Consider the following 281,890-nt stretch of genomic DNA (forward strand, 5'->3'; position numbering starts at 1 on the left):
TGTGACACGGGAAGTAGCGTGAGCCTTCAGCTTTGTTTAGACAGTGGCCAGGCAAATGGGCTAACAGTCTGTGCTGGATAACCTAAATGAGCTGTGAAACCAAAGAGGAACACAAAAGGTGAAGCCTTTCTAGAACAGTAAGCTCTCAACTAATGGAGTTGGGAGAATTTTTCTGAATTTACAATCTGACACAAGAACTGCACTGCAAACTGTGCCAAAGGCGAAACAAACCCAAAGCAATCCGACCCCCTCAAATACGCAGAAGTTGTAGGCTGCAGATAAACACCATGCAAGAAAAAAAGAATTAAGAAAATATGTCACAAAACTGATCGTACCACAATTGATGTTTCCATGACAACAATAGAAAATGGTGGATTCAGGGGATTTGAGTCCAGATATAAATGAACTCTTATCATTTTTCAGGGGGTTATAATAAATATTTTGTCATGCGGCTGTAGTAAACTACACAGTATCTGTCATTAGAGAGAACATACAAATACACAGAAGTATTTCAAGTGTTTCTCAGAGGAATTTATTTGAATTGTGTGTGTGTGTGTGTGTGGATCAGAGACATGTCTCATGTTCAGTTATGGTAGTTTCATGGTCCAGCACAAGCTACAGAACTGATCCTAGATTAGTACATGGATCAACACCATGATTACAATCCCGATATCGCATCTGTACGTTTAAGTCGGCTTCGCATCAACACCCGTTGCGATACTCCTAATCTCATATTCCATCACTAGTTTAGCTGCAAGCGCTTGCCATGTTCTGACCGTGAAGGTCTCAAACTAATATGAACAATCTGACTTCTTCAACAACGATGAAGCAATGATTCGATTCAAAGTATTGATTCTACATTTAATCATGACAATCATCAATATGTTTTATTGAGAAACTATTTTTTATGGAGGTTTTTGTCTATAATGCCATAAACAATAAACAATGAGCAACAGGAAGCAAGGAAACCTGATTTCACCAAACTCCTATCAGTATTTGTGGAATATAGACGCAATCTCAATGTTGACAAAAGTTATTGTCTATTCCAATGTTGTCATAATCAAGCATCCCAGGCTTTAGACATTTAGGAGCAACTGCAACAGGAGAGAAGAGCTAAAGGTCAACAGAGCAAAAACTATGTGATCAATGGTTAACTAGACTTCATCTAACATCGCCCTGCAATTTACGGAGCACAGCTCGCAGCGAGGATGCTGCAATAGGAGGAAGATCATCTATCCAGGAAGCAGAGGACTTCCCCGACAAACACAACATTGTCTCTTCTTGTTTTGTTGTCTTCCCTTTGCTTTCCTGTCAAAATAATATCCAGGCGCTGGCATTGCATCATGTCCGAAGTTTCCTTCAAGTTTACCCTTTTACGTGAATCCAAGGAGCACAACCACCATCAAACTTCACATAACAAAATCAAGGGTGTCGAATGCAATGTCTTCCCTGTGTACAAGTACATAGGGAAGATTTTGGTCCAGCTCATATAACAGGCAGGGCGCTACAGAAAATTGGACAAACCTATATCTGGCTCCCACCAGCTCTAAATGACAGGCCCGGTCCTGTTGTAATCACTACTTCTGGAGAGGAAACATTAGTGGCTTCTTCTGACTGCGGAGGAAAGTACACACGAATGTTTCAGAGGATATCCCCCTTATCTCTTCCTTGCTCTAGATAACATTTAGCCAGAGAATATGAGCCCTTAATGTGAAAGTGAATTCATCCAAATATGGCAAAGACACTTGCACCCCAGCTGTGGCCGTCTTGAGGGCAGAGATGGGGTGGTTTCTTTGGCTAAGGCAGACCCAAACATCAATTATGCTCCAAATGGTTTCTCCCAAAACCAGGGATAAACTTCTTCAGTAGGGCTCAATTATAGGCTATTTCTAGCAAGACTCAGTTTTCATTGTGCTACACTATGCCAAGAATTTCAATGCAATCAAACCAAAAAAGCCTAACTCAGGAACTCAGTGTGCAATACACAATACACAGGGAGGAGGATGGATGGAGGTTAGCTAGCGGTGTGAAGGTCAGAAAGATGACGACAAACTGCTAATTTCCAAAACAATACACACCCATAACTTAATTGCCTATGAAGACACAGAAGCCTTTATGTAACATTTTTTCTTACAAGGCAGATTAAAGCAATGCTGTTCAAAGAGGTGTCGCGGTACAGGGATCGGATGATTCTGGGTGGAAGACATCAGGACGAAGACGGGTCCCGCGTATCATTAAATATTAGGCTACTTTTAACAGCAAGGTTCCAAGCAAATTTACATTCAACTCTACAAAACATTGTGTATTGTTGTAGTTTCTTCAGATGTTCAGTTGATAGTTTTGCAAGTGCAAACACCTAACTACACCAGGGGTCTTTGCCTGTATCACAAAAAGTAAACACAACACATCCAGGATATCTTTAAAGTCAGCCAGCTTCACAAAACCAACCGGCACTATTAAGGATAACAGCTGTGAGGGCGGTGGTTATCATCTCGGGATGTCAGTCCAGGTTTGGTGGTGAGCACGTACACATAGAGTGCTAGAGTTGGCCACTAATGACAAATGGCAAACAAGAGAGCTCCAATGCCACATACCTGACTTAAGAAGAACAAACGATGATCCATTATGAGGAAGATAAATACATGATAGAGGCTAAAAGCAATAACCAAAGCTAGGAAGGAGGGCCGGCTGCTGACTGTGTGAATACATATATTAATGTGTGAAATTAACAGATACGTTAATAGTTCTGAGTATAATCACTATTGTGTGTTGCAATAAATGAATGGGTTGCTTGGAATTAGATCATCATTCTTGTCACATCATCATCAATCTTTCAGATTTTCTTTCCTGCTCAATGGCCATGGAGAGAGCTCCCCGAGTGATATTTGTGTTTTGAACACAAGATCATATTTTGCTGGAAAAAAACAAAACAAAATCACCTCTCTGAACTTTAGGGCCAAGGGTGGACGCAGGGAAGTAAGACATGAACATAAAAATATCACTCACTTGAAAATGTTGAGTTCAGTCACTTGATCCGTCTCTGCATTTGGCTTAAAACTATCTCAGAGATAAGCCACTGATTTCCTCAGCAGAATAGCAACGTCTATCCAAGGGACGCTACGGTCCATACAGGTGAACCGGCACAGAGTCCCTCTTTCTTTTCTTTGTTTAACCTGTGCGCCTGATGTGGACGGGATCTTCCAAGAATAGGCTGTGTTTTCATGTGTTCTGGTCTCCTATCTTGAGATGAAGTTACCATGGCGATATAACCCCACAAAAAGTAAACTACCCCCATGATACTGAATCCAGCTTTGAACCTGAAGTTACCTCTAACCCACTAATCCTGCTTCGTGATACAGGCCCTGGATTCAAATGCTCAGTCAAGGTTTAGGCAAGAGGTCATTACTGTAATCTGGTATTACATGACATGGAAGAAGACATTACACTTTTGAGAAGGAACCATCTGGGTTTCCTCGTGGAGCTGGAAACAGACGAATGGAGGTTAAGAGACATAGAGCCAGGTGATAGAGGACCTTCACCTGCCCAAATATTTGCACAGTCACCACCGGTTCTGAGCCCCTGCAAACATGCTTTCGGTCATCAGATGACGACACGGCTGGCAGCTGAACTGAATCACAGGTTAGGCAGAGGAAAAGGTTCAAAGAGACACGATAACAGAAACACACCTTCGTGTCATTAAAAACTTCGGAGACACAAAAAAAAAACAGTAAGAGGCTGAAAAACAAAAGAAACAGGGGTTTATGTCATATTTGTGTAGTCAGCACTGAAATGCTGAGTTAACAGTTAATCCAAGCAGGGGGCAGCTTAGTGAGGGGCCACGGCGGGGGCAGTTCCAGAGCTTGCTTTTTCATCCCGATACTCTTCCCTGCCATTAATGTCTTACCAGATTAAACCTAACTCACTAATTCACTGGAATTATGCTCCAGATAATGCCAGAGATAGATGGCTATCTTCAATCCAGTGGGATTCGCTCAAGTGTGCGTGCGTACCAGAAAATACACATCTGTGCGGCCATCGGAGGCTTATCCTGGCAGGGGTGAGCTGACATCACCCTTTACCAAAGAATGACGCCGTCTAAGGCCCGGCTGACTACAGCATCACAAACTCTTGTCTACCTAACAGTGGCGTCAGATTACATTACTGCCGCAACCAAGCGACATTAGAGTGCATCAAAGGAAACCACAGGTGACTCTAAGGGTTGAGCAACACAAAAGGTACAGAAATATACCACAATTCTTTTCCACTCGACTCTGTCAATTTAATTTCACAGGATATGGAGGTATAATCAAGGCTAGTGGGGCTAACATTGACGTTATTTCTGTAAATTTTGACAGTACAATTTTTCACATTTACTGCAAATGAGTACTGTAATGAGTAATTATCAGCCTCCTTAACTTTTTAATAATTCCTATCAGCTCTGAAAAAACAATATTGGTTTATTCCTCATTGTGACCCATGGATGCTATGGCAGCTATTTTTCAGCAGATGGATGATGATAGAGTGGCTACACTTCAGATGAAGTTACAGTGACTATATTTCAGATCTTACAGCAGCAAGATGATGACGTTACAGCTGCTATATTTCAGATGATTTCACGGTTCAGTAAGTGACACAAGAACTTCCCTGCTCTTAAAATACGATGCTGCAGCGGCTACACTTAGTCCAGTAAGTGTGCAACTTTGCAAATATTGTTCTAATAAACTGGATTGCGATGGATTTTTATCAAAAAAGTTACAAATATGTTTATGAAATCACCCAGGAGGACTACAGTAATTGTGTTTTCAGCTCTATATTTAAAAATTTAAATAAGAATATTACAATATTTCTCATACCACCAATATATCATGATGAACTCATATCCTGAGCCATGTATCGTGATATGCATGAAGATCCTTGCATATTCCCAGCTCAAGAGGCAATAAATAAAGTTAGTGTAACCCTCATCAACCAGAGTGGCAACCAAATGAATATCTCTTGCAAATATGCAAAAATCCCAGTTGTCATCGCCGAAACTCCGCACTCGAGAGCACACAGGCAGACCTGCATCACTGGGCCTCTCTGAAATAGTTTGTCCATCTCCACCTCCAGACCGACCAGATTCCTTTTGGTCTAAACACCAGAGTCACTGGGTCTCTACAGTAAACGCACAACTGCTTCATTGTACGGCTGACACCCTCCAAGTACTGAGCATGGAGAGTCCTCCCTCTTATAAATGTTCCATCTAGGGCTGACAGTTCCTTCGTTTCTTACAGCTCAGTGGCCACAAACACCTCGTAACAGTGTGGCCTCTTGCAAACTAAACGGTTCTCTTGGAAATAACTTGAGCAGCAAATCATTACACTGCTCTCGTGTGTGTGTGTGTGTGTGTGTGTGTGTGTGTGTCTAATCTGACACTGCAGGTAAACATACCAAAAGATTGTAGTTAATCCCAATGTTGTCCAACGCAAGTAGGCTTACCGAAAATACAAAACTATCAACATCAAAAAAGAACGTTAGCCAGGTTGAGCACCACAAACATCAGAACTTGCGTACGTAAACGTTAAATGTAGCTTTTAGTGAACAATTAGCCTGGTGTTGACACTGTATTTAGCCTGCTGCTAATGTAGAGGGGGAGGCTAGCTAATAACTTGATTTAACTGAGCGGACAGTTGACAATTGGAAGTTAAAGCCCAACATGCAGAGATGAGGGCAATGCTAGCTGCCCAGCTAGCTAACCAGCGTTGCTGAAACTGATGCCGAACGGCATCTTAAGAGTGCTTTACTTGAGGGGGTAGCTAGGTGATTAAACTCACACTAGCAAAGAAGCCAAACACCCTCTTTAGCATGCTACGGCAGCCAATTTTGGTTCCACAGTTGAGAACCTAATATTCCTCGCACCGACAAAGTTCATCACGGAACTTAACATGAGCCAGCGGTAACAACACTCGGTTGTGACCACCTTCCCCTTAACAGCTACATTTTCGTTCAGACGACGGTACTTACAACTTTGGTGTCCTCTCCCTATACTTGAGCTAGGTAGCTAGCTTGCAGACGTTCTTTTCATTCGCCGAACAAGATTCAACGTCCTGGCCCTCCTCCATTGGAAGGATTTGCGTAGTGGTGAGATTTTTTTTTTTTCGGTGTCTGGAGCTCCTCTGTCAGAACACACTGTGGGCTGTTGGTTCCGCCTCCATCACCCGGATTGGCTGTAAGGGTGTACGCCCACACATTACTACTGCTTTCTATTTCACCACGTTCCTGTCAATCAAGTAAAAGCGACCCTGTGATTGGACAGCACCTTGTGGAGGGAGGTGACATCTGTCTCAATCGTACTGATTCACATGAGCTCTAGTTCACTTATTTAAGTACCGGTTTAAACCGAAACCTGCATGGGCTGACGGGCGGGTATCGGTTGTTCCCCTAGTAAAACTACTAACAGTGCAGTATCAGTATAGTATGTCGTCCTCAAGTCATTGTTGCGATATTGTTTACTCTTTTTTTCCTCATTCAACCAGTTCTAAGTCATCAGTCCTCAGAGTGGCCCCCAGTTTTAATCTGATAAATTCGACAGCTGTTAGGAAGACTTTAAATTACATTAAAATAAAATGTAAACTGCAAAATAAACATGGGAGATGTACACATTGCCTTACCTTACCTTAAAATACCCAGATAAAGTAGTACTCAGGTAAAAGTTTCCATCTAAAAAGGACTTAAATAAAAGTAGTAGAGGTACTTGAAAATGAGTTTACTGAAGCATCAAAACTGCAGTAGACCGTCTACAGGATGCGTGTGTATTCTAGTGACTGGATGTGTTCAGTCTTTGCAGCATTGACCTCTAAAGGTCATGTTGCTGTGGTTCAGTCGATTGTGTCCTCCTGACGCTGGCAGTCTTCACATTTTAATCATCTTCATCAGGGGTTGCCAAGTTTCCTTGGCGAAATATTTCTCTTCAAAATATCTGGGAACCGGCTTTGAAATGTTGCAGGGTAAAAGTTCCCCAAGTGCAAATACTCAAGTATATACAAATACTTCAGCACTGGAAGCACCTGAGTAAATAGACTTGGTTACTTTCCACCAGTGAGAAAATAACAGTTACTGGTCACTTGTCCATATTATACTGGACTGTCAGGTAATTTGGATCGGACCATCTGATACAGGCCTAAATTGGTTATATCCTCTTTGTTAAATATCCATCCATTCATTCATCCATCCATTCATCCATCCATCGTCATCTTCCGCTTATTCCTTACTAGTAAGGGTCGCGGGGGGGCTGGAGTCTATCCGGGGGGGGGGGGGGGGGGATTGGAGCCTATCCCAGCATCTACGGGCAAGAGGCGGGGTTCACCCTGGACAGGTCGCCAGTCCATCGCAGGACAAACACACAGAGACGAACAACCATTCACACTCACAGTCACACCTACAGTCAATTTAGAGTATCAATCAGCCTCGTCCCCTCTTGATGTCTTTGGACGGTGGGAGGAAGCTGGAGTACCAGAGAGAACCCACACAGGAACAGGGAGAACATGGAGACTCACACAGAAAGATCCCGCGCCCGAGCCGGGACCTCGAACCCAGAACCTTCTTGCTGTGAGGCCACAGTGCTGACCACTGCACCACCGTGCAGCCCCCCATCCATCCATCTGTTTTCTATCTCTTATCCTGTTCAGGGTGGTGGGGGTGGAGCCTATCCCAGCAGCCTTCCCCCTGGACAGGTCACCAGTCCATGGCAGGGCCAACACATAGAGACAGACAACCATTGGCTCTCCCAGCCACGCCTACAGTCAATTTAGAGTCTGGATTAACCTGGTCCCCTCTTGATGTCTTTGGACTGTGGAGGAAGCTGGAGTACCAGAGAGAACCCAGCAGGAACAGGGAGAACATGGAGACTCACCCAGAAAGACCCCGTGCTCCAGCCGGGGCTCCACCCACAACCTTCTTGCTGGGGGGCCACAGTGAAGACCACTGCTCCATCGGGCCACCCCTTTGTTAAATATTTGTAACAAAATGTGAGCAGTGACCAACAAAAAATGCAGAGTTTGCTGTTTGTCAGTGCTCTGATTTTCAATTCACACAAAGGAGAACAATAGAAGAAATCTTAAGGTTAACACACACACACACACACACACACACACACACACACACAGCTACACTTCCTTCAGAGGCAGTCCTTCCCACCAGTGTTGACAGATAGATTAAAAATACAATCGTGGTTCATAAAGGTCTCTTATGTCTGTGCTATGCAGTGTCTAACTGGTTTGCCTACTGTTCAGAAATTAGAAACACATACAGCAAGGCAACCTTGGCTCGGTACGAACCTCATAAGGCAGTTGGGGCTACGATTTATGGTGTATGTACTGTATGCTGCCTTCAGATGGAATGTGTGAGCTCATGTTTACGACACGGGAAGTTGTGGAGACAACTCGTCAGCTCAGTTTCAGTAAATTCCCACTTGCAAGGTTGTGAATACCACCAAAGCAGGGTGGAGGGGTCGTACGGACCAAAATACAGCGCATTCATATAATAAAGCAATTTATTTCTCTGCACTACAGCTGAACCAATAAGATTCACGATCGATGATACAGAGAATGGTTGAAACTGATAGTTACATGTCCATAACGGATGTCCTAAAAATGTAGTGACATGAAAACAACACGCAACAAATATACAGACTTTCACCAGAAGTGTCAACTGGACCACCAGCCAGCCAATGAGAAAGAAATCCCTGCATGCTGGGAGAACTGGGCTTCTTACAGCCTGCAGGAATTTCTGTGCACAACCTGAAGCTGAACAACAAACTGCAACCAGCCATTATGAGGAAGTTTACATGGACTGCAATAATGGGACTGATGACCTTCCTCTAAATGAGACAAAATATCAATTAAGGTGTTTCCAAGAGTTTTTCATTTCATGGAGTCTCTTCTCCACTCGCAGTCCAGCCCGTGACTGAGGACACGCGTCTGCGTCACATCCCTACATTCGGTGTTGAAGTTCTATTGCGGAATTTGGAAGCATTTTTTTCCCCATGTTGTGATTGAGGATCATTTACAGTGTTTCCTTTATAATGTAGAAAACTGTGATTTGAGCAGAGTTTGTTGCACTTGCTGGAAGCTGGAATCTGTGCCATGAAGTGGTTTGGCTGCTGTTCGGGTCACATAATGCTGCAAAAACCGCAGTCGGACTTTGTAGTGTGATTAAAGCGTATGTTGCTTGTGTAATGATGCAGCTATGATCCGAATACTCCTCATACCTTAATCTGATTGGTTACTCTATGGTCTCAGTGTTGTCCTGGGCCGGGTTACTCTCAGAATGCCAGCATCCATGTAAACAAAGCCAAAGAGGGTGCGAGGTGGCCTGGCTGTGGGGTGACGCTGCCGGAACTGACCGCTAAGGCGCCTCGTTGCTGAAAAGTGCAGTAGAGCTGCAGCACGTTGCCCCGTTGACCTGCCAGCTGTTGTCTGAAGCATTGTGAAGTGACACATGTGGAGGAATTGTGACCTTTTGACCCCATGATAAGATCCACCTATAAGGTGAGGATGGTTTTAAGGAGCATCTTTGCTGTCCTTTGCCTCAGCCAAAGCCTTGGAGTAGTGGATTCTACGAGCTTCCAGCCTCAGCGTTCACATCCCTGTCCCAACGATGACAAACACGTCATGGCGATAAGGCCTGAAATTCACCCATAGACGGTAGATGGTATACACTGCGGTGTATGTTTTTGTATGTAGAGTTAAATGTAACCGTTTCTGCATGAGGCACATAGAAAAGGCGTGCTAGCAGGAAGTTGTTTTCTAAACACAAAATAGTCAAGAATGTTACTTCCAGAAGATTTATTGTACAAAACTTAAATTACAGAAAAAATACAGAGAACTTTTCAAGTAACTTGATACTTGGCATGTAGAGTCAACCTTTTTCTTCTTCCCTCTTGTGCTGAAAGATTGACTTGGCGTTTGTGGAGTACGCGTCCTTTGGCCTTCCTCGTATTCAACAACGTGCTTTGTCTCGAGGCGGTAGAACGGACTGCTTCAGTCACCTCTCTGTGGCTGTCGCCCGGCATATTTTGCAGATGTTTTTCTGCTCAATAACCGACACTTTAAATCCAAACCGTGCCGACATTATTGAGGTTGCATCAGTCTTTTTAACAATCTCCTCCTCCTCTGAGCCATTTTACCGAACAAATGCGCAATTCAATGACGTCACAAACCTTCGCTGTAGGCCGGTACAATGGACATCTCTACCGTTGGCCAAATTTATATTGCATACTGCTTATACCGTTTATACCGCCCACCCCTACTCTAGATGTTGCCACTGTAAATATTCGTGCTCGCCCCACACCCCACCCTCGATTTAGTCCCATGAAAAGGGGCCTGATAAGTTTTGTATTATCCTAACGACAGGAGAAAAATATCTAGAGATGAAAAAAACATGAATGGCAGCAGGGATCAGAGAAAGAGCACGGACGCCCTCTAGGGGCCGATTGGTGCCTGTTCCCCTTGAAAAATTACATCACACAATACAGATCAAGGTATTTAACTTGAGATGCAAAATTTCTGAAAAGAAATCAAGGCTGCGGCGGTCGAGAGTCCCTCTGTGCTTCAGGGGAGGCTGCAAATGAAAGAAGGGACGAGCAGTTTGTCCAACTTACTTTAAACATGCAAGAAGGTGCGCGAAGCTCAGCTCTGGAACGATCCACTTACCTGCTTTAGCTGGTCACCTGGTCTGCCTGCGTAGCTCCACCTTTGTTTTCTCAGTCTTCAGACACATGGAGGTTAGAGCTTTTGGGATCACAATGACAAGCATGAGGAAAAACACCATCTAGCTTCACCCCTCAAATACTCTACCGCTCAGTTGAAGTACCCTCATCCAGTGAAGCACTGGCTAATGTATTATTTTGTAAGTGTTACACAGCAAATCTCACAGGGAATGTATGAGTGAATTTATACGTGTTAGCGGAGGGCGCTAGGCAAGGTGCAAACCTGCTAGCACTTTCACACACGTTCATCCACTGATGACCAAGGCCTCAGGAGCAGTTGAGGTTCAGGTCTTGCTCAAAAACACGGGACAGTTTAGACATGGCCCACTCTGCTTCCAGAGCCACAGCAAACCCTTTTAAACGCTGCCAGGCTCAATGGTTTTAATGGAGTAAAGAACAAATAAAAACAAATTCCCCATTAGTTTGTTCGCTACTCTTACTCAAAAGCTGTTGTCAACATGATGTCCCAGGTCTCATCCCTGTGACAGCATCACATTTATTTACTGAGCCTCTGTTTTGGGCAAACCTAGAACTTTCATGGTTTTCCCCACCTGTGTCCAGCCTCACGTCCAACCGCTTTTTCCAGGTCCTTGAATTTGTCATAACAAGTTCCAATATAGGACACTTTCCCCAAAATGTATCCCAAGATTCCAGCAGCTGGAGAGAGGAAAAAAGAAAGGCTTATTAGAAGTGCTGCTGCGTACATTGGAGGTGCTACGGAGCTTATAGAACCCACCTGCTACTTTTGGAAATGTACCATGCGGCTTTGTTGATTTCAAAAACCCTGCGTAGAAACAAACGTGACAGCTACAGCCTTCGTCATTTTACTGCCTCCTCATGGAGGAGCTGAGATTGCGTTTTACCATTCTTGATGAGAGCTGACGCGATCATCATGCTGCCAAAGGACAAGGGAAACGCTGCATGAGGACAAAAAAAGAGACACCAGTGAGCAGAGCCACCAAGTCTGACCATAAGGCCAGTTCTACGGACCACAATGAGAGGAACAGTTTTTGTTCAACCCAGGCGGGGCACTGAGAGTCCTCCAACCTGGGAAATACTCTATTGGTAGAAAAGAAACATTTTCTAAAGGTAACAGGTTCTTCCTTGGCCCGGTCTACACCCTCGGAGAACGCCAGCTGCATCGGTGGAGCCTGATACTGAATGTTTTGGTGGTGGTAAAAGGAATTGTGAGGACAGCAGAGACAAGTCTTCTGCTCCCTGGACGTTCCTGAGCTGTGCTGTGGAGGCCATCTGATGAGCCGGTTTTAACAAGGGAAGCAGATTCAACACCAGGCCACCGAGCCAACAGTGAAATTAGAGATTTTAGACAAAATCTTTTATTTCAGAAAAGCATTTACTTACTTTATTTGCTACATCTGAACACAAAAGCAAAGATTTTGCTTCATTAGGCAATTACCTTGATTTTAAAAATTAACGCTGGGATTTTGTGTAGAGGACAAAGAGTTTTGGGATCGTTTATTGGGTTGTTCCAAGTACTGGCCCTCCAGTAGAACATGAACAAGGTGGGTTTTCTCAACCCCTAAAATGGATGCATTTGCCTCCTGTCAAGGACTGACGGCGCCCGGTTTTAAGCCCTCTGGTTTGACCTCCTCCAGCCGGCAGCACTGGCGTAGTGTTTGCTGCAGATATTTCTTGTGTACATCAAAACCAAACAGGGGGGAGCAGAAGATGCAGCTGCACAGCAGTAACAGTCGACACCAGTGGCCTCCACCAGCCACCCTGGTCCCTGCTGTGTGTCCTGAGCGCCAGAACATGTCAGAGTGGTCAAAGCAGAGGAAGCGGAACTGACGTACAGGAAGGCCGAGCTGTTGAGTTGAGCGAGTTTGCCTCTGCTGCTTCAACAGCTGTGAGGGGCCAATGACACCGGCGGTCGCCATGTTGAAGTCCCTCGCGCGCGTGCCTCCAAGGGCAACGCGATGAATTCCACGAGGAGGAACGTAAACACGCGTGCCCGGTGCCTCCGCGACTCATCCCGAGGCAGACACCTCAGGCCGGGGAGCGCCCACCTGTGCCGCAGTTGCAGCGATCGTACCTCGGTACAAGGTGCTATCCTGGTGGCATTCAGTCCACAAGTCCGCCACTTGTTCTCTGTGGCGCCGCTCTTCGTCCACCGCACACTGAAAAAAGAACCACACGCCACAATTTAGCGGGCCGGTCCGGACTCCAACGCTCCCGTGATAACCGGAACCGTCCAGCTGGGTCGCTCACCTTCTCCTCCTCCGTCGCTGGAGCTGACCCGGGAGCAGCTGGCGGTTCTCCCAGCATCTCTAGAAACGATTCGGTACTCATGGCGCGGTGGGCCGCAGGAAGGTTTTCTGAATGCCGGTGTTCTTCTTCCTCCCTCAGCGCCTCGCGTCTTACTGGAGCAAATGGCTCCTCCCCCCTGGAGCACTAAGCCCCGCCCCTCTTTGAAATACACAACAAGTTTTAATCTACACAATTCTGAAGACGTGGAACCCTGCGAGAACCTAACACCCGATACTCGATCTATGCTTTAAAATAAGAGTAATAAAATAATAAAATAATAATAAATGATAAAATAAAATAATAATAATGAATAATAAATAATAAAATAATAATAAATAATAAAATAAATTAAGTAAATAAAAATTAAAATAAAATAAAGTAAATAATTAAAATAAAAACAAACCTCACATGCAGCCTCCTTCCTCCTGGGCCCCGTCCGTGTCTGACGACAAGCCTCGACCAGAATCAGCTGTGCTGGAGCAGGAAGAGACCCCGACTGGGAACCCCGGGTCTGGGTGGAACTCCCCTTTGTGTAAGTGTCTGCATTTCCAACTGAAACACACTTTGGCGTGAAGGTGTGAGGTGGTGTGAACATGTCACTCTTCCGTACTCCGCACCAGTAGAGGGCAGCATGCCATCGGAAGGTTGGGGCAAAGTTACCTGGCAACTGTTCCAACAAGCCTGGCGTGGCACACACACACACACACACACACACACACACAACTCTGGCACCCTCTACTGTCAGCCCCATCATTTACGAGAGTTACACGTGTTGTGTAGATGAGTGCTGTGACTCGCTCATCCTACGTTTACTCTTTAAATGCACTGAAGTGAGCACGACGGCTCAATACACTCCGACGTAGGAGAAACAAAAAAGGATGTAAGGAGATTTCCGGAATGGGTTGTGTGTTTGGAGTGTGTTTCTGTCCTGGTTTATGAGTTTCTAATGCATTTTTGTAACGTGTGTGAGAGTTTTTCGTGTTTTTCCTGCAATGTGTTGTGAGTTTGTAGTTTGTTACTGTAGCTTGTTGTTCGTTTGAAATGTGTTTGTGAATTTCCAGTGTTTCCTTCAACTCTGTTCACGTTGTCAAACTGATGGTGTTTTCTTCGTGTGTGTGTGTGTGTGTGTGTGTGTGTGTGTGTGTGTGTGTGTGTGTGTTGTCTTCGGCTGCAGGGAGACGGGCCCAGAATCTCTGGCTTCTACGGTCCGGGACAGCTTGGACCTGATTTAGTGTGTTGGTCTCCAACTCAATTTGTTTCCTCCTGATTTGTTTGTCTGTTAAAAGTCACACCGGAAATCTCTGACATGCCACTGTCTTGGTTTCTGTGACTCTTGCCTCACTTCCACAGCTGGTGCAACCCAATTAGAACAGAACCTTCAGTGGCCATCAGTGTGTAACGCCTGTGTTTGCATACACTTCCCTTGAAAATGGCTGCTGTCATAAAAAAGGCCCACAATAAAGCACCAGTTTTGATCAGTAAAGAAATATGTTGTGTTTAATGAGACGATCAAGCTTTCGCAGAGTAAAATCTGTATTGACAATATAACCAGATACATAGTACAATAAGAAACACTTGCATTTCCTCTGAATTGTAGTTGAGTCAAAGTACATGTTAGTATCACAAGGAAATACCAAAACTGTAGTGTGTACTTACACAACACCACACAAAATGCCTGTGGGTAGTAATGATACTGTAAAAGGATGCTCGTCTTCATCTTCAGGGCTGTTGTAACACACAGACATATATTTGTGTGTGGACCAGAAGGACCCAGATCCTAATGGGACGTACAAAGTGGTTGAGAATAACAGGGCTAAGGTGCTGTGGGACTGCAGCTTCCAGACTGACAGACAGGTACAGGTGAACCAACCGGACATAGAGGTGGACAGTGGTGACAGATGTGGTGACACCAGCTGACGCCAACATCAGGAGGAAGGAGCACGAGAAGGTTGAGAACAGATGTAGAAGGTCAAGGCTTACGTGGTTCCAAGGTGACCCATAAACTTGGAGAGTGGCTCCAGCAGGTTGCAGGACCAACACCTGAACCTCGGTGCTTGGAACAGCTAAGATACTGCATAGAACCCTTGAGCTCCCAGGCCTCTGGTAGAGGACCCGAGCTAGAAGAGGACACAGAACCACCATGGGGGGGGGGGGGTTATATCAATCTCATGGCTGCTGGTATCACAACAACAGCACTGAGTGCACGCAGCGCTACTTGCGGCTAAATTAGCACCATTTCCAACCGGATCCCGGCGGACATCTCGGGCTTCTGCCCAGTGGAACGAACCCGAACTCACACCGTGGCCCAGATGGGCCGTCTCCTACCTCCTCGACCCGATTTGACATTAAACGAACCCAAACAGCAGCTTCAGAGGGACGCGGCCCCGTGACCCAACCAGCCAATCAGATCCCATCGTGGGCGGGGTTTTTACCCTTGCACGAGGAAATTCCGGGGATTGGCGTTCACGTAAAAAAACACCTCTCCGCCAATGAATCACGGAGGTGGCGCAGCCTGTTTTGGCATCCCGGACCAATCGCGCCGGAGCATGTGAGAGTCCTACGGCTTTTCTTGACGTGACAGCTGGAGTAGCCAATCAGCAGGGGGCGGGGGCGGGAGCGGACCGGACTCGGGCCCAATCAGCGGCCGCGGGCGTGGCTTACGTGCCCAAGTTCCGCCTATTGGCCGGTCTGCGGACTTCCCACAGACAGTTGTGTGTTTCATAAAAATGCACTCTGATGCGGCAAGTAAGTAGTAGCGCTACACGGCTGCTCTTCCCTGGAGCGGGTCGCGCCTGTTAGCGGGCGATGCTGCGGGGGTCGCACCGCAGACGCGCGCGGTGGTGGTGTGCGTGCGTGCGTGCGTGCGTGTGTGTGGGGGGGGAATAGCACCGGCGGCGCTCGTGGGCTCGGTTCAGTTTGACGTGAACGCGTGAATTCCGTGCTAATTGTTGGTGTCTTTGTATCAGCCGGAGCTCCGTCTCTGGCGACAACAAAGGGAGGATAACGCGAGCGGCTGTAAATTCAGTTACACCGCACATGCAGGTGGTCACTCACCCCCCCCCCCCCACCCCCCCACGGTCGTATTCCTGAAGTTAATTTTTTTTGTGCGTTAGCGGGGCTGAGTTAGTGGGGGCGCTAAGGTTGTGCGTTCTAAGCTGACGGCGGTTTTAATGCTCCTCCTGGCAGAAGCGCAGACTCACGCCGTCAAACTTGTGACCGGCGCACCGCCCTCCGGTAATCGGTCAGTTTTCCTGGTCAACTGCGGAGTGCGAGAGAGAATGAAAATTGTGACGCAGTTGTGTAAAACATCTCTCGTTGCCTGGTGCAGCAGCAGCAGCGCCGTCGGGCTCTGCGGCATCTTCACCCGCCGCTGCTGAATGTCTGCGCAGTGCTCGTGTGCAAGCGGACGTGTGAGATTCGGGGTATTTTGTATTCTCATTATTTTTTAAAAAAATGCGTAAACTGCATTCAATCAGTCGAGGTGAATGTTGGGGGGAAGAAGGCTCTGAAAGAAATACTTGTTTTGCTAAGGCCTGGGAGTTGTAGTTCCTTATCCCAAACCGGAGCGGGCTTCTGTAAAGCTGGTTTGGAGGAAATGGACTACAACTCCCACACACCCAACTCTCTAGATACTTTGTAAACTCTGTGCAAGTTGCGCGTCTTCACTGCTATTTTAGGTATGCAGCTAGTGCTATCTGCTCGGCGGTGAGTTGCCTTGGCCTCTGGAATCAAACACGCACACACACGCGCGCGCACACACGCACGCACGACCACCGATGACAGCGTTCGGACGCGCAGATGACCCTTAGCGACGAGGTAGCGCGTACGATCGGGCGAGATTGTCGAGGAATGCCGAGAGAGAGAGTCACTCCCTCGCTGCTCTGATAGTTTCCAGTCCTTTTCAAAGCGCAGACGAAGCTAATCAAAGCGTTTGGGTTCGATTCCTGACGAAATGATGAGTTAGAGCTGAAATTACTGGTTCTGGTGGGCGATGGAATGTCACCTTCTTGTACCCTTGTGCTGATCCTGCTGGTGAGGCTGAGTTGCAGCAGAAGGAATCTGGACTGGATTGACACTTTAATGCTTTTTCTCCTTCTTCTTCTTCTTCTTCTTCTTCTCCTTCTAGATTTTCAGCTGAATTCCCACCTGACGACACTGGCCAGCATCCATAAGATCCACCACACCTTGCACAGGCTGGTAAATACTCGCCGACAGCTCCTGCGTTTGATGAGTGTGAAAGTATGTGCTCACGTATGTGCTGCTAACAGTGGTATTTGCTCTGGTAGAACCTAACAGAAGACGTTGGACAGGATAGCCACCCCTCAGGTAAAAACACCGCCGCTCCCCGAGTTTGTGGGTGATGATGTCAGTCTGTCACCGCTGTCGTAAATAGAGCGGCAGGGTGGGAGGAACTGGACGGACAGCATCCGTCTGTCTTCATCTGGTTGTCTGAATCTGGGTCGTGGAGGTAGTAGTTCTGACCCGCCAGGCCAGCATGGAGATGTAGTGCCTCCACCTGGCCCTCGGTCCGCCTCCTCCCAGCTGGAGCTCCTCCCTGGAGAGGCGCCCAGGTGGCATCCTGACTAGAAGCCTGAACCACCTCGACCAGCACCTTTCTGGGCTTTCTAAGCTGCTATGAGTCCCTCGCTGACAACTGTGCCCCTCCCCTTCCCTGAGGGCGACGCCAGCGTCCCTCCTCAGGAAACCCGGCTATTAACTACCTTGTTCTTCCGGTGTTCCGTGGTCATTGGTGGTAGGGCTCCTAAATGAACCGGAATGTGTCTTGCTGTACTTTTCTAATGGCCGGCTGGTGAAACGCGTGTTGAAGGCTGATCGTGTACCAAATGACATTTGGATTGTGGCGCTGCAGGGCCGTCCTGCCTGCATCCTGACTCTGATCCCCACAAAAATAAACAGCCTTGTCATTTAAATGGCTTTTTTAAAAGAAAATAAGAATAACAATGTAAAATTAGGATGACCTACATTTCAAATCATATTGCAAACGTAAGTAGATGCTTGTTCAGAAGTGTGCAGCTCTGGTAGGTGGTAACGGCACAGCTGGTGCAGCGAGACCTTTGACCTCTGGCTCTGATCTGTTTTTGTCCCAAGAGTGTGTGTGTGGTAGAGCCAGAACAGAACCACTTGGGCTGCTCTGGTTCTCTGGTCCATCTCTCTCTCCGTAGTCCCCTCACTAGAAAACGGGCCGGTGACAGAAACGGACTCTGACTCCTCACCTTTGCCTCTGCGTCCCCAGCTTGCTGCTCTAGAGCCATGCCTCCCAGGAAAAAGAGGAGACCCTCTGCTGGAGATGACATGTCAGCCAAGAAGAGTCGCCAGGACAGGTGTGCCTCCGTCCTCCTTTCCCATGAATGAGCCCAGCTGAGATTCTGTAACGTGGAGGATTGTTGAAAAAGAGAAAGCGTGAACGTGTGTTCCATGTAGCTCCCGATGTCTGCGGTGTGTTTGTAGTGTGTTTGCGGTGACGCCGCTGAGCCCGTGACCCAGCCTGTCCTTCTGTATGCAGTGTTTTCAGAAAACCTGACACCCCACAGATCCGTGAGGAGGAGACGTTCTCCAGCAAAAGGTGCCTGGAGTGGTTCTATGAATATGCAGGTGAGGTGCAACATTTTGGAGTGATACTTCATCCAAAAAACATGCATTTCCTTTCAAGTGCTCACTAATGGGTACACAAATCACAGCTGACCTCATTCGTGAAGTGTTCTTCATGATTATGACTTTTTAGCCCTCAGTGTTGTCTCGCAGACAGGAAACAGAGCCTGACGGCTTGAAAAGTCACAGGAGATACACGATAGATCTCAGGGGCAAGGAGTTAGATGTCGTTAGTGAGGCCTGGTGTCATGGATTCTAGCTCTGACCAGTCGCTGAGCGATCGGCCCTGCAGGATCAAAATCTGCCATAGACCTCACCCTTGTGTGTCTGAATCAGGCTGTGACGACGTGGTGGGTCCAGAGGGCATGGAGAAGTTCTGTGAGGACATTGGAGTGGAGCCGGAAAATGTAAGCATGTTCCTTCTTCCTCTTCTTCTTCCTCTGCGATTGTGATGTTGTAGCAACAACAGGCTGCAGTTGTACTCTCTTTGCTGGCTTGAGGCATCAGACCACATTTTTGGGCTGCTGGCCGGACTGTTATTATCAGACACCATTCTGGCTGTGGTAGCATGTGACTGCCATCCTTAGCAAATTTGATTTTCTCAAATGTGCCGTTGCAGTTGATTTGTAAGGCGCAGTGCTCGTCTGAATTAGACCGGCTCTCACTGAAGCCGATCTTCTGTTTCACTGTCTGTGTTTGACACCCCCCCCCCCCCCCCGTCTGTCTAAGGGGATCTGTAGCTCTAAAGATTGCTGCTTGTGCCCAGGTGGTGATGCTGGTGCTTGCTTGGAAGCTGGACGCCCAGAGTATGGGATATTTCACTCTCCAGGAGTGGCTGAGGGGCATGGGCTCCCTACAGTACGTCACTTTCATCTTGATCTGCACTCGTGGTTGTTCAAGCATGTCCATCAGGTGTAGCTCGTGTCTGAGTCGCTCTTCTGTCTGCTGTTGTCAGGTGTGACTCCACTGAGAGGCTGAGGAACTCGCTCGACTACCTGAGATCGGTCTTAAACGACAGCACCAGTTTTAAGCTCATCTATAGATATGCCTTTGATTTTGCTCGGGTGAGTCGAAGCATTAAAGATGCATTGTGAACAGAAATGAATCTCAAGTGTACTGAATGGTAAAACTCAGTTTTTTACCAGCTATGTCTGATTGAATCTGAAGGTCTTTTTCAAGCACTCAGTCGAACCTCCATACTAAAAAGAACCCAACAAGCAGACAGAAAACCTTCTCTCCTCACGCACCAGGGAGCTGAGAACTGCAGAGACTGCTAATTAGCTTAGCGCAATGAATGATAGTGGATGGGAAGTGTTTGCATTCCTCTGCCCCTCGATGCTCTGGTCACTGGCACGAGCGCCCGTGGGTTCGAGTGTCCTTGCCAGCGCGTTTGCCTGCCGTGAGTCAGGTGGCAGACGGTGCTCACACTGCACAGGCTCCTCCGGCGTCTGGGTATCAGTAAGCCAGTACCTGCAGTTAAGGAGGATTTTTTTCCCCCCTGTCTTATAGATATATATATTTACATATTTATAAATATGTGGATAATTTCTCTTTATCATTCAGTGACTGGTTGTTTGACGTCAGGTATATTGTTTTCGCTGCTAGCATGTAATTATGATGAATTGTAAAAGTAGATTTCCTTTCTACTAAGTCATGTAACTTCTGGAGCTCGTGGCCTTTGTTAATTGTTCAAGGCATGTGTCTACATTTGGTTGTGAGATTTTGTCGTTCTAGCAGCAGACATGTAGCTGGAACTACTTTTCTTAGTGGGTGCGGTGATTCGATGCAGCACCTCCTTAAGCCCTGTTGTTACGGTTAGATGAGCAACTCATCATGGCTGACTTTGTGAAGGAGGATGAGGACGAGTGGTGGAACTACAACCTGCTAACCAGCCCATTCACTACCATTCATTATGCTAAGCTAACTAGCTCTCAGTTGGTCTCTGGGGGTCTCAGCAGTCTAATGCAGCACAGAGGAGAGACAGGGATCCATCTTCTTCTGGTTCTGGACAAGATGGACAATAAGTGTATATCACAAACAGCTGCTGTGCTCCTGTATGTCAAGATCCAGAATGTCTCGGTGTATGAAAGCCTTGATCAAGTGTTCAGCGTATTTCCATCGTCCCACATTTCCCCCGAGTTGACATGGAACTAAAAAGACAGCAGATGCAGCTGAGATAAATCCAGAGTTCTGCGTGTTTTTGTTCATTAGGCGAATACTGCTATTGATCTTTTTATACTGCCTGCCTGCCTTTTTAAAAGTGTGGTCAGTATTTTGCATTGATTTCACAAAGTGGGGGATTTGATTGAACAGGAAAAGGATCAGAGAAGTTTGGACTTGAATACAGCCAAGTGCATGCTGGGACTTCTGTTGGGAAAGACGTGGCCTCTGTTCCCTGTGTTTAATCAGTTTCTAGAGGTAAGTGGACGTCTCGCACGGCGAAGACCTCCCATCTCGGTCACTCAAGGCTGTCTGAAGCGTGGCAGCGCAGCTGTATTAACGCTCTCGCGTATCCTTTCTCAGCAATCCAAGTACAAAGTCATCAACAAAGACCAATGGTGCAATGTTTTAGAGTTCAGCAGAACAATCAACCTGGACCTCAGTAACTATGATGAGGACGGTGCCTGTGAGTGACAACTTCTCTACACCTTCACGTGAGTGTCGCACTGATGGCCGCGTTCTAACCTGGTCCGATCTCTTTGACCCTTCTCACTAGGGCCAGTTTTGTTGGACGAGTTCGTGGAATGGTACAAGGAGAGACAGATGTCATAGCTGCGAGCGAAACGGGGGGGAAAAAAAAGAAAAACTACAACTGTGACAACAACTGCTACGAGAATCAACAACAATACAAAACAATATAAAAACGGTAAAGCAGTGATGGGGGTGTGCTTCCCGGTAAATGAGGGGTTGTGGGTGGGTAAGGGTGGGGCGCTGGGTTTGCACCCCTGGGTGCATGCTGCCCAGAGTGCGGAGACTGTGGGCTGTCATTGTGGAGTTGCATTCCCTGCCGAAGTTGCATAGTGGGCCAGCTTGCAGCAATCCCCAGTGGTATTGCTCTCTCTCACTGTGATGTGTCATATTGCTGTCTGTGTTAGGATATCATACATGGATACTGAGAGCAAAATAGTAGTGCGAGGGGAGGGGGGAGCTGCTCCTCACCCTTTGTCTTCAGCACAGAGTAACCAACGGAAACGACCATTCATGCATTGTGTCTGAGTCTTAAACAGGGTCATGTTGACCTGGGCACATTTAAATATTATATCTGTGCAATGAACTTGAACTTGAGCTTTTCTAGACGGATGGCACTAACTCTAGGTTGTCATATTTTGAGTTATAGAAGTTCTACAAGAAGCACACTGTGTCAAAAAGGTTGATGACAGGTTGACGGTGCCTGTGCCGTCTACTATTAATTTGTGCCAGTGATTCTTTTTCCCTCCACTTTGTGTTCCCTCCTGCTGTTTTGCTCCAGCTTGCTAAATCCCGGCAAAGGCTTTAGACCTCATAACACCAAACAAATCAGCGTTGCTGCTTCTTTCAGTACAGTGGTGAGCCACCAGTGCTCTGTTCAGCATTTATTGGTCCGACGGCCAATCGATGTATCTACATTGTGTAGGTAAGAGTATTACTGTGCCTCAAAACACGGAAGTCACTTTGTGTGTGCGCCACACACATACTAACAATCTCACATGCACATGCATGTGTGTTAACACAAAACACACACGGTCTGCACACACACTGAGTGGTCAGGGATTATTTCAGGATGAACTCAGACTGTTTGGGCTGTGTTATAAGATGACATAGAGCTAGTTGGTGTCCATTTTGTCTTGATATATGGCATCTGTTTTGTCTTCCTTAGTCCACTGATAGCTTCAGGTTTCCTCTTATTAGTAGCATCTCTCCCAACACGGACAGTGTTAATAGAAGTACAGTGAAAGACCAGTGGCCCTCTCAGGACAAGGTCCTCCAGGCTTCAGTAGAAGTGTAGGTTTGCTGAAAGTGTTGCTTTGAACCACCCATAGGATCTCTTCAAAACAATGGACACTGACAATTTGGAACTGTGTGATAATGCTATGCTGTTCTTTTCGCCTAGTATTATGTTCTTGTAACACATGTATACATTTTTGTCTTTGGCTGTGGTGTGATGCTGAATTGTTAAAAGATTTAATATTTGCATGCATGCTCCAACAGAGCCTTTTGTGAATGGATGAGATTTTTTGAAAACAAGATTTTTGTTTGTTTTGTACAGGAATTTGTGCAAGTGTTTTGTGCTTGATTTGATATTCACGATCATGTTCTCTTGATTCTGATGAAAGTCATGATTGTGTTTATTAAGACCTGGAACACACCTGTAACCTCACGGTGGAACGAGAGTTCCCTCCTGCATTTCTAGCCACTCGTGCACCACCTCCTCCTTCCTCCTCCTCCTCCTCACACATGCCGGAGAGCTCCAGGGAGCTGTAGCCAGTTTATAGGGTTTTATGTAATTTATTGGCAGTGCTCAATTTGTTTTGCATCTTTTGCACAATGTCACAGCGAGAATACGCATTTAAATCAGCTCTAGTTTTATTGAAATCCACTACAACTGGAACTAGTCTCACAATGCATCAACCATCATCAGCATAAAATACTAAAGTTGTTGTTTGCCTATCAAATGTGTATAGATCAGTGCTTTAGTATTATCCCATGACAATGCAGGAGGAGGAACAGCCTTGTTCCAAGTGTATATATGTATGTAAACTAAGTGTCTATATGTCTGTTTTCACTATAACCTATGTCTATATACTTAAATAAAAGGGTTTATTAACTTACATGCTTTGGTTTGGCCTGTTGACTTCATACAGTAGTTTTCCATCAAGTATCATCATTTAGATTTACTTGTACAAACACAACACTGTTGTTTAGAATATGATTTTTAATTATGCTCTTAATACATAGTAATGTTTGAAGATAAATGGATGCTTCGGATTCACAGAAATGAGGAACTCAAGACATCAACATGGTGCTCTCGATTTCTCTGTCAAATGATCAGTATTTACGTTTCATTTCATGCATCGTGTGCAAAAATAATAAGGGCAACATTTTTCAAAAAGGGCACATTTATAACCTGGATAATGTTCAGTTAACGGTTAACAGTCTTGTAATCACTTACTAAGGGTCATGTGACCACGGGCTGCAGCAGGTTTGAGTCCAGGTGAAGGTCAGGCTAAAATTTTATTAAAGGGCTTCATGTTCCCCCTTTGATCCTGAGGCAAGTCTTATTCAGCACTCACACAAAACCAAGCCTCCATCCATCGAGCACAGGGTCTTGGGTCATTGGTCGAGAGGTGAGGGGGGGGCCCCCCCAAAGTAGGTCCATCACAAGGCTGACACACAGTATAATTAATTAACCATCTTTAATGTACTCTAATGGTAAAGAGCTGGCTATACTTCATACTTTCACTATTCACAAGCCACTTTCTGATCAAACGTTGTCAATCATTTGCTTGCTGCGTTGTCAAACCTCACTAATATTTGAGGGATCAAAAGAGACGGTAAGGTTTGGCTGCATGAACGGGTGAGGGTCAGATTCCCTCGTGCTTCTCTTCTGCTGGAGACGGTAACTTGTACTGTCACGTGTTTGTTTGAAGCTGCTCTGCTGAGACCCCCATGTGGGATCTTGTAGATCCTCGTCTGGTGGTGGTGGTGCTGTGGGGACCGGAGGTGGAAGCCCCTGAGGTGGTTCAGTATCTTCAATCACGTGTCTCTCATAGGGGGGGATACGATGTCGAATATCTGGCACAGTTCTCTCATGCAATGAAGTTGAGGGAAGAAGGAATTCTGGCTTTGGCTGTTTGGCCAAGGGTTTGACATCAGCTTCAGACCTGGTATTCCGCCATGGACCCTTGTCATCAGTGGGGGCAGGTGTACCCATGACTAAATGTTCATCCTCCGTGTCCCATAATCGTCTCTCTGATGACATGGCTTTTAGAGCAGTGAGGCCTTTTCTGTCCCTCCTGTCCTCGGGTACAACCTTTGTGCTGCTGAGTGAGCTGTCAAACGTGTTGAGGGGTGATGAAAGAGAAACACTGCTGGGATTAAGAGATGAATATTGTTGCATTGGTTTCACATTTGCTTCCCCTCTGTCTTGTTTCATTTCATCTTCACTTTTTATACTGGAGGAGGATCCAGCTGGGAGGTGTCCTGGTTGTCCAGGTGGAGCCTGCAGAGGAGATAATGGCCTTTGACTCAGAGTTCTCCCTGGACTGTAGGGGATGGGTAGATCAGGCAGGTGCCGGCCTGCACCAGTCCACCGTATCTCAGGTGGCAGGCCCACATCTCTGGAGCCTCTGAGCAGCTTCAGCTTATTCTTTATGTCATCAAACCTCAAAACGGGGGTTGTCTTTGGAACACGAGAGGCCTTTCTATCTCCCACACTGGAGGATGAACCTTCTTGAGCAGTTTCCATTACAGTTGATTTGTGTTCTTGTTTGGTAGATTGATCAATTCCCCTGGAGGTAGAAAAATCACTTGGCAGAGATGAAGCTTTGATAATTGCACGTTTATAATGTATCAGTGAATCACTGTCTGTCACCCCTGACTGTTTCTCAGCTCTTACTACAACTTCATTTTCACCCTCACTGCAGGAAGACGGGGAGCTACTCGGCTGTGGGGATCTTGTCCTGATGTTCAGACGTCTCTTAACGCGAGGGACACCGAGACTCAGGTCTGGTACGAGGTGGTCCGTTGTGTCCCCCTCACCCTTGCTGCTGGGTTCCTTTTGTGATGGTGCTTCTGCATTCAAATGGGGGGCATTGGTGAAATTATATGTTTGGCTTTTGAGCTCTGCTGGGGATTTCCCCTGCATCTTAGTAGCTTGGGTTTGTGACTGGTCTGGTGTGAACCCAAACTCACTTTCACTGCTAGCAGAGGAGGGGGAGGCAGGTGGAGGTGATGTCGGAGGATTGGGAGTTACTTGCGTCTGTGACGTAATGTCAAGACGCTTTCTGAAGCGGGAGAAACCAAGATTCATCGTGGCCCACTTTGACTCAAGCTCTGGGTTCATCTCTGGTGTTGTCCTGTCGGTTTTATCCCCCACATCATTGGAAAAGAACCTGAAGTTTTCTAATTTGAGCCTGTGTTCTTTTTCTGCTCTTTGTGGAATATTTATCACTGGGGATTTAGGAGAGCCAATGAGCTCGTTTTCTGCATCTGATCGAGGTGGTGTTTTGATATCCAGATGTCTGTTGATGTGGCGAACACCCAAATTCGACTCATATTTCACGGTGGGGCTTGAAAGTTGGCGTTCATGGTCACTGTCAGAGGACTCTCCCGGCTGATATGGTGGCTGGATATTCAAAGACCTCTCCACGCCGAATTTTGTCCGTGGTTGATTAGTGATCCTTTGGCCTGTTGTTTCATCATCACTATCATCACAACTAGAGGGCGATGCAGATGCCGGCGATGGTGCTTCAATACCTAAATGATTCTTGACTTGTGTAGACTGCCCCAGACTAAGGGTTGTTCCTGAGTCCTGGTTCATTGCTGTTTCATATTCTCTCTCACTGCTAAAAGAGGAGCCAGAACCCAGTGTTGGTGCTTTGATATCTAGCCGTCTTTTAATGCGTGGAACATTCTCTAGATCAAGGATAGGCCACTGTGCATCTGGGTCATGACTTGCAGTCTGAGATACCTTGATTGGAATGCTTTCCCTATACATGTCCTCTTGCTCCTGTTTCTTTGTGTGGCTTGTTTCAGCCTCACCATCACTACTGGAGGAGGAATCTGAGGGTGGTGATGATGCTTTGATATCTAAACGTCTCTTAACGGGGGAAAGATGACCAAGATCAAGGAGAGGCCACTTTGCTTCTGGGTCAGGACTCACATTCTTTGGTACCTTGATTGGGGACCTTGCCTCTTGTTCCTGTTTCTCTGAGTGGCTTATTGTTTCATCCTCACTGACACGTTGAGAGAAGGAATCAGAGCGAGATGATGATGTTTTGATGTCCAACCGTCTCTTAAATGGGGTAACCTGAACAAGGTCAAGGTTTGGCCACTTTGTTTTTGAGTCCCGTCTTACCGCTGTTTCATATTCTCTGTCACTGCTAAAAGATGAAGCAGAGGGTGGAGGCACTATTTTGATATCTAGATGTCTTTTAATGCGTGGAACATTCTCTAGGTCAAGGATGGGCCACTGTGGGTCTGGATCAAGACTCACAGTTTGAGATACCTTGATTGGAATCCTTTCCCCAAAAATCTTCTCTTGCTCCTGTTTCTTTGTGTGGCTTGTTTCAGCCTCACCATCACTACTGGAGGAGGAATCTGAGGGTGGTGATGATGCTTTGATATCTAAACGCCTTTGAACAGGGGGAATATGACCAAGATCAAGGAGAGGCCACTTTGCTTCTGGGTCAGGACTCACATTCTTTGGTACCTTGATTGGGGACCTTGCCTCTTGTTCCTGTTTCTCTGAGTGGCTTATTGTTTCATCCTCACTGACACATTGAGAGAAGGAATCAGAGCGAGGTGATGATGTTTTGATGTCCAACCGTCTCTTAAATGGGGTAACCTGAACAAGGTCAAGGTTTGGCCACTTTGTTTTTGAGTCCTGATTAACTGCTATTTCATATTCTCTTTCAGCGCTAAAGGATGAACCAGAGGCTGGTGATGGTGCTTTGACATCTAGACGTGTTTTAATGCGTGGAACATTCTCTAGGTCAAGGATAGGCCACTGTGGGTCTGGGTTAGGTCTCACAGTTTGAGGTACTTTGATCGGAATCCTTTCCCCGCACATCTCCTCTTGCTCCTGTTTCTCTGTGATGCTTGTTTCAGCCTCACCATCACTACTGGAGGAGGAATCAGAAGGTGGTGATGATGCTTTAATATCTAGACGCCTCTTGATGTGTATATTACGATCCAGATCAATGGCTGGCCAATCTGTCTCTGGGTCTTGGTTTACTGTTGTTTCAGCTTTATTGTCACTGCCAGAAGATGAGTAAGAAGCAGGTGTTGGTGCTTTGACATCTAGCCGTCTTTTAATGCGTGGAACATTCTCTAAATCAAGGGTGGGCCACTGTGCATCTGGGTCATGACTCACTGTTTGAGAAACCTTGCCTGGAATCCTTTTCACAAACATCTCCTCTTGCTCCTGTTTCTCCATGTGGCTTGTTTCAGCCTCACTGTCACTACTAGAGGATGAATCAGAGGGTGGTGATGATGCTTTGATATCCAAACGCCTCTGAACAGGGGGAATATGACCAAGATCCAGGAGAGGAAACCTTTTTTCTAGATCATGACTTTGGTCCAGCTCAATGGCTGGCCAATCTGTTTCTGGGTCTTGGTTTACTCTTGTTTCATCTTTGCTGTCACTGCCAGTGGATGAGCCAGAAGTAGGTGATGGTCCTTTGATATCTAGATGTCTTTTATTGCGTGGAATATGCTCTAGATCAAGGATGGGCCACCTTGCATCCGGGTCATGGCTCACAGTTTGAGTTACCTTGACTGGAATCCTTTCCACAAACATCTCCTCTTGCTCCAAGTAGTCAGTGTGGTTCGTTGTTTCAACCTCACTTTCACTACTAGATGAATCCAAAGCAGATGATGGTGCTTTGATATCCAGACGCCTCTTGATTGATGTAGTAGCCTCAACATATGGCTGCTGACTTTCCACTTCAGATTCTTGAATTTGAAAGGTTGAAATGCTTTCCTCCCCAGGACCTTGTGCCTTTATCTGGGGCATATTTTCTTTTACTGTTACACTTTTAGAAGACAAATCAGGAAATGATTGCACTTTGACATCTAGCCGTCTTTTAATGTGTGGAACATTCTCTAGATCAAGGATAGGCCACTGTGCATCTGGGTCATGGCTCACGATTTGAGAAACTTTGACTGGAATCCTTTCCCCGAACACCTCCTCTTGCTCCTGTTTCTCTGTGTGGCTTGATTCAGCCTCACTCTCACTACTAGAGGATGAATCGGAGGGTGGTGATGATGCTTTGATATCCAAACGCCTCTGAACAGGGGGAATATGATCAAGATCAAGGAGAGGAAACCTTTTTTCTAGATCATGACTTTGATCCAGACCAACGGCAGGCCACTGTGTCCCTGAGTCCTGATTTACTGTCGCTTCATCTTTGCTGTCACTGGTAGTGGATGAGCCAGAAGCAGGTGATGGTCCTTTGATATCCAGATGTCTTTTATTGCGTGGAATATGCTCTAGATCAAGGATGGGCCACCTTGCGTCTGGGTCATGGCTCACGGTTTGAGATACCTTGATCGGAATCCTTTCCCCGAACATGTCCTCTTGCTCCTGTTTCTCTGTGTGGCTTGTTTCAGCCTCACCATCACTACTGGAGGAGGAATCAGAAGGTGGTGATGATGCTTTAATATCTAGACGCCTCTTGATGTGTATATTACGATCCAGATCAATGGCTGGCCAATCTGTCTCTGGGTCTTGGTTTACTCTTGTTTCATCCTCGCTATCACTGCTAGTGGATGAGCCAGAAGCAGGTGATGGTCCATTGATATCTAGATGTCTTTTAATGCGTGGAACATTCTCTAAATCAAGGATGGGCCACCTTGCATCCAGGTCATGACTCACAGTTTGAGTTACCTTGATTGGAATCCTTTCCCCGAACATCTCCTCCTGCTCCTGTTTCTCTGTGTGGCTTTTTTCATCCTCACTGTCACTACTAGAGGATGATTCACAGGGTGGGGGTGATACTTTGACATCCAAACGCCTCTTAACAGGGGGGATTTGACCAAGATGAAGGAAAGGGTATTGTGTTCCTGATTTCAGACTTGATTGTGGCTGCATTACATCATGGCCTACAGACTGATACTCTGAACACTCTTCTTGTTTTTGATCTTCTGTATGCTTTGTTGTTTCATCCTCACCGTCATCGCTAGAGGAAGAACCAGAAGCTAACTGGGTGTTAATATCCGGACTCCTCTTGAGGTGGGTATTTGTGTAATTCAGGTCGACTGACAGAGGTTCAGGCTCGCTGGATTCAGTCACTTTAAGCCTGTCTTTAAATTCCTCTTTGCAGTTTGTAAATTCTTCTTCACCCTCACTGCTGGAAGAAGATGAATAAACTGCAGATGCTGTTGATTCTGGATTTCTGCTGTGACTGGTCACTCCCAAGCTTGGCTCTACAGCATGGATTGTCTGCTCCAATCTAGGATTCTTAGTTAGGATAGTGTCATAGTCCTCTGGTTCAGTGGAGTTCCTTCCTGTAGCCTCCTCTTGGTTCATGGTGTATTGTGAGGGCTCACCCTCGCTCACATATGAGCCGAGGCTTGAAGAATCACTTCTATTTGATGTTGGTGCCACAGTTGGGTTTGAATGATTGAAAGAACCGAACAGGCTGCTGGATCTTCCTGATGTGCTCCGAACTGAATCGCTAAATTCAAATTGTTCTTCATTCTCCTGCCACTGCTCAGGGTCTGATAGGTTGTCGTTATCTCTGTGTGGTATCCAATCCACAAACGGCTCAGATGAAAATCCAGGAATTTCAGCTTTGCCCTCAAAGGAAACTTGTTTTGGTGTTGAGCAATCACCGCTCTGCTGAGCTCGGTCCTCTGCCAGCTGAGGAGATGTGGGTGCTGTGTGTTCTCCCTGGGTCCTTTGGTCCCTTTGTGAAACACTGTCACACCCTGAAGCACTTGAGTGTGAAGACAAGCTTCTTCTGTCCTCCAGCTCAGCAGCATCTGAGGTAAGTGTGCGGCCTGCGTCCGTGAGGTCTCGGCCATCTCTCTGGATATTGTCTGGAGTACTCTCCTGTAAACTGTGGTCACTTTCTGAGTCTCTAGATTTATGCTCATCCTTAACAACCTCAGCTTCTTCACATTCCAACACTACATGATTATTTGTGTCCTTCTTTCTGCTATTGATCACGGCATCATAATATTGTACATTGCTGTCTATTTTAAAGTCAACAGTGCTAAATGTGACTCTCCTTTCTCTGTGAGCCTCATTTAAGTCCTCGAAATTCGCATAGGCTTCATTGTCGTATTGTCTTTGCTCCACAGAAGAGACAGAGTGGGTTGCGGAGGAGCGTTTCTTGTTGGTTATCTTTCTCCAGAGAATGTCAATGAGAGGTCTAGCTAGGACTCCGAGGATAAAGGCAATCAGAAATGTGATAAAAACAGACAGACACACAGCCAAAGTCAAGTCTGCCTGTGAAGGTGTCTGATTCCTTTCCTGACCTGTCCTGCCTAGGGTGCCTTGTGGGACTATTTGTTGGCTGCTTCCAGATGCACTTCTGGTTTGTCTTCTTGTCCCTCCTATTTTACTAATCTGGGGGTTAAAAACCGACACAGCCTCCCGTTCATCAGACGCACACACGTATAGACCTGCGTCTCTCTCTTGGATATCTCTGATGAGAAGACCAAGCTGAGGTTGCTTCACAGGTTCACGACCATGTGGCATCCACCACAATGACTCTACAAAAGAAAGAGAATATTGACATGCAGTCGCACTGGCCTACTTTGTTTGGTGTGTTGTTATTTGACTGTGTGCAGGTTTCTTTGACCGAAAGTGGTTTAGCGTTGCTGTCTTTATTTACATTTACCTGTTGCGGAGCAGGACAACAGTATTCCAGAGCCGCTATGAACCGTCACGTGCTGGGGGAGCTGAGGCTTGTGTTCCACAGTAAAACAGTGAAGGTCATCCTCTTCTAACTGGAGCAGGTCGGTGCCTGAGAAGCTGGATGGGGAATCGCACACCACAGTCCAGGACTGCAGGCCTCTGCTGCTGTCATAGGTCATCCATCTTCTTAGAGAGCGCATGTTGCAGTCACAGTGCCACCTGTTCCCACCCAGGCTAACCTCCGCACCAATATTACGGAGGGAAAGGTACATCAAAGGATGGAGGCTGGTCATCATGTTAAAGCTCACGTCAAGGACCTTTGAGGGGGACATAACGAGAACAGGGAGTGGATGTTACACGGATACAGTAGATAGACATAGTATCATCAAATTTGTGCAAACATTTGTTTCCTTGACACTAAAATTAGGTCCTCTGTACACCAGTCACAGTCCATACCATCTCCAGGAGCTGAACACCTTCTAATCAAAATAGATGGCCTCAATAAATTTCTTAAAAACATGCTTCAATGTTTAGGAACCCATTGTATCAATTATAGGTTCACAGATCCAGAGTTTGATCAAGATGATTTCAGGAAGGCAAAATATTTCTCTCTCAACCATTTCACTTAGAGGTTTTGAATTTGATTGAAATAATATTGCTAATTGCTATATGCTGCCAGTGGCCTAGAAGAGTCTTCAGGACCCAGGCTCTGATATTGATTCATATATATAGACTATAATATTGATCGCCTCCAAATGTTAATCAGTTGTTCCTTGTTACTGAACCTATCTTTACACCAAATTTCATCAAAATCCACCAGCTAGTTTTTGAGATATCTTGCTAGCAAACGGACGTGTGCTAATGATCACATGACATCTTTGGTGGAAGTAATGAACCATTCAGCTACGTGATTTTTAGTTTGAGCATACTGACCTTCAGCCGTGCTAAATCCTGGAGCATCTGTGGATGGAGGCTGGTGATGAGGTTGTGCTGCAGGTGTAGCTCTCTTAGTTGGCGAAGGTTGGCCAGATCTTCTGGTCGGAGAGTCGAGATCCTGTTGAAGGACAGCTGCAGAACCTGTAAGGACTCACTACCATTCAGCCCTGGATGGCAGAGAGGAACACCTGGGGTTAGAACCCAGTGGGATGGCTTCTGGACGTGCTTTCAGTCACAATGGCAGTGGAAATATTGGCATGTCTGCCTCTTGTTACCTCAGTTTTGCACTTCTCCAGTGTGGTGGCAAGCTGAAGAAACTGTTTCTGTGCATTTGAAGGTATAAAGTCTGCAGTGCTGCTGTGTTGTAGCTGCTGAATTAAACACGCAGGCCTCTCCCTGTCTCTCTCTCGCTCGCTCTGCTTCTTCAGTGTAAATAGCGTATAATGTCTGAATCAGTCGCTGGAATATGAGTCCACACATTCCTGTATTTTATGACTAATTGGGGGACAAGAATTTTTCTGTGCTGCTCATTCTCCCCTGCTGTCTCCTCCTCCTGTCTTTTCACTAGCCTGAGACAGTCTCTCTCTCTGTGTGTTTGTGAAAGTGCTGTAAGGCTCGGTGGCTCTGTGCTTCATTAGAGAGGCACTGAGGCTGCTGTGAGCTGAATACCAAACAGCAAGTCTGACTGTCAGCACACCTCTCCCTAAGTAAATGGACTGTCCACACATGCCCTGAGAAGAATCCCAGAAAATGAGATCGTAATTGAGATCCTGTGTGTGTGTGTGTGTGTGTGTGTGTGTGTGTGTGTTTACACCTCCATTTGAGCCACGTGAAAAACTGCAACTGATTGACAGGTTGTACAGTGTTTTTATCTGACAGGGTTTAATCATTTCCCAGTGGAGCAAAGTACTAAAGATAAACCACCATTCAGAGTGTTTGTGTAAATATGAAAATCAAATAAAAGAACTGTAAGACTGGAACACATTCACTCAAAATCGATACATTAAAGGACCTCGTTGATCTTTTACAGCAAGATGTTGGTGGGCGTGTCCTCCTGCTCTGACTCAATAACTTCCTGCTCGAGCCTGACTGATACCAGTCCTATCGTGGATATGTCGATACCGGCGTGTATGTTGTGTATACGATCATAATTCAGAAAATGATGCTTGGGCTGATTTACAATTTTGAATTCACAGTAATTTTATTTCAGTGCACTGATGTTATTTCTGACAATTCAGTGTATTCTAAGCTGTAAAACATCCTGACTCCACCTTCAGAAAATCCAGTGCAGCTCAAGTTCTAGTGACCACATGTGAAGTGATGTTACCTTCAATCGCTTTGGATGATAAAGTTTAAACCTCTTTATCAAGTGTTTGATAAGTACATTATTAGAAAAAAAAATTAAAGCTGATTTCTGGATATTGGAATTTTCTTCCTCCCTAATGTCTGCGCTGGCTCAGCAAAGCTGGGTAGAACTCTACATTCCTCAGGGCAATTAAAAAGTGTCAATCATCTTGAGATTGTAAATTTGGATTATCAGACGTACGATCCTCACCCACACAGTGGAAAAGAAGAGTTTGAGAAACACTAAAATGGATGTTCAGATGTAATTTATCGATCAGACAATCCAGGCTGGTGACCTCTGTTTGGACTGTTTCCTCCGTCAAGGTCAGAGGTCACCTTGACTGTGATACTGTGTTGCCAGGGCCGCAGGTCATGCATCTGAACAGCCTCACAACATCAGGGTGTTGTCTATGAATCATTATGAGATAAGATGCCATGTTGTGCTATGATGAATCAGATAAGTTGGAGTTGTAAATAACTGCACTGGTGGGAAGCATCACTTCCCTCTGCTGCTGTTGACCAGCGTTGATGTGTCGGCGCCTAATGAGCAGCGGGGTTGGAACATGGAGATGACCTCCACTTGTCTGTCTGCCCGCACTCCCATATTAACATTTCATCTTATTTATTTTTAAAGGTGAGACTTTTGCTTCCAGCATCATTAAAGTTTGTTCCTGTGACTTTACTCCTGAGGGTCTATAGTTTTACAAACACCTTCTACGCTGCGCTCTCTGGAAGTGCCGGTTCTTGATAGGCTCTGCTGCGTGCAGGTGTAGGGCTGTGTGACTCTGACTCACCCTCGGGGAGTTGCTCGAGCTGATTCCTCTCAACAGACAGCAGCTGCAGGGTGGGGGCCCAAGACACACATCCACCTGGGAGTGGAAGTGGATTTGTACCTCTGACATTTTGGCTTGCTGGGTTTCTCTCTATGCAGAGAGACAAGTGTGTGACACTGTTGTTCCCCAGCCATACATTCCTGAGGTTCCGGTGTGGCTGCTGGAGTGTGACAGAGTCTAAAAGGTTATGAGACAAGTCCAGCTCAGTGACCGAGTCCTGGATGTGGTCTGGCATGAGGGAGAGACCAGAGGTGGAGCAGTTCATGAGGTGGGTTCTCTGGCAGGTGCAGGATTCTGGACAGGCAGGTCTGGGAGAGCGGCAATGGACCCCTGTGGAGACCAGGAGCAGCGCAGCAGCAGCAAAGAGAGACCCCGCTACCCTCGCCATCACAACCTCTCCTCAGACCACGACAGACGGCAAAGATCCAGTTCTCTGTGAGGATTCACGGAGCGACATGGAGACTGTGAACCAGAACCATTCTTCATCAGACGACAACAAACAACTTTAAATGAGAGTGTGAGGAACGACTGACCTGTGTATCAAGTCTTTGCTCAGAAGGAAAACAGGAAAACTTGCGACTGACTGTTTCTGTTCAAAGTCTGAAGTGGATTCTGCTGCGTCGATCTTAACCCTCACGCCTTCCTCCAGATGCCACTGTGATTTATTCAATCATTCACATGTCTAGTTAATGTCTTACTGTCATTGTTTTCCTCTTTATGCCTTATAGATAACGGTGAGCTGAGGAGAGCAGCCAAGCCCTGGCCGCACATTCTATTAGATTATAAAACCTTGATGGCTTGACATCACCACGTCAACACAGACAATAAGAGGTTCGGCATCGTAGCAGAGGTTCAGTGGGTTTCTTTATTGAAACAAACGTAGCAATTAAATGTTGGACATATTTTTCAAACAAAGCCATTCTCTGTTTTGTGGATCAAAAAAAAAAAAAACAACAAAAACCAAGAGTTTATCATCATCATGATCATGATGTCCGCAAAGAAAAACTACCTCATGACGTTTTCAGCATCAGAACTGTTAAAAAAAAGACAGACAAGACAATTCAAAACAAAAGTCCAATACTATATTGCACAAAGTTCAAACCACTCAAAAAAAGCTTTGTAGCTGCTGAGGTGATGTCACCTCTCCTGGCGTCCTCGAACATCAACAATGACAGATTAGCATGGATCTGTAGCTTGAACAAACACGCTAGCTCTGTTTATCCAACAATATTTGACTTTCTCACTGTAGAAAAGCATTTGCAACAAAATAAGAATATTTTGTATGTGTGTATATATATATATATGTATGTATGTATATGTATATATTATAAATTATCCCTTATAAATCCATTGGTACGTGCGTGACTGACAGTCCAAGAGAGAGACACAGTGGATGGCTTCAGAAAGTATCTTATACATTAGATTACATTTCCCCAGCAAGTATTACATAAATAATTATCATATCACTTCCATGCTGGCCAGTAAACAAAACCGAGAACATCTTGCACACAGCTGCCAGAAGAACAGCAGAGTCTACCAGGTGTGTATTTAGGTAATACTGGACGGTAAGGCAGAAAGCTTCCACACACCATCACGTGTGATCAGCTGTCATTGATCGGTCATTGTCAGTCTGATGGCCGACGCCTGCATCAGTTCAGCTGTGGTCCTCCTCACTCGCCATTAGTGATGAAGAAACAACAATAAATATATCATCTATGGGCTTTTCTGAATATTTGACAAATACTTCTCGTGTTTATTTATCGGTACATACAAAATAGGAATATCACGTGAATGTGTTTTATCCAGATAACATCGCTTGTAAAATATCAGCATATTGGCAAAAAGTCCAATATCATGCATCCCGACTGTTAATGACGCTAAGATGTTAATACAGGAGTGTTTAACGCTGCTTCAACTTTACATTAATTTGGCAAATTAATTAAAACACTTCAGCACTTGTTGGTTGTAAATATCTTTTTTCCAAATGGCAACGATCTGCAAAGTAAGTCCTGTTTAGAAAACACAAATGAGACCTTTACTGTCATGTATGAGCCATAAAAAACAGCCTATTTCATTTTTATTAGCATTATAAATATCATTATTATCACACACTATCAGACGCTCCTCTCAAAGTGCTGACTCACTTCAGCGGCTGGTGGATGGGGACACTCAGCAGACTGCAGTCCGGCCTCCTAGTGGACTTTTCTACAGGGGTTATCAGAGGTCTGGCAGCCCATGTTGGAATATTTCACCTGCACGCGGAACAGAGTCCCATCTTCACACATGCACAGCTTGTACCTCTCCTGGCCCTCGTCAAAATACACAACTCCTGCAGAGTTGGGGATGCGTGTGGCATTGAACATGACGGAGCCGTTGAGGACGATGCTGTTCTCCTGCGAAGAGAAACACCACCCGGAATCTGTCACTTCTCGTGTTTTCACTTTCTTCAGATCTTTTTTTCATGCTTATGAAAAAAAATGACAGGAAATTAAATTAAGGGATTTTTTTTAAAAAAGTTTTCGGGGAAATACGCTTGTCATCATCCTCCTCAGAGTCAGACGAGACACCAGACACCCCTCGCTCCTCCGTGCTGCAGCAGAGCTGAGACCTACAGAGACCAGCTGAGCGCTAGTTAGCTTAGCACAATTTAGGATAGCGTTAGCTCCATGAAGGTCATCAAATGCACTTTTCTCTAAAAGCTTTGCCTGCACAAGAAGAACTCTGGTTGGGCGTACTATTTGTTATGAAGCAGTAATTTCAGATTACAACACACTGTAATTTTAGGTACTACTACATAACTGGAACTATTTTCCTGACAAAGCTGCTGGTTGCAGTGTTTCATGCAGCGCCTCAAAAGTCTCATTGTAACTTTGGCAAACAAAACGTTTACTGATGACGAGATGAGTGACTGCTGCTACAGACATGGCCGACTTTGGAGGAGAGGGTGAGGAAGATTACAGCAGGAAAAACCGAGTCCCAGAACCTGATCCGGTTAATGACTGCTGACGGAGGTATGCTAACACTTCCAACCCACTACCATTCATTGTGCTAAGCTAGCTAGCGGTCAGCTGGTCTGTGTGGGTCTCGGCTCTCGACTGCAGGACAGAGCAGAGAGATGGGAGCTTGTGTAACTCGCCACTCATACTTACAGCCTTCAGCTCAATGCCGCCCCCCATTTTGAACTCCACAGTGCGGCCCATGATGTTGACCCCCTCGTTACCACGGATGATAGCCTTGCTGTCCCCTTTGATGTTCAGGTCCGATGAAGCACTGCTGGTGATCTACAAACAAACACATCAGACCGTTTCCTCTCAAGTCTTCACTCACTTTTAACCTCCTTGTGTTGCTGATGACACTCCTGTGATGCGGTTCAAGATTTCGTTCAGCTCTTATGTTTTGTGTTGAATATGATTGTGGTTTTTTTGTAACATTTTCTTTTGGCTTTATAGCACTGAAACTCTGTAATATCATGATGTCATACAGAAGCCAACCAAGACCCCAGAGGGTTAACATATGGCTTCACGTCTCTGCGCCGTCCGTCCAGCTGTCACATCTTGGTTAACGCCATATCTCTGGGACAACTTTGGAGAACTTCTTCAAATTTGACACCTACATCCACCGGGACTTGAGGATGTTCTGTGACGGCCAAAGGTCAAAGGTCACTGTGAAAGGCACACACCATAGAGGCATACAAATGTGGTATTTCTAGTTGGCATCACTTTACGATGACACAATATCTGGTCATCACCGAGTGACAGACTGTGCTTTCGCACCTTCATCAAACAGGTAAGAGGAGACCCCCACCACTCCCGGAGGTGGTATAAGCCCCCCCCCCCCCCCCCCCCCCCAGCAGCTCATTGCATGCTGGGTAACAGCACTTCTGTGTCCCCCAGAAATGCACAGACCAAGCTTGACACTGGACTGATGTGCACTTGCAGCGACGGAGCACCGACACACACACACACACACACACACACACACACACATGCAAGTTGCTCACATTATTGACACATTTGCAAAACCTTTCATGCGACCAGACTGACTTGTGCTGACGTTCCGAATGTGGTCTGAGGGTTCTCTGATGGAAGAATGTGCTACTTTGTGCGCTGGGAGATACGCACCCGTTCTGTGGAGGCCTTTTTAACGCTGAGGACTTTGACTCCTTTGGGCAGATGGAACTCGTGGTTTTCGTAGTCGGTGCTGAAGAATGTGGTCTGTGTGCGCGGGTCCGTGAAGGATATGCCAACATCGCTGACGACTGACGTCTTGTCCTTTTCTACACTTAGCTTGGTGTTGCCTTGCTGGAACACAACCTGGAGCAACACACACACACACACACATGAGAGAGAGAGAGAGAGAGAGAGAGAGAGAGAGAGAGAGAGGAGCAGAGCTGTCAGTTCTACAAACTGTTGTTATATTTTTGAAACGCTGAAGTGTGGGATGGAGGACATCGAGTTGACACCCGATTCTGTCCCCCACTCTGCTGATATTTACTGATGGCGACTGTTGAATGACTGGATTAGACTGAGAAACACACACATGAAGACCCTGAGTTCAAAAGTAACATGATTGTTTATTTCCAAAACATCTGTAAAATCTTATAAATCATACACTTGTTGTTGTTTCTTCATCACGGAGAGATGTGAGCAAACCTCTATGAACATCGGCCATTGGACAGACGCTGATAGATTAAAGAAAAAGATACCTGCTAGTGAGCCGTGACATCAGAAGGTGGTTAATATCGTATGTGTCTATTGTCTGACCATCCATGTTCATGATCAAAACCCACATTTTTTAGATTTAAACGTGGGATTTTGGTGTTTTTTTTGTTTGTTAAATCTTTAACTTAGGTAATGTGTCTGTTTGTACCTCGATAAAATCTATTTTCATTAAGATCATGTGATGTAAACAGATTGCATGCACATTTTAACATCGCGAATTTTTCATTTTTTGAGCCCCTAAATCGTCTCTGTATTGCGTCGTTTCCTCGCCGTAAACAAAGAACCATAACTGATGCAAACATCCGCCATCTGCCTCGTCTACTGATCTCGTGTGGATGCTCCTGTGGCCGTCTAATTAATTGTCAGCTGTGAGTGCTGGTCTCACCGGGTTGTTGTTGCCCACTAGGACCAGGTCCTGATCCTTGCGACCTCCCACTGTGCTCTTGTGCAGCGGGTGCACGACGCCCATGTCGGCCTTCTGCTTGAAGCGCAGCAAGCCGGACTCATGGAACTCCATGCTGTCGCAGCCGTTTGGACCGATCCGGATCACCGTCCATATTACCAGTGTGATCTGGGGGAGGGTATCGTCATTCTTTATCAACCGTCACTTTCGAGGGAGGCATCATTTGGGTGCACAGGTAGATTGAGAACTCACGATGAGGTTGATTAAAGCGAGGAGGAAGAGGAGGACGATGATGCAAATGGCCATGTTTCCCTTGCGTCCTCTCAGCCCTGTCTTATGGAGCCGCTCCTCTTCAATGGGAACATAGCCTGCTTTGAAGTTGCTGTTGTGCTCTTTGTTGATGTTGCGTCGTTCTATCGCCTTCTCTCGCATGGACTTCTTCACTGGCCCGTTGGAACTCTCCTGGAACGTAAAACAGTCTCTTTATGACAGCCAACCTGACCTGTTTTACTCACCACATTCCCTCACATAGCTACATGGGCTTTAGACATCCTTTACATATTGACCTTGATGATGTAAAATCAGATTGCAGCTCAGGGGAGCACCGTCACTGAGGTCTCACAGCCAATCTCGGGAGTCCAGGCTCCTCGCTGTGCGCTGGAATGCCTCACTTAAAAGCCCCGCGTCCGCCTGTCTCTGGTCAGAGCTAAAAATAAACTGCTACCATTTTAGCAGCAACACGGACCTCGGTTGCCGCATTGTCACACAGTGATATTTGCTCCATGTACTGGCAAATTTGCCTTATTGGAACCCCGGAGCTCCGCATTTTCATTTCCATGTAATATGGAAGCGGAGGTCAATATTTATAAGAGGGATACGTCCCTGTGGGTTCGACACCAGAGCCCCGCTGACTGATACAACGAGTTATATCAGGTCCCTCCCGTGTAAATCTACATCTGCCCCCTAACAGACACCGTAAGACGGACGGAAGACGGAGAAAAACACGGGAATAACAACAAATCTAAAAGATAACGGACCTGCTCAGACGCCATGATGACCCTCCCTCTCCCGCTGGCCGAGTGACAGGAACGTACCACTTTTCACAGCCGGAGGTGACCAACGCTCATGTTGGGACTTGTTAAAGCGACGATACTTGATGATGATCGGATGATCAAGTATCATTAAAATATATTATTATCGTGCTATTAATTTTTATCTTAAACTAAGGAAAACCGTATTTTTTCATTCAACCGGGAGATTTTTAATAAATGGTACATTCAAAGGCCAACCATCCAATTGTAGAAGGATCCCGAAATAGAAAAAAAAAAAATCCATTCATATTTTCCATAGGCTGTAACTGCAAGGCCAGAGAAAAGAGTTTTATGAAATAAACTTCAGTTTTCTCATGGCTTGTACAGACTTATGTCATTCAGCGGCTGCCTCATGAACAAGAATAAGTATAAGAATAAGAATATGAATAAGAATAAGAATAAAACGCTGGATACAAAAAATCAAAAATATTAACATCAATATCATATTAATTCTTCTTCTTCTATACTACTACTTCTATAGTTCTTTATTATTATTATTATTATTATTATTATTATTATTATTATTATTATTATTATTATTATTATTATTATTTTTGTTGTTGTTGTTGGTGGTGGTGGTGGTGGTGCTCCGAGGTGTTGTGTGTTTGTGTTTGTCCGTCAAGCCTCCCGGCGGAAGCGTCAGCCCGTTACCGACGGTTCCTGGTGTCGGTTGTCGGTGTGACGTCACAGTCGCATTTACTCCACGCAGAAGCGGGCAGCTCGTGACACCACTCGTTTTTTTTTCAGTTCATTCACTATTTTATTTTATCTACTTAATTTCATTTTTATTTTTATCTTGATTTTTTGGGCACACGGGATGTTGTGGTCGAGTCTTGGTTGCCACAACTGATGTGTTTTGTCTGGGGGAAGCAGGGTTTGTCACTACGCAGCGCTCCCCGGATCCAGCCCTCCTCGCCCGGGTGGTGCCCCCCTCCCCTCCCCTCCTTCGCGGGTCGGTGTGGACCGACATGGCCGTCTGGAGAGTGAACTCGGCCACTTTCCTCATCTTCCAGGACAAGCTGGATAGCTGGCGCAGGGACTACCATGTAAGTTCATGAATAATGAATCTCTGACCCAAATCTGACCAAACCACTCCGCCGATGGCCAACTGCTCAGCTAATCTATAAAATCCCATTTGGTACACTGGAGTTGTTATTTTTTCATAATGTTGCTACACTTTGGGGCTGTAAAGTGTGAAAGCAGTAAGTGCTGTTTATCCTGTTGTATTTTTGACTTATTTATTATCATTATTATTGTTGTTGTTATCACACGCTCTCACACGGAGAGTTTTAACATTTGTCCCTTTACTTTAGTCTGTTCATCTTCCAAATAATTTAATACACGTCAAAAATAAAACCTCAATTCAACAAATTACAACAAAGGAATGAGTTTATTTAGCCGCGACGATGATTTAATGGGAGTTAAAGTTTGGTTGCTATGGACGCCCGTCGCCATGGCTACGCTTCTCCAAAGCGCCTTTAATTGAGGATAGTTGACAGACTTCCTCTCCAGTCTTTCTGACCGGAAGTGGTCCGTTTAAAGCTACCAATATAATATTCTACAATTCTACAATTTCATTTAGCAGACGCTTTTGTCCAAAGCGACGTGCAACACAAGCAAGAATTTAGACCTAATTAAGGAGAAGTCCATAGGAAGCGCTAAAGTGCTTCAGTTGTGATTTGGTCACAGGTACTGCCATCTAGTGGCAGAAGAAGTGTCGCCCCCCCTTTTTTTTTTTTTTTTTTTTTACAAACATACAACATCACACAACACAGTTCGTGCTACATAGTCACTAAGTGCTGGGTCTTGGACCCTCTGACTGATTCTACCCCACCGGACAAAGAGGAGAAGAGTCAGGTTCAGTTATAATAGAAGGGAAACACACACACACACAAACAAGCTCTGTGTGTGTGTGTGTGTGTGTGTGTGTGTGTGTGTGTGTGTGTGTGTGTGTGTGTGTGTGTGTGTGTGTGGAGAATAGAAGGTAACAGCCGCTGGTATGGGGACATTCTGTGTGAATGTGTGAACTCCCAGTGGCCAAACACAGGAATTACAGGCATCTCAGTGTGATCAGGCAGAACACATCTTTGTCCTGTTACCTGCCAGGTGTTTTCCTGTGACCAGAACCTGAAGCGATGCTGTGAGCTGATAGAACTGAGTGCTGAGATCCAGGGGGAGCTGTTTGCCACTCTCAATGACACCGCTGCTCAAGGTAACCAGACGCCCCTTTCACACACGGCCGACAATCAGAACTTCTTCGTTCACACTCGCTGTCGCGGTGAATCAGGTGGACAGTACGCTGGTGTGGACGTTCTCAAAGCACGCCTGCTGCCATGGTTGGCCTCCTGCTTCTCAGTGGCGAGACCCTCGGCCCTCGATGGTGCCAGTTTTCATCTCATTCAGGTGACGCCATTTGTTTACAGCCATACAAACTAATTCAGTGTACACAGAAAACAACGTGTTCTTCATGGCCGTGTCCTCCCACGTAATGATCAGGATTCAGTGGAGAAGGACAGGAGGATGAGGGAGCTGTCGCACCTCCACAAGAGCGACATGCAGAAGATGGAGTCTCAGCTGTGCTCCACTCAGCTGCAGCTGGACTCCGTCAGAGCTGAGTGAGTCAGCACGTCTCCCCCCTGCAGCAGGACTCAATTTGTTGAATTAGAATGTCTAGAATTAAATGAACGACGACTGCAACCCACCAGAGTCTCAGAACTCAAGTTGCTTGGCCTCCTCCATATGAGGATGCAGGTATTTTTATACAGTTCATGATTAGAAGTCCGTAGAATCATGAGAATTGATCTCTGAACAGATTGGATGGAGCTCAGAAGGAAATGAATGAAACAAAGAGCAAATCTGCGACGACCCTGCTGGCCACCGAGGAGGAAATATTACAACTGAAAGCAGAGTGAGCGAAACGAACAGCAGTGTATTGATCTCTCAATCAAATATTTGCAGTTATTTGATGTGTATTTTGTATTTTTTTCCCCAGTTTGCGATCTGCGCACAGGCAGATCGAGATGTATGAGACCAGGCTGGAGGCTCTCCATGACTGCGAGCGCCAGATCCGCTTGCTGAGAGATGAGGTGTCATTCCTGACCAAAGAGAAGGCCATGCTGCAGGAGAGGTGGCACACACACACACACACACACACACACACACACACACACACACACACACACACACACACACACACACACACAGTTCTCAGGTTATCAATGTTTTATTTTTCTCTCTCAGGTTGGTGAGGAGCCGGTCTCTGAGCCCGTTACCCGGGCTCAGCCGCTCCCCCAGCCCCATCAGGAGCGAGTCGCCCACCAGAGCCCAGCTGACGAACTCGTCCCGCCACGCTCGCCTCGTGTCCCGCTTTAATGATCTGTGTGCTGTGGAGCGTGTGGAGGCCCAAACGCTGCTCCAGCGCTTCATCGCGGACTTGGAGATGGTCCAGAAGATTATCTTCATCGCTGTTGTGGTATGACTGCGGTATTTTAGCGCCGAGCAGAAGCGAATGCGGACACACGGCGATCCTTTTAATCTGTGTGTTCTTTTCATGTCATTTCAGGAATCCTTTAAGACAGCAAAACTAGCCTACCGTCACTTCAAGCTGCGCGTGAGACAGACGTTGTCCACATCCCACCTTGGTCCAGAAAGTCTCGAAGATTCAGTTGTGGACTATATAGTCAGAAACCTGAACCTCTACGATGTGCAGATGAGCCTGAATGTAGGAACAAACATTTATTCATTATATTTATGATTTATTTATCGCCACTTTCGTCATGATAGAATAATCACCGTTCCCTAACGAGCAGCGTGTCTGGCTGTATTTGATTTCCTCAGGATGTAGTTAACGCCATGAATGTGGACCCTCGGATCTCCTTCCCAGCGGAGGTGGATTTCAGCCTCATCAGTGCCCTCATTAGGGAGACGTGCAAGGTGGCCTTCGCCATGCAGACACTGGACCCCCCCCTTGACCTGGCCTTTGCCAGCGATGGAGAATTTTACAACACACACATGTAGGAGGTTAAAGACTAACATCGGGGCTACAAAGTTCTTTCTCATGAGGCTTCAGAGAGTAACTTTAACCATTTTGATCATAAAGAATTTGAATTAACTTATGTGACCTGCTCTTTGTTTCAATACTCCTTGTAACACAAGTGAACTGGACCTTGTTTGCTGTTTTCACCAGTAGATGTCGCTCTCAGCACACAGCTGTGCTCCCTCCCTGTGTCTTAGGTATCGTCGTAGCTATGACTCGGACTTCTCCGCTCCTCTGGTGATGTTCCACCTGTGGCCGGCCTTGATGGAGGGAAGCTCTGTGGTCGTGAAGGGCGAGGCTGTGACGCGGCGAGGCGCTATGGTACTGACTGCTTTGTACCTATAAGCTACCTGCTCTGGAGAAGGCTGGAAGACTGTGAAAGTAAGTGACGATGTGTCTGGCTTTGCAGTGGAGTAGAAGCCAAAGCAGGAGCAGGAGTGTCAGCCCGGTGCGCTCTCGCTCTCTCAGCCCCACTCACAGCCTGGTAAGTAGAACAAGTACCAAACGCTCCCACTCCCCAGACAACAGCCAAAAAAATGTGGGTTTAACATCGGTTTCATTGTCACTCTTTCCACTAATCAACATGCATGCTTGTACTCCAGGGTAGGTACTTCAGAGTCTCTCCTCTTTGTCCTTTGTTCTAGTTTTAATTGATGTGAAGGATGTAACCATCTTCATCTCACCACAGCCTCTTCTTTCTGATTGATGTTTTCAGGCATTTAAGAGCAAAAGAAGCCTGTCTCCTGAACGCCTCACAGCAAGCCACCTGTGAGCTCTGGTCTCAGTGTTCAGGCTCAGCAGGACACCAGTCTGCACCTGCTCTTCTTGTTAGTCAAACTAGTCCAGTGCAGGGCTGTGGGCGGGTTGAGTGATGTCACAAAACCTCTCTGACTTTGGCCTCAGAGTTCACTTTGATCTTGGTGCTCTGAATTTAATATCTGATTGTGAACTCAGGGGTCTGACTTTGATCTTGAGGTTCTTAATTTCATCTCTGCCTTTGATCTCAGACTTCTCACTTTGATCTGACGATAATTTGTGTGCTCTCTGACGTCTAGACGATGTCACAGCCAGAGCATCAAAGCTATTGGGGAGGAACCCCGTCTGTCATCTCGCAGTGACATCAGAGTTCCGCCTTTGTTCTCAGGTAGAAACCTGAACCGTCCCAGCAGCTCCAGCTTCTTCTGACGTGCACGTTTGGCACAGCCAGGGACACTGATCAGGAAAACGCTGTTGAGATAATCCAGAACATACGACCTTTTTATATTCTAATGAAGTCACCCTCAACCTTTTCTGTATCATACATGAATTTCTTTATTCACAAACCATGAATACTTGAGGAACCATGTCAGGGAACACCTGCGATACCTGGTCAGAGACTTTGAGTTCCAAGGTTTTGGTAGAAACTTTAAAATTCTTACACTAGTTTCAGTACAGCTGAGTACAGAAACCATGTTCAAAGTCTGGAGTCAGATTTACTTACATAGAAGTCAACAGACGTCAGTATCAGTACTAAGTTCAGGTACTACAGTACTCAAGCTACTGGTATTGGTTGCTGGGGATTTTTGCGTTGTTCCTGTATTTTTTACTTTCTTCGTTGTGGTTCTTTTTTGTTTTATATTTTGGAAATTGTAGCTCCTTAAGAATAAAAGCAGGGAATCGTCGTGTGTTTGACTTTGACTCAGTTATTTCATCAACTGTCGAGCCCAGACTTGGCGTCTGAGGATCTGTGACGACGGAGGCTTTGAGGCGACAGACGGGGTTCTGGATAGTTCTGATGTTGTCTGTGTGTATGTTAGCATCAAAGCAGTGAGAGCTCAAAGATGACAGACAGAATAACTGAGATCAAAGTCAAAGGTTGTCAGGAAGGTTCTGTGATGGCACAACCCATGACCTTTGACCTCGAACTGCTCTGGCAGAGATAGATTAAGACATAGTGACTAACTAACTAGTCTGAGTAGAATACAAGTAACTGCACATGCTTTCACCGGTTAAAGCAAATAAGCTTTTCTATCAGAATGTTCTCAGTCCTGGTGTAGCCGGCAGCTCGTTTAATTGATGGATTCAACAGAACATTGTATTTATTTGTTTTTTATCATGTATAACCGGTGGACTGTGCTGTACATTGAAGACTGTTTTTGAAGTTTTTCAGGATTTCTCCAAGTGCTTCTCTTTTCTGAGGAACAGAAACTTGAACAGGTGCTTATTTCACCCTGAATTTTTTTTTACCAACATATTTGCAGATTGACTAACGTGTCTGACCAAGACGTTACCTGTCATTGTGATGTACTTTGAAATTGTTTGTGTCAATTAAATCACTAAAAAAGAATATCTTTCAAACTTTACGTTGCATGTGTTGACCTCCTTCTGTACAGTTTAGGCTTTAATGTTTCACGCTGTAATGAAAACCTTTCAAACGAAAGCTGTCACACACTCCAGGCCTCAGCTCTCCTCTCTTAAATGAGTGTAGTTTCTTTTTTAAACAGGAGTGGGGAGCAAAAAGCCATTCAGGAGGTTAAATGAGAGCAGGGGGAGGTTAGTTGTCCTGGGATGGGGGAGGAGGAGGAGGAGGAGGAGGAGGAGGAGGAAACACCTGGTTGCCTCCTCGCTGGCACCTGAGAGATCTGAGGGAGCGAACGCAGCATCACCAGCCGAAGAGGTGCAGGAGTTGTGACTGGCTGCTGCGGTGTTCATCGCATCATGGCCTCCGAAAGACGAGCAGTGGCGTCAGTTCGATAAATACAGCAATTTGGAGGCACAACAAGACGATCTCTGACTTTATCACTTATTCTTCCTGCTCTGTTCTTTTCTGCCTCCTCAGCAATGTTTAGGGCAATAAATGACAATCAAACACTTCTGACCGAGGCAGCTTTGGTCACCAAGAAATGTGGCTATCATCGCATTTGAGGAAAGTATAAACCAGAATCGTGCTTGAATAGCATTCACATAATTTATTTAGATAAATCCCCATATTTACATTTGCAGCCCCACCAGTACCCTGTTTTAACAACAGATGGCGCTGCAGCTCCATCATTTATGTTGCTCCACAGAGGTGACAGCAAACACTTCTTCAGCTTCTTAAAGTCAGAACTGCCCGTTTTCGCTTGAGCGTAATTCTTCATTTGCAGGATTTCTTAAAAATAAAGAAGAGGGCAGAAATGCAAATAACAGCAAAGAAAGTGTGTTGATGAGCTTTTTTAGCCGAGCGCAGTGAACGCACACACAGACTGGAGCGGCTGGTGTCCAGGGAGCAGGTGGGGGTTCGGTGAACTTTGACGCTGAGGGAGGGGAAACCACAGCTCCTCTGCTGCTGGTCCAGGGGATTGAACTGGCAATCTTTTTGTACAAACCACGAGGCCCCGGCTGCACCATTCTTAGCACCTGTGTGAGCTCGTAATGGCGTGCTTGGATGCTTGAGTGTGGGAAAGTGTCCTTGCAGTCCTGAAGGGAGTCCCAGCAGCAACATCCCATTTTTGATGCGCTGTTGAATTGTTTGAGCGATCTCAGCTGTGGTGCGTCCTCGGCCGCAGGCATTGCCCAGGCCACAGCCGGCCGCTTCACCAGAACCCAGAGCCAACATCTAAAATCAGGCATTTGCTCTGTGGTGCAGAAACGGAGCAACAACAGGTCTCCATACACACCCGGCCTGAGGGATGACCGACCTGGGTCTTGAAGGGAGAGTTCACCCAAAAGTGAACATTCAGCCGTTGTCTGGTCGCCCTTGTGCTGATGGAAGGGTGGTTTTCACAGGTAAAGGTGTTGTTCCATACTGTAAAAGTGAATGGTGACCAACTTTTCAAACGCACAAAAATACATAACAAAACCATAAAATACCTCCATGCTGCTTGTGTGACGTAATCCAAGTGTCCTGAAGCCTCCGCATGACCGGAAATTCACTGACGCCATGTTGGTAGTGAGGCTAACAACATGGCGTCGGCGAGCACCAGGCTACAGCGAGCAGCGAGGCTGAAAACACAGATTTTCTGAAGTCATGCCCTGTTTTACCAACGTTGATGCTGATTGGTGGCATTCTGGCTCAGCACGACCAGGCAGGGGGGGGCAAAAATGAATTCTAGGTCAGTGGGGTCACAGGCCTGTGTGTGTGTGTGTGTGTGTGTGTGTGTGTGTGTGTGTGTGTGTGTGTGTGTGTGTGTGTGTGCGCGTGCACTCTGGATGAAATGTCAGTGAGTCAGCTTGTTGCGTGACCACGTTGGCCCAACTTTCTAGAACTATTACAAGGAACAGTCATGATACCAAGAAAGAACTCTCCCAAGCGTCATCGTCATCATCGGTAAGTAGCAAACAGGGCTCGACTTCGGGAAAAAAAACAAACTATCTCTTCAAGCATGAGTCTCAACCTCCGGTCAGAGTAAAGGCCACTTCAAATAACCACAGGTTTTTGAAAGAGACGGATTGATGAGCAGTAGAACCTGGAATAAGCACCAAAAGATGAAGCTGGCACCTCAAAGTTCCTCTTTCCACTGACTTGGTACAGAAATGACCTTCAATTAACATTCGTTTTTCTGTATTTTCTCTGTGTAAATGAATATTACCACTTCTTTGGTACTACTAACCACGATAATAATAATAACAGCTTTCCTGGTTTAAGGCTCATATGTGTCTGTACATCCAAAACACTTTTTCGTGTTTTGGCTTGCGATGTCGTTCCTCCAGTGGTGCTCAGTACTCGTCGGTACTGGCAGTGCTCGTTGCTGCAGCAGCTTCATCCTCCCAAATCAGACGTTGCTGTTTGCACTGTGATTTTGTGTCAATGCCAGAATCTCCTTAGTGCCAAAAAAGGTCTTGGGCCAAAAACACACAAAGAATAACAAAGCAGAAGCATGAGTCGGCATGTCACTGCCACTTCGGTGTCATGCAAATGAAAGCAGACATCCGCTTCCACTTCTAGCATGAAAATACAAAAAAAAAGCTTTTGTTAAAATTTGCAATTGTCAGTTTGGGAGAAAATGTTGGGAAAAATGTTGGAGAGCCATGCCATGGAAACGTCCTCATCACATTCCCACACAAAGAGTGTCTTATGTGATCCACAGAGATGTCCCAGCTCCTGGGACGCAGGCCAGGTCCTGCTGCCACAACACAGCAGAGACGGAGCATTTATTCCTCCAGCTCGCCTCCCCTGGACCAGGAGTGACAGGTCTCAAGAGTGGAATCTTAATCAACGGAGAGACAGTAGCAGTTGGCGGTCGCCCTAAACAGACTGGGAGCTGAGAATCCAGCTCAGGTTTCCAGTTTTCATCCCAGCGATGTGACTGGATGCTGCTGGAGCGTGTGATGTTTCCTCTGGCTGTTTTGAATGTGCTTCACACTGGCAGGAGTTGTGTTTGTGGAGCGTGATGAGAGCTCTCCCTGATCTCACAGCCAGACCAGAGGGGCATTATGAACGAGACGGCACATCACACCACATGATCACATGTGTTTGGCCCACCAGACCAACAGCCAGTGAATCAGACTGCAGGTTTACGGAATACCCCAATACCGATGGGGTAGTGTGTGACAAAAAAAGCTCATTTTGGCAAAAACCTTGAAATTTTCACAGCAACATCAGCAGGAGTTGTGGATCTGAGAGAGGCAACCCTCAGCAGAGGAGTCGGTGCCCCGCTGCAGGTCAACAAGGCCTGTGTCTCTGCTGTCTGAGGCCTGGAGAGGCTGTTAAACACATCTGGACCGGAGCAGGATGCAGGTCTGCACAGGACGACTTCACAATTTATGACAGGGGGGACAAACGCAGGCAGAGAGAGCGGCAGAGCAGCGGGACTGTAGCTGCGTACATCGGCGTGACGTTGAGGCTGAATAAATCCAACCCCACCCAACTTATTCCCATTTTCATGCTGGAACACCCAAGGGTGATTCCTTGGCACGAGTGAGGGTGTGAGGTCATAGTGAGGGCCGCCATCGGCTCAGTAGATGCTGAGGTCGTGACCGCTGATCCGTGTACTCACATGACCAAATATTCTGCCAGGGATACGACGGATAAAAGCTTCCTTCCTCTCTCTATGACGACCATCATATCAAATAAAGACAAACTTTAAATTTGGACTCTGGTTTTCCCAGAACAGACATTTGTCCAGACCGTTTCCTCTTCCTGCTCTGTCATCCGTTGCACATCTGGTCGATCACAAGCGATGGACGATTAAGAATATTAGGAATGATTTTGCATGCCGTTTTCAAAATATCCCCGCAAAGGTTGACGCCTGTGATTTTTTGGGGGGAAAGTAATTGATGACAATGCGGGAGATGGAATGTGTCACATTTCAGCTGAGGTGCAGAACACCCCGTCACATCTCCTGAGTGGAATCAGTGTAGGTGCGCCGCAGTGAGCTGCAGACCGGGCCTGGCCAGCATGTGCCCGACCTTTTATGATCTTAAAGGAGCAGCGACGTAAAAAATGTAGGGATTTGGTTTTCCACAGCAGTTTTAACACATCATTAAAGCCTCGGAGGCTGTACTGACCTTTTCTGTCTGAGGAGGACTGGGGAGAGCGACTGGATGTTGAGGTGCTCTGACCAGTTTGGTGACCTATTTACTTTCCAGCCCCTGAGTCGAGATGTCAACCTGCACATTGATGGCGTGGTTGACTCTGTCAAGATCTTAACCTGCTGCCGTAACGCTGGCTTGGCCTTCAGTAAGGGAGTGCTGCCTGGATACTGGAACGCCGCACATAAAAGCACATCTGGATGTTGTGATTAATGTGAATAACAGCCATCCATTTACGTTACAGAGCAGCACAGGCAGCAGGGGAAAGGCCGCTGATGCAGGTGTGAGTTTCAAAGGTTACTGCTCCAGCGGGACTTGTTACTGAGCCTAGATTTGATACTCTCACGGAAGCAGGCGAGCGAGCCTGGCATCAATCTCAGGCCTCCACCCTCGGCAGGGACGGAGAGCAGAGACAGACCGCATTATTAGAAGGAGGAAAGAATATAAAGAATAAATAACACACAGAGGTCAAAGGTTCTTGTGCATATTTGCAACTTCGCTTGTACTGACTGAAGATATTTCCGTGTCTGTGGCGTCACCTCCATCCATCAGTAGGGAAAAAACAACAGAGAAATCAAAGCAGAGAGTAACCAAAGGGGCTGATGACATGTGCAGGATGTATCACTAAAAAAGTACTTTTTGTATTTACTCACTGATTATCAAATATGAAAAGAGGGACGCTTTATTTGGTCTTTTCAACTTCAGGACAGGAAGAAATGACTAAATCTGACCAGCAGGTGGCAGCTCAACACTACGATGAGTGATCATTAAACAGTGAAGGAGACGTTGCAGTGAAGGAGTGCAGCACCTGATGAACGAGCATGCACTCTCAGTTTGAGTGAACCCTAATTATCCTTGTGAGGCAAACAGGTCCCAGCTGCTCTGGTGCGTGTGTGTATATACACGCCTGTCTGCCAACGGCCCCTGAATCAACGTGCAGCCTCTCAGCGCTCGTGTCCTACTTGATGCCCTACATTCAATCCCCAAAAGGGTCTGAAAGATAAATATTTGTCATGGAGAGGGAAGTGAAACGTAGAGGGAGTCTGGCTGACTGGAGGGCGCTCGCTGTGGGACGTGGTCATAGAGGTGATCACCAAGGAGAGCATCCACTCCTCTGGTGTCATGTACGCTACAAATGGTAAACTAGGAAAGTGCACACAGGCGAGCTAAGGTCCCAGGGTGGGGGGGACCCGCTCCCATAGCATCTCAGTCTGGGTACAGCACCCTCAAAGGAAGTGGTCTCCGTCAAGACTGGACCGAAGGAATCCAGTCGATCCTACTCAAGTGACATGAAAAGTGAAAAAGTTGGAAAGTTGACTCTGAATGTCGCAATCCCAACCATTAGAAACAGAACTGTGAGGTTCAAGGTGAGACATGTTTTGACCAAGCCTGCTAGCGTAGGCCGCACACCTACAGTGGAGCGAGCAAACACACCGGGGGGACTCAGCAAGGGGCTCTGACCCGACTCAGAGGCTTTATGAGGCTCCAGGTACGACACCTCCACCAGTCTGACAGTGTCACATCTGGTGCTGGTCACCGAACCCACAAAAAAGAAGGAGAAAAAGAAGTAGAAGAAGAAGGAAAAGAAGAAGTAGAAGAAGCAGCAGCCTTGTAACCATTTCAAAATTTCACTGTCAGGCAGATAATTTTTTCAAAGCAGTCGACGTCGAAGAATCAGCAACTAAAGTTAGAGCGTTGTGTCGAGTCTAAAGAGCCGAAGCTGATTTCACACATCAGCTGGGTCATGTGACTCCTTTCGGCGCACGTCCCTGACAGCAGAGAGCCGTAACACGTGTCCGCACAAGCGAGCACGAGGATGTAACAATAAACCAGAAGGACAATGACACTTCTCAGGTTGAACAGAATGGTTTTTAATGATGACCTGAGTGACATCTCTCACTTGCCATTCTAATTAAAAGTCTTTTCACTCAGGTTCTGCTGCTGAATTGTGCTGCTCTTTATATCCACTGCCTCGTTCTCTCAGAACGCCTGGAAGTTTTTAAACTTGGCAGCGTGCTGTAAATTCACCATGTTTCCTTTTGTTCCATTCCACCTAAGTGATGTGAGAAGTTGTCAGAACCTGCACACTTCAGGAGAGCCAAGGCCAGCCACAGTTATGATGCCAGTTTACAGTAAAGTTGACATTTAACAGTCAAAATAATGACCACATGACTGTAACATTTCATCAGTACATGAGAGAGCGGTTCTGGTCAGGTTCTACCTACAGCATGTGAACATTCTGCGTTTTTTTTTTCTCTCTCCAGCGTTTGGAGCTAAAAGCTAAGGGAGCAGGTGAAGAAGGCCCAGCAGAGACTCTTCTTTCTGCGAACCCTCAGGAAACCCGGCCTACCACAGAAACTCCTCACAAACCTCTACCAGTGCACCATAGGAGAGTCCTGAGCTACGGATGCACTGTGTGGTTCTCCAGCTGCACCACAGAGGAGAGGGAAGACCTGCAGCGGATCATCAAGACTGCCCAAAAAAATCATCGGCACCCCTCTCACACCCCTGGATCAGATCGACTCCGCAAGGTTGCAAAACAGAGCTGGAAAAATCAGGTCTGACTGGACACACCCAGGACAAGGTCTTTTTGACCCTCTTCCCTCTGGCAGGCTTGGGGTCACGAGGGCACGGACAGAAAGACTGAGAAACCGCTTCTTCCCCGGGGCTGTGGAAGCTCTGAGGACAGCCTGAACTGGACTGTTGCTGCTCCTTCAGTCCTGCACTTTACTTGTGACGGACGTTCAATTCCCAAGCCTGCATCACCACTGGACTCACTGCACTCTCCTTTATTCTTTTTCGATCCTGTTACTTATTTTCTGTTCTTATTTATCTATTCATGCTGCTGTGTGACGGACTGTCCAACTAAATTTCATTGTACAGAAATTTTCAACGACAATAAAGAAACCTTTAAAGGGAGGCTCAGTCGCAGGCCTTCGTCTCCAGAACCAGACAAGAAGACAGAACCTGTTGGTTCCGCTTGTTGCCAAACTAAGAGGGTTTTCTTTTTTTTGTTCTGGAAGCCTCTGAAGAACAAGCCTCAGTTGTGAATCACGGTGCACATCGAGCACTTTGCGTTTAAGCTAATCAAAGCTGTAGTTTGCGACTTTCCTCTCGACTTTCTGGATTTGTGAGGGATCAGAACAACATGGACTGAGTTACAGATCCACTGGTGAGAGCGTCAGGGTGAGTAAACCTGACTTTTTAGCTGGTACCAAGGTGCTGTCGGGGGTTCGTAACCTACTAACATGGCCACAGACACAAGAGTAAAGCAGACAGACAGTGACAAAGTGAAGAGCTTGGATGTAATGAACCATCACAAATCTGTTAGTCACACATTATAGTTCAAGTACCAAAAGCTATTCTATTCCCTCAAAACAGACGATGACTAAAATTCTCCCTGTTGCCACGGTGATGATCGATCGTGAGGAGGAAGAGAACTTTCATGAATAACCGATATTCATCCTTGACACTTTGTGTAACATCTTATCCAACTGTTGTCACACTCGCCAGCTGTGCTGACACACTCACACCAACACAAAGTCGGTGAGGCTGGAGAACAAGACCACCGGACCAGAGAGGCAAGTGCTGACGGTGTGTGACTGAGTCAGTGTGAGGGAGGCGGCCTCAGCCTTACGTAAGAGTCTCAGCTGAGGCCAGAAGATGCCACGATTGTTAGAGTCAAACAGATGCAGCATGCTGGAATTATGTGGTTAATGTAAGTAGAAACTGATGATCCTTGACCTCAGCATCCAACCGTGACGGCGTGAGGGTTTAATCATGTTTGAGCAGGCCGAGGTCTGTGGGCAGGGCCAGGTTCTACTGCGACCCTTGTTGATGTGACAGATCCAGATCCGTCCTCTCGACGGAAACTTTGCAGAGGAATTTACACTGAAGGTCTATTTTTAGAGCACTGAGACGGTAGTGAACAACACGCAGCAGGTCCCTCTATCCTTTTCTGGTGGGGCTGCCCCCAAAATAGCCATGACTAAAGTCTCAAGCTTTCATGTTAGAACAACACGGTCACAGAAATAGAGCCATTTCTGAGGAAGTGAGGCGTAAACACCAGCTGATACTTCATCATGGTTTTAGTTTGTCTCTTCTGTTTCAAAACAGAGAGAAGGACTCAGGATAGGACGAGTAAACCTGAAATATAAAGTTTAGCTCATAGAACCTGCTTGGACAGGGTCGGGGGGGGGGGGCTGTTTTCGCTCAGTTCAGTTATTTCATTGGATTGCTGATGTTTTCCAGGTATATAAGAACACCATCTGAGTACTTCCACCCCTGGAACTGTAGGTGGCAGTCAGACTTTTGTCTGGTTCTGCTGTGGTACCAGAACAGTGGACTTGTGAACAAACCAGAGACCACTGAGGGAAAATGTCATGAAACTCGGTGCCCCATGTAGACCAGAACCAGAGCCAGTAGCTGCTTCACCCAGGGGCCTCAGCCAGTGGCTCGGCCTGTCCTCAGGCCAGGAGGGAGAGATGCTGTCAGCTGCTGCACCACCTCAGACAGCCGCCTCTAGCTGCCCCCCCAAACTGTGGCCTCCTGACTTTCAGTCCAGGTCTGACCCAGCCTGCCCAAGTCGGAGCCTTTGTTCCTCCCTGGGTTGTGATTGGCAGACGGTCCAGGACTTGCTGGGTTACTTTGAACTGGTGCTTGTTATGCTGGAATGATGGTTTTTCCAGGAAGGATTTTGAACGTGTAAGGCGAGTGGTGATGTCATCCGTCGAGGAGCCGACAGTGCGTCCTGCTGGTGTGCTCGCGGTTCAGATGGTTTCTGACCAGTCCAGTGATTCCAGGTCCAGGAATGTAACATCAAGTTCCTTTCTTTCCTTTTCCTGCAGCCTGAATCTGATGCATCATCAGGGCTGGATGTCCTACGCAGCCTACGGAACCTGATACACCGCTCTCTGCTCCAGTGTGTCCATCAAGGTCTGTCAAGGGAGGTCTCCAACATTTTTTCTCTTAAACAAAATCCATTCATTGGGTATTCATTAATTCGTTGTTCCCCTGGGACGTCCTCGTGCTTCCATCACCTCCATTGACCTCCTCAGAAACCTCGGGACACTCGGGGCGTCACTGCTGTCGACTCCCTCACAGCTTCCTCATCTTCGGTCCTTTCAGGACACTGATGCCCTCCGATCAGGAGGTCTATTCCTCCGGTTGGGTCTCTGCTTGCTTGTGCAATTTTTTTATATAGATAATAACAGAGAATAGATGTGTGTTCGGTATTAGAGAAAAAGAGACCCTATTACTGTAACTTCATCTCTCCTCCTCAGCAGGAGCACAAGTCTGCCAAAAATAGAAGCAGAACTGTGTGTCATTATTGGTCCCATTTCTCGTCGTTCTCCTTCTGGGAAGAAGCTGAAAGTCCCTCCAGTTTTCTTTCCTCTCTACTAATTGTGTGCGTTTGGTTGTGAGTTTATCCTGCTGGTCCAAATGAGAGGCGAAGTGTTTCCCAGAACTGCTTGTGATCTCTCCATAGAAACAGAATGAGGTCAGTGTCATGTCAGCGCCCACCTGTGGTTTTCTCTCCGGCTTAATTTCGAAATGTAACAAGAAATTTCCATAGAAGACAAACAGCCTGGGTCAGCCCGGGCCGGGCGCCCCGCGGCGTGCGAAAGAACCCTGTTCTCGAAACACTCAGGGGAGTGGAACTACAACAGAGACGGGAGACGTGATGTGGACGTCAGCGATGAACCAGTCTGACCGCTGTGATTGACGGGTTGGGCTTCCTTGATTTCTGCTGATAATTCTGATTATGTATCGTTCATATTTTCTGATTCACAGGGGTCTCCAGGGAATCACTTCATAAAGCTGCCAACATCTGGTGGAGCAGACCGAGCGCTCCTATGAAGACACGTCAGCGCAGCATACTATAGATTTATCAAGTCACATCTCATGTATTCTTTCCACCGCGTTCATCAATACATTGAAGGAGTTCAGCACTGCAGTGCCATGTTTCTAGTATTTGAGTTTTGCTGTATTTTTTTGTATAATTACCTCATAGGAACAAATACAGCGATGAGAAGTGAGGCTCCTGGGAGCTGCTGAGCTGAACTGTTCCCAGGAACACAAAGATGATTGTTGTGATGAAGGACAAATTACGCAATACGATAAAGACAAAAAAAGATGATTGAGACAGGAGGGAACAGCAAAATGAAGCCAAAGGTTCTACGCTGATATTTTCAGTGTTCATAAATAATGTTGTTACCTCACTGCAGTGGCAGCGTCAACAGCCCGGCTCCCCCGACATAACCGCAAAGATGGGAGGTGAAGTGGAGGTTGGAGAAGCCCACCTTTAGCATTCTTACAACAACAAACCATGAAAAAAACCTGCTGGATATTTGATGTCGGAGCTCAGAGAAGTGTCAAACGGCCTCCTTGTTCAGAGAAACCAGACGAGCGGAAGCTGAGGCGCGTCTAGAGTTCAACTTGCTGTCAGACGGGCGTGTGATAGCGAGTGTGGCTGGTTGGCTCTCCTTCCATGTGACCTGCCAACGTCAGACAGCTGTCTGGCTCCAGAACGTGCGTGAGCTCCTATCAGCAAAATAGGTTCTTACCTTTTCTTCCTTCATATCAAATTTAAGTCTTCTGGATCATCAATCAGTTGTTAATTAGATTCTTCTCATCTAAACTCACAGGCCTCGATGAATTTCAGCAAATTAGGCTCCGATTTTCCAGAGACGTCCGTCAGTCTATCCTAAATTAATCTCCTGGATTACGAATCCAGACGAAGATCAAGTACGGTTTCCCTTTCCCTCATTTTTCTGACATGTCCAGACTCCTCAGTGCTGCCATCCATCTCACCCACAAAACCACCTTATTAATTTTGAATTATTCTTAAAATGTTATTATTGCTATTCAATATAATAAAAGACGTATTTTAGTATTCTTCAAATGCTAGTTTAAATTTGTATGACTGACCCTAAAGAACATTCATGACTCATAACACAGGGCGGTGCTGTGGAGCAGTGGTCCTCACCGTGGCCCCCAGCAAGAAGGTTGTGGGTGGAGCCCTGGCTGCAGCACGGGGTCTCTCTGGGTGAGTCGCCATGTTCTCCCTGTTCCTGCTGGGTTCTCTCTGGTACTCCAGCTTCCTCCACAGTCCAAAGACATCAAGAGGGACCAGGTTAATCCAGACTCTAAATTGACCGTAGGCGTGGCTGGGAGAGCCAATGGTTGTCTGTCTCTATGTGTTGGCCCTGCCATGGACTGGTGACCTGTCCAGGGGGAAGGCTGCTGGGATAGGCTCCACCCCCACCACCCTGAGAAGCGACACACAATAAGACACCATAACACGGCCTCTAGGAGAGAGCCAGGACACCACGACCAACACGTGTGTTCAAAACCCAACAGCAGGAAGGGTAGACAGAGGTCGGTGCTGGTCTGTTCAAGGGGTACACATAGTAGGAACCAATCCAAACAAAGAACCAGAACCGTGTTCAAATCGAAGATAAAAGATAAATATGAAGCGTCCTTATGAAAGGACCCCAGCAGCATCGACAGCTCATGATCCAGAACCGTCTCTATTAGCTGGGAGTTCTTTGGTTCTGTTCAGTGACCTGATGTCTTTTCTATCATGTTCTAGTTTCGTCTCCAAGCGCCTCCAGGTTCCTCGGCCAGCGTTCCACTGATCCGATGGAGGTTCTTGGTGTTTTGTCACCTGAACTCAACCGTCTGTATTCCAGATTTCTTCGAAATCCCTCCAGTCGTTTGTGAGACATTCCACTAACTATCACACAACCAAACATCAGTGATGTCATCACCTCGACGAGGGAAGCTGCAGGGGAATGAAGACTCGGCCGCGGATGATTGATCACCGTCAGTTTATTGAACAGAAGAATCGACTCAGAGTGAAAGTTCCACTGGTACTTCATGTTAAAGCACTGCAGCTCATCGCTAGTAAAGTGCACTTCCAGTTTAAAATGGAGGACCCCCCCATTCATCTCCCAGTAGCTCCATCAGACGCCACAAGGTGGAGCTCTCATTGCCACGATGCCGTCGCAGTCGGATGGCGTGTCTCCGTGACGATTAGTGCATAAACGTTAGTGGAAGATCGTGGTCTGAATGTCACATGACGGTGGGGACGGGGACTGATTATGAACCGCAGAGACGTAGGACAGCACAGCACCTCCTGCTAAGCTCAAATCCACCAGCAGCTCCGCTGTTTGGTTTTTTCTTTTTTACATTTTAAGATCTTTGCTTTTAAAAAAATAGCATTTCCAGAGGTGTTTTCTACATAATATACATGTACAGTTGGCTCTTTACAAAGAAAAGAATGTTCTGATGAAGACGTTTTGAAAGATCAGCGTCGACAGTAGCAGTTTGGCACATGACGTCATCCAGTTGATGGAAGGGGGAGGGGCCAGGATCATGAATATTCTCACTCCTAATGAGGTGAAACTGTCATTTCCTCTGATGCGCAGCAAACAGGAATGTAACTGACATGAAACATTGATGTTGCACAATAAAGGATAATGTGGGCGGGGCGGGGGGGGGGGCAGGGATTCCACATCGTACATCATGAAGTACAAAAATCATCAAGAAACCCAGCAGGTTGCGCTCACGAGACAGGAGCGAGCATGCGAGCACGCACGCATCACGAACATGTAAGTCTCACCGGGAAATGTCACATGACTTCACCTCTTATTGCACTGTTGTTTATGATAAAGGACTAGGCAGCGGGGGGGGGGGGTCTTACTTGCATCCACCATCCTGCAAATGTGTTGCAGCCCATCAGTGTATCACATCCACAGAGTCCTTCTAACTTGAAATGTACTAAGGCTCTCATAAGAGCCTTCACACACACACACACACACACACACACACACACACACACACACACACACACAAACACACACACACACACACACACACCCCTTCATTAACAAGCGGTCAGCATTACAAATTACAGTAATAAATATGTTAACTTCAATAAATAGGGGTTTAATGCTAAAACCACAGACGCGGCTGGTGTCACTGGGGGTCCGTATGAGTGCAGTGCCTCTGGGGTCGGATCAGCTGATTGGACCGCAGCTCACTGATTCTCTACTGGACACAGAGTTGGTCAGTGTAGGTAGTTTGCAGCTCATAAATGCTCAGGTATTGCTTCAAACACACTAAAGTCTATGTGTAGTTTACAGTGTTTGTCTCCAACGTCCTTCGTGCATCCAGACAAGACACCACGGACGCATCCCCGACCTGGACAGAGGTGGGGACAGAGCCCTGATGACAGGAATGATGGGGGGGGGGGGGGGGGGGGGGCGGCTTCCTTATATACATAGAGATGATGCAACGGTTTCTGGCACACGTTCCTAACCGGGGAGGCCCTCTTAGGGCTTCCTGCATGTGGATGTAAACTCCAGCTGTTTCTGCATGCTGTCAAGCATTTTTGCTTCTTTTAAAGTGCAGTCCAGATGCAGGTGACGAAAAAAGAAGTAAATGATAGATGAGGAAGAGGAAGAGGAGAACAGGCAGAGGGTGGGGGGGTTGGCACATATGTCGAGGGAGGGTCTGAGAACAGGATGGAGGGAGCTGAAGGTAAAAAAAAACAGTCTTCTCCTGTGTCACTCCCGGGACTGGTAGAAGAGGATGTACCCCGACTCAGAGTTCTTGGAGATGTCTGAGGTAAGTCCATAAAACTCCTCGATGGCGTGGGCGTCAATTTTCTGTGGGACAGAGAGAAGGGCGAGGTTTACTGACGTCACACACGACAGCACAGCCAGGTGAGTCAAGGAGTGGACGCTGGAGTGACGCACCTCCACGATGTCGTCGTCAAACAGTAGCCAGAAGCCATGACTCTTCACGATGGTAATGTAGTGACCTCTGTTTGGCCCGCTGCAGAAACACAGACAAACAACCAGCCCCCCCACTCGGCTTGAAACTGATCCTCTTAGTCACGACGCCAGGATTTCTCCATCACTGTTAGTTACAGCAGCTACTTCCTGTTTGTACCGACGCTGGTGGCTCCATTAACCAGGAGTGGCAGCATTTACGGCCTCAGGGCGTGAAAATAAGAGTTAATAAACCCAAAAGGGAATTTGAAATAAATCACATACAACATCGTGGTGATAAAGGAACCGAGCCTGATTTACTCGGCTGATAATCAATCGACTGTACCTTCCACAGTGAACCACCACGGCCACTAGATCATACATGCGATCTAGGTTGACGGCGTCTGCAGACGTGTTGAACAGACGCAGCTCAAGCGGGAAAACCACCCGATAGGACAGCTTGGTGTAGCGGTGCAGCTGCTCCATGTACTTGAACCTTTTCAGGTGTAGCGCCAGGATCATGGGGAGCTTCTTCACACGCATCCTGCAGAGACACCAAGAGAGGCGTCAGGAGTGAGGACGCGCCACAGCGGCGTTCCACCGGCTGCTTTACTCACCGTTTCTGGGCTTCCTGCTTGCTGCAACACGTCTCACAGTAGTATTTGTATTCACTGCACAGTGTCTCTGTGTTGCTGAAGTCCCTGGAGAGAAAAACATCCTGGTTATTCCTTCGTGCTCAGACCAAACACTGATTGGTCTACTTTCTAGGACTGAACACACAACAAAAAGAAGAAAAAAAAAATTCAAATAAATGTGGACTACCTGAGACAGTGTGTTATCGACGTGTTCTGCTCCACATCCACAGACAAATCCAGGAAATCCTCATCTTTGCTGCTCACCTGTCACAGACAGACACCAAGGTGAGTGAAGGGTCGAGTTCTTTGACTGAGTCAGAGAGGAGCGGCCAGACGCCCCCGCCGCTTTGAAATGCTGATGAAACTGAGCGGCCTTTGTCTCTGCACAGTACAGCATCCAGGGGTTGTTGAGGCAACCGGCCGCCCCCCTCCACCCACACCGTTCTGAGGACAAAGCCTTTGGAAGCCCTGACGTAAAGTGGGAGGCCAGAACCCACGGCGACTGCTCAATGCCAGGAGCTAATCCCCCTCTAAGACTCAATCAGGAGAGACCTCTTATTCAGGGGGACGTGAGGACTGGCAGAGTCGTTTACATGACAAGTGAGAAATGGCACAACTGGTAATTTGTTGAGCTGTGAGCAAATATTGAGCTCAACATCCTCCTCAACAAAGGAGGCAAATGAGGCCACAAACCGTTTCACAGTTGAGGCAGCGCGTCTCGTTGGTCAGTGTGCCTTGGAAGATGTCGTGAACCCACGTGGGCTCCGTCTTGTTCTCCAGCTCGGTCTCCGCGGTGACGGCGGTGCCGTTGTTCTTGAGGCGGCCGTTCTGCTTTTCCTGCTTCTTCTCCTCCTGCAGGATGTCAGCCACCGTGTTCAGCAGGTAGTTGAGGAATTCGTGAGCATCCTGTTGCATGTAGTTGTCAAACAGATCTGCGGAGAGAGGAGAAACGGGCCTCCAGTCATCGACAGATTACCCGACGCTACACGCACAAGAGTTTGATCTGAAACCTTATCAGAGTGGCTTTACAGCTTCCTCAGTCCAACCTGGCTGCACTCACACCTCTGCACACGTCAACTCTGGTTACATCTCTGTGGGCCAATAAAAGGTCACCTGGTAGGAGGGACTCCAAGAGCCCAACTATGGCGACGGAGCAAAAGATTAATCCAGGCGGTTTTTAATCTAAAATAAAAATGGCAGCGCTGGTCATGAGGCCGTACCTCCTGGTGTAAACATGACGAAGCGGGTCTACAAATACTTGGGAAAGTACTACCAGAGACTTATTTGCTGGGTGGAACCGTTTCTCAAAGTAACACAAATCTACAGATAAACATTCGGCTCTGATCAGCTGGTTAATATGCAACGATGCTGGTAACTCTTGTGGAGTCTCAAAAACACATTCAGTCCCAAATGGAGCGTTGTCATGTGACCTGGTGAAGATCCGTTCGTGACGGGTGAGCAAAGTCAAAATCAGCGTATTCGACCAAAGCTGAGAGTTATTCTTCACGTTTTAACTCCTGTTCTGGTCTGATTCGTTCCTACACTGTCCTGGTAGTTTTCTGACAAACTCTCTACTGTGAATATGCTGAACTATTGAGGGAAAGTATTGACCAAATCAACCCTGAAGACCAAGAGTCAGGAGAGGATCAAAATGTCAGTTTTAAGACACTTTTTGCTGCAGCCGGAGCTGATAAAGTTGACATTTGGATTCAGGGCTGAAAGATTAGCAAAACTATCAAATAATGATGGTTGTTTTTTTGTTTTTTTTAATGATTCACAATGCTATCAAATCCCCTTGTTTCATTGATTCACACTTTAATTGAAAACAACATTGACATGATGATGTGAGATCTTTAGTTTTTAATTTCGGGACACACAGAACGACTGCAGCACAGCTCGACTGACACTATGGCGGGTGTGAGGGTCCTCTAGAGGAGATCGGCCACGTTCATGGGCATCTCCTCGATGACGGTGTCGTAGTAGGTCTCGATGTCCTTCAGGGTTCGCCGGTCCTCTTTCCTCAGCAGAGTGATGGCGGTTCCCTTCCGTCCAAAACGACCACTTCGACCGATCCTATGCATATAGCTGTCCCGGCTGGACGGCAGGTCGAAGTTTATCACCAGCGACACCTGCTGGACGTCGATTCCTCTTGCCAGGATATCCGTGGCGATCAGCACTCTGCTGGAGCCCGAGCGGAACTCCCGCATGATCAAGTCCCGTTCTCTCTGCTCCAGTTCAGAGTGGAGGGCCGAGACGGTAAAACCTCTGGCCTGCATCTCTCTGGTCAGGTGTTCAACCTTCCTCCTGGTATTAACGAAGATGATGGCCTGTGAGATGGGCAGACAGGAGTAGATATCGCACAGCGCATCGATCTTCCAGTCCTCTCGCTCCACATCAACGTAGAACTGACGGATGCCCTCCAGGGTCAGTTCCTCCTTCTTCACCAAGATTCTGACAGGATCCCGCATGAACCTCTTGGTGACATCCAGCACCTCAGCCGGCATGGTAGCAGACAGCAGAATCACCTGAGCTCTGCCTGGAACCTCCTGGAAGATGTTGTAAATTTGTTCCTTGAAGCCTCTGCCCAGCATCTCGTCGGCCTCGTCCATCACAAACACCTGGATGTACCTAGAAGAGATGTGTCTGCGACCGAACAAGTCCAGGACTCGGCCTGGGGTTCCCACCACAACGTGAGGGGGTTCAGCCCTCAGCTTTTGGCCTTCTCTGTGGATGTCGGTCCCTCCAATACAGGCGTGGCACCTGACTCCCATGTAGTCACCCAGAGCCATCACCTCCCTCTTGATCTGCTGAGCCAGCTCCCTGGTGGGGGCCAGGACCAGAGCCTGAGTGGCCCTCTGTCTGACGTTGATCTGCTGAAGTATGGCAATTGCGAAGGTGGCGGTCTTCCCAGTGCCAGACTGGGACTGAGCGATCACATCATAGCCCTTGATGCACGGAATGATGGCCCTCCGCTGGATAGCGGTAGGCCTCTCCAGTCCAAAGGCATAAATCCCCCGCAGCAGATCCCTGCGCAGGTGCATCTTGTCGAAACTGTCCACACTCTGGTTCCAGTTGCTTTCGGTGAAGCTCTCTCGGCCATTGTTCCGCCTCTGATGCTTAGTGGCCATTATTCCAAACAAGTCTGAATGAGGGGAATGTCAGGTAGTCCCGCTTGATTGGCTGGATGAGATAAATGCTGTTGCTGTGATAAAGCACCAACACCAAGGTTGAGATGTCCTGCCTGATGAAGCTGAGTGTGCTCTTTTATTGTTTTTCTAACTTATGCTCCTTTGACGTGTCACTGTGGGTTCATACACGGAATTCTGAGGTTCAATGATGTCATCAACTTTGATCTCTGAGCTCTGATGTCAACCAGGGACTGTGATCTCTGAGCTCTGATTTTACTGCGATCTTTGATTTTGGTCCGACAGCTCTGACTTTGATCCGACTTTGATCTCTGGCACCCAGATGATGTCAGCGAGTAGCGATGTGTCAGCTGACCTCAATAATCCAGTGAGTGTGTGTTCATGGATGCAATCGGGTCTTCTAATTTAATACAATTTCTGGATTGGCCGAGGTTCTCCATCAGTGGACATTCAGAGGCTTCAAGGAAGAGTTACCTCAGTTTTGTGGGTTGGTTCTGAAAAGGTGCTGGTTGTTCTCACTGTTGTGTGTGTCTAATAACTTTTGTTACAATCATAAAATACTTGGGAAAGTACTACCAGAGACTTATTTGCTGGGCGGAACCGTTTCTCAAAGTAACACAAATCTACAGATAAACATTCGGCTCTGATCAGCTGGTTAATATGCAACGATGCTGGTAACTCTTGTGGAGTCTCAAAAACACATTCAGTCCCAAATGGAGCGTTGTCATGTGACCTGGTGAAGATCCGTTCGTGACGGGTGAGCAAAGTCAAAATCAGCGTATTCGACCAAAGCTGAGAGTTATTCTTCACGTTTTAACTCCTGTTCTGGTCTGATTCGTTCCTACACTGTCCTGGTAGTTTTCTGACAAACTCTCTACTGTGAATATGCTGAACTATTGAGGGAAAGTATTGACCAAATCAACCCTGAAGACCAAGAGTCAGGAGAGGATCAAAATGTCAGTTTTAAGACACTTTTTGCTGCAGCCGGAGCTGATAAAGTTGACATTTGGATTCAGGGCTGAAAGATTAGCAAAACTATCAAATAATGATGGTTGTTTTTTTGTTTTTTTTAATGATTCACAATGCTATCAAATCCCCTTGTTTCATTGATTCACACTTTAATTGAAAACAACATTGACATGATGATGTGAGATCTTTAGTTTTTAATTTCGGGACACACAGAACGACTGCAGCACAGCTCGACTGACACTATGGCGGGTGTGAGGGTCCTCTAGAGGAGATCGGCCACGTTCATGGGCATCTCCTCGATGACGGTGTCGTAGTAGGTCTCGATGTCCTTCAGGGTTCGCCGGTCCTCTTTCCTCAGCAGAGTGATGGCGGTTCCCTTCCGTCCAAAACGACCACTTCGACCGATCCTATGCATATAGCTGTCCCGGCTGGACGGCAGGTCGAAGTTTATCACCAGCGACACCTGCTGGACGTCGATTCCTCTTGCCAGGATATCCGTGGCGATCAGCACTCTGCTGGAGCCCGAGCGGAACTCCCGCATGATCAAGTCCCGTTCTCTCTGCTCCAGTTCAGAGTGGAGGGCCGAGACGGTAAAACCTCTGGCCTGCATCTCTCTGGTCAGGTGTTCAACCTTCCTCCTGGTATTAACGAAGATGATGGCCTGTGAGATGGGCAGACAGGAGTAGATATCGCACAGCGCATCGATCTTCCAGTCCTCTCGCTCCACATCAACGTAGAACTGACGGATGCCCTCCAGGGTCAGTTCCTCCTTCTTCACCAAGATTCTGACAGGATCCCGCATGAACCTCTTGGTGACATCCAGCACCTCAGCCGGCATGGTAGCAGACAGCAGAATCACCTGAGCTCTGCCTGGAACCTCCTGGAAGATGTTGTAAATTTGTTCCTTGAAGCCTCTGCCCAGCATCTCGTCGGCCTCGTCCATCACAAACACCTGGATGTACCTAGAAGAGATGTGTCTGCGACCGAACAAGTCCAGGACTCGGCCTGGGGTTCCCACCACAACGTGAGGGGGTTCAGCCCTCAGCTTTTGGCCTTCTCTGTGGATGTCGGTCCCTCCAATACAGGCGTGGCACCTGACTCCCATGTAGTCACCCAGAGCCATCACCTCCCTCTTGATCTGCTGAGCCAGCTCCCTGGTGGGGGCCAGGACCAGAGCCTGAGTGGCCCTCTGTCTGACGTTGATCTGCTGAAGTATGGCAATTGCGAAGGTGGCGGTCTTCCCAGTGCCAGACTGGGACTGAGCGATCACATCATAGCCCTTGATGCACGGAATGATGGCCCTCCGCTGGATAGCGGTAGGCCTCTCCAGTCCAAAGGCATAAATCCCCCGCAGCAGATCCCTGCGCAGGTGCATCTTGTCGAAACTGTCCACACTCTGGTTCCAGTTGCTTTCGGTGAAGCTCTCTCGGCCATTGTTCCGCCTCTGATGCTTAGTGGCCATTATTCCAAACAAGTCTGAATGAGGGGAATGTCAGGTAGTCCCGCTTGATTGGCTGGATGAGATAAATGCTGTTGCTGTGATAAAGCACCAACACCAAGGTTGAGATGTCCTGCCTGATGAAGCTGAGTGTGCTCTTTTATTGTTTTTCTAACTTATGCTCCTTTGACGTGTCACTGTGGGTTCATACACGGAATTCTGAGGTTCAATGATGTCATCAACTTTGATCTCTGAGCTCTGATGTCAACCAGGGACTGTGATCTCTGAGCTCTGATTTTACTGCGATCTTTGATTTTGGTCCGACAGCTCTGACTTTGATCCGACTTTGATCTCTGGCACCCAGATGATGTCAGCGAGTAGCGATGTGTCAGCTGACCTCAATAATCCACTGAGTGTGTGTTCATGGATGCAATCGGGTCTTCTAATTTAATACAATTTCTGGATTGGCCGAGGTTCTCCATCAGTGGACATTCAGAGGCTTCAAGGAAGAGTTACCTCAGTTTTGTGGGTTGGTTCTGAAAAGGTGCTGGTTGTTCTCACTGTTGTGTGTGTCTAATAACTTTTGTTACAATCATAAAATACTTGGGAAAGTACTACCAGAGACTTATTTGCTGGGCGGAACCGTTTCTCAAAGTAACACAAATCTACAGATAAACATTCGGCTCTGATCAGCTGGTTAATATGCAACGATGCTGGTAACTCTTGTGGAGTCTCAAAAACACATTCAGTCCCAAATGGAGCGTTGTCATGTGACCTGGTGAAGATCCGTTCGTGACGGGTGAGCAAAGTCAAAATCAGCGTATTCGACCAAAGCTGAGAGTTATTCTTCACGTTTTAACTCCTGTTCTGGTCTGATTCGTTCCTACACTGTCCTGGTAGTTTTCTGACAAACTCTCTACTGTGAATATGCTGAACTATTGAGGGAAAGTATTGACCAAATCAACCCTGAAGACCAAGAGTCAGGAGAGGATCAAAATGTCAGTTTTAAGACACTTTTTGCTGCAGCCGGAGCTGATAAAGTTGACATTTGGATTCAGGGCTGAAAGATTAGCAAAACTATCAAATAATGATGGTTGTTTTTTTGTTTTTTTTAATGATTCACAATGCTATCAAATCCCCTTGTTTCATTGATTCACACTTTAATTGAAAACAACATTGACATGATGATGTGAGATCTTTAGTTTTTAATTTCGGGACACACAGAACGACTGCAGCACAGCTCGACTGACACTATGGCGGGTGTGAGGGTCCTCTAGAGGAGATCGGCCACGTTCATGGGCATCTCCTCGATGACGGTGTCGTAGTAGGTCTCGATGTCCTTCAGGGTTCGCCGGTCCTCTTTCCTCAGCAGAGTGATGGCGGTTCCCTTCCGTCCAAAACGACCACTTCGACCGATCCTATGCATATAGCTGTCCCGGCTGGACGGCAGGTCGAAGTTTATCACCAGCGACACCTGCTGGACGTCGATTCCTCTTGCCAGGATATCCGTGGCGATCAGCACTCTGCTGGAGCCCGAGCGGAACTCCCGCATGATCAAGTCCCGTTCTCTCTGCTCCAGTTCAGAGTGGAGGGCCGAGACGGTAAAACCTCTGGCCTGCATCTCTCTGGTCAGGTGTTCAACCTTCCTCCTGGTATTAACGAAGATGATGGCCTGTGAGATGGGCAGACAGGAGTAGATATCGCACAGCGCATCGATCTTCCAGTCCTCTCGCTCCACATCAACGTAGAACTGACGGATGCCCTCCAGGGTCAGTTCCTCCTTCTTCACCAAGATTCTGACAGGATCCCGCATGAACCTCTTGGTGACATCCAGCACCTCAGCCGGCATGGTAGCAGACAGCAGAATCACCTGAGCTCTGCCTGGAACCTCCTGGAAGATGTTGTAAATTTGTTCCTTGAAGCCTCTGCCCAGCATCTCGTCGGCCTCGTCCATCACAAACACCTGGATGTACCTAGAAGAGATGTGTCTGCGACCGAACAAGTCCAGGACTCGGCCTGGGGTTCCCACCACAACGTGAGGGGGTTCAGCCCTCAGCTTTTGGCCTTCTCTGTGGATGTCGGTCCCTCCAATACAGGCGTGGCACCTGACTCCCATGTAGTCACCCAGAGCCATCACCTCCCTCTTGATCTGCTGAGCCAGCTCCCTGGTGGGGGCCAGGACCAGAGCCTGAGTGGCCCTCTGTCTGACGTTGATCTGCTGAAGTATGGCAATTGCGAAGGTGGCGGTCTTCCCAGTGCCAGACTGGGACTGAGCGATCACATCATAGCCCTTGATGCACGGAATGATGGCCCTCCGCTGGATAGCGGTAGGCCTCTCCAGTCCAAAGGCATAAATCCCCCGCAGCAGATCCCTGCGCAGGTGCATCTTGTCGAAACTGTCCACACTCTGGTTCCAGTTGCTTTCGGTGAAGCTCTCTCGGCCATTGTTCCGCCTCTGATGCTTAGTGGCCATTATTCCAAACAAGTCTGAATGAGGGGAATGTCAGGTAGTCCCGCTTGATTGGCTGGATGAGATAAATGCTGTTGCTGTGATAAAGCACCAACACCAAGGTTGAGATGTCCTGCCTGATGAAGCTGAGTGTGCTCTTTTATTGTTTTTCTAACTTATGCTCCTTTGACGTGTCACTGTGGGTTCATACACGGAATTCTGAGGTTCAATGATGTCATCAACTTTGATCTCTGAGCTCTGATGTCAACCAGGGACTGTGATCTCTGAGCTCTGATTTTACTGCGATCTTTGATTTTGGTCCGACAGCTCTGACTTTGATCCGACTTTGATCTCTGGCACCCAGATGATGTCAGCGAGTAGCGATGTGTCAGCTGACCTCAATAATCCACTGAGTGTGTGTTCATGGATGCAATCGGGTCTTCTAATTTAATACAATTTCTGGATTGGCCGAGGTTCTCCATCAGTGGACATTCAGAGGCTTCAAGGAAGAGTTACCTCAGTTTTGTGGGTTGGTTCTGAAAAGGTGCTGGTTGTTCTCACTGTTGTGTGTGTCTAATAACTTTTGTTACAATCATAAAATACTTGGGAAAGTACTACCAGAGACTTATTTGCTGGGCGGAACCGTTTCTCAAAGTAACACAAATCTACAGATAAACATTCGGCTCTGATCAGCTGGTTAATATGCAACGATGCTGGTAACTCTTGTGGAGTCTCAAAAACACATTCAGTCCCAAATGGAGCGTTGTCATGTGACCTGGTGAAGATCCGTTCGTGACGGGTGAGCAAAGTCAAAATCAGCGTATTCGACCAAAGCTGAGAGTTATTCTTCACGTTTTAACTCCTGTTCTGGTCTGATTCGTTCCTACACTGTCCTGGTAGTTTTCTGACAAACTCTCTACTGTGAATATGCTGAACTATTGAGGGAAAGTATTGACCAAATCAACCCTGAAGACCAAGAGTCAGGAGAGGATCAAAATGTCAGTTTTAAGACACTTTTTGCTGCAGCCGGAGCTGATAAAGTTGACATTTGGATTCAGGGCTGAAAGATTAGCAAAACTATCAAATAATGATGGTTGTTTTTTTGTTTTTTTTAATGATTCACAATGCTATCAAATCCCCTTGTTTCATTGATTCACACTTTAATTGAAAACAACATTGACATGATGATGTGAGATCTTTAGTTTTTAATTTCGGGACACACAGAACGACTGCAGCACAGCTCGACTGACACTATGGCGGGTGTGAGGGTCCTCTAGAGGAGATCGGCCACGTTCATGGGCATCTCCTCGATGACGGTGTCGTAGTAGGTCTCGATGTCCTTCAGGGTTCGCCGGTCCTCTTTCCTCAGCAGAGTGATGGCGGTTCCCTTCCGTCCAAAACGACCACTTCGACCGATCCTATGCATATAGCTGTCCCGGCTGGACGGCAGGTCGAAGTTTATCACCAGCGACACCTGCTGGACGTCGATTCCTCTTGCCAGGATATCCGTGGCGATCAGCACTCTGCTGGAGCCCGAGCGGAACTCCCGCATGATCAAGTCCCGTTCTCTCTGCTCCAGTTCAGAGTGGAGGGCCGAGACGGTAAAACCTCTGGCCTGCATCTCTCTGGTCAGGTGTTCAACCTTCCTCCTGGTATTAACGAAGATGATGGCCTGTGAGATGGGCAGACAGGAGTAGATATCGCACAGCGCATCGATCTTCCAGTCCTCTCGCTCCACATCAACGTAGAACTGACGGATGCCCTCCAGGGTCAGTTCCTCCTTCTTCACCAAGATTCTGACAGGATCCCGCATGAACCTCTTGGTGACATCCAGCACCTCAGCCGGCATGGTAGCAGACAGCAGAATCACCTGAGCTCTGCCTGGAACCTCCTGGAAGATGTTGTAAATTTGTTCCTTGAAGCCTCTGCCCAGCATCTCGTCGGCCTCGTCCATCACAAACACCTGGATGTACCTAGAAGAGATGTGTCTGCGACCGAACAAGTCCAGGACTCGGCCTGGGGTTCCCACCACAACGTGAGGGGGTTCAGCCCTCAGCTTTTGGCCTTCTCTGTGGATGTCGGTCCCTCCAATACAGGCGTGGCACCTGACTCCCATGTAGTCACCCAGAGCCATCACCTCCCTCTTGATCTGCTGAGCCAGCTCCCTGGTGGGGGCCAGGACCAGAGCCTGAGTGGCCCTCTGTCTGACGTTGATCTGCTGAAGTATGGCAATTGCGAAGGTGGCGGTCTTCCCAGTGCCAGACTGGGACTGAGCGATCACATCATAGCCCTTGATGCACGGAATGATGGCCCTCCGCTGGATAGCGGTAGGCCTCTCCAGTCCAAAGGCATAAATCCCCCGCAGCAGATCCCTGCGCAGGTGCATCTTGTCGAAACTGTCCACACTCTGGTTCCAGTTGCTTTCGGTGAAGCTCTCTCGGCCATTGTTCCGCCTCTGATGCTTAGTGGCCATTATTCCAAACAAGTCTGAAAGAGGGGAATGTCAGGTAGTCCCGCTTGATTGGCTGGATGAGATAAATGCTGTTGCTGTGATAAAGCACCAACACCAAGGTTGAGATGTCCTGCCTGATGAAGCTGAGTGTGCTCTTTTATTGTTTTTCTAACTTATGCTCCTTTGACGTGTCACTGTGGGTTCATACACGGAATTCTGAGGTTCAATGATGTCATCAACTTTGATCTCTGAGCTCTGATGTCAACCAGGGACTGTGATCTCTGAGCTCTGATTTTACTGCGATCTTTGATTTTGGTCCGACAGCTCTGACTTTGATCCGACTTTGATCTCTGGCACCCAGATGATGTCAGCGAGTAGCGATGTGTCAGCTGACCTCAATAATCCACTGAGTGTGTGTTCATGGATGCAATCGGGTCTTCTAATTTAATACAATTTCTGGATTGGCCGAGGTTCTCCATCAGTGGACATTCAGAGGCTTCAAGGAAGAGTTACCTCAGTTTTGTGGGTTGGTTCTGAAAAGGTGCTGGTTGTTCTCACTGTTGTGTGACTCTAGCTTAAATTTTTTGTTTTAATCGATTCACAAGGCTCAATCAGCTGATAGCAAAATAATAATAATAATAATAATAATATTAAAGGAACCAACCAGTGGAGGTTGAATAAAAGTGAACTGTTTACTTTGGTCATTGAGACAAAAGGCAGATGTCAGCAGCAGGACTGAAAAATTCATCAAATTTGAGCTGTTGTGATTTTTGGGTGCTGCAGTTCCATTTACATGACAAAGTGACACGAGTTAGAAGCAGGACTTCTGTGACCTCGCGCTGATTTCTTTGTGTACTTGACATCAGCTGAAACTGAGCAAAAAAAAAGCTTAAAAATTGTATTATTTGCTAAAGAATAAACACAGCACAGAACAGAGCTCGGAGAGGAAGAGACGGCGCGGAAATGCAGCGTAGGAAAGAGGTTCCAGGGAGACGCACGTCAGCCATTAATCTAGCACTGCCACATCCCAGCGCTAACATGCTAACTGCTAGCAGACTCTTCTGTGGTTTATGATTTAAGTCATTTAATGCACCGATGCTTAGACTGTGTGTGTGTGTGTGTGTGTGTGTGTGTGTGTGTGTGTGTGTGTGTGGAGGAGGCCCTGCTGCCTCCAGCCACACTCAGGTCTGATGGATGGAACGTTTGTGCATCTGCTGTCGTTAAAATGTGTGTCAGCTCTGGACGTCAACATGCTGCTTCGCTCTCCCTCGTCAATACTGCTTCAAATGTAGTTTTACTACAATCAATCATATTAATTCACATTCAAGATTAATCAAAAGTGTCCTGGTTATCATTTTAGCCATAAATGCCAAGCTACTGGGTTTTTCAGTCACAGGAAAAGTGTCTTATTTATTTCTGCCATACGAGCGCTGTTAATGAACACCGACTTAAGCAGGCGCCTCTTTCCGGCCGTGATTTATCGCGCGCGGTCGCTCACCGTTCTCCTTCCGCAGACGTGAGATGAACTTCTTGGGCGGGATGACGCCCACCTTCTTCTTCTGCGTGGCGATGGAGTGAAAGAGGTCAGCCAGGCATGTGAGCAGGTTCTCCTTCTTCTTCTGCTGAGCTTTGTAAGCCAGCACGTTCTCCCGGAAGGGCCGGCAGAAGTAGAGCGCCTGGAGCACCGAGTTACAGTAGCAGGTGTTTCCAAACTGACAGCCGGGAGAGAAACAGGAAGGCGATTCATATCACGGTAGGGAAAAGGCGCAACACCATATTTCACCATCTTCAATCTCCAGCATGTTCAGACCCCCCAGCACTTCTTTCTCCTGGCATTCAAAAATTCACACTGACTTGTTTTTACTGTGTTGGTAACTTTGTGTGCACAACATTAAATATGTGTAACGATTGTCAGCAGGCATCATTACAGGAACGGACAGGCAGACAACACAATCTGTCACAGTGTTTTTGATGCTCAGCATCAGGGGGTGGGGGGGGGGGTCCGTGTTTTTGAACACGACACCGTTGTTTTCAGGGCAATGACCTTTGTGAATGTATGAGAGGATTTAGTGTCGCTTACGTTGACCAATCCGAAGTAGTGCTCATTGATTGGGAACTGCTCCGGGCCGATGTCTTTCTCCAGAGCAGAGGCATTGGTGCCCTGAAAGGACCAGAGACAGGAAAACACATCATCACCATGGCGATGAATGCCTACAAACACTGCTCGCTTGTTTACCAGCTGGAGCTGTGACCAAAGGAGTGCGGAAGTAGGGAACCCTGCTCTTCATGTCACATCTTCAAAAAGCACAATACATCATTGCACTGCTACCCCGGCCACGCACAGAACGAACCCCCCCGCCGGCGCAGGCAGAGTCCCACCTATCACTCGTCCATCAGCTGCACTTGAAAGCTCAAAAAACTGCCATGTTGGGATAAACATGGCCGCCTCCGACTTTTCCACAAATGTTACTGCACAACCTCTCAGTCATGAGCCTGAGTCTGACACTCCACCAGACGCAGAATTTCTTTCAACTCATTCTATCCCCTTCAGAGGTTGATGTCCTGGTACTACCTGCTCTCATAACATCCAGAATACAACACTAGAACCCCCCCCCCCCCCAAAGATCTCCAGGTGGTCCAGAATGCAGCTGCCAGCCAGTTTCAAAGTTCTCCTCCACACCTGTGGGGCTCTACATGGACGCTGTCCTTCACCTGTACCCAGTCTCCCTGGCCCGCACAGACCATCCTGACTCTCACGCTCCCTGGATGAGAAACCTCGTTATCTATGGCACGCTGTTTTCATTCGTGAGGTGTTCATCAAGCCAAATGTTAGGAGAAGTCCAGTTACACAGACCAGTTCAACTTATTGTCCTGTTCTACAGTAAATATGGCCGCATGGCCATGGTAACAGTTTAATAAAAACTCAAGTCTTTACAGGAAGCGTACACAAGACCAAAGTAGAGATGGATCTGGATGACCCCCGAGGAGGAGAACATCAAAGTGTAAAATGACAACTTCCTGTTGCCATCAGGTGGCGCTGCGACTCATGAGCCTGATGGTTCTCCCTCGGCCTGTCCTACGCCCTCCGCCAAGACTGGGGAAAATTGCTTCATCGTTTTGTGTAACTCTGCTGAGCGACAACCAGATGACATGAGCCACGCGGTGGAGGCAGCACTGCATTCCTCTCAATGATCCAGCAACCCTCTCAGACACTGTGCCTCTTGATCCCAACGCCGCTTCCAGCCTCACTCACACTCTCCCTCCCTCCCTCTGTCCTCCTATCATGGAACAATCTGACCTACAGATAGAGCTGCTATAGAGCCGCTGCTCCTCCGTGTCGAGAGGAGTCAGTTGAGGTGGTGAGGGCATCTGGTGTGGACGCCTCCCTCTGAAGGTTTTCCAGGCATGTCCGACCAGGAGGAGGCCTCTGGACCGACCCAGGACACACTGGAGGGACATATTTCCCCCTTGGCCTGGGAATGCCTCAGGACTCCACTGGAAGAGCTGGTGGATGTGGCTGGGGAGCAGGCGGTCTGGACTTCCTTGCTGAGGCTGCTGCCCCCGTGACCCAGACCAACCAGATAAACGGAGGAGGACGATGAATCTGACGACGACGAATCTGACCTACATCCATTACCCTACTAAAGCTAAACCACAGTTGTGGGAAAGTACAGGAAAATTTGCGGCATTAGTCCACCTACAAGCTCATGAACATCTCCACCACATGTTGACGATGATGAACTGACATCGGATGCCATCTGTTAACAACTGAGCGCCTCCTTCTGAACGGCCGGCGCCAGCATCATTTATTCAAAATGGAAAATAGTTGATTGAAAGAATACGGGAACAAAACGAGCAGAGGGATCCGCTCACTTTGTGCTGCATCAGTACTGCTGTTGTCATCCCTGAATGCTGAGGGAAGAAGGTTTGTTTCCTGTTTCCTGCTAAGAGTTGAAGCGTCTGGCTGATAAAGAGGAATGCTTGCTGGTGCAACAGTTGGTCTGACTGTCAGTCAGCAGGTCAGTGGGAGGCTAACGGTCCCCAAACATGCTGGAGGTGTATGACGGAGCCAAAGAATCCCTTCCATTTTGGGGCTGAGCAGTTGCAGCACCATCTGGTGGCAAAAGGAAGTGACGTGTCTTTTCACATTTTGATGAGCTCCTCGAGGATGTGGTGAGTGTGTGGAAGTGATATTTGCAGCATCGGTCTGCTGCTCTAGTCTCGCGCTGTGGAGCAGCAACACTCCCGTGTGTCCGGGGGTGCGAGGGCCAGCTGGCAACTTTGATTAGGGCCCCAGCACAGAAGTTCCAGGGTCCAAACAGCCACACTGGCAGATCTGTCCCCACTGAGGGTTTTGTGTTATACACTTCAGTCAACTGAGGGGACGTGACTGTAAACTGGTCCAAACTCTGCTTTTACGTCTACAAGCTTTTGTGTTTAAACAACTTCACCGACTATGTAGAAAAACTGCTGAGCACACACTGTGGCGTGCGCCAGGGAGCAGCGGTCAGCACGAGGCCAATAAAATAAATTAGCAGTAAGTTTTATCTGCTGCAGTATCAATTTACTGTATTAAATTGGATTCCTTGTTCTCATCACACACACACACACACACACGATCTGTCAACATCATCCAGATTATCAGACCAATAACCAACCAGGAGCACAAATCAACTCACATCTTCACCTGTAACTCTCTCTATCTCTCTCTCTCTCTCCCTCTCTCTCTCTCTCACACACACACACACACAGAGCAACTTGTTCTACAAAGATTTCATATGAAAACTCAGTAAACACTACAGGCTCTCCTGATCTTACCCACTCTCTTGACGGGCCCTGAACACAACACAGATTAGTGCAGATCCCTGTTCCCTGCAAGCAGGTTGAAGCAGCACATTATGCAATCACTACAAGCTGTCACATCTGTCACACACACACACACACACACACACACACACACACACACAGAACTGGGGTGTACGTGTGTGAGCAGGGATGCAGACCAACAGACTCTGTCCACTGGCCTGCATCCCGCCCAGCACGTCGGGGTCCAGGGGGGAGGAGGGAGGAGGCCAGCCAGACCCCCCACCCCCTCCCCCCCGGCCTGAACATCATCACACATCAGGCTCCCCTCAGCGGCTGCAGGCGGATCAATAACAGAGGCAGCGGCGGTGTACTCACCATATTACAAATGGAGGCGATGTTTCTGACAGTCATTTAGTTCACAGTGTCCCCCCGGCCGCCATCTTTATGAAATAAACATGACTGGAGAGCGGAGCGACGCTGAGAGATGAAGTTGATTCGCAGCCGCGGCTGAAGGCCGGACTGCAGCCCCGAGCGTCACAGAGCGAGCGGGCGGACACACACGGGCCCCCGTGTGGCCAGCACGGAGCCGAGAGGCGGGCTGGAGGTCAGCGTCCACACGGCCTCATCCTCGGACACATCTCACACGCTTCACCGCTGGAACCCGCCGGAGCATCGGGAAGCTGCTGCTCGCTAGCAACAGCCGGGAAACAAACACAGAAGCGCCATAGCCCCACCCACCAGTCACGCTGCTCAAAGCTCATTGGTTCAGAACCAAGAGTTTGATTGACACAACGACGGAGCCAAACAGCGACCAGGAAGGTGAAGCTGAGTTGAGCTGCGGCCAATCACCGGCATCCAGGCGCGGCGACGCGTCCGGGAGTTGTCGTTTGGTTTACATATTTGGGGACAAGGAATTCAAGTTAAAGGGTCTGGAAGTTACTATGGTTACCAATCAATAATCAATGGCACAAGGTTTCGTATGATGAACATAATATAAAACCTTTAAAGGAAAATGTGTCATTTTTCTGGGTGTATAAATAAAAATCACTTGACTCCAGTTTATTTTAGAAAAAAAAAAAACCCTTTATGTTGACCTCCAAAATAGCCACAGGTCTTTCTGAATCCCAGCAGGTGTTGGAACCCTACTGGGGGGAAATTCCCCCCGGATGCTCCAAAGATGAATCGCTGAGGTGACACTGACCTTTGACCTTTGACCACCAAAATCTCTCTTCATTACGTAGCTATTTAAGCTTCAAACTACGGAACTACGGTTTCTATGGGGGAAAAAAATTCAGTTTTCTTAGAGATTTACACAACAGATTAATGAGAACAACTTACTCTTGATGGTCTCTTGAGGTCCTAGGGGTTCTAAGAGATGGCCTTAGAAGAACCTCTGAAAATCAATGATGGAAACTGGTGCAGCCTGACTCTTAGTCCCTGCAACTGGTTTGGCTCTGGATTTTACACTTTCTTCAATGCAAACCAGCATAATTTAAACCAGTTACATGGTCCCATGATGACATCATCAGGGGTTATTTTTCTATGCAAGTTCTTTCCAGACCCACAGGGGACTCGTTGTCCTCCCCACTTCAACATGCCATCATGTGTACTTGTCGTCATCGCCAGCATCTTGCACCCTAAATATCTAATTATTCATTTAAAGGAATTCCAATTAGCCGGCCACAAGGAAGAGTGAGGCTTTAATGGGTAAGTATTCCCTCTGTAGCGCCCCACAGGAGTCCCAGGCCCCCGGGCCACTCTTATTCACCACCAGCTTTGTTTGTTGCTTTCACAACAATCCCCCAGCAATTATCTCCTTAGCATTTGTATCTGAACAAAAAGAAAGGAAAACAACAAGTAATTATGATGAACACACTTCAAAAGGAACGGGAAAGGAGAGGAGAACAGAAGAATTCACGGAACAACACATCGAAGGGTGAGAAGGTTGGAGCAGTGGAGGAGGGGGACTCAGAAATATGCTGACTGGCATGTTCTTGTTGCTCCATCCATGATTATTTTGATTTGCTGGCTCTCATCCTCAGACGTAGGTTCTATTTCAGGAGCCCGGTGGAAGCAATTACTCCTCTCCACCCTCGTCCTGCTTTGAATGTCATTATTGATGCTCCTCTGATGCAGATCTGGATAATGTTCTCCCCGCTAACATTTGACTCGAACATTCAGCAGCATCCAGAAACCAAAATAGGCTTGGAGACCTCTGCTGTTGCGCGTATCTGAGGAGCCGCAGCAGCCTGGTTGATCAAACCTGTTTTAATTTTCCTTTTCAGGCTCTACAGGCCAGAGTGGAAGCTTCAGACGAGCCGGAGCGGTGATTCGTCTCTCTGTCAGCGTGGGGATGGAGCTGACCACGTGCTCATACACCACTTTAATTTTGCATGTTTTTATGAAATTAATGCATCATTTTAACTTTTTGCGGTTACTTTTGTTCATCACGTCTTGAAACCCATGGTTGCAGTTCTTTAAGCGCCAAATCATCCAGTGAGAGTGATGCTGTCTCAGCGGGTGGTCCAGCTGAAGCTGGCTATTGTCATTCGAGAACCTTTCAAAGGGATCCAAGTCATCACGTCCTCGAGAAAAAGGGTGCTGTTCTCTCAGGAGATGCCTTGTGTATCTCATGTGGAAATAACAGCACAACGTCTCAGGGGTGAATTACAGAACCAAGCACGTGGCCATGAACGCAGGTTTGTGGACTCCTCAAGGACGTCGGCACTTCCAGAGCTGAACTTCACTCCCACGGAGGCTGATCTTGATGCAGTTGGCCAGTCAAACATTTGACTGTGCTAACGGGCTAAAAGCTACGAGAGGAGCATTTCCTGTCTTCTCTGAGGAGAGAGGAAGAAGAGAACAGGGAAGAATGGAAGGGGGACTTTTATGAGCCTTGGCATGCTTATTGTATTTGGTACACACTGTTCCCCTCAGCTGGACTCTAGTTTAAATATACGGTGCCTGCTTCCATAAACAGAGCAGCAAGGCATGCTGGGAATTGGCACCAGCCCTCCACTGTGCTGACAGGCTGGCACGCTGCAGGTCTGTTTTTGTGTCATTAGCAGGTGAAGAGTAACACCTGGCGGACGTGCTTCTATTCATCTCATGTTCTACAATAAACAGACCCAGCAGGTCCCCTGCTAGAACGTCCTCTGAGAACGTCTGCGCTGGGTTAAGTGCGTTGCCTGGTAACGATCCTAGAATGTTCCTGGATGGTCCTGATGTGGAGCTCTTCAGAAGTTCATGGGATGTTTTTTTTTTTTTTTGACTTCCAGGAGGCTTAATATTGTGCAAAATGTTCTAAGCAGGTTTTGCAAAACAGAACATTTTTGGTTTTCCTGTAAGGGTTCCTAATGCCAGTATGGGCTCAGCAAAAGGTCCCAGAACATTCCTCAATGTTCCCTGAATATCTACCAAATAATGCCCCCCCCATCCTTTCAAGATCCCCACACCCACTCATTCCATCTTTCCACAACGCACCAAATGTTCCACTTAATCCAGCCAATTATAGCCCCCCCCCCCCCCCCACACACACACACACCCCCTGTAAGGAACTGCTGGGGGATGTTACAAGGCCTTTACACAAGCGGAGAAGTTCTCAGAACGCTGTGGGAACATGCAGTTTGTAGCTTAACTTTTTCTTCGAAGTACCAAAGGGGAACGTTCTCATCCGACCTGCAGAGAACCATATGTGAGTCATTTCTTTATGTCCCAAACAGAGAAATCGGCACATTTGTGAAACCTGCAGCACAAACTGCAACTAGAAACAAAACCTACCAGCTAAAATGGTAAAACCCTAAAAAACACATGACCTGAAACGTTGATTCAGGTGGAGAACCTGAGAACCGTCTCCTCTGAGATTTGCCTCAAATCACCTGAAAAACGCACCTGCTCAGCTCCAGTCAGCGAGGCACCGACAGCAGCACAATATCGGCATTGTTGTGGTGACTCAAAGGCAGGAGCTGAGGCGTTCTGGAAGCCCACTTGCCTTTATCTGCATGAAGGCGAATGATGGTGATGGGAGTGATTCATCAAGCAATAAAACTGATGCACAGCACTGAGATGGAAAAGCTCCCAAATGATGTTGGTGGAACATTTAAACATGGAGGGAGTTCCACTGGTCAGTGGGAGATCGAGCCAGCGGGCTGTCCAGAGTCGTGGCCTACTTATGGAGATGAGACGGATTAGCAGCACCGTCAGGTTTTATCTGACGTGAAAGAACAGGACCTGAAAATGAAACACGAGGGAACCATATCAGACTTTAGGGATGAAGTAATACTATCGCATCAGAAATCTGTATGTGCACATCACACACACACACACACACACACACACACACACACACACACACACACACATATGCACGCGCAGGCTCACACTAACATAAACCTCCAACTGGTGTCATGTCAGTTCCAGCTTCCTGTCCCCCCCCTCTGTCCTGCTCCCAGTGGGTAACAATGGAGTGTGTGTCTGCCTGGATGTCTCCAGTGAGCGGCGATGGCTGCAGAGAGCACCGGGGCTTGACCCACTTTTCAGTCCTGTGAACCCTGTTAATTCAATCTGCCAGGTGCTGAGGAGAGAGGAGGTCTGCTTCGTGAGCACGCCACAGCTCTCGTCTTCCGTTACGCAGCACATGATGGCTCCCGTGTGCTGCTCGGAACGTTCAGCAGCTTCACCATCAGAGGCGGGGGCACAACTTTGTTTTGGATCAGGATATTAGTTACTGTTTTTATTCCCAATCAAGATATCATGACTTCATTGTTTCATCGTGGTGTTTTTTTTTTTTTTAACAATCTTAACACTCAAATATTAGCATGATGATCTAAATATGTTTACTTTACGTGTGAAGGCATTGACAGAGGTGGATGTACACGTGTACGCGTGTATACTGCATGTATAGGTGCGTATGGGTGCTGTGTCATACTGACCTACTTTTCATTTACATGATGAGCATCACTATGAATATCATTAAAATCATCATCATCACTTTACCCTTTATTTTACAAATATGTAAATCTTGCAGGAGTGCAGTCCAGCGCGACGATCAGCTACAAGCTGCAGCTGCTGGGAAAAGCAAAGAGACTCACTTTTGTAGAATCAGACTGGAGGTATAGTGCTGCAGTTGTGACCTTGACCTCTGACCCTCAGATCTGTTCAGTTCAAACCCAGAAGATGATGGCAAATGTAAAGAAATCCACTCAAGATGTTGACGAGGTGTTGCGTTCAGGAGGACGGGACCACCCGATGATTAAATCACAGGTCTCTACCCCTGCTGTGCTAGAGTGTCAGTCATGGCCAGACCACACCCACAAGGTTATATAACCCCGCCCTCCACCAGCACTGTGATCGTCTTGAATCAGGAGACAAGTGTGTTGTCCAGCTCGGGTCATGAAAACTTCCTGATTTTATGCCTGAAATCCCCAAATTTCCTCCAGTCTGCTGTTTTTAAACTGGCCAGTCGGACCACAAACCAGGAAATTAGGGGATTTAGGGGAGTAATGATGAACACATGGGGAGCCAAACAGCAGCTGAATGGAGGTTGAAGGGTGAGTGGAAACAGTCACCTTGACTTTGCTGCATCAACCAGAGGAATAAATGCGGCTGATGAGGAGACGGTGCTGAAATTATTCCTGCGGTACCGGTCATGTGACGCCGTCATCACATCTACACGCCGTCATCACATCTACACGCCGTCATCACATCTACACGAGTCTTAAGCAACAGTAGAAAGTGTGTTTCAGTCAAAGCTGATGCTGATGACATGCTAGGATGGAAAGCTCTTCGTGTAGTGGTTTACAGAGGGGAGGTGTAGCACTTTGTCCTCCATGATGTCTGACGCACATCTTTTCTCTTTTTTCATCGTCCTCAGTGGCAATTCTCACGTCGAGTACAGTACGTACTCTTCAAGAACACCAACGCACATCCTTGAAATTGGCAGATTGGCGCTGTCTGTTTTCCTCCTCTGGCTCTGTGGCGTCTTAATGGCCCGGCTACACCACAACTCCTCCTCCAACTCCCTGCAGCGCGCTCCGTGTTTGTGAGAGTCAAGCTGGGGAACCAATGAGTGAGTCCAAGTACTGTCTGCGGAGGGCTGAAAGGGCATGAACCGTCGTACAGCTCAGCAAAGAGGAAATGGGATAATAGACTGAAACAAGCGCACGCACACACACACACACACACACACACACGCATTATTATTGATGCTCCAGCACGTGAAGGAACACGCCAACTTTTCAGGGAATACGTGTGTTCACCATCATGCACGCATGAAGGAGCCAAAGAGAACTGCTGACTGCTAGACAGCTTAGCACAATGAGTGGTAGCGGATGGGAAATGTTAGCAAACAAATCATCAGCGAGTTCAGGTCCAGGTTGTCCAGCAGTGCTCCTCCTCATCCTTAAAACGGCGGCCATGATTAGCAGCATTTGCTGGTTAGGCGTGTGATTCTAACATGAGAATGATTTCCTGGCAGATGTCTCTCACCACCCTGGTTGGTGCTGCAGGGGAAGAGTGGGTTGGGCGAAAGTATATTTGACAACATGTGACGGATGCTAGCTTGTTCATCCATCAGCATTCACGGTGCTAAGCTAACTAGCAGTCAGGTGGTGTCTGAGGGTCTCTCGTGGACACACAGAGGCCAGAGGGGTAAATTTCCTCTCTGGTTCCGGGCAGAAGGCAACTAAGGAATAGTACGAGTAGGAATTCCACTCAGGTCGATGCTTACAGACACCGTTGCATTTTCCTTCCTGCAAATTGTACTGTCACTAACGCACGGCGACTGTTGTCTCTCTTCCTGCTGAGGATCCGACCTTGAGAATCTGCCTCTGCATCAGGCAAATTCACTGGAACTGCAGCGTAATAACAGATCATACGCCAAAGCTTGGGCGTCTGCGTGGGCGTGTAGAAACGCCGTGCGCTTAATCACAAGTGTATGTTGTCATAATGAAGGTGTAGAGACGGAAGGGGTTTCTAGTGGTTTGAATGGGAGGGACGGAAGAACAGCTCACTGTGAACAAGCACCAAGTCCTGAGCAAACACGTCACACTCCAAAAGAAAGAAACGGCCACGTGGAGGTGCATCACAGGTCATCAGGGGACTCACGTGGCGGAGTAGCATCCGTGATTAACTGTCAATCTCAGGAGAAAGGTGAGGACGCCTGCTCTCATTAGTCAGGGCACTTGCATAATTATACATCAGCCACCTTCTCCAAAGAGAGAGCACTCAGCCCAGGAGAGCGGAGGTGATCCATCAGGGGATTAATGAACTCTGAGAGGAGACCAGCGCTTCAGGCTCCATCTGCCAGAAACACCGAAGGAAGTCTTAGGCATTCTTTTTTTTAAAACTTTTCTTGGTGTTTGAGCTCTAACATCAAATCACACATCGGCTTGCAAAGGAGGGCGTCAGATGCAAACGCCATCACGTCGTCCTAACCTTTCTGTGTGTGCATTTGTGCCATCATACTTGTGTTCACAGGTGTCTAATCCATGTGTGTTCCCGTCCACTGGTCCTGTGAGAGGTAGTGACAGGACTGAGCCTGTCTGTCAGCTTAAACACAAAACTTTATTCAGTCTTGAGGGTGCAGGCCTGACAGAAACGCTGCCGCAGGAATGACAAAAGACGACAGATTTGAGACACATGTCAAAATAAGCAGGTAATTAAACATTAGCACTGGAGAGGAGGTGGTTTTCTGTGTGGATGTAGTATTCCGTTCCTGTGTTTGTCTCACATATTCTCCTCCAGAATGGGGTCGCATGTGCTCAGTAGAACCCATTGTCCCGCCTCATTACTGGACTCTTGTTAGTCGCAGGCTGAATGGGTCACTGCGTCCTGCTAAGGATTGTGAGGAGGCCAGAGATGAGTTGCGATAAGAGTCAGAACTCACCATCACATCTAAATCACACATCACGGCTCCCTTGGTTGCACACGTAGGGTGAAAGTCCCTCCTGACGTGTTCTCACACAGAACTAAAAGTACTGTAAGGCGTAAACTGTGTCATACTGGGAATGTAATTGCCAGTATGTGCAGCAGAACCTGGCGCTGGCTTCACTGAGCGACCGCAGCGATGCTGTAAACCACTGAGCCCCGAGACTGAACCTCTCTCTGCTTCCAGCTCCACTCAGGCTGGGCAGCAGCACAAACCAGGCACACAGACAGGCCCCCGGGGGCGACGTCTGACCGGGCCGTAAATCTCAACTACTGGACCTCAAGTCCCAACATGATCTGTCCGGAGCCGACTGTCCACTTTATCTCCCTAGAAACAGACTCCCGGTGTTGCTCCCTCAGGTAGCAGCACATGTGAGCTGGATTTGGAACACTTGGCTCTGGAACTGCAAGTGTAGTTTGGGCGAGAGACGAAGACGGGAGTCAGCACCTTCATTCAAGGCCAAATGTGGGCCAAACATTCGTTGCTGCGTGTCTGTGTGTTGCCATGGACACCTGAGCAATAATGATTCATAGACATGAGACTGAAGCTGTGAATTGTTTGTCTCAAACGTGCTCTCAGAGATGAGTCACTCCACCTTTCTCTCTCAAACGTAGCAATCATGTCAACCGCTTGATATTCTCCAGCTCAATGTTGTGACCCCCCCCCCCCCTTAGTAGGGGTTCCATAGGTGGGCTGCCTGCCATGTTTACTGTACACATGAGGATGCAGAGAGGAAGCCCATCAACATGGATAAATGTTATTGCAAAGACAGCGGGGTGGTTAATGACGCCTGCCTCTCCTTGGGTTTGCCTCCACCACATGCAGTTCTGCAGAAATACATGAACCTTGAGATTACCACCATCTCCAAACGCACACTCGGGGCTTCAAAAGCCACAACCAGCACAGACTTAAGAATATTCTCTGCATCCTCCATCAGCAAACCTTTCTGCTTTTCCTCTCTCACAGGTTTTGCACGTGAGAAGTAAAAAATAACTTCCCAATGGTTGAAAACAGGATAATCCCTCAGTTTAACGTCTTACCTTAAACACACATAGTCACATGCAGAGCAGACGAAAACACCCTTCTGTTGTTACTGCAAGCGTTTTATCAGTCTCCTCCACACACACACACACACACACACACACACACACACACACACACACACACACACACACACACACACACACACAAAACAATACCTGTTGTTGGTTGTGACAGACACGTGCACATCAATCCTAAGAAATGAGAGTGGAAACCAATTATCCAATGCTACGCCAGAGATCAGCTGTGGAATGCAAACAGAGTGTGTGTGTGTGTGTGGGGGGGTGTGAGGGCATGAGTGAGACATGGAGAATCAATTTTCCATCATGTTTCCTCAGAATTCTGACTTACTGGCTCTCTTCATGGTGTATAAGCTAAAGGCATTCCTTATGAGGGAGGAGGAGCGGGGAGGGGGGTGCTATTATCATTCAGAACCAGCACCATAGTACCCCCCCCCCCCTTGCTAAACCCACCTCTGCCACCCCCTCTTCTGCTGACATTCAGAGGTATGCTAATGACTGGACATGTTGGCAGGTTTACATTTCAATAAGAAAAAACAACCTCTCTTCCTTTGTGTGCTGCTTGTGCCAACAGGCCAATACAATTTCCATCAGTCATTGCAAATGCAAATCAACTTGCAGATATACACAAATAATGAGAAGGTGTGTGTGTGTGTGTGTGTGTGTGTGTGTGTGTGTGTGTGTGTGTGTGTTGGGGGGAGGCCGCTTTGAAGTAGGAGATAAATCTAAGATACAAGCTGAGTGTAAAATAATTGGCTCCTAATAATCACCTCTGCAGACAAAGATTAAAGCCAATGAGGATGATAAGCATCTATCATGATGTTGACCGTGGCTCATAAGGTGCCCCCACCCCCCACCCCCACCCCCAAAACCCCTGCCCCTCTGATATCCCCTCGGTGGGGTCCGGCCCGGGGGCGAGCGCTGGCTGCGTGCCTCTCCTCAGCTCTGCTGTAAACAGCAAGGCCACCTCGGGAAATCAGTCCTCACTTCAGTGTCAACAAGGACATCCTTCTGTGACCCCCCCCCCCCCACACACACACATTTCACCTGCCCCTCATCCCCTCCTCTGCCAGCCCCCAATTAACTCCACATTCCTCTGTTTTCAGTGAATACCCAGAATTCTCCCTGACAATTGTCCACACCCCAGCTGAGGATGACCCCCGTTTCAGCCTCTCTATCTCTCCATTGTCGCCTGGGTGTGAGTGACACTCTTCTTCTCTTGTTGGGAGTGAGTTGTCAGAGGTGCTTCAATGCTCCTCCGGTCCTCCCTCGGGGAAAAGTGATGTGGCCCCAGGGCACGACAACACACTCCAGGGTTTAGTGACGTTGCTGCACCGCTGTGTTTCTGATACACAAAATAAAGATCTTTTTTGTTGTTGTTCTTCCCTGCCGCCGTCTGACTCTTGGCCTGAGAGTCGCTCCAAGCACGCCACGCTGCTGGGGAGGATGCAGCGGCACGGGGGCTGAGGCGACGACGACACACCCTCCGTTTAAAATATCGAAGGTCTGAGCCTCAGTGTTGAAGCTGAGAGGTGCAGGCTCACGAGAGAAAGTGTCATGAAAGACGAGCACGCAGTATTAAGTTGGAAAAAAGCAGCGTGCGGTGGGCGGAGCCGGCTGTGATGTGGTTAGACGGGCAGCTGCGCGCGAACACACCTAGCAACCACGTCTGGCCACTAATTTCATATTTCAGCGCAGCCGGCTGTCATCAGCGCTCTTATCAAAAATACATACCAGACCATAATCACAGAAGCACTGGATGCCAAAATACCTCAGAGTACATGAGCCTGAATGACAGACGCAGGGGGAGGCGCACGGGGGCCGCGGCACAGACGGCGACCAGAAAGTGGGACAAAGAAAAGATGAATCTGAGCAGCTGCTGAAGCGTTTCCTGTTCAGAACACCAGCGTGTTTCAGCTGCCGAAGGACAGCCCCTCCCTCGCTAGCAGGTGAAGCAGCACCGCAACGTCAGATGCAGGTCGATGAGTATTTGACCACATCAGAGCTGTGGCTGACCGAAAGAGGCCAGAAGTGGCCCACATCTGGGCCGGATGCGCCTCTGAAGCAGGAAACCTTGAATATTTGGTCCAAACACGTCCCACATCCGGGCCGCAACTGAGCCGCAAGTGGCCCTCACGACCTGCTTCAGAGGAATTTCTGCTACATGGATTTGTTTCATGAGTCGGATGAAGTCGCACCACACTTCAGATGCAGAGGCAGTGAATGTCAGAGTCTGAGTCTGAGTCTGAGTCCAGGAGCCCAGAGGTGGCCCACCCTGGGCCGTGGCTGAGTCTAGGAGCCCAGAGGTGGCCCACCCTGGGCCGTGGCTGAGTCTAGGAGCCCAGAGGTGGCCCACCTTGGGCCGTGGCTGAGTCCAGGAGCCCAGAGGTGGCCCACCCTGGGCCGTGGCTGAGTCTAGGAGCCCAGAGGTGGCCCACCCTGGGCCGTGGCTGAGTCTAGGAGTCCAGAGGTGGCCCACCCTGGGCCGTGGCTGAGTCCAGGAGCCCAGAGGTGGCCCACCCTGGGCCATGGCTGAGGTCCAACTGTTCCTGGGTCAGGATGGTGAGGATTGGCAGCCTTTACATCCCATGGCATGAATGCTTGAGAGGTATGTTTGTGTGTGTGTGTGCGTGTGTGTGTGGGGGTGTTAGCAGCCATTAGCACCCTGTGTGGAGGATTCAGCTCACTGACATGCCTCGACAGGTCCAGCCCGTCTCACCTGCTGAAGCTTTTCCCGCTGCCGTTTAGCTCGCGGATGCACGTGGAGGCGGGGGGAAGCACGGGGTACGGGATGGGAGGGGAAGGATCGGGTGGGAGGGGGGGCAGCGTCAGCCAATCAGACGCAAGCTTCGCTCCAGCTCTATAAAAGCCGCGAGCGCATCTCTCCCCGTAGCAGCAGCTACAGCAACGGTCGGCGCGCGAGACCCGGGCTCTTCCTCCTTGTCACTTGTTCCTGTCAGGCCGGAGGGAAGAGAACTAGAGTTCTTACTAAGCTTTTTCTTACTGTTTGTTTCGGGACCGGAACTGAGAAGAATGCGTCTGATCCAGAACATGACGACCATCGCAGAGTGCGCGGCGCCGGAGAGCCCGGTGCCGAACCGGGTCATCAAAATAGCGGTGATAGGAGGCAGCGGAGTCGGGAAAACCGGTAAGGACACGGACGAACGTCGGACCCGTGGGGGGGGGGGGGGGTGTTTTGTTCGGCGATATTCGAGTCTCACGACTGTGTTTGCTTCCCTCCAGCGCTCGTGGTGAGGTTCCTGACGCGGCGCTTCATCGGAGACTACGAGAGAAACGCCGGTGAGTGGCAGAGAAGCTTAGAAACGAGGGAAGAGGAGAGGGAACACCGCGTTTAAACCGTTAACCGTGCGCGTGTGTGTGTGTAGGTAACCTGTACTCCCGAGAGGTCCAGGTGGACGGAGAGCAAGTGACCATCCAGGTTCAGGACACCCCCGGTGCAGAGGTAAAAAAAAACCCAAAACCCACAAAAAACACGTGCATGCGCACACACACACACACACACACACACACACACACACGGCAGTTTAGTAACTAGAGTTGACAACAACATGGATTTGAGTAGAAAGATAATAACTGAAGCTCCTCTGGATCAGGCAGAAGTCCAACAACAAAGGTGTGTGTGTATGTGTGTACACATATTTTAGCCAAATCTGCGTAATGGGTGTAATGACACAGCCTCCCCCCCCCCCCCCCCCCCGTAACTCTATATCTCCATCAACATTCCAGTCACCAGATCTGCAGGATCGGCGAATGTTTAACCGAGTCGATGTGAGGTTTAATTTAATCAGGTTCCCTCTTTGTTCCCCAGATGACGGATAATGGCGTCATGCTAGCTGATCACGTGACCTGCTCCATCCAGTGGGCTGACGCGGTCGTGCTGGTGTACTCTGTGACCGACAGGCAGAGTTTCGACTTGATGGAGCAGCTCCATCAGCTGGTTGTGCGTACGGGCGGTGCCAGCATGCCCCCCGTCATCCTGCTGGCCAACAAGGCAGACCTGCTGCACCTGAGGCACGTGGACCCCCAGCAGGGGCCTCTGCTAGCCGGGACGCTGGGCTGCACCTTCTATGAGGTGTCCGCCAGCGAGGACTACAGCCAGGTGCACGGGGCTTTCTACAGGCTGTGCTGCCAGCTAGCGAAGCAGCCGCTCCCCGCCTCCAACCCGTCACACACCTCTGCTGGCGCCGCCACAGAGAAGAGGCGCTCGCCCCTCATCCCCAGGCCCAAGTCTCCCAACATGCAAGACCTGAAGAGGCGCTTCAAGCAGGCGCTGTCAGCCAAAGTCAGGACCGTCACCTCGGTGTGACAAGGCTGGGAGCTGAACGCGACCCGGGGCGGCCGCAGAAGGAAGAAAGCGTTGAGCAGAGAAGATGCTTCCCAGCTGAAGTCCTGAACGCTGCAGCGGGCAGGTGACTGGTGGCGGGTGTCTGTCCTGCCCGGGGCCGGGACGTTGTTCATGGGGAGGACAAAGGACGAGAGCAGCAGTCTGAAGCCGACTGAACTCTGCTTTTGAAAGTCAAACTCTACATCACGTTCTCCTGGCAACAGAGCCTCTGAGGGACTCTTATTTTTAGCTGTGGGCCGTTGTGGCGGCCCTTGTTCACACAGCCACTAAACGTGTGTATTAATATAGCAGCCACTTGAGCCGGGGCTCCAGGCCGCTCTGTGTGTGTGTGTGTGTGTGTGTGTGTGCGTGCGCACTCTATTGTATGTCAGTATCTGCATTGTATTTTTAACAGCACCCAGGAGCCTGATGGAGGGGTGAGGGTGGAGGTGTAGCGGCGCAGCAGTATGTAGCATGTGGCGTTTATGAACACTGATGCACTTTAAACGGGAAAAGTCCAAAGGGCCTGTTATTTATTTGTCAGTTCACAATAAAATGATGATGAATCGGACTTGGCTCTGTTTCTTAATCGCTGCTCCTCCACCAGATGGAGGAGCCCACAGACGAATGACGGACACTCAAATGAGTACGAAAGCAAGAGAAACAGCAAAAACACATTCGGCGTCCTGAGCTGCCCTCGTTTTACTGGAGGCTCTTCTGAGAACTGAGGCCTCCCAGAGGCCGAGCAGCTCTCCAATAAAGCCTGGCTGTGTTTGTTATTACAGGCCGGAGCCGTTTATTTATCATCCAGGAGTTATTAGACTTCTGATCGTCCCAAGCCCAAAACGCTGAGTCACTCCAGGGAGTTGCTCCCATCACTCCTGTGGCGGGCTGAGGTCAGGGTGGGGGCGGTCCTTCGCCAACAGGGTGAGATGAGGAGGTGAGTGTGTGTCCCCCCCCCCATGACACCGTCCTCCGTTCATACCTCACACACACATCCTGGTCGAAAACGCGAACAATCTGGGCTGTAGACACAAACAACACTTTCACACACGTGTGCTTGACGGGACCTTTTTAATGAGGTTTGACCCAGAAACACGTTAAGACGTCAGTTTGATGTCACGGTACAGTTCAGCATCGCCATTCACACCGGCGGGAATGTTTCAAAAACCGCACTGAGCAGACGCAGCTGGAGTTTTCCGTTTTCCGTACTGTTGTGGTTGGCCGGCACCTCTCCAGGTGTGTTTGACCCACTTCCATGCTCTGAACCACACAAATTCACAAGTTTCACATCTTGATGCCCATCTGAAGACATGTTGAGAAGTCAGCGGTGGCGGTGGCGGCGTGCGTGTCTCACACTCCGATATCAGGCACCAGTCTTTGGGAGGTGAAGAGCAGCTCGGGGACATCAGTGGGCCTCAGCAGCCGCGTGGAGAGAACCAGCACCTGGCAGCCAGCACAACACACGAGTTAAGGTTAAAACAGGTCACGGCGTGTTACCCACCATGGGCCAGTGAGGTGGCCGCCGACGTCGCAGTGATTATTCTTGACCGTAAAGGTGCACGAATCAGGTGCTCTGGCTTCTAAGCCGAGTTCTGTCTGGAAGGTCCCAGTTTGGGCTAGGATGAGTGTTTTTATGTTGAATGAACTTTGCTTTTATTGTGTTTTATGCGGCACCAGAAACAACAACAAACCCACGCGCCCAGACAGGAAGTGGTTCACACGTCGGATCTCATTCTAAAGCTGTAATATCTGGAGAATTGTTATTCATCCAGGAGGATTTTTTTTTTTAGGAGAAAAGTGACTTTTGGCAGAGGTATGCTAACGTGCCCATTGACCACCATTCATTGTGCTAAGCTTACTCGCAGTAAGAGGAGAAAAGGGACTCTTTCTTCCCGTCAGTCTAATGATTCCTCGAACGCTGGAGTGTTGCTTTAACTCAGGAGTGGTGAGAGCAGCTGCTTCTTCCTCCACCAGCGAGCCTCCGGCCTGGCTGGGGCTGCAGGAGGCTTGTTGTCATGGCAGTGATGGGGAAGTGACCCGGGAGCTTATTCAGACAGCAGACCTTCATGTGAAACCACGGCTGACATTTAATTAACGAGGTGCACGTCTGACAAATGTGTAACCACAGTGACACAGAGCGCAGACGACTCACAGCAAACGTCTCGCGTCTGAAATGGAGGTGCAGGAGTTTTTTTTGTTAAGTTTTCTCCTGTTTGACTTCATCCGAATCACAGTGACACAAATCTGGACCCTCCTGCAGTCGAGCTGAACCTGGCTGTGCCGGTGGAAGCTGTGTGTCTTGGCGGCAGCGCTGCTACAACATCAGGTCAGCACCTTAAATTGGCGGCGGGCTTATTTGTGGTGGCTCAGCCAGACCGTTTCAGAGGAATCATGTCCGCAAGGAACGCTAGAACGGTTTCAGGGTGACTGATGCCTCACATCGGCACACACCAACCTGCTGGTAAACCGTATGTTGGGCATGTATGTGCTCAGAAAGTGAGGTCAGTGTGTGTGTGTGTGTGTGTGTGTGGTCCAGGATATTATATAAGCTTTAGTCTGTCTCCCTGATTAGGGAAGGAGGGCCAGACCTCCGAGTGTCCCCGGCCTCAACGCCACGTTACACAGCACGGTCCCCCTCCTCGCCCTGCTCTCACCCAGAGGACACATTCATTCCCATGTTTTGCACGCCGGTGTGGACTGCATATGTAACCAGCACTTAAACACATGGGCTGACACACACACACACACACACACACACACACACACACACACACCCCATCTCATGTGTGTAATTAAAATCATTAACAGCTCAGATGAGCGTGGTACATCTCCAGCTGCTGCCTGTATGTAGGTCAGCCTGATGTCTGGCCGCTCTCACATCCAGGTATCAGCAGCTCAGTCACCATCCAGGCTTCTCCTATTATCTCCGGTGGTCTGATTGTGTGCAGCTGATGAGATGACGCACCTAAAGTAGCTTCAATGTTATAAATGAGAGTGTGTGTGTGTGTGTGTGTGTGTGTGTGTGTGAGTTCCATGTAACTCAATGAGCATCTTTCTACAGGCTGAACAGCCGATACAGTAATATAGGCCAGTGGAGTGTGTGGCTGATTCATCCGTGTCACCGTGTTCCTCAGCAGCTCACTAACAATATCTCTCATTTAGACGATTACTTAACATTGCAGTCGATCAATTATCCTGCAGTTGGAGGGACTGGAGTTCTTCTGTCAGCTGCACTCTTCCAGTGCGTGAATCCTGGGTCTCAGGTACCTGTGACCCAGTTCACCAGCTTCCTTGGACCACATTTGGTGAGTACTAACACTGTACGTCCTGCTCCGACCCGCTCATTGACTCATAAGAATCTGTTTCTCGGATCTTTGTGTTGGCCCATTTTCCTACAACATCAAGACCTGACAGTCGGCCGGCGCCACTCGTCTCCTTCTTTTTGACAGTGTGAGAATACTGTCTTGTTCTCCTCAGTCACCACTGGAGGCTCACCGGGACCTTGAGCCCAGGGTGCGGGGTGACATCAGACACAAGCATTCAATATTGGCATCATCATCATGAATACAAACCAGGGCAGAATCTCCCCGTGGAATCTGTTGTCCTCAACAATCGCACATAACACAGTAACTAAGTTACAGGGAATGAAATGGTCATCCATCATCCACCTCATGGGTTTACTGAAGGAACTTCTGGATTTTTATATTTAGAGTCTATTTCTTGTTCCGAGGTGGTCGTTGTTTTGTCCACCTACACGGGGACAGCAGCAGACGCTGCTTGCTAACTCTGGTGTCATTACCTTTAGCGTGAGCCGTCCCCGCAAACGTAAACGGTAAATGGACTCATTTTTATACAGCGCCTTTCTCCCTTAGCGGCACTCAAGGCGCTTTACAATGTCACCTCATTCAGCCGTTCACACACACACACACACACACACACACACACACACACACACTGATGGTGGAGAGGCTGGCATGCATGGCACCAACCTACTCATCAATTGGGGGTTCAGTATCTTGCTCAAGGATACTTCAACATGGTGAGGATCGAACCAGCAACCCTTCTGTCGCGAGACGGCCGCTCTACCTCTGAGCCACGCCGCCCATGCGGTGTAAATGCATTTAATGAAAGTGGACAAATCAGCAGGAAGCAGGAAACTATGGTTACGTCGTAAATGATTGACAGCTGTTGATCATTTGGTAGTTGGCCGATACTGTAATCTTTGGACTCACCTGAGCTCCTGGTTTAGTTGTTGTAACAACTTCCTTGATGAGACGAAGCTCTGAGGGTGTGACTCCGCCCACCAGGAAGAGGAGGAGCAGAGGGTTGTCGCTGGGATGTGGACGGCTCACCTGGGGAGGAGAGGAGACGTTGTCTTGAGTGTAATTTTAGGCTGCGTGGGCTGCCAATGCTGCCCGGCTCCCCCTGTGATAAACAAGTTCCCCCCCGTCTGGTTTCTGAGTCACAACTCAGCTGGCAACCTGAGCAGATCTCGACCAGGACAGGTCGCTGCATCGCCAAACAAAGCCCCGGCTTTACGCCACGGTGTTATGATAGCGGACACGTGGCTATGCCAACAGCTGTACACACACACACACACACGCACACACACACATGCTCACTGTCATATAACACATGCCACCTTCACCCCATCCCCTGCATGAGGAAGCCCTGGCAGACATTCGCTGACAAAGCAGAAAACAGGATATGATTGTTATGAATTGTCACTTTGTGGTGTGTTGGAGCAGCAGAGTGAGCGCTGGCGGGTCTGCTGCGTGTGATTGGCTCTTGGGGAAATAATGGCGGTGCGCTATTGGTCGGGGGAGCCACAGTTAAGCCACATCTGCTGCCTTTGACAAGTAACCACTCAATCAGAGCTGCAGGGGGCGGACCCGAGGCGAGAGTGGCTGTACACGTGAAGCACTGGCAGGCAGGCGTGTGAAGCGTGTCAGGCAGGATTCAACGTGTGTTTTTAGAAAAAAAAAGGTGTGAATCAGCGCGTTCCTGTGAATACGACTTCTTCTGCATGTATTCTGTATTCAGAGAGGTTTTCAGTGCCTCATACACACATCCTCCATGTGAGGAGGAGCAGCACCTGCACAAGGTTACACCATGTGGACTGCCATGGGACACCTGGGGCCGGGGGACGGGGGACGGGGGACATCCACTGAGTGTGTTCATACATTTTTAGGTTGTGTGGTGTAAAGTGTCCAGGTAATAAATACATTTACTCTGGTAATGTACTTGATACTTTATAGTTTTCTTCTACCATATTTCAGAAGGAAATACTGCGCTCCGTTAATCTGACTGATGATGTTACTGCTTACTTTTCAGAATAAAATGTTTACATTAGAAACGATCCATCTTCATAAACCACTCAGTTACAAAGTAAACAAATGGTTTTCTGGGTTTGTGTCTTGAGCTCTTGGGCAGCATCAGTGTGCTGTGCTGCTGGCACGTGTCAGTGAAGGAGACATTTCCCTCTTAACGTCTCACACGGTTCTCTTTTGATTTTTAAGTCTTTTGAAAGCTGTTGTTCGGAGAAAAGTCCACATAGTTGAGTGTTACACCTTCAGTTTTTCCAGTCGTAGGAGTTTTGCAGTGCCTCTGCGCTCGCCGGCAGCTGTAAACAGCCTCACGCAGGCGTTCTGATCGTGGTGTCTGCTGATGGGAGCAGTCCAACACCGGCTACTCTGGAACTTCAGCGCACTAATCAGTAAATCTAAATCCCTACCGGCTAAAAAAAAATGCTAAAATTGCCAACTGGCTTCCTGAACGGGTTTAATTTTACTCGCTTACTTGTGGTGACGTATTTCCGTTTATTACGGTATCGGTTTTGACATGGTTTCGGCACAACACTAACATATCGCGTACTATATGGATACGATATGTTGACGCCCAGCAACATCATTAACTGAAGCGAGCCCTCCAACCGAAATGACCCGTAGCCTCTTATACACGCTTCTTTGACTGGTGCTTCTACCGGTTTTCGTAAATGTCACAAATGAGAAACGCTTGGAACTGAAATGTTGTGTGTAGGAGGAGCCGTGCTCACCACTTCAGCAGGAGCGAGGTCACCTGTGAGATTTAGGCTTTGGGACCAAACACACTGATAATTGGTTGCAGACAGTTTAGCGTGGCAGTTAAAGCGAAGCTACACTCGGCTTTATTCCACGTGGGAATGAAACCAGCGGTACAGAGGAGGCTCTGTTGTTAAAAATAGATGTTTTACTGGTGTGTTTCATTACATCGAGGAGTGCAGTGCGCTGCTATAGATCTCTCCAAGTTCAGGTTTATGGCCCCTGTCTGTCTGAGTTGGTGGTTTGGGGGCCAAGTTTGTTAATTTGTGCAAAACCAGGCCACGGTTATGCAACCAGCCTAATTCCTCCTCCAGGGTAATCATCAGTTTAAGCAGGCCCAGATGTCGGATAAACAGTCTGCGGATAGTGATCTGCTCTGTGGTGGGTATACATTACCCACAAGCCCACAGCTACATGTCTGTTTCACAAAAAAAAAAAACAACACTTGGCTAGCATGACAACTTTTACATCTTAATCTGAGAGGGTGGTTTTGAAGCTTATTCAGGGGGCTTAAAAGCTCTCGGGTCACTCCGGGGTTGATGGTTCAATTCCCAGCTGCCATGATTTGTTTCTAGATGCACTACAGTGTGTGTGTGTGTGTGTGTGTGTGTGTGTGTGTGTGTGTTCACGCCCAGCATCCAGGATATAGTAAAGGTCACATAGTGGTGAAAAGCAGCAGATTAAATCCCTCTTCCTGTCTCAAGGTGAAGCTCTCCTGGTGTATCTGGAGGGTGAGTGGATGCACGTCCACTGCTGACACTGAGTGCTCAGGCTGTTTCATGAGGCCATCAACAGACACACCAGAAGCTGTTTCACTGTCACCAGCCAGGTGAAGACGCGACTCAGCTGACCGCGTTACATCTACAGGTATGGTGCCGTCTGACCTTCATGAACATACTGAAGCCAGTCTTCAGCAGGTCTGTGAGGCCGCCGGACATGTGCTCAATGTCTGGACATTCATGTCGGTCGGGGTGAAATATTTCCTCCAGGATCTGACGCAGGAACGGACGATAGGTGGCCTGGAACACAACAGATGACACACCAGAGTACGACAGTTAGCGAACACATTTTTTTGTAGAGAGTTCCGTTTAGCCGCGGGTGCAGGGTCAGGTGGTCACCTCAGTATTCCTGAACACATCCGTCCTTAAAAGGTACAAACAAAACATCCGAAACACATGTTATAATCATGACATCATATCACACAAAAATTGAAATCTTTGTTGTCCCTGTGGGCACGACTCCAGGGATGTTCCCCCAACATCTGGATTGTTATTGGTTTTTGTCATTTGTGCGGTCCAAAACAGCCTAAAAATGCATAAAAAAGTCACTTCCAGTGCATTGATTCTTCCTTCAAAATCAATCCACACTGCACTTATGAAGCCAAAGATGAGCCTCACGACAGCAACTGGCAAGGAGCTGATCATGTAGCAGAGCAGCAGAGTGCAGCATTGATGGTCTAACCAGTCCAACCACAGAGAGGCGTTCGGAGCAGGCTGCCATTCTCTGTTTAGATTGATAGGAAAACCTGTAGTCTGGGCAGTTTTCTTTGATTTCCTGTCAGTGTGAAGGTAAAAAGCAGGACTTTGGGAGAATGAGCATGGAGGAGATGAGGTGCAGAGGTGGAACAGCAACCTCACGAACACCTACGACTATTCTTTAAATGGAATCCATGAGACAAAACAAAAAAGGCTCTATAGCAGGAGGAGGGAGTGAGCTTTTTCTGTCCAGCCACCCAGCAAAGAATGTACCATTTATAGGCCTCGATGTTAACAGATGAGGAATCCAGGACAGGTTTTTTTCCCCCCCTCTGGTGGGAGTGAACTCTGCTGTCTGAGCGAGCAGCGAGGACCAAGATAAGACTTGAAAGAGCTTCATTCGAAAAACGGAGTGGCAGAGCTCTTAAAATAGTCAGGCTTAGGATCTCTCAGAGCTGGAAATACCTTGCACACAAACCCCAGAACACATCGTAGCCATGGGTGGGATCGAGTGATACACAGCTGAGGTGAATCTAACCTCCCTGCTCTCTCCAGGCCTGTAAGAGAACCTGTGGTGGCCTGCAGGATCACTCACGTACGATCCTTCATCTGGAGAACTTTAGGTTCTTAGATTCAGGATCAGCCTCATTGTCCAGTCTCACATGATTGACATCCTCACAGACCATAAAGCGATCGCCGGGATCAGGGTCTGGGGTCCGACAGGTTACCAAAAACAGCGTCCTCTTCCTGGTCTTATCTACGGGATCCAGCACCACAGCTACGCGCTCAAACGCTGGGCTGGAGAAATGTTCCTGTACTGCTCTGTGACCAGGGAGGAATCACCTGTTGATGGAAGCGCCGCCTCTTTCCCGCCGAGCGCCAGCGAGTAGGTTCAACTGAGTGCGCCAGCTTGGCTCTACCGTGAAAGAGCCCAGAACCAGAATGTTAATTGGTTTTTAGCTCAAATCAAAGTGGAATAAAGAGCATGACTGGATCAAGGCGGCGTGGATTATACCAGATGATGAGCTTGACAGCCTGTAAACAGACATTTATGGCCACTGAATATACGCGGCCGGCCTGTTTTGTATTCTGCAGTCATAAAGAAGCGATGAGGAGGTGAAAAATGTCTTTGCTAAGCCGTTCAAGTCTTTTGGATGACGTTAAATAAAATCCTGACAGTTTAAATGAAGACAGGGGACGTTGTGTCTGCGCTGGACGATGCTGGACGTCATGGCGATGAAGCGTTCTTTGTGTTTAGACTCTTCTTTTAGTACATTTAAAATGGAAGAGACGCATCAAAAATGTAGTTTGTGGGAGGAAAAAGATTCACTTCTGAGATGAACCACTGACAGCTGCTGTTTTATGACGCTCCACGCTCTTTATGGCTCATTCTTGGTCGTTTCCAGCGGAGCAGATTTGTGGGAATTTTTACTGGTTCTTAACCTGCGGGTCAGGACGCCACATGATGTTACGAGAATATTTCTGAGAGGGAGAAACAACTATATTTTTTTTTACATACACAACAGTTTTGTTTTTCTTGTTCATCTGATAAAAATAATTCACATTTAACCCCCTGAATGGTGAAAATCCTCCTTTTGGTTAAACTCTCCTCTTCAACACTGAGTGGGTGCTCATCTGCATTTTTTTTTTCCTGCCATGAAAAAGCGAATAAAGAACATTTGACTTTTTTTTCTTTTGAGTCATTCTGAGTGGAATTCTCACTGAGCAGTGAACGCGTCTTCTTCTGAGCACGTACCTTGATAGTGACCAGTGGGAGAGTTAAGAGTTGGATGTCTTACGTTGAATGGAAGTATTTTTGTAGAAGCACAGAAGCGAGCGGTACTGAATACACATTCGTGTAAGCCAGATTACTTTGAGTTGAAGTAGCCTGCGTGCTCCTCCAGCATGTTGGCTGATATCTTATTATTCTGTTTCTTCTGTAAAAATGTAACTACCGTTTCAACGATCCACGATTAACTAACAGCAAGTGATGGCGTGGAAGTTGTTGAGGAGGTACTTCATGGAAGGGGGCTGCACAAATGTATTCAGTGACACATTGATGGCGTTGTAGTGAAACACCTCTACAGATCTGCGTGTATTGGTTACGTGCTTATGTCTGCCTCTTGGCTACCTGATGACTTCATAAGTCTTGGTGGTGGGATGTTAGTCCTTGCGTTGCTCCCCCCTCTGATGTCACGTACCTGTTTTATTCAAGGTAGCCGTTGCGTGAGCAGGTGTCCGTCTCGTTAGCTTGTGATTCGCATGTATTAATATTCATCAGAAGACTGGAAGTGAAGTTGCTTTCACAGAAAGAGGCTCTGGGGCCCCCTCTTCAGAAGTGGCCTGGTGAGGCTCCATATTTCATATAAACGTATTCATTACTGTCCCGGTCCAGCCTTCATGCAGTTGTTTTCTCTCCCATGCATCATCTCCCCTAAATATGGCGTACCAGGAACCAGCCCACCCACCTCCCAGTCCCTGAGGAGCAGCCAGACCAGACCTGGGGAACCCTGCTGTCCATATTCCATAAACCACAAATTATAACAACTGCTTCATGGGTCGGCTTGAGCTACCTAACTCAGCTCGAAGTAAACACATTAATGCTTCCTGTTCGGGTCAACAACCTGCAGATTCACGACCGACAATCCCACCAGTCCGGCCCACACTCCCCCACAAACGCTCCATTTTCATCTGCACTCCAAAAAGCTAAAAGTGAAGCGATTAAATCACAGCCGCAAACACCCACACGGTCCAAAATTATTATCAGAATTAGTCATGATAACAGCACACACACACACACACACACACACACACACACACACACACACACACACACACACACACACACACACACACACACACACACAACGGTCCATGAATAAATGACTGTTCCAAAACAACACAGTGACAACATACAAGGCAGCAGAATGGAATGTCTTTGGCCAGAATGAAAGCAGGTCCCAGTTGTAGGACGCATCTCATTAGAAGCGCTTGGCACTGAGTCAACGCCGTTACCAAAGGTCATCACACCTGAAAGTCTCCTCCGTGCGTCCAGCCCCCACATGACAACCCACCCCGACAGAAACGACCTCAAGTGTGGCACTTGGGGATGAAAACAAAGACTGAGCAATGATTCACTTATCAAAGTGTTTGGCTCTTAACTCTCTTCCAACGATGGAACCTGTTGGTTGTGTTCTGGGGGGGTTCTCTCACTGAGAACAACCGATTCTCTTCATGAGGGTCCAGGAAGACAAAGGCCTGGACAAGGAGACATTGTTTACCTGACTCTTCAGACAGGATACAAGCAAATATGAGAACCCTTTTTTTTTTGTTTTGCGTGTCTGTTAACTGATGTATGTTGTAGGTGATGTATGAAACTACAGCGTGTTCTACTGTCGGGAGAGAAAAGTCATTAACACCATCCGTGAACACGACCATATATGGGCCTCCACTGTGGAGAGTGGAAGATGGTGTGTGTGTGTGTGTGTGTGTGTGTGTGTGTGTGTGTGTGTGTGTGTGTGTTAGGTGTGCTACCTGTGTGACACCCACAGAGTGTTATACCTCACAGTCAGACCTTGATGAATCACTTTCTCGTCTCACAGGCTTTTGGTTCGTTGTGTAACTTCCCTTGTCTCATTGTTTCTCCTCTCAATTCAGGAAATCTCATATAAAGTTGAGAACAATTGATGACCAAAAAGAAGAGCCGCCATCATTTTGTGTTTCTCAGACAAAAAAACAACCTAAAGCCCCTCCCCCTCTGCAGGGGTCAGTATATTGGATAAAGACTCCTGCTGTCACTGAGATTTCTTGATGTTTTTTTTCCGAGAAGTTCAGTTACTCACAGCTTGACGTGCTCAGGAGATGGGCAACTTCCATGCAACTCTGAGGCGAGGAAACATGTGACAGGAAGTGCTGCTGCTCTGGTCTGACCCAGTACATTTGGAGCCGGCAGAGAAACGAAGCTCAGACCCGCGCCGACACCTGCCCGAACGCTTCAGAGAGGGGACAACCTCTTGGCCCGTGGGTATCGCCTCCTTTAGTCTAGTGTAGTGTGCGTGTGTGAGTGTGTGTGTGTGTGTGAGAGAGTGTGTGTGTGTGTGTGTGTGTGTGTGCATGAGGGGGCCATACTGGGAAATGTTTTCTGATGTTTTTCGAGAACAAGCAGCAGCTGGCAGATATCACGCTGCTCTGTTTTTACACAGCAATCATTTTCATAATTCATCAGGAACATGCGAGGACAGTTCTGACTCAGCGCCGGCTCCTCACACGGCCGCACACAGACGGGCGATGACGATATTTACACTAAAGATGTACCGACTGCATTTTCCTGGTCGATTCTGACTTTATTGTTGGAGTGACTTACCGATACTTATTTCTGTCAATTACAATTTTATGTCTACGAACTATAGTTGGCAGTAGATAAAAACATCAAAATCGACTTTCTTCGATGGAAAGTTTTACTTCCAGCATTACATGAAACATCACTCTTACGGTTTCTCACAGTTGCACGTTACTGGATCGTTTCTTACTTCAACAACTTGAAAAATAAATAAATAGATGAATAAACAAATAAATTGCTCTCCAACTGGAAAGAGGAACAAATCAAATTCTTCTGAAAATGAGTTTTTGTTTATCAGCTGTGTCTGAATATCTTTTACTTATAAAACAAAAGCAGTTGAATGCAGCAGCCAATGAGGGACGGGAGAGGCTGCAGGCCGGGTCTGGGCTCCGCGCTCTGCCTCCTAGCATTAGCGCTTTCTCTTTGTTAGCTTCCTGAAACTGGGCCGATGGAGTTTGAAGTGTCTCATTAGGTTTGTTGTTCGTTTTTGGTCTTCCATGTTTTACAAACTGGGAGGTTTATATCTTCATTTCTCACAATGAAGACCTTTCACACCTGAACCTGAATATCTGACGGGCTCGGCTGAGCTGCGTTCTGGCTGCGACGCCGATCACGTCGCTCCACACGGCTGCGATCTCCTGCTGCCTGCCAGCTTTGTTAACTTCCTCAGATTCTACACATTTAGTCGTTTACCTCTTGATTAATGTGTTTCTATCACCTGCAATCACAGGTCGTGTTTATATTGAGCCGTTTTCAGGTCTGTTTTTGAGATTGCGAACCTGCACGTGGCAATTTACTTTGAAAATTTACCAGAAAAATAAACTCGCCGCTACTCCTGGCAAAGCAGTGTGCCTTCAGGTGAACAGTTAGGAATGGGAAAGACATGACACTGACCAGTCAGTCACCAGTTTGGGCCCGTCGGGCTGAAACTGGCCGATTCCGGTCCTTGGCCAGGCAATTGGCCAATCAGTGCGTCCTTAATTTGCCCATTTCTAACTTCAGGTGCAGCGTGACGAAAATGACACGATGCATGAGGAAGAAGCAGGAACTCTCAGGTTGTGTCTGGGCAGCAACTAAAATGCACTCAGACTGCATTAAAATTAGTCTGACGGTGAACTTTGCTTTAAACAATATTTTAGACGTGGATAAAATGCAGAAAACGCTAATGGATGATCAAAAAAAAAAGCTCCCACAGGAATTTATTGTTATACATTTTGAACATGTGGGAGCAAACACACAAAGCAGAGAAATGATGAAGAGAATCAACTCCTGTGGCTCTCAGAAACGCTACCCAATCAGAAGGACAGCAGCAGAGTCTGAAGAAAGAGGTGAGAGCCTCTCAAGGACGGAGCTTGCGGATGCGCTGAGGGGCCCCTCTGAGTTACATAATCTTAATACACATCGTTGAAGAAGCGGCTCTCACAATCAACTCCTCCTCGCTGCTGTTTGTGCTGGCGTGACGCAAACAGGAGGAGGACAAAAGCAACACAGGCCAAAGGTCTTCAGCTTCCTCTCTGCTGTTACTGCCACTCCAGGACAGAAATACGGCACAGGGACACTGTCCAGAGTCACCGGTGGAATGTTCTTACATGTGAGGAGGTAGACATATCATACGCTGGTGTCATCAATACCTGGACATTGTAAACAGACAACATGCGGTAAAAAAGTTGGAACAGCCAGAAGTGTGACGATATGCTCAGGTTACCATGGAAATGAGGTGTGGATCTTTGCCGCAGTGATTAAGCGAGCGTGTTTGGCCCCTCATGAGCCGCGGCACGCCTCGCCTCTACGGTTGAATGTTCTTTTTTGGTGTAGCAATCCGGGAGTGTGTATTGCACACCGGGGACCCCGGTTCAAGACCAGCATGGGGAGGCTTCTGCTCAGGGGATCCGTGCAGCATTATTGTTTGGAATATTCTGGTTTGGAATAATATGAACATTTCCTGCAGTTGGAGAATAGATGTGAGTCTGAACCGCCCACTCATGAGGAAACACACGTGACCACATTTCAACCCCAGCAGTAAATGCGCATCACCTGAGCGAACCTCCCAGCCAAATGTGTTTCAAGACCAGGACATGACCAGACACTGGTAGCGCTGCGTGCGCTGGCCGTGGGTGTGCAGTTTTCTTTTGTTGGAAGTGTGTGCCTCTCACCTGGTGCACTCCATCACTGGCGGTGTAGATGCTGTGCAGCTGCTTGAGGTGTTCTCTGGTCTGGCTCAGGCCACGGAGAGTCACGAACATCTCCTCCACCACAGAATGGACTCGCTCGGTGGTCAGCTCCTCTGACTTTGCACAACCTAGCAAAACACACACACGCACGCTCGCTAAATATATCAAAGCAATTCTTGGTGTAGAAATGTACTGCGGCAGCTTCTGTACACAAGAAAGTAAGCATAATTTTCTTTCTTTCCAACTGGCATAGAGAAGTACCACATGCAAGAAAATGTTTATATCAGCAAAACTGTCCAGTGAGATGTAACATGTTGTTTTTTACGGGTACATTTCTCAGCTGGGTGTGTACCGAAACCAATTACCAAGTTAAACGCATGGAAGCGAGAGGACAAGAGCTCCTTTATTCACAGAGCAAACTTTGCTGGCTAATCAAAAGCTAATGCTCCCTCCTTCTGAAAGAAGTGCACTGGGAAGCAAAGACTTGCTGTGAAATAAACTCAGAAAGACAGAGATTAAGATGAAGGGACAGAAGAGAGAGGGAGAGAGAGGGAGAGAGAGAGAGAGAGAGAGAGAGAGAGAGAGAGAGACCATAAGGAGGACAGACGATGGAAGTTTAAACTTCTGGCAGCAGAGTGAAGGTGTATTTGGCTCATGGCCACACGACCCTGACAACTCTCAAGAACACCAGAGGGGAAGGAGCCTTTTAAACATCCATGTTTATGAATGTTATTAAAGAATAATTCCATAAATTCTCACGATGACTCATGAGCCACTTCCTGTGTGTCGACCTGCTAGCTTTGTTAGCAATTTCATGAAATGACATGCGACGTCATCTTTAGCATATTAGCACGGGTGCACTCCTGTCTTCATTCCCGCCTCTGCACGTCACAAGTGATGATGGTCGTGTAGGCGCCGCAGCGAGGGCGCTGGCTGAGCTAGCTACTTCCGGTTAGCGCTCTGCTAAACTGAATGTGGATAAATAATTTCATGCTGACTTTCCAAATGACAGCAGACAGATTGAATTAATCTGATTAAATAACTCCATTTCACAGCTGGAACAGGAACGATGGAGCAAACCACAGCAGAGCCTTCGACTTTACTTCTGCACTGTTGCTTTCCTGAGAAGTTTCTAGAGTTTCCTTTCGTGCAGCCTGATATCAGCTGTCTGTCCTGTGGGAGAGCTCCGAGCCAAGGAATCGGTTCTGATTTAGATGAATTTTACAAGACCATCTAAAGGCACACGATCAATTATGAAAACCAAAACTGGAACATGGAAAAAGAGTGTTGTCCCATCAGGTTTGCCCAGCACTGGGCTCCAGACTACCCCACCCACTGGGAGCACTGGTGCTCCCAACTCACTCAGGTGGGCTCACCCTTTTTCCTGGTCATGGCAGCATGGTATTAATCACTGACCCCACATGCTAATTTTTTTGGTGCATCAATGAGCACAGAGCAGATCGGTGAGCAGACAGGAAGTCCCCCACACGAATGCCTTTTTAATCTGGTAAATTTTCAAAATAAAACACCACGCGCAAACTTCTGATCGCAGAGAGTCAGAAAAGGACACAATACAACCACAAACTCTACATGTGGGTGACAGAAATACGTAAAAAAACAGGCAACGAGCCAATCAGCAAATGAACGTTAACGGACGTGTCGAGTCACGCCGGACGGGAAGAGAAAGCCTGCTTCCATCTGACAGGTCTAACGCTCCAAATAGAGACCATCATGCACTGGCAGGAATGTGACAAGTAAAACTAACTCAATCGCTCCCAACAAAAGGTCATACACACCTGGAAGGTGCAATAAATTACCCGAACCACGAGGGCCTGGACTGTAAAGGGTTTAAGAAGTAGCTGAGGTTGGCTGAAATAATTGGAATATGAAACTAATGAAGATGTAAAGTTTGCTCCGTGGTATTTATGCGTTTAGAAAAGAGTCCTCACCAAAACATTAAATCAGGTTTACATTCTGACCTGAGTTCCTCCTCTTAGAAACATTAATATCTGCAGTTCATGGTTGTTAGTGGAGATATTTCAGTGTGGACCAAAGACGTGGATTAAAACTCTCATTTCTTCAGCCCAGTACATGAACCCGAGCACTCCTCGCTCAGCGAGACCCTGCTCTCGCTCCTCCAGCGATGAGGCTAATTAGAGGAGACTGAAGGGTTTAGCATGACTCCCGCCACCGTGGGGACACCGTCAAACCCCAGAAACTCAATTAAAGCTCCAACTTCAAGCTTATATAACACAACTTGAGCTCGCATGTCATACAATGCTGTTTAGCAATAAAAGCGAAAAAGAGACACATAAGTGAGAGTTGTGTGTGTGTGTGTGTGTGTGTGTGTAGGAGATAAGATCTAAGAGTGACATGCACACTGACACTCCACCGCAGCATATAAGGCAGCTATGTGTGTCACTCCTCCTCAGGGATAAAAAAGACAATATATGACTTTCATAAAGTGTGAAAACTGACCTGCATAAATACTTGCCTCATTTTATCTGGCACGCTATACATGCTGAGGAATACATCAGTGTCAGCCTAGTTAGATAAGGCACACTGAGCAGCTGGACTCTGTCAGGATTTAATCTCTGTTATTTGTTCTCTCCTGAGTTCCTTTTCCTTCCCTCATAGATGATATCAAAGTCAGTGTGGCGAGTCTTTGTTTTGAGTTGCTGTGAGGAGGAATGTAAAGAGTCTGGACCGGTGGTTTGCTGTCCTGCGTTGCCTGGCTAAGAGGTAAACTGTCAGGGACAACAGGGGAGCTGGGTGTGAGGACTCAGTGGGATGAGGATTTTATCTTTTCAGACTCACAAAGGAGGAGAAACGCCTCCTGTAAAACAAATTGTTGGGGGGGGGGGGTTATACAGTTAGCAGAAGTCAGTCTAAACTACAGGATGCAAACATGGAGCTGTTACATGCTCTGGCTGTGAGGATGTGTGCACGCTCCAGGGCTGGCAGCAGAGCAGTACATCCGCTCAAGCACTTGCGTGTCTGAGGTGCGAGTGCCGCTTGACTTGTAGCCAAAGCACACAGCGCAGGCCCGGGCCCCGCTCCAGACCCAGGCTCCAGGCCCAGGCCCCAGGCCCTGGACCCGGGCCCCAGCTCAGGGCTGGTTGTATTCAGGTCTCCAGAGGTGTTCGTATGGTAAATGTTATTCATGGCATCACAGATCCTGAACGGGACCAGGTGCTGAACTGGGAGCACCTATGAGGCTGAACACCTGGCAGTCGAGCCGTCACGCAATGCTGCCACGCCATCCACCATATCAGTATCGCACCAAACTTACACCAGCATACCCACCCCCTTTGTTCGTCACGCAAATCTGTCAGAGGAGATAATTACTACACCACATCCCTCTCGCTGTCTCCTCACATTAGCTCCAGTCTTCCTACACGTGATGGGAAACCATGAGTAACAACATGTCATCTGAACAGCTCTGCATATGTTTGACTGCAAATTAAAGTCTGCAGGCGCGCGCACACACACACACACACACACACGCGCACACACACACGCGCGCGCACACACACACACTTCCAGAGGTGACTCAGTTTAACTGCTGCCAACTAGTAACGAAGATGGCACAACATCTCAGGCTGAGTCACGCCTGAACTGCTGACAGAGACGTTAGCGAGGCAGAGACGATGCCGTTTGGTCCTGAGTCACTAAAATAAAGGCTGATTGAAAGTTGTCTTAATTAGACTGAACAGCAACGAGGGTGGGAGCGTCACCTGTGAGAAGCTATGAGAGGAATGTGCACAAGGATGCAGCTGGATAGTGATGAAAATATAACATACATATAAAATATATGTATATAAAGACAGATACTGTAGATAGTATCTAATCATTGTTTTTCCATGCTTTATTTTCTAATGCACTTAAATGACTTAAGTGAGTAGCAATGACTTAAAAAAAAGTTGATATGACAGGACAAACCTGAGTGTGACGCTCGACGGGAGGGAGGAGTGGTCGTGTTGGGAGTTTGTGTCTTGTGTGTATGTGTGTGTGTGTGTGTGTTTTACTGACACTTCACTATGCTACACATTAAATTTTCACGAACACACTGGAAGTTCTCTGGAACAACACAAAGTTTACCAGCGTACATATGACTGACATATTGATGCTACGTGGTCTGACATACAGACAAACAGGTATAAAGCTGATCAGTTGAAACCAAATAGACTCTCAGTTCATCTTACATGCCTCACATAGTGAATTAAGCTGTTTATGAAGTCAATATCAACGACTTTTCAAAAAATATGAAGGCAGCATTTGTAGGAATGTAAGTCAAGTCAGTTTTATTTGTCTCACGCCAAGTCCCAACCAAAGTTCTGTCCTGACTCTGTCCAAGTAGAGCAGGTCCAGCACCTCCCTCCTTCAATGAACCTCCACCCAACAATTCTCCATCAGCAAGAACATCCTGCAACAGCAGCCAGGAGAACCTTCCTTTACCAGCAGGAAGGTGGAGCAGATCCAGGATCAGTGGGGACGGAGAGAGAGCAGGAGAGCAGGACAGAGACAAAGACAGAGAATGGAGGAAGACAGAGAGACAGAAGGAAAGAGAGGGAAAGAGATAAAGAGAGAGAGAAAGGAGGAGAGACTGATGGACAGAGACAAAGACAGAGAATGGAGGAAGACAGAGAGACAGAAGGAAAGAGAGGGACAGAGAGAAAGAGAGAGAGAAAGGAGGAGAGACTGATGGACAGAGACAAAGACAGAGAATGGAGGAAGACAGAGAGACAGAAGGAAAGAGAGGGACAGAGAGAAAGAGAGAGAGAAAGGAGGAGAGACTGATGGACAGAGACAAAGACAGAGAATGGAGGAAGACAGAGAGACAGAAGGAAAGAGAGGGAAAGAGAGAAAGAGAGAGAGAAAGGAGGAGAGACTGATGGACAGAGACAAAGACAGAGAATGGAGGAAGACAGAGAGACAGAAGGAAAGAGAGGGACAGAGAGAAAGAGAGAGAGAAAGGAGGAGAGACTGATGGACAGACGGGGACGTGAGCAGGTGGAGCGACGGGTGGCAGCTGGAGCCTATGTAACAACTTATACAAAATAAACAAAGATTAGATGCATCACTGTGGATGTTAATTTATGTTTTGTGGGCTAGGATTATTCTTTAAATACGTACAATCCTCACTCATCAAGAACCAGGATTCCTAAAGAATCTGATCAGCCTGGAGTGTCGCTGACATTCGTGTACTGCGGGATGATGCTGGTGAAGATGGCGGCACGTTTGTCATATGAATGTTGATTTGATTTTTCATCGCAGGGAACGCTCCTTCGGCCTGATCCTTGAGCAGGAAACTGGTGAATTAACACTGACACACAAAAACACAATGACAAGATGACAAAGTCACAAAAGTACAACCCTAACAATGCCACGCGGCACCGCAGCAGCTCTAAAATGCCCCGACATGAACTCGACGTCCGTGACCAGACAGGAATGAAACGTTCACTCATTCATTCATGCAGTTCCACATGCAAGAAGTGTGTGTTTTGCTCCAGAACACAGGGACCATTGCATCAGAAAAGTGGTTTGTTTCCTCAACAACACTCAAAGCTGCTGCAAGTTTTTCCTTGACACCACAATCAAACAAATCACCCTGTACTTATCAGTGGAATGTAGACAACTTAAAAATATCTCGGCTTGTTTTGAAACTTGATCAAGAATTCTATTCTGGTCAAAGAGGAAAAATGAGGCTACGTGATTTTCAGCGGAGAGACGGCGGCCTGATCCAGAGTGCGGGTAAGCCGGGGAGGGAAGATCTCCCAGGGTGCGAGAACAGAGGCGGAGCTCGCGGTTGTCTCAGAGGTAGATGCTGACACGATGTTAGACGTAACCGTGTCAACCATGTGAGGTCAGTGGGAGGGGACTTCCATGTGGCGCCACCATGAGAGTGACATAAGAGAAGCGCAGATGGAGTAGAAGCAGCCAGGAGCCAGACGACAGCGCCAACATGAGACATGAGAGGCGAGGTTTAAATCAACACAAGACTTCTTAGTTTGTCCTCAGTCCTTCCTGAAATAACCAACAGTTTTAAAAAGGTTTCACAGCCTGCGTGTTGCTGTTCACCAGCTTGTGTGTGTGTGTGTGTGTGTGTGTGTGTGTGTGTGTGTGTGTGTGTGTGTGAGAAATGCCTTTCAGATCCGTTGCTGACAGTGAGGAGTGATTTCTCACGTGAACACAAAGAACTCCTCCTTCACGTCTGTAACACTGAATGTGTTCTGTTGTTCAGTTGAAGAAGTTCTACTCACAAATGGAAGAAGTCAAAAAAGTCTCATTTTCAAAATGTAAACAAACAAACATTTGCTTGCATATTTGCTCATGTTTTCATTCCTGCTCCTACACAACAAGCTAATGACAGTTAGCGTCAACGGCCCATGAATTCCAAATATATTCCTCTGAATTCACGTGGAAAGTTTCCAGTGTAAATTGTTTCCCCATCAAAGGTCATTAAGGAGACGCCAGCAGTCACGGCTGAGTGTCACAAACGGCCAGCTGACCTCCCACAAGTGCTGCAACCACACAACTGGTCGCCTTCAACCCCGCCACGTTTCTGCCGGATTATTAATCTGCTGCCTCTGGTTCAAATGACCTACAATTATGCAATGATAATGTGCAAACCACATCAGGGTGGAGCTCATCCGGAGATGTTCACCACCACCACCATCATCAGACAGCAACAGCCTGTCTGAGTGTCAGCTGAACACCAGAACCTCGGCTCCCAGTGGTCTGAATTCCACTGCTGAGGCTTAATCCTCGCCAGAGCAGCCCACTTGAGAGAAAACACAAGACTTGTTAATCTGGGCTGCTTACAGACTCTTAAGAGAGTGCACAACAATGCGCACACACACACACACACTCACTCTCACTCTCACACACACACTCACACATACACAGAGGGCTTGGCCTCAGCCTTTAGGTGAAACTCTCTTGTGGTTGGATCAAACCACAGCTGGCACAACTGCAAGGGGCCTTGGAGGCCGCTGTCTCTGGAGTGTCTTCATGGCGGCCGTGTGGTTGCCTCAGTAGACGAGGAGGTGACGGTGAGAGGATCAAACAGCAGGCATGTGGGACCCACCCAGTGAGGGAGAAACCACCACGAGCCCGCCTGCCTGTGTGTAGGGGCTTAATGAATGACTAGCAAGGATGTGGGGGATGTGTGTATCACTGAAAGTGGATCAATATGCTAGTGTGTGTGTGTGTGTGTGTAATAAAGATAGATGAAGGTTGGGACAGTGACACAAATCACAGGAGATTGTTCTGCTCAATTAGAGAGTGTCAGCAACTAATTCCCTCATTTCACTAAAGCCCTTCGAGGCAAATTAGGTGCCACACACACACACACACACACACACACACACACACACACACACACACACACACACACACACACACACACAAACACTATAATACACACTCTCATTTGCAATTGAAGCCAAACAGAACTAAATAAAAGTCTGTGGGAGAGCAGAATGAAGCTATGCATGGGTGTTTCTATGACAGCAATATCAAATTAGATTAATGATCAGCGTCATTAGCGTTTATGACCCATGAGTTGGTTTCAATATTTCTTTGACGTGCACCAACTGTAGGATGCGTGCACCACCAGCAACTTGCTGAGAAGGAAAGAGGATATGGGTGGAGCAGATTTACCGTCTAACGCATCCGCCGCTGAGCCAGGGCGGACGAATTGGGACCAATCGAGTGTCAGTGAGGAAAACCAGGGTCGATCAAGGTGATCCGGCTGTTTTATAGGAAGAACAAATACGTTGTCTCAGCCCACCAGGAAAGACACCCGTCTGCCAGGGGGCATCACAAATCGTTGGTGGCGCTCATCAACAGTCAGAATCGACTTGTTGTCTCTGTATGTTCATACAATCTGGGATAAACAATCAAGGCAACAACAAGCTTTTTGTTGTCTTCACCGCGCTGTGGGTTTCCTCAAAGCCTTGCTGTAAGGCCACACGCTCGTAGCGCTGCTGCTCCCTTATCCCACTAAACCTCTGCAGCCTGCATGTGAGAGAAACGCCAGTTACAACACTTCACACAACCGTGAAATGCGTCCATGAGACCCACGAGTCTGCACGTCCTTCTTCTCTGTTCAGAGCTGGGAAAAGTTTCTTTGTTGTGGAAGAGATTCGTCCCGCTTAAAATTTACCATTTCCTTTTACTTTAACGAAACTTTTTGCTGCTCACCAGACTCCATGAAACCAGCGTCTCCAAGTTTCTGAACTCAACAAACTACAGCCTGACTGAGCGCGCACGCCCTCACCTACAACATGTTTCCATGTGTGGGAACGTGTAGGCAACACAGGAAGTTCATGCGTGAGCCGCAGACCCCCAAAGCTCCGTGATGCTTCATACACTCTTACACACACCAGTCGATGAAGCGCTCCACTGAGCAGCCACAGGAGGGCCTCTTATACTCCTCCCTTTGTTACGTATAGTGCCTCTATACAGTACAGTTCAGTATACAGTACCAGGGCGCCTGGTGCTAACCCAGCGTTCAGCCAGCGTTCAGCCTTTGACGCCGCTCCTCAGGATTGGTGTTTCCTTGCTGTCGTCTGTTAGCCGGACTATCAGTTTCATTCTGACCCTCTGTAATTACGGCGCTGCCTGACTGCCGGTGTGGACGACTGTGGGTAAATGATGCTGCCAATCATAACAGCAATGGTTGCACTTTCTTTAAGCGCGGTTTCAAGGTGGATCAGGGAACTCTGGCATGATGTAGAGAACGGCACTGATCTAGACAAATTAATAATTACAAGAGCCCCCGTCCCCAGAGGGAGGGTGTGTGTGTGTGTGTGTGTGTGTGTGTGTGTGTTATACTAGGATGTTGAACAAAGCGCTTTACCACATCAGTTCTTCTATGGCTGACTGGATATACAGTGTTAGCCCTCCTGTCTCATATATATCTGAGCAGTTACATAACCAGGTCTCACTGGAACACACACACACACACACACACACACACACACACACGTTCTTTGGTGGATTGATACATAAACACCGGTAATGTTGACATGTGTTATGCAACCATACGTGTTCCTGCATATAAGGAAGGAGCCCAGCCTGAGCGCCGTTTCCCCTGAAGAGTGTTGGAGTGTCATGGTCATCAACCAACGCTTGAACCACGTCTGGTCACTGCTGCAGCAGTTTGACCACAGGAGGAAAAACGGAACCACAGATCATCCACATCTCTACCAGATGTCTGCTGCCTGCGGGGAGGATGCTAATGAGAGTAGGACAAAACAGCGCCTCCACTGTTAGCGTTGAACTATGAATGAATCCTGAAAAATACAGGAGGACACATGATTACCATACAGGTTGACCGTATTTGTCTCCTGGAGTGTCATCGGTCAGGTTCAGGGGTGGATCCTGGGTTCCTGCTTGTTTAGATCAGATTGACAGCCTGGCCTGCTGACAGACGCTAATGACGCTCTACTCACAATCCTCCCGCGGCAACAGAGGGCTGGTGGAGCCGCCATCCTGCTGAGCTACCAGCTGATACGACTGACGATGTGAGATCTTAGCATGTCTGATGGCGGGAGTTTCTAGGAGTGGGGTGTTACATAGCGATGTCATGATACTGACAAGAGCACGTACTGGAAGTCGGCCGACCCGTCAACACATCGCTGGTACACACCGGCCATCTAGAATCTGGAGTTTCTACGAGGTTTTGGTTTACATGACTGACAGGTCTGTTTGGCCTCAACTGGGTCACAAACCACACTTTATAGTTTTGCTTTATCAGAAAAAAAACATCTGGAATTAAAAGCAGGAAACTCAAATTGAATGCAAGACAAGATCTTTTGTTCCGACAACAGCTATCCTTGAGAAGTATCCCACCAAAGTTGTTTGTGTGTTGATTTGCAGTTACTGAAAAAGACGGCGAGTGACAGGATGGATCGGGATGTTTGCAAGTGTTCGCCGGTTCTACGATGCAGACGCAGAGATGCAGACAGAGGTCTCAGGGTTGAACTGGGCAGTCCTGCGTATCACGTACCACCGCCCTGCTGTCTCGCACCACCAGTGGTTTCCAGTCTATGAGATACTTGAAATTAACAAAAAATGGAGCTCGAACATAAACGGCCATTTAACTCTCACGTTCCTGTCTGCGTCGGCGTTTGCTGACCTGCCTTCAGCAGCCCTGCAGTGCAGCAACGACATGCAGTGGAGTTTTACAGTTTTAGTGCAGCATCTCGTTGTTTCTCTCATCCATAAGAAAACCTCGATCACTTTAAATGCGTCTAATTACCTGTTTGTTCTGTTACGGAATCGTGTACTTTTAAGTGTACATTTCCACGACGATGCTTAATTCTTTTATTCAGGCAAACGCCGATGCTGTTTCGTGTCATTTTTTGTGTGTGTCTTCATGTATTTAGTTTTTGGACCTCACAGCCCTCTATAATCTATTCACAATTCAAGTTTGAACACGTTTGATAAAACGTTTGTGCTCCTTCTGTGACAGTTGAGTGCAAACCTGCCGTTTTTAAGATCTAAAATCACAAAAATAGGAACATTTCAAGGATCTGCAACGTTTGTGTTGCCACCCAATAACGTACATTTTGTAAGACATTTTTTTAAACAAGAGATGAGAATGAGAAAGCAAGGGAGGGGCTGTTCAGGCAGAGTGTGTGTGTGTGTGTGTGTGTGTGTGTTTGGGGTGTGTGAGCTGGTTTAATGGCGTCTGCGTCGTTAATGCTCCAGCAGGTGAGAAGATAGTTGACATGGCAACCTGGTACCTTCATATGGGGAGAGAAGAAGCTCAGCGTAGCTCATGAAATCTTCTCTTTGTGTGTCCATGTGGGCTGGAGCGTGTGAGTGTGTACCTGTCTATGTGCACACATCAACACGCGTGTTTATATGCATCCGTCAGGTTTACATTAACGTCTTCATCTCCATCTAAATTTATTCAAGGAGCTGTGATTTCCTTTTAGGAGCCAGTGGTATTTTCTCATTAATTGGCAGGCTGTGAAAAAGTTACGTAACAAATAAAAAAAACCTTTATACAGCAACTCTTACGTAACGATGAAAGAATCAAGTGGTGCGGCGCAGGGACCTCAACTGCAAAAGCTGGTTAAGAGAAAGTTCCGCCTCGGAGAATCCTGGCAGGAATTACAGACATGCTAATATCCTGACAACCCAATCAGAGCTCAGCGTTCATTTTCATTCATCCTCTGTTGTTAACATAACTTCTCTTTTTGATGACCAGGAAGGAAAACATCTGCAGGTCAGTGAATAACCTGACTTGTGTGTGTGTGTGTGTGTGTGTGTGTGTGTGTGTGTGTGTGTGTGTGTGTGTGTGTGTGAAAGAATGTCATTAGCGCTGTGATGACTGAATGTGAGCGTGCCAGATCAGGATCGAGAGAAAGTTTTTTAAATTTGATGAAATACGCTGTGCTGGTGCGTGTATATGCATGGTGAAGCGGCGTGGACGCCACACTCCATCGGGTGTCAATGTGTGTTTTTGTGTGTGTCCTCACAGTTTTCAACACTCCTCAATTCACTCATTCCTGAGGCGGAGCTGCAGATATCAGGACAGAAAAACCTGCTGACAGGGTTTCCTCCTGCTAATCTCCCAGCAGGAGGAAACCCTGACAAAGAGCCTGACTGTGGGACGGAGCTCTGTGCTCCCACGTCATCTAAACACGCCGGAGCATCCAGACGGGTGTCAGGCCTCCTTCAAACTCTCTGGTGAACTTTAACAATGTTAGCAAAAGTGGATCAATCCCGCCCTCTAGTGGACGACACCAGAGGAGTCACACATGGCAGCTCTTCTGCAGTAAGAGAGCAGCTGAGTGAATCCTCCAACAATCTAAACAGTGTAAAGCTTAAAGACAGTATGTTTGATGAAAAAGCCTTTATTAGGGTGGAGGGGGGTCCTCTGGGACCAGTGAACATGTTTCCCTGCAGGAGCCCTCTGCTGGTCAGAGGGGGGGCTCCTAAATCTACCTAAACTTTGGCGGTCAGTTTACTGAGTGCGTTGGGCGGATTAGCGTCGGCTGTCGAGCCATTAATCCTGAGTGATTTGCTTCACCGCTCCTCATGCCTGCATGTTTGAAAGTCTTTACAAGACGCTGAGCTGCTCCTGCCACAGAAATGCAGCGCAGGTTGGAACAAACTTCTCTGGGTGGCGAGCTGTGAGTGGCGTGGAGTTGAACTTGTCCGTACGTCCTCTCAGGTTCAGTCTCCTCTCACTGGATTGAAGTGGGTGAGGCTTTTTTTTTTTAAAAAAGAGGCTGATGTCATGCACTTCCAGGCATGAATCAGAATTTATCAGCAAATAAATCCAAATGTGATGACAGTTATGGTGTCAGAGTGTTTGTTTATGTCGCCGGGCCGCCGTCAATCACACCCAGCACCACCACACCCACACGGCCCTCGTGAGGCACTGAGCTGAGACTTTTTAAAAGTTGAATAAAGAGCACTTAATAAAGGTGGGCTGGCTTAAAAATGATTAATATCACACGCATATAATAGGAAAGTTTGGAGGACAAAAAAGGGTTGTAGAAGGGTCTGCTCTTTTTCTTCTATTTCTAATGTATCCAAACCAAAGAAACTACACAACTGATCTGAGCTGCTCTTTCATAACTCACACCTCAGGTGTTTCTCACGATAATTGTTAGTCAATGAAACCTCTCAGCTTAGTTCATGTAACAAACATATTTCCAGACAGAACACAAAAACCCACATTTCTGGTATGAATGTAGTTCGCATTGCAGATTTATGATTACAGCATTCCTGCGGTCAGCCAAGGCTTCACCATCAGAAGGCACGATGACATGCAAACGCTGCCGGTGTGATGAGCTGCCTACTTTTATTCTTAGCCTGGCATCGTTTATGGAGAGCGGCGCTTATCCTCAGATTTAAGACGGCGCAGATTTGATAAACGAAGCCGTCATCGCAAACAAAGATAGTTTCTAATCAGCACCAATCGATTAATTCATCAGTAACTCATCTCAAAAGTTTAAATTTGACTGCTGCTTATTTTGGGGGAACTGTTGTTTGTCTTAAATCAATTAGTTGAATTAGAAGCCCACTGTAATCAATTCTAAGAGTGCGGTTCTCCAGCTGGTCTCTCTGTCCTGACTAACCTTTTGTTGCGATTCCACACCAATAAACTGATCAAATATGATTTGAAATAATCATGTTCAATGGTCACAAATCAATAGTTTTCTTTCGATTAGTTTGTCCACTGCTGCCTTCCCAGTACTTATACATGGCTTGAAGATCTCTCCGCTACATCTGAAAACCTGCCATCTGTCTTCAGTCTCATGTTATGTAATGGATACCTTTGCTGTGTGTGTCTGTGTCGTCCTGCACAAGGAGCCAAAGTTTCAAGCACTGTGTATTTTCCTCGTGTGTCTTTTGTACCAGGCGCAGTGCGATGGAAAACAGTTTACAGTTTCTGTCTTCCACAGCACAATGTTTGTGGGGTTAAGAAGCCTAAAAGAGAAGGAGGTCAGAGACGAGGTTAAATATGAGTAAACAAGGACTTCCTCCCCGAGGGTACGAGCTGCACCTGGACTTCTCGTTACTGCTGCGCTGCTCAGCACCAGTGAGAACATGTGGCCCAGAGGAAACCAGCTCACAGGCCTGCTAGCAGACTCCAGCACTGCATCACTCACACACACACACACACACACACACACACACACACACACACACACACACACACACACACACACACACACACACACACACAGAGTTCTAGGTGAGTGTAGTGTCCAATAGGGGTTTGAGAGTAACCTTCAATTAGTTACTGTACTTTCTGGTTAAAAAATATTGAGAGTGACATGCACACGCACAAACACACACGCACAAACACACACACACACACACATGCACAAACACACACACACACACAGGTAGTCACGGAGCTTTTAGGATCAGAGTGCTGTGAGGACAGGGAGGTCCCCGCGTGTCTTTATGGCTCATGGACACTTTGATCCTCCTGTTCTCAGCTCGAACAGCTCGTTTGCGTCCCCTCTGCTCCGCCGCCGCCACATTCATCTCTAACTTTCACACCAGAGACTCGCCTCCTCTGTGCCAGCAGGGGCTTCACTCCATGCTTCATCAGCTTTTGTCTCATTATTACAAAGACAAACGTTCGGCCTTGAACTTGCAAAAAAACAAAACAAAACAAAAAAAAGCACAACGTCCAGCTCTTTCTCTATCTGTGGTCTTAGTCCTTCCACTCCTGCCTCCTCTAGGGCTTCACCTGAGGCCCCGCAAGGCCCCCTGGAGCTCTGCCATACGCTGTGGGGAGCAAGATATCAATCAAGTGGGGAGCAGAAGAAGGATGGCAGGAGGAGGAGAGGGTGATGGGAATGTCCTGCTCTCCTGCAAGGTTCTCTAACCCCTCCCTCCCTTCTTTAAATCTCTCAGTCTGGGGAATCATCACCTCCTCCTCCTCCTCAGTGCTCCACAAAGGCAACTGATGGTTACTGGGTGTAAAAACATACAGAGCCTGCAAGAAAGTCACGCATTTATGAAGCAAAGCATAAGAGTGTCACTGTTGGAGGGGAGGTCTGAGGGGGCCGGCTTTTATTTTAACAGTCCTGATGGTCCTGCTGAAAACGGCCTCTGCTGTTTGTTTTCCAGGGCGAAACATGGGAACATCTGTGCGTTCCCCGCAGCAGCGCTGGGTAAAGTTACAGGCTGCACCGCTGCAGAAGAACGCATAAACACATGTGCTCCGTCAGAGATGCACGATTAATGAGGGAAAATGACACTAACGACAGGATGATATTAATTAAAGGCTGTGTGCTGTTCTGTTGCTCTGCTGTATCATTTAATACCTCTAATCATTCTGACGTAAGCCATGTTTCACCATCACATGGTGTTGAAATACCACTATACATCAAAGGCAGCCTGTGGAATGTCGCCAAACGCCAGGGCTGTGGGGTTCTGGGGGGGGTGGCAGGGCAGTTGGACCACTGTGGCAGATATAACATTCAGGTTCCAGCTCGACGGACATCTGTACTGTCTTCTAGCTGCAGTTTCTTTTAGTATTCTAGTATTATTGCTCCAAGAAACCCAAGACTCAAAAACAGCAAATATTCTACAAGAGCCAGCATATTTCACTTGGCAAGAACATCTGGCTTTTGTCACAGACCTGCTTTCCCAAAAAGTTAACAAGCCCTCTCTGCTCAGAGACGCAATATCAGGGGTGACGGAGCAGACGGGGTTCTCCCAGAGAGACTTTGATCGCAGCAAGGAGCTTATATTTGTTTCTATACAACCTTCACTGATGCGATTCCTCTCATGACCACTAGGGCGCACTGTTACACAGCTCATCAGCCAGGCCCTACACACACACACACATCAGTGACCCCCCCCCCCCATCCCAAACAGGCTGCTGCCAAGACTGAGCTGTTTTCTCTTGTTCTCCTGAGACAGATCAGCGTAGTTTTTTTTTTTTTTTTTTTACTACGGGGAGATTGTGGCCCAGATGTGAGGCACCAACTCCAAACCTGCTAAAAACACAGTTGCTTTCTCCTCCAACTCTGCTCTCTTGTGCTCTCCAATCCACTTCTAGCTACCGTGATGCTATTTTGTTGCCTTTTCTACCTTGAAGCACACTGAAACTAGACGAGATCGAAGAACTGCAACAAACTCCCTGACAGCCAGACGACAATGTTCATGAAAATGTCTGGGTCTGCTCCAGCCTGCTGTGTGGGGTAGTTCAGCGCTGACAAACCTGCAGCTAGTAAGGATTTGTTCTGACACAGAATGTTCAGAGAATACTGCAGCATTATGCAAGTTTGAACAAATAAGCCAAGTTGAAATGGAGCAAACGTACATGCAGCAGTTCGGCCTTTGCTCGGTTCTGGTTCACTTTTCTGGGAATCAGCAGAGCAGAGCAGAGCTGCCAATCAAACCAACCAACGGTCCGATCACATTGGCACCAGGGTTTGACTCGGTTGTGCTCTGCTGCTGATGGTCTGACCCGTTCCGGGTTCAGCGTCATGAGCAGTGACACCCCCCTTCAAAGGTTACAGATCCGGCGTGAAATAACACGCTGGATCAGGACCTCTGACGATCCTACAACTTTTGCTAAACGCTGCTCCAGCACCCGAGCGTGTTGTGTCAGGTTGTTAAAAGCACCTTGCAGCTGCATCTGGGAGGTGCGGTGCATCGCGCAGAAATTGGGACCAGTAAGCTGGTAATGATGGTTGAAAATAGAGGCTTTAAATCAGGCTGGACGCAGTTTGACAGACATGAAGTCCTAACAGCAGGGTCCAGCCCTGTCACTAAGTATATGGACTTAGGAGAACATGATAGCCTCGGCACTGCAGGGAGGGACACTCAACCCCTAAGTGCCACGTTGTTGGCCGCTGTTCCGAAGTTGATGTTTTATAGTTTGTTTCAGGTGAGAAAGAGCGATGAATAAAAAATGATGAAAGGTGAAACAACTGGTGACAGATTCAATACAAAAGATACAGCTGCATCGGCTCAGACAGCCGGATATCAATCACTGATCAATAATCTGGCCCCTGCTGAATGGACAGCGTTCAGTACGACAGATCCGTGAGTAGCAGATGGAAGAGACATGATCACACCTTTCCCTCTATCTTTCCCTACCTAATATCTAGAAGTAACATTATCATGTATTCCTGGAAGAAATATGTCTTTGTAGGGTACACCTGGTTCATCTACACGTGACACTGATGTTGTTTAGCTTAAAATGACTACACAAATCAATGACGCTGATTAATGCCGCTCTCCGTGGCCGGAGATTTCTTCATTTGATAGAAAGATGCATTTCGGAGTGATTCCTCCAAGTCTGAACGATGGGCCGTGTCCCTCTAATCACTCTGTCCAAGGACCTCATTAACACACTGCTGTAAAGCCCAGGAACGCACCATATGGCTGGGCTGCAGGAGAGGGCACACAATATTTCTAGCAGAGAAAAGGAGCAGCAATACACAGGAGAGACGGGTCGGGACGGGGCCTCCTCTGGAGGCGAGGAAAGGAAGTAAGCGAATTAATTGAAGGGCCTGCAGCCTCCAAGTTAGTTACATGAACAAACTCTGAATGACAAAATATATCAGTGTAGTTTTTTTTCTATTTCTGGGGAAAAAAATCAAACAAAGGTCAATATAAATGTTGATTTAAATGAATATAATCAGAACTTTTTGTCTAATTATGGTTTGATTTGATCGATTTTCTAAAACAAACTGTTAGACATTGTTCTTGGTGGTTTGTTTGGCATTAGTTTGAGTTCACTTTCAAAAGAATAATGGTGTTGTTTGATTATTCAGCTATGACAGTCAGACGTGCATGCTGTTGGATGTGCTAACGACTGGGATCACGTCACTCAGAAGCTCTACAAGTGTGTCACACGGGTAGAAGTGCTTCATGTTCAGTCCCACACACGAGGAAGCGTGATAATGTGATAATGCGCATGGCAGCCCTCGGAGCCCCGAGACAAGCCTGGCTGCTTGAGGCCCACAGCGCCATGCTAATGATGAGCCGGAGGAGCGGCGCGGCGCGGCTCAGGGCTAAGCTCCCTGCTGGGGTTATCTTTAATGAACTGAGGAGCGAGGCTGCCTGAACTCAAGCCAGATTATCACTTCCTCTGCAAGGATGCTCGACATCCCTCAGACATTTAAACACTGCAAGGAGAAACACGGACACTGCTTGTGATTACGAACCACGGATGCGGCTCATGAACACCTCCACCAAGCTTGTTTGTCTGCTTGACTGTCAGCAGGATTACACAGAAACTACACGGGCAGTTCTCCCCTGGACGGGTGGAGAATGGACCGAGGAAGAAGCCAGAACCTTTTGGGGTGGATAAGCCGTGTTATACTCGTAGTGGGTCAACCTGATCCATCTCATGTTTGCCCAGAAACACCTTCAAATCTTGGTCACAAGCTCCCAAATGCTTCCAGTTCATTCACAAATTATTTCCCAGGTTGGAGTTACGAGCAGCTGCCTTCAGCACTGACGGCCTCAGAGGAGTGTTTTCAGCTCCTAAGACAACTGAGACGTTTGCATGTTATTGTCTGGAGAGAACTGCAGCTCGATGCACAGACAAGAATGCTGCCGATACATCTAAGAATGGGAGGAGTGCTGAAGCTGTCGGATCCGTTCATTTTCATCACATCTGACTCTAAGGCACACGGGCCTGGAGCATCACATGCTGTTTGGTATTTGGAGCGCTGCAGCACCTCACACCCATTTTGCGCCCCTGACCTATTTGAAAGAAGAAAAAAAAAAATCCTCTATTGAGGGTTTCTGTAAATGTACACCTCCAGAATGAGTAAGCACTTCCTGCCTCAGTCGGGGTTCACACAGTTGTGGGGGGCTCTCCTCCAAGTCCAGCTCTCTCTCTCTCGCTCTCTTTTAATTACAGATAAAATAAAAAATCTTTACATGCAGACTCTTAAAACATAGGGCAAAGATATCATACACTTATCAAATTATAGAAAGGCTATTACACAGATTTTATTGGAGCATCCGTCACATTGATAGCCGGTTTTACAAGTACAACAGAAACACTTGGTTCCCATTAAATCACCTAATGCAAACAGAGAAATCTGATTTCATCTAAAAAGAAAAACAATAAAACTTGGAGATTAAAAACACGGGAGAGAACAATGGAGGAGGGCAGCACTGTTTATTCACGACAAAGAATTAGTGTCGGACTAAACTAGAGAGGACAGAACACACACACAAACACAAGCACACGCGCGCGCACACACACACACGCACACACACACACACACAAACTGTCACTCTCTCTCCAAGAAACATCTGTGCATGCGCATACACACCCAGACACAGAAAAGTGAGTGAGGATCAAAGGTTAATCATGTCTTTTCATCAGCTGCACCACCCTCTCGTCTATCTGTCCTCCTCCTGTCTAATGGCTGTGGTTTAGTGTGTGTGTGTGTGTGTGTGTGTGAGAGAGAGAGTGATAACTGTGCTATGTGCTCCCATGGGAGACAGAGATAGATAATGTTGACGCTGTTCAGATCCTTTGATAATGGCTGCAGGGGTGGAGTAAAGAGAGGAGGAGGAAGGAGGAGGACGTTGGTGGTGATGCTATGTGTGTGTGTGTGTGTGTGTGTGTGTGTGTGTGTGTGTGATGTTAGATGGGGTAGCCGTAAAGCCTGGACCCTCTGGTGGTCCCTGGGTGCTGCTGGTCTGAATTATGTGTGACAGATGAGAGGACTGATGGGTGGACAGGAGAATGTTTGTTTGCGTCTGTCCAGACTGACTTGGGACAAAGCATGGGAACACTATGAAGAGTGTGTGTGTGTGTGTGTGTGTGTGTGTGTGAGTTTATACACATTCAGTGTGTGTCCAAATGAAAGTAAGAGAAGCTAAAACAGTGGGCAGTGAAGGGAGAGAAAATGTGTGCCTGTGGGAAAGCAGAAAAGAGAGATTAGCTTCTATACATGCTGGACAATGAGTTGTGTATTTGTGTGAACAAGTTCAGGCAGAGCTGTTTATTGACTTTACAAAGCTATTACTGCGCAGTCAGATCGAGGGAATACATGTGCAACTGTGTGAGAGAGAGAAAGTTGCAGGTTTCATTTGATACCTGAAAGCCAAATAAACAAGTCAGAGCTGCCAGATCTGAACCCAGGGCAATAAACTCCACTGATATCTGAGCCGCTGGGTCTGTTTACGGGTTTATCAGTCAACACAACACAAGGGCGGGCACGCACACACACACTGAATATCTGTCTTACACAACATGGCTCTATTGAGAGGTTTGTTTTGCTGTGACGACAGTTAGAATCTGAAGTGTTCAGGGTTACAAAAAACGGAGACATATTCGATGTACAAATCTGTTATGAAGTGACTTGTTTTCTTCAATGGTCGTACGTCTAGAGGGTAAAAGAGGGGTGGGACGCAAGAGAAAGCAAAGATTGAAGCCACATGTTGAGGCGCAGCACAGAGTGCAGACACACACACACACACACACACACACACACACACACACACACACACACACACACACACACACACACACGCTCTGATTGACTATTCTGGAATGATTGTTTTTTTTTCATCCAAAAGCAACAAGTTACTCAAGAAAAGCAAAGACAGCGATGTACTACTGTGACTCATCTACTCATTCACACACACTCACTCACACACACACACACACACTTGTGCTGTGTGATGATTCACAACGTGTAAACACTCTAGAGCGATGAGGCGTCGGCCGGAGCTACGCTCACATGCTGCAGACTGAAGGGAACAAAGAGGAAGAAGAAACAAAGTCTTCATCTGTCTGATTCCCCGGCGGCTCTACGAGAGTCCTACAGTGTATCGCACAAGACCTTGTGATCTCACCACTGACAGTTTCCTGTACGAGCGGAAGAACGTTGTGAGGCTGCTGTGAGCGGAGGGGGAGATGTGTCAGCGTATAATCCCAAAGTGAGAAGGAGGGCGAGGCTGCAGAGGGATGAGAGGAGCTGAAGAGTGAGGGAGTGAATAAGATATCTCCCAGGTTGCGAGGTGCATCCGCAGAAATAAGGAGAGATGAAGAGTCCCTGGAGCGTACGTGAGAAGAGATGAAAGCTGCCATGGAACACTCGGCGCATACGAGTCACCGGGACGAGATGCTCAGTAAATGTAGTTCCAATTTAGGTACAGGACTTTCATGCATCATGATTAGGGAACTCTTATATTAACGTCCAGGCAATACGCATTCATTAGTAGTTAATAACCCTATTATCAGATCTTATAAGATGGTTATAGAGGGTTTTACAAAGGCAACTTCGTGGGCGCCACTGTGGGATTTTCAGATGTGAAGTAAGATGAGAATCACTGCCACTGTTACAGAGGAGGAGACGGACTCATCATGTTACCGCTCGCAGAGTTCCTTCTGTTGTTGTCGTGTCTTCGGCTGAATTCTGTTTCCTGCACGTGTGACATCACGGGCCACTCATGGTGCAAAATCTATCACTGCAATAATCTGCAACCACTGACCCTTGACAGCACCAGAAGTGAGAGAAGAACTGTAGTCTGGTAAAGAGCACATGTTCTTTCTGACATCACCACCGATCGAGCTGGTGAGCTGTGACGTGAAACCAAACACCGACTGTTTCACACGCTGAAATAACCGCTGCCTTTTGGTTCTCATGTTGATAAACGTACGGCACAATAATTAGGATTATTACTCTCGTGTGTTTGGACGCTGGGTCCACCTCTGCGTGATTACATTTTTTTACTTTCAGGCTCCACTTTGTCTGAACTCTTGCAGGGGTGACGGGGCAGTTGATGCCCCGAGCCTCCTGCTACACACGGACCCCCAGAACCGACGGGATCGGTTCAGGATCTTTTCATTTATCTCCTTCCTGTGTGAACTGTTTCCAGTATCTCAGTTGTCTCAGCCACTGATTTGCATCAGAAACGGTGCAGAATAACTCATTTTAACAGACTAGTTTCATGTGCACATGAGCATTGAGGTTCGTGTGGTTATTTTGCAACCATCTGGATGCCTCTAATATCTCTATTCTGCCATGCTGGCATTCATGGCGATCAAAATTAGGGGTGGGCTATGATTTCATAAAATTTGAATATTATTTGAAGTCAATTATCAAAAAATGGGCTGTTGCTTCATCATCAGCATCGCGGATGCTGGATCCAGTTTCTGAACCTTGTAGTAAGACTATTGTTTCTTTGTATGAAAATTTGGAGAGCTGTCCACATGACCACGGTGACCTTTAACCTGAGACTGACACCAGTTGGTATGTGTCAGCAACAGTAATTGAGGGAGGAGTGAACTGTAAGACAAGATCATCATTGGAAGGGTGAGGTGGGGGTGAGATAAGTGGGTGAGTCTTACAGACCCAGAGGAAGGCTGCTATCACAGGAAGCTCCTCTTGCATATGTCAGATCCTCATAATCACTGTTCTACTTCCTGTTTGGGTCCCCTGAGCTGGACGACACAGCGGGAACGTGCACAAATACAGAGGCTCACACGGCGAACCAGAGCCAAACTGGTTCCTACGTGTAGTTCCACTTGCAGACGGGCATCCCACACCAGCGCCACGCTCTGGAGGGGTTGAGGTCCACATGAAAGTGGATTATAGGGTGGATGAGGCTGGCGCTACGGTGACCACTAGCAGACATGCCACTTATTACTTCTGAGGGTGATAATTTGACGCCACCCAAGACTTGAACAACTCTAAACCATCTGTCCAAAGGATCGTTTTAATGGACGAATCACAACTGTCTCAATAACTTGCATTTGACCTGTGATTGGAGAGTGTGTGTGTGTGTGTGTGTGTGTGTGTGTGTGTGTGTGTGTGTGTGTGTGGTCTGAGGGCTCTGACAGTGAATAACACACAACAACCTCTCCTGATGGGAGGGCTTTACACAAATAACACACTGCACTTGCTTCCATGTTCTGCCTCAACTCTTCCCTGTGCGCTCAATCCATAAGCGCACACGCACACGCACGCGCACACACAAACTAATCCTCAAAATACACAGTGGGCTAATCCGCTCTCACACAACAGAGGGGCTGTCAGTGATGGGTCGGGCAGCAGTACAGTGTATCACTACTGAAAAGACTTGGACTACAAGGCTTGCTAGCTTTAGAATTATTTAGATCCTGCAAAAGAGTGAGATAGCTGGGGCAGAGATAGTGTGTGTGTGTGTGTGTGTGTGTGTGTGTGTGTGTGTGTGTGAGTGTGTGCGCACACGCGCATGTGCTCATATGTGTGTGTGTTCAGCCTCTTGACTGGTGCAGTGATGCAAGGAGGCCTACCAGAGGATGGCTGCTCCCGACTGAGAGGCAGATGTTAGCGCTACACCTAAAAGTGAATTTTCATTGTATCTAACTGGGAGTAACGATATGACCCAATCATAGGATCTGAATAAAGCATCACAGCAGTTATGTCACTTAATCAACACGTGGATAAAAGTTTGTATCCACAAAGGAAAGAGGAAGCATGCGAGCAAGAATTTACAAAAAAGTGTGAACAGTTTCAGTAAAATGTGAGGAGAAAGTCTTCGGAGAGGAGGGAGCTGTGGAGGAGAGAACAGGAAAAGAAGAAAATTAAAACCACACATCCAGGGTTGGAAATAACACATCTCTTACAGTGGATTTTCTTAGGATTTGCTATCGCTTCAGTGGGGAGAGGGAAATTAACGCAAGGCCAAAAATAGTGAGTGTTCTCAAAGCATAGAGTCTGTGTGTTCTGGGTCAGAGGGTGCAGAGAAAAACCTGGTGTACAGGCAGAGAATACTACAGGGTGCCCAAGGTTAGGGAGTGTGTGTGTGTGTGTGTGTGTGTGTGTGTGTGTGTGTGTGTGTGTGTGTGTGTGTGTGTGTGTGTGTGTGTGTGTGTGTGAGTTCTAATGTGTTTATTTTCCGGGGGGGCTGAGTTTACTCTGGCCTCACTGCAGCAATCCATGCTGCACATTATCGAAGCGAGCATTCATACGCCCACGTCTGGTGGATGGTGGTGATAATGACGGATGGTCCTCGTCTCCAAAATGTTTCTCACGCCGCGAGAGACCAGAGCGGAAATGTTCCTACAGCTCCTTCATTCATGGCTCCATCTCTGGCCATCAGATGCACGTTTTACCTGGACTGACTCCGGGCGGAGGTGGAGGAGATAAGGCTGAGCTCAAACAGTGCAGAGGGCAAGCAGCTGTCAACATCAAACAGCAGCTGCGTGTGTGTGTGTGTGTGTGTGTGTGAAAGAGAGAGAGAGTTGTCTGAAACCAAGATGCAGACAGAGCTAGCAGATGATAAGATGAAAGGATGGAGAGGCGGATAGAAATTGTGTCGGGGAATCAAAATCGATGTAGTGGCCGTCCTCTCCAACAGGCTGTACTCTGTCCGACTCTTTCGACTCAACTCAACAGGACCACTTGTCTACAGCATCAGAGGCTCCGTATCAAACCTCCAACAGAACTGACCGCAGCATTGAAAAAGTCTTAAAGTGATACTTCATCCAAAAGATGAGTAGGGGTCTTGAGCTAGCAAAGGTGTTTTCTTCACCACTGCATCTTCGTGACTCCAGAGAGCAGAAAGAGCCAGACACGTATATTAAGCTAGGAGCTAAAGGCAACTGATTGCTACTATATGCGGTTGGCTCTTTCTTGCATTCTTGAGTCTCAAGGAAGTAACGCAGGAAAGAGTTAAGAGTCTACACGGACATCAAGTCAGATCGGACAGGTGAGGCCAACACGGATGTGCCTTAAACCTGCATTCTCTCTACTGGCCAACAGGGGGCGACGCAACTGTCATGAAAATAAGTCTGAGAGTTTCTACCTCTCACTTGACGTATTACGTCAGTCAGCAGTTAATGGTCTCAGTCACTAGGTTCATGTCTTCTGCAATGCAGCATGATGATCATTTGGTCCCGTTTACACCAGGGGACGCTTCAGGGCGTCGCTGCCAGCGACCCGTCTGTGTTTCAGTCACATCTACTCCTCGCTCCTCTCCAGCTCTTCCTTTTTCAAAATAAAACAGATGCGTTCTGCCAAAACGCTGGAGGCTTTAAATCTGTAATCCTTGAATCGACGGGTGATGTCACACTGCCTTCATCCACTGGTTGTAATTCATAAAGTCCTCAGACCGAGGCATCCAGGAGGTGTAACTTACAGTACCAGACAGGGATCGTGTTTTTGTTAAGAAAGGTTTGGCATGGATTAAAATAATGACAGCAATAATAATAATAATAATAATAATGATAATTCTAATCAGTTGCATCTTCAGTGACTACCTTTGTAACTAATTAACCAATGAGGTTGGAACTAAACCCGGCATCCTTCACTTGTCCACTGGGAACGAGCCAGGCAGGAAGATGGGTACCCTCCCCTCCTGTGTGGGCTAGCATGCTAACATCAATGCAAATCCCTGCAATACAGTAAATACATGCATGTGACAGCTTCACAATCTGTTGATAATTTCAGTTGTTCTAACTAACACGCTCACATAAAGCACCACATACTTACACACTGTTGATGATGAAATGAAGCTCGTTTGTTTCAGAGATATCAGTATAAAAAGGACTGGCAGGAGTCGTTTGCTTGAGTCTGAAATCGATTGCTTTCTGGCTGTTTCACTGGTGAAAAATTGGCAGGCAACAAGTTCTTCTGACTCTAAGTTTTATTTGATGAGTTAACAGTTCGGCTGTGATTTTTCCCAAGGTTTTAACTTCTAACAGACAAGAAAACCAAGTCCAACAAAAACTCTAATGGTTTGAGTCACCTGACGCCAGCAATGTTAAATCGTATGATGTTGCACAACCTACAGGAATATAATGTTTTCATACCACATTAGTTTTCAAATACTTGGAGTGTTTCTCATACTGTACTTGGAACTGAACCTACGAGTGACACAAACATGAGTCTATTAATCCACTGGAAAACCGGAGTTGCGGCAAAGTTCCACCACTGAACACCGACCACGAGGCACGTAGACGATTAAATGAATAATCAGGACACAGCAGAGTCCAAAGATTTTGTCTTAGTGTGCCCCTTGAGCTTGTGGGCCTGAATCAGGTCAGTCTGGGGGGGTCAGATGAGATAAGACCATCTAAGACACTGAGAGACAAAAAGAAAGTGACCAGACACGACGCTGCTAGTAAAGAAATACTCCTCTCTCTTCCCTATCTCCTTCTATCCATTGGCTGGACCAGCATTCCTCTCTGGGGACACTCTGATAACAGGCCATTACCTCTTCATGATTTATGACACCCGGAGTGGACGATTTCATATAATAAACAGAACAGAGATATGCTATAGAAGACAAAAGATCCTAAACAACAGGGAGGAAAAAAAAGGGGGGGAGGTGGGAAAATGTGCATTTCTTCGCCTCTCTGCAAGATGAGGGGGTGTAAGAGAAGAGGGGCAGTAAAAAAGAAAAGGAGAAGGCGGTAGGGGAGTAGGGGGGCGTTCCTGCTGGCTCAGGCCTTGATTAACACCAGGCCTCCTGACAGGAAATGACCCGGCCAGCTCATAGCGCCAGGAGAGCTTCCATCTGGTGTTGAGGCCGAGGAGGAATTCTCCACCCAGGAGAGCTTCGATCTGAGCAGAACTTTGGAAATGAATGAACAAGTTTCACTTCCAGGGTCTGTGGTCCCACCACACAGAGACAGGCGTGATCGCTCTGGTGTTGCTGGAGGGTGTGAAGGCGGAACTGATTTCTCTCTGGACCTCAGAAGATTTGTCTGAGCACTGATTCAGTAAAGTTTAGAGGTGGACACCCAGTAGGGAGTAAAAAATAGGTAAGAGAGTTACTTTGACTCAGGACTGGAGGATGCTGGGGTGGGGGTGGGGGAGAGCGAGGGGACAGTTTGGGGAGGAAAGCGGGTACATTAGGACAAGTCATCTTTCACTGCTGACTGGAATCCTAAACATAAACAAGCCCTTCCGCACGGACAGATAAAATGCAGATATACTGTAAAAAACGTAGTAACTGGTAGAAAAAACACACCAATACAGTCTACCACACACACACACACACACACACACACGCACGCACACACACACACACGTATATTGTCTGAGGAGAGACATCTGTTTCTATGGCCATCAGAACCACACAAAGACAAACTCCTACACCTACTTCAACATCTTTGTCCCTCAGTGGAACTGTTAAGTAGAGACTTATGAAGGATCCCAGCGTGTCCTCCCAGGACAAGACAGGCAAGCGGTTGATAGCTGGACTCCTCCACTGACCCTCCATTGGGGGGTCACAGCCTGACCCCCGCCTGCACTGACGCGTGTGCAGGGGCCAGGGGCCGCTGTCTTGGTTAGAGTCCCTCTGGAGCCAGCCTGCATGTGTCTGCTATGTATTTCTGCTTTGTTTTGTCAAGTGTGTGTGTGTGTGTGTGTGTGTGTGTGTGTGTGTGTGTGGGTCTGTGTGGGATCATGATAGACTCCTTCTTCATTCCCAGAGGAGATGTAAGCGCTTACGAGCCTTTTATGATGTGCATTTCCTGTCATAAACAAGACACGGAGGACGTCTGTGCTCAGCACGAACACACTGCGTAAAGCAAACAGAGGTGTCAACTGCACTCAGGCCGGTTCGGTGAAGTCCACCCCTCAAACTACGACTGACGCTGCCACTTCCAGACAAATATATCGGATACTCGAGATGAACCCGTGCAGGCTTTCATCAAAGCTCTATTTATCAATTTTGAATGCTGCCCTCTGGGGCCCACAGGGGCATTTGATGCAGTTGTGAAAAACGTAGCTTTTCATCAAGACTCAACAGCCTGATGCTGTCGGAGGCCTCTGCAACTGTCAACAATTCATGGCTGCTCTGGGTTTCTTTTCTAATCTTCCTGCATTTTGGAGTTAAAAAGTTACAAACAACTAATGGAGGAGTGAAAATGTCTGTGTGAGCTCAAGACATCTTATTGTGAGTACTTGAGAGGCAAAGTACAGTCTCTGGATGAAGTATCACTTTGAAGTTGTAAGCATTTGTTACCTTTATTGCTCACAGGTGTTTAGACTGTTTCCACACTATTTGGAGGGGAGAGCAAAGAGTTCGAAGGGAAAAGGACAGTAAGACGAAGAGGGGGAGACCCTACCACTGAGCAGCCTTAGGTGCAGGGTCACTGGGGGGTGAGTCTGGGGGTCTGATGACAGCGTGTGTGGCCCTGCCTCCTACCAGGGCCTGCCGTGAGGGGTTGATGAGCCTCTCTTAATTAAAGCCTGAGCTCTGTGTCATTGGCTTATCTGATGAAATGAAGTAGAGTGAACAATCCCACCGGCTGCTCGCTCCACCCAGGGGTCTACAGTGTAGCCTCATACATGCACGTGTGTGTTTGCATAACAGAGGAGGAAGGAAAGAAAGACCACCAATTAAAAATAATTGGGACTAATTTCATAAACACAGTGCAACAGGGAAAATATATTTAATCAGGCGCGATCATTAGACCAACTTGTGGTTCACTTCCTCCTGCAACCAGCCTGGAGCATTCGAGCCTCTGGGAAGAAGCAGAGGGTGGTAACAAAGAGTGAAAGGGGAGAAAGAGAGAGAGAGAGATGTGGAAATGGAAAAGGAAATGAAGAAAAACAGAGAAGAAAAGTCTGAGAAATAGGCAGACGTGGAGTTGGTGACCAGAGTTTTCTGGTGATCCTTTCATGTCCCTCGACTGGCCCGTGTTGCTGTGCCAACCCAAACAGTGGCGTTGGGGAGGTCTGGCTCTCACACTGCCCCCCCCCCCCCCGTCCTGTGCACACCCCACTGACAGAATGAATAACAAAGTGAGTCTGAGGCCCAGAAAGAGAAGGACATGACATGAAACCGCCGCAATTTGAGTTAAATGCACATCTTGCTCTGAAAGTTATTTAGTCAACTTGTTCCTTTCCTCTGTCAGTGCTCTCATCACCATCTGGGGACTCACAGTCTCACTACTGGAGCTGCGGCACGCACGCACACACACACACACACACACACACACACGCACGCACGCACACACACACGTACGCACACACACGCACACACACACGCACGCACACACACACACACGCGCGCGCACACACACACAGGCACACAGGCACACACACACACACACACACACACACACACACACACACACACACAAAACTATGCTCCATCATACTGAGCTGACTAGGCCAAGGAATTAGGAACATTTTGGTTGGCCTGCTTTCTCTCTCTCCTGGCTCATTGTAGCCGATGCTGAGAAGAGTAGAAAACGGAGAGGGGAGGAGGTTTGACGCCGCACCAAAGAAAACGGCGATCCACCAGGCTGGACAGGAAACACATCCATAAAGTAGTCGGAGGAAACCTTTTTTGCTGTCTCACCAGCATCAGTGTCGTTATTACCACAACGGAACGAGGGATTAACCGTAACTGCTGGGAGCTATTTACAACCTGCACACATCACACACACTCTGCTCATATACACACCACAGAGTGTGTGGCAGCAGCCAATCAGGCTCCAGGCTTCAGGAGAGCAGTTTGTTCTTCATCCAATCCAGTCATTTGTTCTCCAGCCATAATTTCACCAACAACCAATCCGGCTCTTTCAACATGTGGTGTTGGCTGTGGAGCGCTCGGTTTAAGAGCCCATTTCCCCGTCTGCATAAGCTGAGGCATTTTCTTGGATAAATACGAGCTAATTAAAGCCATACACTGAGACAATACACTCACACTCTCTACGGAGGGAGGGGTCATCTCTCATGCACAGGCGAGAGGTATCATGATGCCAATTCCTTTGAGTTTGTGGTGATTTTGTCAGATGTTATTAAATCAGAGGTTCAGTAGCAGAGCAGAAGCTTGTCAGTGAGGGCGGTTCACATGTAGAGTTAATGAGCCATAATTCAGCCCCTCCTTCCAGTCACAGCTCGACTGTCAATTCTCTCTGTTACTGTACGCCAAACGCGTGAGCACAGAGGACACCGGCAAGTTAACTCTTACCACTGTGCTCACCGGGGGTTTGGATCAAACCTGCTGCTGTGTTATTGAGCTGGTTTAGTTTATTTAAGGGTTAGTTTTCATGTTTTGTTGCCGCCCTCAGCGTTAATTAGAGCTCAAGCAAAAGTCCAAGGGGTCAAAAGGTCACCTTCAGGAGACGTGAGCTCTCCCAGTGCCGTCTAGTTATTCTGCAACATAAGCTGCGTTTAGTTCTATGACAGCATCCACACAGGTTACTGATGTGAGCTGCTTCTAAATCAGCCAGAGGTCATAAAATGAAGCTGGTTCATGCACCAGGCCAGCAAAAATGAAGAAACAACTTCAATTCTGAGAGTTAACATGTAAGAATAATTCATTTAAGGGCGGCACGGTGGAGCAGTGGTCAGCACTGTGGCCCCCCAGCAAGAAGGTTGTGGGTTCGTGGGTCTTTCTGTGTGAGTCTCCATGCTCTCCCTGTTCCTGCTGGGTTCTCTCTGGTACTCCAGCTTCCTCCACAGTCCAAAGACATCAAGAGGGACCAGGTTAATCCAGACTCTAAATTGACCGTAGGCGTGGCTGGGAGAGCCAATGGTTGTCTGTCTCTATGTGTTGGCCCTGCCATGGACTGGTGACCTGTCCAGGGGGAAGGCTGCTGGGATAGGCTCCACCCCCACCACCCTGAACAGGAGGAGAGGGAGAACATGGAGGGATGGATGGAATAATTAAATAAATGAGTAATAGCACAACATTTTTCTTAAGTTTTCATTCAGTAAATTCTAGTGGGTGTTGGTTCTTATTGGTTTATGAGTGTTCAGGAGCAAACTTACATTTTGATCTCACCTAAGAGGAAAACGGAAGTCACAAAGTTCTGATGAATGTGACAAAGATTCTTGATTTACTTGCACGCGCAATTCCAGGTCTAAACTTTGTGTGTACACTCTTCAGTCGTGAATGTGTTGATCCTATGGAAGATGCGGCAGAGAAAACCATGTCAACCAGCACAGATTGGAGACATGACAAAGATCCAGGCTGGACTGGACTGAGGCGCTGTGTGGAGCTGGGAGGCGGTCAGCAGGAGAGGGGGCGTCTGCACGCGCCTGTCCTGGCTGGCTTTGTGTCCTAAACCATTTTGTCCACCTCTGTTGTTCTTGCATGTATACATTGTTCTTCTGTTTCACTTTGTGTATGTGTGATGTCAGCAACCAGCTCCGGCTGCGCACTGCAGCCGGGGACATGAGAAAAGATGAATTTGTGAAAACGTTGTTCTCATGGTGACCAGGTTTCATTCAACGTCTGGTTTCCATTTGAGTCATTTAATTGGGGAGAATGTCACAATCAATGTTTTTCTCTGGATGTGGAGAAAGACGACCTCCCGCCTCATGTTACTGCAGCCAAGCACTTTATCGGCTGCCATAAAAACACTCACACAGACGCTTGTGCGTGGCTCCGATTTAAAGAAAGGTGCACACGAGGCGGAATTCCTCTGAATGGACGCACACACACACGCACGCATACACACGCATGCACACACACACACACAGGGTGTTTTTTTTTTTGTGTCTAAAACACACCTGGCACACTATGACAGGGTAATTTCCAATGAAGTGTTTGGAACAGAGAGTCAGGTTTTTAACATGAGCCACATCTCTGGGTCTGTGCCTGCCAAGAGGCCCCTTCTACTCACACAGGGCCAAGTAGAACAGGAAGAGAGAGAGACAAAGTTGGAAAGAGAGAGAGAGAGAGAAAGAAAGAAAGAGAGGAGATGAACAATCTCGACACAAACTTACTAACCCATATACACTGCACGTGAGCTGATGTGTGATATGCGGTGTATTATTTCAGGGTGTGTGCTAAGGTACGGAGCAGACCACAACTAAAAGTAGCTCTAATTATGAACTATGTGGCAGGGGAGGAGACGGCCTGCGTGCAGGCTCAAGGTTAAAGAGGCTATTATTCAGGGAGGTATCGCTGGCTGTGGTCAGGAGGTAGACAATTAATTCATTTTAAGAGCCGGCCTTCATCTGCCCCACCACCACACGCTTCCCAGCTCCGCTAAACCAGCAAAGAAACTAGTATAAATACACACTTGCGCCTGTTAGCAAATTTACACCACAAATATAACCGACCTTGCGTTGTCAGAGTTGCTGTGGAGGTTTAAGAGTGAATGATGCTCTCATTTCTCTCTGCGCACACGCAAAATTCAGACATTCTCACACTTGACTGTTTGTTTAGCTGCTTCATATATTGATCTGGCAGTGCATGCTGTGTGTGAACAAGCAAGAGTGTGATGCAAGGAGCAGGAGGGAGAGAGAGAGGGGGGGGAGAGAGAGAGAGAGAGAGAGAGAGAGAGAGAGAGAGAGAGAGAGAGAGAGAAGGGGAGACTTTCTCATCCTCCCATGAACAGGCCTGGAGATAGAGGCAGGAAATAAACAGTCTCCTACTCCCTCTTGCCACGTGTAATCTCTCTCCTCTTCCTGCATCCAAAAACTAAGCACCAGGATGTAATTAGGTTGAGATCACATAAGTTTTCTCTCACCGGTGAGTTTTCGGAGCAGGGGGCTGAGCTCCGTCTCTTGGATGATGACCAGGGTGAGCGCTCCTATGAGCTCCATCTCCAACTTTTCCAGCTCCTCCTCCTCGTGGGCGTCCTGGTCGACGGGCTGCGCCTCGTCAGCTAGCGAGTACAGGTAGACGAGCAGGAGGATCAGCTCATCAGGCCCACACTCATCCTCCCTGAATCTGGACCCTGAGGCCGCGCTGTCCTCGCCTCCACGCGGCTTCATCAAGGGCAGCAGCTGCCTCAGCACAGCGGGGAAGGCTGAGTCTCCCAGAGCCTGTCAGACAAGCAGGTGGTTCGTCAGGAGATGGAGATTTTTCTCCCCTGATTTCTGGAGCAAAGTTCAATAATCTGACTCTTCAGCCATTAAAGTTAGTGGCCTGATTTAGGCTTGAATTCAATGGCAATTTCTCAGTAAATTACAATCTCACTCTCACAATGAAAAATATATAAGAAATTTAGAACCAAAAAGCCAACTCCACACTCCAGAGTTTCCCATATATTGACTGACTATGATATCCACTATGACGGCTTCATGCGTAAAAAGTTGGTGGAGGCTGCCAAGTAAGACGCCAACCACATCAGGAACCAAGGGTTTTCGTGTCTTGCGCGAGGACACTTCAACACAGAAGTGAGGATTGAACCAGCGTCTCTTTGGTCGTTAAGCAACCTCTCTACCACCTGGGCCATGCTGCCAATAATTAGGACGCGACCGATGTAGAATTTTTGAGCCTGACACGGATTTTGGAGAAGGAAAAAGAAAACCCTGATTACAGATATGTGTCGCCGATGTAGTGAATTTTAGTGCTGGACTGAAAATAGACTCTCTATGTCTAATGTGCGATTTGATACTCACTTTATTGAAAAATATATAAATAAATGAAACTAAAAAAACAACTAACAAACTAAAAAATAATCTAAATAAGCAGGGCGGAGGTGCCGGAGCGCTCTCTGCTGGACAGACCACGTTGCGCCATCCTAAATCACTACAGGACCTCTTATCTGCACTTCATGGGTCCTAAATGTCTTTCTAAATATCTGCGAATATCAGAATACATATACGCTAATATGATAAGTGTGGGATAGGCCCCTGATGTATGGGTCAGGCCCGACCTGTAATGCTAATATAATGACCCTAATAATGAACCACACATTTGAATAAGGCGTGTTGGAGTGGACAGATATCGAATATACAAGTCATTCAGAGTAGCACTAACCCTCCAAGGTTGGTCAAATAAAGAACCAATGAAAACAGATCAGTACTTGTACATGTACGAGTGTTTTCCTTACTGTAGAAAAGGGTATTCATCATTCCACTCTGAAGCAAAACAACAACGTAGAAGCATATTTCTCAAAACTCTTCCTTCCTCACCAGAAATGTTTCCTGCTCAGCAAAGTGTTAAAACTCTGCACTGCTGCAGGAAAGACGCTGCACTGACGTATGACAGGAGGATTATTTACGTCATCTGATGTGAAATATTCATTCGCATTCATATTTACTGGAGTGATCGTGTCTTTTTCCAAAAAAAAAAAAAAAAAAACAGAAAAGAAAAAAAAAATTCTGTGCTTAAATATTGAGCAACTCACCGGTGCGACTGAGCTCATGGTTCCATTCGCTAATTTTATAACTGGAGTGGCTGATGTAACACTTCATTTCGTTGAATTCTTTTGTTGGATTGGCTGAACAGTTTTCTCTGACTATCACACACACACACACACACACACACACACACACACACACACACACACACACACACACACACACACACACACACACACACACACACAGCCAACATTCTGGCCAGTGTTTAGGTGCAGTGACCTGCTCTGGTGAGTGAACAGTCCCTCACGATGGCTGAGCTCAGGTCCGACACGCTGTAGATCACAAGACCGTTTATAGAACACTGGCCACAACAAGGCTGAGCTCATGGAGCTGTAAAACAAGGGCGTGGAGGTTGGTCTGTCTGATGAACAGCATGAAAATTTCATGAAAAATAGAGCTGAAGGAGAGAAAGAGGCGATGGGGTCACAGAGTGGAGGGAGAGAGTGGAAACTGAAGCGGAGAAGAAAAGCAGTTGAGGAAGATAGTGAGAGATTACAAAGCTTTAAATGAGAGTCTGCCAGACGACTGCTGACAGGACAGTAGGTTTGTGTCTGATAGAGCCACAAATGCCCCTGTGGATATATTTCATTTTAATGAGGGACTGCTATGTGAGGAGCTTTGTGTTCCTCTCACCAAGACAAACAGACCGTCTCTGCTCGGAGAATGAGGGGCTTTGGGCCCACCGAAGAGATCCTGTGTCTGACCCAGAAGAATTGTTCACTCAGCCAACGACGCAATACAATCAGACTCCGAGGTGGCGGCCAAAGCCACAGAGCTGACTGACTGACTGACTGTCCCTCATGGAGCAAGTCTTGTTGGAAAAGGACTGTCCCCTCTGGAGTTTGTTCACATCACCGTATCAACCTCAGTGACTTGATGTTCGCAGTTTCCCGGAACAGACGCTGCTGTGGACAGAGACTTTCACATCTGTCACAACGAGCAAGGCATCATGAGAACGCTCTCTGGCTGGTGCGTTCACTCCAACTGGGCCTCTCCCCCGCCAGCTCTCCGCCCGTGGGGACCATTCAACCACACATTTTTCGTCTTAAACATTGTGAAATCAAATACCTCTCAAAGTTGCAAGCATTCTAACTGCCAAACAATGTTCAGGATATTCCCCTCGCTCATTACTGGGGGCCGGCACAGTGGAGCGCAAGAGAGGGAGAGCGAGAGAGACAAAGGGGGACATTAAGGGTTTCTGGATGAAATGAAACCACCAGAGCACTTTCTCTCACTTAGGAGGAACTATTGATCTCATAAACGTCTGTCTGGACACGTCCAGGAGTGCTCGTATGAGCTTTCAGCTTCTTAAAGAAGCGTGACTTCTGTCAACAAATGATATTTTCATTCTGGCCAGAGCCGTCCAACTCTACCTGTTGCCATGTAACTTTGGCATCAGAAGCTCCAAGCGTAGGTCTGAGGAGAGAGGAGGAGCTGAAAGAGGAGCTCCGTGGAGACTCTCCCACCTCATCTATCATTAGCACGAAGCTGACGGGTGTCGCCTCCTGGGTCTCTGACCAGGCAAAAAGTCGTCTCTAGTGGGAGCAGTGCAGGTTTTCACTTTATCGTTTTTCGGCATGTGACCCTAACTACTGTTTGACACAGTTGCAGGTCGGTTCACGAACAGCAAGTGAAAAGGTCTGGTGAATCTCAGCAGTCTTCAATAATCGTCATCGCCTTATTTCATCGTTTGCAAGAAGCTGCGAAGAACATGAAAGGTTAAAGATGAAAGAATTTATTACACCTAGTTTGTAAAAAAATGCAAATGTAATTTTATCTGTAACGCTTTTCTTTGGTCCTCTTATTTCTTTCTGTCCAAAAGATTTCAAGTGTGTCCATTTTCACATCCCTTTGTGCAGTTCAGGGACGCGACTGTGGCATCAAAGTTGCAATTATCCTGAATTTTAAAAACAGGGCAGTGGATTCATCGAGGAAAAACTCTTTATAGAAAAATGTTTTCTGTTTTGCACTGAAAAGAATGAGCTAAATTGAAGAAATTAGATTAAATAAACTAATTAGATGCTTGTTGAGTTAGAATTCCCACGTGAAGTGACTTAATATTTTGATGTCCGTGCTATCCAACTGCGATTATGTCGATTGATCCTGCAGTTGTTTTAGTCTTAAGTCATTATTCTGAAATGTTTTCCAAAGTCTACAGAAGATGATCAGCACCACGCTGTTTAATTTAAACTAATATTTTGACGAACATTAGCTTTCACAAATGTGGCGTGTTCTTGCAATTTGAATATTGCTGTTGGCCATATTGCTATTTTGATTAAGTGGTGATTTATTATGTATTTTCTCAGACTGGTTTATGTGGAGAAAAATGATTATCATTTTAATCAGAAGCAGTGTTGACAAATATTGGCTTGGATAGAGAAAATCACAGGTCAGATAATCGCATCCACGTTGATCATTGGTCCTGCACGGTGATGAGAAAATGGATGAAGGCTGTAATTCTCACCTTAAAGGTGCACTGAGCATTGTTGCCTGACGTCACTTCACTTACTGTAAACAACAAACAAACAGAGCACAGAGCAAGAGAAAGTGGACCTGTGCTGCGCTAACGTTGCTAAGATGAGTGAGCAAACTCCAACTGTTCGGGGAGTAAATTTATATTCGAAGTCTTTATACAATATCTTTATGATATTAGGTTATGGTTACAGCTGATATATTTAAAAACAAAAATTTATGAGCTTATGCAAAAGAGACACTTCCTGTTGAATTTGTCCTTCCTGGAATCGCTGCTAGTCCTAGTTTGGACCTGTAGAGTAAGCTAGGAATAACAAACTATTACACTGAAAAATGGCTTACGAGCGTCACAGCTACGACGCTACTCGATCGACTCTGCTTATGCCCCAGTGTATGCGCTAACCCCCCCCATCCCCCCCATCCCCAACCATCTTGTCGGTGATTGGCTGGAACCTGGTTTGTTGTGTTTATGTGCGCATCCTGTGCACTCAGTGTTAGTTTGCTGTTTGTGAGCCCTGTGTCGTCTCCAGAGACGAGACTTTGTCTCATTATTCAGGGGGCAGGCAGCGAGCGGATCAAGGGGAGACGCCTACGATTGGAGACAAAAATGAAATCGCGCTGAAGCCATGCAGCAACACTTAGTGCACCGTTAAAACATTTCGGAAATCCTTTGTGATAAATCTGACGAGCATTTTGCTTTTAACATTAAGCAGACTGTGCATGTTTTCACATGCACTGTAACTGGGTCCCTACAGGAGGTCTACAAAAGCTGCTGTCAGCTGCCTGCGACGGCGCCAGAGCAGGAAATGGAGCTCTTTGGTTCAGAACCAAGGCTGAAATGAGTGGAGTTGAGTGGGACGCCGGGCTGAAGCTTTTTCCAGCAATGAAGCTGCACTCAACAATGCCCGACTCACAACACAGGCACTCGGGCTCGCTGGAAAGGTGGTGCACTGTGCACTGCTGAGAATGGAGTGGAGCAGCGTTGTGCCTTCCATTACACAATTAAAGTGGTGCTTTTGGGTATCAAGCGTTTTATTTCATTAAAGTCATTCGGCTTTGCAGAAGGAGCTTTTAAAAGCACAGGGACCACACAGCAATAATGCTGTCCTGTCAAAATCACTCATCTGCAAATATCACCTTTATTTTGAGTCCAGGTGGAACTGCCAGGAGAGAGCTGTGACTATTTACATATCCACTGTAAAAATGATGTGAAGCTCCTAAAGGTAAAAGGCCAGCAGGTGTCTCCCTCACTGCACTAATCTAGTCTACTAGTTACCAGGTTGACTCAACTCACCACATGTTCTCAGGGGTGGAATGGCGGTCATAAGACAGATGAGTCATGTGTTCGATCTCATCATCAGACAGTATGTGATGATGTCACACACTAACAATAACAATATGAACCTGTCGGAGGCCAGAGTTGCCAATTTGAGCGATTGCTATTGTTCGTTAGCAACTGTTAGCTTAACTGTCCAGAAAGTGGCCACCTCAGCACGGCTGTTCAGCCCCTTCTGGTCCTCCAGCTCACACCAGCGGAGAGCTGCTGAACCTGTGTCGACCCTCGTCTCGCTCCTTTGTTGGTTCGACGGTATTTGAGACGATACCGTTTCTCAGACGTGTCTCTGGTCAGTCAGCACCTGAGCTCCACACATCGATACACCAGCCTGTTCGTGCTGTTGGCTCAGAGATCCTCAACCGCTTGGAATCTAGGTTTTTGCGATATTTTAGAACCGATAAAATTGTTAAAACAATTAAACAGATATAATTTATTTTCAGGGAAATTTAATCTTTCATTCTGCATCTTTCTACAAGTCCTGCAGATGTATATATATATATATATATATATATATATATATATATATATATATATATATATATATATATATATATATATATATATGTGTATATATATATGTATATATGTATATATATATATATATGTATATACACACACACACATATATATATACATATATATATATACATATACATATATATATACACATATACATATATATATATACACACATATATATATACACATATATATAATTTTTTTTTAAATGTTGTTTTGTTTTTATCAAATTTATTTTCAGCTTTTGAGAGTTTTTTTAAACTTCCTCTGTAACTGACCATTTTACTTTTATACATTGATAGGATTTATGTCTAAATCACTGACTGACATCTGTAAATCCACAGAAAAATTCCATTACATTTTTTGATTTCATGCAGAACTTTTTGTTTCTTAAAAAGCAGCTGGAGATGTTTTGTTTTTTTGTTTTTTTTTTAGTTTTGTCTTTCTAATTCAGGCAGTCTGACTTTCTTCCACGTTTCATTTATTCTGGTCTGATATCGTTTTAATTGTGTTTCTCTTTTTCACTGCAAAGGCTTCTTTTTTTCATCCCTGTGATTTACATCTGTGAAAGGTGCTGTTGGAATATGACTGACCTACTTGTACTTCTTTTTCATCACGGTCTTCAGTAAACCTTCTAAAACTCCACCAACATTCCCACAGCAAAGGTGGTGTTTAGGTTCCCCTCTAAAAACAGAGCAGATTTAGGGGCCTGAACTGCAGCATTACTGCAGTAATAACAGGAAGCTGACTTTATTATTACACACTATTACTGAATCCACTGGTCCTGTTGCCACGGTCTAATGGGACCATTACGCACAATTAAAGAATAACAATGGCATTACTCTATCAAAACAATGCTAATTTTGGGGGCTTGCAATTACTAAAATACAGCCATTAGTTGAAATTACTGTGAGTCTCTATGAAGAAAAACTGTTTTGGGATTAAAGTGTAGATCATAACACATCTTTGTTCCCTAAATAGACTCAACCAATGGCGGATGCTAAATTTGTGCCTGGATTGTTAGCAGCGGATTGAAACACGGCAGGCTTCTTGCTCAGGCTTTTGCACCAATCACATGCTCGCTCTTGCATTGTGTTCTGGTTTGAATCACCATGCCAGTGATTGACAGATTACTGTTTGGCAATTCTTACCATCCTGGGTTCCATAAAGGCTCAATCTCACCCAATCAGAGAGCTGGGCCAAACTCCGCCCCTGCCCAGCACAGCCTGAACAGGAAACCAGCTCCAGATGCAACCCCTGGAGGAAGGTAAGTGTTTCAGATGCAGCGCTGCACGCTAACCAGAACCAGGCCCCACTTGCCTCGCTCCCTGCCTGCACAATGAACCTTTTTCGAGGCCCAATGGCAAGGGGGAGGGGCAGCAGTGGACGTGGGGGTCCTTGGGTGAGCACAAACAGAGATGGCTATAGGTCATATGTTTTAGTCAACAGAAGTCAGCCTGGCCAGGAGTCAACTTACATAAATGACAGACAGTCCATCGTTACCATGGCGACCAAAAGAAGAAAAAAAAAAAACCCTCATCTGCATTCTTTTGGAAACACACACATGTGCTTCATTTGCAAATATGTAATCACATCCCATTTGCCTTCACAAATAACAACACACAAAGCTGGAAGGAATACAGGGAAACCTCTGAAAACTAAATGCATAAATCTTGAAGTGAGAAGATGGCAACGAAGCTTTGACTCTAAATTATCTGCAGCAAACTTACTATTGTCTTGAAGAACAGCTGGATAACAAACGGGTATGTTTTCACGCTCCCTGCTGAGGTTTAGAAATACTCAACAACACCAAAACACAGGGGAAACCTGCTAGGACACTTCCGTGAATGACAACCTGTCGTCTGAGCCTGCTAATGCGCTCACACGTGTATAATATTTACACGAGGACACATGCTCAGTGTTACCTGCGACAATGATGAACCCCAGAGTGTCTTCACCTTGAATTTGTTGTTTATTACAAGACGGAAATTTGCCTGAAGTTGAGCAGGAATGGAAAAATGAAGTTGATGTGAGGCTCACTTTTTACAGCCATTACTCTGTCTTGTGTGAAAGGTGCGGACGACGCATGGCGTCTTTAACGAGGGAAGGGGAACCGTGATTTTAAACAGAAAGAAGAGCGAGCCGGCACACAGGATCCTATGTTTCCTGAAGAGGAAGATCAGGGATGAATCACATCACTCTGCATCTCTCTCTGTTTCCTGTGTCCTTCCTTTCACTTCAAGAAAAAAAACGAACAAAAGTGGGTTGTGAGAACACTTCGGTCGTAACAGAAGACATAAACCGGACGACTTGCGAAATGTCTCTCTTTAGATTTCTGTCGATAAGCACAACCATATTCCCTCTTATTAAAATTGATTGAGGTCCAATAAGACTTGAGAACATCACACCACCTCTGTGAGCAAGAGTTTGTCATATCGCTCAGCTCTCCGCCAGACTGATGCAGGCGATCGGCTGAAAACGCTGCTTGAAAACAGAACTGCAGCTACATACTACAATTCTATTAATACTCGGTAAATTATGGGATGCATCCTCCAGTCTGACCGCTGCTCTTACTTGTCTCAGCACAGAGAAAACATAAAATTAATGGCTGAGGAGAAGTGTATGAAAACAACATAAGAGCCCTGTGTAGGCCGCCGATGCCAGTGTAAACAAAAAAGCAGCAGTTTCTTGTTATGTTACATGGATCTGCACCAACATGTAATGGGTTCTTCTTTGGTCCGTGTTCCACTGCGTGAAAACCTCAAGGTTTTGCGTGATCATGCTGACAGATGGACTGAAAAACAAACCAACAGACACGGCTGGAAACACAACATCCTTGGCAGAGGTAAAGAAACGAAGGCAGGGCTAAAGATAAGAGGGTCTGATGGTCTGGCAGGAGACGTGATTGAACAGGGAGACACAGAATGACAGAGAGCAGGGAAGGTGGGACAGCTGTGAAAGGTGAGGCGACCCTTGGTTTGGCACCATCAGCCTGACGCTGCGTTCACTGGTTGGAACACAGAGGCATAAATCTTTTGTTTTAAATGAGACCTGAGTTACCGCACAGGGCGAGAGGTGGGTCTGTTTTGTTTCTGGCCGTCGAAGCGGCCTGCTCACAGATCTACATGCCGGGCTGTTTTGGAAGAGAAATCAATGGAGTCGCAGAGCTGAAGGTCAGCTCGCCAGAGGAGGGACGCACAGGCAGCCGCCTCATTCTTCACACACGCTGAAGCTTTTTCAAAGCGCTTACATCACTTTTACATCAGCGCTTCAGTCTTCTTCCAGCTGCTTCCACGTTCATCTCCCGGCGTTTATCTGCACCCTTTTCCTCTAAAAGGTTGGCTCTGTGTCAAGCTTGACGGCTATAATTTAGCGGAGACATGGGATCCAATCACAGACACAAACACGCCCTGTCACCGCCAGCCAGCCACAAGGTGGTCACTGCGGCTGGACTCCGTCAACCCGGCACACGACATCCTGCCTGCTTATCATACACTGGCTATGACCTGCAGCTCTTTTGGAACACTGCCGGTTTTACAAATGAGTGAGTTTTAAATGATGAAAAAAAAAACGGCATTAAAGCAAGTGTTTGGAAACAAAGTGGAATTAACGAGGTGTGTTTTTCGCCACATGGGCTGCAACAGATTATGGCGTAATTCACCAGATGAGAGCTGCTCTGCAGCCACAAACCCCAGGGCCATGTAAAAAAACCTCCCGCACTTTTCTCACACTAAGAGAAACTGAATCATACGCATTCATCAGTAAACACACACACACACACACACACACACACACACACACACACACACACACACACACACACACACACACACACACACACACACACACACACACACCTCTAATACTGCCAAGGACAGTACATTACATCCACTACTAATTGACTCAGGAGGCTCCAGCAGGGAGAAAACATCCTGAGGTAAACAGACGGACTCGAGACGGAGCAGATTGCAATAACCACAGTTTATCACACAGGACTCGAAGGAAAACAACCGGCTTCAATGTCAGGCATTTTTTCATCACAGCCAATCAAGACTGACACGATTCAAGATCTTTTAAAAAAGAAAAAAAAAATCATGAATCGGGAAACATTGAAGAAGCCCATCTGATTCCAGTTTCACACTGAGAGGCAGTGGTGGTGGTTTTGGGGGGTGGGGGTGAACAATTTTCCATCACAAGGAAAAGAGATTTCAAAATAAGAGTCTGGCTGGAATCCAGCTGAATGCAAAGGTGTGACCAAGCAACTGACATCCATCTTGTTCTTCTCTTAATGGCGGTATATTATATGGAAACATGTATCCAGTCTTTCTGTGTGTGTTTGCATAAGTGGGATATGGTTTTTGCAAGACATGATGCACAGAGACTGGAGACTTCAAACATGAGGGGGCACTGTTGCACCATGGCAGTCCTGGGGAGGGCTGATCCTGGCCTGCACACAATGAACTACATCTGTCAGTCCCTCCATCCTGGAGAGCCTTTCAATAGGCTGGAAATGGGCTGGAGATGAAGGCTTGGATGTTTGCAAGTTATTAGCTGTATGTTCGGTGGATCACAGCTGTGTGAAGTGGGCCTCGCTGACCTCAGCTCTGCCTGTACTGTCATTTCTAACTTGGCCTGATGTCATCACAGGCTGCTATAGATTCAGAGCTCCATTGCGGAGTGAGTTTTCTGCGGTGAATAAAACATGAAATTCGTCATGAATATCCTGAGAGCTGCGTCACTAACTGGCGTACGCTGTTGTGAGTCATAACTGAGGTACAGCTCAGCCTCGCTCGAGTGTTTGCATGCACATCAGTCAGTGTGTGCGGGGAGGAGCTTCATCTCTGACCCCCCTGTTAACACACAGGCCACAGAAGAAACTCTGGGGGTTGAAGTAAAATAGAAAGCAGCTAATATCTGTTTAAAGTTGACCTGGCGTGCCTGCAAGGAAGGACCAAACATATGTGTGAGTGTTTGTGTCTGTTTTTCTTGTGGTGTAAATAAGGTCTCCGTCATAATCTGAGCTGTTTTACCAAGCTCCATCACAGACACTGACAAACACACCTACACACGGCTGCGCTTCCCCAAACATTTATATGACACTCAGCACAGAGCCATGACACCAGAAACAACTAATCTCCCATCATTTCCTCTGCTGATGCAAACATGTACACACACCTGGGAAGATGCACTGGACACGTTGGGCTTTACAGACAGCAAAAAAAACCCAAACAAAAAAGTTTTGTTAAATAAAACCAGGCAGAAAAAAGACAGGAAAATGAGAGAGGAAATCAGTAATGAACTCTGGAATGATGGGAAGGGGGTGAATTAAGATATTATTGCTACAGTGGCAGTGGTGTGCGTGTGTGCGCGCCCGCATGTGCGCATGTGCGTTCGTGTTGGGTAACAAGATGTCTCGCACTTGTTAGATGACTCAAGACCATGATGATTAATTCTGAGCTGAGACAAACACGAGAGGTCTGTCCGTCATCCTGTGTTTACTGGAAACTAGCGCCGTCAACAAACACTCACAATTCAGTACACAATTCAAAAGTACATTTTTTTTGGGGACCATCTGTCTCACCGGCTATTTTCAGTGGACCCCGTTGTGGAGTCACATGTTGCAAAGAAGAAATGAAATCACCTGTTTGAGACTATTTTGGACTCAAACGGCACGGCGAGCTTAAAGGCCTAAATGAAGCTTTTAGTCTTTGCACACGTAGAGGAAGTAGAGCCTGAAAATGTCTCCAACACCAGCATTTGAGGACACATTGTCCTGCTGGGAGCCGTGGTCACGATTAGACACGAGTGGTCAGGAGTCCGATGGCTCCTCCACCAGCGAGCCAGTCTTCAAACGAAGAAACAGGTGGCGATCAAATAAATACCATGTATGATGGAGTAATGGGGAAAGGCATGTTTCCTCCTGTTGCTTCTCAGGCCAGGGCCTGGAACATCAGGACAGTCTTATCAAGGCGCACGCTGACGCTTTGATACCACAACCTGTCTTCATATAGGAGGAACCTGAGGAAGATGCACTGTGGCGTTAGAACGTCAGCTGAGCACCAGACACGCTGATCCGTGAGCTGCGGTGGAGTTTTTAACATGCACTGTAGTTTCTGTCAGATTCTATTGCCGTACACATGTTTTGAGTTGTGCTTTCATGTTAAATATCGGCTCCAAAAATACGACCAGGGACAGGAGGCTGGACAGGAGTCACACAACATCACGCACTCGCTTGCTGATTGATTGTAGGTCCAGCGATGGAGAGTTCACAACCAAACGTGTCACAGAGAGAGTGATCTGCCCCCCGAGCCATCTGAAATATGTAACTAACAAGAACATACCCATTAAAAGGCCTTGTATATATGTTATTGTTTCATCCTTCAGTGGACACAATGTGCAAAAATAAACAAGTTAACATCTTTTTTTTCTGGAATATTCCTGTTTGATGGCCCCATATTGAGGGGTGGAGCGCAGAGGCAAAAGAAGTTTTATTATTTATCATTTTCCTTCTCGTTACATTTGTCAGGGTAAAGGCGTGACCTCTCTCAAAATAAGACGAAGCCATGCTGTGAGATTAAATGTATTATTCCAACGCTCCTCCCTGAGTGTATCAGAGCAGCGGGCCGTGAAGAGAACGCTCTTTCTGTGAGTAATCTAAGACCTTAGACACGGTGGCTCTCCGCGCACACAGCAGTCCTCTGTCACACCTACGAACTGGCGTGCTTCCGCTAACACAGGCAGCTTCACCAAAACACTACAAATCTCATTTGAGTGAAGCGCGCGCGCGCACACACACACACACACACACACACACACACACACATTGACGCACAGGTAACAGAAGGTATATGTGTTACGCTTGTGTTTACTGAAGTGTCATGGGGAGAGCTGGACACAACACCCAGGCTGAAATGAAAGAGAGCAAAGACGTGCAGCAATCCCTCTGCAGACTCCATGTCTGCACACTAACACCCGTCTCTCTGCATGAATTACATCTGTTTTAACATTTTGAATATTCAAGGATTTTACCAGGATGTGTTTTCGGCATTTCGTTTCTGACCCACATTCCATGAGAAGGGGGCAATGGGAGAGTCAGGATGGAGACAGGCAGAGTGACGAATACATGGCTGATTCTATTTGTGTACGTGTGTGTTTGCGTGAAAAGCAAGCGTGGTCCAGGTCTGCTGACAAGAGCTCGACACAGGCTGAAACAGAACAATAGAAACAAGATTACCCAGGGTTTCCACTGCACAAACATTCCCAGAAACTTAAGCCCACAGCTCAGCTAAAAAACACGAGCAGGAGGGGCAACGAGGGAAACATGAAGCATTAATACAGCCTGACACCTCTTTAAAAACACCCCACCATCACTCGCTCTATCAATGTCTCACCCCTTCCCAGATTTCTTAACCTACTCCCTGGTGCACCCCTCGCTCTGTCTCTCGTTGCCTCGATTGTGAAGGCAGAGGGCTGATCTGGCCAAATCACACAGACTCGTGCTGACATGATCAAATCCTACAGGACTTGCTTGACTGAATCAAAAATACCACAACTCACAAGTGTAACACAAATCGAAACAAATCCATCTGCACGGAGATGTGCTAAAAGTGTCGCAGCACGGTCAGAAGGCTTCATCACTTCACCTATCACTCGTCCTTACCTGACATCCCCGGGTCTAACGGGTCACCTTCACTTCCCAGAATTCTGAGGTCACCAACTGTGATCCCGCACACATCTAGCATCCTCCTGAACAACAGCCGACAACAGCTTGGTGATGTTTCTCACACTTTCACACTCTCTGATGGATTCTTTCTCCACGGGTGCGACTAATGTGTGAAGAGGGGAAAGGTTGCGGTGTGTTCATATTTTCAGTCAGCAGGGGGTCTCTGAATGCTCCAGCTACTTCTTATGTGATTATCTCCTTGTATCCCAGGTAGGTCTTCAAAGACACCATCCTGCCTGACCTGTTTTCTAAGTGGAGGACGCCCACGAGGGTGTAACCCTGTGTGACCTGCCTCTCTGATAAGTAATAGTTGACAAGTGGCAGTAAATCCTCAGATGTCCCTCGCTCTTCTCTACGTGCACCATGAAAATGCCTCTCTTCCTCAACTTTTCCCATCACGTCCGTCCTTCCTGCACAGATGGTAAACACATCACTAATGCCTCGTCTGTCCGTCCCCTGACGCGGCGCAGAGCCGAGCTGCTAAACAAGAACTAAACATCACACACATCACGCTGGCAGAGGTGCCTCTTCTTCAAACAACACCACCACCAGAAGAATCACAGTGTCACTATGTGCTTGACGCTCTAAGTGCCAAAGTATACAATTTAGCTAATATCACCTCGGTCCCTGCTGGTTGAAGAAGTCATTTCCTCACAATGATTGCGTACACTAGTCTTCAGTAGTGAGGCTGTTAAACAGCAAATGTGCTTAAACAATAGACAAATCTGTTCTTATTAAATATGTACAAGTAATATTTAATAGTTCCCTCTCCCTCTTCTCCTGTTCAGGGTGGTGGGGGTGGAGCCTATCCCAGCAGCCTTCCCCCTGGACAGGTCACCAGTCCATGGCAGGGCCAACACATAGAGACAGACAACCATTGGCTCTCCCAGCCACACCTACGGTCAATTTAGAGTCTGGATTAACCTGGTCCCTCTTGATGTCTTTGGACTGTGGAGGAAGCTGGAGTACCAGAGAGAACCCAGCAGGAACAGGGAGAACATGGAGACTCACCCAGAAAGACCCACGAACCCACAACCTTCTTGCTGTGAGGCAGCAGTGCTGACCACTGCTCCACCGTGCTGCTCACTCTCTAAAATGTGCAGTAAAATGAAAGTAAAACATGTGGTTCACAGTGCATCTTACTACAACATTTAAGAACAGCAGCACTCACCACTACAAAGTGTTTTTCATGGTAGTAGCATCCACTGACAACACACCAACTGGTTCATCGAGCTAGAATCATTAAAACACCTTAAGCTTTTCATCAGTTCGTATTCTAATGAAAGCGGATGAGCCTTCTATTTTTGTGTGTCACGGTGCATTTCCTCCCTATCAGTTTGTTGGTGCTCCTGTCAGTGTGAGATGTGTTAGTGAGTCAATGTGTGTTGTAATACTTGCTGCTCGACAGCAAACCGCTACTTGGCGTGCCTCATTAGCATAGCAGAGGTGTGCTGTGTGTAGCCTGTACAATAGTTCGGACGTAGCTGCTCGATTTATGGCAGAACAGCACTGGGCCGGGCAGTGGCAGGTGTGTGTCTGCACTGGTAGGAAGGAACTGCATCAGAAAGAGGAGATGATTAATATTACATCAGAGCCGCCTGGCGGTGAGGCTGAAGGGCAAGAACAAAGTCAGCTTGGTGCTCTCGTCCACACATCATGACTGGCACTGATTTAATCAGTAACACAGTGTTTTCAAGTGTTAAACATTCTTATTCTCCGAGGTTCCCTCCAGAGGCACCCCTAATTTGTCAGTTTGTCGATGTCCTTTTTTTTTTAAGGAAAGTAGGGTGGACGAGACCATCCACATTTGTAGTTCCATCCCTCTTATCCAAAACCACAATGAGTGGGCCGAGTTCTTGCTTTGACAGACAAGCTCCTTCGGCCAATCAGCTTAAAGAAACATGTGACATCACCACAGGCCAAATCCAGTTGTAATAATGGTGAACGCATTGTTTCTGTAGAGAAACCCCATCAGTGCACCCTCCTGTTCCTGTTCAGCTGCTGTTGATGAGTCCATCTCTGCAGGAACCGCACTTACAGCTGTACTTCTTGTTGTTTCAAGAAACGCCATTTTCCTCTTGTACTGCCAGCGGGGTCGTCAACTACAAGAATCAATCCGGAGCTAAATTACTGCTGGGTGGCAGAGGAGCAGTGAGACAGCAGTTTTGATTGGTTCGATTACTTTCTAACCTTCTCATAATGGGTTTTCACAGTGGTAAAGCTTGACTGTTATTGGGGAAACACCAGACATTTCTGACACCAACCTGTTGTTACTGTCCAAAAACTCTTCTGAAAAAAGCCTCTCTTTGTGTTTTCATGGTTATATGATTTAATGCATCAAAGGATTTAATCCAGGAATTATTAAATTCTTTAGAGGAGATTTCAGAATATCAGACAAATATCATGACCAAGCCTAAAAATGTTTCATTATCATTTGTAGGCCAAGTGACCCAGGCCAGGCCTCGCCAAAAGTAGACCGAATACAACTTTTACTGGAACACGCCGTGATGCAACATCACCAAACACGGCAACCTCCAACGTGACTAAGGCGCTGAGTCAGCATTTCTCTGACACAATCCCAACACAAATCAGAAATGATGAGGTTTATTGCTGCTCAGATGAAATTCAGAAAAGTCAAGTTCATCTTGCCTCTCAGTCAGTGTGGTATGGGGATTTTGCAAGTTCTTAATAATTAATGTAACTTTCTGTGACATACTGCCGTATCCTGTGTAATAATTTTCAATGTTTAACTCTCGTCTTGAATTGAATAATAAATAAAGTGTGAGCAGAGTCAGCCAACTGCAGACTCACATGCAAACTTGCAGAAATACACACTTGATTCTGCAGTTTGACCTCTGAATTATTTTGTTTTAGACAGGATGTGGAGCTGTGGTTGGTGCAGTGTGAATGAGGACAGCTGAACTTCTGATCCTCGCAGCCAGATGTGCAGATGTGTGTTTAATGTGTCACCGAGCCGATGCTTCATTTTCTCTACAGTCAACGGTTAATAACCACAATAAGCAAGCAACTGAAAAGCTAGTTGAAAGCTCATGATGATTTTAATGCAAACATGGCCACCCAAACTGAACAAACAACTCATCAAATCATACCAGCTATGATTTATTTTGCCTCTCAAACACACAATACACAACATTTAAAGGCTATAAACACTGTCAATAGCTGCTCTCCAGCTTAGAAATACGAGAGCAGACGAGACGTAGCTGTTGGGATGTTTCAACACAGACACATCAAAGCGAATACACACAGCATCTAAATACCTCCAACAGAAAAAACAAAACACAACAGTAGAGCGGAGAAGATGGCGAGTAACGCAGCGGGAGAGGGGGCACATGGCGGGTGCATGAGAAACTCTACATCCCCTCCTCCCGCACATAATTAGCAGTTCAGTGTCACTGCTCATTTTGGGTTACTTTCATTACTTTTCTTATTTCCATGAAAACAGAAAAGGGGGGGGGGGGGGGGTGACAAACAGGCCCACATGTCTCCAAACACACCACGCTCAGAACAATAGAAGAAGAGAAGCGGGGCTCATGAGTTCATCCCCGATGAAATCTAAAGCGGGAATACACAGGAATTAGTGAGGTTTTGCTCCCGCCCCCCCCCCCCCCCCTCACATATTTTCAAATCAAGTTTTCCTGTTGGAGAGCATGGAGCATGGAGGGCTGGAACTGCTTAGTTTTGGTTTCAACTGCTACTCAGGCAGTGACGAGACAGGCAGTGGAAACTCACAATCCACTCTATAACCTACATGTTCTCATTGTTTCAGCCATTCCATGAATTTGTCATACGTGGCTCATTCAAATACATCTGTCTACATGCAATAGCCAGCGATCGTTTATCATAATTACACTAAAATGCACCAGTAATTTGCAAACTGTTCTGAGGCCTTTCTACCCATCTATTCCTTCTATTCCTCCAATTTTTCTCTTCCATCTATAAATATTTTGTCCCATTCACATCAGCTGCTCTGGTTTTGGTCTCCAGGATACTTCAGCATGCGGCTGCACCTCCAGAGAAGAAAGATGTAAGGGGACACGTTCCCACGTATCGATGCAGGGCCAATCAAATGAAGGAGGAAAGATAAAAGGGTAGGGGGAGGAGTAAGGTAGACGAGGACAAGGAACAAGAAAGAAACAAAGAGAGAAATACTAACACCAGAGACTGAGAGGGTGACAGGACATTTAACTACGTCCAGACCCCAGCAGAGAGCCTGTGGGCATCTTCTCCTTCCACTCTGCCCATTGATGTCCATCACATTCCTCTCAAAATCCTGTCACACGTGAGATTCATTTCTAGCTCATTTAAGGTGATTCTAAGAAAAACAAGCTTGTGAAACACAAAAAAAAGATGATAAGCTGAGCGCATTTTTCTTCTAACAAATGCAAATAGCAGCTCTAGTGGACAAATGCCGAAAAAAAAAAACCCCAGATACAGCTGATGTTGTCACAACATATGAACATTAAAAGTGACTGTCTGAATCTAACTAAGAGCCCTCTCCCCATCTCCAGGCTCCAATGACAGCGAGACGCCGCAAGACTTGTTTTAAATTGCTTTTTTTCCCAAGCATCGAATAAAACAGAGGTCTCTTTAAAGGCAAAGGTCTCTAATGTGTCAAGCAGGTGATCGCCAGGGCCTGAGATGCTATTGCTAACTTGACAAGCCCATTTGACACACTGTTGCCGGGTGGCACACTCACCTCACTGACCCTGTCGCACTCCACCTGATCCCACACTCTCAAACCACAAGGAACCAGCCTGATGGGCTATGTGGTTACATGTGGAGGAGTGCCCCAGGGAACTATGGGTAATTAATGGCAGAGTGAGGATGGCAAGAGTCTGTCTCTGATTGACCTAAAACGACCCTTGCTGCTTTGTTACCATGGTGATTGGTCAGTCTCGTTGTCTCTGGGTGACTGGTCGAATCCCTGGGGCAACAAGGTGGACTGCAGGGGAGTGGGGGTTCACATGGGTACAATTACATGCTATAGCAAAGAGGAGTCCTTGTTCCACCTTTACCTCACGACCTAAGGGGTCCCTCCTACTACCCCCACCTCCTCCCTTTCATCTCTATCCATTGGATGAAAGTTTTTGCCCACCTTTGGCAGCAGGGGGCAGTACCAATCTACAATATCCGCAAACGTACAGGTAAGCAAGAAACGGGTCAAGCAGAGTCTGAGAGTTCACTGCCGACTGGCTCACCAGGCTGAACGGTCATCACTCAACCGAACAATAACTGACGAGTCTCCATATGGAGCACTTGGAGCTTCTCTGGATCTGGAACAGGTCTGATGTTGTCTTCCTCCGCACTTGCCGCTCAATCTCAATGATATCTTTAATCTGTTTTAACATTTTTAATCTGGCTATACAGGCGGGTCAATAAGTATCTAAAAAGGATGCTCAAAGGTCCTGAGATGTTGCTCTGTCTCCATTTCAGACACAAAGACATGTCCTGTGGGTGGTGACCTTCCCTGGCCTGTGCTCAGCAGGTAGTGACAAATGACCTGATAGTTAATCTGTCCTGAGGTCAAGCTTTTCTGCAGGGAACACAGAGCTTGATTGTGACAACAGGAAGTTTGAGACCCTGTTACCAGAATAAGCACATTAAAGGGTGCACATGCATGAATGCATTCGTGCTCAGGCTGCACGCGCACATGCGCGCGCACGCACGCACGCACACACACAAACACACACACACACACACACACAGCACATCTGGCTATAGTTTCAGATGCAGCATATGATGAGGAGAAATGAAATATGAACAGTAAGCTAAGCAGTGATGTGTTAAACTGGAGGAAGGGGTTGTGTGCCACTGGTGGCGGTATAACAGTATGGAGTGGTTCACTGGTCAGCTCTGACTGGGACACTGGGTCATTGTTGGGTCTCTTGGAACCCCCGCCATCTTACCCAACGGTCAGCCTTTTCTACGGCCCTCCTTGTTAACAATCTGAGGGTGAATGCTGGGTATTGTGGGATTTTTCCCACTCTGTGGTGTCTTGTTGGAGCATGCTCAAATGAAGTGTGACGCCAGGAGGCCAAGTCAGCAGACCGCAGTGACCTGATTCACCGGGGACTGAGAGTGTTGAGAGGAGATCCAAGAGCCCATCTCATCATGTTCCCTACACCGCTGCATCCAGATACTGCACAATGATGCTCAGTACACAGTTATGATGTACCAGTCGTGTACTTACAGGTCCCATACATGAGATTGACAACATTTATTCAGATTACAGCTCTAGCTAACTCAGGCCCAAACTACTGGTTAGTAAACTAATAACTGGATTAGATGGATTTGAATCACTCAGACGACTGACACAAATAACAACGAGCCTCTTACCTTACTCACCTCCTGGGATAACAAGTAATGTTGGAAGCCAAAAAGCATCTAGCGGTGGAAAGTCTCCCTGACTGGTCCCAGGACTGAGGGGAACTTTATTCCATAGTGCTTCTAGTGCTTTCAGGGGCCTAAACCTGCAAATGGTTCTGTTCAGACCTGGCACAGAAGTGCATTTTCAGTGGGATCTCCTGTGGTATCCACATCAGAGTTTCCCTTTTTGCATCCGTGAGAAAGACAGCTGTCAGAGAGAAACCAGTCCGAGAGCAACACAGCAAGTTTCACATAGCCGCTTTAGCCAAAATTACACAATATTTTACATTTGAAGTTCAGCTTAAGTCATTTATTATGTCCCATGAAGAGGAAGCTGTGAAACATTGTGATATTTCATAAACAGCCTGCCCTTGCTAGGTGGTCCTTCAACGTGACCCTGGTCACATTTGTGCTGATGCTGCTTGAGTGCGGCCACAAACGGGCCAGATCACCTCTTGATGTGAATGGATCCCCGGGACAGGGGCTTTGGTTTGGTGAGACGCTCAAGCACGAGTCCTAGTGACAGTTAAAATCGAATGGAATCTTTAAAAGGAGAAAAGTGGATGATCGACGAGACAAGAGTTTAGTTTGGGAGAGGGTGAGCTTCGGTTGGGACACGTATTCAGCTAAATCCTGCGTAACCTTCAAAAATACACATTTGAGAGGAAATCCCCACCCCCCCACCCCCACCCCAGCCACATGAAAACTGCTGAAGGTTTTTGACTCCACAGCTAAACAGCTGCATCAAACAATAGACCAGAGCAAACAATATCCACAGACACACATATGCAGTGGATGCAGCAGAACAATGTTGGAAGGAAAAGGCTGATTGAGATAAAAGAGTAAATATTCAGTGGATTAAAGTCTTGTGGTTCGATCTTGCATCCTTTAACATTCAAAGAGCTGCAGCTCTATAACGCGATGGCTATTAAAACCAAAAGCAATTCCTTTAAAGTTTCAGTTCAGTGGGCTGATGCATTTAGCGAATTTAGAAGAAAAATGCTTCGTGGAAGATTTAAAATGCAGCGCATGCAAATGACTACGGAGCAAAGCAGTGGAGGCAGTGAGGTTTAATATGACGCAACTTGATTGAGTCGTCTTATGTTGCTTGATTTTCCAGGGAAGACAGATTGAGCACAATCACCGCCAGCAGGATGGCGAGGCGATTAAGGATAAGTAATGCAGAAAGCGGAGCGAGCCAAGCACCTATCAGTCTGAGAGAAGCGAGGTAATGATAACAGGAAGTGAGATGAGTTTGTGTTGCCCTCTGGCCTACCAGCCCATCACCTCTGTTTAAAAGGTCCCTCTCTATAAACATGCCTCTCTCTGCCTATTAAACAGATAGTACATTAGGCCTGAGCTGTGCAGAACAATGTAAACACAGCCGTCTCAGGACACCGGTGCTGTGAGAGGCGGGAGGGCCGGGGGGGAGAGCTTTAGATGGGGCTATTCCTGGGTCTTCCTTGCTGTGAACTCCATCACTGCTCATCTCTCCACTGTAATCCTCTCCAGCTAAACACAGGAAGGAAGAGATCGATAAATAAGTCACTCTTCTGGTAAACCCAGCTTTCTCCCAGCTCCGCATTTTTCCCTCTTGTTTAGGATGGCTTGTTATGATTCAAAATAGAGCAGCTCAGACATTAACTGGTAAGAGTTTGTGTTGTACAGAGCAAATAAAATGTAAGGGGAAGTGCCGGGTTACGTGTAGTTGGGAGGAAAGGGATGAAGAGAAGACAATGAAGGGAGACAGGGAGGCCACATTGTCCAGGGAGGAATCGTCAACCTCCTGTGGCTCGTACTACGAGCAGATCTGTGTTGCTGTGGGGCTACAGAGAGGATCCACCAGGGCCGGATGAGGGGGAATATGGTCAAGAGTCTGGATGGATGGGGAGACGGTCAGTCCAGATGTGAGGCTGTTAAACAGTGGGGAGCTGGAAGAGGTCAGCTCTGGACATCTCAGGCCAGTACCCCGGAGTCATTCACACCCCTTTGTTACAATCTCCTGCAGAACACATCTACAGGACCCCCCCCCCCTTCCCCTCCTGTAGGGGAAAAAGGGACACAGCAGGGATGGAGGGTAAGGAGAATGTCTGCGATGTGGGGACAGGCTCCATACCCTGGGGAAAGACCAATTACAGACTTAAAGCCCCCTGTCTGTCTGTGGCATGCAGCTCAGATAAGATGAAAGCCACTCTGAAGCAATATCAACATTTTTCCTTCTGCCCCCATCAGAAATTATATAATCCAGATGTTAAATATACAGAAGTGAATGTAAAGCATTCAGGGAATTGGTGTGACCTCATAAAGTTTTACACAACAGGAGAACGACGTGGGTTTTGTTGTCAGGCTGCCGACATACACCAGACTTGCAGGTTTGAGCCTTTGCAGGTCGGTCTATGTCCAAGAGGGGTCAAAGGACGGAGGTGAAGGGTCAAACAGCACAAACTGACACTGTATAGGTCTGCAGGTCACCAGGCTCCAACCTGCCTGCTGATACATGTATATTGCAACTACAAACTAGAATTAGATTGCAGCATTTCCTGTATTATATATTAAGATACAATGATGTAGTACTGTTTGTATTATTTCAGACTTTACCAGACTATGAGTCCACCCCAGCAGATGACGTGAACAATGAATACCCTGCTAGCTCCATTACTGAACGTCACCAGCACTGGCTTACGGTTGACAGCTCCATTTAGCAGGTCCTGTATATACAGCATTTCAGCCTAAAACCCAAACATAGAGAAAAGGCTGAGATAAGAACCAGCCAGGGAGTTTGTGTGACCCATGGGAGCCGAGGACACACAGCCAGCACAGCTTTCTGTCTGAGCAGCCCTGTGACCAGTAATAACTTGTATGTTTGCAGAGGCATGCCCCGGTAATCCCAGCAGAATAAAGCGACAGGCCGGGGTGAGAGGGGTTAGCTCCTCTCTGCTGCGCTGCTGTCATCACTACCATGTTCAGTAATGTGACAGACCAATCAAGAGCACACTTACACACAATACTGCCCTTACAAAGTGTGACATTCCAGAAAACCGATGGAGCATCAACACGCTGTACCAAGTCCGCTCTCTCCGGGCGGCTCGTGCAGTAGCAGCGTCCATGTTTAGTTTGCTGGGGTGGAGACTGCCGGGGTGGTTGATGGGAAGGTTAGTGTAGTGCGCCTATGATGTTCTGGGAAGTGGAGAAAGAGGGACTCTGTTGAGCTTTGCCTTGGCTGTGCACCACCCCCTGTCCCGCGCCGAGCACATGTAGCATACACATTCTGTAACTGCGGGCTGGAGCTGGACCAAGCCAAGTCAATCTGATCCATTCAGACCAGAACCCCCGTCACACGCCAGACAGCCTGAGCCCGGAGCAGCAGGGGGGTTCTAGGTGCAGGCAGGGTGGCAGTGCCAGCCAAGAAGATATTGGCCATCTCAAACAACAGAGGTACTATACTGAGGTGGTAATGAATCCTGCGGCACTCATAAAAGGAGCATAAACAGTAAATATCACACAACCGCATTTATTTATCAGTCCAACCAACACGTCAACCTCTCTAACCACATCTGTGCCCTTAACCTAGAACCTGCCAGCTGACGCGCCATCACAGGTACGTTGCCTTAAAAGCAAAGTTGACACTTGAATCTGTTACAGTATTTTCAGGCGTGACCTCATGAGCTAAATACTACAGTGCTGCTTGGAAGAGCTGTTTTAGTTATAGCACAGTATTGTATGTTGCCCAGCATTTGACTTTATCTGCTGGGAGAGGCGTGAACTAGGCTAAGCCCTGAACTCAATGGCCCTTTGCCTCAGTGAGCCCACTACCCACCCCGATGCCCCACAGCACGGTGGAGGGTTTGGCCTGAATGAGCTCCTACTGTCCACCCATGATCCTGCGTCCAGCTCTGCCTGCTCAGACCCTCAGCAGCCCTCACACACTCAAGTCGAGCAAACACAGCCCGACCACCAGGCACAGCTCAAAGGCATTTCATCCTCCCGTTTTGTAATGTAATTAACTTCCCTCTGTCCATGTCGAGCCAAAGCAGCAACCTCACATGGAAACTGAGAGCGGCCGGCACCGAGGACACACAACTCATTTCCCTTAATACCCCAATAAAACCCGGGGCCCCTTTTGATTGCAAACACAAACTCTCACATCATGCCAAAGGCCCAGTTGCGAGATTTGAATTTTTTTTTTTAATGTAATTTTGAATTCCAGCCAAGAACTACATACTCAGAATGCTGAGGCTAAATAGAACAACGGTCTGTTTTTTAAAATAGTCGGTTTAATGAGACTCAAATCCAAGTGAGGTCAGTGAAAAAGCCTGGTAGTTAGGAGACTAAAACTAAGAGTGGTGAGAAAGTTGAACGCTGAATTATCCAGGTGCACCAGACAGCCATGGGAGAGTGGATCAAAGTGGAGTCACGAAGTAAATGGATACTGGAGCTTTAAGCCCTAAAGTCTTCTTCCTTTATTTAATAAAGCAGCAATGGCCCCAGCTGAGGACCAAGGTTTATGAGGTTGTTTTCAAATTTCAATTTGGCATCGGGCACTGCTGCAAGCTCGCTTTAGTTTTCCATGATTTACTTTAATAAGTTCCTAAATGCCCAGCTTCAGGAATATAAAGAGACTCTATGAAAATAACAAGGTAAGAATGAGGAAATGCTTTCAGTTAGTTCAGAGCACGTATTTTTAAAATATCCGTTGGTCAGATCTAGAGCTGAATGAGTGGTGAACGTTAATAACTGAGGCTCATTTGTTTTGTTTTTTATTTATTCTTTTACCCCCCCCCCCCCTTTCTGTATCTGTCTTTCCATCAGACTGACCTCTGACCTTCCTGCAGTCAAACATGCGCACATCCGCCTCTGTCTGGCCTGTAAACGAGACCTCCCTTCAACCCAACAGCATCTCAACATCACGACAGAAATCCGCCATATTTTTTTTTTGCAGTATTTACTGGGTCTGAATGTTTTCCCTATAAACACAACCCACCTTGTTTGTGAAGGAGAGGAATCTGCGCTTTTTGTTTTTTTCGCCGTCTCTGTCTGTTTAACACAACATTCTAGCAACCATCAAGGGAGCCACAAGCACCCACATACCTGTGGAGCGTGGCCAATAAAATATTTACCAAAGGAAAGGATGTGAAAGGATAATTACTGAGTTAATTACAATTTGCTAGTGAATGTGCTGTTTTCAGTCAATGTGACACTGTTGAAGATTTAAAAACGTGGAAGTTATTCAGCTACGGTCCCCAATATTAACCCGGAGCACTGCTTGAATCACTAATTGTGTTCCGTAGGGTGTTTTTTTTCTTTAAAGTAGTGGATATCATCATTTGAAAGGAGGCTTTTCATCACCTGTAGCTCATCTGGCTAGTAGATTTGTGGACGAGGACTACAAACCTGCAGCAGCAGCCTCTCGAAGGCCAGGCAGGCGTCCCAGCGGGGCAGGCAGGGGTGTAGAAGCGTCTGAGCCGTGGCCAGGCCCAGCTGGAGCACCCCGCAGTGACTCTCTAGCGCCCCCCAACTGTTCCGAAACAGCTGAATGTAGGAATGCAGCTGCTCGGGGGTCACACGGCCTGGGAGGAGGAGAGCAGATACAGTTATCATCATCTGGGGGAGAAAATTGGACCCAAATTCAGCAATCAGAGTTCGTCACAGCACAACATCCAGTAAACAACTAGCCTGACAGTGCTTTACGAAACATCTGCTTGTAACAAAATGTACAAGGATGGAAGGGACAAGGAGACGGACCCAGTGGATGAGAGCAGCAGAATAAAAGACAACCTTGTTCCATGTATAGGACTCTTCTAATTATTATAAACGGCAGTTTGGACAGAGGGGAAAGAAGATAAGCACTCAGTTAAATTTTTATATGCTATAGGACAGAGCATGTGTGAGTGTGTGTGTGTGCGTGTGTGTGTGTGTGTGTGTGAGATAGAGGTGCAGCAACACTGTTAAGACACCATCTTCACAGTAAATCTGCATTTTTTCTCAGAATATTTACAGAGGAAGCAGAGAGGAGCTGGATTCTTCGCACTGTTTAGGGTCCTCTGCCTCCTCCAAGTTCCTCCTGTGAAGATTCACAGGGACACAGGAAGAGCAGTGCAAAGGATGTAAGGGGTAGCGCGGGTGCGCAGAGTGGCCTGGAGGTACAAGGGGCTGTTTTAGGGGTTGGGATAGAGAGGGGCACACATTAACTCCCCATAACGACTACTTCTTGGTGTTGATGTTCTGAACCAGCACCAGATGTGGGAGTATTTCCTGTAGGACTACATGGCCAATGTTTTCATTAGCAAGGCCAAACACATGACTAGAGGAGCAACAGAAAGGGAGGATAAAAACGGAGCAGAAATAATGCCACTGAGTCATTGCACTTAAAAAAAAACGTCAAGACAACCCTTTTACAGCTTTTTTGTTTTTTTATAGCTTTATTACGGATGAGAAAAATTGACAGATGTGAAATACTTCCAGAAAAAAAATGCAGATGAAATGATCCAAGGAAGCTCGTAACTAAAACTTATTTCCACAGCAGCTGATAAGTGAACCTGATGGAAGAGAAATCTGCAAGTCCGCCTTCTGGGAAACATTCTTTCCGAGCAGCACTGAAAAGTCTGTGCTGTATGGCACTTATGAGCAAAATTAAACAAGTGCCTACAAAAGGGAATCAGGTTTCTTGTTGAAATTAAAGCATCTTCGAAGAATAAGCTTCAGTCCAGACACATCCAAGATCCTGAAAAGCTCTATTGTGAGCACATCCAGCCATAAAAATCCTGGCAGTATAACCAAGGTTCACTAGGTTTGATGTGCCAACCATAATTCAGTACAGAACCAGGAAATACATCCAACGCAAGGGCCAAGTATAATTTTGCCCACGAACAGCCAACTGTAGCAAAGAATGGTACACTGTAGGCCAAATACAATCGGACTTTACAGCTAGAGCCGATCGTTTGAGAAGGAGTGAGAAAATGTAAGACATTGGGGGGAAAACTGAGAAAGAATTGAAGACAAACAAAGCCACACAAAAGCATGTTCCCCATTACACAATCAAACAGCCCAGTCGGAGCCTTTGCTCTTATGTACGCCACTAAGCTTCCCTCAAAACAATTCTGTGATTCCTCAGGCATCTTGTTGCCAGATGAAAAAATCCATGGCAAGCAGAGAGCTGTCAGCTGAGCCTCAATCTGGGGTGTTTTTGCAGTAAAATCAGCACAGAAAAGGTTTCCTCTTGCTTTTAGCCTCAACGATTGCACCTTTACCTGACTTTTATTTGCAAAATTGAAAGACTACTTTTCCTGGTTTTCTGTCATATACTGTATGTACTGTATGTTACAATATTTGACAAGAAAGAATACGTAAAAGTAAACCCTGTGATTAAAAAGCTCAGGCTGCTTTGAAGACTTGGCTTCCAAAGTTTTACTCTCTTTTTGTGTCACGTTTCTCATCACGGATATCTTTCCAGTCTTCTGCTCAAAGCACAGAACATCTAAAAAAACAAAGATGGGTAATAGGAGAAGTTTGCCTCGAAGGCTTTCTATTAGAGCGCCTATCTGCCAGAAAACATTTCTAAAGTAGGTGACTATGGCAACCGAGTCCACAGGAGGAGCAGCTTGCTGTGAGTGAATGGTTCACTTGTAGGGCTTCCATCTTAGTGAATTATTTTTTAGACTTGTATACAGTATTCAAGTCCCAGCAAGTTCATGTTAGGTCAAAATATTTTTAGAGTCAGTAAAGTATCAACCAGTCAACCCCCTCATGTGCTGTTATCCCTCTGCACCTGGTCTAAATATAGGTTTAGACTTCCTTGGGTTAAAACAGGACCTTCCACAATAGGAGCCTTGCATTACAAAGGATTTCTGGCTGGCTTTATGTTAGAAAGACCCACTGGCAGAGAGCCTTTGAGGAAAACCTCATGTCTGATGCTGACCCTCGACAGGCTTCTGGAAGCTGGCAAATAAGGGCTGGTTTCCACTGGCTCACTTGGGCTTGGGTCGGGTCGGTTTGGTGAATCAAGCACTGCTGCAGCTGAGGCCAACAATAAAAGCAAGGAGCTAGGAATTAGCATTATGTGTCCCCTTTAAAATTTGTGTGATATCATTTCCATTATATGCTTGACACTAAAAACAATCAGTAGTTTTATGTTGTTCATTTTAACACATTTGTGGAGACACCTCGTCTCCAACATGCTGCTCAGTCGCTCTGAGCAGTTGCTCAGCAGTACTCTGGGGGTCCAGGTATATCTGAGGCCAGATTTTGTCACTTGTTAGATGCACTGTAACCCTCAGATGGAGGAGAAACTAGAACCTTGAGGCCGTTTTAATGCTCTTTTGGGCGCATTTATTGCAAGCCATAAAACAAATCACATTTTGGGTGTCATGCTGTGGAACAGTTTTAACTGCTGCCCATTTTAATGGGGTGCACAGGAGTGGCAACTGAGGCTCAGTCACGATCAAAGTCCTGAACAATGCAAAAAGAGGGGCCAACAATGATTTAGTCCAGTTACTGGAAGACGAGGATGACGGGGCCTTCTAGGTGCGCAAGGTTACTCAGAGGCTAAGTGATGTCAGCACGGAGCTGCGGCGCAGCAGCTGCACGGACTCATAACTAACTCTACATGAAGGAGGGACGCAGGAGGGCTGAGAGGTTTTTATTTACACTCGTCAAGATGAAGACACTTGTGGAACTTTTATTTGGTGATGCATGTTGGGGCCCCTTGTGTCCAGTACACTGGGGGAGAGCAGAGACCATCAGAGCAGAGTGGCTCACGGTGATACCACCATGTCACTCACACTTGTAAACACGGCTCTAACTCTTGTTCCTCTTAAAATCTATGGATGCTTTGAAACTTCCCATCGACAAACACTTACTTGCTAAGGAATTAGATGAACCCAGTGAAAGCAGTCTAGTATGGTACATTTGCTCAGTCGGGTTTTTGTGACATCTGTTTGAGAGAAATGTGGATTTAGTTTTATGGTACTGGGTTGTAATGGGAGGTGTTCTTAATAGTCTAGCCAATATCACAATGTTCAAACTTGATGTGATATTAAGGCCAGCCAGACCAGACTGGTATACAGAACTTTACTGCTCGCACTTCACACAGGGGCCAAATGAAGGAGGTTAATACAGTAAACTCCGCCGCAACTCCAGTGATCGGCTGCTGCCAACGCTACAATTTCTCACTCTCCATAAAAAACAGTAACCAGAAGTTCACCGCCACTTTCTCTGCTCTGCTCAGCAGACTTACAGCAGAGATGACAAGCTGAATGATCTATTGCTTCTACCTACTACCTGAGGGATCGTTTTACACGCAAACACAGCAGAAATCCCACTACAGTCATTGTCTTGAAGTTATCTGCTTGGGGATTTTGAGGATGTGGCAGCAGCTCTCAAGTGACTGCTGTTAATAACTTCAGCCCACTAACAAATGTCAATCACGCTGTCTTATGGCTTAAGAGAGTTCGATGAAGCGCCTTGATGCCGTGTCACAGCTCGATGTTGCAGGCTGCTTTTTCACTTGCAAGAACTGGTTATTACAACAAACACAGATTCAACCAGTTTGCTTAAAATCAACCAGACTGGCAAAAACGGACCCAACGCTTGCGTTTGTTCGTGAGCAAGCGTACACGTGGTTGTGATAAAATCCAAAAGGGTGAAATATCTGCTTGATTATAACAGATATGAACTCAAAGACGTTGTCATTATCATCACACAGTTGTTATGCCGTTTTATGGTGTACCATTTTAAAGAACAACAAGACCTGTGTTCAACAATGTGTATGTGTTTCTGAAATTGCTGACAGCGGCATAACTAGAGCGCTTTTGGCTGTGCAACTAAAAAAAAAAAAAAAAAAAAAAAGAGCAAGAGAGCGAAAAAGAGCCATTACTTGATTTTTGAGTTGGTGTGTGCATATGTGAAAAATTCCCAGAACTTTTGATAATGTTGCCATTATATTTGGAGTTTGCCATGGACTGTAAATACTGTGGTTTTTGGCTGGAATTACTGGCCATGCACAGTTACCTGTGATAACATTTTCCTTGCTTGTGCTAAGTTGAGATTGCATTTATAAAATAAGCAACGTGTCTCAATAAGCAGAATATTCATTTCTCACACGGGGATGAAAAAAAAGGGACACAATCCTGTGGGGACTTTTTTTCAGTTTCACAAGACATGCTGCAAGTGTCATTTCAGTTTAGATTTAAAAGGGAGATATTACTCTATATCTGCACTTGAGATGATGACTGCAATCACTTGTATTCATGTCTGACACTCCTCTGGCTGCTGCTAAAAGCCCAGACTTCACTATGGGAAGAAAGACCCTGTCAACACATCTCCTTTATGCAGCAGTATCAGTGCACACGCAATATATATAAACTGTGTAACCTTGTTAGGCACACATATGTAATGTACGTATGCACACACACACACACACACACACACACACACACACACACACACACACACACACACACACACAAACACACACACACACACACACACACAAACATAGATGAACAGATAAATTCACATTTATGAAGGATGAAACCATAGTCGTCCTACTAAGTCCCAGCTAAGAGCAAAAACACCAAAGATAAACACTGAACTTAACCGCATACATATCCAGATACACACATACACACACACACAAACTCGCTCTCTCTTATACACACACACACACACGCACACACAAACACACACACACACACACACACACACACACACACACACACACACACACACACACACACACACACACACGGCCAGGGAATTTCATCATCCAATTGTGCTATGAGAAACCTGACGGGTCAAGCTCAAGCCCTGAGAAATTGATTATTTTCTCTTTCTCCCTTTGGACGATCTTATCCTATTGAGATGAAGCAACGCCAAGTTTGGTCAGTGTGTGTGTGTGTGTGTGTGTGTGTGTGTGTATGTGTGAGGATATGAGGTGGATATCTGAGAGAGAATGTGAGGCCTGTGCTGCACCAATACACTATTTTCTCTGCTGATCTGCATAAACCTGCCAGCGAGGGAGAGCGTGCTTGGGGGCAAGTGGAAAATTTTACTCTCCTCGAGGGTGAGCGGCCACTGAGTGAGCATAGATATTAATGTATTTTGTGTTTCTAGGCTTAACGCATACGAGCGGAGCTTGATGGATCAAGAGCTCTGCTGGAGGTACTGGTGGGCTGGATGGCATCTGTGTGTGAGTGTGTGTGTGTGTGTGTGTTGGGGGGGTACTGGAAGCTCTGAGGAGTTTCGTGGAGTTTGGTTGTCTGCCAGTCGGGTATAAAGGTTCTGTGTGTGAGGAGTCTGACAGTGCCCCTCTCTCTTATTTCTTTCTCTCAGCAAAGACATTAAGTAAGCTGTCAGCGGCAGAAAGGAGCCGTGTTACTGCTACACCTTCCTCACACTTTCTTGCTTCGACTGTCACTCTCAATTCACGTCTTTTGCACTTTTTTTCCCCACCCGACAGCTTTTTCTCTTGTCTTACATTTATCTAAATAAATCCACATGTAGAAACCGTCCAGAATTAGAAGGATTACTGCTAGGCACAACTGCGCCTGTGTGTGTATGTATGGTGCGTGTGTGTATATGTGTGAGTGTGTGTGTGACCTCCAACATATCACAACCTGCTTGTTATGAGACAAGACCTTCTTTACCTCAGATTATAGGAGCCCTGGGACCACATTGCCCCTCCCCTTTAACCCTTCTTTTTTGCCACATGCTAACATACATATTGACTGTGTGTGTGTGTATTTGAGTCACATATGTGAACCAGGGGGTTGCCTAAAGGTGAGTGTGTGTGCGGGTGCTGTATACATGTGCATGCCATGTAATGACTTTATTTTTTGCGTGCCTACACATACTTTTATCCCTCACTTCTACCCCTTTGCTTCATTAGCAAACAACAAAAGTTTTTAAAAGCAGCATGTGTGCAAGTGAGCATGTGTGTATGTGTGAGTGTGTGTCATCGAGCCAACATGTGGTTCAGATTTCCTCTGTGTCCACATGGGCAAATACACGGTGAGGCAGAGTCTCTGGATGACGGTAGGTGGCGCTATGGTTCAGCGCTACTTTCAAGTGAACGTTTGTGTCAGTGCTTTTTTCTCCACGTTCTGTCTGCATTTGTGTTTTTACTTTCTGTTCTTCCATCTGCTGCAATCATTCTTACCCATGCTCATCTTTATTGGTAGCTTCTCCTTGCTGGCTGCTTCCACGATTTGCCGTCGTATCTCCATCACTCCCTCTTTCTGCTTACTGGTCAGCATGGCGTCCCACAGTGACTGTGCTGCAGGAGACCTGAGGGGCAGAACCATCCAACATGTCATTCCAGTCATGGGAAGACAAAACACAGATGTTTTTTAGTACTAACTAGTAGAGCCTCTGAATATAAACACAAAAGGACAACACAGATGTGATTGAGCACTCGTCTCAGTGATAGAGGGCCTTCTGGTCGGGGAGCGGTGACTCCCCTGTGGGACCCCTCACAGGAAAAGCAGAAATTAGCGCACAGATCATTCGGAATGTTCTCAATCCACCTCGGTGTGCTAACAATTCTCTGCTGTGAGCCCGGAGACCCAGGCTCCTCTTGATACCATCTGAGGGCTCATCACAGTCCCTCGTCTCATTATCTGCTAGGTTATGAAACACACTGATCCACATCTCTAATGGGAGACGAAGGACAAGGCATGTGCGTCCAACTCTTACCATCTGCCGCGAGCAACGAGAACAGCTCCAAATCTCTCCGGTAAAGATTCAAATTGTTACAGAGATTTTAGAGAACACGATGTCTTATAGACTGGCCCCTACATCTTCTTTAACTCATTTCTCCATCCATCTCCTCTTAGACTTGAGTAAAAAGCCTTGAAAGGCTGTTTTCTTTGTCCGCACCTTTGACAGCTAAACCGAGTGACCATCGAACTCAGTCTTCGCCATATTGTGCTGTCTGAGAGACCATAAAGTGGCGAGGGTGGAAAGAGGCGAGGGACAGAGCAGATGAGTGAGAGGGGAGCTAGGAGGGAGCTCGTTGACAAATCCACTGTTTTTCCTTTTTTTAATCTTAAAAAAGGCCTTTTTTTCTTCTTTCGCCTTTTCTCCTTTCTAACTGCTGCCATGTGTTTAATATCAGATGTAATCTGTTCCAGACCTTGGGCTTGAGCTGGACGGGGAGGAGAGGGGCTCACACTGGGACACCCGCCATCTTCACACTCGAACCAGACACAAAGACCAGCAAACACGACAGAGAACCGAACAAGAGCTTCATCTGAAGGCTCAACCAGTAAAAAAAACGAAGATAAATCAGGTATTTCATAACAAGCTCTTGGTTTTCTTTGTGTATCTGAGCTATTTGTCAAGATGTGTGACATGAATGCTGGAAAACAGTTCTTTTTTAATACTTTTTGAAAAACACATCCCATGGATTTGATGAGAATTACACAAATCATGAAGTACTACATACTTGTCATTTTTGAAATACCAGTTCTGTGACTTGACCAGGCCACATGTGAGCAGCCATATGTGTGTGTGTGTGTGTGTGTGTGTGTGTGTGTGTGTGTGTGTGGATATGCATCTGTATATGTTTGCACACAACCTCGTACATCTCTATGTGTTCCACTAAGACCCAAGGTCTCAGTGGAGGGTGGATGAAATATGGTTCTAATTTGGCTCTCTGCCCGCCCAGCGCCCCCACTGCAACCCCCCCGCCATCCCCTGACGCTTTCTCTGGGCCATTTGGTCAGATGAGGGTGGGGGGACGGGGTTTAGCCGAGCTGAAGGGGTGAGGGGTGAGGTTTATACTGGCAGGGTGCGAGACAGGCTCCATAACCAGCCAGGAAACTAGGTGAGTAACTATTCTACAATGGAAGAGTGGGGGATGAGGCGTACACGCGTGTGTGAGCGTGCGCGCGCGTGCTCGGCCATCTGCATGACCGTAAAGTGCAGAGTGACCCTGTTGAACATGCTGCTCACACTCAGACTGAAGGGGGCACTCTTGCACTTGACTTGTGTGCACCACGGTCAGTGTCCTCTCTGGCTTACTTGGCAGGCTGAGTGGGTGTTTGGAGTATTTGTGCCCAAACTTAATTCCACTGGCTGTGGAATGACTATTGTACCATTAAAAATAAGTTAAGCATCAAATTGTGCAACTTCAAAAAAAAAAATAGGCGTACCACATAGAAGAATGAACACACACGCACCCGTTTAAGTGATGAAATACCTCGGACCGTCTCCCAACCTTAATGAGCGGGGCTGAGGAGGGGGCTCGTCTTCCTGGAAACGGATGATACAGCTCGAAGGAATGGTTCTGACTGTTTTTGATTCAGGGTCTCTTACATTTACTGTTTGGTCAAACATGAATGTGAGTTTACTTGTCTTCTCTCACATGAAAGAGGGCACCCCGAAGTCTTCATAACATGAGTCAGAGGTGAGTCACTGGACATAAATATAACTAATGAAACCTCTGGGATGAGTGGCAAAATGTCTTTTAAGGGTCAGTTCAAACCAGAACGCACAGAGACGCTGCAGATCAGACGACGGCTCTGTCGAACAGATCCACGCCACATGTAACGGACACAAGTTACTGGAATTGTGCAAGGTCATCTGCATTCCTCTCTCGGTTAATTTACAAAGTGTGTTTAATAGAGCAAAAGACACAAGGCAGCTTCCTGTAAACATCCCTTGTACGGCAGGACGTGACATGGGAGGGAGAGAACATGGCTGGACCCAAACCAGACCTGGCCTTGACGGTCTGTGTGTCCTGGCAAGAGGACCATATGACCCAGCGGATTTATGGAGAGGGAAAGTTGGGGGGACTTGTGCAGGAAGTGAGGAGAGGAGAGAAGATACACACACTAATTAAAACCAGACTTGTTACGATAATATAGAACTTTAAGGTAGAAATATATATCGATAATATTAGCACAATCTTTTTGCGCAGTTAACACCCAGAAGGGGTCAAACAGACCTCTTGTTTCTCGTTATACCTTTATTTTGCAAAGGAATAAGCGATTCATTTGTCGTACAAAGCTCTTGGAAGCTAACCGACTTCTCAGTCCCGTCCAGCGTGAATATTTCCCCCTCACAAGCTTCATAATCCAGCCTGGAACTTCACCCACTTTTAAGAGTCTTTGCACAATTAATCCATAATGATATTGAATGTCTTCTCTGAGTTTTAATCCATTCTAATCCATCGTGCTGCGTTCACTGACACTAACCCCATGTGACACTGTCGACCAATCAGCGCTGTGACAGGAAGCAGCCTCAGGAGTTCGGAGTCCTGGGTAACGGAGTTTGGTTACAATTAGTATGGTCTCACAAGCATAAAGCTTCTACTGATGCCTAAAATGTTCCCAGTACATGTAGTGATACAGAAGCCTACAAATACAACATAAGTACATGTATATAAACAGAAGAAAACGGAAGAAATACAAGACCCATGTGCACGCATGTACATTTATGAGACACTACAGGTGGAGAGAACACGCAACTTGAAGAGCTTATTTTATTTTGGTGACATATTAGTCAGTGGCGTTTATGAGGGAATTTCATGTTTCTCTTTATCACTTCATAAATCTGGAAATAATTTCAAGTTGAACTTATTTTGTTGGTTTTTATGTCTGTCAAAATGAATTTTCTGCATAGCGTTGAAACACATGGCTGAGTAGCTAACCTCTTCTCGGGGGTGTCGCCCAGGCATGTGTGCCCACCTACGCACGAGACCAATGGAGTATGTACACGTTTATGAGGTCAGATGTGAGTTCAAAAGTTTCAAATTGGTGATTCATGTCAGAGGACGAGGGAGAGGAAGAGAATTCCCTGCATTTCAACAAAGCCTTGGCACCAGTCTGGACCATAATAATTACTAACAACCCATGCTAACACATCTTACCAAAGCTTGTGAAAAATATGTCACTTTCTTTGTTTTACAGTGTTGAAAGGATGCTGGAATCTGGAGGAGGATGAGAACTGAAGAGTTCGGGGGGGGGGGGGGGGCAACACAAGAGTCCCTGTCTTCATGTGTCTTGGCCAGTTTGCAGTTACAGACGAAAGGCACCAGTGGGGGCTCTTTGAACTAGCGGAGCTGGAGGATCTAAAGTGCTATCTTTGGGGATGTTTTATCTTTTTACAGAATAAATTGCACACACACACTCCGTCCCAAGTAGAAGTGTGTTCTGTAGAAAAAAATCAAGTGAAAGAGTTGTCGATGGCATACAGACAGAATAGGTTATGCTATCTCCGTCTTGATGGGAACACAGAGAACACGCTGTTCAGGTGAAAGTAATCTTCTTGATTCTTGTTCTGCCTGTGAGTCTCAGGATGAGACGCTCTCTACACCATAGAGGAATGGAGGACACAACATCTGAGATGCAGCGGGGGACACGTCGGCTCTGCGGCTTCTATACTTTACCAGTAGATTCAACTGATAGCAACTCAGTTTTGTGAATAATTGAAGCCACCATTGACCTTAAGGGATGACTGATAACATCGGTTTGATAAATGAATAGATGAAAGCAGTCAAACCGCCTTTATCTGGCCCGGGCAGACATGTAAGCCTCAGAGAGACAAATGATAAGAGAAGATTTCCAAATTAAATTGTTAAACTATTTTGATCTTTAATTCTCCATTTCATAAGGTTTTATTCTGGGGATGAAAAAGCAATTTTCTGCAGGGGTGACCCACGACTTCTACTTCCTGTGTGGTGTAAAACACACACACACACACACACACACACACAATTCATTCTCCACAGATTCCTCACCAGCTGCAGGTTTATCCATGGTATGATGGGGAAACTAGTGACTGGGAGAAGTGTTCTTACCAAGATTCTATGTAGGGGGGAGTTTGACGTAACGAACAGCAACATGAGCTGCAGGGCACCAGTGTCCATCAGTCAGCGACTGCATTTATCAAGACGGGTGAATGCTGCCCGTCGCCAGCGCACAGAGCGGCGAGCCTGTGGTCCAGGCCGGTATCGCAGTTTTTTGGTTCAGTTTGCGCATTAAGGAAAAGAAAGAAACATACCAAGCAACTGAAAGCAGACACACTGAACGTCAAAGATGAAACCAGCTCAATAAAGTAAGGATGCATAATAATATCCAGTTTCCAGTATAATGTCACTATCTGCTGGTTATGGATCCTATTCAGTTACGTCAGTAAAAAAAGTACCTAAACTCTACAAATGTCCCTACTGAGGTGAAAGAATATGGATTTTTTCCTACTTCACAGCACATGTGATAAAATATAAATGACAGTTTCAAAATTAATAACTCCTGTTTTTAAATTGTGACTCCCCCTTCGTATCAGTACATCATTGGTGTATTGGCATTGGTTATGGTTGTCAGAAGATACTATTACTGTTGTACGTATGATGTCAATAAATCATCCACATTTTGGAAAAAATACTTCTGCTCATTTTTTGGGCCGGGCCAGTGAGACTCTGATCCAGAAACTGTTTCCTTGGACCCTGGACGGCGCCTGATGTTTGGCTAGTATCAAGTACTTCTGGTGTTCCTATTCAAACAAAGCCTATAATCCTAAAACACACTCGATCGTCCAGCCTGTATGGGAACTTCCTCTATGTAATAATGAAGCAGACTTGATCCTTAACCTATAAATCACTTAGAAGACTTCACTTCATCTTCATTCAAATGTTTGTGCCACTGTTCACAATAACATGAACCTCTTCACACCAGCAGTTTATCTTCTAAGTATAGAATGGCAAAACAATATTTACCCTATAAGGAACCACCGTAGAATGAATGTGGCCACTTTTCATACACCCTCTGTATTCATGGTGGGATAAAAACAGGCTAGGCTGTTCTCAGCGGTCTGTCATTTGCTCTCTCCACACTCTACTATCTCTCTCTCTTTTTTTTTGTTACGTTTCCCATACAGCTTTAACTCAAATAAATGTGCAGGGCTTTTTATTCATGCTCATATTTCCCAGCTGGGACAGAAATAGGTGTTTTTCCTCCTTGCTCGTGGCGCTCCTGCAGGATCTGCTGGGCAGATTTGAGGAGATGGCAGCCTCGCAGTGTTTTCTCATGGCAGGGTGCGGTTGGTTACTCTGCCTGGCTCAAGCTCAGCTGCTCCTGAGGCAGACCCAGAGCACCTTGGCCACCCATACTTGGTTCTGCCCACATGCACACACTCCCACCACAGGATCAAGGTCCATGGCAGCCAAATGACGGGGGTGCAGGGTTCAGTCTGAGACACAGGGAAACTTGGTGCCCTCTTCCAATGGGGTTCATATGTCCCACACAGGATCAAAAGGGCTGTGCAGCCAAGCACAGCAAATTACACAGACTAGGCTGGAAGGCACCTCACCACAAATACACACAAGCAGACATGCAAAACAACACTTCCACTCAGCATCGCTCAAAACATGGTAAACATGCATTCTGGCTTCATGTAATGGCTGAAAAGGGATACTATAGCACAAAACACACATGAGATGAGTGCACACACCCTCTCCCTGGCCCGATGACTACAACCACAAAGTGAGAGTCATGTTGTGGGGGACGGAAAATTCACACCAGGTTATGAAAGACAATATGGTAGTAATTGCAAAGTAAGTGTGGGGTCTTGCTGGGAGAGCTAAAATCAACAGCCACCCACAGAATGTTTAAGACACAGTGATCTACACAAATATTCTGCAAATACTAAAGGAAATATCCTACTAAAGGTTGAAATTAGGTGTGCACCTAATGTTTAAAAGTTTGAGCCGACCTACACAACAAAACCAATCCAAACACACAGTGGTCCAGGTCAAAAATAACTCAACAAATCATAGGTGTATAAACATCCAGTAGGAGGAACCCCATTACACCGACAATCTAAACCACACAGAGCCACCCCACAGTCCACATCACGCAAAGAAAACAACCTCCTTTCAAATGTGTTTTTTCAACTTCTGAAGAATTAGGAGGCATTATTACGAGGAGGCAACAGAGCATTGTCTTGAACATGTAAGAGGGTTTGACATAGACACTGTCTGTGGTGAGCTGCTCACCTCAAGACGGTTAAATAAAGAGGGAATTCTAGGCTCCTTTCCCGCTGCGCCTCGACGGCACTTCAGTCTCATAAACATCTGGGATAAGGCTAAACTGGGCCATCTGCTCAGAGACAGCACGAGCTATGACACCCCTGCTGATCCCACTGGCACCCCATCCACGCATCGGACAAGCCCCGCAGACAGCATCACCTGGGACTCTCAACCATGTTTCTTTAGCTGTTTGTGTACGAGTGGTTGTGCGATGGTTAAATGTTCTTGAGGAAAATTCGCAGCAGCAGAGCGACCAATCTGTCCTCAGATGCTCTGTCTAACACCGCACATTTAACCCTTGCCTTTCTAGGATTCCAAGATAGAATTTACTTTTTTTAAAGTAACGTCATGCGTGAAAACAAAGACAGTAGAGTCACTCGAGATAAAAGACTTTGAGGGTGTATCGTAGTTATCAGGGTGACGTGCCCCGGACTTGATCCCAGGACTCAAAGGTTACGAACACCCTCCCCCTGCTGTGCTCACATCATCTGCTCCAGTACAGAAAGCACTGTGTAAACAGTTCTACCTGGAAAGATTTAAGGTTGGTTCCATCACAACAGAACCTCCCACCTAGCTTGGAACGGTCGTCCGATCATTCAGAGTGTGTGAGCAAATTTCTGAAATCAAAGCTGTGAGACACGCTGCATGACAGCTCAAGCCACAGAACTCCTCTTCTCAAACTCTTTTCCTCCTGCAACCACATGAAAGGACGAGGAGGGAGTGGAACACATGATGCAGGACTAATCCCTGCCATGTACAACAGCCCCACCGCAGGCGCCTAACACGTGCATCTGCACAGCCAAGACTAGAGGCCAGCTTCAGGAACCACTGGCACCTCACGCTGGTCATGTGCCATTCAACACACCCAGTGGGGGGTGGTCCTCAGTTGAGAGTGCGTGTTTGTGCATGTGTGCAGTCAGGTGGGAAAAGTATGCATATGAGCACAGTCATGTGTCAGTGGAGGAGAAATGCACCTCTGCCTCATTGAGATGGAAGAGGGGGAAAGTAAAGTAATCCCTTGACTCTTCCTGACGTAAACTGTCAAATGACAGAAACTTGGTCTGCGATAGGAAACCGTCCTACGTGAGAGACACTCATTAACAGCAGTGCAATCACATAATCCACCAATTACAAATCTCTATTCTGTGTGGTCGCAGGCACTGTGCGGTACAAATCCTTCCCTTTAGAAGACTTTTTTATATTTCCATTGTTTAAGAATTACTTCCACTTTCAGGATTCTGAACGAAAGTCAGGATAACAAACTGAGATGAAAGTCAAGATTGTGATTGACAGTGAGGAGCACAAACTGAGTGGACAGGATGACAGGATTTAGGATGACAGACCGAAGTGACAGTCAGGATTCTGACTGACAGAAGGAAAGACTGAGGTGACACTCAGGACTCTGACTGACAGTCAGAGTAACTGGCTGAGATAACAGTTCGGATTCTGACTGACAGGAGGAAAGGCTTGAGATGACAGTCAGGACTCTGACTGACAGTCAGGATGACAGACTGAGGTGACAGTCAGGACTCTGATGGACTGAGGGATGATAGGCTGAGATGACAGTCAATATTCTGGATAGCTTTGACGCTGTCTGCCGGCAGGTCACATGTGATTGGAGGCAGAATACATTTTGAATGGATGGCTTCGGTTAGTGACATCAAACGTCTCACGATCCTTCCCCTCATACAACCTCTGCATCAGGACAGACTCGTTCTATGCAGCTGACACATGCCACACATCAATGATGGACTTCAGTCACCTCCTGTCAAAACGATCTTTTGTAATATCCCATGAGGATGAAATAATAAATAGTTTAGAATTCAGAAAGTAATATGTGTTTAAAAGGAAGTTTAAAAGTGTGTGTATTTACATAGGAGGAAGTGGAGTGTCGAGTGTGTCAATGAGCTCTTGTGATGTGAAGGTGTTTTTCTTTGTAAATGACAGGATGAGCTGTGTATGATTTATTGTCTGGACTGGCTCTAAAAGAAGAACTGATTCAATCCAACTGGGGTAACGGCAGTGCTGGTGGTGTGTCTCGCTTTGTGTAGCAGGGTTGTGAGAGTGGAGATGTTGGATGCGTATTAATCTAGTGTGCAAATATGTTCATAAGAGGGGAAGCAAACTAAAGGGCAGCTAATAAAGAGACGGTGGTCAGATCAGAGCGACTCACTGGGTCTGTGCCAGGCAGCCAGGGGCCACGGTGGTCTGGGAGTGAGGCGTGCGCTGCACACTTGTGAGCTCCAGCATATCCACCTGTACATCCGTCACATGACCAGGTAAGGGTTGGAGCATAGTCAAAATCTTCTCCGCCAGGTTGTCGCCATGGTGACCAACCGCTCCTGAGAAGCAAGAAATGGATTGGATGAAAAAACATGGCAGCTTCTTAGCCACCTATGTAACTGGAAAGGCGAGAAATCTCTTTCAGAACAACTGGAGGTACAAGTTCAGTTGAGGGTCTGAGTTCTGGGGGTCAAGGCCAAGGCTGCCCAAAGTAGGGCTCAGGGACCAAATTTAGCCTACCACAATATTCAGTTACGCCAACCATGTGTAATAAATACATAAATAAAACAGGTCTAATGGTGAAAATATAGATACACACATATACATATATATATATATATATATATATATATATATATATATATATATGTATAGCTGCAGTGATATTCTGTGCAGGACGTTACTCTGGCAGTGAGCGGACGTTAGGAAAACACGAAGAGGCATGTCAACAACACAGTGTGTGCTTGCTTTCTGCCCACTGAGGGAAAAAGTTCCGGGCACCTGTGAGGTCCATCGTCCGGTCCACAAAGATGATGGATGCTTTGTTGGGGGCTGTTTTCCTCCGGTTCTTAGCTTGGGAGTGACTGGCCAACTCCCCAGCGATGATGCGACTCATGGGACCCACAGCAAAGCTCTCTTCTCTAGTGCCTGTAGCTTCAAACATTGAATTTAAAGCTGAAGCCAAAGACCGAATCTGAAGCTGCAGCTCAGTGGGGAGGGCGTGCATGTCTACGTCGACGAGGCTTCCGAATCTCTTCTTCTCTGGTCGTCTTGCATTGATGACCTCCAGGTCAGGTGAGAGCAGGGGGAAAAGGTGTGCGAAGGTCGGTGTGAGAAGCAGCTGGTGGGACACAGGAGCGAAGACAGCCGGGACGTGCATGACTTCGGCTGTGTAGTTCATGTTCCCCATCCATTCGCACAGCTTTTCCTCGAACTGCTCGAACACGGGGTTCCCCTCCAGTTCTGCCGTGACGTTGTTGGCGAGCAGGTGAACTGAGTGAGCCACGGTGGTGAAGACCACACAGTACTGGAAGCGGCTGAGGGACAGGATGTCTTTAATGATGTCCACCGTTCTACCCTTCAACAAAGTGCTCACCACAAACACAGCTTTGGGCTCATTCTCGCCGCAGGCTTCGAAGCTTGAAAACTGTTTGACATTTCTGGCTCCAGCCTCCAACAAGGCGGCAGCGCCTCCGCTCCAGTGGAGAGCCTCCGCGCACCTATCGTCCAGAAACACAACCGCCTTCTTCACCTTGGCCAGCACCCTCTCCCACACCTGCCGCGGGAACTGAGAGAACGCCTCCGTCGTTAGCATGTCGCCACGTATCGGTGCTCGCTACATGCAGCGAGAACACATCGACAATGACAGCTGAAGTAGCTTCACCAAAACAAACGCTCTGGGTCTCCTAGAGGTGACGTGGCATCGGCGCGTCGCAGCGTAAAGACGTCACGCAGCTCGTTGCTATGGCGATCAGCAGCCTCCCGACAGTTCACCAGGAGTGCGTTTTGGGTTACGTTTGCATAACTGAAAGTGATTTCTTTCTTTTTTATGAAATTTTAAGAAGTAAAAAATTGGAAAACATTGAATCATTTGATGAATGTTTTATTAAACACCAATTGGTGGTGGCCATCAGTGGTTAAACCGGCCAAAGAAACAGTTTAAACTGTCAGTTTAACTTCACTGGCCGATGATTCCTCATCGTGGCTTAGAGGTTCTGTTTTGGTGAATAAATACCAATGTTGCTGAAAAGGAATTCTCCTGAAATAGCTTCAAATGAAGAAGTTCTGTATGACTGTAAGTAGCCAACCTTGAACATCATCTTCATTTTTTTTTAAATGAAATTGTTTGTTTGATTTTCAAAATAAATTCTAGCCACAACCCCCCTTCATCCTTTCCATTTTAACATCAGGGTTAAACTTGTTTTATTTATATAGTACGATATATAATTTTTTACATTTATGCTGTTTGAGTGGAGGGGGAGAGTCCTTGTATGACAGCACCCTGGATTGTCATAATTCATTCATCATGTGTTTATCCCACCCTGACATCTCAGCATGAACCCACAGGTGTCTCCACTGGAGCTCACCAAATTAACGACATGTACCTGGGCTTCATTCGTGTGTTTGTGTGTATTTTAGATATATTTGTTGACCTGAACCCCAGAGACGATCAGAAGGTGGAAGAAACAAAGTATGTGTGGTACTGTATGTAGTCTTTTCTCCAAATGTATCCATTCCATTAAAAGTAGGGGGGGGGGGGGGTAGAAGCTATTTGGGTTCTAACATGAATCATTCGTGCTATTGAGTTTTAAAAGTCACATGATCATTTCACAGGTCAGTCAGAGGAGAACATAACTGCGCTGGTACACATAACTTCAGATATAATACACCTTTCAAGCGTTCCTCTGATTGACGTCAAACTACAGATCTCCACACAATCACACGATCACCATGTGAATGTGGTTTTCAATTGAAATGTGAAGAAATGAAATAAGAATGACGATTCCCTAATATTGGGAATCATATCCCATTTGCAGGAAAGTCAAAAATAATCACTGTTTGATAGTTTTGCTAATCTTTCAGCCCTGAATCCAAATGTCAACTTTATCAGCTGCGGCTGCAGCAAAAAGTGTCTTAGAACTGACATTTTGATCCTCTCGAGTTTGTCGGAAAACTACCAGGACAGTGTAGGAACGAACCAATCATGATCGAGTTAGATGCTTGACATAATGGCGATTTGAAGTCTTACTGGCTGTTTCATGTACATCGTCTTGTCCAAGGTGCTGGGCTCAGAACAGTAGTTAAACCGTGAGGAAAACCTCGGCTCTGGTTGAAAGCTCAGAGGAACTTTATTCACCCGTCACGAACGGATCTTCACCAGGTCACATGACAACGATCCATTTGGGACTGAATGTGTTTTTGAGACTCCACAAGAGTTACCAGCATCGTTGCATATTAACCAGCTGATCAGAGCCGAATGTTTATCTGTAGATTTGTGTTACTTTGAGAAACGGTTCCACCCAGCAAATAAGTCTCTGGTAGTACTTTCCCAAGTATTTTATGATTGTAACAAAAGTTATTAGACACACACAACAGTGAGAACAACCAGCACCTTTTCAGAACCAACCCACAAAACTGAGGTAACTCTTCCTTGAAGCCTCTGAATGTCCACTGATGGAGAACCTCGGCCAATCCAGAAATTGTATTAAATTAGAAGACCCGATTGCATCCATGAACACACACTCACTGGATTATTGAGGTCAGCTGACACATCGCTACTCGCTGACATCATCTGGGTGCCAGAGATCAAAGTCGGATCAAAGTCAGAGCTGTCGGACCAAAATCAAAGATCGCAGTAAAATCAGAGCTCAGAGATCACAGTCCCTGGTTGACATCAGAGCTCAGAGATCAAAGTTGATGACATCATTGAACCTCAGAATTCCGTGTATGAACCCACAGTGACACGTCAAAGGAGCATAAGTTAGAAAAACAATAAAAGAGCACACTCAGCTTCATCAGGCAGGACATCTCAACCTTGGTGTTGGTGCTTTATCACAGCAACAGCATTTATCTCATCCAGCCAATCAAGCGGGACTACCTGACATTCCCCTCATTCAGACTTGTTTGGAATAATGGCCACTACGCATCAGAGGCGGAACAATGGCCGAGAGAGCTTCACCGAAAGCAACTGGAACCAGAGTGTGGACAGTTTCGACAAGATGCACCTGCGCAGGGATCTGCTGCGGGGGATTTATGCCTTTGGACTGGAGAGGCCTACCGCTATCCAGCGGAGGGCCATCATTCCGTGCATCAAGGGCTATGATGTGATCGCTCAGTCCCAGTCTGGCACTGGGAAGACCGCCACCTTCGCAATTGCCATACTTCAGCAGATCAACGTCAGACAGAGGGCCACTCAGGCTCTGGTCCTGGCCCCCACCAGGGAGCTGGCTCAGCAGATCAAGAGGGAGGTGATGGCTCTGGGTGACTACATGGGAGTCAGGTGCCACGCCTGTATTGGAGGGACCGACATCCACAGAGAAGGCCAAAAGCTGAGGGCTGAACCCCCTCACGTTGTGGTGGGAACCCCAGGCCGAGTCCTGGACTTGTTCGGTCGCAGACACATCTCTTCTAGGTACATCCAGGTGTTTGTGATGGACGAGGCCGACGAGATGCTGGGCAGAGGCTTCAAGGAACAAATTTACAACATCTTCCAGGAGGTTCCAGGCAGAGCTCAGGTGATTCTGCTGTCTGCTACCATGCCGGCTGAGGTGCTGGATGTCACCAAGAGGTTCATGCGGGATCCTGTCAGAATCTTGGTGAAGAAGGAGGAACTGACCCTGGAGGGCATCCGTCAGTTCTACGTTGATGTGGAGCGAGAGGACTGGAAGATCGATGCGCTGTGCGATATCTACTCCTGTCTGCCCATCTCACAGGCCATCATCTTCGTTAATACCAGGAGGAAGGTTGAACACCTGACCAGAGAGATGCAGGCCAGAGGTTTTACCGTCTCGGCCCTCCACTCTGAACTGGAGCAGAGAGAACGGGACTTGATCATGCGGGAGTTCCGCTCGGGCTCCAGCAGAGTGCTGATCGCCACGGATATCCTGGCAAGAGGAATCGACGTCCAGCAGGTGTCGCTGGTGATAAACTTCGACCTGCCGTCCAGCCGGGACAGCTATATGCATAGGATCGGTCGAAGTGGTCGTTTTGGACGGAAGGGAACCGCCATCACTCTGCTGAGGAAAGAGGACCGGCGAACCCTGAAGGACATCGAGACCTACTACGACACCGTCATCGAGGAGATGCCCATGAACGTGGCCGATCTCCTCTAGAGGACCCTCACACCCGCCGTAGTGTCAGTCGAGCTGTGCTGCAGTCGTTCTGTGTGTCCTGAAATTAAAAACTACTGTATTAAAAATGTATTTCTGTCTTTGATTCATTTGTATCAACACAATACAATAATAACAACGTACAAAGTAGTAAGGAAAAAATTCCAATGTATTTTTTTAGGCAGGAATTCAGTTTTTTTGTTGAATTGAGTTGTAGATTATATGACATGTAGTTCCGTATTGTGATCTTGTGTGGTGGGTAGTTTGGATGAAGAGAGATAAGCTGAGTTGTGGTTAAATCCTAACCAGGGGCGGATCTTACAACAAACAGGTCAATTATTCTGGAATGTAGTGTATTATATTATATAGCAATAGTTAAGCATTCATTACTGTTATAAAATTCTACAGTATGTTATCTCAATCAAGGAAGTCACTTGTTTTATTTTAACTTGTTGGCTGATGTCACCTTGGTGTATCTAGTTCTCCAGTTCTTTTGTGTTCCGAATGATGCTCAAACACATTGGCAGTTTTTTCTTCTAATATTTAATCTTTTTTACAGCTGTTCTTGGCCAATGCTCTGAGTCCTTTCACCCCTATTCCAATCGGGATTCTTCTGCAAATGATTAATAAAGTGACTCTGACTTTGTAACATGCAGTCCCTCATATTTTGATGAACAGTGGCGTCATTTTAAAAATATCCGTCAAATTGGGGACTTCACCTCTGACTCGTCTTGACATTTTTCGGTCTGCTTTGCTAAAAATAGACATCATCACGTGGACTTATCCAACCCTCAAGTGTAACTTACTGTGTCCTTTCTTTCATCTGCCAAATTAACAATTTAACATGCAAGTGGGTCTTATTGTTATTTTCATGTGTTTCTTGTGTTTTAATGGGGTCATTTCAAAGCTGTCCAAGAATGATGAATGCAGTTATATTACTGGCGCCACCCAGCCCAGCATGTGAGGATAACGGTTCCTTTCCTATCCACCCTCTGGCAAAAATAGTGGCGACACTTTCAGGCTTTTTCTGTGTTTGTGTGCCCGGTGGCCATATTGTTAATGTGCCTTGTTTGTCAGAATTGTCAGAATATAGCATTGAGGTGCCTTTGCTGTTTTACCTTTATGTGCATTAATCATGTGTGGGGAGGCATCATGTGACATTAGGACACTCAGCTCATGACCCAAACAAGTGCTCAGCTTGTTGTTATGACGATGGAGATGATATTGCTGGTAACGTGAACGCCTCTTGTCATCTTTCAGACCCGTGCATCAGAACGTGGATGATGAGGGATGCACGCATACAGCCGCAGCAGGGGATGGTCCTAAAATACAATTTAACAAATTTAAAGACAGAAGAAAACACAAAGGTCGTCACAATTTATTTATTTATTTTTTATAAAGCAATACATTAAGCTGTTGCCTTTTTTATTGTTCATAAAGATTGACAGCCTGGTTGTAGTCCTGCATCATTTAAAATGAGACCCTTTTGAAGATAGCATCGTGACTCAGACAAAGCAGCCACAGTTTGACCCTAAAATAAGACACATTCCTCAAACTTAACGTCATTAGTTGACTTCTACACTGAGAGCACGTCCTTATTAAAAAAAGAAGTAATCATAATAATCCCACGTTTAAGTCAGTAACATCTGTCAAGCTTGTGAAGTGTTTGTTTCAGACAGCTTGTATCCTGTCAAATGTTTCACAGCTGCTTGTACAAAGGGACTGGACATGGAAATATTGGCTGATATCCCAAAGATTCCAGAGAGAAAGAAGCCATGGAGAGAAGCTGGTGAGCAGTCGTCTTTGGTCCCGCCGTACTGCGCTTCCCTCCACGTGTGCTTTCACCGAGCTGAAAAAATGCAAGTCTAATCAATAATTATTTCATGCAATGTTGTGTTCAGGTGCCGTCCCCTCAGATTACTTTAACTATGGTTTTGATGAAAAAAGCTGGAAGATGTACTGTGTACTGCAAGCAAAAGTCCGAGCAGCAGCCAGGAAAGAAGAGTGCACCAGAATCAAGGTAGTAGACAAGAGAGTACTTGTGTAGTGAATATCTACGCAGGTAGTGTAGCCATGAACTGTCTTGATGGGACCATGAGCTTCAAAGAGAGTACTGGTGCTTTCAACCTTGGCCCTGATTTCCAGTGATTTTTGGGTCAAACCGATTGATAAGACACCAAAATTATTTGACTCAGATTGTTTTGAAAGACAGTAGCACGTTAGCTTTGCACTCCCACTGACTGATGCTTCAAAAATGACAAAAGCTGTGTTCATTTGTGAAGATGCAAAATGACACGTTTAAATCTCATTAACTCCTCCAAGCCATAGAGCGCATTTTAAGCTCCCATGGTTCATCCACGGCGTCGCTAACTTCCGAGTGAGCCTCCAAAAACACATCCCCACCGCATTCTGTTGATGCTTTCTTTCGTAAATTCTCTATTATCAGTCAAACATTGATAATAAAACCAAGAAATGAAGTAGGAAGACTTTAACATGGACGAGTTCCAAGTAATATTATGTTGCAGGCTTTTCAAGTTGTCAGTTATTGTGTTCACACTCAGTTTTGGAATTGAATATTTTTAGTTCCTATTACTCAATTTAACTCCAAATCATGTGAATAAGGAACAGGTTGAGAAACACTGGAATTTCACTCTAATACAGAACACAAACGTCATCATGAGTCACAGAAAAGAGGATACTACTGTCGCTCTTGTTTTGATTAGAACCAGATATGAATTGTCGGTAAATTAGAGATGTGTCATTCCACGCAGGTCCAGCAGAGGCACTCTGGATGGGGACCCTGCGGTGCTTCTCTGTCCTCAGTCAACCCCTATAGGTCATCCAGGTTAGTGGCATCTCTTCCACTTCTTGTCTGAGCAGCCCCTGCCTCACTGTCGCTGCGAGCTGCGAGTATAAAGCAGCCGGCAGCTGGTTGAGTGTGTTTGTGACACAACAACTCTGGCTGATGCCATCTGTTTTGTGTAATCCTGAAATGGGCTCAGCATATTAGGGCTTTATTGGCAAGGGTACCAACGTGTTGAAGTAAACACAAACTTTCATCTGTCTGTTAAAGGCTGTAAAAGGAGGACTGAAGGGATTTATTAATAATTGATTTAGAGCTTTTCTTTGTCACAATCTTTGTGGTTGGGGTTGTTTTAGCCACAGCTGTTAACAGATGACAAACCAAACATACGACGTCTCCTCATCACCAAAGATGAGACCAAGACAGGTGAGCACTAGCTGGTGGACATAGCAGCGCATTCAGCAACCAAGCAGACACATACATAATCAGGTTGGTACTGGACAGAAACATGGCTCCAAATGGATGACAGGTCTGCTCAGCAGCTGTACAGATGTGGTAAATAAGACTGTGTTCAGGGTCACATGTTTGTGTCACTACTATATGCATGTGTAACTAATATATCAATGTTCAATTGTCTGACTAAAAGTGGTACAAACATCCAACATATTTCTTATCATTTTGATGTTAAAAAGTCTGAATGCAGAATATTTTATTTGTTACGGAGTATTTTACTTCACTTTACTTTGTTATGAATCCCCGATAGCACTCGATCAAAGCATGGCTACAGTTCCTGGGCTCCAACACATTCATACACACACATGCAGTCAATCATACACAGTCACATACTGTACAGTTGGCACACACACTGACACACACACACAATGGTTCATCTTTAACATTCAAATCAAGCTGATACTGTAGGAAAAAAGAAACAATATTTATATATGACATTCTTTAAGAAGTTGACAAATTTCAGGCTTTAACACTCAACCATGATAGAATATGACACAAGGGCTTTACACGTTGCAAATATATTGTAAGGCTATTATTTTGACACTTTGTGGTGGAGAAACTGTTAAAAAAAATGGTTGTTATAATGGTTTTGACAATTTTTTCTGACATAAAAGACATCAACCCCTCTGCACTGATCATAATAGTCTACAACCAAAGTATTGTGTTGAATCCACCTAAATCACAGTCAAAGTTAGACACGAAAAACTCCAGGTCAACTGGATTTTTCCTCTACTCTTGTGTGTACTGTCCTCCTCATACTTCTGGGGCCGAGGCTTTGAGCAGCGGAGGTAGAGTCGTCGAGTGGCCCATGGTGATCCCAGGCCAGTTCCAGTCTGCTATCAGTTATATACCGGTACACTCTGAGCAGAAGATGCTTGTCCTGTCAGTAATTATCATCCAGTGCCATCATGAATTTTGTCAAGTGTTGTATGGCTTCTTAGAGCACACTCACACTTGGCCTTGTACTGTGCTGAAGCACGATTATCCCTCCTCCCCACTCCCACGCTGGGCTGCGCTGACATTGCTCCGGGCCTGAGCACACACACGCCACTGCTGAGCTGTGCTGAGCCGAGCTGTGAGGCATCCCAGGGGTTGGGATGGATTTTGGATGGGAGTCATTTTGCTGGATGGAAGCAAAAATCCCCTTCGGTGTCAGGCTCTGCTGTACGCCAGTGAAAAGAAGGGTGACAAGTTTGCAGCCCAAACTGTTGGTTCACGATGTGGTTTGACATACTGTGAATGATGGGCAGTACATTTAAAATTCTCTCAATACCCTCATTGTACTGCAACATCACCCAATCACTCACTGTATGTACGGCCAAAATACATGGAGTCGTTGTCCATGTTCGGTCACCGTGCTCATGCCGTTACCACCACGCTGTGCTGAGACCCACCCAGAGAGAACAATTACACCAGTCAAACACACTCATCTTTGGGGGACAAAGGTGCCAGAAGGAATATTACCTTAGCTGCCACCCGCTGTGGAGGTCCACCCTGTAAGGCTGCCTGACACTTGCGACCCATCACTCAATAAGTCTCCTCTTCACTAGATGCCCTTCAGATGAGGTCATGCAGATCTGAGTCCGATGTACAGTTTTGTACCGCTTCCTCGGAGATAGGCTGGACCAGATTGGAATCAGGGACTCAAATCAGACCAGAGACTAACAGACACACTGTGTTATCCAGCAGATGATGTCTTCAAGGCTCTGATACAGCAGCTGTCTTTTTTGGAGATCTAACAACAAGACGCATATAGCATTTGTTGATCAGTGTGCTACGTCCTCCAGTGTTGTTGCCAGGCATGCATTACTGGGATGGGAGTGAGATTAGTCAGACTTTCCCCACTCTCTTAAATGCAGGTTGTATTCTCTCTGTCCGTTGGTTTGTATTTCAAAGCTTCAACGAGGCACTGAGCGAGTGCTTCCCCGCTGAGCTGCCAATACATGTAGTCGTTATTCCTTGTGTGTCTTTCTCCACTCATGATTAACGTCAGGTGACAGAAAAGGGTTAGTGCCCCATCTGTGTTTGTGTGTGTGTGTGTGTGTGTGTGTGTGTGTGTGTGTGTGTGTGTGTGAGTGTGTGTGTGCTTGGTGTGGTGGTGGCTCTTGAGTGAAGACAGCGAGATGACCCAGTTAAGGAGGTTTAATGCGTTAATGGACCTGCGGGGGGTTGTCATCGAGACGTGGAGGGTGAGATTATGATAAACTAATGTGCTGTTTTTAAAAGTGTTATATAAATGCTCCTCAAAACCACATGAAGGTGTCATTTAAGGTGACTAAGGGACAAGACGTTTGATTATATCAAGGCTGGGCAAGGACGTGATGTGGTTATTAAATCTTCATCATATTATCTTCAACAGAGAGTTGAAGGCTGACGCTGATACGAAGAGAGGACAACCTGGATCCAGCAGCAGTGTAAGCGCCTCAGCGTGATGAGCAAAACAACACTCCGTTACTGACTATTAAGCAAATCCTTAATAAGAATGTATGGATTAAGGTGTTTACATGAGCTTATAGAATATTCCATTCATTTTTCTGTGTGCATGCTAAAAAGTGTGCCAAATGAACACGGGTGCCCACATCCCATCCCTAAATTCTACTTCAGAAGTGTCCGTCAACCTGAGATCATTTCTGTTGTGTTTCTACTAGCATGTATGAGCATTTTCTTGCTAGTCACACCAAAAACCTGAGCTTCGTGCAGGGTTTGTCAAACTCACTTGAAGCCGGACAACTAAAAGCATTTACACTGACATCCATGTTGCAGAATGCTGTGAAAGTGCTCCACGAGCTTACTCTGACTATGACCTCATTTGGGTTGGGGTTGTTAGAAAAAGCCGTTTACATGGCATTCGATTATTGTCTTAATCAGGTTAATATTGGAATGTTGCCATCAGTTTAACGTAGAAGGCCACTGAAGCTGTTTACATTGCAGGTGGTTACTGAGATGTTGTCCAAGGGCAGAAATACTGCTCATCTTCAGCTCCCTCTGTTCAGTGGCAAGCCTTCACCATGTAAGTTACCCAAGCGCTGGGAAATATTACTGTTACATACACCCATTCAATTTCTACCCAGAGACCTAATAGCTTAATAAATCCCTGCAAGTGTCTCTTCTCATCTGATGCTGCCATCATGAGCAGATGAGCTGGGGGGAATGGGTTTGAGAACTACAGGGGGTGAAAAGGCCCCCTGTTACCCCCCATGTGGCTGCACCACTCATCCTGCAGCTGCACAAATGACCGATGGCAGTCTGTGTCTGTTTGGGAACCCACAACACGTGTCACAATAAATAATCCAGTGTAGTTGAAGGACAGAGGTAAACACTGGTGAACGTGCGTGCGTGTGTGTGTTTGCATGCAGACAATGTATAGTTGCATGGATGGCACACAGGTGTGTGTCTGCAGTGCAATCCAGGTGTGAGTCAAATATCGACCTTCAGACTTCCTCTTGGTCTTTGTCAAGAACCAAATAAAAACTCCGGAAGGCTCCCTGGCCTCAGCACAGAGCCGAGCACATGCTATATCTTCACCCTCAAAGGTTCAAAAATAGAAATCCTGCCCCCAGTTTAGCCCCCCAGCTCCATATTGCCTGGTGAACCCATGCCAGAGCTGCTAATACAACCAAAATATTAAACATCCTGCTGCCTGCAGTTTTGAACTGTCAACTCCAGCTTTGAAGTGTATTTGCATGGCTTTTATCTAAGCCACTCCCCTTTCTTTAAGATAGAAGCCCTCTCCTTTTGTGATGCGAACATGATAAAAATAGCCCCTGGAAGAAAGTGCTTGGCCAGCAGATTGTGGCACGAGAAATGTGCTGAATACAACGACCGTGGGGAATGAGACGGAGGCGGAGGAGGGGCTGTGTTGCTTTTCTTTGGGATTTTTTCGAACCGTAAGGTCACATTAGATCCCACGTGTGTTTGCTAGGAGTCGGCTGTGGAGTGGAACTGTGCCATTGTACTTGCAGTGCGGCGCAGCGCACACAGCCAAGGTGAGGCTGCCTGCTGCTCTGTGCTGCGGCTCGCTCCTGCAGCTGGTTAGTGGGTCAGTGTAGCAACTAGCTTGTATGCTAGTGTCCTTTCATTTGGCATTGATACATTGCTGGAGAAGAACAGCTGAGCAGATGTGAGTGCAGCTCTTTCTGAATTGACTGCATCGTTACCACATGGCCTCCGATCAGAACCACTGATGTGAACTACTGACCTCAACAGTTCTTTTAATTGCAGGAATCATTGAATTGAATAGTAGCACTGATGTGATCTGTTGTATTTGTACCCCGTGTGTAGCCTAGTTTACAGCTGAGAAAAGCTAATGCTCTCTAAATGAGCTAGGTCAATGACACTGTCACTGACAGTAATACATGACGTGCACATGTGTCCTTGCAGAATGCTGTGCAGTCAGTAGCCTTTATCTGAGCAAAGACAACTTGGGCCCATTCTACAGCTCCGCAGCATGTGGTGCAATGTGAAATATCAACTGCATCTAAAAGCCTCCAGCTTGTAGCTCTGTGAAACATTAGCGCGAGCCACGCAAGCACAATCAGCAGCAATTAGCCCTCAGCAGTTAGCTCTCTCATACGCTGCCAAGTGTGGAACTCCCGTCTTCATCAAACTCTCCCTCCAGATCACCACAGGTAGAAACAATTACTCACGCTAACATTGAGGGCATGTTTGTGTTTGCAGGACGGACCACGTAGCTTTCCTTGAGCACAGTTACTGTGGAGTACTGAGAGTCCTGGATTTTAATCACAATTAAATTCATATTTGCCATGTTTGAGTATTTGGTTCCATGTCCAGGAAGACTTGCTCTTTTGTAGAAGAATGTTCAGCGCATTACTCCAGGCTTCCCACCATCAGGCTGTGTGTGTGTGTGTGTGTGTGTGTGTGTGTGTGTGTGTGTGTGTGTGTGTGCACGTGCGTATACTCAGTTCTCCCCCTGGGTGTCCAGGTGTCTTCAGTATCAAAGGCCTTCCCAGGTCAGTCCTCCTCAGTGAGCAGCTCAGGGCCCCTCAACTCTGTCGGACTTGTGTTTGAAGGGGAAGGAAGATGTTCTACATTTCATTTACACAGCCGTGGATGTTCAGGACTGAACTTCAAGTAGCTCTTTTTATTCTGTTTCAACCATATTTGTGCAGTTGAAAACTGCTCCGAGCTCCTCTCATGTGAGGGGTCTTCATGGAAAAAGGAAGGGGCTGGTATCCAGATGCGAATGTGTGTGTTTGCGCCTTGATTCCTTCTTCAAAGAAATCTCCATATGTGTGTATAAGTGCACACAGTGTAGCTCACATTTGTTGTTGAGGACTGATTGTGCAGCTTGGTTGCGTAGAATCCCAGCATTGTAACAAGTGAGGCCATTAAGAATGCAGCGGAGCGTAAGACTGATTATATATTATTGATGGTGGGGGGGGGGCATGATTTAGACCACGTAGGCTCGTCAGTTTGAGGCTGATCTTATCTTTTGTCGGCCTGCACACATGTGTTTTGTGACACGCATTCATGCTGCACATTGATCTCCCTGTCTTCGCACTGGAGGATGCGTATGTGCTCAGGGTTGGCAGCGCTGCTCTCGCGTCTGCCACGGGCTCTGTTGTGGCTTTGATCTTCTCTCTGTCCCGTCGTGTTTCATGTTATTGTGAAACATATTTAGTTCCGGTTTTGTTCAAATTTTTACGAAAAATAAGGACACATGATTAAATCCTTATGAGAAAATTTCATCATGTGGGATTTTGAAAGCACTTTTATATTAAGAATGATGCATATTTCATTCTAAATCTGTTCTTATTTGTCATTCCTTCATACCTCCAGATCAAGCCAAGTTGAATTTGCCTGGATTTTAATGCAAAATGAATATGTAATTGTGCTAATTGTGTGTGTGTGTTTGTGTGTGTGTGTGTTGTGAGCAAGTGTGAACTTGTGTATGAAATGATCAGTAATGGGAGGAGAATTTGTGTGTACAGCAGTTTTGTACGGCAGCAACCTTGAATTGCATTTGTGTGTATCACGATGGTGTTGCTGCTCCCTGAATCCACAGCAGCATTTGACAGACCAGGAACCACAGACCTGAAGGTGGCACAGCTGTGGTCATGTGACATGAACTGCTTTGCATCATTAAGGGACACCACTGACAGTTTAGGCTTTTTGTGTGTCAATGCTGAAGCTCCTCAGACCCAAAGCCGAGTCTTGCTACCAAAGCCAAGTTTTGCTAGCAAAGTTTATACTGACTTTCATCCTGGGCGGACGTTCAAGCAAGGGGTCATGAATACCCTGCAGAGGTCATGGAATTTGGAAATAGTCATTTCCAGGCATTGAAACGTTTTAAAATTAAAGCTATCAGTTGCTTTCCAAAACAGTGGAGAGGACTTGTCTCCCTGTGTTTCTTGTGTCCTGGTCGCTGCACTAGTGCCTCCTGCAGCCGACGGCCCACATGAGGAAGCATGTGGCGGGAGGGGGTGGAGCAACGACCCAGACAGCTTGGTAGCGTGATCTGGCAATGTACAATTATGGAGAGGAAAAAAAATCAAATAAAGTCAGAAATTTCTACAAAAAGTCAATAAATAAATGTACATGTTATTGTTTCATTAATAGAAAAATTCAGTTCAGGTAGACGGAATTAATAAAGGGGCGGCTCGGTGGAGCAGTGGTCCTCGCTGTTGCCTAACAACAAGAAGGTTGTGGGTGGAGCCCCAGCTGGAGCACGGGGTCTTTCTGGGTGAGTCTCCATGTTCTCCCTGTTCCTGCTGGGTTCTCTCTGGTACTCCAGCTTCCTCCACAGTCCAAAGACATCAAGAGGGACCAGGTTAATCCAGACTCTAAATTGACTGTAGGCGTGGCTGGGATGGTTGTCTGTCTCTATGTGTTGGCCCTGCCATGGACTGGTGACCTGTCCAGGGGGAAGGCTGCTGGGATAGGCTCCACCCCCAACACCCTGAACAGGAGAAGATGGAGAACATGGAGGGATGGATGATGGATGGATGGATGGATGGAATTAATCAGTCAATACTAAAAGAACTGATAGCTGCAGCTCTGATATCCAGACTGAAGCAGCTGTATTTTGAGAGATGACCTCTGTATCCACTCTTTATCTCAATGATTGTATGCGTATGGTTGTTTCCGAACAGGAAGAATAATAGATTTTATTTTCATTTTTATTTTTCTAGACAACAATGTGAACAGCGGGTTTGTTGATCTGCTCTTCATCTCTGAAGAGTGTTAAAGGTGTTTTCTCAGTTTACATTTGCAGCTCATTATTCCCAGTCCTTTCATTCCAAGTTAATTAGAAGAATTAGTAGAAGGCTGAAGGTCATGATGTTGTCTGTGTCTCCACCAGGTTTCCCTCATGCCCTCAGCAGCCCCTCTCACTCCCGTGGAGCGACTATGATCAGGTGAGCTGTGGATTTTCTTCTTTGTGTGTTGAGGCACAGCAGCCACCAACGTCTGAAGGAGCATTTTGATGCAGAAATCATGGTTAAAAAAGAAGAGCACATTACTTTACCAACGGTCGACATCTCACTAACAAAATGTGCATCTGTGCTAAAAATGATGTCTGAAGGAGGACGTGATGATCTGCTTGTAAAGTACAACCTTTATTTAGATATTCTGTTGCTGGCTGTGTTTTTGCTCTGCTGCAGATCCTGCAGCTGGACCAGTGGCCAAATAAGGTAGAGGACAGCAACAGTTTGTGCCTTCAGCCTCCTGTTTATCAGGGTCCAAGGCGTCCCCACTCCTCTCTTCGCATCAGTGTCACAACCTGTTTGCCGACTCCCACATTCAGCTGTGATTTACAATACTTAGAACCTAAATGGACCGTGCTGCCCTCCAGCATCTTCTTACACAAGCCTGCATGGAGAGACCGTCAAAGTTTCCTTGCTGCTGAGTTTGTTTGCCTTGGATGTTGTCTGTGTCTCCGTGCTTCTTTCCGTCCATCTATCTGTCCGTCTGTCTCACTATAACTTCCTGTCCCTTCATCCTTTTTTCTTTTTCTCAATCCCACACTGATACGCTTTTCCTTTCTCCTAATTTGGTGTGTCTATGTGTGCCTGAATCCACTGCGCCCTAAAAGACGGATTCCCTCACATCTTGGTCCATCTGCCAAATCCTCTCATCCCACAGGGACTTTCTGTTCCTATGAAATCTGCCAACCATCTCCCTCTCACTTTATGAATAATTTCCTTTTTAACTTTTATCTAACACACACACATGCTCACGTGGACAGACAGACAGACAGACAGACACACACACACACACACACGTTCACATCTGTCTCCAAAGATAGTCCTCGCTTCACTGTTGCTGCCCAGCTTCGCCCTCGGGGATATTAGGAACAGCAGGTATTTCTGGCATGACCTGAGCCTTGGCTGCTCTCAAAGCTCATCCAGGGAAATGCCTGTAGAGAGAGATGTCCTGCTGCTGGTGCTGCTGCTGCTGCTGCTAAATATTTTGGGTTTTCAAATACCCTCTAACTAAATCTACTGTATTAGTGTTTTCACTCAAGCTGCAACCTAAACACAAATATCGCAGTGAAAAGCATTGCAGAAAACCAGGGGAAATGAAGCTTCTAGCACGTTTTCAGATGCAACACAACAACAAGGCCAGACTCCTCTGGTGACAGCCTCTTGACCATTACAGGCCCCAGTGTTTCATTCCAGTGACTTAGAATCATCTGTAATCATGCTGAAGAAGCACAGAGGACAGGAGGTGAGAGGTGTGACCAGCGAGCAGGACAAAATAGTGATGAACCGTCAAGAGTGTAGTTATCATCCTCTGGTTTGGGTCTCGCCAGCAGCCACATGCTCACTCATCCAAACTCCCTCCTTCATTCAGCTCCTCGTCTCCATTCATGACCAGGCCTCCCCATGCCAATGTCTCTGCTACATAAGAATAAATCCGACAAGAGAGAAAACTGGCAAAGCAGGGCTGCTGTAGCACACAGAGTACCATGGGATTTATTTCACCGCGTATTTGGACCGACACCTGATATAAAGTACTCCATTGGATGAGCTTCACACACACACCCAGTTCATCCTCAGTGCACTCGGAAGTTATCAGTTGGAGCGAGGACGGGTCCGGTCCAGTCCACGTGGAGAGCCAGGAGTTTCAGATGGTATCAGTAACGTGCCCTCTATCCTTTCCTCATGGGTTGGCGCTCACACTGAGCCTTGACAGTACGCCAGTCACTTCAAACACTCAGAAAACACAGATGTGCGTTTGGAAAGAGCTTTGATCACGCTGCAGGCCCATTCACTTGTGTTTTCTCTCATCGATTCATCTGTAAATATGTTGGCTCGCTCAGTTTCCTTCTCTCTTTCTTACTATTTATTCTTGACTTCATTCAGGAGTGCAAAGGAAACGTGAAAACCCAGAAATACTATTTAATCCGTAAAAAGATTCGATCATTTTTAAAGTCTAAAATGTGATACGCGAGAATGGAAAATGAAAGAAACCCACTGGTCAAGCATATTTTTGACCTCCCAAAAATAAGAAATTACACTTTAGTGTACTTTTTTAGTACGTTAGTTACTTAGGGATTATATTGAGTACAAATCTAAAAAGAGGAAATAAATTTGTCAATAATCATTTCAAGCCGGTATGTGTTATTAAAGGTACTTCAAGTGTTACATCAAAAACTCAGCCTCAGGTGTCTTCCAAAAATGTTTTTCTTCTCTGCGTGACTTCCTGCAGACTCAGAAGTCAGAAAACACTAGCCACATGTTTTTAGCTTGAAGCTAATGGAAACCGACTTCTACAACAACAAAACTGTCGGAGCCACATGCGGAGTAATCCACTCACACTTTGAGTTAGGCTGAAAATAAACAAACCAGGGCACTTCCTTTGCGGCGCGAGCATGAACGAGCTTTGCTTAGCTTCAAGCTAATGGTAAGCGGCTGGTTGATGTCTGTGTTGTGAGGGCTGATTATAACTGAGTACGTGAAGGTTAATGACGTCTGCACCAAAACTATGTGGATTCTTCCTTTACCCATCGCTCAACCCTCTGCCAGGTGCCAGTGGAGATGGGACTGTAGTTTTTGAGGTTGTGTTCGTTTCAGACCCTGCATAGATGGAGTGTAATGTGTCTACTTGTAATGGACTGAAACGTCACAGTCTAGGGATATTTCATGAAAGTAATGACAGTAAATCACACCATGGTTTTTATGCTCCTTTCAGTGACCGGTGTAAAGGTCCCTCAACGTCTCTGTCCTCACATTCAAAAGGTACCTGTTTACGTCAAATCAAGCTGTTTTTATAAAGCCCAGAATCACCAGTCCCTTTCCTCCTCAGTCGTGAGTGACTGGCTCCTGGATGGCCAGGGACTGTACAGTTCCTTCAGGACTCTGTATTTTAGAAAGAGATCTGATTTGGAACCTGTAAGCTAATAACACAGGTAATTGTACGTTTGCTGTCCTTTCAATCTTTATTCTGAGCACAGTTTTTCTAAATTGTGCATTTGATTATATTTTTAATAGAAAGCAAATTGAGGACCTGCCCTAAATATTCCTGCGATACAGTTATTGTTGTGTAAGCGCAGCCCTCAGAGGTTCCAGTCATCGTACATTACCTCTGAAGGACTGTAATAATTCTAATGACATAAACAAGCGACTGATGCTACTCTGAGTACAGTTTTATCAAGCTGAGGCAGTGTCCAGCTACCACAGCTGTCTGCACTCATCTGCCTGGCATGGCTGTGCTCCTTATCTCAGGTGTATCATCTTTAATCCCAGGTAGAAGGTCCTCAGGCTCCGGAGCAACTGATACTGGCACAGCCGGCAGACGGCACGTATGGCAGGGTAAGGAGAGAAAGTACGACAGGACCAGAGGCAGACCCAGAGATCTTGGCCGGGATAAAGGCAGGAGGGCCGGAGACAGGGACTGGGAGAGTTCTTCACACACCAGGTGGGTCTCAGGGGCTTGATCTGATCATGCAAAGCCCTAGATTAGTTTTATATTTGTTAATTCCCTTCGCCAATTCAAATGTCATGTGGATCAAACTGAAGAGTGGAGTCTCAGCAGTGGATGAATACAAATGTCTGCCGAGCAGCTGTGGTCCTCTGGATTTTGGTTTTGGTTTTGGTCCAGATATTCGTTCTATTTTGGGCTCATTCAACATGTTTGTAAGTGCAGCCAACCCCTCCTTCTTTCTCTCTGTCCTCTATTGTGATGTTTTTTCACCCCATAAAATCAGATTGTACCTGCTGACTGCCTCTTCGCCCACCGGAGTGTGTTCTTATTCTTTCACTCATTTTCTAAGGCAGCAGGTGGGGCAGTGAACAGGGTCAGCAGCAGACGTGGGTCATTATCTAGCATGACGGCCCTGGTGCTTGTGACTGAAGACACGGAGGGAATCTTTTTGACTTGAATGACTTCACCGGTCTGAATTATACTGTAGCAGCCTGAACGTTAGTGTTGTGTGATGATGTCACATCTGTTTGGTGCAATGAGTCGTCCACTGGTAGCTGTAACATAAACTGCAATGCATGGGCACAGAAAACAAACAGCTGTGGTGAGGAAATGTACAGTATTGCAAAAGAGCAGCAGACTATTGTGGCAGAAGTCAAGATTATTGCAAGAGCAGGAGGAATTAATGCCAGCATATGCAGAACTATTTTAGTTGTTTCTGGGTGCAGTGCAGTCTCTAATATCTGGCTGGAGTTTCCTCTCCCTGTCAAGGGATAACTGAGCATATGCTGTCCTGCGTGGAGCCCTGGTCTGTCCTCCCTGTAGGTTAGTCTGATTCCCCATGGCCCCCTCTTACAGTCAGACAGCCAGGGAGCTGCTGCACCCTGCTCACAAATCCTGCCCTATATTTCCTCTGCACACTCACTGTTGACCTGTAGCCAAATGTCTATTTAATTATCATCGGCGGAGGCAGCTGCCAACCATAATATGTACAGACACATCCTTCGTCCTACTCACGTAGCCATCAGCTGACCCAAGGCTCAGGGGGAGGCTGACTGTGACATTTCTCTGTGATGGAGCGTTTCTCACTGAATCATGTACATGTTAGGCAGCAGAGACGCCTGCCGTTGTCCTTGACTCAGGCTCTCTCCTCAGACCTGCAGCTGCTGGCCTGCAGCTACCGTTTGCTCCTGAATTGTAAAAACTACTTAGACAAATAGCGCAACTGAAATCCAGACTTAAAAGTGAAATAAAACAGGTTGTAAAATGAGATTAAAGCTGCAAGCAGCGTTGTTAGGGCCTGAGCCCCCGAGCGGCCTATGGCCGCGTCCTTGACACCGGCCCGAATCCAACGGTGTAATTGGCAAATCCCTAGGCCTTGTAGTTTAGGAGATACGAGCCTCAGTGCGCTGCACAGTGTGACTGCAGAGCTGAGAGCTGGCCCTTTAAGAACCCCTCCCACACTGCACTGTCTTTGATCTGTGCTAGAGTGGAGAGCAGAGCTGAGAGCTGGCCCTTTAAGAACCCCTCCCCCACTGCTCTGTCTTTGATCTGTGCTAGAGTGAGATCAGAGCTGAGAGCTGGCCCTTTAAGAACCCCTCCCCCACTGCTCTGTCTTTGATCTGTGCTAGAGTGAGAGCAGAGCTGAGAGCTGGCCCTTTAAGAACCCCTCCCCCACTGCTCTGTCTTTGATCTGTGCTAGAGTGAGAGCAGAGCTGAGAGCTGGCCCTTTAAGAACCCCTCCCCCACTGCTCTGTCTTTGATCTGTGCTAGAGTGAGAGCAGAGCTGAGAGCTGGCCCTTTAAGAACCCCTCCCCCACTGCTCTGTCTTTGATCTGTGCTAGAGTGAGAGCAGAGCTGAGAGCTGGCCCTTTAAGAACCCCTCCCCCACTGCTCTGTCTCTGATCTGTGCTAGAGTGTGACTCTGTGACTGTGCTAGAGAGAGATCAGAGCTGAGAGCTGGCCCTTTAAGAACCCCTCCCCCACTGCTCTGTCTTTGATCTGTGCTAGAGAGAGAGCAGAGCTGAGAGCTGGCCCTTTAAGAACCCCTCCCCCACTGCTCTGTCTTTGATCTGTGCTAGAGTGAGAGCAGAGCTGAGAGCTGGCCCTTTAAGAACCCCTCCCCCACTGCTCTGTCTCTGATCTGTGCTAGAGTGAGAGCAGAGCTGAGAGCTGGCCCTTTAAAAACCCCTCCCCCACTGCTCTGTCTTTGATCTGTGCTAGAGTGAGAGCAGAGCTGAGAGCTGGCCCTTTAAGAACCCCTCCCCCACTGCTCTGTCTTTGATCTGTGCTAGAGTGAGAGCAGAGCTGAGAGCTGGCCCTTTAAGAACCCCTCCCCCACTGCTCTGTCTTTGATCTGTGCTAGAGTGAGAGCAGAGCTGAGAGCTGGCCCTTTAAGAACCCCTCCCCCACTGCTCTGTCTTTGATCTGTGCTAGAGTGAGAGCAGAGCTGAGAGCTGGCCCTTTAAGAACCCCTCCCCCACTGCTCTGTCTTTGATCTGTGCCAGAGCTGAGAGCAGAGGAGGATCAACAGAATTGTAGTGTGTAAAAGCTGAATAAGTCTGCATACGCTGGTCAAAAGTAACACAAAATATACCAAATAAATAAACCATATTTTTGTAGGGATTTTTGTCAGGAATACAGTGGTGCGTTTTTAAAAGCTGTGGAATGTATGGTGTAGACGTGAGAAGCATTTGTTTGACAGTACGTACCCTGAGAGGACACGCTCTCCCCATAGACCTCCATTGTAAGGCGAAAAGTGTCTCCCCCACTTTGAGGGCTTATAAAATCCAAACCGAGCGCGTAGTATATTAACCTTGAACAACTTTTAATCAGCACAGTTGGGATAGTATTGTGTGAAAGTTTGGAAGCAATAGCATTAATGCCCTAGGAGGAGATAGATTTTGTTCGGGGTGCAAAATTGTCCAAAATTAGACATTAGTGTCCAAATTGTGGCCATCCTGTTAGTTAGGTCAGGGGTGTGAGTGTATGATTTATCCGTCTTGATGAGACGAGTCCAATGGTGTTGGTCCCATGTCTGTAGGACATTCCTACAGGCTGTGGCGTGGTTTTTTGTGTATGTAGGTGGCGCTATTGAGTAGAGCGCCTCTTTTTTTTTAAATTATCGAATTTTTCGCCGCATCCGATGTGCGTACGAAATTTGGTGAGTTTTCAAGCATGTTTAGGGAGTCAAATTAACTTTTGAAGTGGCGAGTGTGCCGAGCAAACATAATAGTTCCTCGATCTGTAGGGGAGGGGCTTAGGGCGGTAGGAATTGCGACAGCAACCCTTCAACCGTTCAACCCTTCAGACTTTGCAAATGTTATCATGGGTCAAATTTTGATGATGAAATAAATCATTGTGGGGGTGGGAGGGGTTGCATGACGGTCAAAACAATCCTTCCAGCCTTTTCCAGCCACCAGGGTTCAGAGCTACAGTGCAGCTACTTGGCATTTCTCCTCTCTGTCATGGGGCAGAACTGCTGGTCTGTTCACTGCAGGTCTGTCTCACATCAGTTTTCTACCAGATTAGCAGGAATTTAAAAGGAGTGAAAAAAAACATAGATTAAAAGTTGAGAGTGACGTAAGATGCTTTAATTGATGCAACTTTCCCTGCACCCACAGACAAGGTGAGTTCGTGGCAGGAGGAGAGTCTGGAACTAGACACCGTGTCATTCTGTAGGCCCATCTTGTTGCGCATTATCTTCTGTCATCAAATATATTTTATTCTATTAACTTTAAGCAGCACTACAACCAGTCAGCCCAAACTACATAGTGCAGAAACAGATGTACAGAGCTCGGATGAGGAATGAAGGAGGCACTCAAGCCAAAAGCTACAAAAATACTTCACAGTTACTTAAGATAAGTACAAAAGAAGTGGTCATTTGAAGTACTTCCATTTGCTGCTTTTCAGCACCTCTCCTACTGTACTCAGCGCTCGCTGCATCATGTGTGCATGTGTGTGACTTTGGAGTCAGGTTTGCATATTAAGCCCGGAACAGCCTTGTGGGTCAGTCGAGGGAAGTGGGACATGGGGACAGCTGGGGAGCCCAAGGGCTCACAAGGTGGAAGGTATAAGAATTACATGTGCGTGACAGAAACACGGGGAACACACGGATTGTCGTTCTCCTGTAGTCACAAGTCCTGTGACCCATAGTGCAGTGTGTGCTCTGCAATTTCTGGGCTTGGCTGATGTGTGTGCCCTACATTCACGTGTCTCACACACACACACACACACACACACACACACACGTAGAGGTTATGTGCGTTATATCATGTTATATTTTTAGAATGGAACCACAGGGATTCATTCTTACGAGTGTGTGGGATGTGTGAGAGTGTGTGTGTTTATGTGTGTGTGAGAGCGAGAGAGAGAGAGGGAGCGAGGGAGAGGGAGAAAGAGAGAAACCGTGTTGCTATGCCACACATTGCTTGCTGTGAGGTTACTTTGCACATTAGTTGGTGTTGTGTTTGGTCACCATATGTCCTGGGATGAGTGTGTGAGGCGCGTCCTTCAGGCATCGGCTACTGTTATCAGCTGTGGTTGTGACTGCATTTCCTACCAACACTAATCGATTCCGTGAGGTCACAACTCCACCATCATGTGAGTGTTTTACACGTCTAAGTGCGCCCTGTCTACCTTACCCGATGGGTGGAGCCTGAGGAGCTGGTTTGCCATTTGGTCAACACTTGTTCCTCACTGTGAATCATACATCTGGATGATGAATGCAGGTCTTCCATGGAGCTGACATTGCCTCAGACACACTCATCATCTCTTTCATGTGCACATATGCACAAACGCACAAGACAACGGCAACACGCAACATTTGCTTTTTGTCATATGTCTTACACGTGGCCTCGGTTAGAGCGTTCAGCGTGATATAGGTTTCGTCTAATAGCCTATTAGTAGACAGAAAAGCGTGAACACTCACTGAAGTGAGTTCATGGTTTGATAATTGAGTGGGTGAGTCCCGGTGTGATGAGGAAATTTAAATGATAATCGTCTCGCTGCTTAAACTCACACTAAACGCTTCATTAGAAAATGCTGTGAGGCAAGTTTCTGTGTTAACAAAGAGTTTAGCTGACGGTGAGAGTGGCGCAGGGACGGATCCTTGAAAAACCCAGCTGGAACACAATACAGTACACTGAAACCAAATAAGAGCGCTGATAATTCAGAGGAGCGAAAGCGTGACAGTGATATTTCACAGCCTCCAACACATTTGCACAAGTCAACAATAACAGCCTCATTCAATTTGTAATTGAACTTCTTTAGCTGAGCTTCTTCAGAGTAACGTTTTTCGTCAGGATAGCCTGTATTTTAGCTCGAGTCCTTGTGGTAACTTTGATGGCTGCCTGGTAATTTCAGAGGAGCCTGTGTATCCCTTATAGGTTTGGATTCTGGAGCCCTAGCGTGATCCAAATTGCTTCTAGGAGATGCCTTTTGCTTGATTTTCCGTAGCTGCTTTTGTGCTTGATGCCACTTTTATCCTGGCTTCAGGGTTTGTCTTGGGGCCTCTACATTCTTCCACTTACATCTGTTTTTATTTTCCAGTACCCCACTTACTTAACCCTCAATGTGAAACAGTTTCTGCCTCAGCTTTACACACTGAAACACACTGCTGTCTTTCTTTATTGCCAGAGCCAATCTTTGGGCCCATACAGGCCATTTAATATTCACGTGCCATTGCCATGCATTCCTCTGCAGCTCTCTCCTCATTTTCTGTGCTCTACTGCTAGCAGCCTCCTAGCTAACAGAAACACTAAAGAAATACTTCGGCCACAAAAGCTCATTTTCCTTTCAAGTATTCACAAATGTATACAGTATGTCCACATTGAGCTTGAAGCTAATGGTGACTGATGGCTAACAACAGCCAAACTGTTCAAAAACATCACTTTACCAAAAATCAAGCACGTGATCTGGTATAATTCACTTCCTGTTTATTGTGGTAAAAACAAACCTCTCTGGTGGTATCGTGAACGAATGTGTTAAACTCATGCTCACGTCCATGATAGCACAGGAGCCAAAGATGATGTCTCAGTTCTAGAGTTGTGTTCAGTTTGAACCTGAAGCTGAAAGGATTTATGGAGCTCTTTATTTCCTCTGTGCTGTGCCTGCACGTTTGACGTCCTCGCTGACACGCGTGAGGAGCAACATAAGGGATGCAGGTTTTTTTTAACCATGCATGCATGCAACGTGCTCAAGAGATGCACAAGTAGAAAAGACGTTTTGACTGTTTGTCACATGTAAAAAACCAGGGATGATTACACTAGAAGGGTGTAGAACTGGACATACAGGTTTTAGTTTCCAGGGGAAACAAAACCTGGAGTTGGTTACACGCACACACACACACACACACACACACACACACACACACACACACACACACACACACACACACACATAGACAGCTTGTCAGCTTCATCCTCACTGAGAAAGTACAAAGAAATTTACAGCAACAGAGACTGTAAATGTAATTAACACACAGTAGCAACTATTTTGTCATTATTTTAGCTCAAGAGTCTCTGCTTCCTGCTGTTGTTGTCTGGTGAGATGAGGTTTGTTCTCCCTGCTGTACAAAACAAACTGAACTGAACTGAAACTGCGACCCATAAATTACAATACAAACTGAACCGTCGCGCCACTCGTGCTGAGCAATGAGAGCTGGTCTCTGAAGGAGAGAGAGAAACCACATGACATGTCCAGTTGTTTAGTAGAAACTTTAAAGAATAGACAACCTCATGCAACCTATTTTTGGACAAATACTTGCCTTGACATCAAAACAAGCTAAATATTCACCCTCCTCCACCTTGGTGGATGGATATTTCTCTCAGTTTAACTGTGTCAATCATGCTTTTAAGACTCCCAGTAATCCCGCTCTCTCCCGGGTGTCGCTGTGGACTGATGAGACTAGACGGTGTTGTGATACTGAGAGGAGAAAACAAATCCGTCCACGCAATCGTTGAGTGTTGTTCTTCAAGCACTCTTTGGGAACCATGTGACTTGTGTGAGGGGGTTATTTCTCTGTTAGAGCTAATGGCTGTGAGCACCAGCAAATGTGAGCCCTGGGTCCTCATCCCTGCTGTCTCCAAACATTTAGTAGATTTAGCTCCGCACTTGAACACTGTCTGGCCCCCAAGGCTCGCTCTCCTCTCTGTGTTGAGCGAGGGGATGGTAATAATTACTCCAGCCAAGTGTGTGCGGGAGCCTGCATTAGCAATGCATTGTGTTTTTCTGCAGTTACTCGATCAGGATGATGCTTTTATGGAGGCAGAGAGAAAAACTCTCAGTAGTCATGTTAATTGTCTTGAAATTGCAAACCCACACTCAGCCAAGGTTTGTTTAGTTGAGGTGATGGCGAGGGAAAACCCTCGCTTTGTTTCATACTCTAGTTTTCTCCTCTGCAGTAGAACAGATGCCTCCTGAGTTAAAAACGGATCTACAATCTCAGCTGCTGTTGGTGCACTTTTATCGCCTGTCAAGACTCTGTGTAGCTCAGCAAACACACACCAACATGATGCACTGATTCGGTTTTTATTATTTCGGTTGACTGGAACATCATTGCACTTGTAAGGTTGCCACTGGGTAATTATTTCGGTCAGTAGCCTCCGACTCCTTCCCCTTTCTGCACGCTGCCATTTCCAGAGTCGCCCTCGCTGTGTCAGACAACAACCAACTCCAAGTTGGCGAGCTAGCAGCCACCCACACACTGACATTGGCAGGTTTTAATTAAGAGGTGGACAAATATGAATATATAGGTTAATCGTGTGAGGGGACATCCACAGCCCCTCCTCTGGGGTGAAAGGTGTGTTTGTGCACGGATACGTTTTGGATGCATGTTTTCAGAGGTCATCTGAGGGGAGCGAGGTGTGACGGCGTGACTAGTTTCACTGGACTGCATGTAAATAATGATTTTATCCCAAAGGAAACTGCAGTATGGCTGTTTGGCTTTAATATAAGATGGCGAGCCAGTGCTGGGCTCTTTGTTGGTGAAAGCTCAGGCCAGGGGGAGCCAACAAAAGCTCAGCCAGGCAAACAGCAGTGTTTAAGGATTTGGACCCTGGAGATCTGCCTTATCTCTCTCCCGCCGGAGAACAAGAAAAAAGTAAAGGGCCAGCAGGCTCTCTTCTTTGGACCATGAGCTCATTTCTCTTTTCCAATGAAAAAGTCTCAGGTTTCATGACATGCAAATGGATGAAATACATAGCATGTGTGTTATTTTTCAGTAGAAAGAAGCAAACGAAGCACAGGGACAGTGTGGAGCGAAGGCACAAAAGCTTCAGCTGTGACAGAGGAGAAAGAGAAGGGCAGCACAGAGAGAGGAGACGCTCAGATACCAAGGGGGGGACGGAATAAATCATCATGAAGGTGCGACAGAGTCACACGAGTGTGTGCGTGCACGCACACACACACACGCGCGCGCACATACACACGCGCACAAAGACAAAAAGAGGAGACAGTAGTGTTGTGATGTGATGTCTGTGTCCTCAGCAGCAGGGTGAGGGCAGGGACAGGCAGACTGGACACAAACGCTCAAAAGGCCAAAAGAAACAGGAAGGTAACCGACAAGATGCCCCCCAGTGATGACATGAGGAAATTAAAATGCCTCGGCCCGAGGAGCTGCACCCTGACCTGTTACTGTACGTCTGAATTCCACTAGAACAACTTCAGTTAATTCTATTTGTTTTACGTGTTCAAGGTTTCTAGTATCCTTGTTGAACTGAAGTAAGACTTTGCTGAAGTAGCTCTTTCTTTTTCAAATGACTTTATTGATCTTTTAACCAAATGTACCATCAGATACACTACACAGGCCGAAGCAAACAGACAGAACCACAGTAGATGGGCCTCAGACCACCTGCTGATACACAGAAACCAAGTCAGTTTTTTTTTAAATGTAAGAAAATGAGTAAGGCCTCCACAATGTCACCTAATTAAATATTTTAACATTTAATGAACACATTGATCCTTTATTTTTTTACATTATTTTTTCTTGCCAGTGGTTTCAGAATTTAGCCATAGCATCTGAAATAAAAGAAAATAAAAAACCTCAACACAGACGATAACTTGGCAACGTGTCCTCTGGATGAATATGACAACCACTGTCAGTACAAACAGAATGGAGCCTATATTTGAAGGCCATACCACAAACAAACAGAAGAAACGTATTACAAGTGCTTGGATCAGTACTTATTTAGACACCCAACATTTACAGTAAAGAAATGTGAGTCCAACTTAATGCATACCCTAATATTAACTACTGGAATTGGCAATGTGTTGTGTCTCCTCCCGATCCACCCCACCCCTCCCACTGGCTGCTGTGCCAGAGAAGGACCATGTCCTCTTAACAGATAACACCCAACATCCGGGCTGGAAGTGGCTCAGGCCTGGATCCCCCAGTGCATCGCTCATGGAGAGGCAGTGTGAAGTCTGGTAACAATCCAGTCTTGCGATTGTCCCTCTCCGCTCTCCAACAGAAGTCGGATACAATTACAGCACTATTCTAAGCTCCTCCTACACAGCAAGCTTAGGGTGGTCAGTCAGTCTCAAGCTCCGCCTTCCACATTCCTTGGTCAGTGCCAGTGAAGCAGCGCTGGTCGGCCGGGGGCGCTGCTACAGCAGGCTGCCCGGCCAGGAGACGATGGTCAGGGTGATTCTGCCTCGGAGCTCCTTCAGAAGGCGCACCAGTGCCGTGTGGGTCATTCCCCACGTGCCCTTCCCGTTCACCTCCAGCAGGATGTCCCCACACCTGCACAGAGACAGACAGAGACTTGCAAACAAGGACCGCACGAGTCGACGTGGTGCTCCTGGATATAGATGGTACCAGAAAATATGAACACAGAAGTAATGATGGATGCACAACATGGAGTTTTTCTCAAATATTCACACAACCGATAGTCATCTGCTTCCTGTGTAGCAATAACATAACCAATAAATCAATGCCACATTATTAAATTTGAAGAAATTCATAACTTGCAGTGTGCACATTTGAGGGTGAGAAATATTCAACGTATTGAAACAAACAGCAACCTTGGACGGAATCTCGCCTGCACACACGCGCTTGCTTTCCTCCTCAAACCTTAATTACATTCACGAGACTTCATGTCAAAGTAGTTCTGTCCTGGAACGCGTGATACGATGAAACCGTGATATTGCCTGAGACAATGAACAAACCATGACAGTTATATTGCTGCAACCTACCAGCTTGCCACTGGCAGTGACCCCCCCCCCCCCCCCAACATGAAACAACTGAGCTAACATGTTGGTATTATCCTACACTGAAAATGCCGACTTTGAATGAGTACTTGGATCATAAAAAAGAGCATGAATCATATTTAAGAAAAACATCCGTCCATTGTCGTCTTCCGCTTATTCCTTACTAGTAAGGGTCGCGGGGGGTGGAGCCTATCCCAGCGTCAACGGGCGAGAGGCGGGGTTCACCCTGGACAGGTCACCAGTCCATCACAGGGCCAACACATAGAGACAGACAACCATTCACACTCACAGTCACACCTACAGTCAATTTAGAGTATCAATCAGCCTCGTCTCCTCTTGATGTCTTTGGACTGTGGGAGGAAGCTGGAGTACCAGAGAGAACCCAGCAGGAACAGGGAGAACATGGAGACTCACACAGAAAGACCCCGTGCAGCAGCCAGGACTCGAACCCTGAACCTTCTTGCTGTGAGGCGACAGTGCTGACCACTGCTCCACCGTGCAGCCCGAAATACAACCAATATAACAAAAGTTGTTTACCCTCAGTATTATTTGGCAAGTGCACCGTTGCTGCATCCTGGGTTGAACTCCGCCCACAACGTGAGGCTACCCAAATATTCATGTTCACACAATCATTCTGTATGCTAACAGTGGCTGCTAGTGCTTCATATTCTGTACAATGACGTTTGCATTGCCGTGACGACCTCTCAGGTGACGGCTGGAACGTTTCCTCTCCTCACCCGTGTGGAACACATTTGTCTAAACACAACATGTCGTTGTTTGTTGTCTCCGTCTGATGCTGCTGCTGAGATGCAGCGCTTCGATGTCATGAGTGCATCAACGTCCTCCTGTTGTCTCAGTTTTATGTCAAGTGTCAACAGTCCTAAGCGTCCGTGCCGCCCCCCACCGGCTCTACTCATCAGCTGTAACTTCAATGTCAATATAGGACTGTAATAGTATATCCCTAGAACTAAGTGATATGCACAGCCTGAATACCTTATCCTGCCATCATTGTAGGCCGGGGTCCCCTCTACGATGGAGCGGATAAAAAAGGACTGGTTGCAGTTGACCTCCTCCTGACCTCCCACGATACTGAAGCCCAGGCTGCCCGAAGTGCTCCGTCGCAGGACAATGTCTTTGCAGCAGTAGAGATGCCTGCAGGAGCCAAGGGAGAGATTATCACCAGGAATCTCTCAGCTGCACCTTTAAAATGATAAACACTGTCTTTCCACTCAGAACGCCGCCTCACTCAGACGAAGCAAGTGTTGCCTCTCCTCTCCCGAGATGTGAGGCAATGAGAATAATTCTATGGCAGGTAGCCCAGGACTGAGTGAAATCATAATCAAATCCTTTTAGATGCCATGTTGGTCTAGACTACGTTGCCTCAGTGAATTGATTGACTGCTGTTTCAATGTTTCCAGAGAAACACTTTTTGAACTTATTTGCATAAAAGCAGGACACACAGTTTATTGCTGTCAGCACGCTGCTGTCTTCCAGACAACAAACTAGAGTTAGATAAATTCTGATGCCGCCGTCTGAAAGAAAGTTCCACTGATATTATAGTTCTGAATATTTAAGCTGAAAAGTTAGTTTGGAAAGTAGGGAGTATAATGAGCACTCTCTTCCAGCTGGCTCTGTCAAAATTTCAGCTGGCACCAGCTGGTTGGGGTCAGAGGGACTGGGTGAGTGGGAGGAAGTGATACTGGCTCTGAGAAAGAGGAGTGTGGATGGTCACCTGGGTAGCTGCAGCCACGACACCCACAGTGGGGAGTAGTCGTCATTGGGCAGTGGGCTCTTGGTGCTGTCTGTAGGCGAGGGGGTGAGACAGGGTGGCAACGTGCACTCCAGCAGACTTTCTTCAGGAGGACGCATCTCCAAGACCTTGAGCACAACGGGGGAGGAGGTGTTCTTCAAATTGGCCACAGCTTCGCATCTTGTCACCCCCGTCAAATCCACCCCGTTCACGTTTAGCAAGATGTCACCTGCAAGGAGAGGAAGTGGACAGCACAGCTCATGGTCTGCCTGAGGTTGCTGCCCTGATAATAGCTTCAACTCATCATCTGCCTCTTTAATATTCAACAACGTCCCTGCTGAAACACAAAGGGGATGGAAACAAGCGCCACCTGTGCTTTAAAAAGCCTTCCAGTGATGAAAGTGGTGCAAGAAAAACACACGGCTCAGTCCAGCTTTCCAGCAAGCAGCTGAAAGGACACATTTACCCTGCGAGGATATGCAAATTCAAATGAATATTTATCACAACTTTCTATTAGAGTATATAAACATGTTTAATAAGCACACAGGCTGCTGCTGCTGCGTGTGTGTCCTGTATGAAACACGCACCTTGAGCCGTGCACAGCACAAACACACTCGCTGACTCCAGTTTAGAATGTCTGTGCCTCTGCTGCTCTCCTGTGACATTTGTCTCATGTAAGGAGCCTATTGACAGCTTTGATATGCTTGTGTTCAGGTGGATCTGCTGATGTCAGCAGCTGCTGGAGCCCCTCGCCCCTTCTCCTGCATCCAGCCCGCCACTCCACGTTTTCCTCTATTTCAAAGCTGACTGATTTCATCAAAAGAAATAATTAAGAAATGAACCGTTTCTCCCCTGGAACACAATAAGTAATGAGTACCGCTATGCTAATGTTTGTGTTGTTGCTTAAGTGTGTTAGAGCCAATTTGTGGAGCAGTGAACCACGGTAGCACCGCTGAGTGTCGAGCTGCATGAATAACCTTCATAATGAAACAAGCGTTCATCAATCACTCTGTCTGTTCTGTACCTAAGACCCAGATCCAGAGCAGTCTGCCTCCCTTTGTAGTCCACGACACCCCGACAAAACACATCTTCCATCCTTGTAATTGAATTAGGAGTCATATTCAAGCGTACATCACAGGGCTTATTAGTAACTGATCTTACCTTTGCGTATGGAGCCCTCCTGTCCCACCACTCCATCGAGGTCCACGTTGGTGACATAGATGGGGAGGTTCCAGCCTCGGCTGGACATGCCGCCCGCCACCGTCATGCCCAGAGAGTCGTAGGGCTCTTTCGTCAGACTCACTGTCTTCTCGTAGCAGGCAGGCTTCTGACAGGAGTCCTGCACAGGAAGTAGAGACTGACTGCAGTGGACATGCACGAATGGACAGAACCTTTGACACCATGTATGTCCCACTGTCCCACCACGCCGGAGCGTGTGGCTGTTCGGCAGAGTTAGAGGGAAGCGAAACCTGATGATATTTGGGTTTAGCAAGTAGCAGACAAATATGTGCATGAAAATGTTACTTCCTGCAACCACCAGGTGGCGCTGTGACTTCATCTCATTTCGCAGATGTCTTCAGGCCAGGACTGTTTGGACTGTGAGTCCAGTTACTACATTTTCCAGTTCTACGATGAATCATCAAACATGGCCGCCTCACCATGCTAACAACACCCAAACTAAGCTCTCTCTCTTCCTCCTCATCCTTAAATTGTCTCCGACCACATTCCGGATGAGTTCATCGGATCCGATGTCAAGTTTGGTGAAAATCAGCCTCAAAATATTTTGCAGACGATTGAAAACAGGACCTCCTGGGTGGCATTGATAACGATCGTCTGATGTCATAATTCTGTCTCCTGTGTCTGTGTGCTCACTTTCATATAAACATTGTACCTCACGTCCAAACATGGTATCAATTTAATCAAAGATCAAGGGCACCTTCCAAAGACTACATAATGTAATTAGATCTGAAGGCAGCAAATTAACATATTAATGAGCAGCATTTTCTCCAGTAGCGATCCTGAGTTGCTGCTACAGCAGCAAGAGACACAGACCTCATTAATAAATGACCGCTGGTATAATATATAGAATACAAGGTGGACGTCAGGCAGCTCAAGTGTGTGTGTGTGTTTACAGCCAGTGTTTGTGAGTCAGAGGAGACGGCGAGGGAGGGTGGTGAGCTGTAACACACGGACACATTGAGGTTGACGGGATGCGCTGCGTCGCTAATGTGCCGCATTCACACATTTCTGCTGCGCTCACAGGAGAACATCTCTGACCGACTCTGGGACACGGTGCTGAGAATACTGCAGTATTGTACATGACTGTCTACTCTACTATGCACTGTAGTAGGTTACGTAGAAGTGCAAAGAATATACAAAAAGGGGAAGTACAAAGTCTTCTTATCTAGTAAAGGAAAACTTATGTCAGCTTTTAAAACTATTAGAATGAAAGATCCAGAGATGCTCAGAAAAAAAAGACTGGCAGAAGATAGTTGTGTGAGAGATGTTTTTAATAAAAAAGGGTGTCAGTAAGAGGAGAAGCCAGGCTGCAGGACTGCCACTGAGGAGCGACACGCTCAGCTTTGATGGGAGAATAATACCTCCATGGATCATTTGCACCTGAGAGGGAGCCGTTATCAAGGGACAAACAAAAAGCTCTTCTCTGTGTGTTGGTTCCCTCGTCTCTCGTGTGTGTGAGTGTGTGTATTTGGTGCTCACCAGCAGTGTTTGCTCGATATCCACCGGGGAATATGGCGGGGGACCATCCATGCCCCACGGAGCTTCTTGTAGGATGTCGGGGGTAGGCAGGCAGATCTGACGAGACACGATGAAGTGAACACTCTCCTCGCTTGCCTGGAGACATGAGAGACATGGACACACAGAACTGGTCACAAACTGATGATTCACCCAAATGATGACATCATTAATACATGCATGGCTGGATTCACCGCCATGATTTTGTCCCTTAAAATTAAAATGAGTAAAACTCTGCCCACGCTGGCCCTGGCTGGTCCGGCCCATCATACCACTCTGGACCTCCAGACAGTGATCGTTTACCAGTGTAGCTTCTCCTCCTCCACAGCTCCTCACTCAGCAATCGTGAATCACACAAAGCTTGTCATCACAGGTGTGGGATGGAACATTAAAGTGTGTATTTTTCCTGTCGAGAGCTTATAAATAGGCACCTTAAGCTGAACACAACAACTTTTCGCTCCAGAAAGAACTCAGCTACGTATATTTAGCCTGAAGCTAATGGCACCCTATGGCCACCAGCAACAAACAAAAGTAAGACTGTCCAAAAACATCAGTTTACCAACTCTCAGTATAACCCAGGTCTCCTCTCTCCAGCTGCACCGCCAGTTACACACAGACAGATTCATTTGAGCTAAAAACAAAGGCTAGCACAGAACAGGAAGGACTATAGTTGGTTTTTGAGCCGCTAGAAGGTTTGACTTTCACAGATTTAGCCTGTAAACTCATCGTGACCCAGCAGTGACCTCTTTGACAATCTTCCTCCTCCTGTGATTCAGACTCCGTCTGCACTCATTCACACATTTGTATTCAAGTGTGTCCTAGAGTCAGGCAGCCGCCCCCCCCGCTGGGTCCCTCAGAGACGTGTCCGGGTCCCTGTAGAACAGAGCTGACTCCTGAATTAGCCAGTCCAGCCCATTATTGCCTTAATTGGACTAATTTCATTTCCTCCCTGCCAATTCTTATTCTCTGCCAGAATGTGCCTGCTCCGAGAGGCCATCATGGCTCCACCGAGACCCAGACGAGCCAGTCAGGCTGCTCGCGCAGGAAGCCTGGAGACCCTGCACCGTCGGCCACAGATCACCGCAAACACAACACCATTGACTGGCATCCACCAGGCAGCCGAGGCGGCCCCGTGGCCCTGTCCTTTAGGGAACCACCACAATTAAATACTATTAACTGCAGTGAATGCAGCAAAATAACAGCACAGCACAACACAATTAGCCTGAATCACTACAATTATCTTTAATACCTCCGGGAACAAGAGTAAGAGCAGTTGTTTATCATCTGTTGCAAAACGCCAACTCATTTTCCTGTCTCATCCAGGACCCTTTCCTATGACCAGCGCGTTATCTCGGGTCAGAGCCATTAGGAAACTGACCTGGATGAGCAGAGCTGCGTGTTCGGGAGCTCCGTAGCGTAGATCGTGGCCGTTAATGGCCAGCACACGGTCGCCAACACACAACTGTCCATCTCGTGCTGCCAGGCCTCCCTCCAGCAGGTGAAAGATGTAGACGCCATGTTCCTCGGGCCGCCGCACCAGCTTGATGCCCAGCTGCTCATCTGGAGTGCTTTTGTTCAAGACCACGTGGATGCTGTCATCCCTCAAGGGGTGGTGGGGGAGGCCGTGAGATGGGTGGCCCGCAGCCACATCGTGGCCGTGCCTGTGGCCGTATGGGTGGCCATGTGAGCGGTAGCGATGGCGCTGTTCTCTGAGGATGGTTAGCCGCAGGAGCTGGCAGGGCTGTTTGAGGGTCGCCACGGCGAAGCAGTGGGGCACGTTGCTGATGTCGATGCCGTTGACCTGAGAGGGAAGCAGAGATGTCGAGGACGTGAATATCGAACACTTCTTCTCCCTCAGTCACTCTGCTCACTGACTCAGGTTTCCTTTGAGCAGCTAAAACCACCCAGCTGATATTCATGGAGCAGACAGGTAGAGGAGGAGCGAGGAAGAACTTCCCACGCTCAGTCAGTGGAACCAGGTCCAGGTCGGGCTGGGCGCTTCGCTTTTGGGACTAAAATAGATGCATTCAATCTTTATTCAGGAGAATGGCGGCGAATGGCAACATTCAGCCCAAGCAGCCTCGATATTTGGCTCGCCGTTGAATGACACGTCATCGACTCGTCTGTGCGAAGGCTCAAACACACAGGAAGTCAAGAATAAACATGCAGTGAGCTGGTCAGCCACGGATGTTAGGCAGCTCAAAACACACACAACGCAATCAATCGGGACAAAAAGCCCAGAAGAAGAAGAAGAAGAAACTGCAGTCAAGACACTTGACCCTTCAAAATAAAAGTCACATTCCAGTTTATTACAATATAATTAAAACTACCACCCGCTAATTGTGCTTTAGCGAAAAATTGAGGCTTTCCAAATCAAGACATCGTCCTTTAAATAGTGTTGTAGTCAAATACAACTAAGAAACCACCAGAATGACAATGTCAGGATAGTTTAAGATTAAAATGCTCTAGAATGTCATGCTATTTTCCAGCTTTTGAGCAGATTTACCTTCATACCTGCGCACACTGTTTCATTCTGATCAGGACATGATTCATGAGCTCTTTCATTCCTCAGGGTAGGAGCACATGTGCTTCTTGGGAGTGAAGAAAACTGCCAACACTTTTTTATGTCTTTAACTTAAAGTTCAGGAATTTCTGAGGAAATTTTGTCTCAAAACTGTGGTGCTACCAATTATTGTGTACGATTTATTTGGCACTCCAGGTGTTACTGCGATACCTTCAGGATCATGTCCCCAGGCAGCAGGCGTCCATCCCGGGCGATGACTCCTTCTCTGTAGATGTCCTGGATGAGGATGCGAACCAAGGGGGTCTCGTTCCCACCGACGATGCTGATGGCCAGTGGGTCTGAGGGATCCACCCGCGTGATCTTAATACTGGTAACTTCACCGTCAGGGATCAGGTGATGGAGCTGAGGGAGAGCCAGCACTGAGGGAGAGGAAAATTTAAATTCAGTTTTACAAGAAGAGACAATTTTGAAAAACAGCCAAATCAAACAGGGGAGGAAGTGAGAGAGGTGGGGGTGGGGGGGTGGGGGCCGTGGCAGAGAGGTTCAGCCGTGGAACCAGCTGTCTCTACTCCCTCAGGTTACTAAAACAAACTTGTGCAAGCCATGAGGGAGAGTTGACTTGGCTGATTATCTGGCTTGATATTTGTATCCTTAGTCACTTACATGTGTAGCAAATATGCTTGGGAAAACTCTCGATTTCACATTTCCACACAGTTTTAATGTGGGCGGGTGTGCAAGTGCACACAAGCACCGTGAAAACGTAAATCCACAACTTTCTAACACTTATTTTATTAGAGCCAAATAAAATGAGTTGGATTGAAAACTCACATTTGCATTTGTAGCAGATTGAAGTCTTGGGTGTTTAGCGAAGGACGAAGCCCCCTCCTACCAGTGGTTATTTGTCCGGGCAGTCAGCCATCACACATTCATGATATCGTCACAAAGATTTAGATGCAAACAAAACACACCGCAACCCTCGGTGTTTCTGAGAAAGCGACCCGTTTGCTGGTTTTATCTCCCTGTGTTGTGCAAGTCTGTGACTGCAGACTGACACATCCTGGACGCCGGCATGTGTGGAGGTGGGTGGGGATATTTTGTGACCATTTTAGCCAACAGCCTCGGCCAATAAATGACACAAGATGTATTCCTTATTTTATTTCTTTTTCTTTGGCGATGAGAAATGTCTCTCTCTGCCTCTCCTCATTCCTCAGTGGGCTGTCTCCCCCAGTGTCTCCCTCCATTCTCCTCACACTGCACTTTCTCCATTCCAGAGTCAATATTTTGTCTGTATGGCAGCAGATTGCTTCAAGGGTGGAGAAGCATATTAACGCAGGGACCTTCTGCTGTTATGTAACCCTTCTTTCTCACCGTCACACACTCTTTCACCCTGCTGCGTCTCTGTTTTTCAGTCCACGAGGACGTTGCTATCCCTGTATTTGTTCTCTTATCTCTTATTCACTCTCCCTTCCATTTGTCCTGTGTGGATCCATCCTTACTTCACTCTCTGTCTGCCTCTCCAGCAGCAGCCGATGAATATTTCATCCATTCTCTCAGCCTCTTCACTGATGGCCTCAGAGAATGATCTAGTCCCTGATCATCCGTCATCCTTTGCTCTTACGCAACGCCACATTCCGTGTCCTCTTCCCATCATGCAGAAGTTAAATTTCAAGATAATGTCGTCTCACAGTGGACCGGGCCATGCTTCCACCTTGGCCGGCAGGCTGTGGATGGATATTACTGATAGTTACCACGAGAACTCATTTATGTGAACATCTTATGGATCCACCACACTAAGAACACCTGTCCCCCTGGGGGCTCCTCCATCAAGTTGGCTCAAACCTGTTAACTCTGACTGTGATGGAGGGAGAAGGAGGGATTGTACGGGAGAACATCAGAGGCCTCCTCTCAATGACCTCCTGTATCACATCCCTGTCCAACGTGCCTCGGGCCACTGCTCTCCCTCCTGATCCGGCTCTCCCGATGCACCAGCCGACTTATGCAATCTGCAGCTGAATTATTAAAGCAACATATGCTTCTGTTACGGAGGGCTCCCAGCTGTGTCACCTCGCTCGTCCGGCTGCGGGACTCTCACACAGGGAAACATGCATCTCTTTGGAGCTCCTCTTCAGGGAATCAGAGAGTGCAGACACAGCGGTGACACTGTGCAATCAAGGCGCAACACAAATGCACAACAAGCACAAACACACACAGACTGATTTCAAAAGGCTCTCATCCATACCTCCTTGTGGCACACTGGAATTCCTGGTGTTGTCTCTCTCTTCAGATGTCTCATTGCTCACTGCGGTGCCACTCTTGGTCCTCCGCAGGACACTGAACGCCCGGTTCAACCTCCTGAAGGAGCGGCTCCTCACTGAAGACCGGTCAAAGTTTCTGACTGGGAAGGGGAAGACAAAGAGAGGGACTTTATAGAGCTCACCCTCGACATGCCCTGACATGTCTGAGTCTGCGTCCTCATCCCTTCCCCAGCCCTTCTCAGGATTCACTGATGCAACTCTGGTCACATCCACTCTCACTGTCACTGCATGAGGCTGCACCATATTAAAAGTACTGCAGTTTTTGTTTATCTTGCACAAGATTACTCTCAAGAACATGGACGAGGACCGACTTGACGTGGTGCATGAGTGTCATTAATGAGGCAACACATGAACACAGCACTTAGGCTACATTCATGCAGCCTGGCTGGTTCCCGTAGACGGAGAGCTGATCCTCGTCAAGTCTCGAGACGCCGAGACTCACACTTTATGCTTGATAAACGTAAACATCGCCATCCATCCTGATGCGTGCGCTCAGGCTCGGACGTCTAAATCAGAACGTCTGTGGGTGTCAGTTTGCTTATCAGCCTGTTGGTGTCTACTTTCCTTCAGACAAAATAAGTGCAGCTCAGTCCACACAAACGCAGACAGGTAGCCTACAGGAGAAGGAAATGGAGTCATGTGACTTAACCCCAGATGTGCCGAAATGTATTTTAAATTCATCAAATGAGGTCCGTGCTGATCCAAATGTCTGTGCTGTCCATGTGATGTCACTGTGTGGAAATCACGGGAACAGTTTCATATTAGGAGGAAAGCAGAGCCACAGGCGCTGCTCCACCACTGGCAGCAACAAAGACTCGGCACTGGTTTCAAGTCGTTTATAAAGAAGAAAACATGGCAATGTAGTACACCAGATCTATTCTGGAGGAGATGCGCTTAAAATATGGAAAACATTTATTTTTGCAAACGCATGCAGTACATTAGTTAGATCTCATGAGAAATGTATTCTGGTCAGCAACACGGGACGTGAACACAACTTTAGCGTGATTGAGCTCTACAGGCCAACGGCGAGGCAGAAGTTGCCCTCTCAACTTTGGAATTTTGCCTCTGGTGCATCTTTTTCATCTGAGCTTTTATTTAAGCTACTTTCAACAAGCTCAACACGATGCATATTTTTTTGTAGCCACTATCGCAGCCTTACAATTAATAAACCCAATCTGTGCTGAGTACAGTGGCAGAGTTGCGTAACAGCAGTGATGTAACACGCTGAACTTCGTCCGAAGGAGGTTCAAACCCTCCCAGAGAGACCGTGGTCAGACAGGCAGTAGTGAGGTGGCAGCATCCCCAGACCAGCTGCACCGAGCACAGGGCAGGAGTCTCTGCAGCCCCCCCCCCCTCCCTCCCTCCATCCATCCATCCCTCCCTCCCTCTGCAGGCCCGAGGAGATGCAAGGGCTCCTGACAGCTACATTATACTTTAAAAGCGCCAGCCGCTTCTGGAGCTGACAGCTTGTTCAGCATTAGTGGCACTCGTGGTGGTGGTGGGTGCTCAGCCGGCTGGACCTAAAGTGCTGGTGCAGCGTCATTTGGTGTCCCCGCTGCCCGTGTGCTCACGCTCCTACTGTTCCTCTACTGTTGAGACCAAGAGAGATGTTATGGATTTGTGAAAAAACAAGCTAATTGGCTAATAGGATTTTCCATCAGTGGCCATTAGGGGGGAAACAACTGTATTTGAATGTAAAACAAGCACCAGTTTTACATCCGGATCCCCAACGCATGCAGGACCAACACACGACTACACACAAACAACCGTTCGCCCACTCACACTCACTCTTCTTGGTGCTGCTGCGAGCCGCCAGGCTGGTTGTGCTGCCTGACTGGCTGTTATCCTCCATGCTGGGGTCGAAGGCGGGGTTAACCAGACCGGATTCGTCTGACAGGAGGGCCACAGCGGCGGAGGCGGGGCCGTCATTGGGCAGAGTGGCGATGGTGAGTTCTGAAGTGCTGTCGGTGCATTCGCCCTCCTGTGAGCGTCGCTTCCTGTCTGCTGAGAGCCCATAGTGAGAGGCCCCTTTACACCTGCGTGTGCGGAGGAGGACACGCGTCAAAAGGTCAGTTAAAGCTGCAGGTGGTGATGACGATAGCAATGCTGGATATGTGGATGAAATATGGTACGGATGTTCTGACATGCCTCGACCTACAACTTGTATTTAATTTAATAACCCAAGAATAATTTAGTAATAAATAAAATGTTGAAGCAGCCTCGACAGCGGCAACAACATCGTTTATCACGGGAGACCGAAAGTCACCAAATGCATGTTAACAACCGCTGAAAAGGTCGAATGTTGTGAGCAGGTTTCAGCTCTGCCTCCAGCCTGGGGACCGCTATCTCCAGCTCAGGGACCGCCGCACGCAAATACAGCTTATCTGACCATTACACTCGGACAGCAGCCCTCGCCGACGCCGCATACACATCAGGTCAAACTGCTGCGGTTGTGGCAGGATATATTTCCTGTGGCTCTTGTTTAAAGTTCGCTCAGCACCTGCGGGAGAATCCACCGGTGGAGGTGTGGAGCGCTCCCTCGCTCTCTCCTGTCTGCTCTTCATTTCCTCAAACGTCGACAGACAGTGAATAAATTGACATCTCAACACCAAACATTCATCAAGTGTGGATTAACTTTGGATTGCTAAGAAAGATGGAAGGCATCGCACCGCAACGACAGTGAAACACTGAGTCACTAATCTCCTGGCCCAGAAAGGTCGCATACAAATATTCCTGCACGCCTCAAATGTTATTGCCAAAACCACAACGCTGAAATTATCACAGTCTCACTCTGACAAAAAGCGTTTTTACATTTGTTTGCAAATCCCGGTTTAGAGTCTCATTCAGCTACAGATGAGGGGAGTAAGACGTCGGCTCCGCTGGAACGTCTCCTGCCCTCTCAGGCCTGGACTGAAAACATCTGTCAGGAGATTCCTTGGAGCTGATTTGAGAAACTGAGTCAGAATTTTGAGAGTTGACTCTGATCTGGCGTTCAGTCCAGTGGTTTGACTCCTCTCTCTCTCTCTCTCTCTCTCTCTCTCTCTCTCTCCCTTGTTCACTTGCTGAATGATGCGATCGTTTGAAGTTTCTTATGAAATGAAAAGACACATGTTGTTATTGATGGACTTATAAACAGTAAAAAATACATGCCACAGATGCGTGGGAGGTAACACACAAACGCACACGGCACTCATTGTGTTTTTGTGTTGCACAGCTGAATCCAATGGTTAATGCGTCTTGATGCATCGTATCACTGAACCTGCATCCAGATCGAATCAGTCTCAGTGGGACCCACTTTGTGTTAGCGCACCTTTGTGACAGGATCGGCAATCACAGTCGGGTGCTTTTCTCTCCGCGGCTGCGTGTGAGCAGTGCTTCCCTGACAGATGATCGAAGACAAACCTATGAAAGCATCCGTTCCACAACCGAGGGGCGGGTGCCCGATACAACATTTGAATATAAAGCAGGGATTGTCTGAGCCTTCCGTCTTCCTCCAAAACAAATCGAGCTCCAAAGCTCCAGATGTCTCCTACCTGTCAACAGCAGCAGGAGACTACAACACATTTATACACACACACACTCCTACACACAACCATAAAAAGCCTCTGACAATATTAAATTGGGAATGTCTTGGTGAGAATTAGACGTTTCACCACAGAGAGCTCATTGTGTTGTGGGAGAATTTTGCTGCGAGCTGAGGCTTCATCAGAGGCAGGAGCAACATGGCCGGGCTCTCCGGTCGTCTCTGCGGAGCCATCAGCATAAACATTAGCTGAGTTTTAATGAGCTGGATCGAACCCGTTCCGCTTCCACGGGAGGAGCTCAGAGATGGGCCGGTCCAGCCAAACACAGGAGGGGTCAAGTCAAAGCACGGAGGAGGCCGCAGTGCTGGAGGCTGATGAGCCATCTGAGAGGCCGTTGACCCCTCCAACCCCCACTCAAGCACTAAGAGCAGCATTGGGCCTCAGTGACGGAGCTGCGTGAGAGGGCTTCCACATTTCCCGGGGAAAAGCCATTTCATTATCAGGTGGCCTCTATATCTCTCTGGTAGCTGCAGACCCGAGTCGGTTCGACAAAGCTGGAACATCTATTGATCCTACTGAGCGCGCTCACTGACACAACGCTGCACGTCTGCACCTGTGTGTGGGCAGCGCTACTCTGAGTTATTCTCGCTCATTGGGTTAGTAAATCGAAAGCGATCAAGCATGTCTGTGCAGCAATGTGGCACTTAAGTGAGTGAAGTGCTTGAATGGAGCAATATTTCATTCAGCTGCAGAGAGGGCAGCACCCATCCTGATGGCAGACGCTCTCCTGATGTCACACGCCACCATCAGTCAGGTGGCACAAGGCGCCAACAGGATGTAGCTGTCATATAGATACTAGTAGAATGAAACTGTGATGATGTTCAGAAAGAGCAACTTTCCTCGTGTTCTCACGACAAAGACGAATCCGAATGACTGTTTTCTATTGCTACTAACAGACGAGCAGGTCGAGCTGCCGCAGAAACCAGGGATGATGTCAACAAACGTGCATCGTAGCTCGTGTCATTCCAAACATTCGTCCATCCATCCATTTTCTATACTGCTAATTCGTTAAAGGTGGTGGAGCCTATCCCAGCTGACATCGGGTGAGAGGCGGGGTTCACCCTTGACGGGTCACCAGTCCGTCACAGGGCCATCAGGAGCAGTTAGGGGTTCAGTATCTTGCTCAAGGACACTTGGACGTGGTCACCGGGGGAAGTGAGGATCGAACCAGAAACCCTTTGGTTGCTAGACAGCCACTCAACCTCTGAGTCGTTACGGCGGACAAAAGGTTTTGATTAACTCTGAAAATGTCACAATAAAGAAAATGTGCAGTAGGTAAAGCTGTCGTTAAGCATCACTGTAAAAAAACACGGTAGAAGAAGAAGCGCTGTCTATGGGGAAGACATGGAGGGTTGTGTTGAGGAGCTACTTTACAGAGGGTAGGTCAGAATGGTTCTTTCAGTCCAGTCAGCCCTTGACATGCTGCTGCTGTCTGGAGACAAAGACAAAGTTTGAAAACGGCAGTGGAAACGGCAGCTCAGCTACCTGAGCGGAAGATTCAGCGCTGACGATTAGCATGTTTGCTCTTTACTGAAAAACACCTTGAGTGAGTGGAAAACTTGCTGCGCTGAGGGAGTTTTCTGATGCTCTTCTCCACGTCCTAATACCCACCGCACATCCAACCACTGCTGATGTTAGCAGGGCTAGAGATGCTAAACTAGCATCTGAAACATTTTTTCTTGCTGAATATGGATAAGAACATTGGCTTAATAAACTACAAACTGCAAAGAGCCATCCATTTTCTTCTGTTTATCCTGATTAAGGGTTACAGGTGGGGGGTGGAGCCTATCCCAGCAGCCTTCCCCCTGGACAGGTCACCAGTCCATGGCAGGGCCAACACATAGAGACAGACAACCATTGGCTCTCCCAGCCACACCTACGGTCAATTTAGTGTCTGGATTAACCTGGTCCCTCTTGATGTCTTTGGACTGTGGAGGAAGCTGGAGTACCAGAGAGAACCCAGCAGGAACAGGGAGAACATGGAGACTCACCCAGAAAGACCCCGTGCTGCAGCCGGGGCTCCACCCACAACCTTCTTGATGGGGGGCCACAGTGAGGACCACTGCTCCACCGGGCCGCCTAAAAACGGTGTCGTACTCTTCATTTATGTTTAAATAAAGCTATGAAACATTTTTCCTTTTATCGATCGAATGGATTTCTTAACACGTATTTGGTGCCACTGCCTCATGTGCTTTGAGGTTGGTAACTCAATATTTAGGATCTACTGAGTGCCCTGATTTTACAGTGAAGGCTAAAGTTTAAAAAGTTACAGGACCCCTACACTGTAACTCAATCTTTCAAACAATAGTAAAATTGACCAATCATGTCCTCCTCTGCGGGTTTTTTTCATCGCTAATTGTTTAACTTCTGTCAGCTGTAGTCCTGCTGCCACCAACAAAACTAGCCAGCTGGCTCAAGATGGCGGCTCCTTGTGACATGAGAGTAACATTACTGCCAGAGCTGGAGAGGCAGGAGTATTAACAGAAACAGCAACAACGCTGTTTCTAAGGTTTGATAGACTTAGTTATCATGCAGAATCGTCAGTGGTGAGTCATTTCATTTTTGACTGGCTGCTGTGCTGACCACTGCTCCACCGTGCCGCCCTGTTCTGCAAACATTCCAGTTTAAATCTTATGGTTTAACTTCAGGACCAACAAGCTCGACCCCAACACTCTGCCACCAAAAGATGCCTCAGATTGTAGCTGTCATTGCTCTTATGATGCTGCTCCAACCATTCCCGGCTAACGACGTCCTCATTAACTTTAATTCCTGCCAGCTGCTGTTAACATCTCCATCTATATGTGTGTTCGCTCTCTAGTAAAGGCTTACTGCTCGCAGCGGCTCAGATTAGAGCCTCTCCTCTGAAACATTTGCTTCCCCTTTCTACTCCAAATATATCACCGAGTGTCAAATGAAGCCGTCTGATCTGGTCTTTGTTTGCAGGAAGATCAGTTTTGTCTGTATTACATCGCTCAGAAACATGAATGTGTTCCTCTGATGGTTCTTGAAAGTGACCGCCGGAACGAGCTGACTACACACACCTGAAACCTGCACATTCCCCGGGTTCACTGTGGCTCGCGGAAAGTGGAAAACCACCGCCAGTCAGTGGACAAACACTGAGGAATACAGGTTCTTTCACGTACATCAGTTCTACAGACCACCCAAAATTCCACTGTCAAAGAATACACACACACACACACACACACACACACACACACAGTGACTGGGGGTGGTAGTGTCACTGTGGAAGATCTTAAGGGGAATATTTCTAGAACACGATGCCAGAACTTGGAGAAGAGAAAGAAAATATATTTAGAGCTGTCACCAGAAACAACACAGTGTCAAGTGTTGGCTATTGAAGTCACAGAAACGGCCATGGCAGCGTCTGAGGCAGCCATTGTTTAGTGTGCCAGTGGTTTATTAATAGCTTGGTTTCTTAATTAAATTCTCCTCCCTCCCACGGGTGCAAGTCCCCTTTAAACTGCAGCCATATCTCAGCTGCTTTGAGTTTTTATGTTGCAACCACAGTCGGAGCTCTCTGAGGTGAACGGCAGGGAAGCATGACAGAAACCCCTTGTCTGACTCGCCAGGGTGGTCTCGGGCTCTCCAGCCAAGTTAAGCGAGGGAGTTTAGTCTGGACACCAGACACACCTCCATCTTATTCCTCTCATAAACCGTAAACCGTGTGTGTAATGAGCGGTGCAGCCAAGCTTTTGCTGGTGGATGAGAATGTTTCGGCGGATGATGGAGGATGCTCATTAGCAGCACGGCGTCCTTGTCTCAGTCGAGCCTCGGTTATCACATCATCTCTACAGCCTGGGATCTGTGCTGTGTGGCGAGATAAGAGGACTGCGAAGCATCCTCGCCGCACCCCCCCCCCCCCCCCCCGTTGCACGTATCCTTCCATACCTGCTCCTCCTTTCCTTCACCGCTGTGGTTGGCGTGGTGGTGGCGTGGCAGTGCCCTGGCTGTGACACAAACAGCCCTGTTCTTGGGATGTGAAATAAACACCAGCTCACAACTCATCAAAGCCTGTGAGATTCTCCAATCCTCTTTAGGGGTGAGTGGATTATCCTTCCTAACCCAAATACTCTCTCCGCTCCCTGTCTGCCACGGACAACCGTGTTGGGCCACACTCGGCGCATGCCGCAAATTACCCCGGCTGAGGTGACAATTCCAGGTCAGGCAGTCAGATAGGGAAACTGGGCTATGTTTGGTTCCCTAGCTGACACGCTGCACCACCCGCTCGCTGACAAGTGGATTCCAGAATCAGTTTTTCCCTCCAGCCACTTCAGGCACTGTGTTACTGTGTATGAGCAAACTAACGCAAGACCACACTCTTTTAACGTGTTGAGGGAAATCCTGACATTCTCTCTCGCTGCACGCACAGACATGGGACACAGTAGCCTCAGCAGTCCACTACCCACAAGTCCCATGGGCCAGAGTGATTCCGGTGATTCCTTATGGTTAAACTGGTAACTGACGAGGACCTGAAACGCATTCATGGCTGAGGGACGAAGCTGCGCCCTCGGTTGAGTCTAGCAGTTTTCCAGTAAATTGTCAAGACAAGAGGAGGCGGGCAGTGACGTGTCTTCAATTACGTGTTTGAGTGTTTTCAAATGTTCAACTTGCAGGGGGGGATTTTATTTGTTGTTCAGCTGTCCGGTCTGGAGTCCATTACAACATTTCTGAAGATGTTCTGCTTCAGATTAGGTTCCAGCAGCGAGAACCATCACTCAGCAGTCTTCAGAGGGAGGAGCAGCAGCTACAGCCAGGCCAGATCCAAGCACATTTCTGTGTGTGTGTGTGTGTGTGTGTGTGTGTGTGTGTGGGGGGGGGTCACTGCTGTCACCTATTCTTCACAATAGGGAGGGTGTGGTTTTGCTGATAATTGGGTAGTCAAGTGGAAAAAAAACAGGAATAAAACCACTGTATTAACAGCTGGTGTTGTGACTGTGGGGCACAGAAAGGCTCAGTATTTACACCCTGAGATTCTTGCAACAGTGTTTGAGCAAAACAAGCAGAGTTAAATTTCCGTAATCACTATTAACTCTTTTTTTCTATTAACAGCCAGTGTGAATGATGAGTTGGGCAACCTCATCACCACACACAACCACAAGCGTTTGTGGGAGCTTCTTACTGCGGGTGTGGAGTCCAGGTGAGTATTGACGCCTTCACCTGCAGTTCTTCGTTCTCGCCTCCGAAGGCAGCAGGGAGAACGTATTCCTGACAAGTTTGGACTCAACTCCAAACTCTCTGTCTGTCATAAAAAATATAATGCAGCTCCACCTGGCATGTAAAAACCTGTGAGAAGAATCTGCCGTTGCACTGTGGGCCCAGAGATCAGCCGCAGGAAGTTCTCACTGAGGAATGTGCGCTGTGGTGTTGTGTTGTGTGACGCGGTAGATTCATTATGAGCCAGACTGTTAGAGAAGCTTAAAACTGAGAGTGTGTGTGTGTGTGTGTGTGCATTTAGTTTATTTTTAGAGCACTAATGAATGTCAGAATGCTGAAATGCCATCGGTGTAATAATGCGACACCTCTATGATGTATCTGTTTGGAGCAAGGAAGCACGTCTGAATGTAGCACACAGACTTTAACTCTACTCCTAAGAGAAAACTCTCTTTAGACGGAGCTTTAGGGGAGCACCTGTACGCTTGCCACAAACACACACACACACACACACACACACACATACACAAAAGTTGCCAAACAAGGAAGGTGCTGCAGTCTGGGGAAGGTTGGCGGTCATTCATTGCATTTATGCTGACAAAAGCCTCGATTAGATTAGTATATCAATTTCAACTTAATCACACACTTAGGCCACATGCCAAAGATATAAAGTAAAGTTTGATTGGGAGGGAATGGACAGAATGATAGATAAGATATAAATATATGTGGCGAGAGAGAGAGCAGAGTGACATAAAGACAGAGTAATCCAGTTAATGAGGAGCTGGAGGAGTGTTAATCAGAGGATGCGCTGGTGTGTTGATTGGATCCACCTGATGCGAGGGGTAATCCCATCTGCTGCAGGAGCAGGGGTCAGATCGCAGCTAGCAGGGAGCGACGCTGCTGGGGGAAACAGTTAGGCTGTGGTTGTTTCCAAAGACAGAGCTGCTAAACGGAGGTAGGAGGTTGCGTTGGGCGTGACGTCTTACAGCCTCTCAGGGATTCAGACAGAAAGCAAAAGTGAAGGTGTGCTGCAGCCCGGTAAACACGGCTTTGTGCTTGAGCAGTGGCTCAGCAGGTTTGGCGTGCTCAGGGTATCAGTGACTGTGCTGACATGGACTGCTACAGATATCAACACCAGTCAGACAACACCCTAAATTAAGCCTCTTTCACACAGAGTTCCCTCTAAATGACTGGGAATATGATCCAGGTTCCTCTGGTGATTTACGTTCACACGTGCGGCTGCGTACCAGAACACAGTACATGGCAACGCCGGGAGGGGGTGGAGCAACATGTCCCATGGAGGGCAGTTATGGGCCCCTCCTGCACTCTGACTGGTGCCATCCACATCACAACCTCCCTGGCATATTCCCACTAATGTTACTGGGTCTTGAGGTGGGAAATTCCCAGAGTGGATTCCTTATTGGGAATATCTCCTGGGAAAATGCTGGAGCTAAAAGGCGTCTTATCAAAACTAAAAAAAACTAAGCCCACGTCAGGTCATGGAGTAAACAGTGATGAGGAGTTTTCCTGTATCAGTTGAATTATTCCCGTTTGCTGACATGTTGACACCTTAATCTCGATAAAGCCACTCACCAAGAAACCCTCGAACATCTGGACTTTGGGAGGCACTTTCATCTGCATTGGAATAAAACCCCCCTGCAGGTTAGTCACCACCTCAGCTCTGGTTTGCATTGATCTGAATGCAAAACTCTGAATTAGTGGGCAGCTAATCGAGCAACACCAACTTACACAACTTTTTGTTATCTTGGCTACAAAGTCAACTCATCTCTAACATCATGTAGTTAACATTGATTTGGAAAACCAGACTGGAGCCAAAAATGTATGATACGGAAAAAAAGAAACACCTTCGTCATACTGCGCTCTACTAGACTGTTCTTTTTTCCTGTGTTTTCAGGCGCACTCGTGACTTAAAACACGACGCACCGGAAAACACCAAACCAAGCTCATCCACTCAGGACTGAAACTTCAAAATAGTGACGTTTTTGAGCAGAAATTTGAAACCCACTCAACTGTCGAGCAACTTGATGATGCAGCTCTGGCCTCCAGCCACTGATGCTATTGTGAAAATTGTGAAACTTAGTGCTTGACTTGTTTGACTTGTTTTCTGTGAGAAATTGAGGGGAAAAACAATCTGAAGGAGCAACATTTCAAGAGGGAAATTCTGGAGGGAAACTCGGGGCCTGAGTGTCCTCTCAGGAGTGGGATCTGTAGTGAACAGAATTATGAATGGAATATAATAAGGACTCCACATAAACACTCAAATTTAATATTGTCTCATTCGTAATGAGGTCATTAGCCCGATCACTGGTGTTGGTGTAAACATGCGTGTTGACGGGCGCCGTCACAAGGCCTCCCAGCGAGCTCCGAGTCATTCGAGTCAGCCTGGTAGAACCAGCCCAAACTCTGAGTCATGGTTTTTCCATTTAATCAATAGGAGCAATCATCAGTGGAGGCCTGACCTCATGATCAGGCTGGAAGGACGTTGATGCAGCTCGTATTGTGGAAGCATCTGGTTTCACCCTCACACACACTCTCTGTCAACAGTGAGGGAGAGGACAGGATGAAGTGATTTACTTCCAGGCTGAGGTGGATCGCAGCGTGCCGCCTCTCCTACGTCTGCTTCAGCAGCGCAGAGCAGACAACACCAGTTATCCCCCCGACGACACCTTGATAATAGAGAATCCCCACGGCTGTCCCACATTGTTCTTGGCTCCATTTAGCCTATATCTCTGCCTCTATGCCACACTAGCCTTTGGCAGTGTCCTGGTTTCCCCACCTCCACGTGCCACGGTACAACTGCTGAAACTCGGCCAGCGCTGGTCAGCCCAGCCCTGCGCCCTGGCACTGACTGAGGCCCTGCTTACGTGAGAGATTAACTCCATACTCTCTGGTGTCAGTCACACTCTGCCGGCTCTCTGCTCATATGGAACCACTCTTACGAATGAATCTGCTGCAGACAAGGACCTGTAGAAAAGATTCCATATTCAACATGTCAAGCCTCGGTGACCCCAAACACCAGCCAATCACTGCCAACCAACTGCTACTTATCTTCAGTCTTACAGTGAAGAAAGTAGGGCGCTCGCTGTAAATGATTCAGCACAGATGTGAAAGTGTGCTGCATTGCAGAAACAAATATATATTCAAGTTTTGTAAAAATGCATTCCTATAAAAGATGGTGCCAAGCTCAATCCCATCTTTAAGGCGTGTTGGCGTGCTGACACTAATGCCTGCTCACCTTGCTGCATCTGGGCCTTGGCAGACACACGTCTGACAGGAAGGCTGCACTCGAGTAAACACCGTGACCTGCTACTCTTCATGAATAAATGAATATATGCATAATTCATCTGCGCGCTTGTGACTGTATTTACATGTGCACACTTCAATTATACATCCTCAAATGTGTGTAGATTTGTTTTATGTGAGGAGTGATATGTAATGGAGATTCATGTGTGTGCTTGTGTCGGCGTGTCCTCTATGAGTGCCCTACGTTTGATGTGTGAGTGTGTGTGTGCGGTGCAGGTTACGAGTGGGTTTTGTATATCGGTGCTTAAAGAGGCCCCCATGAGAGATTCACTGAATGTGCATCTTCCTGTGAATCCCATGCCAAGAAAATAATTAAAGTGATTTAATGTTATCTCTTTTTAGAGAGCTGTGCAACTTGATTTTTATCTCTCAGCTACTCTCCCCCAGGCTCGCCTGTATTTCTGGCCTGCTTAGATACAGCGAGCAAGGGAGAAGTGCCTCGCCGCCGAACAAGGATTAATAATAAATCCAAACAAAAGTCTAATTAGTGTGTCATGAGGCTGCGAGGGTAAGGCATGGCGCGCTGCCTTAGCTTGGACCTAGCATAAACAAATGACTGGTGGTGTTCAGATCCAGTGTGCGAGAGCGTGGCGGCCTGGTGGCTAATCCTGTTAGGATGCGTCCATGCTGAAGATGTCCGGAGCACTGGGAGCACGTGGAGCTCCTGGTGATCAAACACCTCCTATATGAGGGCTGAAAGGACGGAAGCGAAGCTAATCATAGTGTTTAAGACATTCAGCCCAGAACCAGAAATCAACTTAGATTAATCACTAATGCTCCACAGCGCTGCACTGAGATTATCATGTGAGGGGGGGGCACAGAGTCGTTGTGTCTGTGTCTGCAGGTCCAAGTTAAAAGTTAAACATCGCAGCCCTGCTGTTGGTATCAGCTGGTGCTGACAGACCCAAATGACTGGTGCTTGACTCCAGAAGTGTGTTTTTACCTCTAAGTACTTCTAAGTACCTTTGCATTACTGCTTTGTGACCCCAGAGCCAGACACGTAGATTAGCTCAATGCTAATGGCAACAGAGAGACAACAGCAAAATTGTTAATTTAGCTTCCAAAGTCTGAAGCACATCACCAGGTACAATCCACAAACTGAAGCCAGCAAAAACCCAAAAAAACCCTCCATACCATTTCTGGTCTGGTGCTGCCATGAATGAGTGTCGGGAAGCCTGCGTGACCAGCTGGAGCACTCATTGTACCAATTCGCTCGCACTCATTGTACCAACTCGCTCGCACTCATTCAGTCGAGCTAAAATGGAACTGTTTGTTAGCGGACTTTTTTGGGGGGGGGGGGCAGATTGGCTGTTAGCAGTCAACTGCCATTAGCTTCGAGCTAAAAATACATAGCTGGCTCTTTCTGCATCCTGCAGACACGAAATGCAGGAGTGAAAAAAAAATCTTTGTGAGTTCAAGAAAAATAAACACCTTCAGGATGAGTTATTGCTTTAATCTCAGCTAGATGGATGTGTATCTGTGAAAACTGTAGAATTCAGAGGAATTGATCAGTAGAGTGGTGAATAGAGAGGAAGGTGGGAGAGCGATGAGCAGAGCAGCGGAGCAGGCAGAGGCGGTGGTCACACAGGGGAAGCTGGAGGCCGCTCCTGTCAACACAGTATGGATAAAGACAAATGGCGTACCACTGTTCTCCAACCAGGCAGAAAAACACCACGTCCACGTTTGTCTGCTCCTGGTTTCTCTCCCTGTCATGTCATAATCAGTAAAACCTCAAACACACTCTTGCTGCTTGACTTTCTTACGGGCGAGCAGAGTTGGATTTGTATTTTCAAAGCTCCGCTCAATGAAATGACCCACATACTGGGCGTGCTGGGTGCCATCGCCATAGCAGCCGCACGTATGGCCAGCACAGGAAGTGACCTTACAGCCTCCTGTCTCCTCTCATCTCCTCTCTACTGAACTGTGCTTCCCTGAACTGCCTCCCTTCCTCTAATTTCACCGTTTCATCTCTACTTCTTCTCTGCCAGCCCTTTGAGTATCCTCCTTTCCCTTTCTCTCCCTCCTTTTTGGCATCAGTCGCTGCCCAATACGGTCTCTCAGTGCGAAAGCCCCTCTCAGCAGAGGGGCAGACAATGAAATGAGAGGATTTGTGAGGCGCTCCATTGTTCCATGTATTCATGCAGTATAATGGGACATTTCCGTCAGACTGGAGAGGAAGAGCAGTAGCCCTGGCTTCACATGGAGCTGCTGGAGAGAGTCAACATTAATTCCCTGACAATGACAGTCGGAGCAGCAACACAGAGAAGAAAACAAAGACACCGTGTCCTATAGTCCTGAGGAGGCTGTTGACAGTAGAATGCTGCAGCTGCAATTAGTCAGAAAGTAGATGGCAACTTCAATAATCTGTGATTCAGTTAAGCCCATTTTAAAGTAAAAACATAACAAATACTGTCTGGATCGAGCTGCTCGGATACAGGAACCTTTGATTTACGTCCCTGTAAGCAACGGGATGTGTTGGCACTGGAGCTGTGTTTACTAGACTGAATATCCCACCAACGCTAGCTGAGACAACAGAGGAGAGTCAGTTCTGAATTTTTAAAGTGGTCAAAGTCCAAACATGCTGTTGTCACAACAGTCCTTTGGCTCAGCATCACACACACACACACACACACACACACACACACACACACACACACACACACACACACAAACACAATATTTAAAGCCTACGGTAGCGAACTGACATTTTCCTCAAACGCCTACAATAAGCACACTCACACATGCTGTCAGCTAGCACGCTGCAGTGCTGCTCTGTAGCATCAACACTATCCTGGAGAGCAAAGATGACCACGGCGTCACTGGTCATTTAGATGTGTGTGAGACACAAATGAACGTGAGTGTGTGTGTGTGTGTGTGTGTGAACGCACTGCCCGACAACAAACGACTGAATCACACATGAACGGCAGCAGGATGTGTTGACTGAGTGGAGGGAAGGGGGGATGTGGGTGAAGGGATGCAGGTGGAGGAGGTGTGAGGATTGTTGTACTCACAGCTCAGAATAGAGGATGTGCAGGTTGCCCAGATTGTCAGTGTAGTTGGCCGGGCTGAGCCAGGGCAGGACCAGCAGCAGCAGAGCCTTCATGGTCAGCGCTCAGCTCTTTTCCCTCCCTTTTTCTCCTCTCTTTCTTCTTTCTCTCCTCTCTGCACTGAAGCTCTCTCCTCCTCTATTCCCCCCTCCTGCCCCTCCTCCTCCTCCACCTCCAATACTCCAAACCTGGCCGTAATGACCCCTCTACCTCGCCCGCCTTCCCCTGTCAGAGGTGCTCCCAGACCTGAATGAATCCTTCCCTTCCTACCTTTTCAGCCTCTCTCTATCCCTCCGTCCCCCCCTTCTCTCTCTCTGATCTTGGCAGTTTCTTCCTCTACCTCAGGCTGGCTGCCTGGTCATCTCAGCTGCAGAGGCAAACGGGCCAGCTGCCAGAGGTTGAAGATGGAGCGGAGCGCAGGAGGTGGAAGAAGCAGCAGAAGCAGGTGCAGAAAAGAAGTCCGACTGTGGCACAGGAGGAAGAGGAGAAAGTGCAAGAAGAAGAGGAAGGAGACCCATGCAAAGGTGGCACATTTGGAGTACAATTTGAGATGTGCAGCCCTTTAATCTTCTCTGGGCAGTGGCGAGTTGTAAGAGGATTTGCGCTCGTATGCGTGTGTGTGCATGTCTGTCTCCCTGGGTGTGTGCGTGTGTGGGTGCGCGTGTGTATATGTCAGAGAGAACAGCGCAGGCTGTGACTTATACTGCAGCAGAAACCACTGAGGGGGGAGATGGAGCAAACCAAATTGATATGGGGGGGGGATACCTGGTGCTGCTCTGATTGGCTCTGCCCTTACTCCATCCTCACATACACACACATACTCAGGCACACACATACACACACGTGCATTCTTACAACCTCTGCATTCACCTCCCCTGCCTGCACATACGTTGTCCCGTGAAGGGGAAGATAGAGGGGAGGGGGAGAATATGTTCCCTCCAAACCCTCACCCCTCCGCTCCCGCGATGGACTGCTCGCCGTGCAGCAGATTGGTCCGATCACTGAAAAGAATCTGCCTACATGTGTGGAAAAAAAAAGACAGCGCATGGCCAGAAACACACTGGCAAATCAATATTCCTCGCACAGCAGGGGGCTTGTGTTTCTGAGTGACGTGAGAGAAAATAAGAGGGATGAAAAAGGTTTGTTATGAGTCACATTTCATTCATACACCCCTGCTTTCAAAATAAACAAAGGGAGGGAAATATAAAGACGCAGATAATCCACTTGAGGCATCACGCTGAGTGTTGATCGGTTGTGCCGTGAGCCTGGAGAGCGTCCAAGGGGAAGGAGAGGTGTGAGTTCACGGTTACGGCGGCTTGAAGCTGGGATTTGATGAAGACTACAGAGGAAAGCGACAGGAACTTAACACCAGGCTTGTCTGAAGCTTGAACCAGAATAATCCTTTCACCATCAAGCCTCTATGGGAAGCAGGAGGGGAGGGATGGTAGCTGCTGTCCCCGCTGTTGACCCCCGTCCTGCTGTCGTCAAGACCAACTAAACCCAGACCAAGACCAATGCAAGGCCAGACCGGGCCGTACCAGAGCCAGATGGTCTGGGAGGGTCCCGCTCCAGTGTTTCCAGATTGTGGAGTAATTTTTCTTTTTTGTAAAGTTCATTTATGTATGAAAGCATTATGGTTTTGTAGATTCCCGTGGTGTTTTAGAAGCAACTAGTATTCAGTTATATTTGCAGTTTTAATATCCAATCAAATACAAAGATAATTTAGAACTGTTACCGCTGTGTCTTGACCTGTCCTGAAAGGTCCGCGACGGAGCTGTAGTCCTGGAGGCCGGTCTCAGTACTACACCACCACCCACCTCCTCCCTGTGATATTTACTTGTTTCTGTCTCCTTCCTGGATCTGTCCTTTATCTTCACCCCCCCAGAGGAAGACATTTAACTGGTGTAAATACTCTGTCTGAATGAATATTTCACCGATGGAGGTAGTGTGGTTACTGGCTCAATTTGTGTGTGCGCGTGTGTGCGCGTGTGTGTGCGTGTGTGTGTGTTAATGCATGCAAGCATTACTGAGGCGAAAGTTGTCCTGAGATATTTGAACAGTACGCACAGCAACAAGACCACAGGGCGCGCTGGAAATGGAAATGTAATTGGATTGTGACAGGATGCAGTTTGTGAACAGAGACCATTCTGCCCCACAGGAGTTGTTTCATACACTAGCACATTAACTCACACTCACAAAACACACGGCAACATACTCTCTCCCCATTATTCCTTTTGATTTCCCACTCCTAGCAGACAATTCCTCAGACTGATGCCGAGTTAAAAATAGGTTTGTTATTTGGCTGCGTGGAAAAACAAAGAGCGCAACTGCTGGGTTTATTTGAGCGATGTAACTCGTCCTGGCCTGTAAAACTGGACAAGACATTTATCATTTGTCATAAGTGTGTCAGTACCGTGTCAGAAGCTGCAGGGGCTCAGGAGGAGCTTGACTCCTGTTAATAAGACCAGAGCCCCCCCCCTGAAATCAGGACTGTTCCAGCTTTGGGTCTCTGAAATCCTGACAACAGGCCTGCACCTCCATCGTCAGGGATCATGAGGGAGACGGTTTCGGATGTATGAATCATGCCAGAGGTGATTCATCACTCGGTCACTTTATCTAAGATATCAGCTTGCATGCTTTTCTCACATTCTCCAAACTTACTGTATTAAAAGTCCAAAATTTAAAAATGGATGCCAGCTGTGGCTGTTTTATTTACTTTTATTATTCATATTTCTAGTAAAAGTAATCATGGTAAACAACGTATATGAAGTTCTGCGTACATGCAGCTGTTGGTTCTGACGAGGTTTGTCGTGTATAGTTGGTGTGGTTCAAGGGGCTGCGGCGTCCACTCCCCGGACCACTCCCACATCCTCCGTCATTTTTCAAGTGAAAAATGGAAGAAAAAGCCATTCATCAAACAAATGTACGCAATAATTTGTGAAATTCAAATGATTTGATCAATAACTTGATAGTCTGGGTCTCCCTGCTCCTGACAGCAGGAGGAATGGTCACAGACTCGCAGCAGTGAGAGAGAGAGAGTGTGTGTGTGTGTGTGTGTGTGTGTGTGTGACATCTCATGGACATGTCAAGTGCTGGCAAAGGTTATCAGCACCAGGAGGAAGCCCAGGCTGGAGGAGGTGCTTTAAGGAGAATCACTTCTTCTGCAATATTTTGGATTCAGGGAACCTGAAAATGAGGCAACCTGCTACAGGTGGCATCACCCAGAGGTAACACAGCGAAGCTACACGAACACACACACACGTTCTTGCTTCAGTTAAACTTGCGTGTGGACGTGTGTTGCAAAGCCGTGTGCAGTGTTTGTGTGGAAGAGCACGCAGCAGCTGCATCTGGAGGCGGAGACTTTGATCCATCATCTTCTTTATTTTATAACTAAAGGTCTTCTCCAACATCAGAGTGTGTTTTATTGTTCATAATAATGGGCCAACACACTGAGATTAAAGTGGGTGGTGACCTCTTATTGAGCAAGAGTCACTTTTCCTCTAAAACGTCTGCTGTAATTACTGTTGACGAGAAACGCTTTTTCTGTGGCATCGCTTTCTGACAATGGAGCATTGTTTAAAATGTGATCTTCCTCCGAAATTCAGAGTGAGGTTTGTACAAAACCATCAGCTTTCTAAGGGACAGGAGACAACACGGATAAGCACCAAGGGCTCTCTCTCTCTCTCTCTCTCTCACTCACACACACACACACACACACACACACATGGGTACACACACAGCAAGGTCACATACAGAAGTAACAGAGAAATGTCAACAACCATAAATACCATGAAGAAAATTCGTCCTTAAGAAAATATTCACACAGGACTTGAAGAATTAATTTAGGAGCATTTTAGAAAGGGGTTGAAAACAAGAGGTTTCCCTCCGAGGCAGAACATCAGTAAAACACACTCTTGTGAGTCTGAGTAAATGAACTTGGTTAATCCAGAACACACCAGAGGAAGGAGGCATTCAGATGGGAGAAGACGTGTTGTAAGTGTTGTCAGAGGTTCATGCACATGTAGCTGCATGTGCTAAGGGAGACTACATGCCTGAGTGGGTGGGGAGCCTCTGCATGAATTCCGAGCAGGTTCTTACAGGACAAAGCCCAGAAGAAATTGGGATTTTGTTCTTGGTTACACTGGTTGTGTACAGAATGACAATTTCTCCATCCAAAGGCCAATATAGGTCATGGCTGATTAGATCAGTGTGAAAACAGCCCGGACCAGATGGTACCACTGTCTCAGTCATTACAACTGCTGACCTGCTGTCAGATTCTGGGCTCCGGCCAGAGAAGTGAAGAAGAATCTGAACATGTCTAACATGTCTATTACACTGGGACTGTCCACCAGGAGGAGGACAGACGGCGACACCAGCCATGTTGGCGCCGCCATCTCCCAGCGTGTTCTACTGTTTACATCGCCAGTATTTTCCATGCGTATGTCAGCTGATCTATATTGATTTTTTCAATGGGAGGATGATTGATCGATTGAATTGATCTGATTCAATGTGGGGAAAAGCAACATTTTTAATCAAGCCTTTGTTTTTTTGCACACCCCTGTGCAGTTTCAGTCCTTTTATCTGGCAGGAGATAAACTGTGGAAAAAAATGGTCCTCTATCTCACGTGACAAAAATGATCAATGAGATTGATTATTGATTGCAATGGCGGTCGTTCCACTCGTGCCGCAGATGGGCCGAATAAAAAATAGCCATGACCTGGAAGTTCATGATAAAATCTGAAAATACACATAAAAAAGTGCAGCAACAGATAAAGTCACTGAACTCGCACGAACAGACAAAAATGATGAAGTAGGTTTTTATTTCCCTGAATGCCTTTCACATCCTTGCACACAGAGTTGCAGTGGTCTCGCTGGACTCGGCCCGTCACCTCCTCAGATAGCAGCTCCTGACTGCGGGAGGGCAGCTGAAACCATCCGAGAGACGACCTCAGAGCTCCACACCTCATTATAACACACACTGCGTGGAGGAAGAGACGGGGGAGCAGTGGAGCAATGAGGAGAGGAGGATAGGAGGTGCACACAACGTGCTGTAAAGGCAACTGGTGTGGGTGATGGAGGCAGCAACAATGCGGAGAGGAGACGTGACACTTCAGAGTTTTATGGAATTGTTTTTGGTTTTTTTTTTTTGCAAGTGCTTAACGAAGGCAAAACAGGCATGCAGCAAGTGTGTGATGTGTCTCATCATCCCCAGGGCCTTTGGGCTCCTAGAGTGTTAAGGAGCATTAATGAAAACGGACCCAGACAAGAGAAACCAAAAACACTGTCTTTTAATGATATGAAAACAGAAGAGCTGGGCCCATTCTAGATGAAAGTCTGCTAGGAGGAATTTGGGACTCTGGCCGTGCGTAATGACAGCAGCAGCTCGAGAGCGGGGGTCCTCCAACGTCTGTTTACAGTTTTCCCCACAAGGAAGGAAGCGAGTACAGACAGAAGAACTCACTTCCTTTTTTAAGCATTGCTAATGTCGTCCTGTTAAATGTAAACACACTTAAAATTAAAGCTGTAAGCAACGTTGTTAGGGCCTGAGCCCCTGCGCGGCCTGTGGCCGCGTCCTTGACACTGGCCTGAATCCAACGATGTCTTGGTCAAATCCCAGAGCTGAGAGCTGGCCCTTTAAGAACCCCTCCCCCACTGCTCTGTCTTTGATCTGTGCTAGAGAGAGAGCAGAGCTGAGAGCTGGCCCTTTAAGAACCCCTCCCCCACTGCTCTGTCTTTGATCTGTGCTAGAGTGAGAGCAGAGCTGAGAGCTGGCCCTTTAAGAACCTCTCCCCCACTGCTCTGTCTTTGATCTGTGCTAGAGTGAGAGCAGAGCTGAGAGCTGGCCCTTTAAGAACCCCTCCCCCACTGCTCTGTCTTTGATCTGTGCTAGAGTGAGAGCAGAGCTGAGAGCTGGCCCTTTAAGAACCCCTCCCCCACTGCTCTGTCTTTGATCTGTGCTAGAGTGAGAGCAGAGCTGAGAGCTGGCCCTTTAAGAACCTCTCCCCCACTGCTCTGTCTTTGATCTGTGCTAGAGTGGAGAGCAGAGCTGAGAGCTGGCCCTTTAAGAACCCCTCCCCCACTGCTCTGTCTTTGATCTGTGCTAGAGTGGAGAGCAGAGCTGAGAGCTGGCCCTTTAAGAACCCCTCCCCCACTGCTCTGTCTTTGATCTGTGCTAGAGTGAGAGCAGAGCTGAGAGCTGGCCCTTTAAGAACCCCTCCCCCACTGCTCTGTCTTTGATCTGTGCTAGAGTGGAGAGCAGAGCTGAGAGCTGGCCCTTTAAGAACCCCTCCCCCACTGCTCTGTCTTTGATCTGTGCTAGAGTGAGAGCAGAGCTGAGAGCTGGCCCTTTAAGAACCCCTCCCCCACTGCTCTCCGTGTCAGAGTGGAGAGAGAGGAGGATTGTGACATTTGTAGTGTGTCAAAATCAGATAGCTCTGCATATGTTGGGCAAAAGTGGAACATGATACCATATTTTTGTAGGGATTTTTGTCAGGAATACAGTGGTGTGTATTTTGCGGCTGTGGGACATTTAGTTTACATGTGAGAAGCGAGTGTTTGAGAGTATGTACCATGAGAGCAGACAGGTGCCCCATTGGTTTCCATTGTAAGGTGAAAAGTGTAAAAAGTGTCTCCCCCACTTTGAGGGCTTATAAAACCCAAACCGTTTACGCTACATAAAAACTTTTAACAACTTTTGATCAGCAGAGTTTGGAGAGTTATGTATGAAGTTTTGGAAGCGATACCATGAAAGCCCTCGGACGAGATGGTGTTTGTTTGGGGCGCAAAATTGTCCAAAATTAGACATAAGTGTCCAAATTGTGGACATCCTGTTAGAGTTAGGTCAGGGGTGTGAGTGTATGATTTGTCCGTCTTGATGAGACGAATAAAACGGTGTTGGTCCCATGTCTGCAGGACATTCCGACAGGACGTGGCGTGGTTTTTTGTGCATCTAGGTGGCGCTATTGAGTAGAGCGCTTCTTATTTTTTTAATTATCAAATTTTTGGCCGCACCCGATGTGTGTACCAAACTTGGTGAGTTTTCGAGCATGTTTAGGGGGTTAAATTAACTTTTGAAGTGGCGAGTGTGTCGAGCAAACATAATAGGGCCTGAGCCTGATGAACTGCTTCCACCGTGTGAGGCTGGTGATGTTCGGATCACGGCACCATCCTACCTGCTCTTGATGTGGTCCTCCAGCTCCCCGCGGGGCAGCGTCTCAGTGCAGTGGTCAGTGAAGGGGCACGCCACGGTCAGCTTGTCCAGCAGCTTGTGAACCAGCAAGCTGGGCTTCCTGCAGCTCTGCAGCATGAGGGGCGTACGGCACACGGGGCAGAAGTCGCTCTCCAGCAGGAAGCTGGTGAGACACTCCTGGCAGTAGGTATGTCCACAGGGCGTGTCCAGGGGCCTGATGAGCGGCTGCAGGCAGATGTGACAGATGAGGTCGTCATCCACCTCGTCCTTGTAAATGTACTCGTGGTTCTCCTCCAGCTGGTGGCTGTGGCCACATGATGCACACAGGTCGGGTGGAGGTGGACTCAACAGTTGGTACTCTGATGGAGAGAGAGGTGGAGCTGACGCTTCGGCCATGGCGAGATCAGGCTGTCCACTGTCTTCCTGGTTGTTCATCTGGAAAGCAGTTCCAGGGACATCTTAGATCCAGTGAGACGGACATAAGCAGCACATCTGTGAGAAACTTGGTAATGAAAAGGAAGATAGTATAAGACAGGATACATGTGAATATAAATATATGTATGTTTCTGTACTCTCTCTCTTTCCACACACACACACACACACACACACACACACCCTCATGCAGCATACTGAGCTCAGAAATACCACAAACTTTTTTGTATTTGTTTTTTTTTCCACCCTCACACAGAGAAATGATATCACACTACCACAATCTCTGGTTTGGATGCAGGAACATCAATTCTCGTCTCAGCAGCGGGTGTGGAGACAGATCGACACATACTGAGCCCTCACTCACTGTCCTGCATGACAAACACGCAGCGCTGCTAATCCACTGTGTGACATGATTGCATACATGCCAGGGTTTTTTTTATTTATTTTTTTATCGCTACACAGGTTTACACTGCGCTCAACACTGGAGCGTGCCAGTGAACACGTCATCTGCCACACAGGCGGGCTCCTTGAGCACATGGACATGAACAGATGGGCACAGTCAGACACTCGTCACCTTGGCAACAGCAATCTTGATGGCTCTCCAATAAGGCATTGCCTCTTTGTTTGTGGACCCACTGGTGGGTCTCAGCTGCGTGATGACACACAGATCTTAAAAGAATAGCACCACCAACAACAGAACTTCTGTATAATTAGTTTAAAATCATAGCAGACAACAGACTTGTCAAACAAAGAGGCGAGCAGTGTGAGGCAGCACACGGCGAGTTGTGACAAACATGAATACAGGCTGTGCGTCTGGTGTCTGAGAGGGCGAGGCGATCGGCAACAGCTGAGAAGTCTTAACAAAGCTGAACTTTGAGCTGCGGTATCATGGCTGAATCATCTCTGCGCGGCACCTGCTGAGGTCAGGTGGGAGCACGGGAGCGCCGACATCACTATGCAGGAAAAGTAACTCGAGACAGAAAGCAACAGAGAGAGAGGGAGAGAGAGTTTGACTTGGAAAACAGCAAAACAAAAACTGATTCAGAGTTTTGGGAAAATGAAAAATAGTTGCTGTGATATTATCTCTTGCTCCTTATCTGATGGATAACATCCCTCAAGGTTGTTCCTCTCCTTGGAAACTTTGCTGTTAAAAAAATCACACATAAAGAACAATAGAGAAAGTTGAAGTTTAAATGATATCAACCTTGTTTGGGTTAAACAGCTTTAATTCGCAGTTTTGGGGAATTACCACACTACCCATAGTCCCTCAGTGTGACACTGCAATGTTCTACACCTCAACAGTGACTGTCCAGCTCGGGTCCAGGGAGTCACGTTCAGCTTCTCCTCAGAGGAGCTAATTATTGTCCGAAAGGTTGTAAACATCCGAGGTCGACTCACCACGAGTGAGCAGGTTGTGAAACGATGGTATTTGCTCCTTCAATTGACTAAGTATTCAACCTTTATGAAAGAAAAATGAGTTGAATGTGCAACCTCACAAAAAAGTACAACACTACCCACAATCCCAAGGGGCATTAGCAAAGCCTGTGGTTGGTGGAGTGCTCCTTTATGATGGGCATGCATGTTAAACCAGTCACTCTTGTATTTTAAGCTCCAGAAATTCCTGCGATCATTGCAGAGGGACGCCACTGCAGAAACACGGTTTCCCTTCTGACCACGAACACAGAATATTTGGACTTTAAAAGTTTTTCATCAAGTTAGCAAGTGACAGCGACACGGTCAGCTGGCAACGCAACGTAGTTATCTTCAACCATGTTTGGTTGGAAATGGAAATAGTTTGCAATGAATTATGGGGTTAGAGGTTCTTTATCTCCAAGGATAATTGTGTACTCAGTCTTGTACCTTTGTGTTTTTTCCCCCTTTTCCTGCTGTCTTTTTGTACCAGATGAGAAACTCCATGGTCACGCTTCATCTGCTCGCCGGCCATTTTGGTTCCCTCATATACTGAATTTGCTGAAACATCGGTAACTACTACTTCCAGTAAATGGAGCAACCCTGAAGACGACTTCCCTTTCGCATTCTATCGATAACAAACGTCCAATATTTTAACACGTTTATCAAAGTCAGTGACGAGTCGGTGAGTGACATCATGTGCAGTGGCTAACTGGAGCAGATGAACCTTGCATACTACTTGGTGCTTTTGTTTTTGTTCCCAGTCAAACATTTTATGCTCACAATTCTGTTTGAAAACTCTTTTATAAAAGGATTTTTTTTTTAAATGTGAATGGAGAAAATGAATGGGAACAAGCTGCTGAATCAGTGGGCAGTCACTGCCTGAGAATATAGAAAATGGATAAGAAGATCCTCCTACTTAGTATGGAAAACATCCTCTGATGGACTGGAACTCATTAACCGTATTAATCCGTGCCTGGAATGAAGATTACACAATAACAGCACTTTCCGGTGCACAAATACCGACTTGCAAAGACATGAACAGAGACACACTCGCCTCGGTACGCCCACATGTACAGCCTGGCAGCCGTGCAGAGAACACACCCTCTTGCTCTCAGTCCTGATCAGCTCACTGCCCACTACCCAGTCACATGAAGTACACACAAACACGTTCCTCTCTCCTGCTTCTCTTTTGGTTAACAAGTGGATGAAGAAGCTGTTGAATGCTGTCGAGCCGTGGATCCATACACTCCTCCATGTTGCGCCGATACCTTCCTCCTCAAGCACAGCACACTTCATGTTAATGAGGGTGTTGATGGACTCTCAGGTTACTCTCCCGTGATCTGAGATGACTTGACGAGCTAATAATGACACAAGGTTGTGTCAAGTCAGCTCCTCTCCTAATGTTTCTGTCTGAGAAACAACGGAACGACAAGGGAGCTGTGTCAGCGTTCCCCGTCAACGCTGAAGCTGTGTTCCTCTCCTCTCTTTCTCCTGAACAAATCATATCTGCATGGATCAAACAAACACACCCTGCCAGAAAAATCTGCCTGATCCAGCGGCATCAGAGCCAACAGCGGTCCGGCGCTCCACAACTTTGTTAATGATTGCAGATTTTATTTGAGGTGCTTCATGTAGTCACTGGTGGAGGAAGGTCACAGTTCAATACCCAGGTACATGTAAAAGTCACAACTCAATATTCCACCGTAGTAAAAAAATCAGGAAGTCTTAACGCACGAATCAAAGTAAAAGTACACATTCTACATGAGTTTGCGTGTGCCGGGGCTTGGGAGTGCCTGTAGTTTGAGTTCTCAATCATGTTCCCTTGAAGTCGCCAGGTTTCAGACTTGATCAGGTGTTGCCAGGTTCTCCGAGTACAATCATATTTCTCGTATTCTAGTAACCGACCAAATGTAGTTGAGTGAAGAAGTCCAGCACTTCCTTTGAAATGTAGTGGAGTAAAAGAACAGAGTCCCCTAAAATGTAATCAAACACTTGAATACAAAATAACCAATTAATGTACTTTCCACCGCTGCATGTGTTCAGCTGTGTGTGTATCAGTGTTATTTTACCTTGATCAGAGAGGTGTGCGAAGCAGTACTGCTGAGCAAGAAAGTACCATCAACAGATTAGTAATTCTTTTTTATGAGCGACAACAGATCCCAGATCAGCTTAATAAACCAGGACCCTGAGCACAAATTAAAATGACAGCCTGGAAATTTACGCATACGCACACTCACACACTGCTCCACAGCCTGTTTTGTTCAGACATGTCCCTGAAACGCTGAAAATTCCAGTAAGAGGTGTTTTTCATGTTGTGTTGGCATCCTCCTCATAAACACAGGAGCGCACGCGAGGGCAAGAGACCATCTAGACATCAGTTCTTTGAGAAAACTGCACAAATGTATCGCTGGAAATAGAGTGTATAATAAATAATGAGGGTGTAAATTGCACCCATGAGGTTATGAGGTGTTCAAGAAAATACACACCCTCACAACAACATGATGACTCAGGCACAGGTATCACAGGAACCGATCATCGAATTCTCAGTCGTGATCAAGATGTCCAGCTTAGTAAGGTTTCTCTAATCTTAGGGAGCTCGTCGTGTCTCCTGCTAAACAGAAACACAGGCCGTGAAGCAATAACCAGCATGTGGGCCATCTTGTTTGTGTGTGCCGGACTCTCTGACTTCATAGCCATCTCCTCGGTGAGTCCCAGCCAGACCTGACACCTCAGTCTGGGAGAACAGCTGCAGGCAGATGTGAAGCTCCGTGAAGTGTCTCTAATATCAGAATGGCTGACTGGATCAGCACAGACCGGACTGAGCCAACCAAGATGCTCCCAATCACACAAAAACATGCAGCATAACCTCGGTGGCTCACATCCACCCAGCAACAGGCAACACAAGGACTGACTGCAAATGAGCTCCATGCAAATGAGCTGGAACAGGCAGGTGTGAGGACGACTAAATTTAAGAACGTAGTAATTAAATATAGTAAAGAGGCCCCTGGTACCAGAGAAGGGAAACGATACTTACATGACTCCATGAGAAGCGTTCACTTTCAGCGGTGCGGCTCACCTGGACAGGTAAAGCCTCACAGACAGTGTAACATTAAACCATTCACTGAGGCGGTGGAGGGGAAGGAGAGCAGCGTGGAGCCACTCAGTAAAGAGGACTTTGTCTCGGCCACCAAGCCTGCCGATTGGCCGCTGGTCCTCACTGGAGATATTGTATCCGATTCTCTGTCTCAGGGGAATTCTCCAACCCAAAGCTGTGAGCACTGCAACTGTGTGAGCTCAGAACCTGCTCACCTCTAGCAGGCCAAGGTGATCAGGAAGTGGCTGAGCAGAGAGGCGGAGCCAGGGAAAAGGTAAACAAAGGAACAGCCCAAACCGGCTCCGGGGGTTCGAGAGCAGCGGGAATTTCCTTTCTGCTGAAGACACTGGAGAGGAAGTAACGGATGGTTGAGAAAATGAGCTGAGACATTTTACAAAAGAGCACCACTGCCTATAAAAAGTAATGAAATACTGAAATATCTTACAGAAGGGCAGTTGATCCATCAAAATATGTCTCTATCGCTCTCTCTCTCTCTCTCTCAAACACACACACATACACACACACACACACACACACACACACACACAGGATTTCCACCAGTACATTTACATAAACAGAGGGCTTGAGCTCTAAACAGGAAGACCATAATCATAGTGAGTGACAGCATGTCTCAGACTTCTATAATACCATGTACAGCAAGTGTGTGTGTTCACTACAGACACTCTAAGACCTCATGCTTGTGTACGGCCTTCTTTTGCCGGTGGTTCTGCTGTTCCCTGTGACAATAACCGCTTTTGTGAAGTCGTGCCTGTGATTCCGGCTCTGTTCAAAAACTGTTGTTATCCTGGTTCTCAGATGTGGTTCCCTCCCTGCTTCTGCACCCTCCTGCTGCTCTTTAAACCTTGAGACTGGGCGCTGCAGGGGCTCCAGACACACACACACACACACACACACACACACACACACACACACACACACACACACACACAGCTGCAGACGTAAAGCTGTTCTTCATGAGTCACTCTGTGACGCAAACCGAGCTGAACCATTACAACCAGTACATGTGGAGGGCTGTGTTGGAGCTGTGGGGATCGCACAGATGGACAGAATATCAGGGACTCCCGCGTTGGCCTCAGAGGGAAAAGACTAAATACAGAGGAGTGACGTGGTAGCTCAGGGGTTCCCAGGTACAGGTTCCTATAACATGGGGGGTCAGGGCCACCTGGGGGGTCGTGTGACACAAATGGGGAGTTGCAAGATGATTTCCAGAATTAAGAATGATTTTTTAATTTCAATAAAGTCTGAATTGTTTTGAAGGCTAAAGGCAGTTCTGTGACTATAACAAAAAGTAGCAGTTGATTTAATTGATCAATCATTATGTTGAAATTTAATCTATGCAACTTGGCTATTTGGATAGGCCTTTTAGTGTGTGTGTGTGTGTGTGTGTGTGTGTGTGTGTGTGTGTGTGAGTGTGTGTGTGTGTGTGTCAGTGCGGGAACCTGATAGCTGCAGGTGTGATACACCGTCCATCGACTCAGTTGCCCTGACATGTTTACTGTTGAGGTCCAGTGGAGATAAAACCTCCTCAGGTGAGAAAATTCAAAAATAATCCCACAAGTTTCAGGTTATCTTTGTGCTCAGTCTGTGCTACCATATTAAGATACGGTATCCTGTTGAGGGTGGGGGGGGGGTGGAGCCTATCCCAGCAGCCTTCCCCCTGGACAGGTCACCAGTCCATGGCAGGGCCAACACATAGAGACAGACAACCATTGGCTCTCACAGCCACGCCTACGGTCAATTTAGAGTCTGGATTAACCTGGTCCCTCTTGATGTCTTTGGACTGTGGAGGAAGCTGGAGTACCAGAGAGAACCCAGCAGGAACAGGGAGAACATGGAGACTCACACAGAAAGACCCCGTGCTCCAGCTGGGGCTCCACCCACAACCTTCTTGCTGGGGGGCCACAGTGAGGACCACTGCTCCACCATGCCTCCTGCGTGTAAAACAGCAACAGAAAAATAAAGAGTTGAAATAGACGCACTAAATTACAGCTCATTAAGTTATGTTGGTTGTGGGAATGTGGAGGAGCTGAACCAGTCCTGACTAATGAACCGGTTCTAGTTAGCATGCTAATGTGAATATTCAGCTCAAAGCGCTTCAGTGCTAGTGCTCTGTCTCTCCAGCACTGGTGCAGGACTTGTTAAATGTCTTTAATTTAAATACAATTTGAAATGACCAGAAATTTGTTTGATTTCCTTGTAATTTTCCATTTTCAAAGCATTCATCACTCAGAAGGCCTGCAGCCTCAGGGCCTTGTTTTCATTTTGCCTTTTAGTTTCCATTTAAATGTATTTTATTTGACATATCGCAGCTGAAGAAGCAGTGAGTCTTGATGTTGTATTTCGGAGGCTCTCTCCTCTCTGGATGGGTCGGGGCGATGAACACTCAAATACACACAGATCCACACCGATGGCAGTGCGGTTCTGGGTGACCTTTACAGTTGTCACATCACTACTTTTTCTTCTCTTCTCATACTTCAGGGTGAATTGTGCGGTGAGTGTTGCCACGGTGATTCAAAGATTCTGAGTTTTTCGAGGTGTCTTTGAAGTGCTGAGTTGAACCTGCATCCGTCCTGGTTTCTGCTGAGTCCTCAGCTGCTGGAGTTTATCTAAACACGGTGGTGCGGGTGAAAGCAATCTCCTCCGTCTCTCTAGGACACTTTCTCTGATTAGTCTTTCTTTCCTGCACCCACTTTCCTGTTCCCTCCGTCTATTCGCGGATAAGCCTCTCATTCCTCTGACACACTTTCCTCTAAGCATTGATTTAAATTCAGATGGAAGATGAGACATAGAAAAAAAAACAGAGGTACACAGACAGGGCATACATTTCATTTCACTCATCTGTTTCTTTTTCTATCCATCCTCATGTGGCAGTGAGCGACCGTCGTCTCTCCTCCTTCCACCCAGTTTTCATATTTCATGGTACCGATGCAAATGTTCTGGGTAGTATGAATATTGAGGAGGCGAACGACGGAGGGAAGGTCATCACGTGCAGACGGCCTCCCTCTGCCGTCATCATTCAACCGCTATGTGGGGCAGGAAGCTGTCGTCGGCCTGCCGCCAGTCTGGATGTACTCAGTCGCTCTGCAATCAAACGGTTGGCTCCCCGTTTAGGTTTCTGGCTACTTTGGACTCTGTGTTGGTTGTGCTTGATTTTCAATCACTTCCATTTTGTGCCTCGACCTTGCATTTTCCTTCCTTTTCGGGTGAACACCTGTGCCTCATTGGGGATTGTCCCGCCCCCTTTCCTGTCACCCGGTCAGCTTCATCCTTGTTGCATCATCAGTTCTGTTTTAGGTGTCTTAGTTGAAGCTGCTCAGCTCCCTCTGGTAGTTTTGCGTGAGTTTGCAGCAGGACTCCTGTAGCTGCCTCCAGGTGATGGGGAACGGTCTACAGAGATGCTACCGCCCCGTAATCTCAGCACCAAACTCCTTGTTTCATTGTTTAGTGTTCAAAATTAGTCAGATCCCCTTGGAGCATTAAAAGGTTTTTGCCGTGTTTTGCAAGGTTTGATGATTTTTGCCAATTTTCTCTTTCCACTCACATTTTGATCTGGACAAAGTGCATTCACAGAGCCGGATGGAAACGCACCTGATGTGAGGCGATGTCGCTATTTTTAGATCGAGCTCGTTGATATCCCTGCTGGGTTGGAACACCAGACAAACAAATGGGATGTTTGAAACTTGGTTCCACGATCTGTGTAATTATTCAACACTTTTATTCCACCCTCTGCACCGCCGGCCGATGACGCACATCGGACCACAGCAGACTTGTTCTGGTCCATCTGGTTTACCCCCACAACACTTCTCATCCTGCGCTCTGCTCCGTGTTGCACCTGCTCTCATTTGATTGTGTTTGCGCTCTCTCATGAATACATTTTCTCACACTTTCGGTTCTTCCTGGTTATCTTGAGCTGTTTAAGCTCCTGTCCCCTGCTCTCACATTCCTCCCTTCACTCACAGCTGTAATACAGTGCGGCTTCCCATGACTGCCAGAAACGCAGTACTGCACAGAACATGTGTGTCTTCCTGTCACCCTCACAAACACGCTCACAAACACACGCCACGACAGGAGCTCAGTCATTAACTTCTGTCTCGCCGCCGCTGGCTCGCTGCCTCCAGCCACCCTCCTCTCACACACTTCAGACATCAGAGAAGATGAATCCTGGAACGTTTTAATCTGAGTGTCGCTCTTGTCTCATTTGCAACAAAAAGGCATGATGATAAAGTAGGGCAGTCGATTTTAATTTTCATAGCTCTGACTAAATAATATGTGGGAATAATGATGTATTCAATAAGTCATTAGGGTGATGTCAGAGGGGGCACTTTGCCTCGCATGGGTGTGTGTGTGCTGAACATGTTCAGATCTGACAGCTGCTCTTTATGCACTAATCACTAGCGTGAATATCAGGGTTCAACGTGCGCGGGGTGGGTAATGTGCTTTGTTATGCTATTTGTCAAATGTCACCGTGACACCAGGCCAGATTGTAACAAAAGAGGGAGACATGTGGGACAAGAAGGACAAATGGTGAGTGGAATATGAAATCAGAAGCAAAGATGAGATGAATGAAAGAGGGAACAGAGAGAGAGAGAGAGAGAGAGAGAAGAAACAAGTGTTGTGTCTCCGTTTTCAGTGTCAAATTGGTGGTCTGAGTCTCAGAGGGCAGCAGAGCGTTGCTGTTCCAGCAGGTACCCCAGCCAACGCCAGCCAGCAAATGAAGATGAATGCACTTAATCTCTCGGCTGCCAAAACGACACCTTTGAGCACTGAGGCACACACACACACACACACACACACACACACACACACACACACACACACACACACACACACACACACACCTAAAAGACTCCACACATAAACATACACACACCATCAATAAGGCTGAAATGTTCACATTTGTTTCAATGTGTTTCTTCTTGTCAGAGAATAAAATATGGTTTGTGATGTGTGTGTGTGTGTGTGTGTGTGTTCGCGTGTGTCGACATAAGCACGTGTGTACACTGAAGTGTGTGTCCAAGGAAAAGTAGAGCAGGGCCACAGATGCTAGACAGCAGGACAGTCTCATTATCCCGCACCGGTGTGAGAGGCTACCAACGACCCCTGCCATCTCCGTATGTCACTCATGAGTTGCCGCCGGCGGTGGGAACTCGAACAGGAGAAAACTTATTAGATGTCTTCGTGTTACTTTCAGAATTCCAGCCATTAAAAAGAAACATTCGGGATTTTATCAGCAGCTACGTGACTGGTGAAAGTGGACGTGTGTAGATACTTCCTATGATCTTGACAAGGTTTTTAACACCTCCGAAGTTCAATCACTCCATTTAGTGAATCCACACATCCCTGCCGGTCCCAACGAGCCCTGGATCTCCCAGCGGGGCCCCTCTGCCTCTGAAGAGCTGTGAAAACACACTCAGTCCACTGGGTAGCGATGGCTGATGGAGAGCATCCAGTCTAATTTTCCGTGACATTTACATCAGGGATCTGTGAGGATGGTTCGCCTGTAATGTCTCCCCCTTCACAAAACCACTCATTTCATTCCCCCCATCCTGGCTCCGCCCATCTTTCATAATGATAGTAATGGTTATGTAATTGTATGAGGGTTACAGCACAAAAGAGGGCCAATGTTGGTCTTGCTCCAATCACTTCGCAGTATTTTGGAGTGATTAAATTGGGCTTATGATGCAACAGTCCAGCTGACCAGGACTTACAAGAATGTGAACAGACGGAGTCATTCATTACAGCCCTAATCCTCTCATCCTTTTATTAGACAGTCACTCCGCTCCGCTGCCATGCCACCCTGCATCCACATGCGTGAGCATCCAGCGCGTGTCAGCGATGACACAGAAAAGCACAATAGCAGGCATGAAAGCAGAAACGTTTCCGAGAAGAAGCCAGGCTGAGGCCTTGCTCCTTGCTGCTCCTTCGGAAAGCCAGGTTTTATTCTTGGGAAGGCTTCCTGAGCCCTGGAGGAATGAAAGTCACCGTGATGTCACTGCTATGTGATTCTGCACATTTATGTGTTTCCAGTAAAATAATAAAGAGAGAATGCTACTTCTGGTTAGCTCTCTGCAAATGGATGTGGATCAATCAGTCCATCGTGCAGCTGTGCGAGCCTTCAAACGCTATCGGACCAAACAAGTCAGATTTTGATTTCGCTGGATTTGTCCCCTCAGAACAGTTCGTCAGCTGATTTACAGGTGCTTCTGTCACAGTTCAAATCAAGGGAGGAAAGTAGTTTGGCACTGCATTTTATCACGTAGATGGGGGAGGGGCATAAAACTTCAAGAAGCATTTTGGGGGGGGATGGAAAATATGTCTTAAAGTGTGAATTGTTTTTCCTGGAAGAAAGACGAGGGAAATTTGGTTTAATAATACTCTCCCACCGAATGGCTGACATGTACTTGGTGCACGGGGCTCTGCAGTGGCTCCATCCAGAGGAGACACATTTGTGGCCACAGAAAGAAATATTATATGCATGATTAACTTATTCCCACGCTTTGATTAATTTGTGGGAACAAGTTGTAATATGTGCAAAGTGGCGATCACCAGAGGAAAAGAAGGAAGTGCAAACAGGCTTAACATGATGTGAAAAAAGAGAGAAAGTCGCCCCCTCAGTCATTGCTCAGCTTATACTTTAATTCCATCCTGCAACCACAAATAAATGACATTGAGGGAGCAAGATATATCCTGTGGCTACAGAATATTTTTTGTCAACATGGCCACAAAATATGTATTTTTCTCTACATGGCCACTCGAGGGTTCCATATTAAAACTGGGAAAAATAAAAGTCGTTTTGATTCTGCTGGACCTTTCAGCTTCATAAATATTCAGAAATGTCCTCCTCCCCCTCAACCCTGCTGTCATCCATGAGCTGCTTTTCCAAAAGACTTTGTCTGTGCTAAACTTCCATAGGGGCTCTTAAATTATGATATAATCACAGTGAAATGCAACATGTTTATTTATTGACTAATACATTCATAGGGGCAGACATGAAACCTTCCCCAGAACACCGACAGAATAAATCACGAGCCTCACTATTCTTTGTTTTTGCTATGAACTCCTCCTATTGTGCGATGGAGGGTGCGATCTGTGTGTGTTTGGCTGCTTCGTCTTCTGGATGATGGCGTCATGTGTCTGAGAGGCCCAGCGTCTCTGGCTGCTGCTGCAGTGTTTCTGTGTTGTATTGATTTTCACCGTGTGCTGGCCTGTCTCTTCGTGTTGCTATCGTGGACTCTGATGTGTTGCTCTGGCCGTGGTCCTCCCTGCTCCTCCCATCGCAGCAGCTGCTCTGCTCTGAAGCCGGCCACTGGTGGCTGTCTCTGGCTTTGATGTGAAGCGTGTTGATGGCTCTCATTCAGCCTCAAGGCTCAGTTTTACAGCTTCACACTGACCCGGGCAACAGCCACGTCAAAGAGAACCTGCAGCACCACTGATCCGTTTGCTCTGTGCACGATGAAGCATCGACACTTGCAGAAGCACGTGGGACCGATTCAACACCGACACTATTAAACATGTCATCAGCACCGCTTTAGCCCATATTTACTGCAAGCATTTGGAAGTCAAGTTCTTTTCATGACAACTTCATGTGAAGGCAGGAGACATACAGCACTGTTATGGTACGGCAAATTGTCCAACCACACCTTTTCTGGCCTTTTATCAAAGTAAAAAATTCTGTACAATGAAAGAGTCCAGCAGTCACCCAAAGAAAAAAAGTGAATGATTTGAAGTATCACAATCTGAAGAACAGTGTCTGTTCATCGTGTTGGTGGACTGACATTTCCTATAATGTGTAAGTAGCATTTTACTTCTTGCTGAGATTTAGCTGTGTTGTGTGAGCACCGTCCACTGCTGGCCTCGAACCTTCTACCATCAGGAGCTTACATAACCATGTCTCACTCAAACAGCGTCAGTAAATCACCTGGCAGACCTGCTCCTGTGCATGCTGACTCAGATTTGGGGTTGTGGAAAGCATGACAGGCAGAAATGTCGGTTTTTAAGAACAGTTAAGACCCGTTGTTAATAAATAAAGACTAAAACTCCTCAAGACCCGAGCGAAGTTTTGTGTTTTGCCTGCTAACTGCTTCGACAGTTAGCCGGCAGTTAGCCAGTTAGCTGTGAAGCTAGCAGCGTCTGCAGTGTCGGCGCTTCTCTTCCCCTCTCTCTCTCTCTGTCTGCACACATCATTCACACCAGGTTTTCTCAGAGGGTCTCAGTAGTGCTTGCGACCCTGAAGGGGACCGATGAAGACTGGCTGTCTGACGAGTGAATGAGCCTCATCTGGAGTCATCATGTATTTTTAGTTGCTGTGATTTCATTGTTGTATTGACGGTTGTCGTGGTATTTCAGAGCCAACGACTAAATTTCTAGTATCGTAACGTTTCTAGCAGCGAAGGCCAGCACGGCTAGCAGTTGAACATGGCAATCTGTGCAAGTCTATATTCCATGCAGGGCTATGATATTGTTACACTCCACGGTGTTGTTGTTCATGACATATTGTGTCTGCTCCAAGCAGCTCGAGACCCCGAGGAAGATCTCTAACTACATGACTGGGATGTTCACTGTAGTTCAGCTTTCATGTACAAATGTTGCCCTCTTTTTCCACAGGCTTCTGCAACAATGTTTCATTGTCTTCTTACTATTCCCATCGAGTGTGTGCAGTATCTGCAAGAAACACACACAGTTTTCATAACCTAAGGGTGACACGAGATATCCAAGCTTCTGAGAAAAGCTGAGCAAAAACAGGGTCAGAGTCAGAGATAAAGAATAACAGCATTTGAATGTGAAGCTAATATCGTGCGTGGGAGACGAGCTGCAGTGAAACAGCGAAAGTGAGCGCTCACGTCACAGAGCAGGGAGGAAGCAGACAAGGCTAATAAAGGCAGACAGAGAGGACATGGAGAGCTGAAGGCTTTTAAACCATCTTGTGAAATTAGTGGTTGTTGGAGCCGTGGAAGGCGAGAGGAGACGGTCAGATGAATGTGAGGAAAAGTGAGCCAGGGATTAATGGATGCGTGTGAAATGAGCCTGCTCCACTGGCAGGAAAGGGCCAAGAGTGACACTCAGGTCACACTTGGAGCTTTGCCTCCATCTCCATGTCTCCTCCCCCTTCTCTCTTCTCTCCAGCAACAGCTCCTTTCATCCCCCTCCTCCCTCCCTCCCTTGACCTCCCCTGCGGCTGCCCTGTGACGTTGAGCAGGTTAGCAGTGGGGGAAGGTGTAACGTGGGGCCTAAACATGGGAGGATGCTCATGGGCTGACGGACGCTGTTATAAAATATTAATAGAGACTGTATTTAGCAAGCTTGCCAAACTGCATAAACATAATCTCTTTTATCTGTGTTTTTTTGCCGGATTACAATAAAACTCTAGCTACTGTAAGGTCAAAGGAGTGTGATGTCTCAGTGATTCAGGGAACCGACGTTCTCTCTTTGGACGGCCGTAATCACGCAGCTCAGGTTCGCCCTCACAGAAAAAGCAGAAGGAAAGTGTGACAAGTCTTGCGTCTCGGCTGGTGGATACATCAAGAGTTTCATGTCTTTCAAGCCGACTTATCATTAATTGAAATGTAGATGAGAGAGTGGATGAGTGAATAAAAAAGGGCCCTGATCGTGGTGATAATCCCATTTCTGTGGCGCCTAATCCCGTGTATGGACTGTGCTATAAATGCTAATGATGAAGCGTATTGACTGTGGCAAGGGCCTATTTTTAAACTGAAATAGTTACATAATTAAGAGCGCATCGATAAGTCAAGTGAAGGAGAAAGAACAGTGGCGTAGTCCACATAAAAACATGTTAACAACCCACTGGGGAGCTGTGTGCTTGTGCTCTCTTTTCATCACCATAAACACACCTTTCTTTCTCGCTCGGTCCTTCTTTCATCAGCCCCCCCCCCCCCCCCCCCTTAGTACCCCCAGCTGATAGACAGAAATGAAAGGCTACACCGTGTCCAATATTTTTTGATTTCAGGAATTAAATCAAGAGGAACCTGCAAGATAAGGAGCTCTGTGTAGACTAAACGCACTTCCTTCTCTTTTGTCATTTCTACTCCAGGAGCAGCTACATCTGTGTTTATTCATTATGCATTTTATCATCCTAAATTATTCAAATGAGCTGCTCCCTTTGTATTCACTTTCACTCATTTAAAAATGCAGTGAACTGACATTGTTATTCCAGTTAAAACTGCGACCACAAAATAATTATGTAGGCCTGCTAGTGGGGAAAAGGTAACAAATTGCACGCAGCTGTTGGTTAGCGCTGCGGTCTCACTGCCGACTATTGATCACCGTTGCTCAGCTGTGAGTAAGGGTATGGCGAGGTTTCTAGGGTGCCATGTTTTATGCACGCAGTAAAAATGGATTTGAGTAGCTATGAGCCTAATGATGCAGTGTTTGCAATGATATCCATTTAGCTAATATGCTGCATGGGCTTAAGCATATTCACCCAGCAGAAGAATTTCAACTAGGAGTGTATAAATCTTAGCGTGCATGTCCTCATCTGTGCACACACAGCTCCGCTACAGCAGCAGTGGTCTTAAAACCACAGCAGACGCAGCCAGTAAATACAATTTGTAATTGAAAGCCAGATTAGCTTACAGACACCATTCGTTTGACACTGGACGGACAGATTTATTATCTTGAAACCATTTCTACACACATGGTTGAAGAAACACATTGATTTTTTTTGGGGGGGGGGGGGATACTTGTTCGCATTCCTGTTAGGAACACAAGATGGATCCCCTTCCCTCCTCCGTGCTGCACCAGGGGGCTGAGACCAACCTTAACTCACCTCAGCTAAGCTAACTAGCATCCCTCAGTTTTCCAAAATCTGCACTCCTGTGTACTGTGCACCACATAGATCAGGAACAGGATCTCGGTGTGTCCAGCAATAATCATCCTCACCCTCTCTTACGACGTCAGCTGTTCGCCCTTCTAGTCGTCAACAAGTATTTTATGTTTAAGGTACTGCGTCAAGTCACTGCGCCCTTTCGGAACTTAGCTGCAGCCCAGTTTTTAACTCTACAATTTCATTACCTCGCTATTTCAAATTATTATTTCAAAGTGAATGCTATATAAAACCATGCTTCTATTAACGTGGCTCATCCACTACCATTCATTGTGCAAACCAAACTAGGGGTCAGCTCGTCCCAGCTCCCTCCTCCAGGGGAGAGACAGGGATCTATTTTCTTGTCTGGCTCTGGAGGGAGGATGGATAATACGTGCATTTTCCAAAAAAGTTTGTGAGTTCCTCTAATGAACCGGCCGAAGACTTCTGAGATCAGACAGGCAGTTGCTACAGCTCCACAGTGATGGAGCTGGGGCAGAGTGGTAGTGTGCTGCTGCTGGAGTCATCAAGCTGCAACCACAGCCAACACACAGTGTTTAGATCTAATGAGCCTCTGACTTTGAGGCACATCAATGAGCGCCTCATCCATAATAAAGAGCTTCAGTCCCGCGGGCTACAGCTAAATGAACTGGGACCAAATGCAGGCAAACAGTTTAGCCTGCTCCCTCAGCTCTCTGAGCTTCAGCTGCGATAATTACCATCACAGAAAAAACACAGAGGTCTGATTTCACTGCGGGGAGCGTTAGATGCACACACACCGACAGCATGTACACATCTGAAGCAGCTTAGGTGGAGAGCTGACGTCTCCTATCATGACCCGCCTCTGGGTCCGACCTGCTTAAGCAGAACCTCTTCAGTTCTCGTGACACCTGTCTCCTTATCAGACCTTTTTTACAGAAGACTTGAGGCTCAGCAGTACATGAACAGAACAATTTAAAAACTGTAACAGTCATTACCTCCGTGTCTGCGCCTTTTTACGGCGAAAAAAGGCATATTTTTTGCATAGTGTTTGTCAGAAGCTGCCTTGGCGGAGGTATGTGCTCTCCCAGTGCCCTCTACTTGTACACACAATGCCCTGATCCCAAAAATAAATTCAGCATTTTGTTGCGCACTCTCTCCAAATCCCCTGAGAACAGATCAATGGATCAACTCTGCAATTCTAATACCCGGAACAAAGCATACAGGAGGATTAGCAATGTTTATCATCATTATCCTAGTAGTCCCGCTCCAAATGAAATGAGTTATAGGAATTTGTTCCTGAGAGCTGAGTGTGGCCCCCCCCACACCAACACACACACACACACATCAGAATCGGCTGTGATGGATGGCATGCACACAGGTCAGCTCGACTGTGATTGATCAGCCTCCGAGGCCGATGATCTGGGTCTCAGCCAACGTGACACAGATGAGGAGAGATGTATGTGGAAGAGCCGGAGAGGTCCGTGACGAAGCATTCATCATACAACTGTCATGTCTTGTCTTTTTCCTCCTCTTTTCCTTGCTTCTGTTCATGTTTATTAATAATGGCCATGGTGCCATTGTGGCGTTTTATCAGGAGACAGTCCAGACTGAATAAAGGTCAAACGAGAAAGAATCTAATAAGAGCATGACAATAAAAAGCTCCTCAGTTTATCCCGTTCTCAAACTACCGACGCAGCGAGTGGTCACACAGACACTACATCACGATAACTTACATCCAGTGCACGCTGGCCTTTTCAGGAGACATTTGACAGTGTCCATGCCCGGCCAGTGCAGGCTGTGTTGCTCCAGGGCTGCACCGCTGCTGAGCACCAAATGGTGCTCTGCCAAAGTCACGAAGTTGCAGAAAGAGGCACAAGCTGCTTCCATAAATGTGAGAGTAGCCAAAAGAAGCCGCTGATCCGATCAGCCAGGGAACACAGTGGCCTCTGTGGACAAGTGAACGAGCTTGAGAACAACAGCCTTGTATGGAAGTACTTGACATTTTACAAGGTTGTATGAACAGTACTCCTTCATCATTACTTAGATTATTCTTCTTGTCCTTTGAGTTGCTCAATCATTAGGACCCTCGTACACGCTTGGGGACATTTTTGCCACGTGGGTTTCTGTTTTCTTTTTGATTTTGGACGAGTTCATGCACATGGCATAACATTTAGCCGGGTCTTTGGGCTGATTTGGGAATTTCAACCTTAGTTCCCATAAAATGTCTCCTATAAACTGTGCAGTTAAGATACTCCGGAGTGTCAGCACACGTCCCCATCGACCATAAAAGCAATATTTTTGAGTTCAAAATAATGCTTTTATCCTGGACTCAAGAACATCAAAATGAGAGTTTTGCCATTTCTACCAGATCGGGAGATTTTCTCATCTTGGCATGCGGGTCAGCGACATGCAATTTGTTCATTTTGCCATAAAATTAAAAAACAAACAAACAAAGTCAGGTCTGTGTGAGCTGTGCTGTGTATGAAGGTGTGTGTGTGTGTGTGTGTGTGTGTGTGTGTGTGTGTGTGTGTGTGTGTGCTTGCACTAGCTACATAGGGAGGACTTTCACGTTTTTTTAACAAGTGAGGACATTTCGGCTGGTTGTCACAAACTGGGCTGTTTGAGGGCCAACACTCGGTCTCAATTTTTGGTGTTAAGCTGTGACGCCTCCAGTGAGGGGCAGCACTGTCCATCACTCCATTACAACGTTAAAGCAGGTCCTCATAATGTTACAAGTACAAAGACGGGGTGTGTTGTTAATTTATTTTTTTTAATTTAAATTTTTTTTTTTTTCCAGCTCTCTGATCCATTTTCTCGTTTATCTGGAAGATCAAACGCACCCCTAGTGGACACTGGAGAACTAGCATGCATTTTTTATTATATAGGTTTGCAGGCTGTGTGTGTGTGTGTGCGTGTGTGTGTTAGGGTTACGGTAACGGTAAAGTGTGGCATTTAAAAGCTGGACTGAAGTTGATTAAAAGGAAAAAGGGGAACCTGTTACAAGTAGATGATGATCTCGTGATGCTGACATAATGACCCCAAAGGATCTTTTGTTTTTTTTCCGAGTGCTCATAACATTTCACAAAAGTTGACTTTTGTTTTAATCCAAAAGCAACCTTTGTGGTTACGTACCTGAGTCAATGCTTCTACCAGTAGTTGTTGCATTCACCTTTTCCAGGTTGGATTCGTAACGTCCTCAGGTGCACAAGGGAATTATTTTTATTCATGCACATCACTTGGAAGAGAGAAGGACACTTCAAAACAAGATCTCTTCTTTGTCCCTACTTTTCTCCAAGGTGCCAATTTAAGATATCATATTCTTTAGTTCAGCGTCTGAGAAATGGTCTTCCTCCTGTCTCAGTATGATCGGAATAGAAGATGCTCTTGTTTCCTCTCCCTGCCCTGACCTTCATATCTCTGAAAGAATCAGTTTTCCAATGAAAGTCTCCTGGATTATACATGAACCCGCGTATTCTGTCAGCTGTCTGTCAGACACAGAACTTGATTTACATTTAAATTCATTAATTTGTCATGAACGCACGGCATTAACTGTCTAAATAAGAGGAATATTTACAGTGGTGCTGCACCCAGGGTCAGGGGGTCGCCAAAACTGACAGCTCTCATTTTATGACGTGAATGTTGTCATAAAAATTTAATTGCAATCCAACAAATGGCCGCATTAGGGCCGAGCCGCTGACAGCTGACAGGTCTTTCACTTCAAGGCTGCTGGTGCCGTTTCTGCCAGATGATGCGTCTAATAAGTGATCCATACATTTGCCCATTAGTCCATACTTTTGATGAATTGTCCCAGGAGGAATACAAGGGCACCGTAAAGGCTGAACGGAGGTGCATGACATGATGATGTGAAGGCTACAGATGTTCCATTTACATTTATTAATCAGGCAGATGCTTCATACATCCAGTGTGACATTCAAGTGGGATACAAATGGAGCCTCGACATTCCTGCAAGGAGACAGAGCGACGTTGAGCCCCAAATTCCATGCTAGCAGTGTTCGCTTTGAGTCCAGGCTGCAGCTCATGCTTGTAGTCGCACACATGTGAAATGCGTTCTTGACCGTGAGTTATTGATGCCACATGTTGTTTCCTGGTCCTTCAGTCTCTCTCAAGAGCAGTAGGGAAATGTCCAACAAAAACAAGACCCGGCACGGAGGACACATTGAGAAAAACAACCTGCCGTCGCTGCAGTGTGTGACCCTCCTAGCAGGGGTTTCCACAAGAGTTGTAATATAAAAAGGTCCATTTGTCTTACTGTCCTGCAACAGACACACATCTGCAGGGAAACTCCGTGTATGTCCTGGTTAAATTCTTTTTCAGAGCACATCTGGTTTGGACGGACTCATCAGTTTTTCTTATACATTTCTACCAAAAGGTTTTATGGTGGCTTTTGCCTGCCTGGGTTTCCTCCAACGCCCTAAAAACTCACAGTTCAACTGAAGATTCTCAAACCAACCGTAGGCGTGTCTCATTTATGTCTTCACAAATATTATCACGGGTTTCTGAATTGTGGCCCCTAAACTTACACTGACACCCTTCATACCAAAGGCAGGGACCTGAATCATGTAAACTTTTTGTCCTGTTTGTCTTATTAATGCTGAAAATGCTGCTGCTGGAGGGGGAAAACTAAGAAGCTGAAGAGTACAGCAAAAGAAATCCTGCTGCTGTTATTCCTACTCTGGACAAAATAATTTGTCTAAGATTGATGGGTTTTTTTTGCTCCTTATTTTCCCTGAGGGGGGGTTTAGGATAAATTCAGAAATCCCCAAATGAGAATATTTATTCCTGATGAGACAAAGACGAGACAAACGAGCAGCAACACTTCCCCTGGCAGTCCCGCTGTTTACTGTTGACTCGAGCACAGCCAAACCAGCGCTCTGTCACTGCCGCTGCTCAACACCAGACCTTTTCAAGGGGAGCTGCTGTTGAGCAGCATTTACACCATGTAAATGCCAGGGAGGTTAGTGCAGCATTTTTCATCAGCAGATCGAGCGATCGAACAGGACACAGCAGCTCCTTCTGCTGTGCTGATGAAAACCGGCGGAACATCTTCAGTCCTCTCCAGTCATACGGCACGAGCGGCTCGGACTCAAACCAGCGGCTGCCAAACATTTGTAGGTCCCGTTCGCCCTCAAACATGCAACCACCTGGTCTTTACCCCCTCAACTCCACCGATGGCGCAAGGCTAGCTAGGCTGACACTGCTAACATTAATGCTAGCACTGTCAGCCATGGGGCAGATGGAACTCTGTCCCCCGGTTTGGGAACCATGGCTGTAAAGAAAAGCCCTTATCTTTAGGGTTTTATTTCCTCAGAATTGTGGGAGTTGTAGTATCCTTACCTCTAGTAATATACACCGAGCTGTGGTCGAGCTGCGCATCAAATTTGGCTTGTCTTAAGTTTTGATCTGGCCCGCTTTATATAAAAATAAAACTATCACTAATGGCGACTATCACAACAATGTCAAACATGTACTGCACACTGGAAATCTCTGTATTTGTATTTTTTCTTTTTTGGGGGGGTAAAAACACTCTCTAAATATGTCGGACGCCTCATTATTGATCATGTTTTTAATTCGATCAGGGAGCCGAGTGGCACTCACGGGATGTCAATGTGCCTCAAGTGAAGTAAGAAAAGATTCAAGAAACGGAGGGAAAGACAACCGCAAACAAAAGGCATTTCTGCTGATTCTGGCCCAGCATGAGCTTTCTGCTTCCAGGGGGAAGTTTGGGCACCACGGCTTTAGCTGACCCGCTTCACCGAACTACTGTTGGTGGTCCTGGATAACCACATCCTGACGCTGGCAGCTCCCAGGAGAAGAGGCAGCTGCCTATATTTGGTCTTTGTTTAACCCGTAACCCACGTGGTCCACCCAGTCTGATTGGAGATTGCAGAGGGGTTATAATTCTAAGATGCTAAGATTGTGCTGTGAGTGGTAGATAGATCCAGCGTATCTCCACATATTATGCCCCGCGTTGTGTGTTAATCCTGGCAAGCAATCAAGACTTCATTGTTTCTTTCTTCACCTCGTCTTTCATTCCCGCCCACCTGAGCTCGCCGCTGCAGCGACGTAACACCAGAAAGCTTTGACTCTCTCACTGAGCACATTGAGACGTTCTGAGGTGAAATTGCTCCATCAGTAGATCTGGAAATGTCAACCCTGTTAGGGTTACTGCTATTTTACCCCCAACAGCGCTTGCAGTTTAATGTACCTTTGGATTTTCACAGGTTTGATTACTGGGAGAATCTGTGTGAGTCATCCATGAATCAGTGTTGAAGCTTCTCTTCTTCGCCTTGGTCGTCGTACGCTGCATGACGTCCGCATGTATTACCAACCCAACGCAGAAACTCTCAGTACTCCCGTTACTTCTGCATCAGTGGATATAAATGAAATGCTCATGAAAGCAGTGTAACATACAAATGAACAATGGAACGTGAGTAGCATTTAGAATCCATGCATCAACAAATGGTTGTTATTGCACAGCTCCACAGCGTCTTTATGCGATACTGGATGCATGATAAAAAACACAAGAGTTCAAATTTCTGAATATTGCAAGATCGTCCTACACTTGGGGGAGGTGGGAAAGCATCAGTAGAATAGAAATGGGAGTAAATACAGTGGAAACATTCAGAGAATCATGATGAGAAGTTTTAAATCCATCTGCAGTTCTACACCAGTTTCATGGTACACTGCAGTTTGAAAACATCACAGTGGGATTTGCAGTCCTACCTTCGCCGCCAGTATCAGCTGCTTCCCAGAGAGAGGGTGCCCTGGCTGCTCGCTCAGCTCCCCCTGTAGCCAACATGAGCTTAGCTATCAAGGCAGATAACATCATGCAAAGAAACAAACAACGATGACGGAACATTATGCTTCAGCAGCACCGTGATTAGCATAGCGAAGCAAACGCTAGTCAGCAGATGCTCCTATGAAGGCTAGCCAGCCGCTGTACTAACCAGGGCCCATGCTAGTGTTAGAAGTGAGGGGGCTAGTGGGGCTAGGGTGCTTAGTGTTACTGCCTGGCAAGAGACTAACAAGTAAGCTACTGTTGACTGTATGTTGGCCGGAACAGCAGCTTTGGACAAATGACGTGTCCAGTCTGCCAGTGGAAGAAGTTCTTATTTACCCAGGCAACGGTGCCACTGCGTCTCAGCTGCTGTATTTACCTCCGTTGTTCATCCAGAAGTTTCCACCAGCAGCGTGTTAGACACGCCGCGTTATAAACATGGTCAATGTTTGAGCGTTCTGTGTCTCTACCATGTTAACGTAGCATTCGCGGCTGCTTTCACTCATTTCTGTCCATTTTTTGCCATAACGAGTCTAACCATGGTGTTTTATTTTGAAAATTGGCCAGATGCCTTTTGTGTGGGGGCTCTCTGACGGTTGAGAGCTGCTCTGTGCAAATTGACTCGCCATCCATCAAAATTCAACTTACCGTGTGTGTGTGTGCGTGTGTTTGTGTGTGCGTGTGTGTGTGTGGTGCATGAACATTGAAACAATCTTTATCAGTGTCCAGCTGATTTTACAAGACAATTATTAATTAAATAATTCATCAGGCAAATCATTCACATTTATAGAAGAGTTGAATATAGACATACATCGTTTACTCATGTTCCAAATTAGTTTTATGTTGTTTCCAAATAAAAACAAATATTTTGTTCAATAGCAAAAAAAAGTGTACTTTTTATTTCCCTGAAACAAAAAAAGCCTGATTGTAGCCAGAGGTAATTAATAATATTGTGTATCTGTTTTATTTTTTTCACCTTACTTTGAAAAGTCGCACCTGCACATCCCAGTTCAGCAGCGGCATGAAGGTGTCACTCATCTCCAGGCCAACCGCCTCATTTTAACATTTTAATTGGCATTGATTTTCTTTTGTAGAATATCTGAGGATTTGGTTAAAATTGTGATCCATTAGGATGAAAACCTGAGTAGCAACTCTCGTGTTAAGTAAGTGATGAGTCCTGGAGAGGGAAGGCTGTAGAACCAAGGGTGCTTCAAATGATAGCAGTGCTTTACTAAAGCAGGCTTGTATGACGTGGTCATCCATCGTGGGGGTTTGACCTTCAGCGGGTCAGCATCCGAGCCTCCAGCGATGCAAACACATGGCGTTATGAGCCAAACGAAGCCAAACTTAAATCCGTTTACAATTCAGCTGCCATTTCTACATTTTCTACTATTCTTACATTTTGGAACAATTGAAGCCTTTTAGCGATTTTTATCCTGCTTTTGACTTCTGGAAAACTTCTTGTGACCCTCTTTTCTGTGACCGGTTTGAGCACATATAATTGTGCAGATTTCCTTTCAAGGCAAAAATATACCCTAACCAGATTTCTACACACACACACACACACACACACACACACACACACACACACACACACACACACACACACACACACACAAATATACACACACCCGCACATTCATGTGATTCAAACACAGATATATTTGCGTGTGCGGCCCAGATGCTACATGGTATGACCCAGTGCACTACTCTTCTCTCTTCTGCTACGGTAAACCTCCTCTGCTAGGATGATCTAGAACATTCAGGGCACAACTGCTTAAAAAACCCTGCCCCCCCCCCAAGGCTGAGAGATCCAGGTCAGGTCTGCAGACAGAACAAGAAGCCCTCAATCTGAAATCAACCAGTCAAGATCCTTTGTTGCTAATCACACACATCCTCATATCATACAGCTCGTGAGGCCCCGTGCGTGCTCACACGCATGTATCATGTACTGTACATGTGCACATTGAATCTTCTCTCTGGTCGACTGCACCAGTGACTTGCTATCATGTCATTATCTTGACATTTATGCTCAAGTACAAAAGGTGTCTCTGCTGAAATGGAATAAGTAACATTTAAGCACATTGCTGTGATAATTCTGTAGACGAGCGAGTGAAACTGCCTTCATAAATGCCCCCCCCCCCCCGTCCTTTGATTCACTTGATTAACCCTGAGTGGAGGACGCTGTGTCTTTACGGGGGGGGGTTCAAATAAATATAGACTTTCACAAAGAGAAACACACAATTACAGTCAGGTCTCTGCGGCCATGTAGGCCTAAAATAGCATTAACTAGGCAGCGGTGGGAGATTTATGGGGCCCAGAGCCATCACCTTCCTCCCGGCTGGGAGCACAGAGCGAGGCTCAGTCGAAGGGCCTGTCACGGGGCTGCTCAGGGCTCAGCTGGACAACACTGGCTCATTAGCGTGCAGACAATTATTATCATATATATTTAGTATCTTCATATCAGCCCTCAGAGGAGTGGCATGTCCCCAACGCTGACATAGGAAGTGTGTGCTACTTTACCGCCTTTTTAAAATAAAGTTTCTGCTGCTGCTTTGAAGCCACAATATGAATAATTCTATTTCTATTCATGCGTCTGGGTTTTATCTCGGTGAGACATATAAACCATGTTGGCTTGTGTCCCTAAGTGAGTGTGTTTTTATCTGCCTGTTGTTCTTTCTTTTCCTGAGATCCCCTCTTGTCCCCAGTGGACTCTAATCTCTCTCATCAGTGTTCTCGCTCTCTTTTGTCCTCCCAGCCATGGCCGTCCTCCTGCAAGTCTGCTGCTAGCAGTAGGTATTTGGGGGCTGGCTCTCATCTTCAAATGTCATCCTCTCATGTTGTCACGTGGCATTTGGAGCGAGTCCTTCGGGGCTGGCCTGTTTGAAGTATTGATTGAAGTGTCCTCGTCCCCTGAGTGCCGTTACGTAACAGAGATGCAAAAATCCACAAAGTCACTTGGAGGGAGGGATGGAGGGAGTGTGTGGAGAGATAGTGGGATGCCAGGAGGGAAGGAGAACATGTGAGGGGACATAAAAGAGACGGGTGGAGGGGGATTGAGAGGATAGGTGCTGAAAAAGCCTGGGCTGTGGACGGAGGGGAGGTGGTCGGTGAATGCATGGCTCATCCATCAGAGAGCAGTGGACACCTGGGAACAAGTGTCATAGATCAAGCAGGCTGGAAATAGGTTGGTGAAGGCAGCGATCTTAACTCCATCATTACTGTGGCGTCTCATCATGACACCGCAGAGGGACAACACTTGGCCCAGCAGAAGGATTTGAGGAAAAAGAAAGTGGATTAATGCTCTCCGAGGGATACAGAGCTTTTTATTTGCAAAAGAATCGATAATTTGACAGATGAGAGTAAAGTGTTTTTTAAAAAAAAAGTGTTTGGCGACAGCTGTACACACCAGGATTTATTCCCTGTCAAGGAGTTAATGATCGCTGGGGCGTGTCTGTTTGTTAGCAGGATATCTCAAAAACGAATGGATGGATTTGAGGAGAGTCGCTGAGAAGATCGGTACTATTTCAAGGAAGGAGTGAGTGTGTTTGGAGGCTATCTGAGCCAAACTGTAGATCCCTGATATTGAAGAGCGTTGTCGGTCAATAGCAGGACACGGCTGTAGGAGGCACGGCGGCTCAGCCTCAGTTGCTGATATCTCCCAAACATTTCAGCATATTTGTTGCGGTCGTGTGTTTTCCCTAGAAGGGTGAGTAGCTGGTGCCTGGACCTCTGAGCTGGAGGACCTGTTGTTTGTGATTATCTGCAGTCTCCACTGCAAAATTAGTAACATGAGCTGGACACTGACAGTGTGACACCTGAACCATCCTCTGCTAGCATGGCGGTGGCTGGTGCAGGAGCTGCTACACGTGCATCATAGAGTGACACATCTCCGCTTTAGCAGCAGATCGGTTTTTGTCTTATCACGCCATGACGCAGCTCTCAAAACGACAGAATCGCCACAGATGGTTTTGCTTGCCACGTAGCACAAATGAATCAAGAGTGGCCACTCAAAAGTCCCCCCACACGCCGATGAGGCGCATGATCCTTGCTGCTGTATATGTGAATATTGTCTTCAACTAAAAACAAAGGAGAGCAATGTTTTTGCCACCCAGTGACCTCTCAGCGTCATTCACATGGCATCCTCGCACGTTCGGCTGGACACTGAGAGGTGGTGATGATGGACTGCGTGCCTTGCAGTCCCCTGGCGACAGTGATGGATCACTCGTTCCCTCATCAGGGATGTTACGGAAGACAACTTTGGCCAACAAACACTGAAGAGTAAGTGTGCACACATGTAGACACACATGCAGAAAATGGACTCTTCATTATGTTGTGGATCATATTTGAAGAACTCCGGTGACAATGGGAAATAAAACACACACACACACACACACACACACACACACATACATGCAAGATGGTCCTTGTTGCACAAGGTCTTTGTTTGACACGCAGGACTCCCCGCCATGATGTATGAGTGCTCTTCAAAGGTGCCAGGGATGAACGTTGCTGCTGGACAGGCTCAATATGTGACCTTTGAACCCAGTCAGACCCTTGAACTGCTTTGTATCCTCCTTGTGCTCCAGGTTGGGCGCACGTGTGTGTGTGTGTGTGTGTGTGAATATTTTGAAAATCCTTTATCTTCCTGTTTTCCTAATTTAGAGATGTCGTTGATTAACCAAATTTAGCAAACTTCCTTGAGCTGATGGCCCTGATGGTCTTTTCCCTTTCACTACAACTGTGCTCATGTACTCGTCCCCATGTGACCTGTTGTATGGTTCTTCCATACTCCTTCACCGGCGTCTCGCTGGCCTTCTGTTCCCCTCTGAACAAATACATTTGTGAGGTGAAGTAGACGTCTGCAGGTATTCTGATCCGAGCAGGCTCCTCCAGGAGCTCTGGCAGGAAGCCATCAATGAGAGTTTGTTAAAGGGCCTTGTAAAAGCCTCTCCACATGCAGTAAAATCAATTCTGCCTCTTTTATGAATGTGCGACATTTCTCTGGAAGAAAACAAAAAAGAACCCTTTAGAAGTTCTTAATCATTGTCCAATCTCGTCTGCGCTTTGAAGAAAACCAGGGACGAGGATGAGATGTCACTGGTGATCCATAACACGCTGCACCTCTACCAGCCTCGACTCGATCCGTATTTGACACAAACGATTCCAGAAAGTCTTCTTGACGAAGTGTCTTCCAATTAACGTAATGTTCTCCAGGACTGAGCTTCTCTCTTTGAAGCCTCATCATTATCGTCTCTGTATGGTTGTGTCTTTAAGCCTCCTGCTGATGATGATCTCAGACAGGCTCGCCAGAGCTCCCATCCATCACCCAACACTTATATAACATCCCCACCTCCCATATGTATATATGCAACTACGCCTTTATGATGGGGGGGGGGGGGGGCGGGGGGTTCACCGGTTCAGGACTCACTTTGAAGATTAAGAGGGGAGATATCGTCACTGAGCCGAGCAGACAGGAGGCATGGAGCTACCGCACTGCGACTCGGCAGGAAGAACTCAAGGCCATCAGCTGAGTACTCATCACACACGGGGGACACACATGGCGGTTGTGTGTGTGTGTGTGTGTGTGTGTGTGAGTGTGTGTGAGTGTGTGTGCGTGCTCATGACTGAATATTAACAAGTTGGTTTTGGCTTGAATTTGCAAAATCAACACAGGGCCTTCATCCTCCACCGGCAACAAAAGCAGAGAGGAGTCTGCTTGTTGCTAAGCGATATCACCTGCAGCGGAGGAGGCACTCAGGTGCTTCACTCACAGAGGAGCGAATGCCCTGTTGAGTAAAAGGACGTCAGACTGAACAGGTTGAAGTATTCACAAAATGGAAAAGTACTCAAAGGACACAAATACGCTGTTTGTTTGTGGGCAAACAAAAACTCCCTGAGTGGTTGTGAGCGACCCAAGCAGGTACCAGGTCAAACCACCAGCCTGTCTTTGAGGCCGACCTCGGCCATTCGTAGCAGCTGTTCACTCTGAGGAATATTTTCTACATGAATCTGTTGGTTGCTGGTTTATACAATTTTAAAACAACAGAAAATACATTCAAAGAAATGATTGAAAAGAAAAAAAAGAAGCTAAAAACATAAAATGTTTTCTTTTATTGAAGCATAACTGAGATAATTATCAAATTCATGTTAATTCATTTATCAGCTCCTCTGTTTAGCTGTAGTTTGTCTGATCAGTGAAAATGGGTTGTTTAAATTTAAAAACAATACATTCTGTTTCTGGGGTGTGTGTGTGTGTGTGTGTGTGTGTGTGTGTGTGTGTGCGTGTGTGTGTGTGTGTGCAAAAATCCAAATTCGTAAAGTAAAAACTCAGTAAAAGTATTATAACATAATTATCATGAAGTAAAATGTTCAATATTTTCCTCTGAAGTGTGTACTGGACTAGAAGTAGAAAGTGTCATGAAAATACAAACACCCCCAAGTTTGAGTAAATGTACTCAGTTACATTCCATCGCTGTGCACTCACCTGGTCTCCACAGCCACCACAGACCCCCTTCTCTGCTCCGAGCTGCAGCAAGGAGCTGACCCACGAGACCTGCTGAAACACAGAGACCGGCTGACCCACGAGACCTGCTGAAACACAGAGACCGGCTGACCCACGAGACCTGCTGAAACACAGAGACCTGCTGATCGCTAGTTAGCTTAGCACAAGGACTGGCGGTGAACAGGCGGGTTAGCATAGCTCTGCTAGAGGTCATTCAATCCACGTCCCTCCACAGACTCTTGACGACCACTGTGGGTCTCAGCTCCGTCTCGCTGCCAGGTGACGGAGGCGTCTCTGTTTTCTCGCCCGGCTCTTGAGAGGATTACAAATCAGCACATTTCCCAAAAAGTTGCTGTGTTCTCTTCAACTGTCACCTTGCTATGTTCCCCTGCCTGTAGAAAAGAAGAACAACAGCTTATTTCAACATAAATGAGTTACCGAATTAATTTGTGCGGTTCCTGCCCGTACACATCAACATAAACACACCTACACGGGGTCAGCCGGGTGACGTGGCAGAGGGGCCGACCTGGCTGACCTCCCTGCTCGCACGTAACCGTCCATCACACCCAAGGTGAGTGTTTGTGATCAGGCGACACGCAGAGCTGCTGAGACAGCCAACTGTAGAGGGCCACAGCGGCAGGGTCAGGGGTCAGAGGTCATGCCTGTTCCCACAGTAGCAGAGAGCGCTTGTCTCTGCTCACTGTCACGTCATCGGCACACTCGTGACGTTTGAACCCCATTCATTACTGGGGTAATCCTGAAGACAGCCGCGTAGATACAGTTTTAAGCAGATTAAGCACAATGTGAAGAATGTTGCCATGCGTGCTGTGGCATCTCTGGAGCTCGCAGGAGGAACCAGAGTCACCCGGAGTTCAGGGGCAGTGGAATCAGCCTGATACGCCGCAGTACCTGCCACGGCGCGGCTGAGTAAGTTCCTCTAATGAATGAATGTCTAATTGCTCCCCTGAACGACTGTCAAAACGAGCAAAACAGAGCATCGTTTCCCTGACGAGACTGAACGGGTGTGTGTGTGTGTGTGTGTGTGCGCGTGTGTGCGTGTGTCACTCTGCACTCTGAGACCTTCAGACCGGTCCAGGTTTAACTCTGGACCAGCACATGGGAATGGTGATGTGAGCATGATTGGGTCTGACACATGTTTGCAGTGAGTTGGAGGCACAGTAAATGTTTTAAATACTCCAGAGCAGGGAGAGCTGCTGGGGGGGGCTGTCAGCCTCGTGGGAGCGTCTGAAAGGCTAAGCTATATAAAGTGTCAAAGTCAATGTTGACAGAAAGCACTCTAAAAGACAGAGGCATTAAAAGATGATAGGCACAAAGTGGAGCTGAAACATTGTTCTTTATTTCTATCGACCCTCCTCTTCCTCCTATCCTCATCATCATCACTGCCTATCAAATAGGAAGTGAGCTTCATTGGTTCTGGCTCCTGAAGTAAGAAAAGCTTAGTCAAAGTCACTTTGACAGAATGCAAATAATTCAAAATCCTGCTGTGGAAAGTAACTTGACTCAGCAGTAAGTTTTACGGGCTCAACACAAAATATGGTTTCAAGATATTTTCTTTAAATGACCTGAACTGATAGTTTATTCTCTTCCTTTTTAAGGCTTTTAACAAAAACTGTGTTCCACGTTGTCATATTTGTGGGGTTAGACAGCATCGGTTCAACAAGGAGGCGCGTCCTGGTGAGGCGAGATCCTCCATGAAGGATGAACAGCAGGACCGGGAGAGCAGAAGGGCAAACTACAAACGCTCTTACAGAGCAGACACTTTCTCTTCATTCTCTCTATCTGGAGTTTCGGAGTCTCAACCCAGAATTCGTCCTGCCTTTGCCAACTCATCTTGGCATGTTTGTTTGTTTGTCTTGCTCATCTATTCATAATCTCATTGGCTTTCACTTTTCTTCTACACGAGACAAAACAGATGAAACAAAAGGAATAAATAACTAGGTGTCCCAGCAGCCCCCAGCAACCCCCCCCAAGCTAACTCCCTACAGCTAAGCTAGCCCCTCGCCACAGTGCACGTCGTCTTCAGCTGAAGTAACTCAGCAGGAACGCTCAAAGATTCAACATAACGTCACTTTTTGAAGCGCAAACCGATATGAGAAGAGCGTGGAAACGTCGCAGTCTGGCACAGAGCGCCATCTCTCGCTGCGTGATCACACCAGCAGAAGTGATCCCTGAGAGAATTGTTTCTGAAATAAACACTTGGCTTATCGCAACTGTCTAGTCGTCACACATCTTTAGCCCGTTTCAATAGCGTGACCATGAAATCCTATTCCACGTTATCGGGCTGTTTGTCGCTTCACTCCCCTTGTTACTCTGAAATTGCCTCCTCAGTCGTATTTGGGACATTTTTCAGAAGCCTATCTGTGTCTCTCAGGGTGCGTACAGGCTCGGCTGGCGGTGACCTGAGGAGGCGGGCGAGTTGCAATAAAAAACAAAATTAGAAATGAGAGCGATAGAGATGACGGGTGAACTAGACGGGCAGATGAGAGCACCACGAGGACGCCTCGGCTACATCAGCCCCTCCAGGCGAGCGGCGCTGGAGCATCAGACACGGCGGTCATGGAGGGCTCAGGCTCCTCCCTAGAGAAGGGAACTTTACTTTTTGTTGATGGAAGAATTTTCTCTTTTCCACATTGAAGTTCTCTCTGTGGTTACAAACTGTAGGTGCAGCCGAGGGGAGAGAATCTATCATCCCCATCAGTTGAGAGAACTCCAGGAGTGTTATTACTTTGAGCCAAGCCATTAAGCTTTTACCCCGGAGCGATCGATGGCAGATGCTGGAGGGGTTGTTTATCTTTTGTCTTCTTATCAGAGCAGCAAGGAGAGGTGGGGGCACTTAGAAGGAGCGATATAAGACAGGGGAACACCTTGTTCTGGTAGAAGAGACGACTTGCAATTCAGAGCATGGTCTGTTCTCGGCCATTTTGATTCACCTCATGTGAGGAGTTTGACACGTCTGATGTGGGAGATCAGTGATGAGACAAGGCCATGTGGAGGGCTCGTGGCCGACAGGGGTAACCCACCTCTTATTTTACATGATTCAGACCCCTCGTCCAGCTTCAGCTGGCTCAGAGGCTGAGGGCTCGGAGGTGACTTACGCATACACCAGAGAAGCTTCTCTTCCAAGCCCAGCGAGAAATCCTGATGAAAGCAGAGTGAATTGCCACTAACGAGGAAGATGGACCCAGCGTGAAGCGCGACGATGAAAAACAGCTGTCTGTAGATCTCCCCCTCCTTTCTCTCTGTCTCTCATCGCTGTCTCGTAAACACACTCAGACACGCACACACACACACACACACACCCCTCCCCATAATCCTGCCCTTTCCAATTTCCTTTCATCAGTAATAACCTCTTGTAAAATGTGTTAATTTCTCCTCATAAATAAAGCAGAAACACACTGTGAACTGGAATTAGATTGAATTAATCGTCACGACTGTGTTTTTCATTCCAGCTTTTTTCCTGAATCCATTTATTCACCTGCCTGCATCCCCTTCAGTCCAGACTCTTGCTTAATGTTCTTGTTCATCCCCTCAGATGTTCTCTTCTCTCGCTCTCTCTCTGGATCCCTAGCCTCATTTAATTCAGCACTAACTTCATTACAAGTTTTTTCTGCACACAAGTGTGGCCAAAGATGACTTTCAAATCCTGTTTTCTTTGCGTCTAGAGATGCTCTTATTTGTCTGACACAACAAACGCCGTCTCCCCAGTTGCACGCAAACTTTACGAATCAGATGTATCGTAAAAGGCACAGACACGCTTTAACAGAAATGAAATAAATATTGTTGCATCAGACGAGTGTGCATTTCGGTTTGCACGAGAGGTGTGAATCAGGGCCTGTTTACCTGCCTGGAACAGGGCTGGTGTGTGCCTGGTGAAAGGGCCCTTTGTTAGGCCTGAAGCCTGGGCATTTCCTGTTCAGCTGCTGCTGACAGTGTTAACGGTGCTCAGGGGAGCCCTTTGTCAGCAGTTTCCAGCCTCCATAAACCTGCAGCTTCATGTAGCCAAAGTATCAACAGTTTTTGGAGGTGGCCTGTGTTTGGTGCCTCTGTGGAGAGGGACCCGCATCCCCAGTATGTTTTCCAGTCTGCAGTCAGTCTGGAAAATAATGACAACCGTCGCCACAGCAACAGAGAACAAAGCTCAAATTTGAATAATTCTCCAACTTAATGGATCTCCACCTGACTGATGCCATGTGTCGCTGCAGTTTATTACTGTGCAGGATTTTGTGAGAGGAAAAGTTTTGAGAATACATGAACCGCTGTCGATGAAATGATTAATTCCACTCTGTACAGTAAAAATGAAACTCCTGCCAACAGCAAATGAGCTAGCTCATCACAAAGAGCTGGAAACAGCTAGCCTCGCTGTGTCCAAAGGTCGCCAAAACTGCCGACTGTAGCACCTCTAAATGTCACTAATTAACACGTTACCCCCTCATTTGTTTAGTCTGTGCACAAAACACAAGAGTAGGAATAGCACATTGTGATTTTATGTGGCAGATTAGGGTCGATTATTTTGTGCTGGCACAAAACCTTGTTTTACTGTTCAGGTGTCCTGTTCTGTGGTTTTAATAGACAGACCTACATGGCAGCTCATTGTAAATAAGTACTGTGATGCCTAAATACTCCTCTGACTGACTGACAGGTTTCTTTTAGAGGTAAAACTGAAGATATTCAGATGGGACTGAGGGCTGTTTTGCGTCTCTTCTTCAATGACGCAGTCACATGCATTTAGGACCTTCTGATAGCGAACGTTCGCAGCCGGCTCCTCTCGGTTTGGTTTCAGTTTCAGACCTGCCTACCTGTTGGCAGGTGACATCTCTGTTCCATCTCCCAACTGCTCCTGGGATCAGCCACCTGCCTGCACAGCTGCTGCTCATTTGCTGGTTTGCTCCCCAGGAAATAGACAGGGCCGCTTCCAGACGGCTCGTGTTTCTTTCCTCTACCTGTTGCTTGTTCTAAATACCTGTTGCCAGAATCCGGCCTGATTTGAGAGATGTTTTCCTGCTCCTGTCCAGCCGACACTGTCTCAGCCTGTTTCCTTGTCAGGTCCTGTGTTAGTAACCATTGTGAAGGTCAACTGCAATGAATTTTGGCAAAACAGAAGCTGCTTTGGCGCTAGGTCACCTGGTTCCCGCTGCTTTTTTTGTGCCAAATATAACAACCCACCAGAATTTATAATCAAATAGGAATCATCCATGCATTTATACAATTATTCTAATTAAATTAAGGGCTCTTTTGTGCATTCCCATCAGATATACCCACATACTGCTTCCATCTATGGAAATCCAGACATTTTCACTGAATGAGAGTTTGTTCCTGCAGTTCAGTTAACAGTCCAGTGTTTTATAAATGTACAACAAGTTCTACAAGAACAAGAGGCTCTGGCTACTTTAGCTTCATTCAGGTAACTCAGTAGCTCAGGCCGCTAACGTTAGCCGATAATCTCTTGGGAACTCGGTCAGCTGATGTTCTTCAACACTCTCACGCTCTCTGTCAGAATCTGCTGTGGTTTGATGACTGCTGTTTTTAATCTGCACCACGATGACAATCAAGCCTGTTTTCTTCTTCTGTGACTCTCGGGAGATCAGGATCATTGCACCTGTTTCTGTGACTTTTGTCACATGCAGGTTGTTACTGATGGACGGTGCACACAAGTAATACAATTTAAACCATCCCAATTTTTTTTTTGATGGGAAAAGATGACGCAATTTGATGCAATGCCAATATTGCACAGTGCAACACTTGTAACAGGTGTACAGAGGAAGGAAAAAGTGAACAGAAAGGAAATAGAAATGAAGGAATTTAATATTAAAGCAACAACAGAAGACATTTTCATAAATTCACTTGCAGTTTCTTGCTGAAAGTTCAAACTTGGTACCTTGATTCCTGTAAGTAACAAAATCAACTATCACTTCTGAAGCACAACTTTTCATCTAATCTGTAATCTAATTTTAAGGTGTTTCTGATCCAATTTGAGTTTGACAAAGTACATTCCATCCCTCCATTCATCCTTCCATCATCCATCCCTCCATGTTCTCCCTCTTCTCCTGTTGAGGGTGGTGGGGGTGGAGCCTATCCCAGCAGCCTTCCCCCTGGACAGGTCACCAGTCCATGGCAGGGCCAACACATAGAGACAGACAACCATTGGCTCTCACAGCCACGCCTACGGTCAATTTAGAGTCTGGATTAACCTGGTCCCTCTTGATGTCTTTGGACTGTGGAGGAAGCTGGAGTACCAGAGAGAACCCAGCAGGAACAGGGAGAACATGGAGACTCACCCAGAAAGACCCCGTGCTCCAGCTGGGACTTGAACTAGGAACCTTCTTGCTGGGGGGCGACAGTGAGGACCACTGCACCACCCAGGAGTTCATGAAAGAGTAAAAACAAAAAACATTTCCTGTCACCACCATGCGGCGCTGTGACCTGTTCTTCAGCCCACGCTATGCCTCGAATTCACTGGCATACACAGAAAACTTCTTCCTTGATGGAGTTAAAAAAAAAGGAGCTTATTGGACAGCAACCAACAATTATTTCCATCATCGATTAATCAGATAATTATGTTCATGATTAGATGATGAATTACTCAGTCTATAAAATGTCAAGAAATTTGATAAATGTTCCTCACAGTTTCCTAGACTAAAGAGATGTGGTGAAAAAGCTTCCTTTTTTCCTCTAATGGCACAAAACCTTCTATCTATCTATATCTATATATTTATTTATTTTTTGCTTGAAAAACACTGAGATGATCCATGGACTTGAGCTGTGAATTGAGCCCGCTGTCTGACCTTTGGAGTATTAGTATGCCTGGTCTGGGTACCACCACATCTTCCAGGCTGCAGCTGCAGCTCGGCCTCTCAGGAGCAGCTGCGCCCCGAGTGCCAGCTGAGCTCACTGTCAGATAACACCGCGCGCTGACCACTGACACACTCCAGCTGGCTGTCCACCCCGTTGCTCCCTGACCTTTATCACTTATCTCCCGTCGGGTCCAGGTACATTCACATGGAAATGTAGACACACACACAGAGCCCTTCAGAAGCCCGTGTTACAGACTTGTTTAGTTTCTGCATCAGTCTCTCCCACACGTGGATATAACTGAGTGACGCTCTTTGATCAGGCAGGTTTACCAAACCATCTCTCCTTCGTCTCCATGGTATTAAGAGGCGTCAAGAATGTCTGCGAATCCTTCCTGGCTTCAGAGTGTGCAGGTGAATACGTTGAAGCGATTAGTATGAATACGGGGTTGTGCTCTGCATCGCTCAGCTGGCCGATGATGCACGGGAGACCTGCACTCAGAGTCTCTGGTCCCTGAAGGGATCAGGCCTGTCTGCAGGTCTGTGCCTGCCCGTTGGCTCATTACGCCGTGCAGGGCGCTGCAGTTTGTGTTTAAGCTGCATTAAACTGGGTCTGTCCAGTGTGTTGTTGTTAGTGACATTATTGATAAAGTGTTAAAGTACTTCTGTGGCAAGCCACAACCTAAATACTGCAACCCATAGACACAGTCACTCAGTGGGCCTACTCAGGTGTATCCGCCAAAGTCTAGCTCCTCTGACAATGATTGCGGTACTCGGGATTCTTTGACCCAAGCACAGGAGGAGGAGGGGAGGTGAGCTACGACGTCTCGGGTCCGTATCACCTGACAGCAGCTGGTAGCGTTTGGGCTGCCCTAAAGCTCGTGAGAGACCAAAGATAGAGAAATGTTATCCTGATAATGAGCGAGTGTGTAGCAGGATGAGGGGAAGGGAATATTTTACGCGCTGCTTGGACCCCCATTTTCAGGTCCTGGACCCTCATACTAGCCTCTGCGAACCTGAAACACTGAACCAGAACCAGCATGTTCTCAGCTGCTCATGCCGTTCTCCAGTTAACTGCTGTTTCCATTCGGTAAACAACGTACAAATGTTTTCTTGATCAATAATATGAAACTTTTCTAACCAAGAAAAGTCTGGAAAAACTGACAAATGTATGGACTTGAGCACCAGGAATACGTGAGAAAATAGGTCAGCAGAAGCTCAATAATCAAGACAGAGATCATATATTACAAATATGATGTGATGTTGTGGTTTTTTTTTTTTTAACCCTTTAATGACAAACTCCACAGTCCTATAGTGAAGTTTTTGATGTTTACAGGTTGCATGGCTGTTTTTTACCCCACGGGACAGGAATGTGGTACAGTCCAAAATCGTAGATATGAAATAACTATAATCAAACATCATTCAGCTGCCCTGCTGTAGCCACTCGCTGGAGCACATTTGTCCTTAGAATCCCAGTTGTCTGAAGTGGCAGTGGCTGTTTGGCGTCTTGTTGATGTCTGATGACGAGACTTCAAGCTTTGGGTGGGCACACGCAGCAGCGTGGGACTGCACACGAGCCCCTCTGTGGTGGAGTAAGCTGGCTGCTTCTGGCTTTAGATAAGAATGTCAGTAATCTCAGCTCTTCTTATCATGCTGCTACAATAACATGACCCTAATCCTACACTGCAGTAAATACATTCTTTAAAATCTATATTTGTACTGCAGTGAATCTGCGGGCCGCCGAGTTCCCTGGTGCCTGACCCCCCCGAGGACTTCCGCTTGTCTTTGCTGTGACAAGGACTTTCAGGAGCGCCGCTGGTGCGTCAGCCTCAGCCTCCGAGCGCCGCTGCAGCCTGATCTGATATGTCACCCTGCTCCCTCCACCTGCTTGATTCAACTGAGTTACCAGGAACTAAGTGGAGTTGAGAACATTTCTTATGTAAGAGAAAGTGAGTATTGATGTTGGGATGGAGGCCGTCCACAGGTCACTTCTCAGCTCGCTGTGTGTGACGCTAAAAGGGTTCCTGGCAGCAACTGAAGTCAGTCGCTGAAGTTGAGTAAGTCAGCGTGTGGAAGCTGACCTGCTGTCCGGTCAGTTCTGGGTTTGGCTCTGTAAAGGCCTCAAAGCAGCCCCCGACCACGCTCTGCTGCCTGCCTCTTTCCTCTCAGATGTGCGCTTCAAAGTGCGTCACGGATCCATCTGTTTATTCCCAGGCGTCCTCCGGGCATCTCTCCTCCGGAGCTTCACTTTCATTTGCCACAGCAGCTCTGATGGACTGTCAACGCTGTCACTGTACGTGCACGGCAGTATACATGCAGAGGAAAACAAAGTACACGTGCTCACCTTTTCTTACTCTGTCTTAGTTCACAGGCATACAGGCAGAGTGTGTGTGTGTGTGTGTGTGTGTGTGTGTGTGTGTGACAGAGAAAAAGTGCAAACACAAGGAAACGTGTTCACATCTGCAGTTCTCCATAAGCAGTCTTTGCATTCTGCGTGTGGCGCTGGGCCGGCGGCCCCGGGCACGGCTGGGTGCATTAATTACATGTGCACTGCTATAGATCCACTGTCCGAGCCTGCTGATTGCCTTCATGTCAAACCTAATTGCAATTGTTAACCTTAAAGTTGCTCTCATAAATGAAATTGACAACCTGTCAGGTGCGATTAACTGGTGTGAGGGAACGGATTGTGTAATTTCCCTTCAACCTTCCACATTTCACCTGGCCAGCACGCCACCGCGCTGTGCAGGCAATCCATTACATGATTTATAATTCTCAGGGTTTTTTTTTTCTTCTTTTTTTTTTTAGCTGAGCAGTAAAGCTGAGACAGCAGAGTGAAAAAATCCTCATCTTGAACACATCTTAAATATTCATTCTCCTTTTCCTAGGTGGTACGAAGGCTGAATATAGCACCGGCGATCTGGAGACGGGGCGTTGCGTAATAAGGTCCGGTGTGTAATCATTTTCATGATTTAATAATTGATGAACGAATGTTACACAACATGGAGAATGTCTCATGTAAATATAAAAAAGAAGAAGCAGAAGCCCCTCCCTGATGCTGAGCTGGGCGAGTTGGGTTCTTCACTTTGTGGAGGGAAACTTCAGCGTGAACGTGCGATGCTATCAGGGAGGTTTCGCTCCCTCCACACGTGCGTGAGAAGAAAGCTTGATTGATGGAACTGGAAGCTCTGCAGCGTTTCACACATCATCGCTCTGAGCAACTCATGAGTTATGTAAGAAATTATGCAACAACACGGTTCAATGTGTAGATCAATGGCGGCGCACTGTAGCTAGGAGGGAATTCACTTCCGTTAATGGAGGAGAGACAGAGAAGGTTTCTGAGTCACTCATGAGTCTCTGTCACAAACCTGGTGCCCTGAATCCTTCTCTCACTGTCCCGGCCCAGACGATGGCGGTACTGAGATGCTGCTCTGTGCTCACATTGCACGACTTTACACTCTCAAATTACAAAAAGTTTAACAGCCCAAGTCCCGTACCGTGCAGGTCCAGTCTTCCTACGAGCTGCTGTAGAGAGGAGAGGCATCGAATCGCGCGCCGGACCCTCAGCAGTCATCGTGAAAGAGCGAACCTGAGAACGCGTCACAACCCAGCAACACAACGTCACAACAACGTCGAGTTTGAGGTTATCAGGCGAAATGAAGTGACTCGTGTTCGAAGAAAACACCGGCTTTGTAAATTCCTGCAAACTATGGAGACATACAGTCTCAACATTTTTGAACCAAAAATACGTTTCATGGAAGCAAATCTGTCAAGGAAAAAGCCGGCAATGTGAGGCTGCTTATTAACAGTAAGAAAGAGCTGCTAGGAGAAAGTCTGGGAGGTAGAACAAGTTCAGCAGAGAGACTTTTCTGCCTGCTTCAAAGTGTTTGTGCACCACAACTTTCACTTTGTTAGCTGACACACATTGAAAACAAGGATTATTAAAAGAATTTTCCTAACCTTTCTCATGTCCTGAGCCCCCGAGCTGGCATTGAGCAAGCCCTCACCCTCAAAACACCCCTCTACCTCCATATATTGGTTGAGACCATGAACAGGCAACAAGAAATCGTATCCAGCCTCTCCGGCCTGACTGAAAATATCAATTAATAATCATAGTAATGTCTTTAAGTTTTAAAGTTGGCACATTTCTTTCTTTCTTTGTTATTTCTGGTAAAAAAAACAACAACAACTACTTGTTCTTTAGATTTGAATTTTTCAAAATAAATCAAGCTTTCCAGGAGAACCTAAGCAGGAAGTAACCCAAGTATTTGCGGATGCTGTTGAAATGAGGAACAAATGTAGAGGGAAACGGCAGGAGAGCGATATCTCTAATAGCCGAGCTGATCTTGAACAGGCAGCTCAGTGTCGCCCCCCGGAGAGCTGCTGAGGCACCCTGAGGGTCCTTGCTGCCGCTCACTTATTCACTCTTGTAGGTTTTCAGGATTTCAAGAGATCAAAAGAGGAGATTTGATGCCAAGTCTCGTACGACGTCTTCCACCCGGCACAAACCCAGGGAACAAACCCTGAAACGGAAACATCATAGCTGAACTCCCCTCTTTGCCTCTGACGGTGATGAAACTCCGTCATCAAAGGGCGATGAAGATGATGAAGAGCGTCGGCGGCGAGGCTTCTTGTGTAACAGGCCGAGGGGAAGCCTGCAGCCTCTGTGTCATCTTCAGAGACGGTGCGCTCCGTCAGCCGCTGCCTGTAAACACACTCCCAGGTTGTGACGTCACTGGGAGGACGTGGGTCAACCCAGCCTACTCAGGAGTGTTGAATTCCAGCAGAATCTCACCGGTGCAGGTTTCCACGACTTTCTGCCGGTCACAGTAAACACGTCTAAAGGAACACTGATATTAATGAGCCGCCAGCCCAGTCAGCGGCTAATGTGCGTCACGTGGGCCGCGCTGCTGTGTGCTTCCTGCTCTAATGGCTCAGGCTCTTTTATCTCAGCTGTGGCCGTGATCCAGATGATGTAACAGCTCAATCGAAAATATCATGGGAGAAAGCCAAGCATCAAAACCGAGGAGCAGCATCCCAAAACAAACCTTAAATATTAATTCGGTGATGCTACTTACGTAAGCCTCCGCCGTGGAGACGAGGCAGACTCGAGTGCACGGGGAGTCTCTGAGGCGCTCTCGTGTCTTCTCCTCCAGCCTGCATGACAACCAGGTCGCTCCCATTCATCTGCAGATCATCTCCTTCTCTCTGTCTATGATATTTGTGTGCTCTCAAGTCAGCGACAGTAAAATCGACTCCCTTCAGATGTTCAGGGCTTGTAGTTTTAGCACTGAACAAGTGCACCCTGCGGAGATGGAGAGTGAGGGAGTGTACAGGAAGGTGAGGCGGTGGACCTATCACAGGAAAGAGTAAATCGTTCCCCCAGACAGAAAAGGTTACCCAGAAATCTACCGATGTCTCAAATATTTACAGAAGGTGCGCTTAGACATTCAATCTCTCTTTGCCGCTCGCTTCCTTCAGCTCAGGTCCCTCCTCAGAGGTGAGACGCCGGGGAGACACTCGAAACAGTTTTATGAGACACATCAAGGGAACTTAAATATTTGCGTAAGGGGATGGGTGGGAGGCCGGCGTATCATCGGAGGAAGATGCCTGCAGAGGGCACAAGAATGAAATTTACTACGCTAACATTATGCTGCTCCGCTTTCCTCACGGATACCTTTTGCTATCTGAACCACGTGTAGAAACATTTTGTCAGGGTTGCTGCCCCCCCCCCCCCCCCCCGCGCCCGATGCAGCGGTTCACAATATTTCAGAAACAAAAAGCCATGCATGAACTCTTTGCCCTCCTAAGGAGGCTTAAACACCTCCCTAGTAATCTTGTTTAATCAGCCATCGATCATTTTATCTCGTCTGAACGTGGCTGCGCCTGCACAGAGCAAAGAGAGGAAATTGGGATCCAAATGATAAGAGCGGTGTGTGTGTACCGGCGCAGCGGTGGTAATGGACACACTGCCATCTGCACCTCAGGGATAATTAGATTTGCCCTGACATGGTAAATTACCCCGCTACAGCCTGTCCATTTTATTTGCTAATTTAATCCAGTGTCACTTAACACCCAGAAGCACAGAGAGGCTGGTTACTGCGTCCCGCGGGTCGGAGCGCCGGGCCGGAGCGCTGGGGAGCAGAGATGACCAGGGCGCGTCCAGACGTTCAGCCTCGCCGTGCAGGAAACCACAACATGTTGCCTTCGTTTGTGGTGTCAAGGATAGTTGACCCGGGGCGACCGCAGGCCTCAGACATGAACACACAGCTTAACACACACACACACACACACACACACACACACACACACACACACACACACACACACACACACACACACACACAGCAGCTCATGATTCCCACTGGATTAAAGAAAAGCAGCTCCTTCTCTGCTCCACCCTGCTGTCTGACTGAACTATTTTGAAACATTTTATTACTTGATACACTTAAATGAGGAGTGACTTTTATATATATCATTAGCCGTCCACATAATTCCTCCTTCGTACGTAGATATCCTCAGGGAAGTGATCTAAGATAACCCTCCGTTTATGTTTTCCAAGAGCCTGATGAAAATGAGGATGTTTCAGCGACGACTGACCTTGTTTTTCCAACCACAAATGATACTTTATGACCGAGCTGTGTAAATTTAGGCCTCTGCAAAGTATGCAGAAAAACAATTTTGCTAAGATGCTGTTTTCTCCCTGTAAACACCCATGATGACATGGATTCTAACGGTTTACATCTCGGCCAAACCACCGAGGTGCCCCGGCCCTGCTTTTCCAATATGGCACAAGTGTCCCGCTCCCCCTTCTTCTCTCTTTTTTCCTAAATTTTTGTGTTCATATATTGTTGATGTTTTTGAAGTGAGAGCCCACTCCTGAGCTTTCCTGCAGACTAATATTTGTCTTTCCACCTCCTCCCGTCTCTGTGAACATCTGGACTGGAGTTTTGCAGAAACACAAACTTCCTGAGTGAGCCTTTTCTATCTTCTGATGGCTGCCTACATAACCATTGATAGTTTATCGTGAGCGTAAACATTCCTCTCTGGCCACACAACGCACTGATTTCTGTCACTGAAAGTATTTCTCAAAAGATCTGCTTCATGATTTGCTGGGAAATTTCAAATGGAAAGAAGTGAAACAATCCAAAGGGATGTGATCTGAGGGGGATTTCAGATACCGTCACGAACAAGGCAACAACAGAGATCTCGTTTTGTAACATATCCAAACAAACTAAAATTTATCACTGTGAAGATGAAATTTATCAAGACATGTATCTGCAGCTTTGGAACGTGGAGCCAGAAAATCAGCCATGAATCACTGGAACTATGCAAGAGGGACAATTTTAGCTGATTGCGCACCAATGCCGGCTATCAGGTAAATCAATAAATCCTCTGGAACACTCGAGCCCAACTTGAAAAGGTTGGCTTTAATGTTGGGAGGTTTTAGGCTTGATTTCGATAGGATGGTCTGCAGGAGGTTGATGTGTCCGTGGCCCTCGGGAATAATCGGATTGATCTGAGCACTGAGAAGGAAATGAAAAAGTCCTTGTAGCCTGCTTTTTTTTTCTCTGCCAGTGCCTCTGTGGCTGAGCTGTGATAAGAGAAATGAAGAGGAGAAGAACAGCAGTGAATGTGCTCGTACTATCAATCTGTGTCCGCGCGCAGCGGCCTACATATCTACTCGTCAAATAGCCTGAAGTTTGGTCCAATTTCCAGCG

General features: G+C 46.9%; 11 protein-coding genes, 1 long non-coding RNA gene and 4 pseudogenes across 51 annotated transcripts in view; 6 read left to right on the forward strand and 10 right to left on the reverse strand.

The window, feature by feature from the left end:
• The window catches only part of fryl (furry homolog, like), a 73,498-nt gene extending 67,337 nt beyond the window's left edge, over window positions 1-6,161 (reverse strand). Inside the window, exon 1 of one of the 2 annotated variants that reach the window (XM_086224575.1) lies at window positions 6,004-6,161. The gene's annotated coding sequence lies outside the window, so the exon portion shown is untranslated. The remainder of the gene's footprint in view (window positions 1-6,003) is intronic. The other variant, XM_086224576.1, reaches the window with a different exon arrangement.
• Window positions 6,162-9,817: 3,656 nt separating this feature from the next.
• Window positions 9,818-13,450, reverse strand: ociad2 (OCIA domain containing 2). Of its 2 annotated transcripts, XM_086223817.1 has the most exons (7): window positions 12,977-13,435; window positions 12,801-12,885; window positions 11,611-11,664; window positions 11,484-11,531; window positions 11,299-11,404; window positions 10,692-10,769; window positions 9,818-10,599 (listed from the first exon to the last, which is right to left on the reverse strand). In XM_086223817.1, exons 1-6 carry the CDS (start codon window positions 13,055-13,057, stop codon window positions 10,742-10,744), a joined length of 402 nt encoding a protein of 133 aa, XP_086079943.1. In that variant the 5' UTR covers window positions 13,058-13,435; the 3' UTR covers window positions 9,818-10,599; window positions 10,692-10,741. The 2 variants fall into 2 exon arrangements, with proteins under 2 accessions (XP_086079943.1, XP_086079944.1); XM_086223818.1 differs by lacking the exon at window positions 11,299-11,404 and having other exon boundaries at window positions 11,505-11,531; window positions 12,977-13,450.
• A 2,244-nt stretch (window positions 13,451-15,694) lies between these two features.
• Window positions 15,695-23,416, forward strand: dcun1d4 (DCN1, defective in cullin neddylation 1, domain containing 4 (S. cerevisiae)). 10 transcript variants are annotated; one of them, XM_086224581.1, is made up of 11 exons: window positions 15,695-15,760; window positions 17,142-17,212; window positions 17,302-17,341; window positions 18,270-18,357; window positions 18,540-18,628; window positions 18,962-19,032; window positions 19,392-19,483; window positions 19,581-19,689; window positions 20,939-21,043; window positions 21,149-21,251; window positions 21,342-23,416. In XM_086224581.1, the coding sequence occupies exons 1-11, from the start codon at window positions 15,742-15,744 to the stop codon at window positions 21,395-21,397; spliced, it is 843 nt and encodes a 280-aa protein (XP_086080707.1). In that variant the 5' UTR covers window positions 15,695-15,741; the 3' UTR covers window positions 21,398-23,416. The 10 variants fall into 10 exon arrangements, with proteins under 10 accessions (XP_086080707.1, XP_086080715.1, XP_086080714.1 ...); XM_086224584.1 differs by lacking the exon at window positions 15,695-15,760 and adding an exon at window positions 15,807-16,057; XM_086224583.1 differs by lacking the exon at window positions 15,695-15,760 and adding an exon at window positions 16,107-16,437.
• Window positions 23,417-23,606: 190 nt separating this feature from the next.
• lrrc66 (leucine rich repeat containing 66) lies at window positions 23,607-34,691 on the reverse strand. The gene is made up of 4 exons (XM_086225201.1): window positions 34,265-34,691; window positions 32,124-32,293; window positions 31,174-31,507; window positions 23,607-31,045 (listed from the first exon to the last, which is right to left on the reverse strand). The coding sequence occupies exons 1-4, from the start codon at window positions 34,689-34,691 to the stop codon at window positions 24,120-24,122; spliced, it is 7,857 nt and encodes a 2,618-aa protein (XP_086081327.1). The 3' UTR covers window positions 23,607-24,119.
• Window positions 34,692-35,143: 452 nt separating this feature from the next.
• On the reverse strand, window positions 35,144-40,553 carry sgcb (sarcoglycan, beta (dystrophin-associated glycoprotein)). 3 transcript variants are annotated; one of them, XM_086224596.1, is made up of 7 exons: window positions 40,465-40,553; window positions 39,680-39,889; window positions 39,410-39,595; window positions 38,425-38,616; window positions 37,453-37,584; window positions 36,448-36,696; window positions 35,144-36,312 (listed from the first exon to the last, which is right to left on the reverse strand). In XM_086224596.1, exons 1-6 carry the CDS (start codon window positions 40,477-40,479, stop codon window positions 36,496-36,498), a joined length of 936 nt encoding a protein of 311 aa, XP_086080722.1. In that variant the 5' UTR covers window positions 40,480-40,553; the 3' UTR covers window positions 35,144-36,312; window positions 36,448-36,495. The 3 variants fall into 3 exon arrangements, with proteins under 3 accessions (XP_086080722.1, XP_086080721.1, XP_086080723.1); XM_086224595.1 differs by having other exon boundaries at window positions 35,145-36,696; XM_086224597.1 differs by lacking the exon at window positions 40,465-40,553 and adding an exon at window positions 39,994-40,448 and having other exon boundaries at window positions 35,145-36,696.
• Window positions 40,554-41,057: 504 nt separating this feature from the next.
• On the forward strand, window positions 41,058-46,865 carry spata18 (spermatogenesis associated 18). 2 transcript variants are annotated; one of them, XM_086224593.1, is made up of 12 exons: window positions 41,061-41,564; window positions 42,625-42,730; window positions 42,806-42,921; window positions 43,015-43,133; window positions 43,331-43,426; window positions 43,511-43,645; window positions 43,759-43,990; window positions 44,081-44,239; window positions 44,356-44,531; window positions 44,752-44,875; window positions 44,964-45,038; window positions 45,270-46,865. In XM_086224593.1, exons 1-12 carry the CDS (start codon window positions 41,487-41,489, stop codon window positions 45,324-45,326), a joined length of 1,473 nt encoding a protein of 490 aa, XP_086080719.1. In that variant the 5' UTR covers window positions 41,061-41,486; the 3' UTR covers window positions 45,327-46,865. The 2 variants fall into 2 exon arrangements, with proteins under 2 accessions (XP_086080718.1, XP_086080719.1); XM_086224592.1 differs by lacking the exon at window positions 45,270-46,865 and having other exon boundaries at window positions 41,058-41,564; window positions 44,964-45,263.
• Window positions 46,866-58,843: 11,978 nt separating this feature from the next.
• usp46 (ubiquitin specific peptidase 46) lies at window positions 58,844-77,426 on the reverse strand. 3 transcript variants are annotated; one of them, XM_086224601.1, is made up of 9 exons: window positions 77,096-77,426; window positions 73,995-74,075; window positions 73,413-73,626; window positions 62,154-62,392; window positions 61,648-61,724; window positions 61,443-61,526; window positions 61,172-61,369; window positions 60,811-60,889; window positions 58,844-60,720 (listed from the first exon to the last, which is right to left on the reverse strand). In XM_086224601.1, exons 1-9 carry the CDS (start codon window positions 77,129-77,131, stop codon window positions 60,619-60,621), a joined length of 1,110 nt encoding a protein of 369 aa, XP_086080727.1. In that variant the 5' UTR covers window positions 77,132-77,426; the 3' UTR covers window positions 58,844-60,618. The 3 variants fall into 3 exon arrangements, with proteins under 3 accessions (XP_086080727.1, XP_086080726.1, XP_086080725.1); XM_086224600.1 differs by having other exon boundaries at window positions 58,844-60,889; XM_086224599.1 differs by lacking the exons at window positions 58,844-60,720; window positions 60,811-60,889; window positions 61,172-61,369; ... (1 more) ...; window positions 61,648-61,724; window positions 62,154-62,392 and adding an exon at window positions 69,984-71,949 and having other exon boundaries at window positions 77,096-77,418.
• On the reverse strand, window positions 63,319-64,690 carry LOC147250219 (eukaryotic initiation factor 4A-I pseudogene; annotated as a pseudogene).
• Window positions 65,768-67,136, reverse strand: LOC147250220 (eukaryotic initiation factor 4A-I pseudogene; annotated as a pseudogene).
• LOC147250221 (eukaryotic initiation factor 4A-I pseudogene) lies at window positions 68,217-69,585 on the reverse strand (annotated as a pseudogene).
• Window positions 77,427-88,587: 11,161 nt separating the features above from the next.
• rasl11b (RAS-like, family 11, member B) lies at window positions 88,588-90,624 on the forward strand. The gene is made up of 4 exons (XM_086224000.1): window positions 88,588-88,856; window positions 88,952-89,008; window positions 89,095-89,171; window positions 89,538-90,624. The coding sequence occupies exons 1-4, from the start codon at window positions 88,742-88,744 to the stop codon at window positions 90,033-90,035; spliced, it is 747 nt and encodes a 248-aa protein (XP_086080126.1). The 5' UTR covers window positions 88,588-88,741; the 3' UTR covers window positions 90,036-90,624.
• Window positions 90,625-91,117: 493 nt separating this feature from the next.
• Window positions 91,118-178,813, reverse strand: scfd2 (sec1 family domain containing 2). Of its 3 annotated transcripts, none has more exons than XM_086224641.1 (9): window positions 177,903-178,813; window positions 177,292-177,460; window positions 168,249-168,376; window positions 161,486-161,661; window positions 136,034-136,331; window positions 104,104-104,249; window positions 97,035-97,155; window positions 94,289-94,408; window positions 91,118-91,499 (listed from the first exon to the last, which is right to left on the reverse strand). In XM_086224641.1, exons 1-8 carry the CDS (start codon window positions 178,714-178,716, stop codon window positions 94,302-94,304), a joined length of 1,959 nt encoding a protein of 652 aa, XP_086080767.1. In that variant the 5' UTR covers window positions 178,717-178,813; the 3' UTR covers window positions 91,118-91,499; window positions 94,289-94,301. The 3 variants fall into 3 exon arrangements, with proteins under 3 accessions (XP_086080767.1, XP_086080766.1, XP_086080768.1); XM_086224640.1 differs by having other exon boundaries at window positions 97,021-97,155; XM_086224642.1 differs by lacking the exons at window positions 91,118-91,499; window positions 94,289-94,408; window positions 97,035-97,155 and adding an exon at window positions 103,201-103,581.
• LOC147250224 (uncharacterized) lies at window positions 168,527-172,043 on the forward strand. Its single transcript, XR_015119286.1, has 3 exons — window positions 168,527-168,824; window positions 169,222-169,379; window positions 172,003-172,043. It is a non-coding gene; the product is annotated as an uncharacterized LOC147250224 (long non-coding RNA).
• A 60-nt stretch (window positions 178,814-178,873) lies between the features above and the next one.
• Window positions 178,874-209,067, forward strand: fip1l1a (FIP1 like 1a (S. cerevisiae)). 22 transcript variants are annotated; one of them, XR_015119278.1, is made up of 15 exons: window positions 178,874-179,196; window positions 179,541-179,592; window positions 183,491-183,597; window positions 183,936-184,019; window positions 184,132-184,250; window positions 185,002-185,075; window positions 187,906-187,960; window positions 188,478-188,556; window positions 192,868-192,922; window positions 193,169-193,198; window positions 195,702-195,748; window positions 196,256-196,427; window positions 204,653-204,794; window positions 204,921-205,066; window positions 207,654-209,067. XR_015119278.1 is itself a non-coding variant. In XM_086224617.1 (14 exons), the coding sequence occupies exons 1-13, from the start codon at window positions 179,139-179,141 to the stop codon at window positions 204,780-204,782; spliced, it is 1,062 nt and encodes a 353-aa protein (XP_086080743.1). In that variant the 5' UTR covers window positions 178,874-179,138; the 3' UTR covers window positions 204,783-204,794; window positions 207,654-207,668. The 22 variants fall into 22 exon arrangements, 20 of the variants coding, with proteins under 20 accessions (XP_086080743.1, XP_086080744.1, XP_086080742.1 ...); XR_015119279.1 differs by lacking the exon at window positions 207,654-209,067 and adding an exon at window positions 205,751-206,375; XM_086224617.1 differs by lacking the exon at window positions 204,921-205,066 and having other exon boundaries at window positions 207,654-207,668.
• Window positions 180,442-182,561, forward strand: LOC147250226 (eukaryotic initiation factor 4A-I pseudogene; annotated as a pseudogene).
• On the reverse strand, window positions 205,182-242,646 carry lnx1 (ligand of numb-protein X 1). The gene is made up of 11 exons (XM_086224612.1): window positions 242,630-242,646; window positions 238,282-238,733; window positions 217,765-218,018; window positions 215,907-216,062; window positions 213,878-214,086; window positions 212,522-212,944; window positions 211,108-211,242; window positions 209,551-209,728; window positions 208,372-208,618; window positions 207,633-207,791; window positions 205,182-206,172 (listed from the first exon to the last, which is right to left on the reverse strand). Exons 2-11 carry the CDS (start codon window positions 238,731-238,733, stop codon window positions 206,037-206,039), a joined length of 2,349 nt encoding a protein of 782 aa, XP_086080738.1. The 5' UTR covers window positions 242,630-242,646; the 3' UTR covers window positions 205,182-206,036.
• Between the last annotated feature and the right edge of the window lie 39,244 nt (window positions 242,647-281,890).

This window comes from Aulostomus chinensis, chromosome 14 (genome assembly GCF_037954235.1).
Source record: "Aulostomus chinensis isolate RoL2024-O1b breed Wild chromosome 14, RoL_Achi_v1.0, whole genome shotgun sequence".
In the NCBI taxonomy this organism is placed as follows: Eukaryota; Metazoa; Chordata; class Actinopteri; order Syngnathiformes; family Aulostomidae; genus Aulostomus; species Aulostomus chinensis.

Coding starts and splice junctions, on each gene's coding strand:
- ociad2 (XM_086223817.1), bottom strand. CDS start 13,057: ATGAGTACCGAATCGTTTCTAGAGATGCTGGGAGAACCGCCAGCTGCT. Junction 12,886..12,976: donor CAGCGACGGAGGAGGAGAAG/GTGAGCGACCCA, acceptor TTCTTTTTTCAG/TGTGCGGTGGACGAAGAGCG. Junction 11,405..11,483: donor TACATTTCCAAAAGTAGCAG/GTGGGTTCTATA, acceptor TCCTCTCTCCAG/CTGCTGGAATCTTGGGATAC.
- dcun1d4 (XM_086224581.1), top strand. Junction 21,044..21,148: donor TGTTTAATCAGTTTCTAGAG/GTAAGTGGACGT, acceptor ATCCTTTCTCAG/CAATCCAAGTACAAAGTCAT. Junction 21,252..21,341: donor CTATGATGAGGACGGTGCCT/GTGAGTGACAAC, acceptor CCTTCTCACTAG/GGCCAGTTTTGTTGGACGAG.
- lrrc66 (XM_086225201.1), bottom strand. CDS start 34,691: ATGGCGAGGGTAGCGGGGTCTCTCTTTGCTGCTGCTGCGCTGCTCCTG. Junction 32,294..34,264: donor GCTCGAGCAACTCCCCGAGG/GTGAGTCAGAGT, acceptor TCTGCCATCCAG/GGCTGAATGGTAGTGAGTCC. Junction 31,046..31,173: donor GTTGTCCTGCTCCGCAACAG/GTAAATGTAAAT, acceptor TTTCTTTTGTAG/AGTCATTGTGGTGGATGCCA.
- sgcb (XM_086224596.1), bottom strand. Junction 39,596..39,679: donor TCGCTTTAATCAACCTCATC/GTGAGTTCTCAA, acceptor ACCCTCCCCCAG/ATCACACTGGTAATATGGAC. Junction 38,617..39,409: donor TAGTGGGCAACAACAACCCG/GTGAGACCAGCA, acceptor GTGTTGCTCCAG/GTTGTGTTCCAGCAAGGCAA.
- spata18 (XM_086224592.1), top strand. CDS start 41,487: ATGGCCGTCTGGAGAGTGAACTCGGCCACTTTCCTCATCTTCCAGGAC. Junction 43,134..43,330: donor CTGGACTCCGTCAGAGCTGA/GTGAGTCAGCAC, acceptor ATCTCTGAACAG/ATTGGATGGAGCTCAGAAGG. Junction 44,240..44,355: donor ATGTGCAGATGAGCCTGAAT/GTAGGAACAAAC, acceptor TGATTTCCTCAG/GATGTAGTTAACGCCATGAA.
- usp46 (XM_086224599.1), bottom strand. CDS start 77,131: ATGACTGTCAGAAACATCGCCTCCATTTGTAATATG. Junction 74,076..77,095: donor TCGCCTCCATTTGTAATATG/GTGAGTACACCG, acceptor TGGTCCTTTCAG/GGCACCAATGCCTCTGCTCT. Junction 73,627..73,994: donor ACTACTTCGGATTGGTCAAC/GTAAGCGACACT, acceptor CCCGGCTGTCAG/TTTGGAAACACCTGCTACTG.
- rasl11b (XM_086224000.1), top strand. CDS start 88,742: ATGCGTCTGATCCAGAACATGACGACCATCGCAGAGTGCGCGGCGCCG. Junction 89,009..89,094: donor AGACTACGAGAGAAACGCCG/GTGAGTGGCAGA, acceptor GTGTGTGTGTAG/GTAACCTGTACTCCCGAGAG. Junction 89,172..89,537: donor AGGACACCCCCGGTGCAGAG/GTAAAAAAAAAC, acceptor TTTGTTCCCCAG/ATGACGGATAATGGCGTCAT.
- scfd2 (XM_086224640.1), bottom strand. CDS start 178,716: ATGCTAACGACGGAGGCGTTCTCTCAGTTCCCGCGGCAGGTGTGGGAG. Junction 177,461..177,902: donor CCGGACGATGGACCTCACAG/GTGCCCGGAACT, acceptor CTTGCTTCTCAG/GAGCGGTTGGTCACCATGGC. Junction 168,377..177,291: donor GGCTGCCTGGCACAGACCCA/GTGAGTCGCTCT, acceptor TCTGCCCCTCAG/GTCTCCTGCAGCACAGTCAC.
- fip1l1a (XM_086224617.1), top strand. CDS start 179,139: ATGTTGCTGAAAAGGAATTCTCCTGAAATAGCTTCAAATGAAGAAGTT. Junction 188,557..192,867: donor CAGTGGCAAGCCTTCACCAT/GTAAGTTACCCA, acceptor TGTCTCCACCAG/GTTTCCCTCATGCCCTCAGC. Junction 193,199..195,701: donor TGGACCAGTGGCCAAATAAG/GTAGAGGACAGC, acceptor TGCTCCTTTCAG/TGACCGGTGTAAAGGTCCCT.
- lnx1 (XM_086224612.1), bottom strand. CDS start 238,733: ATGAACAACCAGGAAGACAGTGGACAGCCTGATCTCGCCATGGCCGAA. Junction 211,243..212,521: donor ACGCAGCTCTGCTCATCCAG/GTCAGTTTCCTA, acceptor TCATGTCTCCAG/GCAAGCGAGGAGAGTGTTCA. Junction 206,173..207,632: donor TACAATGATGGCAGGATAAG/GTATTCAGGCTG, acceptor GTCTCTGTGCAG/GTGTGGGGACATCCTGCTGG.